Genomic DNA, 288358 nt, shown 5'->3' on the forward strand with positions numbered 1-288358 from the left:
GCCGATTGCAGCTGTGAGCGAAGGGATGCCAAGTCAGCTCTCATCCGAACACAGCAATCGCAGTCCCTGTCCATTCTAATCGATGTTGAACAACAGTTACTGAAACACGAGTCCGTGCCTAGATAACGCAAGCGAAACACGCAAAGAATGTATAACTAACCTGTACAAATGCCTAACGACTGCGCTACAATCTGCTGAATCTACGATTACAGTAACTAAAACTCGAAATTGCACGTCCTATACGAAACTCACACGCAATTTAAATAAGAATCTACGAAATAACACTAAAGCGCGATGCTACAACCCTCAAATACTATAATACGCCCGAAATATATGAATTAAACAATGCAAGTACCCAAAAACACGCAAAGAAATTAATTAAACTATCTAACAAATAAGTAAGCTAGGGTTATACGACTTGCTGCTGCAGCTGCTTATCCAACGGCGGCAGGGAGCACAATGACTGTGACCAACCGACACTGGCTGTTCAAAACAAAAACAGAAGACAGACGACTACGCGAATTTGCACTATTCAGGTACTAAGGCGCGATGCTACAACCCTCAAATACTATAATGCGCCCGAAATATATGAATTAAACAATGCAAGTACCCAAAAACACGCAAAGAAATTAATTAAACTATCTAACAAATAAGTAAGCTAGGGTTATACGACTTGCTGCTGCAGCTGCTTATCCAACGGCGGCAGGGAGCACAATGACTGTATTTAGTCTTGATGGCGTTCAGCTTGTTACCAATTCTATATCACGTAAGTGAGCGGAATTCCTTCGTACTATGTGCAAAACAATCACGTGTAAGGTATCAGCCATTCGAGTTTGAGAAGGTGCGAATACTGAACAGACCACAGAAAATGGCACAGTCGTAATATAGGCTGTGGCATTACGTACTTACCAGACGTAAGCAGATTCCTTGAGACAGAAACATCCCTGTTGAGATAAACATTTGTATGATCCTACGCAGGGGTCGTCGAACTTACCCAGTACGGACATTGTGGGACGGCAACTCAGGTCGAATATTTACGATTTTATTATCAACCAGATGGAAAATGCTTGTTGGAACACAAAAAAGAGAGTACGATCCACTTTAAAACACTCTGACAGAAAAGTGTGGAACCAACTGCCTCAGTTCTCATTCACCTTCATCACCAAAAATTTCAGCATGCGAACACATTCGCGCTCTCTTAACACAGAACATTCTAAATCCTTTTCCTCTTGTCTCTCTTTGTAGTGACGCCTTCATACTCAGCATCTCCCTCTCACCCTTTCTCTTTTTGGTCTCTCCCACTGCCACTGTTCTTCATCCACCTCTCTCGCTCTTCCATACCACTGTCTTATCTGCCACTTTCAGTGTCTTACTATTCCAATGTCTTTGCGTTTCTTCCGTTCTCTCTCTCACTTCCACTCTCTCTTTCTTTCTCACTTACAGTTTGCTCTCTTTCTCTTCACAACCACCAATGTCTCCTCTCCACACATGTTCTTGGAGATGGTTTGCTTGGATTTTAGATCCCTAGACGGGGAAAATTTACCACCTACACGTAGGTATATGGAATGGGGGAAAGAGAAAATTTTTTCTAGTGAAAGCTCAGTGGTCTGGGGAGCAGGTCAGTGAGAGAGGGCTGGGGGGGGGGGGAGGGGAGATGGGCAGATTCCTCCCCCCCCCCCCCCCAAGTCTATTTGTGGTCTCCAGTCCCTCTCTTTTTCATTTCCACTCTCCTCTCTCTTTTGCACCCACTGCTATCTCCAACCATCTCCCTTTCTCTTTTACTGCCACTGTACCTCACTGACCAACACTATCTCCTCTCTCTTAGGCTCCCACTGCTATTGTCTTCGTGCATATCTGTCTATTTGGGCGCCAACCATCCATAAAACGATTGTATGTTGAAATTTTGTGAAGCCCAAACTCCTGCTTTTCTCGGGCAAAATACTATTATTTATGGCATACGAACACCGCTCTCGCATTGAAGAAGCCTTAAATGTTATGTAGTCTTAACTGTAAAATGTAAACTTTTGCAGACGTGAACGTCACATTTATTAACATGCTAGCTGGCTACCCGACGTTGCCCAGGTATGTGTTTACTCCCATCTTCTATTAGTCCATCTCCTCCTTCCCCCTCTCTATAGTCATTCCTTCCTCCCCCCCTCTTTCCATTTGTTCCTTCCCTTCTGTTCACCTCCTCCTCGTCCATCTAATTCCATTTCCTCCTCCCCTCTCTCTGATCATCACCTCCTCTCCCCTCTCTCTATCTTCCCCTTCCTATCTCCGTCCTTCTGCTCCTCCTCCTCCTACATGTACTTATCTCCTCCTTCCACGTCACATTTTGTCCATCTCCTCGTCTTCCATTCTCTTTCCACGTTATCACACTCACCTAAATAGGGAGCTAGTTGTTCTTAACCCTACAGTATTTCTTTCCAGATTGTACCTAGTATGAGAACCAAATTTGACTGTGAAGGGTATTTTTACAATTATGGGGTATGTTTACAACTAATCTGAATATTGGGGGTAAAGTGTGGCCTCAATATAACTGTCACGCAAATGGAATGCAGTATGAAGTGCCGTACATCAGAGCTGGATGAATCATGGAGTGGAATTTTAGCAGTGAGAGCGTAAACAAAAAGTATGACAAAAGAACATTTATTAGATCGGTAAATTGCACACATGAACGACTACAGTGAGTTATATAACGGTTGCTGTTGCCTGCAATCTATTACGTCGCATATTAATTAAGCCTAGAACTTGGCTTCGGAGTCCTCTGCAAGGTCTATGATCTATGGAAGAGGAATGTTCAAACGATGGTTTAATTACGAACACATACATTCAAACACACTTGAGAGACTAACAGGGAGGAAAAGAACTGAAAACCTTCACCACAGCACACGTGGGTAGCAAGAAGAGCTGTTCCCTTGATTTCAACATGCAGGATAAATGAATAAAATTTCTATTTGAAGTGAATTGCTATAAAAATGAAGCATAATTAAGAATCATAATTAGTTCAGATATTCTGGAGCGGAAGATCACTATGGCCTTGGCACTTTAAACATTCTCATTAGACCAAGACCACGTGGTCTCACAAACAAAAGTGTGCACAAAGAAAGTTATCGAGTGAGACGAACCGCACAAAATTCAGTCATAAAATCAGGGCAATCATACGCAATATATATGTTCTCGCGAAAGGGATACTAAACAAAATGGACTGAATCACAATAAGCTCAATACGGCTCCCTGTGTTTGATCAACAGTTCAACTGAACAATAGCCAACACCGTCCCTGGATTTTAACGCATTTAACACTCGCGAATTAGCAAATAAAATGTGTCACACACAATAATAAACTATGAACGATGAAAGGAATCATTTACTTTGACTAGCTTTGAAAAACTTACATAAAATACAGCATTAACTTCTCATCGAAAAGGCACGCTTACTGCCAGTAGGCGTCACCCGTCTCGCGTCCCACGGAACTCTACATGAGCATTCGCTTTCCAACCAAAACCGCTCCCCGTACCTAAGACAGTGGCCAGAGGAACACCTATTATGGTGGCAACCTATACAAAAGATTCGTCCAGTGCAAACAGAAACCTCTTTGCTGCCTGGTACGTGTTTCCTACAATTGGCTGTTCTGATAAGGTGGCAGACTGCTACACTCCTACAGATCTACACACTGAAATCCTTGCACACTCTCATTCATACATTCAACTGATCGGACAAGAAGAGAAAAGAAAAGATACATTGAAATATGGCACTTAAATGTATCAAACATGCATGTGGGGCTCTGTCAAGTACCAATAACGTAATGAAATGTTAAAACAAAGTATGGATAGTATACTGTGGCCGCCACAAACACACTCAGCTGCTCAGTGTTTTCCTTCTCTTCTTTACATCTACGGTAACAGACCATTTCCACCAACAACTGTGGTGCCAGAGGCAAACAAATCAAGCTGTGAGGTATTCCATATCATGAAGAGGCTCATGCAGAGACAATTCATTTGATACCTTTCCAGGGTGTAGGATGGCCTCTTTACCCGTGGCTTTTCACGTATAAGCACATATCAAATATATTTCACACGTATTTAACACATTTCACACGTGTTGTACACATTTTTCACCTGTATGTCTAGCGAATTTCGCCCTGCAGTTTCATTTTCACACAGCTCAATGTTTATGAAGACGTATCTGCTAAACTATGTGCTGTAAAATGATATAATTTTGCAGGTACATTCAGAGGTATATGTGCCTATTATCTGCCAGATGTGTTGTGAATAGAAGTAATGAATGAAAACGTTACGCATGAGGCGGTAGTTCCTCACGCACTTAGTGATTATGACCTCATATCTCCTTAACTAAGAGGTCGGTATGCTCGAGTCGTGGGTTACACTGCTTTTTCATCCCAAACCCGTTGACAGGTGAGTGGTTCTTGGCCCAACAGTGATTCCTGCCAGATAGTAAATGATATGTGTAACACGTTTGGTTGAAATCGGTCAAGTGGTTTAGAAGGATATGTGCGACATACGTACGTACCTATAAAGACACATACATATATCAGTACATCCATTTTTATAATTTCTGTGGATTCCGCGCTCTAATGCCGTGGTCGGATGCATTTCTTAGTGTAACGCAACGTTTCGTCCCCTTCAAGAACCCTTCGCGGAAACCCGAAGCATACCCTGACTCGCCACTAACTGAAGTGAAAGCCCATTTCCGTGGGCTCCCGCGCGGAGGTGTAAACGTCACATGTTTTGAAAGCTCGAGCGCAACTGGCCATTGTCAGTTGCTGACGTCCGCTACCCCATAGCGGAAGTCTGTTACACAACTTCTTCTGCACCGGAATCCATGTGCCAGTTAGCTTCACACCCTCCTCCTTCCGATTCAAATTATTCGGGAATTTAGTAATTCCTATGGTCTCTCAGTATAACCTTTCATAGCAACCGCTTGTGGCTGCCAGTACCTGTGTCTTATCAAATAGAATCCGGCGGTCTTTTGGTTGGGAAGCCTGGTTTATATAATTAAGACTTTATGACTCTACCCTATTCTGATAGGGTAAAATTCTGACACTGAACATTTCTTTCAGCAGTATTTTCTGTACTGGTACCTATAGGTCTGGCGCTACTATCCAGATCGTGTTTAGAAATCTCAGATGGTTGGATTTTAAATGAAGTCATGCAACACACGCTACCCTCTCATGTCTATCGTCTTTCTCTGCAGGTGGTATCGAGGCCGGGGCGGGCAGAACGTTCCAGTGGTGATGGACGAGCGCGTGATCCAAGTGGGCGGCAGCCTGTACCTGCGCAGCGCCCAGCTGGAGGACTCTGGCCGCTACACCTGCGTCGTCAGCAACAGCGTGGGCAGCGAGCGAGCCTCCACCTCTCTGCTCGTCACCAGTGAGTGCCTCCCACCCCCATCCCTAGTCGGACGCTACTGTGGATCTACACTAAGGACACGAAGTGTTGTGGCTTAGTGGTGGGGGGTCCGCATGGTGGGTTCTCCATGCTGCACGTTTCTACACACACTTTACTAGTACGAAGCTCACTAAACTGTTTAATCCCTTGTCTTACACTATCGGATACAATTATATGTAATAAGTGTTTTGTCGCCGCGTTGATTCAGTAGCTCAAAGCGTAGTATGGATACGCGAAAACGGAAGTCGGAAAGTTGAGTGTATTTCACGGAGGTTGGATACGGCAATTCTTGCAATTATAGCCCCAAACAACTTCGGAATGTAGAAACGCTCAACGAGCATGACAGGTCCAGGGGGCAGTGACCAATGAAAATCGACGTCTGTAAATACAGGCACAAGCTTCTCTATTCTTGCAACGTACTCTCTATTCTTGCAACGTACTCCAACTAAAAAGGCGTGTATTGAAACGCATCCCGCTGGTTGGTTGCCTTGGGAATGGAAGGACTTGACAAACAGGGGTTGAAGACCACTCGTGACACAAATAAATTTTATGTTCACTTTATTGTAATAACTAAGTTCCTTGATAATATGAAATTAACAGCGCAAATATTTAATGCCAGCTGGAATTGAACTCCGACGTCTGCAACCAATCGGGACGCTTCAAAAGGTAGGCTGGTCAAGGAACACAGACACCCTTCCTCTCTAAAAAGCAATCTTTAAATTCAACTGATCAGGTTAACAGGCAATGGGTGACAAGCGCCTTTTTAAAACCTTGTTGAGTTCATCCTTCAGCGCAATCAATGCCAAAAAGAGGTTTAACAACGCCCATGCCATTTAAAAGAGCGAGCAAGATTCACATCTTAACCAAATGACCAACAGATTCAAAAGGCAAATTAAGTATCCACCAAGATTAATAACCAAAAGGTCAAATTTCTGGCGAACGCATTTGCTCTCAAACAAGAATTAGAGCGTTTGCTTGAGTCATTTAACAAGTTTGACACTCAAATTAAATACATACTTATAACTGATTTAAAATCTAGCAGTTTTAATGAAAATGGAAGCACTCCCGCCATAAACAGAGGGCACACTCTGAATTAGTTTAAAACGATTCTCTAGAGACAGCAATTGAATAACGACACACAGGCACCCAAGCTACCATTAGAATAAATAATTTGGGTCAAACAATAATCAGTTTCTTTAACAAACGATCTAAATCCAAACATAACTTGCATGCCACACCAGTAAATGAGGAATGAAAACATACATCCGCTTCACCGTGTTAACTATACTTGAGGCATATGGTACAGTCAGTTACAGTGACAAATAAGGACGGCAACTCCCGTCAACACACAGAAAGGGAACAGAATTTACTCATCCGATTTTGACAAGTTGTCCTTAGTAAATAGTCCATTCAAATGAAGCACAACCGCACAAAAAAACTTATTAATTACGGAAACCGGAAACGCATGAAGAAAGACTGAGTTCTTTTTAAATCTTGGAAAGTCAGACTTACAATAGGTAGGAACACGAGAGGCAGAATACACCCCATCGTCGGTTAAAGCCACTGAAAATACTGAAGGAATTGGTCACACAGCAAACTGTCTTGCCCCAGGGCCACAACGTGCGGCACAATGACCTCACCACAGGGAAAGTTCCGAAACGTACTCACCCATAATAAGTGTCCGACAAGAGGGCACAGGTTGACGTCGGTATAAGAGCCACTTTCCTCCCAGTGGAAGGACTCTTCCGCTTCTAGCTGCTGCCCACAAGAACGCTGTTAAGCCGGTAAACGCCAGGTGGCTTCCTCCGCCTAGCAGGCCCCACTCCCGTCCATCCAAGCCGCCACGGCCAGCACGCCCCGCGGGCACCAGGAAGGGCATCGGCGACGATCCACGGCCCAAAACACGAGGCTGCTCGAGTCAACACGGAGTAAAGTTGTGGCCTACTATCGGCTCTGCTCTTCAGCGAGTCTCTGTCCGACGGCCGAACTTCAAGAGTGTGAGCCCGCTGCCGGCGTGGCATATCATGATGCCAGCCACGCCCTCTGGTCGAAGATGAATATAAATGGCTCTGAGCATTATGTCCTCCTGAGGTCATCAGCCCCCTAGAACTTAGAACTACTTAAACCTAACTAACCTAAGGACATCACACACATCCATGCACGATTCGAACATGCGACCGGAGCGGTCGCGCGGTTCCAGAATGTAGCGCCAGAACCGCTCGGCCACATCGGCCGCCGAAGATGAATACACTAGACAGCGTGACGTGGCCTATAGATTCGCGCCACGAGGCATTGCACTTCTGGAGTCGTGCAGACACAAGCTTTTTGCAGGTCACTGAATGTATCGGCTAGTACCTCGACTACGGTAAAATCACATAGTCTAAGTCAGTTGCAGGGGTCAACATTGATTAGACCACTGGGACTGTGAGTGACAGCATTCGATTGCAACATTTGGCTGAGAGATTACAGTACAAGTGCTACTCGTCATCTGAATCACGGAAAAAAATATATGTACAGTCCTATCACGCCCTCTCTCTGCAAACTAGACTACAGCCGCCTTAGCTTTACACAAATATTTATACTGGTTTGACATCTCAAGGTACAGGAGAGCGTGAGAGGAACGAAACCACGATCACCGACCTAGAGCAAATGCAGACTAGAAACATATACAGGGTGTTACAAAGAGGTACGGCCAAACTTTCAGGAAACATTCCTCACACACAAAGAAAGAAAAGATGTTATGTGGACATGTCTCCGGAAATGCTTACTTTCCATGTTAGAGCTCATTTTATTACTTCTCTTCAAATCACATTAATCGTGGAATGGAAACACACAGCAACAGAACGTACTAGCGTGACTTCAAATACTTTGTTTCAGGAAATGTTCAAAATGTCCTCCGTTAGCGAGGATACATGCATCCACCCTGCGTCGCATAGAATCACTGATGCGCTGATGCAGGCCTGGAGAATGGCGTATTGTATCACAGCCGTTCACAATACGAGCAAGAAGAGTCTCTACATTTGGTACCGGGGTTGCGTAGACAAGAGCTTTCAAATGCCCCCATAAATGAAAGACAAGAGGGTAGAGGTCAGGAGAGCGTGGAGGCCATGGAATTGGTCCGCCTCTACCAATCCATCGGTCACCGAATCTGTTGTTGAGAAGCGTACGAACATTTCGACTGAAATGTGCAGGAGCTACATCGTGCATGAACCACATGTTGTGTCGTACTTGTAAAGGTACATCTTCTTGCAGCACAGGTAGAGTATCCCGTATGAAGTCATGATAACGTGCTCCATTGAGCGTAGGCGGAAGAACGAAACTAAACTGAGCTCTAACATGGAAATTAAGCGTTTCCGGACACATGTCCACATAACATCTTTTCTTTATTTGTGTGTGAGGAATGTTTCCTGAAAGTTTGGCCATACCTTTTTGTAACACCCTGTATACCTCAATGGTCACGCCGAACTCGGGAGAAGTTCGACTGAACTCATGAGCCACAGGTGAACGTTAGTATAAATTGACAACACAGTAACCCATATTTTACGTGTATCATTTTATGGGAGATACGTAATCGACCATTATTGTTTGGAAAAGTACATAGTTCCTTGCGAGTGATAGTCTACATTGTTTACTTCTGATCTACTGCTGGGTTCTTTTAAGTTTTCAGGAGGATATGATGCCGTATTCTGAAACTTGATAACGCCCCACTGCATAATGAACAACGATAGATTTAATACTGGTAAGAGATAGAAGTCGTGGCATATCTGTTTTAAGATGGACTAAAAGAATCTGCGCTCAATCTTACGAACGCTCATGTTTCCAGCGGACTGGCTACACAAGAACAAGGATTCGCATTTCCGTCATTTCCACCAATGTTGTAACAAATCTCTTCCTTCAATGCACCTTCCCCTCTAATGCTCGTTGCACCTTTTCACAGAACCGCTGTCAGCGTATATCAGTCCGGAAGTGCAGACTGTTGATGCGGGGAAAGCTGCCCTGTTCAACTGCACGACAGATGGTCATCCAAAGCAATCCGTAACATGGCTCAAGGACGGACGTCTCGTCACACCTTCAAGTCGTGTGCGCCTGATTGGAACACAGGTAAGCTGATTGGCACACAGGTAAGCAACCCATGTAGGGGCCAATCTTGTGGTCCACTGGGTTAACCTTATGTACCAAATTCAGTTTTTTTACAATTTAATTAAATAAATTATGATACTCTTTAATGGCAGAGGTAGTTAAATGAACAAAGAGAAAAAGGACTGTATGTGCAGAAATGGAAGACATTTATATTGTAATAAAGCTTTTATTTTTCATGAATAACTGACTTTAGATTCAGCCCACAATAAAATTACACACAGTGCTTCAGCTGTCTGAAACCGTTTAAGATATTATAATTATGTTTTCACTCAGGTGAGCTTTATTAAGTCCTCACTAACGGGCTGTATTCTCCTGTCATAGCTATATTAATTACAAAGATATCGGCATCAATTTCGCTTTTTTAATTCGAACTATGGTAATGTCTCAAAGAGACGAAATTCAACTTCGTATTCACTCTCCGAATTGGCATAACACTACTTTATTTCAAACACAGCGCTGGTTTTGGGCAGAGTAAGGAACCAAAACACAAAAAATGACCGAAGAATTATTTAAAGTCACTTGTAAACTACGCAAGATTCAATGAACACTCACACACTCCATCTATTAGCATACTGCTAACTAAAAGTCTCTCACCATGCCAATTTTTTGCCCCGTTAATTTATTTTACGAACGAAACTTGGACTATTCAGAAAAGTGGATCATCTTAGCAAGAGAAAAGTCTCTTCGCACTCATGAATGATGTAATTACAGATAGGTGCTGTTTTGGAGGCAGAATGCTCCTGTCGCTATGACGAATCGCTATGACGAACAGAACAGTCTGCCGTGTCCAGTGGCTGAAAAGTCGCCAGACTTTATACTAGCCGACGACAACACAATTGAGCGTTCGATGAAGACTACGTGCAATGTCGCTGCACTTGATCGTTGCTAGTCTGTTGGTCTTCGACGCATGAGACACTACACTGCCAAATAGGTGCGTGCAATGGGCTTTTCATGCGCCGCTGTGTTAAATTAGTACCTTAGGTGCTTCGATTTGAGCAATCTACTGTCAGTTGCCACCGACAACTGGTGATAGTAAGAGTCGACGTCGACATCGCCACTGGTGCAGACACTACACTGCAGTTTCCGCGAGCGTCAACACACCAGAACTAACAAGGGAACATCATCGACTTGACCTCATATTTTAAGGAGAAAAGAGCACACTCGTAAGATATCAGTCGCGAAAGTTTGGGCCCTAATTTTGATAGTTTTTGTATGTCCAACCTTTTGATTGGAATTTTGAGGGAGTTCGACCGTTCACTTACATAATGAAATGGTACACCTACAGCCGTCCTTACGATGTTATTTATTATATGGCTACCTGTTTCGGTGCTTCAGTGCACCACCTTCAAGCCACAACTGACGCTGAGGGCTTAACTCCAGTCGTACACACGAGTCTTCAGAGGTCAAAATCTATGAACAGGTTTTCGCAGATTACCTGGAGACACAACGTCGTTGTTGCAGGTAGACTTGCGAAAATAAGTTTATAGATGTTGGCCACTGATGAATCGTGTATACGATTGATGTCAACGCCCTCAGCGTCGATTAAGGCGTGAAGATGGCGCACTGAAGCACAGAAACTGGTAACCATACAATAAATAACATCGTAAGGACGGCTGTAGATCATCCATATTATTACATAATTTCGATACTTCGCAGTTTTGATGACGTGAAAGCACAGCTTTTTAAACCCTGGTGAGTTTCTCACTCGCTTCGCACCATGGCAGCCGCCATATGCCCGAGCGCGTAGACGGTAGCGCAGAGTGGCAACCACTGCCCACTACATAGATGACGAGGGAAGACGAGAGGAGGTGGCCACGTCTGCTAAACGTGTTTTGAAATCTCGTTATTTTACGCGAAAAAGAAATAAGTGACGACTACGTGAAGGCCATTCAACTCCCCCCTCCCCCCTTCCTCTCCCTGTGTCATTATCTTCCTCATTCCTTACTCGGACCCTCTCGTCCTTTCCCCTATCTCAGTCCATTTACACCTCCTGCCTCCTCTCTGTCGGCCTCCTCTTGAGTCTTGCTATTGCCTACATAACTTTTATTGGGAATTGATGTCGTATAAAATTAATGGGTAAATCGGTTGGTTGCAACGACATTATGAACAGAAACGTCTTACTCACACTGTTGTACAGTCCTTAGGACTCGAGAATTACACGGCTGCACAGGGACAGAGCGACTGACAAACAACAGGTACGCGCGAATGTTTGAAAACTGTACTTTTAGGTCATAACTGCTTACTATCAAAATTATGGACCATATTTCGCTCGGGGATCGACTACTGTGGATGTTACCTTGAAAGAATATTTTTTCTCCATAAAATATGAGGTGGAGTTGGTGATGTTCTCTTGTTAGACCGTCCGAGGTGGGAGGACCGGCGTAGAGGAACAAGTCCCGTCTGCCACTCGCAGGGCTGGCAGCCCACGTCCGTGCTCTGCGCTGCTGCGAAGGCATAACTGATATACAGGCACTGGGATCGTTAATTCCTTTTGTGTTTCCAGAATGAGACAAGGTCCTGGCGAAAGTATAGTTGTGAGGAGGGCTCTTGAGTAGTACTTGGATAGTTCGGTAGGTAGAGCACTCGCCCGCCAAAGGGAAAGGTCTCGAGTTCGGGACATCGTTTTAATTCGCCAGAAAGTTTCCTTCTAGTGTTGTTAGGGTCATCCTCGAACCCCATCATGGTTCATAGTTAGTCTCTTCACTTTCTTCAAAAGAACGGAAGAAAACAACAATCAACACACAGCACAGATTACAGCCAAATCACAAAGCGTTCGGTAACTGCCGAAAAGCAATTGTTTGCTGTGGCTGCCAGTATCTCAAATGTGAAAGTTGAGGTCTGACCTCTGCCAGTACCTTACGCAATCATGGTTCGGAAAACCTCCACCTAAAACTGTCACCTAAAAACGCACACATAATATCAGCGGTTAGAGAGATCACAACACATAAACCTGTCGCCAATTCAATGTCGGACAACAGTAACAACCAACGAGAACGTACATCTGAGGAATCTCCTCGCTGATGGGTACAGAAGTCACCGTCCCTGTCACGAACTGCGAGTTCCTCAGGAGTAAATAACTTCACTGCTGAGTACACAAGTACAATTACACAGAGCACTTCATACCACACACTGACAAGTCATCGTACAAAGATAAACACACAGCCTACCGAAATGTGTCGGAAACAAAGTCAACGGTACGAGTTCCAGCGACCGTCTCCGGTGGGGAGCGACTTACTATTTCAGACCAGTTTAATAATTCCTAACTGCGCGTTTAAATACATGCAAGCTGACGATAATACGTCACGAAGTTAAGACCTTTAGTTGGCAGACTACCTTTCAGTTGGTATACTTATTTCCTTTGGCCCCCGGATGGAGCCGAGAGTTCGTGATGTCTCCCGGGCAGGTAACTAGTATGAAGTTACAAGTTCGTTGCGGGACTCTGTATGACATTAGCAACATAAAGTTGCTTTCGATCAGTCTAGTATCAGTACCTTTCGTGGCCTATGTAAAAAGGAACAATAATGTTCGCATCTTTATCTCCTGAAATGTCTTCGTGTTTTCTAAAAGATGCTGAAATAACGTCAGTTTTTGCTCAGGAAACTCCCGGATTTCCAGAATTGTTCTCTACCTCTATTCATCTCTAACTGTAAAGATATAAATAATGTTATAAAATGGAAAGCGTTGCAGCGTGACACAATTGTAAGCATTAGTATAATATTTTAACATTTGTTAAACTTACTAAAGTATTCTCGAAACATATTTCTTCTTAGTGATATACCCAATTGACTTCATTCTCCTTTTAATGTTTTCTGATTCCAGACGCTGAAGATAGAGCATGTGGAACGGACAGACAAAGGCATGTACCAGTGCGTTGTATCAAATGGTGGAGAAGCGGCCCAAGGGACTGCACAGCTAAAACTCGGAGGTAGGAATCTGTGTTTTCTCGTTACTACGCGCTAAGTTATAACGTTCTACATTTAGTGGAGATAAAACAGCTGAATAGATAGTTTAATCTACAATAAAAATGACATTGAATTAAGTAGAATTCAGTAGGCATTCAGTAACAGTGGACTGCTAATCATGATTTGCAGGAACATTGCTTCTCGTGACCTGTTCATGATATAACAAGCAAGGATGGCAGGTTCTCAAAATTTTCTTCTCGAAACGTAAACAAAGTGATCATATGAGGATGGGAGGAGATAAGGTTAATCACAATACTTTGCCACCGAATTTTGTGCCATCACGTGCCGACTACATTAGCAACAGTTAAGTAGCATCAACAGTAGCCTGAGGCTCATATTTTGCCTTCAGATGCCTTACAAAACAAATCTTGAAATAGACTCGTAATACCGAAGCAACTGTGAAGTGTGTATAGACGGGTAGGAAAAAAATCTCGAATTCTTCCCGGATTCCCAGTTAAAAAACACACTTTTTCTCGGATGAAAATACCCAATACCCCGAGTAAAAGTACATTTCTTTCCGTTTTAAGTGACAATATACTTTGCAAATACCTTGAATTGTAAAGGTTTTGCGCACCGGTTTAAAATTTACCAGCACAACGCGTTTTGGAGAGATCTTTGATACGCGGCGACACGTAGACTGCGTATTTTCGTATTACGAAAGTACAAATACGAATACCATCAAATGGAGCAAAGTACTGAAATCGTTACTGATCGCTTTTGTCAGCCAGTTATAGCTAACATCGCGTGATCTCGCTAGCCAAAGATAGCAGGTAGCACACGTGATGTGGTCAACCAATAGCAACATATCTGTTAAGTAGTGCAAACACACTAATAGGAAAAGTTAATGGTTCGATGTATTACACATACAGTATAGTTACAAGAAAAGCTAAGCTGTCACGTGTAATATCGCTCTTTTGTACCGCATGTTGCGCTTTAAGATAGATCAAACGCAAATGAGCCACTAAAAATAATGGCATATGAAATGATCGTATGGAGTTTTGGCCGGGAGACACTATCTGGCTGAAAGTTTGGTAAGTGGCTGGTCCTCAAAATGTTAACTTTTGAATGATAGCCAAACGCTCAATGTTTTAAGAAATTCATCGTACTTCATTACATTAACATAATGTACCTTCAAAGTAACGCTTCTAAAGCTAAAATTCGCAATATTTTCTCGCGATCTGTTACAAAGATAAACAGTTGTGACAAATGAAAAATGATTCAAATGACTCGAAGCACTATGGGACCTGACATCTGAGGTCACCAGTCCCCTAGACTCAGAACTACGTAAACCTGACTAACCTAAGGACATCACACATCCATGCCTGAGGCAGGATTCGGTCCTGCGACCGTAGCAGCAGTGCGGTTCCGGACTGAAGCGCCTAGAACCGCTTGGCAACAACAGCCGGCTGACAGTTGCGACGTCCACGCTCATCGAAAGCTTAGTCTGCATCCTAGGACGTTTGACATTTTGACGCAATTTGGTGTCGCAGACGCTTCTGTGCGTACTGCGTTATGTTGTAAAGTGGCGCATTTCCTTTGCAACTGATGCTTCTTTGGTGTTATTCTTTTGTGTTTTATTGCTGCAGTATTATTGTACAGTAGCAGGCTAAAGCAAAATGCTTTGTTATAATATCAGTTCTTAACACTCATAATTACAAAAATTTAACTGAAAACTAAATCAATGAAAAATTCCCGGATTCTGAAAAATTCTCGCTTTTTCCTGGTTGTCCCGGGGCGTATATACCCACATCAAGGGACTTCACATCTCTTTCAACATCCATGTTCCAAATCCCTCAACAGCGTTACTCGGGGCTGTACAAGTAATACGCAAATCCCAACGCTTGCATATACTTAAGTTGGGTGTCATATCCCAACCCTTCAGTCACCTCGCACAAAGAAGATTCAAATATTTTGTTCCTGCAATTAGATCCTGCCCTGTGCGATTACATCCAACTACTTTCAACAACATTTTAACACATACAGTCCCTTTATCTACATTTAGTTCGGAACTTTCCCTTTTTCTGAATTTTTAGGTTGATTTTACATCTGTCATTTCATGCACAGCTATACGTCCATCTCCGTTTCCCATCACGTTCACAACGTTCCTCCCAGTTTACTTCGACTTTTTGCTCCCTTTATTTCCAGCAGCTGGTAAAATTTCGAAATGTAAGCTCTTGCCGTCTATTATAGTCTGAAGTTACTGCCTTGACTACCCTTATCACAAAACAATCCAGTTGAAAAACGCAGATTAATTTATTATATATTATACTTGTAAGGTGATTTCACAATTTTATTAATTGAATTGCCAGCGTATTCTGCCTGAAGAATGGGTTATTGGGCACTAAGCCCTCTCCTCTCTCCACCAAATACAGACAGACCCCGAAAGCTGCCACTACCTAATAACTTTATCTGTGAAGACATAGCAAGTTACGACTCTAATATAAATGGCCTGAAAATTTTCCCCTTTCAATGAAATTTCACCCATTAATGAACAAAAAGGTATCTCATTATATTTAATGAAATTGAGGTAGTGAGCAAACTTACATACTCAACGGAACAACAATGGGACGCTTAACACAAAGTTAATGAAGGCAAGTTGCGACCAAGATCATCAACAGTCCTAGTACAGCCTATCAGTAACCGAGCATCCATTCTTGTAAGAAAAACACGTAAAATGCAGATGTAACTGCACACAGTATGTTCTAACACGTATCGAAAGAAAAAGTGATTCATTTGAAAGTAGAGTCCTTAGCATTTATTGCTGCAGCCAAGTGTCTTGAAGTTCAGTGCGAATCGCACTAATCTGATTTTGCTCTTAATTACACATAAAATCGGTAAATAATTTGACAGCTGAAGGCAGTTCCTGGAAAGATTAATTCTGCTGAAAGCAGTTCATTTCAGTTACGGTGCACTCGTACATGATGCTTGAAAGAACACAGCATAAATGAGTACTTGTGCACGTCAACATTAAAGATCATTAGATTGAAAAATGACTTCGTAAGAAAAAAATTCACGTGCTATCTAACTTTATATTCAGTCATTATTCAGAAAACACACCTATCGCACCACATGGCTGTACAGTACTCATATTAGCAAGCAGAAAAATAACACCATACGCTTTCTAATCCTCGTAATATTATACAGACGCCGCCCGGGGTTAGCCGAGTGGTCTAAGGGCGCTGCAGTCATGCACTGTGCGGCTGGTCCCGGAGGAGGTTCGAGTCTTCCCTCGGGAATGGGTGTGTGTGTTTGTCCTTAGGATAATTCAGGTTAAGTAGTGTGTAAGCTTAGGGACTGATGACCTTAGCAGTTTAAATCCCATAAGGTTTCAAACACATATGAACATTTATTATTTAGAAGCGGCAGAGTAGTGTACAACGCAAATGATATGCTCGGATGACACAATGAAAAATAGGTATTGATCCTATCATAAAAATGGTTCAAATGGCTCTGAGTACTATGGGACTCAACATCTGAGGTCATCAGTCCCCTAGAACTTAGAACTACTTCAACCTAACGAACCTAAGGACATCACACACATCCATGCCCGTGGCAGGATTCGAACCTGCGACCGTAGCAGTCACGCGGTTCCGGACTGAAGTGCCTATAACCGCACGGCCACGGCGGCCGGCCGAGACTATCATATTCAAGCAAAGACACAAACTAAACATTGAGCTAACATTGCTTCCATGAACACGCAGGTGCAAAGCACATCTCAAAAATGAATTTGAAAATCGTATAATATAGAAGTACGCCAGGGCCGTGCGAGCAAGTAATACATAACAGACATATTATTCAAGTCATCAACAGGCAGTACGATGTTCATAGCTTCTCGCTGAGAAGAAGAGCAGAAGTAGGCTGGCTGTCCACGCTGCCCTATCGAACTGGAATCTCACAAAGGAAATTCCACATCTCGTCCCCTCAGATTTAGTGGTAAGATAGCCCAGGACAAATCCTGTCAAAAACTAAACAAAGATCAAGAATGAAAACGGGAAGAAAGTGTACTGAACTGTGAAAAAAGAAGCAAAATCGAAATAGTGAACGGTCCAAACTCAAGAGCTGCAACGTCGAGGCACATAAATATGCATGATATCGAGGTTATGTGGTCACGGTATTGGACAGCGAAGAGTGTTCAAATCTCCCTAGTGCCCATTATTTTTCTTTTTTCCGACAAAATTATGAATTGTTAGTCTGATCATTGATGTGTCAGTTGGCTCAATTCAGATTTGGTCTGTGTCGTAGTTAACGTCCGTTTGCAACAGCGAGGAGTAAGAAAGGGACATCCAGACGCATGTACCTCCTCATATTTGTTCTATACAAGTACCACATGTTATGACCCTTTTGTTCCGTTTTGGAAGTTCCGTCTCTTGAATTCCTTTGTTGTAACCTAGTTCACATCCGTTTGTTTGTTGTTTTCATTTCTGTGAGAGGTCTACGCGGCATGTCGCCTACTCTCAGTATTCATAACATTTACTTGCGACGGTAGTATGTATATTCGTACCACATGACTCATACTCTATGACCAATGTATAGTATGACAACTGTCAAGCGTACAGAAGGAGAACAGACAGATCAGTGATCGGATGGAAAGTCAGAATTTTGAGAAAAAAAATAGTAGGGCACTAGTGAGATTTGAAAACAAGCAGTCCATCACTGTGACCAGAGAAGTACAACAACGTGATTCTTGCAGTTTGATCGATGTTGCACGTATCATGTTTGGGCCGTTCACTGTTTCTTTTCTGCTTCTCTTTTCTCAGTTCAGTACACTTTCTTCCTGTTTTCATGCTTGATCTGTGTTCAGTTTTTGACTGGCTATCCACTAGCCATTTTACCACTAAACCTCAGGCGGGTGCGGTGGGGAGTTCCCATTGTCAGAGCCAATTAGGGTTGCCACCCGTCCCGTTTTGTACAGGATACCCCGTATTTAAGTTGAGAATTGTGCATCACTATTATGAACTGTTGCTCCGTAAAAAACAAGCGTTTTTCTTTGTTTGTCTCTAAATATTTTAAAGTCCATACTTGATTTAAGTGCCGTTGACGTTCACAGTAGTTCCATTAATTTTGTCTCTGGATCCCCAGAAGAAGGAAATCTCGTGATGACTTGCAATTCGCTGGTTAAGCTGATATGCTAGTTATTTACCTCGTGTTCCGCCACGTACTTCCGTAAGTCTTCCCTTCCATTTGCAATGACTGTTCATGCTGTTTGAGACTAAATCAATGTAAATCGTAGTAGTTCTATTAATTTCCTTTTTGCATGCTTTGTCATGCCTAATGTATTGTACTGTATGTACTGTTAAGAGGGTGTAGGTTAATTTCTTTCACTAATTTCAGTAACTATACAATACTGTTAATGCAATTAATTATAATGTAACGGAAACTGGTACATAATGTTTGGTTTACAAGTATTTATGAACTGCCCCGTACGTTTGTGAAAAATCACGTTTTCTAGGCACATGACCCTTATTTCTTTTATCAAAAAGAGGCTATCCTAGCGCCAAGCAACCTGATTAGTTGACTAGACACCATGCTCGAAGTACTGTTTAAAGACACACTTTTCACTACTCAATACAGTGTGCTACTACTCTAGCAGACGAAAACATGGACTTTAGTGGCTGTGGGTTATACGAGTCTCTCTCTCTCTCTCTCTCTCTCTCTCTCTCTCTCTCTCTCTCTCTCTCTGTCTCTCTGTCGCTGTCTCTCTCTCTCTCTCTCTGTGTGTGTGTGTGTGTGTGTGTGTGTGTGTGTGTGTGTGTGTGTGGTGTGTCTCTGTAACACAAACATACACACATTATGAGGAAAGAAAATTGCACTAAAATCCATTATGAGTCTAAACGATAATTCTAAAAAGCTCAGGTATTGATTGTGGAATGTTGTAGCTTTTGTACTGAGAGCATGTAATCTGTGAGTGACGCGGCTATGTGACCCTTGAGGGATCGATCGCCAACACCGATGTTCATTTACCGTTATTATCAGATAAAAATTCATCTCTCAAGCTAATCATATTCAAACGATAAAGGCAGTGATTCCACTAAATGTGAACACCGTTCAACAGTTCACTGGTGAGAAACAGTCTGAAAAGCTTGTGATGGTGTTGCTAAGGCTTCTGATGATGTTGCAAGGTAGTTTTCGGTGGGTAATACTTGTTAAGAAAAGAATTGATAGTTTGCGCTGTTTCCGAGTTAATTAGCTTTCAAGTTAGCCAATCAGATTGTTGCGCGTGCAAGTTCAAGCGACCCGCCAGATACAATTAGAGTCAGTGGGTTTAATTATAAGATTCTCAGGAAACTAAACGATCTGGAGACCAGGGCAGACAGAGTAGTTACACCAACGCTACCACAGACGCCGACGCTAGCGTCTCCGCGACCGCTGACGTGCAGCCAGCCTTGAGGGGGTGGGAATATAACTCGACCGCGCGTATCACTGAAAAAGAGGTCGAAGACGTCATCACGTGTAGTAAAAACCCTGCCCCAGGCGAAAATGGTATTCAGAGACTTTATCTCAGAAGATGCCCCCGTATGACAATTATACCCGTAGTTGAGATTATTTAACTACAGGATGATGCATGACATCATCCTCACAAAGTGTAGAAAAAGCGAAAACAATAATAATACACAAACCGGGAAAACCTGAAACAGACTCAAAATCCTACCACCTCATATTCTTAATAGACGTACTCACGAAAAACCTTCGAGAAGATAATTACCAATAGGGTAACCAATTACACAGACGAACTACAAATAACCCCGCATCTCTAATCAGGCTCCAGATTAAATCAATCAGAATCTGGCACAATACGCGCTCGCGGTCTTTCTAGACATCGAGCGTGCATTCGACAAGATTTGGCATAACAGTCTACTATACAAATTACTAAAATTAGGCTTTTCTCCCAAGAATACTATAAGACAGATTATCTCAAGTACGTGTAAAGGACGAAACATTCTCCCTCTCCTTCCAACAAGCAGGGTAGTGCAGGATGCAATAATATCCCCCCTGCTATACTCATTATACGCCACGGCCAAACATACAACCACCAGACTTAAATAAGAAGTTCAACTCAACTCAACACCCTCAAAAATGTTTCACATGGCTCTGAGCACTATGGGACTAAACTTCTGAGTTCATCAGTCCCCTAGAACTTAGAACTACTTAAACTTAACTAACCTAAGGACATCACACACATCCATACCCGAGGCAGGATTCGAACCTGCGACGGTAGCGGTAGCGCGGTTCCACACTGCAGCGCCTAGAACCGCTCGGCCACTCCGGCCGGCTCAACACCCTCCATCAGCCGAGAAACAATAACGTACAGCATGAAACAACAAGAGCGGATGCATAAATGGCGTTTAAAAGCAAACCCGAACCAAACAAAACTAATCCCGTGTAAACATCGCAACATACCCAAAAAGACGAAAAAATACCCAGAAAACATCACACTCACGATGTGGGGAACCAAAATAAACATGACCGACAAAGCGAAACACCTAGGTTGACTCTAGATAAGAACTTAAATTTTGACGAATACATCAAACGAACATTAAACAAAACTAGGCAACGTCAGTCCCTAATAAGACAGGCTCTGGGGATAATTCCATGGCTGCAATGATAAAACAGCGATAAACACATACAAAACATTTGTACGTCCCCTTTTAGAGCATGCGGCTGCTCTTAGCCTGTATGTCACAAACGAAAACTGAAAGACATTGTCAGACTGAAAGGCGCATGTTACTAAGCCTACTAAGACTCCCACCCACTGCCCGTAGACATGAAGCATACGATGAAGCTACAGCCGAGACTAGCAACATTATGGCCGCCGCATATTAGCAAGTCGCCCTGACCTCATACACAGATTCTCACAAACAAACTGTAAGGTGTCAGACAAATCCAACACCTTCCATGAAAACCCTGACATGATAAGCAAATCCAGTAGTATGTCACATAGCTCGGAATAGATTGTGACATTAAATTAACCAAAGTAATACTAGTAACGAGTGAGCAAATGGAATACCACTAACACAAGAATGCCTAAATGCATGTCATACCTTCCCACCGTGAGACAGACGCAGTTCCGAGGGGAGAAACGAGAACAGAAGCCGAGAGCAGAACCGTGTTAAGCTGGAAGGCCCTACCCCCCCCCCCCCCCCCAGCCCATGTTAAAAGCTAGAGCCCTCCAGAAGAACAGGATAGATCTTACGATAACACTAAAAGGACCACACCAGTTGCAAGTTTTAGCGTGAGACTTTTTTGTGTCTGTGTTACGTTGCAAACTTTAAAAACATTGCCCCACCACAAAAAGTATAACGTTTCTCATTGGATAGACAGAATTTTTGTAGGCAGAGCTTAAGGTTAACATTGAGACCCTGATTGCTCAGATGAAAAAACAGCCAGATAGTTTTTTTAAACCAACTTCAGTAAATTGTAGTAAGGAGAAGTTAGGGGAGAGTTGCTTCCGAGACGGCGAGGTGAGCGGAGCTGTGCTGTCCGCCGCCCCCTGACGAACACCGACAAGGTAATGAACGCACGCGATGCCGCATAACAGCGCATAAAGCTTCACTCGGAACTGCAGAAGTCTCATCTGTTACACCGCCTTTTTGCGTAATATTAGTGTCGATCGTTAATTAAAGCTCATGGTGTTCACATTTGCCACTTGAAGTAAAAATCTGAAGCGCGATGATTTTTCTGTTATATACTTACTGAGAAGCCACATCAGGCACTGTAATTTACGACAAGTTAGATAAGTAATTAAAGATAATTGAGGGCCACTGTAGACCATTTTGATAGTTTTTTCTTTTGTGAAACTTAATTTAAACCTAGATTATAGATGTGATATGGCATAGGTCATCCTTCGATCCATTGTAGAACTTGGAAACCCATTCAGGGAATATTCTTTCACATTTTTGTTGAACGCTGTTGGTTTTTACCATCCTGTATTAAAACATTTCCTTTTATCAATAGTGCAATTTATAAACAATGTTTTGTGAGTAGAATAAAATTTTCAATGGTAAACTCAACTGCTTTTTCGACGTTATTTTACCAGCTAACTAAAAATAATAAAGCCTTGAACCCCTTCCACTACATTTAGTTAGTATTAAGATTCTTTTACAAGGAGTGCAGTGGAGCTGACGCTGAAATCATTAAGTATTTGGTTATATCATCGCTAGTCTCACTGAACTCTTCTGAACTCTACATGCCATGTGTAGTCTAGCGTCTCCTTACCAGCAATAGGTCCCAGGTTCAAACTAGTCAATTCCCTAAAAAACACTCTCAGAGTGTCGTTGCGCGAAAGTGGTAGGGAGACACGATATAGAACAGACAGACACCACGCAGAATGTTAGAAAACCTAAATTCAAATACACATTCCGTCCTCCAATCATACACAACACACTAACAACCAACCTGGACACAATACACAGCCACGAACTTTCAGCACAGATTATGATCATAGCACCAAAAAAATTAACACCATGGCACTCCTGGCACTGGATCCCGACCGCGAGCTAAAATTAGCCACCGTCTGACAGAAAACACTAAAAAATTTTACTACCTTGTAAACTACCTATTTATCCCAATAAAAGTAACTAAATGTTTTCGTCACTGAATGATCCTCAATCTCACAAACTTGCATTCACCACGAACCTTACAGCATCCAACGAAGAGTTTCCAAACTCCAAGAAATTGTATAAGACAGGATTCAAACTCCAAAAAATTGTATATCCTTAGCTTACTACTAATCCATATCCTGTCATCTACATTTTATACTGATAAAACTCGTATTTTTAATCCAAATATTTCCAATTAATTTTACGTTGTGTAGCATTGAGGCCATTATTTTGTAAACAAAACCCAAAAGTTTTAGTAACTTAGATTGACCACCAGTTCCACCAAACACAGTAAGAACCATCAACATGGTACACATCATGCCCGTATACTTGTGTATGCACAAAAGTGCTGACCACTGCACACCTGCATATATCTATGTTCTTATATTTTTTTGTAATATATTAATCATGAACATCCGAAAACAGTAGTCTATAATGTGTATCATAAGCATCGCTGTTCTCTGATCTCCGAGCTTGCCGGCCGTTCACATCTTACATTCCGTATGTACGTGTCTATAACCATTTTCCGTAACCAGGGTGGCCATGCACATCAGTGCATTGGCGCTCGACGAGGAAGTAAATCGTTGTAATTCAAGTTGCAGAAGAAATATTCATAGCCAGAATTTAATAGCAAACCGCGAAAATGTAACGACGTATAGTTTTGATCAAGACACTTCATGTTTACGTCATGAGTTGGATTCAGAAGAAGTCAACAGCATCCACTATAGTGAATGGAGGTGACAATCTACGTGGTGACCTATTCGCAGAAAATTGCGTTAAGCTCCCCCCCACACACACACCCCTTGCGCCGTTCTAGGTAAGTATGTCCATGTTGCATTGAAACATTTTAGACCGCAGCTTGGTAACTTACATGACGTGGAGGCCGACGATTACGTATGCAGGTCGTACTAAAACTATCCATCCATATCTTTCCAGTTAAAGCAAATGTCATGGTGCTTTACAGTAGCAATTGGCCAAGTTCTTCATCAAGTAAGATAGACAATGTTCTGGCACTAGGTTCAATGCTCCTTTTAGATGTACGAGGGTGGTCTGATAAGTCTGGTAAATTTCCAAGAAAGAATGGAACATTTGCTGCCTTTTCATGGTTTGTAAGTTTAATTATTCCAATTCTCCTATAACGAATTTCAATAATGTACGGCGTACAGTTGACAGCCGTTTGAATTGGTCGGTGTGTCGACTGTGACGGAAAATTGACAAAACCGAGTTCCGTGCTGTTATTAAACATTTTCACTTGAACGACTGAATTATCAGATCAAAATAAAATTGGATGAAGTTCACGGAGACTCTGCACTATCCTTGGAGACCATTTACTTTTGAGCTAGCAAATTTAAGCGTGGTCGGGCAAGCTCCGAAGACGAAGTGCACTCTGGTCGTCCATTTGAATTCACCACGGAGGAAATCATTGACAAAATTCATGATGTGGTAATGTAAGATCACCGAACAAAAGTACGTGAGATTGCCGAGACTGCAGGCATCTCATATAAGCGAATGCATAATATCTGCATGGAGAACTGGGTATGAGAAAAGGTACGTGCGAGGTGGGTGCCGCGATTGCTCACAGTTGACCAGTAGTTCATCCGGCACAGCATTTCAACACAATGTGTAGCGATGTTTAATCGCAAACCGCAAGACTTCTTGTGCCGATTTGTGACTGTTGATGAAACCTGGATGATGGTTACACATCAGAGTCGATACGTCCACCCCAATGGCTGAGTGGCAGTCTGCCGCCTGCAATGCTGCGAGGCGGTCACGCCCCAGAGCGCTGCAGGCGAGGCGCGCACCGTGTGTTGTGTTTACTTCGGCCCACTGTAAGTACTGTTTTCCTTGTAGACCACCATGGCGTACAACTATCGTAAGAAGTCATTACAATTCAACTTTTGTTCAGACTTCACCCGACCCAAGGCCCAGAAAGTAGAACGATTTATTCGTGACGAAGTTAAAATATCACTAACGGATCTAATTAGTATTCACCTATCCATTGTTAGCAGTACCGTATACGTCAAAATGATCAACGATGCTGCATGCAACAAGGCGCTTCAAGAGGCAAAACGTGGACTGCGTTTCTATCATTCCGACGGCAACGTCGGACCCGTTACCGCCAATCACGCAGGTCTCGGCACACGAACGATAAGAATCTTCGAACTGCCGTTCGAACTACCTGCAGACGTCGTCATCGCGGCGCTCCGTCCCTATGGCAACGTTCCGGAACATGTCGCCGAACGATTTGCACAATTTCAAACCCATCCAGTTTTAAACGGTGTCAGACAGCTGCGCATCGAGTCGCAGAAACACGTGCCTTCCTATCTACGTATCGGAGGCTGCCGTGTCATTATAATGTACGGCGGCCAACCTCGCACTTGTTCCGGTTGCGGGAAAGAATGTCATCTGCGGTATGAATGCATTCAACGACGTGTCGTGCTGCTCCCGTTGTCGGAAGCGTCCATCACACCCATGATGACCACCCTACCAGTCACTTAAGCAGCTGCTCTCGTCACGTCTACAGTTTCGTCCAGCCGTCGCCCGGTCCCTCCGATCGGCACGTCCCGCCGTCCGAGTCACCTATGGACGGTGTGGACGCCCCACCTGACGACCCTGCCGCCGAACAGGCTCCCGCACCGGACGCTGAGGAGACCAGTTCTTCTTCACAACACCTATTTGACAACTTCATTGCACCCACCGACGCCTTCGAACCAAGTCGACGCTCCTCCATGCCGTCGTCCGACACTGAGGAACAAGTGCGCAAACAGCGCTCGCCACGCAGGAGCAAACGTCGCCGCCGTTCACCCACGGGCTCTCAAAGCGTCGCCACCCAAGACGAGGAAGACAACACGGAACCAGCCGCCATTTCCACGCAGAGGTTGGCGGACAGCTTTCACGACGAACAAGACACTTCGCAGGGCGGAACCACCATGAAAGTCGCCACGCAGAATGAAACGATCGGTGTGCAGGTTGAGACGCCTGTCTCCACGCCGACAGCTCCAGATCTCTCTCACCACGATGCACTGCCCATGAACATTGGACAGACCCACGACACAGGAGCATGGGCCGACAACGTTGAGAAAGGTACGCGTTCTCCTCCGGATGAGTTGCCTCCCCTGGACGAGGCTGCCCGTTATCACCAAAAGCGAGGCACTGCAGCGGATGGGACTGGACTTCCTGTCGGTGCTCTCCTCATACTCCCCTTGATGATGGCAGTTGCGCATCCCACCACCACTGGAACAAACGTACCGGCTCGCCACATTGAACATCAACATGATCGGCACTGCACCCGAGCTGCAGCTCCTACGTGACATGCTTCGAGCCTCTGACGTCGACGTCGCCCTTCTTTAGGAAGTTCGCGTTGCCACAATACCACCGGTCTACGGCTACGACTCATACACGTTGACATGTGATCTATCAGGGCGTGGAGTGGCTTTCTACATATGCGAAGGAATCCCACTCACGGACACGACAATCCTTCCCTCTGGTAGGGGCATTGCTATTACCATCTTCGACACGCGCGTCATCAATATCTACGCTCCGTCTGGCTCCACGAAACGTCAGCAGCGGTCCACTTTTTTTAGGACATGACGTGGCGCGCCTGTTTTGTGAGCGCTATGACCGCCTTATCATGGAAGGCGATTTCAACTGCGTCCTCTATCCGCAGAACCAAATGCCTGGTTATTCGCCATGCCCGGCGCTGCTCACCTTAATCGAAGGTTTTCATCTAGTGGACGTTTGGGAAAAATTCATGGCAATACCCCCAGTTTTACCCACTATACAGCACATTCTACGAGCAGACTGGGCCGATTTTATGTCTCTGCCCACCTTGGCAACGAAGTCTTCCAAGCAGAACGATGACCCCTTGCATTTTCGCGCCATAGCGCCATCATTTGCTCCCTAGCTTTGCCGCCTCAGTCAGTATGGCGCAGCAAAAGTTACTTGAAGCTTAATGCATCCCTCCTTGATGATCCACACTGCCCGCAACGTATTGCCACTACATGGGTGTCTTCCGAAAGACGCCTCCCACAATACACATCCACGTTCCATTGGTGATTCAAATGTGTCAACCCTGCGATCAGAAAAATCTTCATGCAAGGTAGCAAGGAAGAAACAGCATCGCATCGAGACACCACAAATTTTCACTACGCCGTTCTATGTGAGCTCGATACGCTCCCTCAATCACCTAAAACCCATAGGTAACGACAGTGTGCTAAAGCTGGTCTCCTCTCTCTCCAACGTGCACGACTGTATGGTGTCGTGGTGCGGTCCCGACGACAGGACGTCCTCCACGACGAAACGCCAACCACAATCCATGCCGCATCCGACCATCGTCGTCGACGACGACATTTCGTCCCGAACATCACGACCTCCGACGGTGTTCACCACACAACACAGGCGGCAGTGGTGTTTGCCTCTGCTGAACATTATCGCCAATTTTATGACGACGAACCGATGGCAACGCCAATTGCTGATAATCTCCATCCTCCCCCTGATCAGACGCTCACTGTAGCCGAGTCAACGTCCATGATGTCTGCAATCACCGCAGAAGAGGTGGTAAATGCGATCAACAAGGGGGCCAAGAACAAATCACCAGGACCGGATGGTCTCCCCGTGGAGTTTTACTGGGCGTTCACCACGTTAATGCTTCCTTGCTGGACGGACATGATTTAGGAACTCTTTACTCCGTCCTTCCCAGTTCCATCTGAATTCGTCGCTGGCATTCTTCTACCTGTGCCTAAACCGAAGGGAGGGTCTAATATCTCTGCATACCACCCCCTTACATTGATGAATTCAGACTATAAAATCTATGTACGCCTCTTAGCAGCGCGCATTCGTACCGTCTTACCTATGGCCCTTTCACTGGAGCAGACTGCACGTGGTTATGGGGCCACCCCACAAACAGCCCTAGGAGAATGCCGTAGCCTTATCACGCTGGCGGCAGCTTGTCGCCTTCGTGCAGCACTGGTAGCCATCGATTTCACGAGTGCCATTGTACTTGAGCTCTTCATCACTGGTCTCACCTCTAGACCGCAGGGTCTCACTTTATGAGACTGCACCTTTCACTGCTGGGCTTATGCGGACGACCTCCTCTTTCCCACCTGCTCCTCCACCAGTATGGACGTATTTCGGGTGGCATTCTTAAGGTCCGCAAATCGATTATGATGCACACTGGGTGTGGCCTCCCTGTTATGGTGCCGACCCCACTCCCAGTCAATACCGCTGTTCGTTACTTGGGTATCGAATTTACGAGCTCCACATACCGCACAGTGGCCCTCGCTTACCGGCGGCTTTTGCAGTCGATTCGACACCATGTTCGGGGTCAAGTGCACCGTAACTTAAACCAACTCCAACGTGTCATATCACAACATGTATGTCACTCCTAAACTGGTACACGTCGCCCAGATCCTCCCAATGCCGTTACTCCTTGGCCGCCACATCCAACCAGCCACTGGAATTTCGTGTCAGCAGGGGCACTTTTCAAAATCCGCTACAACACTTTAACACTGCCTCCTGCAAAAGGCGGCCTCGGACTCGTCAACGTGCGGGCACGATCTTCTTCACTCTTTGTCCATACTATGTTGCGGCACTGGCGCGGGCCTGTCCCGTCCTTAACTCGCAGTCTCTTCGATATCCTCCGACCAGCTCATCTCGATCCACCGATCAATGTGGCACCTATTTCTCCATTATTTTACCATGTCGCCAATTGTTTCATCGAACTCAGCTGCGTTCAGGTCGATCTTCCCGTCACCCGTCTTCCCCGTACAAAAGACTATTATCGTTTGTTTATACTGTCCAACTCTTGTGACCCCATGGTACGACAGCACACTGACATTAAATGGTGAACGGTTTAGAGGTGTGTGCACGCACCCTTTTTAACGTCGTCTGTGTCTGCACTCTGGTATGTTTTAGTCTACAGCAAATTCCCGACGAAACGTTTGGCCCCTAATCCAACGAATCGTGGGCTTTTACCTCCGTGCCCCGCCAACGACGATGGGCTAGCCGCAGATTTCTTGTTGTTGCCCCAGACATTTCACTACCCTCTTGCTAAGCATCATACACTCATCTGGTTTCGAGGACAGGCTTTAGAATACCTCTTTCAGAGTGGTCCGCATACAGTCCTCGACTTCTGGTACTAAGTTGTGACCGTTCATAGCACCCTCACCCGAAAACCATCTTACCGACAAACTTTCGCCGGTTATGTCCGCAGCGTCTTCCTTGACCCCCCCCCCCCCCCCCCCCAGTCAAAGTTGGGATGTGCCATGCCTACCTGCTACATGATGCAACACCCTTATCCACGTACTCATGCGTTGGAAAAAAAAGACAGAATGTGTTATATTTTGTTGTATTCAATGTTTTTCTAATATTTTTGTTAAACTGAAACTCATTTGTGTATGTTTAAATTCTACCTTGAAGAACTGTTGATAAAAAAGTATGCAAGAGACCCACGTTCGAATTATGAGCTTGGTATCCACATAGGCTGAAGCGCCAAAGCAATTAGTGTAGACGTTTAAAATTTAAAAAAAAGAAAAATTCAGAAAAGAAAAAATCAAATAAAAAAGTGGTCGGCACAACGGAATGATATGCAAAGAGGTCCACGTTCGATTCCCGGCTGAGTCGGTAGTTTTCTTCTCTCAGATACTCGGTGTTGTGTTGTCATCATCTCGTCATCCCCATCGACGCGCAAGTTGCCGAAGTGGCATCAACTAAAAAGGCGACCAGTTTATCCGACGGGAGGCCATAGCCACACGACATTTCATTTTACAGTCAAAACGGCAGGCAAAACAATTGACAAAGGCTGGTGAAAGTGTACAGAAGACAAAGACCATTTTGTCAACTGGTAAGGTGATGGCCACTTGTCTATTTTTTGGGTGGGTGGGGGGTGGGAATTCCCAAGGAATAATCCGTATAGATTACTTGGGAAAAGGCAGAACCACAACTGGACCCTATTATGATTCATTATTGGATCGTTTGAAACTTTCGTTGACTGAAAAAAGGTTGGCACACAAGAAAGTCCTCTTCCACTAGGGTAATGCACAAATCCACACATCAGCAATAACAATGGCGAAAATGGATGAACTGAGCTTTGACTCGATTGCTCAAGGATCCTGTTCACCAGACGTAGCCCCAAGTGACTTGTTCCTGTTACCGAACTTGAAACTTTGGCTATCTGGGAAGACATTTCCTTCAAATGAGGAAGTGATAGTGGCAGTCAATGAGTATTTTGTAAAATATGATAGAACCTATTTTTGCGACGGGATGAAGAAGCTTAAGGATCGCCAGACCAAGTGTATATCTCTCAAAGGAGGCTATGTCGAGAAGCAAGGTGAGCTGCTTGCCTATTACCAGACTTCTCAAACTACCGTCGTATGTTCATCCGAAATAACACAAAACAATATTCAGTTGCACAAGCACACGAAACAGAAATACAGGTGATAAATACAAGCACTTGATGATTCACTGAAAGATAATTTCCATACATGCGCCACTGCGAAAATATCATCACAAATCTATTCGAACTCATTCACGCGCTTATACTGCTCCATTTGGCGCGAACGAGGCATACCGCCATTTGTTTCCATGTTTTTTACAACTTGTCCTTCCGATCGTATAAGATGGAACGATGGTGAGACTCAACGTAGCATTACGCTATAACGTAATCCATTCCGCATTGATCCGCGGCCAAGCTTCCAACAGTGCCACTTGCGCTGTGCGTCTTGTTATAAAAGAGAAAATTAAGTACACATCTGAAAGAATGTGTGGTAAAGAAGAAGGTATAAAATTTATTATGTAAATGTATCACTCCAGGACAAATTCGCTGTTTGTTACAAGGCAACACCCGGGTTAAATGGAGTTCCCAGAATATTGTCAACGCACTAACTTTAGAGGCTCTTTCTGGAAAATCTTATACGTATTTGCTAAATCATAACATTCCTTTGCCCTGTTGTGCAACGCTTCAAAATTAGACTAGAAATTTTAAGCGCAGTCCACGTGTTTCGGAAGAAGTTTAGACAATTTTGATAGAAAGAGTAATACATTTACTGGTTAGAAAACAAAACTACGCTGTGCTTTGACGAAATGGATATTGATGGCTGCATCGCTACGATGAAAAGGAAGACAAGATTTTGGGACCACACAGCAATGTATTAGTTGTGATGATTTGTGGTTTATGGTGGTGGTTGTTGGGATGTTTAAGGGGGGACTAAACAGCTAAGGTCATCAGTCCCCCATTCCAAAAACAGGCGAAACAAAATTTACGGAACAAGTAAATGTGGTTTATGTAAGTCTTGGATGCAACTAGTTTATTATGATTTTGATGTGACAGTGAACAGTATCTGCTCCAAGATATGATAATAAAAGTCGAACATTCATGGCTTCACGTTGTGACCGTAACGTGTGATATTGGAGGAAAAATATCTGAAGAGTGGAATGAGCTTTGTGTCAACCCACCCGAAACATTTTTCACAAACCCAGCGTACAAGGAATTGAAGATATGGGTTTTCTACAATGTGCCTCATTTACTGAAGCTTCTTAGAAACCACATTTTGGATGGAGTAGTACTGCCTAATGTTAATTGAGAGCCTTTTACACAGTCAGAAAGGTGCCGCGAATATAACACACCCCTTATCACTTATCACCACTTATCACAATGTCATAGATAGAACACGACAAAATGGTAGGATGTTTGCTCGTTTATATTTACACACCGCACTAAAAAACCACTACTGTATTTTCTTTGAATTAGTCAGTGGTGTGTTCGAGGTTTTGAATTGCAGATTTCCCTTTGAGCATGGCACGCCTCTACGAAGTGGGTACGGTCTGTACCTTCCAACCCAAGAGAACACTTCAAGAAGCTTTCGAGATGTTTGTCATGATAAGCGCTTTGGAAGCAGAAAACTTTTGTTGCCGTTTCAAAATGGTTTTATCATCTCCATCACGTCAATTCTAGAACTGTTTGAAGAAGTAAGGAAAGATAAAGGAAGGTATATCCGAACACCTCGACAAAATAAGGACTATCTAGAAAATTATTTTTCGAGAATTCGAGGTATTAGTGCCGCCTACAATTCTTCAGCAGTCGATGTCAAGTACAACATTCGGCTTCTTGTTTTAACAGGAAATGCAGACGATGTGCATGGTTTGCTTATGAGAGAATCAGCACAGCTCCTGTAGACTTCGAAATGCACGAGTACCAGTGAACTTTCTACTGTCGTGACAGAGTAAAAAACCAAGTGAAAGCTCAACGTGTAATACACGGTTACTGGAAGGGGAAGAATTCCTGAGAACAGTCCACGAAATAAAGGGAAGAAACTAATGCAGAGGACGTTTCACCTGACTGTGTTCAGTTGCATTGAAGTGTCGAGCCACTGAAAAATCCCTGTGATCAGGAACTGAAATGCGCTCAGTTCGTGGAACAGGTTCTGATTCCTGGATATCTACTGTTTCTCGAGGGGTCTTTTAAATTCTACAACAGAGTGGGTGAACACAGCAAAACAGTTTGAAATCATATTTTGTGGTTTTCATGGACATACCATTTCTAACTGTGACAAAGTAGTTAAAACTTTTACATCAATCATTAAAACAAAGTTTCCTTTGTGCAAAAAGATGTAATTCGTTTGTACGCGAGAACGAGAACATTTATTCACATTATGCATTTGTGTAAAGAGAAGTACTTGCAGGCATGTAAGAAGAACACAGCAAAGAAGGATTAGACGTGGACAGCCTTTCGACCACGTAAAAGTTGAAGATTCGCTTCCCTTCCCTCACAAGAGGCGATTCATATACTTAAAAATTACAGGATACAGGTATGTTCGTTTACCGAATTGAATAATTGCATCTAATGAGGAGTTATTTTTAATTATGTACAGGTATTTGTTACGACCTATTTATATATTTCTGTTCAACACATTTTAGAAAACCAGAATGAGATTTTTCACACTGCAGCGTTGTGTGCGATGATATGAAACTTCCCGGCAGATTAAAATTGTGTGCCGGACCAAGAGTCGAACTCGGGACCTTTGCCTTTCGCGAGCAAGTGCTCTACCAACTTTTTTTTTTTTAATCTATGGTCATCACTCCCCTAGAACTTTTTTTTTTTTGCTACCCCCCTTTTTTTTATTACGCTACCCTTTTTTTTTCTTCATAGTACAAAATTTATTTTTTAATACAAATGAGATTCAATTACAAAATAGTACACAAGAAAACAGCTTATTGGTAAAAGTCTTACAAAGCTTCACCTTTGTGGTGCAGAACATAACAATTAAGCTCAAATTTTACACTTCAAATGGAAAATAAAAATATTACAAAAAAAGAAAAGAAAAAATCAGTCTGTGCATAAAATAACCTCCCATCTTTTTGGTTACTTTCATGGAAATGCGATGACAAAGCCACAAAACTGAAGTTGTACTAAGGCACTTATGCAATTAACATGTACAGAAATATGTCAATGAATACTTAAAGAAAATGGTGTTTCTACACACACTAATTATTAAGCTCAACAAAAATATAATCACAGCCTACAATGCTTATTTCACAAACTACTAACTACATTTTTTTTTTGAGAATGCATAAAAAAAACAAGGCAGCCATGCGCAAAAGGTTGCCAATAAAGTGAACTAAAAAGGGCCATCTTGCTCGCCGCGGTCACATTGCTAGGCGGGCGGCCAGGAACGGGCGGTCGTCATTGCATTGGACATCACCAGCCACCAATCGTTGGAGCGCCCGGGGCCGCTGCACACAGTCAGAGACTGTTTCTGTTACCATAGGGGAATCGTGGAAAGACCACATCTACAAGTTAATGTCTTCTCACACCCGGCACACCCCAGCTGGGTGGTGGGTCCATGAATGACGAACCCAAATAGTTCGCAAAAAGGTTCCGGTAATCCTGTCTGTTCGTTAAGACCAGAAACTCGTCGATCATATAGTACCATAAATCGAGGACGTCTTTGTCTCCATCGCGGTATATGTAGTGTATCGCCATTCCTCGTACCCAATTAACCGCATTCATCCGGGTCATAGGGAAATAGACAGCGTCGGGATGAAAGAGTTCTTGGGGTAAAATCGAAACGTAGGGGCGGCGGAGCAGGAAAGCCAGGATCTGGCGGATCAGTTTCCAGCACTCACGCGCGGGGCCACAGTTCAGTCTATGTTCGTCCGTGTCTAACGTCGTGCAACGGGGGCACACAGGGTCGTCAATTAGGTGAATGGCATGCAGCCGTTGTCGGGTTGGAAGTTTCTCGTTAACGACCACATACCACGTCGACCGCACGAAAGTAGACAGGAACGGCGCGTGGATGGCTCGCCATACTCGTGGCCAGTCGACCGTAGGGTGGCGCCGTACAATGTTGTTATCCGGAGTCCAGTGCTGGAGAGCACTATAATAAGTCTTCGCTGTCGGATTCCGTCTCTCCGATATAACCCGCAACACATAGCTATGCTCTACGAAAAACGTTCTAATGTGTGACAGCGAGGGCGATAAATGTCCAACTGGTACCGGTGGGTACAGCGTACGTGGGGCCACTTCTTCAATCAGTAGGCCTGGGAGACTGGCTGTTGGTGAAAGCCAGAGTCGCCTCATGGAACGGAGATACAGTGCCAGCGCTCTGTGCTTGACGTGAGTGAGTCCAACACCGCCTTTGTCGAAGGGTAAAGTAAGCGTAAAAAAACGGATCTTGAAAACAGCACCATCGTTCACCACGTGTCCAAACACTGCCTGTATCCTGGAAGCCATCGTGTCCGTTATCGGCAGTACATGGGCGTAATGGTTAAGGTGAGAAGCCATGTACACATTAACGTATTGGGCGCGTTGCAAAATGTTCAATGATCTGAATTTATTGAGACGAGCCTCTAAACGGAGTCGTCGTAAGACCATACGATACGTAAAGGCCGCCGTGCGTTGTATTTGTCGATGGAGTGATATCCCTAAACACTTGAGCATCGGGACCTTTGTCAGAGGTACGGCCAGACCTGCAGGCATTCCTCGTCCTACCTCCATGTAGCGTGATTTCCGAAGGTTGAGCACACTGCCTGCCACCGCCCCATACTGGTGGAGCCAGGAAAACGCCGTGTGTATTTCGTCACCAGACCGTGCTAAGAACATCACATCGTCGGCGTATGCACCACATCGAAAGGTTACGGAACGGAGGGTAAGTCCTTCTAAGCGTCGCCGTAGTCCGTGAAGAGCTGGTTCGAGGGCAACGGCGAAGAGCATGGCAGAAAGAGGACAACCCTGCCGGACGGACCTGTTGACACGGACGGGGGCGGACCGACAGCCGTTGATCATAATCCTCGTGACAGCCCCATGGATCAATCGAAGCACAACAGACGTCGTCAGACGCGGGACACCGATGTGTTCCATAACAGTACGCAGGAAACCATGGTTAACGCGGTCGAAAGCATGGTCGAAGTCCAGCGCAACAAGAGCGCCTTGGAGGCGGCAAGTTTGCATGAGCGCCACCACGTCTCTATAGGTGCTTAAAGTCGTAAACACATTAGTGTTGCCCCCGAGGCAGGTTTGATCAGTGTGAATGGCCGCCATTACCGTAGGTTTGAGCCTCTCACGGAGCATGCGTGTCAACAGCTTATAGTCAGTGTTTAGCATTGTCAACGGGCGAAAATCAAGAGGGCGACGGCCTCCGCCGGGTTTGGGCACAGGGATCAAGAGACCCTCAGTTAAGTCAGATGGTACCTGAAAATCGGCGTCCAGGAGTTCACTGTACATCCTGACCCACATTGGGCCCATGAGATCAAAGAACCGCTTGTAAAGTTCAAGAGGGAGGCCTTCAGGGCCAGGCGTTTTGTTGGGAGAGCCACGCAACAGAGCCTCTCGCAGTTCTTCCAAAGTCACCGCCGACAAGAGCGTAGCATCATCTTGTAGGTTCCGAGAGACTGGTAGGTCAGATAGGACTTCCCTGACCCCTACATTCATGTGGGACTCCCTCTCGTAAAGAAGTTTATATGGCTGTGTGAACGCTCGGACGATATCCATTTGTGCGTCAACGCGTCGCCCGTCCTCCGTCTCAACCTCGGTAATGAGCTGCCTCTTGCGTCTTCGGCGTTCTTGAATGATCTGGTGGAGGGAAGGTCGTTCACCACGAACATCATCAGTCGTCCTCGCTCGCACCCGCACACCCGCAAGACGTACGGCGTTGATACGAAGCAATTGTGCCTTGACGCGTTGTACTGCTGATTGTCGCTCTGGCGACGGCGGTTGTACAGCCAGTTCGCGGAGCGCAGTATAGTAAAAATCAGTAGTCGCAGTATACCAGCGCGCTCGGTCGCGTCCATAGCTGACTAATGTTCGGCACAGTGCGGGTTTTGCACACCGTAACCACCATTGAAGTACAGAACGGTAGGCGGGTAAACGCTGGTGGCAAGTGCTCCATGTGGACTCGACTGCGCGTCTGCAATTTATCTCATCAAGAAGGGCCACATTGAGGCGCCACGGACACCTACTTCGGCGGATGCGCTGGCGGGGAAGGGTGAGAGTACACACATATGCGAGGTGATCCGTGAACGCTGCCGGCCACATCTCAGCGTCGACAACGGCCGATCGTAGGCCGCGGGTGACGTAGACTCGATCCAAACGGCTCGCGGAGTGACTAGTAAAGTAGGTGTGTGCTCGACGGTCGCCGTGTTGGATGATCCAGGTGTCCAACAAGGCCAAGTCCTGTACAAGTGCCTGGAGTGCCGGGCAGGTGGTATAGTGTGGCTCCTGGTCGGATGGGCGGAGCACACAATTAAAATCGCCGCCTACTACCAAGTGGTCGGTATTGCCCTGGAAGAGCGGGGCTATATCTTCGGCAAAAAAGGTGCGCCGTTCTCTCCTTTTGCCGGTGCCTGAAGGAGCATATAAGTTCACCAGACGTACTGTACCAATCGTGAGTGCGACCCCCCGGGCCGACGGTAAATAGGAGACATCAGTGGCCATTATCCCTTCCCGCAGTAGAATCGCCGTACCTCCGCCGCCCACATCTGCAGGCATAGTGTAGGCGTCATATCCGTAAGCATCGAGACAGAGTCCTGATCGGACTTCTTGAAGGAAAACAACGTCCAGATCCGCAGCGCGTAACGTATCCTTCAGCATACGGGTCTTGACATCAGATGTAATGCCATTGACGTTGATCGTGGCGAGGCGGTATGCCTGGTCCATCAAGTCTCGGGAGGTGACCATGGTATGACAGGAGGGCAGTAGTCGTGACGTGGAGCGCCGGTCTTGCGAAGTGCTAGGCAGCGACGAGAGGTGCTCATGCCGTCCTAGGCGTCTGTCGCCGGCAGCGTAGACGCTGCCATCGGCATCGGTGCATCGTCTTGGTTCTGAAACGCATCCTGCAACTCCATCTCCTGCGCCCAGTCGCCCAGGGACGTTGACACCACTGGATCTCGAGAGGCAGACGGAGGCAAGGGTGCATCCCCGATGTCGGAGCTGCGGTGATCTCCCGCATCCCCATGTGGTCCAGACCCAGCGGTAGTGGGAGAAGACGTCGAACCGTGTGAGACGGTAGGGTCGCCTGTGTCGGCGCGGTGGAGCGGTTGAGGCACCTCGTCATCCAGCGGTGTCGCCTCGGGCTGTTCTACGTCGTCGGTTGTCTTGCGCCGCTTCTTATGACGCTTGGGTGATTTCTGCTTACGCTGCCGCGCCTCTGTTTCCGACGTAGGGCAAGGGGAGGACGCTGCATCCTGTGCTTCAACTTCCATCGCACCGTCGGCGAGCCGTTGTGACGGTGCGCCGGGGTCCGACGAAAGGACATCAGTAGCATCAGCACTGAAAGACGCTTGGGGCTCCGTGGAAGCTACTGCAGGGTCCTCCAAAGCTCGCACCAATACAGTGGGGTCGTCATATACAGCTGGCGTCTCCCGTCTCGCCGCCGCAACATACGTAATCGGCAGAGAGGTCGGTGTCGACGGACGAATCTGGTCGGTCGAGGGTGTCTGCGCGAGACGGCGTTGCAGGCATTCGGTACGCATGTGTCCCGTCTGGCCACAACCGGAGCAGGTTCTCGGCTGACCGTCGTAAATAATTATTGCCCTGCAACCAGCGATCGTGAGATACGAAGGAATATGGCGATGCAGGTCAATACGGACTTGTCGCAGGGTAGGTGTCGAAGGTCTTCCATTTTTCGGCCGTGTGGCCGAGAATTGTTCCATAGGGTCGAAGAGCAAGGGTGACCAAATCCGCTGGAACTTCAAAAGGGAGCTCAAACACGCGCACATTTTGGATTCCCAATCCAGCACGTTCAAGCGTCACCACACCCACGTTTCCGTCTGAGTGGCAGAACCGATAACCTGCCGTCGAGCGTCTGAGAAGTTTGTCACATGCTTCGTCGTCAGTGAACTTAAGATATACGACGCTGGAGACAATAGATAAGTGGATACCGATCAGCTCGTTAGGATCAACATGTACCACATCGCGTAAAAAACGCTCTACTTCGTGGGCCTTGGGTCTAGAGAACGTAGTGTCGAACTGCAGCTTGATCGTGGCTTTCCGATACGAAAGAGCCATCGTGTGTCAGGAACGTGACGGCAATACGTAACACTAGCGCGCCGGCGCGGTAAACAACAACACACCCGGAAACGCGACACGGAGCGGCCGGGACGTACCCCGCACCGCTCCACAGCCAAAGGCCGACTGTCCAACTGAGCTACCCAAGCAGGACTCACGCCCTCTCCTCACAGCTTTACTCCTGCCCGAACCTCGTCTCCTACCTTCCAAACTTCACAGAAGCTCTCCTGTGAACCTGGAGAACTAGCACTCCTGAAAGAAAGGATATTAGTGAGACACGGCTTAGCCACAGCCTGGGGGATGTTTCCAGAATGAGATTTTCACTCTGCAGTGGAGTGTGAACTGGTTGAAACTTCCTGGCAGATTAAAACTGTGTGCCTGACCGAGACTCGAATTCAGGATCTTTGACTTATGCGGGCAAGTGCTCTACCAACTGAGCTATCCAAGCACAACTCACACTTCTGTAAAGTTTGGAAGGTAGGAGACGAGGTACTGGCAGAAGTAAAGCTGTGAAGAGGGGGTGTGCGTCGTTCTTGGGTAGCTCAGTTGGTAGAGCACTTGTCCGCGAAAGGCAAAGGTCCCGAGTTCGAGTCTCGGTCGGACACACAGTTTTAATCTGCCAGGAAGTTTCACATTTTGGAAACGTTTAAATCGTTTGCGGAGGGCGCATGCTACCTAAATCTTCCCGCAACCCTGCCTTCATATAGCGAGCTGCCTGGCACGGCCGGCGGTTGTCTGCCTGCTGACGTCGGGTAAGAGAGCGACCAATCACAGTGTCTTCGTTAGATTGCCCCCCCCCCCCTCCTCAGACCCCCCCCTGCCGCTTCTACGCCACATACCACTAATATAAATCACCTATTACTAGTACAATATTCGGCACATCCGTCGAGATTGAATTCATTGACCTGATTGATTCTTCTATGATATTGTAGCTTTCGCAATAATTAGCCGTGTTTGAGAGTACTGTCATACGTCTGCGTCCAATTTTCCGGCGCTGGCGTTCAGGACGTCCCTGTTGTTGCAGACGCGGCGCCGGTGCTGCTGCGCACGATCGCGAACGCGACGCTGGCGCCCGGCTCGGCGTGGTCGGCTCAGTGCGAGGCGTCGGGCTCGCCGGCGCCCGTCGTCTCCTGGGCGCTGGACGGCGCGCCGCTCGAGTCGTCGCCGGGCGGGGAGCGCGTCGCCGTCAGCAACCGCGTCACCGCCGACGGCGTCCTCAGCTACCTCAACGTGTCCGCCCTGGCGCCAGAGCACGGCGGCCGCTACACCTGTACAGCCAGCAACGCCGTCGGTTCCGTCACGCACCAGGTACGCAACTTCCAACATAAGCTACACGAATCACTTGCCGTAAAAGCCCCACTCATCTGTTTACCTACACTCCAGCCATAATTCAGAACCTTTGGCTATCCAAATTACATCATCAACAACAAAAAAAGGGATAAACAGAAGTTACAGATCAGAAGAAACGATTCACAGAATCACGCACCCAGACCGAGCGGCTGGAATCTCTTGTGCTGTGTAGAAACAAAGTGCCATGAATATATATTACCCAGCAAAGCCTGGCCAGGGTGGCAGCACCATCATCATATTTATTCGCCGGCCGGAGTGACCGAGCGGTTCTAGGCGCTACAGTCTCGAAATGCGCGACCGCTGCGGTCGCAGGTTCGAATCCTGCCTCGGGCATGGATGTGTGTGATGTCCTTAGGTTAGTTAGGTTTAAATAGTTCTAAGTTCTAGGGGACTTATGACCTCAGCACTTAAGTCCCATAGTGCGCAGAGCCATTTGAAGCCATATTTATGCCTGAGACACAGGAAAAGGAAACAGTTAAAGAAGCAGTGCAACTGCAGTCACACAGATAACTGTAGGCTGTCCTTCTCCTGTCATCTTTTGTCACCTGATTGTCGCAAACACTGCTTGGAATGTCAGAACTGACAACTCAGGGCAACATGCCTTCAGTTCAGATATTAGCAATTGTACAAATTCTGACTTGGACGGAGGAAAGATTACCGTGTAACATCCCACTGGCAGTGTAGTCATTAGAGACAGAACACAAGCCCAGACTAATGAAGGCTGAGGAAGACAGTCTGCCATGCCCTTTGGAACGATCCATCCCAGCATTGGGCTTAATCGGTTTAGCGAAATCACGGGAAACCTAAATCTGGATGGTCAGATGCGAATTTGAACCATCTTCGACTCAAATACAAGTCCAGTGTGCCAACCACTGTGTTAAATCAGCCAATGGCTTGCACAGATAGCTACACAGTTAAACTGCACATGCAGTGGTCCATTTAAAGGAAGGGAGATTAGTGTTTGGCATCCGATCTCCAATGAGATCATTATAGATGGGACACAAGGTCAGATTAGGGAAGGATCGGGAAGGGAACTGGCTGTTTCCTTCAAGAGGATCCATCCCGACATATACCTGGCACAATTTAGGAAAATTACAGAAAACCTTAATCTGAATGGCCAAATGGGAATTTAAACTGTAGGCCTCCTCAGTCCTAGTCCGATTTACAAGTGGAGCTATAACACGTACTGTACATGTTACACATCAATACCTTGCATAACAGTGACTGATCCTCCTACTTGACAATACTTCTTCCAAAACTGGCAACATTTATTAACAGCGCAATACGTATTAATTCACATTTCATCTGGATTAAACATCTGGCTGCTTCAATTCTAATGCTTTATTTCTTCGTAAAAACTCAATGATATACAATTTCGGAAACAGCGTTGTGCCTGGAACCTTTGAAAACCAAATTTTATAGATAGAACATTTTTTTCGTGTACTTCCCTGCCTAGCCTTGAAGATCACTTCCTTGCAACAAAAGCTATAAGGTTTTTGCAAAGTTAATGCTTATTTGTAATGTTGATAAAACAATGTAATGATAATGTAATTAAATTTATTAACAATGAGGAGAAAAAGGAACGGCAGTGCTGATGGGAAAGATGGTGGAATGTGCTCACAAAATGTGAAAGCTGAGTACACCATGTGATCAAAAGTATCTGGTTGGTCTGCCTATTATACATTATGACCAACCAGATACTTTTGATCACATGGTGTACTCAGCTTTCACATTTTGTGAGCACATTCCACCATCTGTCATAATGTATAATAGGCAGACCAACCAGATACTTTTGATCACATGGTGTACTCAGCTTTCACATTTTGTGAGCACATTCCACCATCTTTCCCATCAGCACTGCCGTTCCTTTTTCTCCTCATTGTTAATAAATTTAATTACATTATCAGCAAGACTTTTTGGTGGTAACCTTTCATGTTCACATGCAAGTTAATAATGTGTTTATTTTGAAGCTCAATCACAAAGCTTTGCTTTAGCCAATACAAAAATTTTAAAACTGGCATTTGTATGTGTATCTTGAAGTTTTCTCTCCATAATGAGTATTCCATGAAATTCTGAGATAGCAAGTGGATGACGTCAACTTCTTGCCACGATATTTCTGTTGAGAGCCTGTCCGTCCTCTTCAGGTGAGTTGCAAGAAGTCAGTGACATCCAGCTGCAATCCCAAAATATCACCATATCTAGATTTATATGTTTCAGACATCATCAGCAGTCATTGTGTAACTTACCTTACCTGAATTTACACATGTGTTCATAATTAATTTCATAACATAGCATTTTATTCCCCACAGGCCTACCTTCATATACTTGGACCACCATTCATCAAGCCTATGCAAGACAAGACTGTCACAGCTGGTACAGATGCTATTTTCAATTGCTATGTCACAGGACATCCTATCAGCAGCATCCACTGGGAAAAGGATGGTGAGCTGCAAAAAGTGTGTGGATAAAAAGTCACTGTTAAGAGTCAAAATTACTTACTCTGGAGAAAAATTTATTCGTACCATAAAAAATTTGTGTTTTAGAACTTATCTCCTTTCCAAACAGCAAATAAACATGTGATCATTTCTTTCTGTTTATTTCATTAGTTAAGATAGTATTCATTATTGGTGGTACTGATTTATTTATCGTAATTCATATTCTTGATTGCAACAAGGGACAGTTACATATATGGATTTTCATGATTAGCTACTTCTTTTCCCATAAACTTTTTTTATTTTTAAACATGGAGTTCAATCTTAAAAGGTGAGCATGACCTATACATTTTTGTCTACACACTTTTAGGGCATTACCATTGTGGCAATCATGTCATGCAGAATTGGAGGATTTTATACAGCTAATGTATTACTTTGGAATTTGCAATACTAGGAAAAGCAGATGCCAGACTGAGGTTCATAGGGAAACCTGAAGGAAATGTAATTCATCCTTGTAAGACTTGGATCATTTGTTAAAGCAATTCTTGTGTACTGTTCATCAGACTAGGAATTGTATCTGATTTACTGAAGAGATCCAATGAAGACCAAAGTGTTTCATCACAGGTTTATTTACTTGACATGAGATTGGTACAGAAACGCTCATCAGACTACAATGGCAGGCCCTACAAGAAAGGCATTGTGAATCATGGGCAGGTTTACCATTGAAATTCACAAAGTATCAGGCAGTTCATTACTTCCTGTCACATGCATCTCACAAAATGATCACAACAACAAAAAATAGAGAAATTAAATGTCATATAGAGCTTTACCAACAATGCATTTGTGAATGGAATATAAAATGACAGTTAAACCCTCTGCCATGTACCATAATGTGACCTGCAGAATATAGCTCTAAATGTAGATACTGGCAGCTGCAGCAAGCATATGCTTTAATAGCTATTACATGCATATTTTTAAAGATGGCCAAGTATTGGTTTTGTCTACTGTAAAGGTGGCAGTGAGAGATTGCATGTCACTTGTTCTATTGTTTATGCCTGCAAGCCAAATAAACAAACGTTCTGCATTTTTTATTTGCTATTTGTAAATTTAAAAAAAATACCTAAAGCAAAAAAATGCTTCTGTACAGTTGTAAATTTGGAATCTTTCATTATTTGTGGGAGCTCATACTAATGTCATTGCCAAAAAACATAGGCAGATCTTAACATCACCTTGTACTACACATAAATACCCCAGCTAGTGGTCAGAACGAGCTCACTGCTGGCAATGCTGCACTCCTATCCCCAGCAGCTCAAAAAAATGATTCACCCCAAAGTTATAAATGTACTCAGTCTTGTTTGTAAGCCTTTTAATGACACTATTTGAGAAGTTGTCACTTCTGCTTCCTTAGCTATAGTAAGTGACCAATTTTAATATACTACAACTTTCTTAATATTTATATAATTACACTGTTAAGTATCACAGAATTTTAGTCGCCTATGTCTGTAAGAAAAGATGAATACTCTTGGCATACACAATGAAAATTGTTAATGGATCAGATATGTAACAACTTGTGATGTGTAACATGTGAGTAGGTTTCCAAATAACATACACTTTCTCAGAGAAGGAAAAAGATTCTGACCATTTATATATTTCCATTTTTACTTTAATCTTCTGTAGACAGCATTTCAGTTTCCTCATTCAAACTGTCTTTCTTATAACAGCAGAAGCTATCAATTATTGATAAAATTATTTAATTGGATACGTAAAAAACTACTCACCAAGCAGCAGAAGAACACACACATAAAAGACTGTTGTAAATGGCAAGCTTTTGGAGCCAGTGGCTCCTTCTTCAGGCAGAAGGGTTGAGGGGCAAGGAAGAAGCACAAAGGAAAAGGACTGGAGAGGTCTAGGTAAACAGGTAGATTCTGGGAAAGTCACCCAGAACTGCAGGTCAGGGGAGACTTACCGTACGGTAAAGTCTAACACTTCATCAAAATTATGGTTATCAAAGATAGGGTGCTCAATCAAATAGTCACAATACAGAGAAGGAATCAACCATGACCTTGTAGAAATAAGTATTCTGGCATTTGCTTTAGGTGGTTTACATACATCATGAGAAACCTACATTTATTTAAAAATCATCTTCCCACAATATGAACTTATCTTATTAATTAGTGTGAAATCTTGCTTAGTGGAACAAAGAAGCAACAGTACTGGAATGCCAGTTGAAGAAGCTGCCTCAATATTTATGGCTCAAATCAACTTATGGGTGACCTGAAGTCTTTTCATAATGCATCATGATGTATTTTTACTGCTTTGTGATTTGTGATCAGTTACTCAAGCTACTAAAGCATAAAATTAGATTTAACTACTTTCCCAGTGAAGCTTTCAGGAACTGCTATGAATGAAAAATAAATAGCAAGCTGGATTGTGATTTAATATTATCTTCATAGCAAACTTTATTTCACAGAATGTAGGATAACATGCTGTAGCTCTGTTTCATTGGGAGTGACACGAAAAACTTCTTACTCAAAGCAGACACCATTAGAAATAGTAAGCATTTCAGTAACAGAATTTATTTTAGTTGGAAAACTAGTAAAAGTAGCAGCACTTTATACAGCATTGAAATCCGTTCCCCTTGATTAGCATGTTCTTCATAGACTCAATTCTCTGAAATTATTTATGCCATTCCCATGCCACCCTCGTTCATCGTATAGCTGGCATCCAGATCTTAATTTGGGTAGTTTTCAGTTTATTTGTAGCCCTCCCTTTAAAATTACAAGATTTAAGGCTGGTAAGTGATGACTGTTTCTATTTCTTTGTTACTGGTAATTAATACATTGATGTAACACTAGCCTGTTTTAATATTCTTTACATTTAAACCAATAAATTAGTGAGTATAGTATTTTACGGACTGTATTACACAGAACTGTGTGAAAACTACATAATTATAGTATACAACAGCTCTATTCAGATAATTTTTCCTTACACTCTTTGTTTCAGGAAGACCCCTTAATGAAACTGAGAGGCGAACATTGTTTTCCAATGGTACACTTTCAATAAAAGATGTTGATAAATCTGAGGACAGTGGAGTATATGTATGCATTGCTAGAAATCCTAGTGGGCGTTCAGCCAGAAGAAAAGTTAAAGTTCAAGTATTAGGTATGTGTAACAGAACTAATTCAATGGAAGTTAATGTACATAATACCTGCATTTATTCCTTTCGATCTAGAACTGTTGAGAGCTTTGATCCTCAGGCTATGTGCTGAGGAAGACCAGAGCATTGTGGCCAAAGTGTTGGATATTTTAGTATGTGCTTATTTTGTGTTTTATAAGTGATGAAACAATACACTCACAAGGACTTTAATGAGATTGATCAATATTGTTAAAATATTTAATATGTGAATCACACTTCTATCTATTCCAGAGGCACCAGAAATAGATCCTATTTTAATAAAACCAAAGTTGCAGAGAGGTATGAGAATACATTTGACATGCATTGTGAGCAAAGGAGACAGTCCAGTATCAATTGTATGGTTGAAAGATGGCTCAAATATTTCTCAAGGACAAGGAATTACAGAAAAGACTATAGATGACTTCTCAAGTACTTTGAGTTTCAGCAGTCTTACTGTGAAACACACAGGAAATTACACCTGTCGAGCAACAAATGCTGTAGCTGTGGCAAACTATACAGTTCCTGTTGTGGTAAATGGTATGTCACAACTAATAATCCTATCTTCGTTCAAATGCATTATTATTTATTCTTATTATTGTTGTATATGTGATGCAACATGGCATGTTAAGATGTAGAAGCAAACAAATTGTGCACATTTCCTACAACCCAAAGGTACAACAATATCTTAAAAACTTTCACACACAGGTCCTGGTCTAGAAGGGGGGGGGGGGGGGGGGGGGGGTAAACTGGGATATCTGCCCCGAGTGGCAATATCAGGGGGCCCCAAATTCATTTTCTTGAGGAAGAAAGGGTTCTTTTACAAAGCGCTTAGCATCCAGCACTTGTTAGTCTATTGATTATTCATGTGAATTTGATACATATCCCCATTGGTTTTTGAACATTTTTGAACATATACTAAGTTAATTTCTAAACAAATCATACGTTTATTTCTGAATGCATGCATAGTGTACATGATGTCTCTGCCTGGGGAATCTCCATCGCATCAAGAAATAAAAAACTTTCCCGCAAACAAAAGGGGACGGGGCTATACGAGCTGAGTAAAATAAAACCAAACTTGTGAATGCCAATCACTGTTAGTTTATGTGGCTAACTGGGTGTGTGAATGATCAGCATTGTTATAATTATTAGCGAAATCTGTAGATTCTGACTACAAGAGTGGGAATAAATAATTAACAGAAGTAATATGGTAATAAAGATTACCTATTAATCATCTCTGTGTATCCAAGAAAATGAAATTTTGCAGATAATTTTTGTAGATCAATACACTGCTACGGGCCAGTTGGTTTTAATGATGGCAGAAATAGTTACAGAATTAGTGACGACAAAATTGTTTGTTATAACGAGGAAGGAAAAGAAACTGGGACATCAGACAAATTATATGGAAGAATATGAAGATTCCAAATTTGTAAGAAAATGTCATACTACAACTTTTCAATTACATGCTTAAGAAACTGGAGTGTAGGAATGAAATGTGGAACAGTTTCCTAACATAAAACTGTGCTTGTAGTAGGCCTAATAGGCATTTGATATTGGCACTTTGTGAATTATATTCTGTCATTTTATTTATGTAAATGAGGTAGATAAAATGACCATTCCCACTACTATTCATGTTAACAGCTTTTTTTCAGTATTAACAATGACATGTTGATTTTTCATGCAGTGAATGATTTGATGAGGTAATGGATTCTATTGCAGAAAGGAAAGCATGTCACATAAGGCTGTAGCAACATTAGAGAGAAAAAAATGCTGTGAACTAAGAATTGAAAAAATTTGTACTGTCTTGCTTGTCTCTTGTCTTTACTGGTTTTATGTTTCCTGTAGGCCTACTTAATTTTATGTCACGTGAAAGTTTTTTCTGAGAAATTCTTATTCTCAAGTTTAAATAACTCCCCGCCCAATATTAATCGTGAGGCTAGGAGCAGGAGAGGCATCACAGGACATTTTAATTTCCACTGTCCTGAATAGAAGTCTGATTGGCTTCCATTACAAAATATACACATTTAAGTTCCACAGAGTCAAGTACAGTGATCTTCAGTAGAAGAATGCTGTGTGAAGAGGTGTGGCACTGCACTTTGGCACACTTACGACCAAACAACATTTCTTACATTTCTTCCAGCATATATGTTTTACATATCAAACTATTCAGAAACATGTGCGCTACAAAATGAACATATTTTTGAAAAATCAATCTTGTTTAATTTTTTTACTCCTATGTCAAACATACAAAAGGGTTGGGGGAGGGGCGCCACTATCTAGTTTTTGCCCCGGCTCGGAAATATCGTAAATCTGGGGCTGTTCACATACATATGAAAGCCATCAAGTGACATGCAAACTATTCACTAATCCAATATGAATATATAAACTAAAATAAATACAGTTCATTGTCAAAATATGATCGTATTGGCTTCAAAAAGATACTGTAGTGCATCATAGCAATCACTGTAGTTTTCAGTGAGGCTAATTAGTTTAATGAATCCTGACAACAGCATTATGAATTTTCAAAACTATATAAGTACACTGTCATCTTGTTATCAGGAATGGAGTAAGGTATCAGGTAGTGAGGAGGAGTTTTCTGGGCAGTTCTCAAATTGTAATTAATCTTTAAATTATGATGCAGTGTGCTGCAGGGCAAGTGATGCATAACAATAAACACATTTCCTCCACCTATCAGCTATCAAAGCTGGAATAAATAAAACAGAGCTGACATGAACCCAAATTAGAATATAAGCAAAATCTTCACTTTTGTAACTTTTAAACAACAACTTTTAAACAACTGTTTTGTCAGACAAAGGGAAATGGTAGAAAGTGTGAAGAAAGAGGTAGGTGCATGGCTGAATTGCTGCAATACTGAGGTCATCAGTGTTCAACAGAGTGTCAAACGGATTAAAATCTGTAATAACTGACATAGACCAGACACCAAAAGTCACCACAATCTTGAAAATGTAAAACACCATAAAGAGGAGTAGAGATATATTGTGTGGAATTACTTACATAAATTCCATAAAAACCATTCCATTCCCCTATGCTGCCAAACCAGGAGCACTAACAGGAAAACTATGTAACAGTAAATACTAGCCTTGAGTACTGAGGCCGCACATAACCCATAGCAGAGGCACAGTATGAAACAGGTATCTGATTGGTGAACTGTTTAAAATGGAAAGTGGGAAGTAGTAGCAGAAAGGAAATAGAAACATCACAGCCCTTGCAGGGAGGGGAACATGAAATTTTCTTTTAGAAAAAAGGAAAAAATATTGTGTTATTACATTAAAGAACACATAAACCTGGCCAATTCCAAGTTGGCTTTAACAATTCATTTGATTGACAACCAGCATCAGCTGCAGTACTGTCTAATCAAATTTAATCTGAAACTTCCTGGCTTATTAAGACTTTGTGCCAGACTGAGACTCAAACTTGAACTAAAGCTTTGAGGACAGGGTATGAGTCGTGCTTGGGTAGCTCAGTTGGTAGAGCACTTACCTGCGAAAGGCAAAGGTACCAAGTTCGAGTCTCAGTCTGGCACACAGTTTTAATCTGCCAGGAAGTTTCATATCAGCGCACACTCCGCTGCAGAGTGAAAATCTCATTCTGATAATCTAATCTAATCTTACACCCTGCAGAGAAAGGTCAGATACTCAGTGTCCTGAAAGAAACTTAAGTCTTAAGAAGTCTTCATTGCCTTTCTCTCAAAACAATTCATGAAAGCACAGACATGCATCACATAAATATTTTAGTTAAATATGACATTACTTAGGTAGGTTAAGGTAAGCATGTAATGTAATATTTTTCCCTACTCTTTCTTTTTTAAATGCACAGGTTCTCTTCCTTCTACTGTTGTAATGGTTCCAACTTCTTTCTGCTGTTCTTTCCTGCTTCCCCAGTTTAAACAGTTCACCAATAACATATCTGTTTCATACTGTGCCTGTGCTATGGGTCATATGCAGCTTCAGTACTCCCACCTAATACTTACTGTCACACAGTTTTCCTGTTAGTGTTCACAGTCAGGCAGCATATGGGAATGGTTTTTATAAAATTTATGTTAGTAATTCCACACAATATGTGCTTTCTCTTCTCCTCTTTATGTACTTTACATGTTTTTAGATTCTGGTGATTTCTGGTGTCTGATCATGATGTCAGTTTTTACCAGATTTTTCTAATTCACTCCTTTTATCCTTTTGACACGGAACTTCTGCCCCACGACAACATTATAGTGATGATTATCTCTGATGGTGAAGTGATTTTATTAAACCATTTGCTGATGCGTGACATGGCAGTCAGTTGGGCCCACCTGTCCCATCTGTGGCCAGAATGGCAGTGCTTATGAGATGATATAAAAAGGTTATGTGAAAGAAAATGTCAGCTGTGTAAGTAGTGATTGCAGATAATAACTGATCTTGTAACAGTTCTTGGAGACGACTTATAATTGATGTAATTAGTTTAAAGTCATTTTATAGATACCTAGCAGTAGAACAGGAAACAAAAATTTGTAATATTTGCAGTGAACAGTGAAGTATATGGAGCTGAACAGCAGCCAACAATTACTGAACACCTGCATACAGAAATAATCTCTTGACTTGAACAGAAGTAACTACGCAAGTCTATCAAATTTTTACAATCTAAATGTGCTTAAACTGATATAACAGCCCCATGGACATATGTGAACATAAATACTGGTAAGCATATGTAAGTCAATTAGAACAGTCATATGTTTCAGCCAGTCTTCAATTGAAGATTCTTTCAGTAGCTCAGTGGTTACATTAGAGAATACTGCCCAGAAGGTCTCAGGTAAAAAAAAAAAAGTCTGAGTCAATCAGTTAATAAACTTCCTATTCAAGAATGAAGAGACATTAAATGCTTTTACTTTCCTTACATTTGTAAGTTTGGATTAATACTATATTATAGTCAGAATAAAAAGAAAGAACATCAGAAGAAAGTGCCAAAGGAGGATCCAAAAAATTGTCTATTTGGGAGAAGGAGGAGGCTTCACATTTATTTTATTTTCTTGATTATTAGTTTTATTCAAACTAAGTTTTTCTTTTTAAATTAATTTTTTGTGTTTTTCCAAATAAACACGCAGGAGAGTATTTGGTATGGGCTAAACAGGATATTAGAGGCCCATTTTTATTAAAAATAAGGTCACAAGTCAATTCTCAGAAAGGACTCCACTTCTCTTTTTTTTTTGCCAGTGGAAATTTTTGTTAATGCATCAAATGCCAAGTTGTTTAAGACTCAAAGTAAAACTAAACTGTGCAGCTGTTATTTCAGTCATAGCACTTGTCCTTCACAATAATGTCAGGGTATTACTGAAACACATCACTTAACACTGGAAGCATATTTACCACTGACACCTGCGTGCAATCGGGACAGAAAACTCATACATTACAAAATATACAAACATCACAAAAACATAAGATATTTCAAGAACATCCCAGACATTACAAATACTAAATAACAAATAAATGGTGATTGTTGGGTTTGATCTGGTGACCCCTAGCATGCAATGCTAACCACTACACTAAAATGCATTTTCCACAGCTTGTATTACTCCTGCCTCTGTTTGATAAATAGTGACCTGCTGTTTCAGAAGTTCTCACTGGAGCTGACTACATCGTCTTGCTCTTCCAGAAGTACTCATGAGTACATCATCCTGCAGCTAGATCTTGTCAGTGGTGCTCTAAATGGTGATAACGGCAGATGTGTTTTGGTCACACTGTTATATGTTATTCACCATGAAAAGCATTGACCATAGTTCCTCTAATCGAAGCTTCATTATATTTGTGTGGGTCTTCAGTTTGCTTGAATCTCATATTATTGGTCTGTTCTTCTGAACTGTAGTAGAGCTTTATACAGAAGACATGGACAATCTCTCTGTTTTTGTCTACTTGATGAAATGTCATTATCCTTGACTGTGTTTGTGACATCCAACAAGTTTCAAATGATACAGTACAGCCCAAAGTAGCATTTAGCAACTTTTCCAATAGTCTCATTTTCCACACAGATGCAAAAATCCTGAACTGTATCTCACTGATGTTTGGTGTTATAGAGCTCTTGGTCTTTACCTTGGGTGCCTAGGGTCCATATACTAGCCAGCCACATTGCTTCTTTGATTCTGGTGAGACATGTTTCACATAGTCATTGTGATTATTGCCTGGTAGTATTGGGAACAGTGCATGCATTGTTGTTACAGCCTTAAGACCTTGGAGAAGAAGGAATGGTGTGAAATCCGTAATGTCTTGCTTTGCTGCATTGTATGTGAATCTCAAGATAGGTAGTATTCTATCCCAGTCTGTCTATTTGACATAAATGTACATCACAAGTATATTTGCCAACATCATATTAAAGCATTTTGTGAAGCTAATCATCTGTGGATGGTAGACAGTTGTCATTCTGACAGTGAAACTATCTCTGATATGAGTCTCGACTCAAATACTTTTCCACAATGATAGATCATCACATAGGGTGCTTCAAAAAGATATCTTCTAAAAGAAACATTGCAATTTCTGGTGACTTCAACAGTCAGTATACCTTTGGGGACATTGCAGTCAACCTCCACAGAGGGTCACTTTCAATCTCACGGAATGGCACTGTTGCAGGCAGGATAGGTATCAAATGCCTCTTTGGTAACTGTGGCACATGCTTCATTGATTGGCATTCCTTACATTGATTCACACAGTGTCTAATGGATTGACAGACACCTGGTAAGTGATACCTGCAGTTCATTCAGTCTATAGTCTTCACAAAACCCAGGTGACCAGAAGGGAGAGTGTCATGAAAATACTTCATGACTGCTGCCTCCACATGAGCTGGGATGATGAACAACTACTTCCATCCACTGGATCATAGTTCTTCTTACAGAAAGTTCTGTTTCTTAATTGGAATCCTCCTTCAGTCGGTTCTTCATAATTCACGGCTTCTGTGATTTTCAACTATGCTGGATCTTCTGTCTGTTCAGTTGCAGTATCATTTAACACAGTGATGACTGAAATTTCATTGATGCTGCTGTGTTCTGACAAAGGATGCCTTGAAAGACAGTTAACACCCTTGTCTTTGCACTTGTTTTTGTATACGATTGTGGTGACATAATCCTGGAGCCTCAGTGTCCGTCTCACCAGTTGACATGAGAGAGCGTTCAAGTTACTCACTCAGCATAGAGAATGTTGATCTATCACAATGGTGAGTGGTTTACTGAATAAATGTGGCTGGTATTTGTTGATAGCCCAAAGAACTGCAGGGCAATCAGTTACCGAGCAAATCATTATGGAATTGGAGAGTATAAGCTATCACCTTTTCAACACCTCTCTGAATTTGTACTAGAACTGCCCTATCCCAAAACCACTAGCATCAGTGTGAAGTTCTGCCTCAGCATTCTTATTGTATAATGCTAGAATTGGAGAAAGTGTTAGCAGCTTCATAAGGACAATGAAAGATCTTTCTTGCTCCTTGTTTCACATAAATTTAGCATCACCCTGCTGGAGTCCTTGCATGGGACTTGACTTGATACAGAAGTCCTTTATGAATTGCCAGTAGTACAAGCACATTCCAAGAAAATTTATCATCTCACAAATATGCTAAGGAATTGGAAAAACTGTAACTGATCTTATTTTCTCTAGACTGGGACAGACTCCATTACCATTCACTATGTGTCCTGAGATATTTATTTCTTGGGTGAAAGAGGCACTTTTTTGGATTCAAGCAGAGACATGCAGTGTGGACACACATCAACATGATTGTCAGGCAACTTAGATGTTCTTCAGATACCTTCAAAAAAGACAATGTCATACAGACAGCAAATAAATCCATTTAAAGTGTTGAACCACATCCCTTTGAAGGCTGTTTTTTTCCTGTTCATCCCCATCAACCTCAATTTGCTAGAAGCCTTTCTGCAAGTTTTAATATGCCTCCTTGCTCTGTTGGCATCAGTAACAGGAAAACCAACTAACATGGCAAATATAGGCAATTAATTACAATGTGACTATTTGCATGACAATATAAAATGAGTAAATGGCTGTTAAAAACAATATATGTTTCTAACTTTTGTCCTCATTAATGTAGGGATTCTTCTTTGGCAGGATGTCTAGTTCAATGATTTCACTTCCTTCAAGAGGAATGTGTTGTTGCTTTCATATATGTATGGCAAAATGCAATAATGAAGCAGGAACTGACATTTCACTTCAATGTTTTAAAGTGAATTCATTCACTTCACAGTACTCAACACACAGGGCATAGTTAGAAGATAACATTTACAAAAACCAGTATTCAACAGAGCTCAACAGGTTTACAGCCATCTAATTTCATCTTAACTTACAATATCAGACTCCAAAGCCCAACCAACTATGTCATCATACAGTTACAACTGACTCATGACTTAACTAGACTCAGACTAACTTCTGCTTGTAACACACACAAATCAACAAGTGCACTCATACATAAAGTCACAGTTCAAATATTAGAAAATACACCAACCTTTCATGTTACAAAAATATTTGTACAGTATGAATATCACTGAAGTTGTTTCTAAAAAGATACAAATCAATTTAACACTTCATAAAAACAACGATTATAGGAAACAATAAGTGTTATATTACTTTACCATTTGATACATTGTCATCTACAATGCTCTATGAAAAATTAGGTGAGCTGAGCATTTCCATTACAATGTTCATAGCTGAGAAATATTTTGTTTCTTTCAAGCACTCTAGCATGTCACCAGTGCGCAGCATTGGATGGACGCCTTTCTTGGTGATTTTGCTCAATCATCAGTAGACAGTTCAGAAATGTCATAAATTGTTTTTATTCTTCACAAGGGCCACATACAAGGACCAAGAACTCTTTGAATGTTCAATGATCATCTTGCAGCATCTTCTCCACTTTCTCCCATATTATCTATTGTTCTGTTGGCAACACTCTATGATTGCTGGCTAACTGGTGGACAACCTTCTGTGTTGATACAGTGTTTTACCTCAGGCTGCTTGGTTTATCTTTCCTCCACTGTGGACTTGAAATCATCTGAAAACTGACACAGTATAGCTGTTGTAGCTGATGTTTTTCCTCAGTCAGGCTAGATCCTATTGGCAATTTGGTAATGGTTGTAGCAGAGCACGAACCTTCATAGATGACACTAATCTTCCCTTCTTGAACTGGTTCAAATGTCCCTATGCACATACCTTTAGGGATATGTTGTGGCACTTGTGACACCTAGTGATCCAAAGCTTTCCTTGGCTACCTACAATGCATGTGATTATCACTGGCATGTAGATTTCTTTTGTAAGCCTGAGTAGCTTTCTGCAACCAAAAAAAGCTTTATAGTTTAACTGAGCATCTTGACTGGTGGTGATGAGGACTGGCTATAGCGTGTTGAGGAATGACATCATCTAGGGTATGGTGATGAGCTTCAGTCCACAGGTCAACTATAATTGTCTGCAGTTGACTGGCAGAATAGTAGTGCTGTGATGGTTAATGTCTTGCAGCATAATAGTCACCTAAAACTTACATTCTTTCTCTGCAGTACCACACAACATGTCCAGGATATCCACAGTGAAAACAGAACAGCATGTTGTCCATTGTCCTCCAAATGGCTGTTCTTCTGTGATGCATTTTACTCAGTGGAGGAGTTGGTTGTACCTGCATTGATCAGATGCCAGTTTGTCATATGATGGCCGCAGCATATGTCAGAGTTGGTTGAGGCCATTATTCATGGTGTATTTGACTGGTGGTGGAGACCAGTGTTACAGATTGATACACCTCTTCTTCAACATTCTGTGTTACCTCCTTGTGTATGGTGTTGACATTCATGGCTGCTATTTCTTATGTGTGTGGTCTGCCATAAAATACTGTATTTCTTCTCATTGAACCTGGTGTATGAAAGAAGCAATATCATCATAGTCTTAAACAACTTCCACAGGCACCACATTCAGGAGATTATAATACCTCTTTCATCAGACTCTTTTCTGCATTTCCTTGATGCACTGGCACCACTTGATGAATTATTATGTTTTGTGATATTCATTATTCAGAAGATCTTGTGTGGTACATATCTTCTGTGACTCTTCTCATCAGATGTGAGATTTTGTTGTCTCTTGTCATATCTGGACTCACAGTATTGCTATGGGCCAAAACATTCTGAATGTATGACCGTGATGTTTGGCCATGACATTTGACATTGCTCTTCAGTTGCTAAGCAGACTTGCTGCTGATTGCCCCCGAAAGTTTTCTTCTGTTTGGCTTGGAATTTGTTCTGGCTATTGAACTTCTCTTCATTGTTCTAAAGCCATTGCTGGGCTATGTCACCTAAATATACATTTGGCAAGCAAATCATGTCATCCTATCTGTTGTATTTGGCAAACTGGTCAAATCCTTACAGCCATTTTAATGGATCCTGATTGGTATCTCTGGAAAACATCAAAAGATGCCTGATGTGCAGCTGACTTACTGCTGTCTTGGAATCCATCAGTCTCTTGAATATGCATCTTAGGAATGTTGTATTGCATGTAATCTGGTTCCTGTCTGTGTAGGCATTGGCACTTACGTTGTTTAATTGGAGCTATGTCGATGTAAATGTCTTGATGTACTTGGTGTCTCTACCAAACAGTGTCATGTAAAAAAATGCAATCAAGTCCAAATCTGAAAGCAGAGTCAGCAATGAAACACGTTTAGCACTGGGAGCACATTTATTACTGACACCAATATACAATCAGAATAGAACTGTCCTGCCAGTATTTAAAAATAAATTGAACATTTCAGAATAAACAAAAATTACAAATGTAAGATTTTTCAAGAACCTTCCAGAAATCACAAATGCCAAATAGCAATTTCCTGGTGGTCAGCTTTGATCTGGTGACACCAGAACACCAGACAGTGATGCTAACCACTGCATCACACTACATATACCAGTTCTCGTGAAAATATATTGTCAGTGCATGGGATGAGGAGCTTGGCATGGATGACACAGTACTGCTTAAGAGAAGAGTCCATGAATAAATTCCAGTACCTATGGAAAAATTCCAGTACCTACAGAAAATGAATCTAACAGGAGCCAAAATGCATAGAGAATGGCATTTATTAACAATTTATTTACACCAAACAGCTACAAAACTGAAAATGAGAAATAATATTATAAACTACCTTTTATACAGCAAATTTGTTGCAGAAATTTATCAGAGTTATTAAAATGTGTACAGTTCATGATGAAAATCTGAATTGCCATCATAAGGCTTAATACTAATAAATTGTGCCTGCACAGCTGCAATTAGCTTCTATCTGCTCTCTGTAACAGTAGGCCAGATGAAATTAAGACCTCCAGTTTTAATCATTTCAATCTCAAAAAGTTTTGACTCTGTTTTTGCTTGAGTGTGCATGTCACATGTAATTACATAAAGATGAGATGTAATAATTTCAAAGTGTGACTTAAAATTACACCTTGTTAAGTTCAAGTGTTACCTTGATATTTTATGTTACACAGTCATAACACATTTTCAACCTTTATCAGGTCATGATTGTGCTCTGAATTAAAGTCAACAATAACTTCTTTCCATGTCTTTTCTTTGTTGGCAGTAGTAACCTTTACCATTCTTCTCCCTTTCTATTGTCTTCATACAGCAATAAATCCTTTCCAACTGTGGATAAGTTTGGAGAGCACATGTTTTTCTGCTTATTTTACTCCATCTTAACAACATGGCACTTTTTATAAAAAACACTTCGTATATATAACATATGATTAATACTGTGGGCACAGAGCAATAATTGTATGAACAGTCATTTTCAACATTGTTGCCAAGTGTGTAACATGCTAATTTAGATCAAGACAAAACCTCACTCATAACAGCCTGGAGTGTACCACTGTTGACTTGGTTCACAGCTCTTCATAATACAATGGTAAGCTCTATAGTAAAATAACCAAAAATCAACTTTAAATCTCAGTTAGTCCATTATGACCGGGATACGTCAGCCAGTATGTACTTTTCAATGTCAATAAACTTTACCGGCAGCTGTACACTTTAAGATATTTATTTTATTATGAAAGCTACCAGTTTCAGCAATTTTTCAAGTCAACAAACTTATCGTATAGCACCATAAAACTGGATATTGTGAATACGAATCATTGTCCCCCTCAGGGAATTTCCAGCTATTTCTAGAAAACTTGGATGCTTTGTTGTGCTATCTGTCAGACAGGGGGAAGCAAATTATCATTTGTGGGGATTTCAATGTTGATTCCCTGAAAGAGTGTAATAGGAAGAATGACCTTGTAGTATTACTCATGTCTTCCAATCTGAGCTCCGTCATTGATTTTCCTACTTGGATAACAAAAAAACAGCAGGACATTGACAGATAACTTTTTTATAGACCAAGATAAGTTTAAGGACATAAATGCTTATCCTGTTGAGGATGGTATTTCAGATCATGGTGCACAGCTGGTTACAGTACATAACATAGCTCCATGCAGTATATCAAATCAGAATTTCAAAGCAGTGCGTTCAATTAACAATATAAATACTGCAAACTTTAGGGAAAGCCTAAAGCAGCTAGACTGGGATGAAGTGTATATGGAACCCGATGCAAACTTGAAATATAACTTATTTCACGATACATTTTTAAGGGTATTTGAAAATTGTTTTCCCAAGAAAATAGGTAACATAATTCCAAGAAAACATATAAAAAACCTTGGCTAACTAAAGGAATAAGAATATCTTGCAACCATAAAAGAGAACTGTATCTAACAGCAAGAGGGAGTACTGACCCCGAAATTGTTCAATATTATAAAAACTATTGTGCGGTACTAAGAAAAGTTATTAAAAGGTCCAGAAGCATGTGTATCATGTCTGAGATCAGTAACTCTGATAATAAAATTAAAGCAATTTGGAATATTGTTGAAAGGGAAACAGGGCAACCAAGAGCACAGGAAGACTTGAGTGCCATAAAACTGAATGACAAGTGTACTAAGAAACAATCAGAAATTGGAAATATTTTCAATAATCATTTTTTAAATTTTGTGGAGAAAATAGGATCTAGATCTTCACTAGAAGGGGCAAGGCTTCTAATAGAAGAGGCCATACCTGTGCAGTTTGAAACAACTGTATTTCCACCAACCTCTCCCTCTGAAATCAGTAAAATGATAAACTCACTGAAAAGTAAAAGCTGTTACGGAATTTTTGGCATTTCCAGCAAGATACTTAAAGCTTGTTCCCCACAGATAAGTAGGATTCTCAGCCACATATGTAATAGCTCTTTGGAGCAGGGTGTTTTCCCCGATAGACTGAAATATGCCATTGTAAATCCATTGCATAAAAAGGGGGATACGTCGGATGTCAACAACTATCACCCAATCTCTCTTCTGACAGCTCTATCAAAAATTTTTGAGAAAGTAATGTATTCAAGAGTAGCCTCCCATATTTGTAAAAATAAAGTACTAACAAAATGTCAGTTTGGTTTTCAGAAAGGCTTTTCAACAGAAAATGCTATATACACTTTCACTGATCAAATATTAAACGCTCTGAATAACCGGACAACACCCATTGGTATTTTTAGTGATCTCACAAAAGCCTTTGATTGTGTAAATCATGGAATTCTTTTAGATAAGCTAAATCATTATGGTTTGAGGGGGGCAGTGCACAAATGGTTTAATTCATACTTAACTAGAAGAATGCAGAAAGTTGAAATAAGTGGTTCATGTAATGTTAAAACAACAGCTGATTCCTCAAACTGAGGTGCTATCAAGTACGGGGTCCCACAGGGTTCGGTCTTAGGTCCTTTACTGTTCTTGATATACATTAATGACTTACCTTTCCATATTGATGAAGACGCAAAGTTAGTTCTTTTTGCTGATGATACAAGTATAATAATAACATCCAAAAACCAAGAAATAAGTGATGTAATTGTTAATGATGTTTTTCACAAAATTATTAAGTGGTTCTCAGCAAACGGACTCTCTTTAAATTTTGATAAAACACAGTATATACAGTTCCGTACAGTAAATGGCACAACTCCAGTAATAAATATAGACTTTGAACAGAAGACTGTAGCTAAGGTAGAATTTTCAAAATTTTTAGGTGTGTCCATTTATGAGAGGTTAAACTGGAAGCAACACATTGATGGTCTGCTGAAACGTCTGAGTCCAGCTACGTATGCTATTAGGGTTATCGAAAATTTTGATGATAAGAATCTCAGTAAATTAGCTTACTATGCCTACTTTCATTCACTGCTGTCATATGGCATCATATTCTGGCTTAATTCATCATTGAGTAGAAAAGTATGCATTGCTCAAAAACGTTTAATCAGAATAATTGCTGGAGCCCACCCACGGTCATCCTGCAAACATCTATTTAAGGATCTAGGAATCCTCACAGTAACCTCACAGTATATATATTCACTTATGAAATTTGTTGTTAATAATCCAACCCAGTTCAAAAGTAATAGCAGTGTGCATAGCTATAACACCAGGAGAAAGGATGATCTTCACTATGCTGGGTTAAATCTCACTTTGGCACAGAAAGGGGTAAATTATGCTGCCACAAAAGTCTTTGGTCATCTACCAAACAGCATCAAAAGCCTGACAGATAATCAACCAACATTTAAAAATAAATTAAAAGAATTTCTGGATGACAACTCCTTCTACTCATTGGCTGAATTTTTAGGAAAAGGGAGGGAAAAAAAACTAACTTAAGCATTAGTGTCATGCAATATTTTGTGTAATGAAATATCTTGTACGGACATATTTCATTAACCTGACACGTTCAACGTCATTATGAAGGGTCGTATTCATGATCTATGGAACAAGTATTAATCTAATCTAATCTAATCTGATGCTTCATACAATGACATGACAGCAACTCAGCTGCTGTCACGTCTTCGTATGAAGCATCTGCACAACAATTGGAATTCACAATATCATGTTTTATGGCACTATACAGTAAGTTTGTTGATTTGAAAAAAATGTATGGGGCCTGAAGATGGCAAAATGAATTGCTGAAACTGGCTGCTTTCAGAATAAAGTAAAGTTTATTGACAATGAAAAATGAACTTGATTCACTTTAACTATGAACTCTTCCTATACTGCTCCTGTATAAACAATGAAGATAAAATCAGATTTAATAACAGATCACACAGTGACTGTTATTCCTCCATCTGTCAATGGAACACTAAGAAATCTTGATACATACATAATGCTTTATAGTGATTTGTCGAGTGCGCAGTTTTATAAACGTAGTTGCAGCTCAGCTACCTTATATTTGATTCTTAAGGAATATATTAGTTCCAACATTCAAATGTTCCAAATGTACTAACAGAATGTTAATTTCAAACCATCAGCACAAGGGGATACCCAATAAAAACAAAGTAACATTGCTGTTGGGGGAACTTGTGTAGTATGCATTTCTGCTGCTAGGCAAATAATTGCCAGTTCAGTGCCACATTTGCTCTCGATCTGGCTTGTTCTCTTCATCTGCAGTGATTGTTTTTGCAAGTGCTGTTTTGTTCTTGTTTTGTTTTTTATGATGGCAAGTTTAAGTAAGCAATGTGCAGCTATGAAATTTTGTTTTCTACTCAGTAAAAATGCTGGAACTGTTTTAATATTGAAAACGGCCTACCAAGATGACGCTATGGGAAAAACTCAAGTGTATGAGGTGTTTGATCAATTTAAAGATAGTGAAATGTCAACTGATGACAAATCTCATTCTGGGCATCCCTCAACTACTCGGATTGACAAAATATTGAAAAAATTCAAGAGACTGTGCTCACAGACTGCCGACAGACAACTGCTCAACTGACAGAGATTAGTGGGTTATTTTGGAGTTTGGTTCAGAGAATTTTAACAGATGATTTGGAAATGAAAAGGGTTGCTGACAAGTTTGCTCCTCAGGTTCTGACTGAAAATCAAAAGGAATGTCGAGTTGAAACATGTCATGCTTTGAAACAACAGCTTGAAGTAGATCCACATTTTCTGTCAAGGGTTATTATTAGTGATGAGTCATGGTTCTATGGTTATGACTCAGAAACTAAACAACAGTGAAGCCAACATAAGACATCCAAAAAAATGTTGTCAAGTTAAATCAAATGTCGAAAGAATGCTGATTTGATTTTTTTATGCCAAGGATGTAGTTCATTCAGAGTTTGTTCCCCCAAGTCAGACCATCAATCAAACCTTTTATTTGAAAACTTTAAGATGATTGCCCCCCCTACCCCCCTCCATGAACCAGGGACCTTATTGGGAGGCTTGCTTGCCTCAGTAATACAGATGGCCGTACCGTAGGTGCAACCACAATGAAGGGGTATCTGTTGAGAGGCCAGACAAACGTGTGGTTCCTGAAGAGGGGCAGCAGCCTTTTCAGTAGTTGCAGGAGCAACAGTCTGGATGATTGACTGATCTGGCCTTGTAACAATAACCAAAACGGCCTTGCTGTGCTGGTACTGCGAACGGCTGAAAGCAAGGGGAAACTACAGCCGTAATTTTTCCCGAGGGCATGCAGCTTTACTGTATGGTTAAATGATGATGGCGTCCTCTTCGGTAAAATATTCCGGAGGTAAAATAGTCTCCCATTTGGATCTCTGGGCGGGGACTACTCAAGAGGATGTCGTTACCAGGGGAGAAAAAACTGGCATTCTACGGATCGGAGCGTGGAATGTCAGATCCCTTAATTTTGGCAGGTAGGTTAGAAAATTTAAAAAGGGAAATGGATAAGTTAAAGTTAGATATAGTGGGAATTAGTGAAGTTCGGTGGCAGGAGGAACAAGACTTCTGGTCAGGTGAATACAGGGTTATAAATACAAAATCAAATAGGGGTAATGCAGGAGTAGGTTTAATAATGAATAAAAAAATACGAGTGCGGGTAAGCTACTACAAACAGCATAGTGAACGTATTATAGTGGCCAAGATAGACACGAAGTCTACGCCTACTACAGTAGTACAAGTTTATATGCCAACTAGCTCAGCAGATGATGAAGAAATTGATGAAATGTATGATGAAATAAAAGAAATTATTCAGGTAGTGAAGGGAGACGAAAATTTAATAGTCATGGGTGACTGGAATTTGAGAGTAGGAAAAGGGAGAGATGGAAACATAGTAGGTGAATATGGATTGGGGGAAAGAAATGAAAGAGGAAGCTGTCTGGTAGAATTTTGCACGGAGCATAACTTAATCATAGCCAACACTTGGTTCAAGAATCATAAAAAAAGGATGTATACATGGAAGAATCCTGGAGATACTAGAAGGTATCAGATAGATTATATAATGGTAAGACAGAGATTTAGGAACCAGGTTTTAAATTGAAAGACATTTCCAGGGGCAGATATGGACTTTGGCCACGATCTATTGGTTATGAACTGTAGATTAAAAATGAAGAAACTGAAAAAAGGTGGGAATTTAAGGAGATGGGACCTAGATAAACTGACTAAACCATAAGTTGTACAGAGTTTCAGGGAGAGAATAAGGGAACAACTGACAGGAATAGTGGACAGAAATACGGTAGAAGAAGAATGGGTAGCTCTGAGGGATGAAGTAGTGAAGGCAGCAGAGGATCAAGTAGGTAAAAAGACAAGGGCTCGTATAAATCCTTGGGTAACAGAAGAAATATTGAATTTAATTGATGAAAGGAGAAATTATAAAAAACGCATTAAATGAAGCAGGCAAAAAGAACTACATACGTCTCAAAAATGAGATCGACAGGAAGTGCAAAATGGCTGAGCAAGGATGGCTAGAGGACAAATGTAAGGATGTAGAGGCTTATCTCACTAGGGGCAAGATAGATACTGCATACAGGAAAATTAAAGAGACCTTTGAAGAAAAGAGAGCCACTTACATGTATATCAAGAGCTCAGATGGAAACCCAGTTCTGCGCAAAGAAGGGAAAGCAGAAAGGTGGAAGGAGTATATAGAGGGTCTATACATGGGCAATGTACTTGAGGACAATATTATGGAACTGGAAGAGGATGTAGATGAAGATGAAATGAGAGATACGATACTGCATGAAGAGTTTGACAGAGCACTGAAAGACCTGAGTCGAAACAAGGCCCCGAGAGTAGACAACATTCCATTGGAACTACTGACGGCCTTGGGAGAGCCAGTTCTGACAAAAATCTACCTGGAAGAGCAGTTGAATGGAATGGACAGTGTCTTGAAAGGAGGATATAAGATGAATATCAACAAAAGCAAAATGAGGATACTGGAATGTAGTCGAATTAAATCGGGTGATGCTGTCGGAATTAGATTAAGAAGTGAGACACTTAAAGTAGTAAAGGAGTTTTGCTATTTGGGGAGCAAAATAACTGATGATGGTTGAAGTAGAGAGGATATAAAATGTAGACTGGCAATGTCAAGGAAAGCGTTTCTGAAGAAGAGAAATTTGTCAGCATCGAGTATAGATTTAAGTGTCAGGAAGTCGTTTCTGAAAGTATTTGTGTCGAGTGTAGCCATGTATGGAAGTGAAACATGAACAATAAATAGTTTGGACAAGAAGAGAATAGAAGCTTTCAAAATGTGATGCTACAGAAGAATGCTGAAGATTAGATGGGTAGATCACATAACTAATGATGAGGTATTGAACAGAATTGGGGAGAAGAGGAGTTTGTGGCACAACCTGACAAGAAAAAGGGACTGATTGGTAGAACATGTTCTGAGGCATCGAGGGATCACAAATTTAGCATTGGAGGGCAGTCTGGAGGATAAAAATCGTAGAGGGAGACCAAGAGATGAATACACTAAGCAGGATGTAGGTTGCAGTAGGTACTGGGAGATGAAAAAACTTGCACAGGATAGAGCAGCATTTTGGAGAGTATTTTGAAAGGGTAAGGTTGTTTTGTAAGCAATTTTAAAACACATAGCTTTCAAAAAAATAATTCTGCTTTTTTTTCCCGGTACCCCTTTGTATACATAACTTTCTTCCAGATGCCACTTCTTTAAATTTTTCTGTTATGTATTTCTGTGCTTCTTCAAAATCAATGATTTCTGAGGTATTGCTTCAGAAAGTTGTCAGTGGGTTACAGTTCTGAATCACAGAGATTAGTTGAAAAGAATTATTTATTAATATTGTTGTTGAAGAGAATTTCTGTTCCCCTGCATGAATTTAATTTCAAATAAATATTACTCATACAAGTATCCAGTATTTTTATCATTTCTTTAGAATCAGTAAACCACTGATTCTTTAAAGAATCAAACCCCCACACACAAAACAGCTTCAAACAGCTGATTAATTTACAAATAAGTTAATGTTTCATATAACAAGGAAGGAAAAGAGTTAGGAGGTCTGTTGGAAGTCATTAAGTTCTCTCATTGTGTAACACTGGATGAATATAGTTTAGGTAATTTGCACCCCATTACAAATGAAAGCAAGCTTTTCGTACATCTCAATTGTTCAAAAAGATTTCAGGCTTGCAGCCGGCCATAGTAAACTTGATTGCACAATATTTTGGCTGGACAACTGTCAGCCATCTTCTGGTGAGCTGAACACGGACTCATCTCTATGTTTATGATGTGTCTCCTGAACTATGTGCCATATAATTATGTAAGTGTGCAGGAACATTCAGTGATATAAGTAGATATTCTCTGCAAAGTGTGTTGTGGAAAGACTTAATTCTAAAGAAATAATTAATTAAAAAGTCATGCCTTCTGTTGAAGTTTTACTGCACGCCATTTTAAGCAGAAGCTAGTTTTCCACATATTTTCACATCTGATAAATTATATCCACTGAAATACGTATTGTACAATGATATAATTTTGTTGGTACACTCAGTAGTATACAAAGATACTGTCTGCAAACCGTATTCTGATGTGAATAGTGTAGGTAGTAAGCAGTAATGAATGAAAATGCTATGTTTGATGTTGAAGTTGTACTGCATGAGCAGCAAAAATGTTGTATGTGATAAACTTTTTTCCTTTCATCGCTTATGAGTGGTGTCAGGAGGAGAAAGTTTTGTAAAGGTTTGAAATTATGTTTGAAGTTTGTTGGAAGTCTCTAAATGCTCTCATTCTCAAACACTGGTTGAATAAGGTCCAAGTATTTCTGCACAGTCAGTTACACTGCCTCAAGATAAACACAAAATTTCTAACTGTAATACTTGTCCTAGTGTGTTAAACTTTTAACATAAGATCATACCCCTTAACGAGTAGATTATGACAGCAGTTTAAATGTTTGCTAGTACTACTATCGTTCAATGTTTTTACATAAAAAAATGTTAAGATCTTGATATTTGTCAGTAAGGTATTTTAGTAAATGAATGTTCTTTGCATGTCAGTTCCACCTAGCTGGAAAGTTGAACCAAGTGACACTGAAGCAGTACTTGGGAGCAGTCTTAGAGTTGACTGTGCAGCTGATGGATCACCTGTTCCTCAAATAACATGGAGGAAGCAGTCACTAGTTGGAGAACATCCTCTCCAGGAACTACCCAAAACAGAAAATTACAGGTGACACCAGAATTGTTTAATAGTTTAGACACATAGCTTAAAAATGAAAGATGACTGGCAAAGATTCATTTCAATGTTCCCAAGAGACTCATGGGCTCATGCCTATACCTACACAGTTTGGCTTACTATTTGTCAGTTGTTTACTCTGATGTGCTCCTTCTTTTTGATTCTGTTCACATAAGTTTATAATGCTACTACCGCAGATTTATCAGACATGAAAGTTGATGAATATCCTGATTTGCTCATAAAAAATCTGAAAGATACATAAAAAGGAAATATTAGTCATCCAAGGTCTACGTCTACATCTAAATCTTCAACATTACTCTGCAATTCACAATTAGTGCCTGGCAGAGGGTTCGTCAAACCACCATAATGATATTTCTCAATGGTTCCATTCTCGGACAGGGTTGGGGAATAAGAACACTTACATCTTTCTCTGTGAGCTCTGATTTCTCTTATTTTATGATTATGATCATTTCTCTCTGTCAATGCTGTATTTCACCTGTGGTAGGCAAAAAGAAATGTCCTGATCCCATTTTGCACAGAAACACACTCTATGAGAAAATTTTTCATCAAACTTATTGAAACTGGTCACCGCACATGTCATCTGTAAAATTAGCATACAAAGCAAATACATTAGCAAAATGCATCTGGGATAACAAAAGGTTGAAAATTCCCATGCCTGCCAACTGGGTTCCTGGAAAGAACTAGAATGATGAAAACTTGCAATGGAAACATTTTTAGGTTTGATAAACTGGACATACACTTGGTGAAATTATTGGTCTTTATTGTGTTCTTGTATTGCTGCGAAGACCAGGCTAATGATAAGAACTGAATTGATGTCTTCAGGATGTGGTATTGGCAGATGATGTTACGTGTACCATGGACAGAAAGGACGAATTCTTCTATTACAAAAGAACTTAGCATCTCAAGAGATTTATCTTCCCATGTCAGCCAAAGATACCACCATTTCCTTAGACACATTTTGAAAAGAGAAGGAGATAAATTGAAAAACACTATCTTGCAAGGCAAAATCTAAGGCAGAAGACTACAAGGAAGAACAGCAAGTAGATGGTTGGATCAAACAAAGATTATCAGCCTACCTCTTCATATTATATTAAGAAGAGTTGAAGATCACTGTGGCTGGACTTACCTAATGAAACATTAAGTTACTTAAAAATTAATGAAGTAATGAGATCATGAGTCTCAGCAAAGAGTTAACTTGTTAATGGTGATTATGTATTACAAACAGCCACTAACAAGAGCTAATAATTCAAATGTAGAACAAGACAATTTGCAGATTGAAAACAGTAGCAATTTTAACAAAAAGATAGTAATAGCAATCATTACATTACAAGAAAAAACTTCAAAATGAATGACAAGTTTCACCGTTTCTACTTTACAGTCCCATAAAAATTGCATACACAGTTATAAGCATAGTCCATATGAATTCAGGCAGTCTAGGAAAAAGTCTTACCTTCATAGTCTGGGATGTTATTGAATTTAGCATATGTTTTTCTCCAAAAAAAAATTTTTCCTCTGAGGTACAGCCCTCCAAAGATGACACTGCGCATACCATTTTAAAGATGCAAATTTTGGAAAAATTTTTAAGATGCTGTATCTTTGGAACAGCTCTAAATATTTTGTTGGGTTTTTTATTTGGAAGATAGTTGCTTTATGATTACAAAGAAATCCTCCATTTGGACTTTCCTAACACAGCTGTATTTGGTCTGGAAAGATAGTGTTTTGTAGGATGGTGCTTCAGCAGGCCTCCTACACCATCACAATGCCCTTTCCCATAACCAGTAGCACTGTATACCCAGTCAGTTGACACAAGCAACTTAATCAATTCAAACAGATGGTAACAATTTTTAAAATGACTAGGAACACCATCAGTAATAGTGATGATCTTCTCTGCCCCTGTTTGCAGTTGAAGAATTTGGCACATTTGTAGCAAATCATGTGCTGAGTCATGTCCTGTGTCATCCATCACTTATAACTGCAACACTTGTGGTCTTGTTTCAGAAATATGTCACTCCTGTAAAAATTGTCATGGTCAGTACTCCAATGATACCCTTGCACTTCTTGTTAGAGAATTACTGCAGAGAATTACAGACCAGTTCTTAGCCTGTACACACCCTTTCACTTCTGCACTGTGTTGTTGTTGCAATTTCTTCAGATGCTGTGATTCAGAATGCTCAGGATTTTATGAGAGTTGTGAAATCTTAAACATCCACAGCCCTCATTCTTTTGTCCCGAGTGGAAATCAAAGACTTCTATGAGCAGGATTAAAAAAATAAAATAAAAAATAAAAAAATGCAAAAGTGTTGCCAGTGCAGGATTTTGTGCATGATCTGACCTCTAGATTATATTCTATAAATGTTAAATGGAATTCATGTCAGGTGATCTGGACGGCCCAATCATTCGCTCGAACTGTCCATAATGTTTGTCAAATCAATCACGAACAGTTATGGTCTGGTGACACGGCACATTGTCACTCATAAAAAGTGCATCATTGAATGGCTGCAATTGGTCTCCATGTAGTTGAACATGAGCATTTCCAGCCAATCATTGGTTCACCTGGACCTGGTTCACCTGGACCAGCCTATTCATATAAACGTAGGTCACACCATTACGGAGCCACACCAACATGCAGTGTTGGCAACTTTGGTTCATGGCTTCATGAGGCCTAAGCCACACTTGAAACATACCATCAGTTCTCACCAACTGAAACTAGGATTCATCTGATGAGGTCATGGTTTTCCAGTCATCTAGGGTGCAACTGATAAGGTCACGAGCCCAAGAGAGGTGCTATCATGCTGTTAGAAAAGGTACTCACGTCAATCGCCTGCTGCCATAGCCCATTAAAGCCAAATTTAACTGCACTGTCCTAATGGATATGTTTGTCATACATGCCACGTCGAGTACTGCAGCTATTTCATACAGTGTTGCTTGTCTGTTAGCACTGACAACTCTACACCAATAACACTACTGTAGGTTGTTAAGTGGAGACCATCAGCCACTGGATAGTCTTTAGTGAGAGGTAATTACTGAAATTTGGCATTCTCAGCTCACTCTTTGAATACTGAATTGCCTAACAATTTCTGGAATACAATATGTCACACATCCAGCTCCAGCTACCATTCCATGTTCAAAGTCTGTTGATTCCTGTCATGTGGCAATGATCATGTCAGAAACCTTTCCGCATGAATCACTTGAGTACAAATGACAGCTAAACGAATACACTGCTCTTTTATATCTTGTATATGTGATACTACCTCCATCTGTATATGTGCATACCATTATCCCATGACTTTTGTCATCTCAGTATATATTACAGTATGAGGACATTCTGTACGATTAAATAATGTACACCAAATCATGGCAAAATGGTAATTTGCAGAAATATTTAGCCCATAGGAAACCAAGAAAATTTTTCCTAGCTACTTAAAAAATATATAGCATGAGATTCATTGGGATACACCACACAAGATTCTAACTGCTCTTTTCTGTGCAGTTAAGACTTTCCTTATAAATCATGTGCAACTACAGAACATTGGGCCATAATACATTATTGGATGAAAATTCTGAGGCCAAGTTCTCTATGTTTAAAGATGTTCATTACTCTTAGATGTGCCATTATCATACTGTAGAGTATTCCCTGAGGCTATAGGATTATATATGGATGGTGTTACAATATTATGGCTGACAACTATTCAGTCATTTTCTGGTGAGTGTTTCACGCAGGAAATTTTTAGTGCGTGTCAGTAAGTTTACACCAAAAACTGGTGCAGAGACAGATGTGCACAACTGGCCACTGCATGAATCCCTCTGTCAAGTTTAGTGCCCTCTGTCAAGTACTGGTGTGTATGAGGCCACAGGTGCATGCATGAACTGATATTGCATGCATAGCCCATTCAAAACTGAACACATGTAGTTAAAAATCAGTGGCCAAAATTTTAAAATTAATTATCATCAAGTATATATATTTTTTTTCTTTCATCTGCATCTACATCTACATTTATACTCTGCAAGCCACCCAAGGGTGTGTGGCGGAGGGCACTTTATGTGCCACTGTCATTACCTCCCTTTCCTGTTCCAGTCGCGTAGGGTTCACGGGAAGAACGACTGTCTGAAAGCCTCTGTGCGCGGTCTAATCTTTCTAATTTTACATTCGTGATCTCCTCGGGAGGTATAAGTAGGGGGAAGCAATACATTCGATACCTCATCCAGAAACGCACCCTCTCAAAACCTGGCGAGCAAGCTACACCGCGATGCAGAGCGCCTCTCTTGCAGAGTCTGCCACTTGAGTTTGTTAAACAACTTCGTAACGCTATCACGGTTACCAAATAACCCTGTGATGAAACGCGCCGCTCTTCTTTGGATCTTCTCTATCTCCTCTCTCAACCTGACCAGGTACGGATCCCACACTGATGAGCAATAATCAAGTATAGGTCGAATGAGTGTTTTATAACCCACCTCCTTTGTTGATGGACTACATTTTATAAGGACTCTCCCAATGAATGTCAACCTGGCACCCGCCTTACCAACAATTAATTTTCTATGATCATTCCACTTCAAATCGTTCCGCACGCATACTCCCAGATATTTTACAGAAGTAACTGCTACCAGTTTTTGTTCCACTATCATATAACCATACAATAAAGGATCCTTCTTTCTATGTATTCGCAATACATTACATTTGTCTGTGTTAAGAGTGAGTTGCCACTCCCTGCACCAAGTGCCTATCTGCTGCAGATCTTCCTGCATTTTGCTACAATTTTCTAATGCTGCAACTTCTCTGTATACTACAGCATCATCAGCGAAAAGCCGCATGGAACTTCCGACACTATCTACTAGGTCATTTATATATATTGTGAAAAGCAATGGTCCCATAACACTCCCCTGAGGCACGCCAGAGGTTACTTTAACGTCTTTCTGGAGATATTAAAGAAAGCACCACGTCCCAAGCCTTACCAGGTTTTTCCACAGGTTCTTTAATAATAGAATCCTAGAACCAATGATTTTATCTTGGAACTCTTCCATTTTGGTCTGTGTTTGCATAGAAAACAGTAATATCAGAAAATTGAGTCAGCCGTCATGCAATACACCTTGTTATCCAGTTATTTATTTATAAAGAAATAAACAAATAACAAGGTGTTTTGCATCAAGGGGAACTCAATTTTCTGATATTACAGAAGCCCAGAAAAATTTCATCATAGCCAAGATATTTTATGGAAGATTTTGAGGAGAGGACACTCAGTTTGGCATGACGTAAATTGGAAATCTTTTGTCACATGTATATAATATAATACTTTTGCAGTGTGGCCTCACAATGAAGAAGAGCTGTCACAGTTTTTACATCATCTAAATGCAGTTCGCAACACTATCTAATGTATGGTGGAAATAGAAAATGGTGGCTGTGTGCAGTTTCTATACCTCTTAGTTATTTGGAAAGTAGATTATTAATTAAGACATTTTGTTTACTATAAGCCCACAAATACAGACTATATTTGCACATTTCTAGCTGTCACCAACCTTCACAAACTATAGAAATCCTTTGAACATTGTTGCAAGCACATGTTATGTCTGATAAAATAATTTGTAATGTAAGTACAACCTGTGTTCAAAGTTAATTGATATTCTGTAAATCAGATGGCACAGTTTTAACATGGAAGAAACATGACCACCAGAAGATGAAGAGGAGTAGAAACTGTTCATGTCCAGGACATTCCTATCATTCTTTGATATTAGGCAGAATCTTAAAGAAACTTTACATTACATAATTCATCCAGGCACCTACGAAGACTTGTGCTCTTCTTTACTTTGTGAAAGATGATTTAGTTTTGCACACAGCTGAAATCTACAGAATACTGTCAGTATAGAAAGGCTTATATTGGTCAGATCACATGCAGAGTACACAAAAGGTGTGTGGAACATGATTGCGACCCTCACCTTTCACAGCCTAGTAAGTCTGCAATAGCTGTGAATGAGAACTGTATCTCCATAAGACAGTCTATCGATTATTCTGCCACAGAAATATTGGTCACAATGAAATACTCCTAGGTTTCAATTATTAAGGAACCTGTCAAATATGTGCAAATAAATCACTATGGGTGCAATAATTAATTTTAAAATTCTGACCAATGAATTTTAACTCTGTGGGCACACAATTCAACAGAATGTGAGTTACTGTTATAAATGCATCTGCACACCTGAAAGGCTCAAATGGCTGTCAGCTGAAATATCATAGTAAAATGTCAACATCATCCACCTGCAATCTCAAAATCTCAAGCTGTCAAAACTTCAACAATCACATTTTGTACATCTCTTTCAAGATTTCCTTTGTGGTGAAATCTACCTAGTTTCATATTATTTTTTAGTGAACACACCCTCTCAGTCCGGAACCGCACGACTGCTACGGTCGCAGGTTCGAATCCTGCCTCGGGCATGGATATGTGTGATGTCCTTAGGTTAGTTAGGTTTAAGTAGTTCTAAGTTCTAGGGGACTGATGACCACAGATGTTGAGTCCCATAGTGCTCAGAGCAATTTGAACCATTTTGAACGCACCCTGAGTAAACGTTTGATTTTAGTGACTTACAAAGTTTCAGTTAAGTAGTTACTTGGAAATGAAAAACAAATCATACACAATTATTCACCATACAAAAGATGGAGCCATATTATTGACATATAGCAAAGACACTGCAGATGATATGGATCCGATGATGTTCCCCGTGTGCTGGAATTACATTCTTAATAAGATTTTCTGTTTAAATGATGGCTAAATACTTATTGTTGTGGTCTTTAGTCCTGAGACTGGTTTGATGCAGCTCTCCATGCTAATCTATCCTGTACAAGCTCCTTCATCTCCCAGTACCTACTGCAACCTACATCCTTCTCAATCTGCTTAGTGTATTCATCTCTTGGTCTCCCTCTACGATTTTTACCTTCCACGCTGCCCTCCAATGCTAAATTTGTGATCCCTTGATGCCTCAGGACATGTCCTACCAACTGATCCCTTCTTCTAGTCAAGTTGTGCCAGAAACTTCTCTTCTCCCCAATCCTATTCAATAGCTCCTCATTAGTTACGTGATCTACCCACCTAATCTTCAACATTCTTCTGTAGCACCACATTTCGAAAGTTACTATTCTCTTCTTGTCCAAACTATTTATTGTCCATGTTTCACTTCCATACATGGCTACACTCCATACAAATACTTTCAGGAACGACTTCCTGACATTTAAATCTCTACTCTATGTTAACAAATTTATCTTCTTCAGAAACGCTTTCCTTACCATTGCCAGTCTGCATTTTATATCCTCTCTACTTTGACCATCATCAGTTATTTTGCTCCCCAAATAGCAAAACTCCTTTACTACTTTAAGTGTCTCATTTCCTAATCTAATTCTCTCAGCATCACCCGACTTCATTCGACTACATTCCATTATCCTCGTTTTGCTTTTGTTGATGTTCATCTTACACCCTCCTTTCAAGACATGGCTAAATACTACTGTCAGGTAATGATAATGAATAAGATAATGTGCACAAATTGAAGTCAGTCTATCTTTTCCACAGTAATGTTGTATATTATTCATAGACAGTAAAATGTTAAATTTCGCATTTTCAGCTCATCCTCCATGTTGCCTGGCATGCTCTAGTTGTTCCTGCAGCTAGTATGGTCTTCCATTCACAAATACATGCCTGGTTAATAAAAAAGGAATATTCTGAAATAACAATATTATGAAAAGACAGATTGCTACTCTAGAAACAGTGGAGATACGAAGTCATAAGCAGGCACAACAAAAAGTCTGCTAAACAACTAATCTTACAGCCACAAAGCATTCTTCAGGAGTGGACAATATGCACACACACACATTTGCGCAACAACTCACACACACATGATCAATGCTTCCTCCCTTCACACTAACATCCCTAATTCCCATGACCTTACTGCTATTGAACATTACCTTTCCCAATGCCCAACAGATTCCAACCTTCCTAGTCACCATGAGCAATTAAATCCTCATCCACAGTTACTTTTCCTTTGAAGGCATTACCTACGAATGAATCTGGGGTATGACTATGGGCACCCATATGACACCGTCCTATGCCAACCTATTCAATGGCCATCTAGAGGAATCCTTCCTAAGCACCCAGACCCCTAAACCCCTCACCTGGTTCTGCTTCATTGATGACATCTTTGTGATCTGGATCAAGGGTGAAGACATTCTATCAACATTCCTCCAGAACCTCAACACCTTTTCCCCATTTGTTTAAAGCACCACATTTTTATTCTGGCAGAAAGATGGTAACTCTCATTCTCCATACTTTCTTTTTTTAATTACATGACTGGCAACTCACATGTGTCATTATTATGTTTCCATAAAATGATGTGACACATGAAAATATAGTAAGACAATATTTGAAAATTGTAATTATACATCTAATATAATCACTTCTATTATGCATTTAAATAAAATGAAATAATAAAATGTGTAAGATTCTTCAAAATATAACCTTTAAAAAGCTCAATGTATATATGAATAAGTATATTTATATACTATATAGATTGACTTTACATACCTGTAAGAGTAGAATTGCTTACCTTCACTGACAAATCTTTACTTCCTCAAAGCACAATATAAAATTGAAGCACTATGTGACAGAAATCTCAAGTCTGTCAAGCTGGTCATGTAAAACAGCAGGATATAACCTAATACAAATTCAGTCCAACAGGCCACATCACCATGTAGATAGTTTGCTAGGTAAGTTATTGGTACAATTTGAAAGGTGGTCAATTTATAAGACTCTCTCCTACATGGTTCCCTTCACAGTGAGCCCTACTGACTTATTGCCTTTAATCATCTGTTTACTACCCTATGATTGAACAGTTTTCCTATATCAGATCTAAGAAGCATTAATTTTTAATTTTAAACTAATGTATTAGTTGTAGTTTGAACACAGTTCACATGTAAGTGTAAGACCAACTGTCAACACATCTTGTATTTGTAATAACCAATTACAAACATTTCACTGATAAATATATATATTTTACACAGAAAAAAACTGCATGTAAATAGGGTACTTTTATCTCATTACCTTATAAACTGATTCTTAATTTCACTGTACTATTTGTAGTTCTTTAAATGCTGAGTCACAAGTTACAGAAGTCTTTTATTGTTGTTGCAGAATTTTTGAAAATGGAAGCATGTGGATACAGAATGTGATTCAAGAAAACAAAGGTTACTACATCTGTGAAGCTATCAATGGTGTAGGAAACAATCTGAGTAAGACAATTCACATTGTTGTGCATGGTTAGTATCCTGAGTTAGGTTAGTAATGTACATTAATATTATATAAATTCAATTTTTCTGTGTTATTTAAAGATGACAATCCTCTATATTCTGTTTCAGTGCCAGCAAGAATTTCTAGAACATTTCAGAATGTAACGGTTAAAAAAGGTGAAACAGCCATTTTGGACTGTGTTGTAGAGGGAGATAAACCAATTAAAATAAACTGGCTGCTTGGTAATCATTCATCTGTCCTAAACTTTCACTCTAAAGTGGACATCACTGAAGAAACCATGGACTTCAAAATTCATTCAAAGATGACACTAAAAAATGCATTACGAAGTGATTCATCTTGTTTTGTGTGCAATGCTACTAACAAATATGGAAGTGATCATTCAGAGTTCTACTTAATAGTGCAAGAAATACCAGATCCACCAGCCAAAGTTCATTTGACAGATTTTTATAGTCGTTCAGTCAATATTACTTGGAAAGCTTCATACAATGGAAACAGTCCAATAAGAACTTACATCATCCAGATCAAGAACTCTTCAGGTGAGGCAATTTTAGAAAATGATATCATATACAGATAAAGTACTAAATTAAAATACTAATATGCTAATGATTCCATCTCATAGCTTCTACAAAAATATATTTAAGTGATACACATATCCCAAAACAATTAAAACACATGGCAGAACCTGGCAATGGAAACTCTGGGTAATAGGTAAAATGCGAATAATTTAAGGAGTGAAGGTAACAACTCACTAAATGGTAGAGGCGTTTAGTCACTGAAAGAGACAACAACAAGACTGAAAATTTTGTGAGTGCATACACACACACACACACACACACACACACACACACACACACACACCTGTATGCTTGCACTGCTGTACTAGACAATTAACAGGATGATAAATAAGAAGTTTACAAACAGCACACAATAAATGAGAAACTTATTTTTTTCCTTAAAATATTCTCAACAATGTAAATCCAGTTTTCCTTTACAACATATGAGAGACAATTACAGTGGAAGCTGAGAGAAAGTGTGGCTAACATCTTGTGCCAGGAAGAGAGATATCCATGTACTGCATGGGACTTAATCAACAAGCATTAATCGACACTTAACAAGGTGCTAGAAGAAATACTGCAAAATTCTTCATTCTGTCACCAATAAAGCAAAACAATAGTTGCAAGGCAGATGATAATAGATCCATATCATTGACCACCAAATTCCATGAATAACTGCTAACAACAGCACAAAATGCAGTGGCAAAAATAGGACCACAAAAAGGATATCTATGTTTAAATATACATTCATATTCTGCAAACAATTGTGAATGGCATGACAGATGATACTTTTCAATGTTTCATGTCTTGTGATTTCTTTCTGCTCTACACACATTTAGAACACAAGAAGAATGAGTACTCCAATGCTATTGTGTCCACTGTAATTTGTCTAATTTTGTATTTCCCCAGCATCCTACAACAAAACCATCTACCACCTTCTTTACTTGCAACTGAATGTATGGGATCATTCCATTTCATATTTTCACAAACTGGCACATTTAGGTTTTTGCATGAGTTGATTGACTCCAGTTATCTGACTTATTGATACTGCAATCATATGATACTATGATTTTACATTTTGTGAAACAGGCAATTTTATATATGGTCAGAAAAGAAGTCAGAGCATCAAAAAATAATCAAGGTAGAGTAATTTTGGGAGTACATTTGTCTTTGTAACATAATTAAGCGATTAACATTGACATGCTTACAAGCGTGCATTTCATTGTACAGATGTTAGATGTCAGTTTGTATGTTGCACTTGACTGGGCAATACAGAAACTGTTAATGCTGGTTCTGGATAATGCTGGTGTTGTCATCTTATGATGTCCTGTAAGTGCTCAATTGGAGTCAGATCTGGTGTTCAAACAGGCCATGCAACATAAGGACACACTGTAGAGCATGTTTGGTTCAACAGCAGTACATGGGCTAACATTAATCTGTTGGAAAACACCCCCTGAAATGTTGTTCATAATGGCAGCACAACAGGTTGAATCACCACATTGACATACAATTTTGCAGTCAGGATGCATGGGATAACCACGAGAGTGCTCCTGCTGTCATACGAAATTGTACTCCATACCGTAACTCCAGGTATATATTTAGGAAGTCTAGAATGCAGGCAGGTTGGTTGCAGGCCCTCAGCTGGACTCCATCAAACCAACAGACAGTCATCACTGGCTCCGAGGCTGAAACAGCTTCCATCAGAAAACACAACAGACCTCCATGCTGCCCTCCAATGACCTCTCACTTGACAGCACTGTAGTTACAAATGGCAGTGGTTTAGGTCCAGTGGAATGCACACTACAGGGCATCTGGCTCAGAGTGGCCTTTAAAGTAACCAATTTGTGGCAATTCGTTGTGTCACTGTGGTGCCAACTGCTGCTCAAATTGCGGCTGCAGATGGAGTATGATGCACCAAAACCATACATCAAAGATGATAGTCTTCCTTTTCGGATGTGCCACTTGGCTAGCAGGAGTCCAGTTTCTTGTGACCTTACATTATTGTGACCACTGTTGCCAGCAATCGGGCACAGTGGCTACATTCCTGCCAAGTGTTTCTGCAATATCATAGAAGGAAGCCCTATTAGATGATCTTATTCAAACTAAGTGATGCCTGATAATGATGTCTTCATTGCCTTAAAAGCATCCATGGCTAAAATCAACTCATCACATCCAATCTTAGAGGTAACTAACATTCATGATTGTTACAGAGTGTATTTAAAGCAAACCTGGTTTGCATCCTCATAGTGGCACTACCAGAGCCACTCTTACATGGCTAGCATGAAATCTGAATAGATATCATCTTTCATATGTAGAAATGCATCTACCAACTTTTATTCATATCACACAACTCCTTCTTGGTGTTGTGATTCTTTTCCTTCAGAGTATTTTTGAACAATTAAAGGAAGTTGCATATTTTTTGCCACTTTGTAAAACTATGGTCATCTGACTGTATACTTGTACAGCTTTTTGTTGTCGTACTTCATTAAAAATAACTCCATCATCAGCAGAAAGTTTAAGGTTGCTGACAATATTGTCTGCCAGGTCATTACCATACAACAAGAATAGGAAAGATCTCATCTCATCTCATCTCATTTCCCTGAGGCAAGCCTGTGGGTAGATTTCCTTGATGCCTCTCCTTCAAAGCTCGCATGCTGCATCCTTGCTACCAAGAGATACTGAATCCACACTCAAATTTTGTGATACCCCATATAATCACACACTTATTAATAATTTTTGGAGTCATACAGAGTCAAAATATTTTTGTATGTCAAGAAATACTCCATTCACTTGTCTGCCTTTATCCATGACTTTCAGGCTATCACGTGAGAAAAGTATAAGTTGGGTTTAGTATACTCAATGTTTTCAAAATCAATATTGTTTGGCATGAATTGGAGCATCCTGTTGTGTCACTAACACGAATATCTATATTACTTATCTTTGCAGTTGTGCTTCAATTAAATTGGAGAAATACTCATGGATCTCCCATTATAAACAAAATATCTAAAAACAGAGTTCAGCATATCTGCATTTACTTTTCTACCCTTAATTTTGGTTTCTGCATCATCTATATGTGTATACTAACTTTGATGCCACTGGTAGACTTTACAAATAAACAGAATTTTTTCATTTAGCATATCTCTATGAATAGACATATTCTTTCTTTTACAGCTATTTTGCAGTATTTGCGGTTTCTGTACAGTGACAGTATCTCTCAGAGAATCCCTCCGACCATGAACTGTTCTGCTAATTACACATCTATCCAGTGCTTTGTCAATTATTTTCTAAACTTGAGTTACAGTTATCACCATATAATGAAGATGATGACATCTTGAGCAACAGAGAGAGAGAGAAAGAGAGAGAGAGAGAGAGAGAGAGAGAGAGAGAGAGAGAGAGAGAGAGAGAGAGAGAGAGAGCGGGCACTAAGTTTTTGAACAAAGCCTTCTTCACAAAATAGAGGAAAACACACATACATTCACACAAGCACACACACTTCACGCACACATGCCTACTATCTCTAGCAACTTTAGCCTGACTGCAACTGTCGCATTTAATTAAAGCAGCAACTGGGAGTGAGGCAGGGAAAGGGGAAGGATAGCAGAGTATAGGTGGCAAGATGGAAGATTGCTGTCTGGCAGTATGTGCAAGGACTACTGTAGAAAGTGGCAGGACAAGGCTCAGGCAGCATTGGGAGGACAGGGGGCAGAGTGGGGGGCGATGAGAAAGAAGAGGAGGAGACAGGGAACAAGACTGGTGGGTATGCTGGCAGAGACCAAACATAATGAGGGTGAGAGGACATCAGTTGAGAGGTGGTTATAGGATAGAGGGGGAGAAAATTTTTGGTTAGAGGATGTGGGGTCAGTACGTTATTGTAGGGTGAGGCAAGGATAATTTTGGGAGTGGAGAATGAGTTGTAATGATAATTCCCACCATATCCCTGTCAAAGACCCAGGTGCGAAACCTGCCCAATCCATCCATCCAGAACTTCCTATTCAATTCATGCCCTACCCCATGACAGGCTAGGCCACTTGTATAATCTCTGCAGCAATTAGTTGAAGACATGAAGTCTGTAAATGAGTCCATTATCATATTGTGCTTCTTTATTTGTAAAGGTCTGTCTTGATCACACAAATTTTATAAATCACTATTACTGGTTTTTGCTACTGCCATCTTCAGATCCGTGGCACCATTGAGATTCCATTCCCGAGGTGTTATCAACTATTTAGTTCTTCATTAACAGTCACTGTTTTGTTAATTGCCTTACAATTATGATTATGATTGTGCTGGAAGGTTTTGATTTATAGATGTTATACTATTTTTAAATGTTTTATCCAGGCTTCTACACAACTGTTTATTATTTACTTTACCAGGGTAGGAGCTTCCCATTATTACACTTTATACCATTTACATGGATTTTAAGTCTGAATCTAATTCCAAATATTGCATGCCAGTTCATGTTTTATTGTCAGACACTCAGTTTGCCATGTAAAGTAATTTTAATTAATGATTATGCAAATTCCATTTCAAATATTATATTTATGATAGTTGTTGCTCATGTACCCTAGCTACAGTGCCTCTGCTGGTCTCAGTTATTTGTATAAATACCAGACACATCCAGGTCATCACCAGCATTTACTATGTATAAATACCAGACACATCCAGGTCATCACCAGCATTTACTATGTACCTACATATTTAGATTTTATGTTGATACCTATCTTCGAATATTTTATGGTATGTATGACTGGTATGCATGACTGTCAACCATACATATATTTATTTTTTTATTTTTTATTTTGTATGACCAGGTCTGTTATAGATCTTGCTTCAACTAACTGAATTTAGTTGGTTACATTACTGCTTTTTTTATTTGTAACAGATCTGAAGATGGTTGTAGCTGTAACTGGTAATAGTGAACCATAAAATTTGTGTGATCAAGGCAGACCTTTACAAATAATCTGCTGCAATCACTATGTAGGTTTTTATATTAGTATAACTACCAATCAGCTGCTTACCGGGATGAACAGTCACCACCAAACTGCAGCCAAAAACAAAGTGGACCACCCAGTTGTACAACATTTAGCTGAACATAACACGCCAGATTTTAATGGTTGCTTCACATCCCAGACCACCTGGATGCTCCCTCCCACCATTATCTTCTCTGAGCGGCGCAGATGTGGGTTACCCTTACCACAACTTCTCTGTCCCCAAAACTGTCAAAGCCTCAGCCTATGATAACCTACTGTCCCCACACACTCCACCCAATGGTTTCCAGTCCCTCTGTTCTGTAATCTCCCCCCCCCCCCCCCAATTCACATCCCTTCACCCTCACTGTGCTCACTCTCTGCCAGTGCACCTACCAGTATTTTATCCTTCCCCCTTTCCTGCCCCACTCCAAATTGCTGCTTTCATTCAATGCAAAAGTTTTAGTGTGGCTAAAGCAGCCAGAGATAGAGTTTGTGTGTGTATGAAGTTTGCCTGCTTGTGTGGAAGTGTGTGTGTTTTATAAAGAGGACACACGGTGAAAGCTTAGTGTGCAACACTCTTTTCATTATTCCTGTCTGCAGCTCAACATTTCATCCTAACAGTGAGTAGAAATCTATCCTTTTCATAACTGTCAACATTCCAACCTGGACCTTCCATTGTTTGAGCTACTGTTATGCTACATGCTCATGCCTGTAGCTAAATGTTTAGAGTTATTCTTTGAGATATGACACTACTGTCTCTTTATCTGGTTCAGTTAATATATAAATCTTTCTACTTTTTTAGTCATCCTTCATGCTTCCGTAATCATTGTTGCTTCAACTGTCTGATGGTTACTGATATGGTAATCATTGTTGCTACAACTGTCTCATGGTCACTGATATTATCCTCAAAGGGGTCAGGAGTATTCGCAGCCTTTACATCTGTTAAAAGTAGTGTCTACTGAAAGCATTTAGTTTTGTTTCGCAGGATGTCTTATCACATTCACCACTTAGAAAGCTGTAAATATCCCAGTCAGTTGTTGAATTGTTAATGCCTCCTACAATGATGAAGTATGACTGGAAAACAAATGTACTAGCAAGCTAAGGTTTTCTCAAAGGAGGTGAGTCTGATGGTCAGTAGGCAGATCCAGTTATACACTGAGGTACCAAAGCGACTGGTATAGGCATGCGTATTTAAGTACAGAGACATGTAAACAGACAGAATACAGAGTTGTGGTCAGCAATTCCTATATAAGACAAAAAGTGTCTGTTGCAGTTGTGATATTAGTTATTGCTGCTGCAACAGCATGTTGTCAAGATTTAAGTGAATTTGATAATGGTGTTATAGTCAGTGCATGAATGATGGGACACAGCATCTCCAAGGTAGAAATAAAATGGGGATTTTCCCATATGACCATTTCACAAATGTACTGTGAATATCAGGACTCTGATAAAACATCAAATCTCCAACATCGCTGCGGCCAGAAAAAGTTCCTGCAAGTACGGGACCAACAGTGTCTCAGGAGAATTGTTCAACATGACAAAAGTGCAACCCTTCTGCAAATTGCAGCAGATTTCATTGCTGGGTCATCAACAAGTGTCAGCGTGTGAACCATTCAATGAAACATTATCGATATAGGCTTTTGGGTCTGAAGTCCCACTCGTGTACCCTTGATGACTGCATTACACAAAGCTTTACACATTACCTGGGTCCATCAACACTGAGATTAGACTGTTGTCCAGTCAGATAAGTCTCTTTTCAAATTCTATTGAGCAAATAGATATGTATGGGTATGGAGACAACCTCATGAATCCATGGGCCCTGATGGCAGTAGCCATTCAAGCTGGTGGAGGCTTTGTAATGGTGTGGGCCATGTGCAGTTGGAGTGATATGGGACCCCTGATACATCTAGATATGACTCTGACATGTACGTAACCATCCTATCTGATCACCTGCATCCTTTCATGTCCATTGTGCATTCTGACAGACTTTGACAATTTCAGCAGGACAATGCAACAACCCACATGCCCAGAATTGCCACAGTGTGACTCCAGGAACATTCATCCAGGTTTAAACACTTCCTTTGGCCATCAAAATCCCCAGACATGAACATTATTGAGCATATCTGGGATGCCTTGCAACATGCTGTTCAGAAGAGATCTCCACCCCCTCATACTCTTAGGGATTTATGGACAGTCTTGCAGGGTTCATGGTGTCAGTTCCCTCCAGCGCTACTTCAGACATTAGTCGAGTCTGTGCTACATTGTGTTGCGGCACTTCTGCGTGCTCGCAGGGGCCATACATGATATTAGGCAGGTGTACCAGGTTTTTTTGGCTCTTCAGTGTAAGTTTATGTCTACCTTTGATACTGAGTCTTACTCAAACAATCTCACCTGCAGCTTCAAATTCCATCTTGATTTAACTGAGTTTCTTACCGATTGTGATGAATAAACCACTTCTGTTTCTCATAATACTATGCTTTTGGTATTTGGTTATATTTACTCCAAAAACCTAACTGCTGTCAATTTTGGGTTTTGACCAGATTTCTGCATCTAGAGTTAAAATATGCAGTCAAATGAAAATCAGACACATGAAAAAAGGAAGCAAACTATTTATTATCATAAAAGTAAGGGGCATAACTATTAATACATTTATCCCTCTATGAGACAACACAACACCATCATCGAAAATGTCTGCATTTGCTTACATAACCATGATTGTACCCAGGCATGCACTCCCAGTTTAGCTACAAAGCACCTGCACAGAATCCATACAGTCCACATCTCTTCCAACATGATTTCCACTTGTTCGCAGCCCTGAAGAAAGACATTCATGGCCATTGTTTGCTTCTGATGAAAAGGTGCATGCCTTGGTACAATCCTGATTCCATATACAACTGACAACATTTTTCCATGAAGGCATTGTCTTGTCTCACACTGGGATAAATTTATTAACAGTTATGGTGATTGCCTCTGAAATAATAAACAGTTTACTTATTTTTTTCTTTTGTCTCACTTTTATTTGAGTGCAGCTTGTAAGAGCTCCCCTACTTTTTTTATGTGCATCATACTCTGGGACTTTTAGTGGATACTTCAGCAGTTGATCACCATTATTTTAATAATTTATCTGCTTAACTTTTGTGCACCACACACAAACAATTAGCCTCTTTCCTCATAGCCTTTCATGCAAAGTGGACACCTGCCCAATTTAGGGAGCCCTACTGTTGTTCTTAAACCTATGTCACCAGTCTAGAAAGCATTTTCAGCTTCCTGTGAGCAAGGCTGGTCTTTTCAACTTCCACTGTCAGTCACTGGAATGATCCAAGTAAGACGTAAAAATCTATACAACAGGCAATGGCTGCCAGTACAGCATCTTTGACATGTCAAATGTGGCCCCAGTGTTACACACAGTGTGTGCAGGGTAATCAATCTTACCCCTTGCTACCATTTCCCTAAAGTGTACCATTATTCTTTGAGCATCTGAACTGCTGAATATTACTATATTTTACAGACTATAAAACACATTTTTATCTTCAAAAAATTGCCTCCGAAATTCAGGTGCATCTTATACTCAAAATTAATATAAAAATATCCAGCATTTGATTTAAAATTCCTGACAGTCTTAAAAGTGGCCATATATACAATGCTGCACGAGAGCCAACATTGGATTCAACTGGCAGCAGTACACACATGTGACATGCATGAATTGCGGGGATTTGCAAGTTTGCTAACACTGTCTCCCTCCTGCTCCACCATCACAAATACAGAATACTGTCTACCTATGATATGTCATTGCAGTCTGTGGTGCCAGTGAACTCGAACTGAAAGTGTTTTGTGTTATCAGTAACAGTACAATACATTAGTTAGTAGCTAATTTCATGATGGAAAAAAATAAAAAGTATTCATATGATGCAAGTTATAAATGGAAAGTAATAGCATATGCAGAACAACATGGAAACAGAACAACTGAGTGGCATTTTTGGGCCTCCAACTACAGAAAAAACCATTCATGATTGGCAGACTAGTAAAGAAGAATTGAAAAAATGAGGAAGACCAAATGTTCAAATAGGAAACTGATTGAAAATCGACCAAAACTAGAAGATGACATATTGAAATGCATTCAAGGACACCTCAAAATGATATGGATGAGACTCCTCTGACATATGATGTGCCGAGTAACAGAACTCTGACCATGAAAGATGCTAAAACTGTAACTATAAAAACAAGTGGACCTGAGAAAATTCACAACACTGTTGTCCGGTCATGTTGAACTGGCAGCACTAAATTTAATGCAATGGTCATTTTCAAGTGCAAAACAATGTCAAAACCTTCTGAAATACTGCTAGATGTTGTTCACATACATGACAAGGGTTGGATGGATGAGGCTGATATGAAATGGGTTAATAGAGTGTGGGAGAGAGTTCTTTTCTTGTGCTAGATTAGTTTAGCAGTCATTTTAAAAATTCTGTGAAAGAGAAATTGAGACAGGGAAGTACAGAGCTTGCTGTTATTCTGGGAGGACTTACTTCACAATTGCAGCCTCTTGATGTCTCGATAAATAAACCATTTAAAATGTATATGAGAGGGGACTGGTACAAATGGATGAAACCCAGCAACAATTCATGCCAAAAGGAGCTTCAAAATGACCAACAATCAAACAAGTTTGTCACTGTATGAAGCAGGCATGGTCTAGAGTGAGAGAAGACATTATTGTTAAATTTTTCAAGAAGTGTGGCATAAATAACACTTTTAATGGCACTGAAGAACAGATATATGAAAAGGACAATGATGATGAAGAGGAAGAAGAAGAAGAAAGTTCAGATAACAATTTTCAGGGATAAATAAAGGACAGTTCGGTTTTATAAACTGAAATTTTTTTTAGTCTGGCTTTGGAATCAAATAATAAAAATGTTATTTTAAAAAAACTGCTTAAAAATTAAGGTGGGTCCTACAGTCCACAGTGTCCTATGGTGAAATATGGTAACAAACCCCTAATCCTTTCCACATGTTCCCCCCTCACATGAGACACAGCAGGCTTCTGTGTAATCAAAATGTGTAATCCTGGATCAGTTTAGGTTACAAATAGCTCCTCAAACTTATTGTTAAAAAGGATGAATACAGTATCATGAGTATCCCGTACAGTAACCCTAGTGCACTAGCGAATCCCCTCTTGCAGTCTAGTTGCTGAAAATAGATAGCTCCCGCACTTCCTGGAGATGTGATAATACCCACAAGAGAAGACAGTACTTGAGATATCTTTGGTATCTCTGGCATGTCACTTTCAGTAGTATGACCAGTATGGCTATTCACTTGATAGCAGTCAGAGTGATTTACAGGTGAATATGAATAGTAATTAAATCATCCTGAACCTGTAAACAGCTTTGACAGTGTGGAAGAATTATAACTGGTGCAATGTATTTTTGAACTGCAGACAGCTGGAGACTTACTTGATTTTTTAATTTCAAAATCTGTAAAGCTATAAGGATTGCAAGTTCACTTTCAAGAATGACATGTACAGAAGTGATCCAAAAATTGAAATTTGAATGCACTGCAGTTTTGTTTGCAAAATGAAATTTGTTTCATAAAATTCCTGTTATTATTTTTAGAGATACTGACATATTCCCCGTATGTTGCCTGTCAAGTTCCACATATACTTTCATGCCAGTATAAGTTTCTACAAGTGTCTGAAAGAACAGGCACCACTTTGATCCAGCACCCATTATGAGTTAAGACACAAAGTAATGCCAGATTGAAATCAATGAGAGTGCCAGAGTGGGATTTGAACCCATGTCTCCTGCTTACTAGGCAGATGATCTGACTACTGAGCCATCCAGATACAGTGGTCATTGCAACAGCACAGCCTCCCATCAGATCCAAACTCTCATCTTATCCACAGGCTACTAATGTGGTGTCCCTTTCCCATTATCATTATTACTCACGGCATTTTGCTAATTCCTGTAAGAGTTCAAGGCTGGTGTGCATCTGCATTCAAGCAATCTTTGGCTGTCTCACCTTAATTACACTACTGGCCATTAAAATTGCTACCCCACAAAGATGATGTGCTACGAAATTTAACCAACAGGAAGAAGTTGCTGTGATATGCAAATGATTAGCTTTCCAGAGCATTCACACAAGGTTGGCGCTGGTGGCAACACCTACAATGCACTGACATGAGGAAAGTTGCCAACCGATTTCTCATACACAAACAGCAGTTGACCGGTGTTGCCTGGTGAAACATTGTTGTGATACCTCGTGTAAGGAGGAGAAATATGTATCATCACGTTTCCAACCTTGATAAAGGTCAGATTGAAGCCTACCACAATAGCAGTTTATCGTATAGCAACACTGCTGCTTGTGTTGGTCAGGATCCAATGTCTGTTAGCAGAATATGGAATCGGTGGGTTCAGGAGGGTAATACAGAACACCGTAGTGGATCCCAACAGTCTCGTATCACTAGCAGTCGAGATGACAGGCATCTTATCTGCATGGCTGTAACGGATCGTGCAGCCACATCTCGATCCCTGAGTCAACAGATGGGAATTTTTCCAAGACAATAACCATCTGCACGAACAGTTCGATGTTTGCAGTAGCATTGAATATCAGCTCGGAGACCATGGCTGCGGATACCCTTGACGCTGCATCACAGACAGGAGCACCTGCGATGGTGTACTCAATGACGAACCTGGGTGCACAAATGGAAAAACGTCATTTTTTCTGATGAATCCAGGTTCTGTTTACAGCATCATGATGGTCGCATCCGTCTTTGGTGACATTGCAGTGAATGCACATTCGAAGCGTGTATTCATCATCACCATACTGGCGTATCAACTGGCATGATGGTATGGCATGCCAGTGGTTACACATCTCAGTCACCTCTTGTTCGCATTGACGGCACTTTGAACAGTGGACGTTACATTTCAGATGTGTTACGACCTGTGGCTCTACCCTTCATTCGATCCCTGTGAAACCCTACATTTCAGGAGGATAATGCATGACTGCATGTTGCAAGTCCTGTACGGGCCTTTCTAGATACAGAAAATTTTTGACTGCTGCCCTGGCCAGCACATTGTCCAGATCTCTCACGAACTGAAAACGTCTGGTCAATGGTGGCCGAGCAACTGGCTCGTCACAATATGCCAGTCACTACTCTTGATGTATTGTGGTATCGTGTTGATGCTGCATGGGGAGGGAGATAAGGAAAAGAGATAAGGAAAGGACAGAACACACTTTATTGTCTATAATAAATCATACAGTCACCATTGATCTTTATTTTACAATTGCCATTGCCGACTTTCACCCATAAAAAGAGGTACTCATCAGCATTTAAATTATTCTTCCTTCTCGTAGTCGAAACAAATGGCATGCTTGGAACAAGAGTACCATAATGCTGTTTAGCCAACAGTCCTGTAGTCTCAGCAGTACTCCAATTCTTCCAAGCCAAAATGTTTGCATCTGGAAATTCTTCAAGGCCACCATAATCTGCTTGATTGCCCCATACAACAGCAAGTGTCAGCCAGGTACTACCTCCAAACACTGCTTATACATCACAGGTAAAGTTCAGATGGAGTCCACGAAAAACATTTGGGCCTCCAATCAATTGCTGTTTATTAAACTGCCCAGCCAAGTCAATATCAATCGCCTTCAAACTGTGATACATTGGTACACTGTGCCGCCAGCGACAACACCATCCAAGCTCTCAGCAGTATTATGGCCAGAGGTGGTTGTTCTGGGTACTGATTTCTCAAGATCTATGCACCCAAATTGCGTGAAAATGTAATCAGATGTCAGTTCTAATATAATATATTTGTCCAATGAATACCCGTTTATCATCTGCATTTCTTCTTGGTGTAGCAAGTTTAATGGCCAGTAGTGTACAATGGATGTATCTGAAATTAATTTAGAAAATTAGAGATCTGATAGAATGGATCATAACAAGCATATTCCACATAGCAACCCATATTCACATCCCTTAATGTGCAGTGCTAGGCATTGTTGAACAGCATCACACACTGCCAAGAGGGTAGGCAGACAACATGCATTCCAGGCCTTCATCGTAGCAGGTCTGCAGGGCAATGATTTCAATGTATTCATGGCATGAAGGTAAATGAGAAGTAGGGGTGAAATTTTATAAACCATATTTGAAAACAATAACAAAATGTGCTAGAAAATAATGCCCTCCTGCTTGAATGCACGCCATGCAACGACCATGGAGTGATTGTTGCACTCTTTCAAACATTTCTGGCAAAGTGGAAACTGCATCGGAGGGTGCCATGATGCATGCTATCAGATCTTCCTCAGTCTCAGTGGGTGTTTCATAGACAACAGATTTCAGGTGACCCCAGAAGAAAAAAATCTGTGGGCATCAAGTCAGGGGAATGTGCAGGAAATGACACCAGCCCACTGTGCACTATCCAGTTCTCACCAAAGGTTTCATCCAAATGCATTTGCATAGCATTTGCAAAGTGCACAGATGCACTGTCATGGTGGTACTACATTCGCCATCACATGTTGAGTGGAACATGATTCAACAACTCTGGCAGAGTTTCTCTTAAAAAAATTACGATCTGTTTGCATTCAGTCAATGGTTGGAACATGTATGGACTGAGCAGATTATGACTTACCAAGCCACCCTAAATGTTTACAGTAAAGTGATGTTGGTGACCATGAACAAAGGCAATGTGCAGATTCTCCCCTACTCACATGTGCTGATTGTGGCTGTTGTAAATAACCTGTTTTGTAAAGGATGTCTCCTCTATAAAAAGTGCATGGTTCAGAAAGGCCCACTGAATGGCCTACCTTTTCAAAAAACCTCTGAACAGAATTCAATTTGATGTATAAGGGCATCAACCTTCTGGAGGTGGAAGGGTGCAAATCATCTTCATGCCACAAAAGCCAAATTGGGGAAAGGCTTATGCCCATTTCCCATGCAACACACCATGAGCTTATTGAGGGTGTGCTTTTCCAGCAATGCTGATGTCTCCTACTCAAGCCCTGATGTACGTACTGTGCACTGATGGCCGCATTCATCAGGCCTTCTCACCCTTTACACAAAGTGAAAACATCAGTTTTCAAAGTGGATCTTAAATGAACAGAGCCATTATGAGAACATACCAGTGGAAATCATACCTCAAGTGAACCTGTCTCTTGTAGGGGCCACAGGATGAAGCTAAATGTGTGGATCTGGCACTCGATGATTCAGAAACTGCCAAATGTACAAATATTGGGGAGCATCAGCATTTCCATCTATTGCCCTATAAGCATGCCCAATAAGCATGTCTGCCCTTTCACTCTGGAATAGTGCTCCATTTCCTGTCTACTCAACACAGAGTGCGCAGTGTGCACAGGTGCTGCCTTCTACGCAACACCTATCAAACGGGCATTTGCATAGTCAAAAGAAATGCATTCACATCCCAGTAAGAGGCAGGAAACCTGTAGTGTTGGCCAGCCTGGAATATCTGCAAATATGTTGGGTACAGTGTTTGCAAATAAATGTAATAAAACTTCAACCCAATGTCTCTTTTACCTTGATGTCATAAAAACATTGAAATTGTTGCCCTGCAGGCCTGCTATCATGACGGCTAAGATAGCACATTGTGTGCCTACCCTTTTGGTGCCACACTATGCTGTTCAACAATGCCTAGCACTGTACACTAAGGGATGCGGACATGGGTAGCTGTGTGAAATATGCTTGTTATAACCCACTCTGCCAGCCCTTTGGTTTCCTGCAGTCATTTCAGGTATCCTCTTTATACCTACATGGTGTCTGTTCTTTTGGACATGCAACAGGGAAATCAATATAGCAGAACACGTTTTATGGAATTTACACTCCTTTTATCCTTTGGACATGAAACCTTTGGTTGCATGACAACTTTGGGGGCAGGGATGATCTCAGATTGTTAAGTGATTTTATTTTTTAGACCAGACTGAAACTATTTATGTACACAATAAAAGACTGTGTATTAAGCAACTGCTGTGTGGCTTCTCCTTTTTACAAAATAAATAGCAGAAACATTTAGTTGTTGACAGACACACAAAACAGAATGACTTTTTTTTTAATTTCTTGGGTATTAAGCCAAGTGCTGTCGTTCAACAGGCGTGATATTTCAGCAAGCTGACTTCTTGCCATCTTGTTGTAACCGGTCAGTCAAAACACGGCCTGTAAGTGCTGTAATTCAGCTGTTAGGCTGTCAGGGTCCAGATTTCATGTGGTCTGTGCACCAGTGTGCTCAGGACACCTTCTCACTGTGTCAGCTTGTGGTAGACACTGTGTTCTAGTATGCCATCTGGTCTTCGCTTGTTGAGAACATCTAGAAATGGAAGCTGGTTGTTTTCTTCTACCTCCATTGTGAACCTGACATTCTGGTGCAGTGAGTTGAGATACCGCAGAAAGTCTCGAGGGTGATGTCATCCATGCAACTACATAACAAATGTATTATCTATATATATAAAAAAAGTAAGAGGGCTTGTAGATTGTCAACTCGAGAGCTTCTTCTTCAAAAGTCTCCATAAACATGTTGACCACTACTGCTGATAGTTGACATAGCATGTCTGCTATTCAGTGAGTGATCTCTTTTATCTCTAAAGTATTTACATCCTGCCAGTAAGTATTTACTTGTTATATTTCTAACCATAATACTGTGTGTAGGCACTATGAGATTAAAGCATCTTTGATTGCTGTTTCTTTTGTTTCCCAACCTGTTCTCTAGCTGAAAGCTGAACTTTGCGTTTCTCATTTTGACATGCATGTATATAAAATTTATTTCTTTGTACATGTAAATTGTGGTAGCGGTTCATCGCATTTCTGTAAAAGAAAATAGCAAGAGTGGAGAAGTTTCCTCTTAAGGCAATATTGAGAAGAAATCAACACATGTTCATTAACAAAAGACACAGAAAAGATGTCTACATGAGTGTCTAATGATAAAAACAAGTAACAAACAACACATCCTTCACTCCAGTGGCCCTGAAACCTGATGCAAATATAAAAGGACATTATGTACTGAATACATTTGTGAGAATAAAGACTCTGACAGTGGAAAATAGCACTTGTGAGCACAATGAAACCTATGTTGAGGGAACTTTCTAATAATTGCCTTCTAAAGCAGAGCTCACATGGTAAAATGCAGAATCAAAATGAAGGTTGAACTCTGGACCACTCACTCTGTGTAGTTTCCACATGCAAAAGGACATTTAGGGGTATACGGGAAACAGAATGCATTAGCAGCGAGTATTAATGAGAATATGTTAATCAAACCAATTGATTTTACTGTACACTTACATACTAACAAAGACCCCCTTGAGTGTGAACTCATAAGTTCAATCTTTTGTCATTTGAAAGTGTTGTGTAACAACAGGAAAAATATTAACTACTAATGACTCACCATGTGCATCAGGAAGGCAAACGAATATGAATATCCAGGAGGTGCAGAGATCAAGCTTTTATTGTATGTATGTATTACACTTCACAAAACGGACATCATCGACATTCAAGAAATGTTCAAAGCAAACCATTAACTTGCACTATGAACACTGAATGAAAAGTGGCATGCCACAGTGATCACAGAGGTTCAGACCATCAAGATCGAAGGTGAACTTCTTGGGAGCTACAAACAATGAGCATGTTCAGATAGGTACCCATTCTTACAGAATGCATACAGAATCATATTCGTGTAACAGGATGATGGGAACTGATGAAATGTGATGGCATGCAACCAAATGCAAAAGTCTGTCATGTAGCTTATCGTGCAACTGGATATCCTCTAAGGTGTAGTTGCAGATAATGTATAATTTGTTTAACAGAAAAAAAAGAAAAAAAAACACTTGAGACTGAATTTCTCCGGTAGTTTCAAATGGTATGAATCAAAATGTTATGCATTTTTCAGGAAGGATCGTTTGCTCTAAAGGAGTATGGTTTTTATATGCAGACCAGGAATCAAGCAAAGGTAAATTATCTGGACCAGCTACTGGCCAAAAGCAGGGCTCATACCATAGTTGTAGTTCTGTTACACCCTTTTCCCACTCTTGCTTGCTGTGATGTAAATATTCTCTATTTCCCTTGCAAGATTATGTACATGTGAAAGAATTGCAGGGTACAAAGCACCTCCAACATCTTGCAGCACAATAAATAACTTTCCGGTTAATTTACCATCCAGATTAACAGTCAGCATAATTGTATGTGAGTACCTTAAGGCATTGATGTTAATTGCTTTTGAGAAAACTTCCTTGGTACCTCTAATTTCCAGGTTTCCTTTCATATGTGTTTCCTCTTTGAATTCCAGTTGGTCAGAGCTTAAATCAATTGATTCGTTAGTTGATTTGGGGGAGGGACCAAACAGAGAAGTCATCCGTCCCATCGCATTAGGGAAGTTGGCCATGCTCTTTTAAAGGAACCATCCTGGCATTTGCCAGAAGCGATTTAGGGAAATCATAGAAAACCTAAATCAGGATAGCTGGATGTGGGTTTGAACTGTCAGCCTCTTGAATGCGAGTCCAGTGTGCTAACCACTGTGCCACCTCACTCAGTAAAATAACTGAAATCATTGCTGAATAATGGGTAAGTTTGTTTATTTCATCAATAAATTCTTGAGCTGAATCTGCAGTTTGCTGTGCATCATCAAGCTGATTTTTTTAAATTTCATTATCTTACGTCTTTCAGTTCTGAAGCACTATCTGAAGTTATGCAACCATCCACTGCTTCCCTTGTAATCATTGTTATCTACGTATGTGCAGTCTGATGTGCGTAACATAGTAGGTCACTATCATGCACATCCTGTAAATTGTATCGAGCGTCCTTGAAATGCGCAAACACCAGTTTGTTTTTGCAACAAGCGTGCCATGTCCTCTCATGAATATCCATAGTTTTCCACATGCACTACATGGTCAGGTTGCTGCAGACTTATTCAAAATCTGTTCATAACTGATTTTTTACTATACTGTGAATGATCTTCCATGAAGTAATTATGTTTAGTACAGTGACTGTCCTTTACTACATTTCACTGGAGATGGGATTTGTGGCTCCGTTCCCAAAAAGGATGACGAATTACATGGCTTGCCACTTGCTTCAATGTCACTTTCTTTCTGATGTACGTTGTCCGCACAGTTGTGCATATACAACACAACACATGCCACTGACTCATCTTGCAAAAACACTAATATTTCACCTGTTATCTCTTTCTCACTTTGCAAAATTCCTTGGTCCAGCTTTCTGGTGAAATGTTAAATTTTGAAACTGTTGTTGTAGATATAATACAATGTTTACTTTGTTTATCATTGCCATTGCTCTGCTTTGTGTCAACATCACTAGTACTGCAGCACTCCAGTTAGTTACTTGGAGACTAAGCAGCTCAACTATGCTCTGTAGCCACATGCTGTGCTTAATATTGATACTCCAGTCACACCCCTTGTTGCCATTAGCAACCAAAATTGTGCTGGTGAGGTAGGCAATGTGTATATCATCAAATGCTGTACAAATCACTGGTCTTCTGTGACCTTGCACTCAAGGGGTTCCCTTTAAGTGTGACTGTTCAGTAATCTGACTGGTGTAAGAAATGTGACTTGCTGCAATTGAGTTACAACAAACTTTTACCTCATTCAACATATTCTCCTGCCTTATGTATCTGAGTTGCATACATGCCTTCTTTTGCTGAAAACAGTGTTATGGCTCATCAGTCCAACAACTCTATCATTTTTGCTTTTACCATTTTACAGACTGAATTTATGATACATTCCTTTCAGAGCATTTTCACTTCTGTGAACAGACAGACATAAGATGGAGCAATAACTGGTGAATGGGGAGAATGCTGGAGCATTGGAATGCTTATGATAATTAAAAACAGCTCGACAGATAGGGACCTGTAAGATGACATGTTACCCTGGTGCAAAACCCATGAGTTTTTTTCTATAATAAATCTAATCTACTGTTCCTCAGTATTGAGTGAGGTGGTGCAGTGATTACCACCTGAGCTCACATTTTGGAGGATGACAGTTCAACCCACCATCTGGCCATCTTTGTTTAGGTTTTCAGTTATTTCCCTAAATCACTTAAGGCAAATGGCAGGCTGATTTCTTTGAAAGGACATGGACTTTTCTTCCTCATCATTCCTTAATCTTTTGGGGATCGACGACCTCCCTGTTTGGTCCCCTTCCCCAAATCAACCAACCAAGCAACTGTATTCTCCTTACTCTTTCCCACTGCTTGATTAGCACTTATTTGTAGTGTATCTGGGTAATAGTTTGACCTACATACACTCACTTAATCATAGTGACACTCTCAATATCAAGAGAAAAAACTATCATTAACTTCAGTTTCGATTTAAACATTTATTTTTCTTCCATTTGGCAAGCTGGAGATCTTTCTAGAGCACTGATTGATCATTTGCTCTCAGTTCACACCGGAAAAATCATCTTTCATCACCAGTGATGTCTTAATTATTTTCATATTCCAAGTACCGAAGTTATGACCCCCTGCTATCATGTGTAAAGAGTCAGTTTTAGAAATATAGCCCATGTTCTTAATGAAAAATATAGTAACATGCTGGCAATTCAGATTATTACACACACACACACACACACACACACACACACAGACACACACACACACACACACACACACACACACACACACACACACACACAACACACTGAATACTTTACTCCTTTCTATGCCATACTAATGTTGAGCTGTTGATGGTATACATCATTAGTCCTTCCAGTATTATATTCATGAATTTTACTATCGTTTTCAAACTGTGATTGGCTGTTAACACTAGACTTCATAAGGGAGTAAATTACTGTATTAACAGTACGCACAATGGTGCACAGAGCTATCGACAAGAGGTTATGGAGTGGACACCACTTATTATCCTTATGGTGCAATCTTGTGTAACAGACATTTTTTCTTCAATGACAAGTTACCACAGAATATAATGCCATAAGACATTATTGGATAAAAATAAGAAACTAAGTCATCTTTTTGACATTTCCATCTCAAAAATCTGATATCATCTGCAACACAAAAGTTGCAGAGGGCTGGAATGACATCTAGTAGCTCCAGAAGTACTAAGGTCAATTACATATCAATACCAACCTCATCTAATATGGCTGCACAGTGTCATTATTTACTTCCAGCATCTCACAGGTTCCAGGTGAACGTATGTCTTAGTATATAGTGATGCATCTTCCTTTCTTTAAAAAAAAAAGAACCACTTATGATGCTGATCTTCATTCATACTCCACTGTGCCCCTCATATTTCTGTAAATGTGCAAATACCTAACAACAGACTAATTGTATAAATATTATCGCTTATGAGTCTGCGAAAAACATACAATCAAACAATCCATAGATTTAGGTAATTTACACCTATGAGTAATCAAATTAGAACTGTCTGCTGTGATCTGTCAAAAGTATTTGATCATGCAATTCGCAGTATTCTAGAGAAATTAAAATATTATGGCATCACTGATTTTTTGGTAACTGGTTTCCATTCTGTCTACCTAACACAAATTTAGATACAATATTTGAAAAGAATCAGGGTGTGTACACAACAAAACAGCATCTTCTGAATGGTGTACAGTCACAATCGAGTTAAACATGGGATTAATATAAAAGATTATCATGTAGAAGGTCAGTTGCCATTTTTATTACTGAGAAAGTATGTAGCATTTGTTCCCCATCATAATTAAAGGTCTCAATTAAAATCAACTGAACATCTAACTAAGAAGTTGGCTAACTACTGGACAACACTGACAAGTGAGCTGGCACACTATCCAGAGCCATTCCCTTGCTTTGAGGAATAGAAACCAGATACTTACACGTTTAAACCTGCTTTCTGCTCCTCACAGAGCACAGAGATTACAGTGGGCACAGAAACAAAGGGACACATTTGCAGGGGCAAGTAGAGTGGGGGGGGGGGGGGGGGGGTTGCAATCTGTTCCACTCCCTAAACTCTCAGGGGATAAGAGAGATACATTGTAGTCAGGTGTTTAGGTGTTTATCTTTCAAGAAAATGGTTTAAAAACTGGTATTAGGCAGGTGTTAACAGGGTCAAAACTGGACCTTTTTTTATGGCTACTTGCAGGTTGCCATTCATCTTTCAAAATGTTAAAAAACACTCTATACCTCCAGGTCCATCCTCCTCTCCCCTCCCCCCCCCCCCCTTTACAAACTATCATATGGGCATATTTGTGGAGAAACACTGCCTTCAGAAACCAAATGTGCAGACCCTACAAGAACCATTAAATAATTTTTATGTTAAAATAATGGTAACCGCTGTAAGTTTCACTGTTGTATGCCTGTTAGTTATTGTCCAATGCTGTATTGAGCAGAATGTTGTGTGGCACAGTTTGCAAATTCTGCAATGGCAGAAAGAGGAGGAATGCTTCTGTGTTAAATTTTGCGTGAAACTCAGGAAAACCTTTACATAGACACACCAAATGATGCAGGAAGCACACAGTGATGAGTGCTTTAGCCATACTTGATGTTATGCTCGGTTGATACAGTTTAAAAATGGCTAGATGGAAGTTAAAAATGACCCTTGTTCAGGATTACCTCAGACGTCGACTGATGCCACTCATATCAGGAATGTTGACGAAATTGTGTGTGCCAGTCAAAGACTGACTGTCCGAGACACTCCGAAGAATGTAACATTTCAGTTGGACGATATCATGAAATCCTGACACAGCATCTTGGAATGCATAATGTTGCCACCAAGTTCATCCCACGGCTCATGAGTCAGGACCAAAAAGACCTTAGCCTCACAATTTGTGAAGAGCTTTTTGAAAATATTGTTTGAACTGATCAGCTGTGAGGCACATTTATGTGAGCTGACAGCAGTGTATGAGTACAATGAAAACCAATGAAGGCAATGCTTCTCACTTACCAACAGGAGGTCATTCAGACAGGTGACAAATATATCAATGTGTAGGAGATGTTTACGTAGGATAGAAGGATGACACTGATACATCTGGTATCATCCATGCCTGTGAACATACAGAAATGTCTGCTCTATTCTACTGAAGATTATTTTCACAGTTAGTCTTGAAAAACTAGTCTTGAACTGTGTTATAACCAATATTGGGGCTGTAATACAACAACATTTAACAATGTTCAGCAATTTCATTGTATACGGACATTTCACAGGGATGAAGTGGTTTGCATGACTCACCAATGCTAATCTGGATTTATGTGTATTTAACATTTCTGGAATGATATTTAGTGAGATGTGTATGCTTTACCCTTAGCTCTGATCAACCAGTGGGTGATAGTTGAGTAGCCATAGATCAGGACAGTTTCCCATTGCTTTTATGTCTTGTGATATGCATATCACAACATCCTGCAGATTTGTTAGAGCAAAAAAAGACTTTGCACACTGCTAGGTATGAATTTCTTATTTAATTATTAATGAGTGCAGAGAGGGATTAAATAAGATAATATTTCCAGTTCCGTGCTTTATTTTTCATTTTATATCACTGATAGAAAACATGCAAGAGTTATTTATCCAAAATTTTGATACCTATAAAGTATGCTTTGCAATGTGAACAAAATATAATACACACAATGATAAATACTGCTTTTTATGTCATGAGGTTAAATTCATAAATTTATCACTGTTTTTATGTGTTATAACAAGTACAATTTTATATACAGTGTGACTATTACTTCCATCATTACATAAAACAGATATCCTGAGAATTTTAAATTAAAAAAAAACATGTTTACTGGTTTTTAGGTTCCTGGCAAGGAAGTAGCCATAATATGGTAGTAGATGGCAGTCAGACAAGTGCTATAGTCACAGAATTGCAGCCAGCTCATAGCTATGAGATACGTGTACTTGCAGAAAATTCTGTTGGTGTCTCCAATGCAAGTGAATCAATTTCTGTAACTACATCTGAAGAAGCTCCCAGTGGACCACCAAGAGATGTTAAAGTTAGAGCCATTAACTCTGAAATATTGTATGTCAGTTGGAAGGTAGTATACCATCTATAGTTATCTATTGTAACGTACTTCTGATATGTCTGTAAAACCTAAGTCAGAGATAAAAACTAAAATTTTCAAATGGTTGATATACATTATAATTTATAATAATATTTAACAATCTGTTTCAAAGAAACATAAATGGAAATTTTGTAGGAAAGAAAATTTTTGCAGACTCAGTCAGCTGACTTACTTCTTAACATTGATTTTCATATTCCTCAAGTACTTTCCAGTTTTCTGATGCATTTATGATTGATCTACTCACAATTCATTTTGTTTCTATACTTATCTATTTGTTTAGAAGGCTAGTTTCATTACGTATCTCGTAATCCACATATTAAGTTTGCACACACACACACACACACACACATACACACACACACACACACACACACACACACACACACACACACACACACACACCTCTTGATATTAGTATGAGAGTGAATATTTCAGCATTTTACGTAGCTGTTTCACACTGGGCAGAGCAACTAACACTGGATTTGAGAGTAGTGTATTTTATTTCTTCATCACAGAAAATCACTGTAGTTGCCTGAACTTTATGTCAAATTGTGAAATGCCTTAATATTTTGACACTTGAAATACGTCCTGGGATTCTGACTGTATGGTTGTAACTTCACCCCATTAATAAAGATTTAATATAATCAGGAAAATATGGAAACTTTAATGTCAGAGTAAATGCTTATGGTAAGAAGACCACTTACTGAATAGATGAAGTGTTGAGTCATCAACGGGCAGACAAAAAAGAATGAAAACTTTGCTAGTTTTTGGATGAATCATTTAATGAGCTAGAGGACCCCCGCCCCCCCCCCCCCCCCCACACACACACACACCTGTGCAGCTACATTGTGCTGTCTGAACACACAGTGCCAGGACAGCGGTTCAGCTGGTGGACTGGGCTGAGGGCCTCTACATACTCCTTCCACCCTTCTGCTTTACCTGCTGGTTTTCCATCTGAGCTCTTGGTGCTCATAATGGTGATTTACTTTTCTCCAAAGGTGTCTTTAATTTTCCTGTAGGTAACATCTGCACTATGTGATCAAAAGTATCCAGACACCTCCAAAAATATATGCTTATCATTTTAGGTGCAATTTCCTGCCACCTACTGCCAGGTACTCCATATCAGCGACCTCATTAGTCATTAGACATCATGAGAGAGCAGAATGGTGTACTCCGTAGAACTCATGGACTTCGAACCTGGGAACCTGGTCAAGTGATTGGGTGTCACTTGTGTCATATGTCTGTACTCGAGATTTCCAGACTCCTAAGCATACCTAGGTCCATTGTGTCTGATGTGATAGTGAAGTGTAAACGTGAAGGGATATGTACGGCACAAAAGCGTACAGGCCGACCTCATCTGCTGACTGACTGAGACCACTGACAGTTGAAGAGGGTGTAATAGGCAGACATCTATCCAGACCATCACACAGGAATCCCAAACTGCAACAGGATCCACTGCAAGTACTATGACAGTTAGGCGGGAGATGAGAAAACTTGGATTTCTTGATTGAATGGCTGCTCATAAGCCAGACATCATGCCAGTGAATGCCAAACAACACTTCATTTGGAGTAAGGAGTGTAAACACTGGATGATTGAACAGTGGAAAAACATTGTGTGGGATGACAAATCACGGCTCACAATGTGGCAATACGATGGCAGGGTGTGGATATGGCGAATGCCCGGTGAACCTCCTCAGCCAGCGTGTGTAGTGCCAACAGTAAAATTTGGAGGTGGTGGTGTTATGGTGTGGTTGTGTTTCTCATGGAGGGGCATTGCACCCCTTGTTGTTTTGTGTGGCACTATCACAGCACAGGCTTACACTGATGTTTTAAATACCTTCTTGCTTCCTACTGTTGAAGAGCATTTCAGGAATGGAGATTGCATCTTTCAACATGATTGAGCACCTGTTCCTAATGGCCTCACCGACTTCCATGAAGAATGGGCTGCCATTCCCCAAGGAACCTCCTAGCACCTGACTGAACATATTCCTGCGAGAGCAGAAGCTGTCATCAAAGCTAAGGGTGGGCCAACACCATACTGAATTCCAGCATTACCACTGGAGGGTGTCACAAACTTGTGATTAATTTGTGTCAGATGTCCAGATACTTTTGATCACATAGTGTATCTAATCCCTAGTGATGTATGCTACTACATTCTTACATTTTTCCTCTTGCCATTCCTACTTAGCCATTCTGCACTTCCTGTCATTCTCATTTTTTAGACATTTGCATTCCCTTTCACCTACTTCATTTACTGCATTTTTATATTTTCTCATTTCATCAATTAAATTCAATGTCTCTAGTATTACCTGAGGATTTCCACTAGCTCTCATATTCTTAACTACTTGATTCTCTGCTGCCTTTACTATTTCATCCCTCAAAGCTACCAATGCTTCCTATATATTTTATCTCATCATACATTTCTTCAATCTCTTCCTCATCTGTGGAGCTAGTGGGCATATAAACTTGTACTGCTGTGGTAGTAGTAGGCTTCATGTCTGTCTTGGCTACAATAATGCATTCACCATGTTGTTCATAATAGCTTATCCAAATTCCTATTTTTTATTCATTATTAATCCTACTCCTGCATTACCCCTATTTAATTTTGTATTTGTAACCCCTCATCCACCTGACCAGAAGTCCTGTTCCGGAGATCCAATGGGGGACTATTCTACCTCCAGAATATTTTATCCAAGAGGATGCAATCATCATTTAACCATACAATACAGCTGTCTGCTCTCTGGAAAAATTATAGCTATGGTTTCCCCTTACTTCCAGCCATTCACGCACCCGCAAAGCAATACCATTTTGGTTGATGTTATAAGGCCACATCAGTCAATCATCCAGACTATTGCCCCGAAACTACTGAAAAGGCTGCTGCCTCTCTCTGGGAACCACACATTTGTCTGGCCTCTCAATGAATACCTTCAGTTCTGAGTGCACCTAAGGTATGGCTACATGTATCACTGAGGAACACAAGTCTCCCAACGAGTGGCAAGGTTCATGGTTCGTGGGGTGATGGGGAGGGGAGGGGGGGGGGGGGTGAGGATGTCGCATGGGAAATCTGTTTGAGCACTGGATTTGTGGAATAGTGCCTACCAGTGAATGCCATTGTGAGACCTGCTGCATACTGGGGAAAGAAATTCTCATCACTTTTCATATGCTGTCTATGGGTGGCCAGTCTAAGGGGGATCAAATTTTTTGTTGTGGAAGGCGGCACACTTGTCAAAGTGCAGTTACTGTTGGTGGTTAGTGTGCTTGATATGGACAGAAGTATGAATGGAGTGATCAGTGAGATGGAGGTGACTGCTGGGTTGAGGATCCCCATGTTAAGTAAATGGGAGAGAAGCTAGTAAGTTTGTGGAGAAATGAGGTTAGGCTGTGTTGGGCCTGGTCCAGATCATGAAGATATCATGAATGAAACTGAATCAGACAAGGAGTTTGGGGAGGGGGGACTGCTCCTGTAGACAGGTGTTGTGTCACCAATCAAAGCTCAGTTTTGCATCCTTTACCTGGTCACAAGCATGTAAAATATGAGCGAGATGTTCCTATCTTGTGTCTGCTCTGTGCTTGTAGGTGTGACTCTTCAGCCACCCCCACAAACAGTAATCCAATGGGGTACAATTGGGTGGCCGCAGTGGCCAAGCAATGACTCCAAATTGACCAATCCAACAACCAGGATACGTTGTGTTGAGATACTGTGTCACTGGCCGTACGGAATGTGTAGGAGCTCCATCACATTGAAAGTACCACATTTTGAAGAAACTCAAGATACTGTGTCCCAGTAAGATGGTTATCTAAAATAACTGGACCGATGAGTTGCTCATCAATAATACCGCATCATACGTTGATTGAGAAACGTCATTGAAAATTGATTTCCACAGAAGCGAGCACATTTTCATTTGCCCATAGATGAGAATTGCGTGAGATGTTGATTCCATTGCATGTAAATGTTCACTCATAAGTGAACGGAACATGTGGAATTAATCGCTCATTGACAATGGTCCACTGACAGAATTCTTGCCATGTGGCAGCATCTCCTTCATGCATATGTTGTACACTCTGCTGATGAAAGGGACACAGACCGTGCTCGTGTACTGTGCGTATCACTCATGTTTGTGGAATACCAAGTGGGGCAGCAATTCTTCTAGATCTAGTAGTAGGGTTGCAGTCTGTTACTTGAAGAATGTTCTCAACTTCATTAAGAAAATGTTGTACAAGACATTCAGAGACAACAATTATGCTGGGAAGTGTACCATGCTCACACAATCCATGAAACACCCTGCTAAACAGCCTGCTATCTGGCACTCTACAATTCAGAAATCGTTGTTGGTATTCTCGCACAGCAGCTCTGGGATTCTCATTGGACAAACCGTAGACAAACACCAGGTCAGCATACTCTGCATGTGTGAAGATCCGTGGCATTTTCACTACACAAAACTGTATTCGTTGTTCATGTAACAACACTGTAGTATCATGCACTATGACAAGCACTGTCGTACTGAGAATTGAGATAAACAACTGCACCATGTGCAAGTGAACTGCTTGCTGACACAGTTAGTAAGGACAATGCTACATGTTTCCTGTTCCTAGTTGTTTTCATTGGTTTACCCAGAGATGGTTAAGAAAAGGGCATATATGTTTATTATGAGTTTTTTGCTCAGAATCACCACTAGTATCATCCCTCAAAGCATGTACCTTTCCTCCTGACTCACCCTGTATCTTCACCTCAGAGGAGAAGTATTTATGTGTGAGAATGTAACTGTTAATGTATATAAGGAATGAGGTTGTGGGTTTGGAGACAGAAGGACCTTGGGAGACCTAGTGTTTGATAACAGCAAGACCGTGGACTTAGGGAATATTGGTGCATGTGGAGGCAGCATCAACAGTGATGAGTAGGGATCGAGGTGGTACTGGGTTAGGGATGGTCAAGAGTCAGCAAAGGAAGTTATTTTTATCTTATATATGAAAGGCTGGGCCCGGGCAATATGTTGGAGGTATTGGTCACCAAGAGAAGGTTCTTTCAGTGGTAGCACTCTTCCTAGCTACTGAGGTAGCAACAGGGAATACGATATAGTTGTGACCTGGAAAAGATAGCTGCTCATGAAGGTGCACATGTACAGCTCTTTCAACACCATGGCTCACACTGCAGTGGAGCCAGTTGTGTCTATTGATGAATGGGGGTTCTTTAGAAATGGCCTGCAACTCAGTACATATGGAATGGGCAGACTGGCAAAGCTAATATGTGATAGTGAGGGAGATCACATATCGGAAAATTCCTGTAGTAATTGGTATTAGAGCTGCACCTAGCTTTGATTCATGCCATCTGATAGGTATCCCTGTTCAAGGAAAGTCTCTCTAACAAATGAACTACCTTCAAAAATATCAGATATCAAAATGATGAAGAAATTAGCATATTTCACTAAAACGTGTGAGGTATGACAGACAAAGTTAGTGAATTGCTTTCACATGTTGGCTCTGATATTACTGTTATATCAGAGTGCCATTTAAACAGTGTAACATTTCACAGGCTTTCTGTACTGGGATACAAGTTAGTTGGCTATTTTACAGGGAGCTCTTTGTGAAGCAGGGGAGAGAACATGTCTGTCAAAAATACTACACCATTTGAACCTATTGATATATCAAGGCACTGCATTGATTAAGTCATTGAATTTTCTGCAGAAGCCGTCGAATTTGGTGAAACTAAACTTTTAATTTTAATTATCTATAGGTCCCCTAACTCTGATTTCAGAACATTTCCTTTCAAGCTAAAGAGATTTCTTGGTTCAGTTTATGGAAATTAATTGTTAATTGTGACTCTGATATTAGTTTTATAAGTGACTGTAAGAGGAAAAAGGTGTTAGGAAATTAGTAAAATCCTATCATTTGATACAGACTGCATTCTTTCCAGCCAGAATGCAGGGGAACAGCAGCACATCACAGATAACATTTTTGTTCATTATTAATTATTGGAGGGGCATTGCACTGGTAAAAGGGTAAATGGTCTTTCTATCATGATGCACAAATTTTAATTCTAAACACACAAACATTAAATACAAATACAAATGATTTAGAAATAGTTAAAGAAAGAGACCAGAGTGACCACAAATTAAGGAGACTGGTATGTGAAAGGAGGTGGTAGCCATAGAAAACTCACTTAAACCTCATTAAAGAACAAGGGTGACTTACTGTTTATAGTGCTAATAACATAGACAATAAATACAGGCTATTTAAAAAGTCATTTACTATTTCCCACTTGAAGACTTCATTAAGGACTGCCAACTGCACCAATATACATTGAAACATTTCTTGAGGTAAATTTAGTTCATTTGAAACTGATGATCTGTAATCAAGTTCCATACTTTCTGCCTTGCCTGAAACACCCTTGCCGACAAAGCTGGCATTGTTTGTTTAAAACTGGTTATCAATTGTTGAAGTTAATTGATTTTCACTTTATACATCTCAGACTTGGTAAATCCCAAAATGAAAGAGTCCACTGGAGCCAAAACAGGTGTGCAATGAGACCAAGGTCTTCACAAAGCACAGCCAATCCATTTTCCAGGGAAAGTGGCACTGGTAGTCCAGGATAGTGTCAGCAACAACAGCTGTTTGTCTTCTGCTGTGTACATTCTTGTATATTACCTGTAAAAGGTCAATTTTTTATATAAGACAGAAATGGTAAGGAACTTTATAAAAATCCTGTGTAATGCTTTTGTCAACACATTTCTTACGCTTCTTGAAAGTTGCTTTCCATTAGAATGTCCTTGCTAAAAGTATGTGGTGCAAGTAAGGTAGCTGATACCAAGGACAAAATTTAACAATATTGTCAGTCATGAAGGAAGTGTCTGGCCAACAACACAGGGTCAATACACAGTAAAAATGTTTTTGTTATTGATACATCATAAATGAGCTCATTATTTATCAATCACTTTCTGCATATATCAGGTGAATCAAACAAAAACTTAATTTCAAAAAAAAAAGGAAGGTTAGTGATTAATGTCTCAGAGACAAAGCACAACTTCAGATCAAGGAAGAATAGGACAGGAATCAGCCATGCCCTTTCCAAGGGACCATCCTAGAATCTGCCATATACAACTGACAGAAATCATGGCAATCCTAAATCTGGATGGGGATATGAACTGTTGTCCTCCCATATGTGAGTCAATGTGCTAACCACCACACTACCTTGATTGGTAAGACTTTCTAAGACAATGGCTTCACAAGACTGCTATCTGAAATACTCTTTTGTGATACTGACAAGGGGTACATTGAGTCAGTAATTAAATTTCTGAAGACAAAGGTTCTCATGGATTTGATGGGATATCTAGCAGGATACTAAAGCACTGTGTTGCTGATGTTAGCCCTGTACTAATCTATGTTTGTAGTTTTTCCGGTAATTTTGTATAATTTGCTGTCAGATATACAGTTTGGTTTTACAAGTAGTTTAATGACAGAAAATGCTATATGTTCTTTCCTCCCTGGATGAATTAAATAAGAAGTTGCAAATATTAGGCATCTTCTTAGATTTAATTAATACATTTGATTGCGTTGATCACAAAATATTACTGCTCAAGTTGGACCATTATGGAATAAGAGGAGTCACTCACAATTCATGATTTTGATATTTGAAGAACAGACAGCAAAATGTCAGTCTCCACAACAATGAGGAAGGCTATAATGTGCATCTGACTGGAGGTCAGTTAAGCGGAGGTGGCTTAGGAGTCAGTGCTGAGACTAATACTTTTTCATGTATAATGATATGCCATCTAATGTGACAAGTGATTCTAAAATATTTCTGTTTGCTGATGACACTAGCTTTTTAGTGCAGGATGTTGAGTGTAACATAGGCAGTGTGTCAAATAGTGTAGTTCAAGACTTTAGAAAGATCATGACTTGTAGAAAATAAATCACAGTTAAATGACAGAAAGACTCAGTTTATACTAACACAAAGCATGTAACAGTGACATTTTTATTACACAGATGGGCCATGTGATTAGTGAGTGTGAACAACCCAAATTAGTTGGTGTTCAGATAGATGATAAGCTCTCATGGAAGACCCATATTTAGGACCATGATCAAAAACTGAATGTTGCTTTATATACCGTTAGTTCAGACTCTGCAGTAAGTACTAGTGCAACACAAAAATTAATCTCCTTTCCTTATGACATACAGTGTTATATTCTAGGGTAACTCTTCCCATCCACAAAGAGCATTTTTGGCCAGAAATGGACAGTTTGAGCAATATGTGGTATAATTTCACAAAACCTTATGTAAACTCCTGTTCAGGAATCTGGGAAGTCTGACTTTGGCCTCTCAAAATATGTTTTCTTCAATGTCTTTTGCTGTTATCAATATGGACTTATTCCCAAGAATTGGCAGCTTTCTCTCAGTTAATACTCGGTGGAAATCCATTCTGCATTTGGGTTACACCTCCTGGACTAGGGTGCAAAAAGGTATACAGTATTCCACTGAATCCATTTTCAATAAGTCGCCACAAGAGCTAAAAAATATTAGCAGTAATATTTACAGTTTCAAGTCTAAATTGAAGAATTTTTTCATGGACCACTCATTCTATTCTGTCAGGAAGTCAGTGGAAAAGTTTAAGCAAATTCCAGAGTTATATTGTTGATTATGCTAACATATAATCAGGATACTGTCAACTGCATAGGTTTCACATCATTTTTTTAATTAATTTTTTCTGATGTGATTTCATCAATTGACTCATTCCATGATCATGGAGACTGGCTCTTCAATTTAGTGCTACGGAACTAGGCATGTAAATAAAAAATTGACAATGAAGCATCCAGTATTGTTGGATTTTGGGAACATGTAGAGGGAGTGTTAGTGGGGGGGAGGGGGGTCACTGAAGTGAGGGGGGAAGGAGAGATGGATCAGAGGAGAGGTCTTAGGATGAGACAAAGAATTTGTATAGTAGTGAAAGGTTGTGTTGATTGGTCTTCTGGTTTAGAATCACTATGGCAGTACTTATAGGTGAAGAAATCAGTCAGCTGGCTGACAACTTCTGCCAAGAAGTCTTTGTCATTTATTATGACAGTAGTGGAGCCTTTATCCACAGGGAGAATGATTAAATCAGTGTTGGTCTTGAGGTTGCAGCTGTCTGTTGAATGCATGTGTCCTGGGGAAGGACGGTGAGTCCAAATAGGACGTAAGAAATTCCTGGATCTTTACAGTGGGTGATTAGGTGGGGGGGGGGGGGGGGGGGGGGGAGGGTTCTGGTTGGATGTGTTTTGGTTGTGGTGGCACCCTACAACCAAAACAAGATGATTTTTGATTATAGAGCACACCAGCCCAAGGAAATTTCATCACTTGTGAAAACAAAAAGTGAAAGCTAATGTAAAATGTAACTTAATGTGAACTAGCAATCTGAAGATGAACCTGTCAGTTAGAAACAGGTAATGGCACAATTTAAATATATAAATGGCATTGTAAGAAGTGGCTGTTTGCTGTTACCTTCTATGTAAGAGTCACACTATATTTTGTATGCAGCCAATGGATCAGAATGTCACTTTTCAACAAAACACCATTAAGTTTTGCTGTTTATGTTATGGAACTCTTTTCATAAATATCAGTTCTTGATGTCACAGAAAGTGATCATGAGAATTAGCTTCATAACTCAATATTTTTAGCCTCTCTCATTTTATTTTCTATTCTTCTATTTTCATTTAGTAAATTTTTTGTTCCTGGTTCTTCTCTCTATTGATGATTTATTGCTCCCTTATATTCTTCATATTTTTTTAATCAGATTGTGATGTTCAGTATCATATATATTGGAATAAGGCCTCATAACTCCTTAAGAATTGTTGTAATGCATTAATAGTGTGATGTACCATATGTTATTGAGTGGTGACCTAAAGATTGGATGGGAGCTACTGTCATCAATTTGCTCACTTGATTACTTTTTCACACTCTCCAATATCATCAGATTTCATTTCTCAAAGTTGTAGTTATCACTGGATGTCAAGAGTACAATATCCAAGTCTTTAAATAAATGTGACACTTCTCAGAAATAACTTCCTTTTACAATGATCTTGTAATAAATTTTTGTAACTTGGAACACCACAAATGCACCATTATGAAAAATTTCAAAAACTGAACAGCTTCTTTCTTGTCTTTGTGATGTCACTGCAACTGTCACAACCATGTCTCCAACTCAGAACCCAATGACAGAGAATAAATTTCCCATATAGCAGATATCATGAAATGTTGTGAGATTGCCATCATTGTCTGAGCCTGCAGATATTCCACATCCATCCACTCCAGAATTTCTGCACGTAAGGAAACAATCTTTGAACAGCATATTATAGTAGCTCATGACTTAAATGAAACTTTGATGGTGATGTCTATCATTCATCATCTTGTTAGATGCTGTGCAACACATCACTTTACCAAAGTGATATGTGACACTACAATACATAATAATTTACTTCACTGACTTTATGCTCATTCCTAACTGAACTTCACGTGCCGCAGTGATACAGACATCTGAAATATGGGGAGATACCATGTCACCTATTGAGAACCCAGACTAAAACATGATTCTTGAACACGAATAGCAACCTTTTCAGTAGCTAGAGGGGTAAGAGTCTAGATGATTGACCAGTATGGCCTTGTAACATTAAGCTAAGATGGTCTTGCTACACTGGTACTGTTGCACAACAGAAAGAAAGAGAAAACTACAGTCATTTTACTCCATGAAGACATGGAGTTCCACCTCATGGTGACATTATCTTGAATAATATATTACAGAAGTGAAATACTCTCTCCTTTGGATCTCCAGGCAGGGACTACTCAGGAGGATTTTGTCATAAGAAAAAATAAAATAAAATATACATGTTTTCCATCCCTTACTGGTGTTGGTCAGCTGGAAAGAAGAAAGATTAGAGTTTAATGTCCAGTCAGCAGTGAGATCATTAAAGAGCAGCACAATTTCAAATTGGGAAAAAATGTTGAAGAAAATCAGTAATACACTTCCAAATGGAACATTCTGCCCTTAAGAGATTTAGGGAAATCAAAGAAAACCTAAATCTAGATGACTGTACAAGGATTTGAGTTGCTAATTTTCCAAATACATGTCAATATCTTACAATTGTGTAACCTTACTCTGTAATATGTAAATGAACTTGTGAAAAGACGTAGAGGGGTCAAGGGTAGGTACTGTGGAAATTAATGAAGTGTGATGGAAGTAAGAAAAGGATTTCTCTTTACATGAGTCCAAGCTTATCAACACAAAATCAAAGAGGGGTAATGTAGAAATAGTTCTAGTAATTAACAGAAAAAAGGAATGTAAGTGAACTATTATGAACAGAATAGTGAACTCACTGTCATAGACAAGATAGATACAAAGCTCCTGACTCACCACAGTTGTACCGGTACAACTGCAAGTGGTGGTCATAAAGTTTTAATTATCACCTCAAAAAAATATAAAAGTGCATAATTAATTTCTGTTTGTTTTCAGATACAGATAAATCTCATTGTATCGGTATAAGATATGTTTGGCAGAATCACTATGCATACCAAATTCTGAGAGTAATTTTTTATGTAAGATATGGAGTTAGGTCTTCATTTACTGATATATTAAGTTTAAAATTGCAGAGTTTCTTAATATTTTTAACGAAAATAACCATTATTGTCTTTCTGAAATGCTTTTTAATGTAAGATTAATAAATTTAACACTGAAAAACACAGTAATACCCTAAAATAATTTTCCATCTACAAATTAAATAGCCTCCGGATCATCGGAAGAATCTGACGATGCTATAGTCAGTTCATTTGCCATTACAAATTTCTTTACATGCAAATCTTCATTGCTCAGATCCTCGGAATGAGAGCTTAGGTGACAAACATCCTCTTCATCAACATTAGTGAATCCAATTTGGCATGGAATGTCCACAATTTATCTCATTGAAATGAAGATTTCATTTCATCTTCTAGCACTGACACAGCATCAGTTTTCTCCCTAAACCATTCACACTTTTAGGAGCTACATAACATCAACCACTATCTGAATATTAAATTGTCACCAGAAATTCTTGATGGTAAGTTTGTTATCTGAATCACATTCTTTTATGAGAATGGAGTATGTTTTATGCAGATAGTATGCCTTGAATATAGAAATAACTACCATGCTATGTGCTGCAGGATAGATGTAGTATTTAGTGGCAGAAGCAGGACTCCAATGTTTTTATTTGAATCAATAATGAAAAGTGGGTAGGTGGAAACATTACCAAGGAGGAGAATTCTGAAAGTGATTTTTTCTTTCTCACAGTAGGCCTTCAATTTTCTATTCAATTTACTAACGAAATAGTCACTGAGAATAACAGAATTTGCTGAATCTTGTTTATTTCACCTCCAAAGAACAATTTACCATATGATATGCCATTTTATCAACAGGCTGTGCTGTTTTGTTTCAACTCTTTTATTGGTGTGCTTCAGTAGGGCCTACAGTGACAGGCATTTCAGTGTGTGCCAGGACTGCTGACATGTATCAGCAAACACACAAAAAGCTTAATTACATAAGTGTATTTTTTCATGTGGGTGAGTAAAATTATGTAACTACCTCTCATGTACATGACCACAAACTTCACAGTGAAGATGAATAGATTACAAAATATGAATCACGAAATAACAGACATAGTTTGGTACAATAAGAGAGAAGAAACTGGAATTTGATATTGAGAAAACAAAGAAAATGAAAAGTAGTAGGATAACATGAACTAGAGGGAAAAATTATGAAACAAGAAGTTGCCAGGTAGTATTTTACTTAGTGCAGAATTTAACAATTGAAAAAAGTTGAAAGTAATGAAAGAATGTTAAATTAAAATCTAATGGTGATGTATTGTGTCTATGATGTGCTGCTAGATCTGTTTTGCACTCCTAAATACAGTAACAGTCAATTTGATTAATACATGAATATTCAGTGACCTTACAGAGGAGGTAGAAAAGAGGATGATATTTTTGATATTTTTGTGAAATGCTGTTGAGGAAGTTTAGAGAACCAATGTTTATGCTAGACTGTAGAGTGACTCTAGTGACTTCTATATTCTTCTGACTTAAGGGCCATTAGGACAAAACAAGGAAAATTAGGGCTCACAGAGAGGTGTATGAACACTCATTTTCCCCTCAGCCCCTGCTGAAAAGGAAATGATTAATAATAGTAGTCTACATAATACCCTCCTGTGAGCTCTACAGTGGCTTCCACATTATTGTCCTTTTTATTCCCGTTGGCTGAACTTCAGGGAGAAGATTCAGATGCACAATGCTTTTTTGTCTCTATGCCAAATCAGTACACATTTCATTACAATGTTCATCATTATTTCTGATCTATTAAACAACTGTTGACAGATCGACATAGTAAGTTTGTAAGATGGACCTGTGTTTCTGACTGCAAACCATCTTGACACAAATTCTAATTAGAAATCTTAGAACTGAGGAGATCATATATACACTGACATGTATATTCCAAAGGCCACTGCAAAGAGAATGTCGTGGGTTTTTCATACCAGTGTTAGTTGTTTCCTGTCCCATACCATTTGTTTATTGAGCATGTGATTAAAAAACTGTGTATGTCTCTGTGCACATATTAAAGTTCCTTACTCTATTTTCATGAATCCTACATGAGATATACGTTGGATGCAGCAGCACTGTTACACTGTCTTCATCCAAAACTGCTTCCCTAATTTTTTTCAACAGGTTTTTGCTAGAACAAAGTCATCTTTCTTAGAGATATTCCTATTTAAGACTGTTCCACATTCATATGGGCTATACAAAGCTGTTATGAGCCTATAAATTTGCCTGTGAATTGGTTTCACGTCTGCTATCATGTCTATTTGGTAGAGGCCCCCTAATCTGGAGCAGTACTCTAGAATTCGAAAACCTTTTAATGCAAAATTAATAAGCTTAAAAATTTAATAAGGAAACACACAATACCCCACTAAAATAATTTTCATTAAGTCCATCTACAATCTAAATAGCCTCTGGATCAGCTATGTTGGAAGACTCTGATAGTGCTATAGTCAGTTCATGCTAGAGTGATGTATGCAGATTGCTTACTTAACACATTTATTGCGCTTTCCCAGAACCCTTCCAATAAACTTAAACCTTTCAATCACCTTTCCTACTATAGATTTAACATATTCCTCCCATTCCGTATCACTGCTTAGTATTGACCTTACATACACTCTTAAGGGAAAAAAAGGATGTACCACAAAGGAATTACAGAACTATCCAAACTGAAAAGAAATTGATAGATGTGATATACATGTACAGACAAGCAAATGATTAAAGTTTCAGAAAAATTGGATGATTTATTCAAGGGAAAAAGAATCAAAAATTGAAAAGGCTAATAACACATTGGACCATCTCCGGTTCTTATGAAAGGAGGTATTTCACTTGGCACTGACTGATAAGAGTTGCTGGCTGTCCTCTGGAGAAATACTGAGACAATCTCTGTCCAATTAGCACTTTGGAGCAGTGAAATCTTAGGCTGATTGGAGGGCCCTGCCCATAATGCTCCAAACATTCTCAGGTGGCGAGATACCTGGTGACCTGGTTGGTCAAGGTAGGGTTTGGCGAGCATGAAGAAAGCAGCAGAAAATATTTCCATGTGTGGTTGGGCATTATCTCACTGAAATATAAGCCCAGGACGGCATGCCTGATTGGCAGCAAAACAGGGCACAGAACACTGTTGACACCCCACTGTGCTGTAAGGGTACTGTGGATGACTACCAAAGGGGTCCTGTTACAAAAGGAAATGGCATCCTAGACCATCACTCTCAGTTGTGTAGCCATGTAGTGAGCGACAGTCAGATTGGTATCCCACTACTGATTGGGCCATGTCCAGACATGTCTTCGCTACTCGTCAGGGCTGAGTTCAAAGTGGGACTCACCACTGAAGATACTTCTGCTCCATTCAATGAGATAGTAGGCTGAAAATGTGTCTAGAGATGCCTTGATAAGCTGTGGGATACCATTGTGGCTGTCACCCACCATACAGTCCGACAACCAGTAGTGATGTTCTACGACACTGTTTCTTTTCAAAGCAGGCCCCATTTGGTACACATCCATGGCACCCTTACAGCTCCAAGTGTGTCAATGATATTCTATGTTCCATTTTGTTGCCCTTCTTGCCAAGCCATCCTGTGCTTATATTTCAGCAAGATAATGTCCATCTGCACACATCAAGAGTTTTTACTACTTGCCTTCATGCTTGCCATGTGCTGCCTTGGCCAGGAAGGTCGCTGGATTCCTCCCCATTTGAGAATTTTTGTAGCATTATGGGCGGACCCTCCAACCCCTTCACGATTTTGATGATCTAACGGGCCACTTGGATAGAATTTGGTATGATATCCCTCAAGAAGTGGACCAATGCACTACTGACTTGCTCAATTTGTCAAGCTCTTTCTCTTGAACAAATAAACCAATTTTTCTGTAATTGCAATCATTTGTTTGTCAGTTCATGTACATCACATCTATCAATTTCCAACCCATTCAGGTAATTCCAACATGGCATATCGTTCTTTGTTTTCTTTTTTTCCATCTAGATTGTATTTACTGGTTGTGATTGGCTCCAGAAGATCACCACTAACCTTGTAACTGAATCTTTATTTTCTTTTGTAGATGCTGTTGCATTTATTCAGATGTGAAGGGAGATGCTATTCATTAGACCAAGTTAAAATTTTGTCCATGTTTTACTGCATTTGCAAATGATTGTTGAACAAGGATAATTTTGTGTGATTTTTCTCCCTGCTTATTAGCTTGCTGAATCAGTAATATTTATTACTGTCTGTGTCCTTACTTAACAAAACTTTTGTTCAGCTCTCATTATCTCACACTATTGATAATAACAGTTATTAAATTGTTGTACCACAATCTGCTCACATGTAGTGCTCCTTAGAGTAAGTTTGAGAACAAATAAAAAAATTCAGCAACAAATGAAGTATTATAATTGTTCACTGAGTTCTAATTGTCTTTTGAAGCTTAACTTTTGGTGAGATCATAAGCACACTTTCTAGATTATAAGAGGTTGTACTATTCTTAATTTCAGCCACCAGAACCTCACCTTCACAATGGAGAAATTATTGGATATTACATAGGTTACTGTGTGAGAAACTCAACAGAATCAATGCATTACAAGACATTTGAAGTAATTCCAGGGATGGACCTACATACAAAACTCACAAATTTGCTCAAATTCACAGAATACAGCATCACGGTACAAGCTTATAACAGAGCAGGAACTGGACCACACAGTCATAGCATCATTGTGTCAACTGATGAAGATGGTAAGGGTTCAAATTATCTTCCCACATAATAATTAGTTTTAAAACAATTACTAACAAAGAGATAGAGGGGCTGGCCAGTACTTACCTCAGCTCAGTACAGCCGATAGAAACACAAAAAACAACCGAAAATTTAAGCTCCTAGCTTTCGGAATAAATGTTCCTTCATCAGGGAGGAGAGAGGGGAAAGAAAGGGAAGAAGGGAAAGTGGATTTAGTTACTCACAACCCAGGTTATGAAGCAACAGGGAAAGGTAGCAAGGATGGAGGCATGGTACGACATCCTTAAGCTGTTAAATTTGTTGTTATTTGAACTAAAGTACAAAAAGTTAAAGGTATGATGTATAATTCAGATATTTGTGTACAAATACTGTAATTGTGTGTAATTTTATTGATGCTTGAACATTAGAAACTGTACTATTGCAGCAAGAGCAAGAGGAGAATTTGAGAAAACATTAATTGACTTACTGCAATGAAAACTACAGTGGGTTAAATATCGTTTTAGTTTCTGTGGAGAAAATTACATCCACTACATAATTATTGACATTGTACTTTACAACCTCAGTCAGCAAATTTTCATGTAACTTTTTTATGTAGTGCTAGAGCAATTCCTACCAAACACAACGAGGGGGGAGAAGAGTGCACACATGCGTGTGTGTGTGTGTGTGGTTTTTATGAGCTTGAAACGGAAGACATAAGATTTTACTGAAAAGTAGCTTTTATATATGCAGCTCAGCACCTCCTCTATTTAGTGAACAGTGTTCTATACTCTGTTACTCCGGTGGGTCTGGTTAGTGCGCCTGGCAAACAGTACATTGCTGAACAATCTAAAACCTAATTGTCCCTAAAGGCCAGCAGATTTAGTGGCATGCCAGGTACTTCATCTGAGAATTCCCCAATCGAACTGCTGCATGAGCGGAAGGACAAGACGTTGGAGGGAGAATGTTATCACCACCCAACAACAGTCATTATCTTCTGGAAGGAACATCAGGGAATAGAGCTCTTGGCAACAGAGTGTTTGCAAAGGGACTTGATATTATTTTTTGGAACTGCTGAAGGCTGAAGTGTTATATGTTATTGGTGATGAGTGTGGAAATGCTGAAGAATATATCTATTTCAAAGCTCGGAAAAACCATTTATTGGAATAACCTTAAAAATTAACTGACTAACAACTCTCTGACCATTCACTATTTCCTGGTGCAAGGCCAATGACTTGGGACCAGCAGCATACTCCATGGAGACGAGATCAACAACCCACAAATAAGATAATTACAAATTTAGAACTATAGTTGTAATGTGGCACTCAATATAAACTAACTACAAAATAATAGCCCGTGTCTTGTTTGAAGATATATTATTGAACAGGCTGTAGTGAAGAACCCATTCAGCTTTGCTGATGAAAGAATCAGGGTAAGACACATTGGATCTGCACTGGAGATCTTGGAAGGCCAATCTGATGAGATATATTGCAGTACCTGTTAAAGAAGTGGGTGACACCTAAACACTGAAACAATATCTAGGAAATTGTAGGGAACTCATCAAGTAGTTGCTCTAGGTTGTTGTCAATCCTGAGCTGGAAGTGTCTAAGTTAACTGAATATAGGAATTTGTCAAATAGAGCCCCCATTGACAGCTGTCATGCACCATACAAACTGGCAAACTGAACTTCAGTTTCAGACAGAAAGTGACACGAGTAGTTTATGATCACGTAAGTGAAATTTATGGACACCAAAGATGATACCCAGTACTTTCTTTGCAATATGAGAATAATGTACCTGTGGAGAATTAAGGCTCTTTAACATAAACATGGTTGGTCTCACTGTACCATCATCAAACTGAGAGATAACAGTCCCGACACCTTGCTGGGAAACATATGTTACCAATACCAGTGGCAGATGGAGTTGGTAAGTCATGAAATAGATTGCTGATTGGAGGGCTGATTTTAATGTCTGGAAAGCCCAATGGCACTCTATGGACCACTGAAAAAGAAAGTTTATTTAACAGGTGGGCTGTGGAAGCTGTGTGTTGAATAAATCACACATAATAATCCACTTTTTCTAGAAATACTTGAATGTTCTTATTGGATTTAACCACAGGCATGTTCTGAGTGTATTCTATGATGGGCTGACGGCAGTCTTCACTGAGTATATAACCTAAATAAATGACTGCTCATTGAAAGAAAGTGCACTTGGAAATGTTACATTTAAGCTCTTTCTGAGCTAGGACCATGAAAACCAGACACAGAGTGTCTTGTAGTTTGTACAAGAAACCTCTGGAATATGGTGGGGATTCTAGTTACTCCAAAAATTTATCATATTTATACAGTCCAAACTGGAGACTAATTTCTTACTGATTCATTGTGATGAGGCAACAGAAAATATGCCTCCATTATCTCAATGTTGTTTACCTTCTAAAAGTTCAAAAAAACAGTTCATTTGGATGAGGCAATGGATAAGAATCAGTGCCCACTCAAGCATTAATGGTTTGCCTCAAGTCTTCACACAAGTGGAGAAAGCCTCCGGATTTCCTGACCACCACTAATAACAAAGCCCATGGACTCTACACGAAATGGGAGATAAAATGTATTATTGTTCTAGCCTATCTAGTTCAATCTTAACCTCATCCTTAATGGCCAATGGAATCAAGCATGTTTTCCATAATATCAAATTCACCTTCGGCTTTAAGGCAATGTGGACTTGAAAATCAACCACTTTCCCCACACCAGGTTTAAATGGTTGTGCAAACTGAGTTCTATGTATAAACATAGCAACAGAGTGTTCTGAATGAGTTGAGGAGTGCATTTCATAATGTAATGAAAATCTCAACTTGAGATATGCACATTGGGGCCAAATATATTCTTGTCCGATAGATCTGCCACGACCAAAAATGATAATGGCCAGAACACCTGATTATAAGTCACTGTCAGTTTCCTCTAAAACAGTGTGGCCATATGCCCACCATTCTGACTGCACTTCACCAAATGAGGGGGCACACACTCTAAAGTACGCACACTGGTTTATAACCAAGACTAGTGTGTGAGAATTGAAAAGAAAATCACTAGGCCGCCTTGCACTGTTGCCTGTGACAAAATTTTATATGGTGTTAGCATCTGACCACTACTTGAAATGTTATTAATTTGAATCTCTGCTGCCAGCTGCCCTCTGCCCTACAACATACTTCCACATTGTAACCTCTGTGTTAGCCCTTATAACACTTTGTTCTCATGATGATGACACTGACATCTGGAATGCAAGAAAAAACAGTCTGGGAGACTGTGAAACCAAGTTTATCACCACAAACAATGACTGGTACTAGCCAGCAACTGTGGAGAACACTACTACTGAATGGAACTTGTTTACTGAAACCTGGTGAACTATACCACCATGGCTCTGGAGTCAAATGCAAAGTGTCCAAGTCTACTAAAAAAGTTTCAAAAGCATGTGCAGTTCACAATACTTCAGCCAGGGAGTGATCAGACTGTCTTAAGGTTTATGCATGGATCTCCTTATCTGAGGCAATGTGATTCACTACAATATGTATTAAGCTTTCTGCATATGATTTACAACACCCACATATGAATTTACATTCTCAATACCACACCTGAAAATCTGCAACTCAAGATGCATAACTTATAGCATCTGCCTTGCAATGTTGTAAGAATTTTAGTCTTGTCACTATCACATGCCTCTTGTTGAAAAAAATGATCACATAATAAAGAGAATATTGCAGACTACAGTAACAAAGGAGCTAACTTATGAATCAAGTAATTTAGCTGAGGATTCATAGACAACAAAAGGGCCCTTAGGTGATATTGACATTTAATATCATTTGTCTGAAATGGTAGCAGGGTGTTTTTTTGGCATACTTCCTTGAGTGTTATTAACACGTTTGCTGCGAGTGATGCTTCTAAGCATTTCCGAAATCAACAAGCCAGTGCAGCTGATGCTCATAAGCTTTTTCCGTGATCAACATGTCAGTGTGGGTAACACATATAAGCAGCACATTCACTAGCTGAGTACTCAGTTTAGTTTATTCAGCTGTGCATTCGTGTTAGTACAAGCAATCACTGAAATACCACGTAATGTTTTCCTGTCTGCAGTTGTGTGTTTTCGTCTTTAGTCTTCTGTGCTGTGCATTGTTAGCAATGGTGTCGAATCAACCGACAATGGGGCCTTCTATCCCAAAACAGAGTAGGAAGAGTGAACAATGAACAATGAATATGTTTCGCAACAGTTCGGAATTGGACAACAATGACAAGGAAATCGGCGATACAGAACCCACACTCACAGAAGCAAGCAAACCAGGTGTGACTTGGCATGATGGGCCACAAGAGATGCATTATCATCCATTTACAAAAGCAAAACGTTTGCAGATAAATCCTGCTGGCAATATACCAATGGGTTTCTTTAGGTTACTGGTTACAGATAACATACTGCAGCTCGTAGCTGATGAAATGAACAGTAATGCATGCAATATACCTGTATTTGCAAGCAGAAATGTGAAAGAGGGCTCTAGGATTAGTACCTGTAAGTATAGGAGAAATACTAGTCTTCCTGGGTATTTCATTACATATGGGTATTGTCAAACATGCTCGATTACAAGACTACTGGAAGAAAGACCCACTGTTCAAAAATAGAGAAATAGCGATGAGTATGGGACAGATATTTGCTCATCTTATGCTCACTGCATTTTACGAAAAATCCCGAGTAAGGAGACATGAAACCAGATGATCGACTATATAAGGTACGCCCTATATTGAATTAGTTTAACAACAGAATGTGTCAGGTGTGTTGTCCAGGTAGGGATATACCTTTAGATGAATGAATGATTCTTTGGAGGGGATGACTGTCATTTAGACAATATATAAAGAACAAAAGGAATAAATATGACATCAAATTGTACATGCTAAATAATCCAGACAGTTTCATAAATAAATGCGTGGTGTACACGGGGATGCATAGTGATATGGGGGGGGGGGGGGGGGGGGGAGAAAGGCATGCTGAAAAGATAGTATTACATTTGTTGGAAAAGAAGCTGCATGTTGGTCATCATGTTTACATGGAAAATTTTTACAACAGCTTTGCTTTACCTAAATCCCTGTTGAGTGCAAAAACACATTGCACCAGGACACTAAGGGTAAATAGTAGAAATACCCCTAAAGATGTGGTATGCACAAAACTGGGGAAAAGAAACACTATTGCACGATATTTGGACAGCGTAATGATCGGCAAATTGAAGGATAGATGAGAGGTATCCTATATTTCCACAGAATATCCTAATACAATGGAACATGTGCAGAATGTACGCCAGCAAATAGTCTCTAAACCACTGCCAGTTATCAAATATAATAGTTGTATGTCTGGGACCGATAGGTAGGACCAGATGTTGTCGTATTATTTGTGTGAACAAAAGACTATATGCTGGCCAAAGGAACTATTCTTCCATGTAGTTGACATGCTAACGTTCAATTCACATTACCTATATAATAAATACTCTCAGGGCACAAGATGACATTGTATTATTATAGAATACAAATAATAAAGGGAGTACTTCCACCAATGGACATTACAAAAGGTGTGTGTTATAAATATTTTAGACACACACGTCTTTCGAAAGCGGGATGCAACTAAAGGGAAGAAGCAGGTTATGAGAAAGCAATGCACAATTTATACAGAACGGGGCAATAATGTGTCCAAACAAACTTGGATTCTGTTTGAACTGCTGCACAATTACACATCTGTAATAGAATGGGATGTCGTATCTTCAGAGGCAGATCTGTTCGTGTTTGATTTATAAAGTGTTTGTATTTGTTTTATTTGATAGCCAAGTAAAATGTACTTACTATGATTGCTCAGAACATGAGGTTTCTGTACAGTATGTGGACTTATTTGTGGTTTGCTATAAAAACATCACCTCTACACCTTGCAAACTTATTTGTTGTAGAGTTTCCATAGCACCACATTGCTGATGAGTCCTGTTTCTTTTTCTCCATTTCATAAATCTTTTGGTGTTTTCAGACTGCTCCTGATGGAGCAGATTTATAGCTTGTTTGAATTGCATTTTCTTTCCAGTTTGAAGTAAAATCAAAAAATCAGAGGCATTGTTAGAACTGTTTGCAATAAAAGCATATAACACTTATAAGCATCAGACAGCATGCACCATTTATCACACGACTGGCATGCAGCTAAAGTGTACTTGTATTTCTATATCTAGCTCCACCTCTTGCACAGACATTATATTTGCTGTCAATATTATGTACCTACACAACATGAACATACAGGTTTTGCAGGGGTATGTTTTCAGCTCTCAGCTCATGTGTGCTTACAAGCATCTGCCTAGAGCATTAGCGGCCCGCACTGGTGATCACAGCGAATGTGTTAAATGGTTGAAATACCTTGGTTACTGGTCGCACCTGCAACTTCTGTCGTGGTGAACATGATCAGGTTCTGATGTTGGATTAACCAATGCTGCCACAGTTGGAGAAATCTGATGTTTATGGTAGCACTTGGTGAATCGAAACTGTGCTTGCTTTGTCACCAGTGTTACAACCTTCACTTGGGGCCAACAATGTTTAGTGAACACAATTAATTTTTGTAACAGTAAAGTAAAATTGTCTGTTAGTCCACAAAGTCAATAGTTAACAGTTATTGTTGGTATATTCATGTGAGCCACAATATAAATTAATATGACATAGTCCTTGATTAAGTTGTATAAAAGCACTACTTAGCTGATAAACATGTGATTAGTAATGGAAGTTCCATGAAACCTTGCAATGTTGCAAACCAAAAATTCAGACGAAGTAGCACTGTCCACACAGTAAAAAGTCATAATGGTGGTAGTCTACATAGGGAGAGAAGTCAAATAAAAGAAATGGGGAAAGAAACTGCACCAGGTATCATTATATTGGCCAACTATGGAAGTTTATGTGACCAGGCTGTGATTTCAGGCGTGTTGGTGGACATAGGTGATGTTACACATATCAATACACCTGTGTCTTCCATTTCCATTTTTGGCACGGGTACTAAATTTTCTACCAACAGATGTTAAAAGAAATTTATTTGCATAGTTCTTTTTTTTTCAGTCTCATCACAGATGTGTGTTGGCTGGGTAATAAAATTTGTGTAATTGTAGTACATGGTAACTTAATTCTGTATATTTACGTGAAGGGATCTGCTCCATCAATCTATATATTACTGCTTACTTTGGGATAATAATTCATTCACCATTGCATTCAGTGCATTCCCCACAATTATTTATTACACACATTTAAAAGTAGTTAATTCCCATTGTAAGAAGGTATTTGTCATCTTATTTCTAGACAACTGATAACAGAAACCAGAAATATTCTCAATCTTCTGTATCACAAGTTAATGCCATCACTGTACTTAATTGATAGATGCAGTGTGATTTTTTTGGAAAAAAGTTAAGTGGTATTCTGAGAAACCAGAAGGAAATACCAAATGTTTAAAAATTATTACTGTGAGAAATTGTAAATACTTTTGTGGCATACCTTAAAGTAAACAAATAATTCAGATTTATGTATAATACCTAGAATTCAGATTAAAAGAGGTACACTGCTGATTAATCTGGTTGTTTAAGCAAGTTCCAAACTGTCATAAAAATATCACTGACATATTCTCACTTTCACTCCTTACTTTTCATGTCTGTAGCCTGCGGTCTTCCTTTCAGAAACCAGCTCTTCACATGAAGAGTTGGGTTGAACAGTTGTAAAGCAGGTCCTGCTAGTTTGATGAACATCAAGTTGGTAACTGTCTTCAGGTGCAGTGATACTCTCTCGCATTCACTGGTGGATATCAATAGGCAGTTAACTGTGTTTATCAGAGGCAATAGAGAAGCTGGGCATTTCTTTTTTTTTCTTTCTTTTTTTTTCCTAGACACTCTCAGAAACCTCTGATTACTTTTCTTTTAGGAAATCTAAACCTTTATATGTTTTTAAATTTTATTCTTCAGCAGCAAAAGTTACTGCACAATTGTCAGGCCAGTAAGAAGAATCCAGTATTTTAGTGCATGGAGAAATATATTCATCCTTAAGTCAGTCTTTCGTTAACTTGCATAACCTTTCATAAAATAATGTTGAGTCATGGGAACTAGGCCAAGCAGTACTTTTCTTTTCATTTTCTTTCTGATGAGAAACCCCCCTTTAATTGTAATACTGTTCCTTTGCTTTTAAAGCATCATTATAATATGGACTACTGTTTACCTTTCTCTCTTCAAACACTCTGAGGTGTGTTTTCATTTTTTTGGTAGCAGTATGAACTGACACCATAGGTCTGCAGCTTTAAACTAAGATCAGGTAACTCCTGTGGCATGTCACACATTAGACCAAGAACCAAAATATAATCAATACTGGTGATTTTCTGTAGAAGACATGAAACTAGTGCCCCATAATTTCTCCAAACTACTGAGACTCTTCTAAAACTAGAGGCAACCCCCTCTGTTAATTTTAAGAATTTGGGTTTCAAATTTTTCTGCGTGTATTCTTAGTTCTTAGGCATTTTTGGTTGATGGTAGAGCTTATGCAGGAAAGATTTACAATGATTGATTACTGAAGGAAAAATTCTTTTATCACCAAACAGCTCTAGCTTATCGTTCCCACAGTGCCACTTTAAAACCTGTGCAAAAGCTTGTTTCAGCAATGCATCTGCAACTTTCTATTTTTCCCCAACATAACTGCCACATCATGAGTGGCAAAAGAAATGAGATTTTCATTTCAAACTCTTGGTGTAAATCTCATGTTTTTAAATTATTCATTGCAGCATTGAATACACGTTCATCCATCATGGATTCTATTTCAATCAAATGGAGGAAAATATAAAAGTTGATTTTGTCACATCAGGTGACATTGTTCGAATATAAATAATCAATGAAGACAATTGGCTGAATGTTGAACTTCCATCAAGCATTTGCTATGTGATTCATTTATATTTTTGATAATCCTGACTATGAATTCTCCAACATATGCTTCAATATGTTGACACATTGCAACCTGGAATGAGGAATTTCTGAACATCAAATTCCAACTCAAAATCATTCAAAAGTTGACCCTTTTTGGAAACTTTGTAGGCAGTTCTGAAAACATTAGGTGGTAATGACTTGTCATTCCCCAGTGCTTTAACGCAGACAGATTCAAAGATTTTTCACTTACTATAGATAATATTTTCAAACCAGCTTTATGGGCTGAACTTTCTTTGTGTTTAAAGATTTTCTTTTGAGATGTGTCATCTGGTTTGTTTTGCGTTCTCCAAAGCATAATGTTGAAATTGTTGACTAATGTTTGAAAATATTCATTTCTTTTTTACTTATTTACTGCCCCAATGACTCAAATTTCTTACAACTTCTACATCCCACTTTCTTGGTTTTTACTATCAACCACTCATTCTTACAGAACTATTCTTTCCATTCCATTGTCCAACAGTCAGAAAGATCGCAATCAACACTACTTAAAGAAGTAGGCACACATGTGAATGGTACATTTTCAGCACACGTGATTTCATTTCACTCTTTTCTTTACTTTGATCATCTCTGCCATTTTCATTGTCAGCCTAAATAACTCAGCTTGATGTTTACTGAAGCTGAGAAATACTGTGTAATCTTAGAATGTATTTTGACTCTGAACCTTTAATAGAATTGCACACTTTGCCTTAACTTCCTCAACACTGAATACGCAAGTGAACAAATAACTTAACAATATTACTGCATAACAATGAAAGCAGTGACTTCTCAAAATGTATTTCAAAATCTGACAGCATTTTTTCTATGGCTTTTAAACATTCATTGCAGAACAGTTTCAAGAATATATGCAGGTCGACATTCTAATTATGCTACAAACAGGCTGTGAGGTTGACTATGAAATACTAAAATGTAGACTTTCACGGCCTAGACTATGAGGTTACCTAAAAGAAATAACAATATACAATTTACAAATGTTCCAGATATAGATAAAATCTAATATCTTTACCTCCTTTTACTAATAAACATTAAAGTGGCTGCATCCCAGAGAGCACTCCCAGAAACTCAGCACTAGATAGATGCACTACAGCAACTCATTGCTTCACCATAGTGCGAATAGGTAGAAAACTCTGTGCTTGCGAATCGACAGTGCTTCTCTCAAATTTGCCAAAGGGAATGACATTGGCATTATTACAGCTCTGTGTCCACTGTAGAACATCACAGCTTATTTCCATTTTGTGCTTGTAATTTTGGTACAATAATTTCCAGCTCAAAATGCATGAATGCTGAGCACATTAATTTTAAACCAGATAGGTCACATTGCACAAATTTATTGAAGTATAATGTTCAAGGTGCCACATTGGTTGCATAATGAATTTGGAGTATGGTTAAAACAGTAACACATGTCAAACAGCTGTGGAATACTCGTAAGCTCTGAAGAATTAAAACAGAGTGTCAGATTGGGATTCAAATCCAGAACCTTCACCTTTACTGGGCAAATGCTGTACCAGCTGAGTGATCCTGTCACTTCTCACATGCAAATGTCAATGTTAAACTGAATATTAAAATAAATTTTTAAGTGAACTAAAAATAATGCAGGAAATTGTGGCTGGGCGACACTTAGGAAACAGTATGGACCCAGGTAACACACTAAAACCTTCTCCTAGCAGGTTAGGGAGAAAGACATTTCACAAATGCTTAAAAACTGTATCACGTTCATCTCATTGTACACTAATGATGAAGTAAATAAAATAGAAAGAAACTTCCCCATGGGAAAAATATATTAAAAACAAAGATTCCAAGACTTACCAAGCGGGAAAGCGCCGGCAGACAGGCACATGAACAAAACACACAAACACACACACAGAATTATGAGCTTTCGCAACTGGCAGTTGCTTCGTCAGGAAAGAGGGAAGGAGAGGGAAAAATGAAAGGATGTGGGTTTTAAGGGAGAGGGTAAGGAGTCATTCCAATCCCGGGAGCGGAAAGACTTCCCTTAGGGGAAAAAAAGGACAGGTGTACACTCGCACACACACACATATCCATCCGCACATACACAGACACAAGCACATGCAGTAGTAATTCTCTGTGACAAGTAGAACAGCCATCACAGTGCATTAGTATTGTTCATGTTTAGTGGTGTTGTTACCAGGTGTGATACGCTATCTAAGGAATGTGAACAGTGCCAGATGTTGATCAGTCATTGTGTAGGATACGGAGGTGCCCTGTACTCGTGTGAGACAACGTTATCAGCAGCTGACAGAGAGTTTTGAAGGAACTGCATCATGGTTCTCCACTGGCTGGTGGAATAATGTAGTTTCCAGATTCATATGATCTGTTGTTGGACTGAGTGGGAATGTGATGACCAGCAGACTTGCCATTAAAGTTCTGATCGACCACCATGAAGGTGGATCACCACAGTCTGCACATCATAAACCCTTCACATCTGTATCGGCCATCCAAGAACAGTTAACAAACTCCCTGCAACATTCTGTTTCACACTGCACAATTGATTTGAGACTAGCAGCAGTTGGACGAAGAAGTTAGCATCCCATCCATAGACTGCCATTAACATCACAATACAAATAGCTGCATTTGGAGTGGTGGCATGACTGGGAAGCATGGACTGCTCATGAATGGCATCATACTGCGTTCAGCAATGAATCACAGTTCTTCGCTATCCTTGATGACTCTCATCAGTAAGTACGGAATTGACCTGGGCAGTGGCTCTATTCTTCCATTGTTTTGAAAAGGTACAGTGACGTTAGACCTCACATAATATGTGGGGAGCCACCGGTTATGACTTCAGGTGATGGCTGGTAGTGATTAAGGAAATCTGATGGCACAAAAGTACATCACAGACGTCCTATTTCCTAATCTATTACCTTCAATGCTACAGTATCATGGTGCAATGATCATCCACACGACATGTCTCTATGAATTGTGTGTATGATGTTGCTGACCTCATATGCCCAGAAAGATTCTCAGACCAGTCCCCAATAGAACACAAAGGGGACCAGCTTGAACATCAACTACAACCTAGTGAAAGTCTCAAGGGTATGAATGTGAAATTACAACAGGTATGAGCCAGTTCACTTCAAGACAGAATGCAATAGCTCAATGAAACCCTTCCCACATGAATCAGTGCTTGCATCCAGGCCACTGGTGGTGCCACATCACACTGATGAATGGGTTCATATTGTCATGCTCTTTGTAAATTGATTCAATGCTGTAATCACTGAAATAATATCACATACTCTCTCAATCCTTGAAGTTTCATTCCAGTTACTTCTCCTCTTCTGGATACTTCAATTGTTTTGTCAGGCAGTATATTTGTTTGCTGGGTGCTTGTGTTGAGCAGATTTAAGATCAATTTCTCAGTGCAAATACATCCCATCTGCTCTAGTGCACTAAATATTGTATGTAATTCTGTGTTACATACAGTAATTCATTTTGTAAACAAATACTGATCATGAAACCACAGAGCAACCAAGAGTCCCCCCTTCTTAGACACATCTGTAAATACAGCTTATTAACTGCAGTGCTCATTAAAAATTTAATCTTCCTTCTGTGGCTCTACAGTTCATTGAGAACCTTGGCCTTTTTTCAGTTCATTGAGAACCTTGGCCTTTCCAACAACAATCCACCAGCTATCACAATTTTTCTTATCCTGTACATCCCATTTTTTTGCAGATCCTCCATGACCCAGTTTATCCATGTGATTATCAGCAACCTCATCTTCTTCAACCCCCTGGCTTTACATCTAATATTCTTTTAGTTACTTCTACATGCCACACTCATTTCAAACAGCTCATGACTTTGCTTCCTCCTTCATCTTCCTGTTTTACTGGTTGAGCCATCAATTCTTCAAAGTGCCTTTCTTTCAAAGACACCTAACATTCCAGTACCTTTTGATGCCTGTGACAAAGTTTCCAAGGTTTATTGTAAGCACATGTCTTAGAAGTGTTTCATAAATCATTAATTTGGTGATCACGTTAAGAGTAGTGCACTGGTTATCTCACTGGACTCACATTCAGGAGGGCAGCAGTTCAGATTTAAGTCCAATCATCCAAATTTATGTTTTCCTTGATTTACCTAAATTTCTTATGGCAAATGCTAGGATGGTTCCTTTGAAAGGGCTTTCCTCTACTATCCTTCCTTGTTACTCCATCTCTAATGAACTCATTGTCGACATGATGTTAAATGCTAATTTTCTTATTAAGGGCCTTCAGTAAAATAGTTTTTTAATGCAAAATAGGCTCTGTTGGCTGCTATTAATTTATGTTCAATTTCATAAGAGGTGCCATAAATCCCAGATATTTAAACTGCTCAACTGTCTCAAAAGTATAATTGCCCAAAGTTATTAAGGAAGGCATGTTCTTCTTGTGTGCTCTCCCACCAGCCATACATTTTGTTTTATGTTAGTTGGTATTCAGTCGCTTATTCCTATGGACCTGCTCAATGTCGTCTTCATTGCCTTCTGAGTTCTTGCAACTATAGCTATGTTATAAGCATAAATGAGTATCTGCACAGCTTTGTACAAGCTAATTCCTCTGCTCTACAGGTTTGCGTCCCTCATGATCTTCTCCTAGGCAATATTAAAAATGAGACTGCCAGTGCATTTCCCTGCCTTACACTATCTTATATATCTAGTGAATCTTACATCATTCGAATATTGCAGTGCCAGTGTTGTTTAGAAACATGATGCAGTGTTTCTTCAGGCATGAGTGCATACCTGAAGGAGCAAACACTGTGATGACTACAGCCATTACAAATTACAATACATGTATTTGCAGTTGCAAATATGGGCAACCGTGAACTGTAAATACGAATGACGACAATGAAAATTTGTACTGGAACAGGACTCAAACCCAGACTTTCCGCTTATCGTGAGTGATTTGCATACCATTAGGCTATCTGAGCACCTCATTCTTTGTTATTCTCAGGAAACTTCACAATTTTAAGGAGGTCTTAGTTCAGTCAAGTGTCTCCCTGTCAGTGTCATTTGCTGACTGGTAGTTGATAAAAAATAAGTTATGCGTTCCAAATGCAAATTCAACTGTCCTTGCTGAAATTTTGCTTAGGTTGAAGATATGGTCTACTGTTGGTTTCCCTGGAAGAAATTCACATTATCTCTGAACAGTTGGGAGGAGGTAGTCAGACAGTATGTTGGAGAATACTTCATAAACCACATTTCATAATTCCTTGATAGTTGTCACAGTCCAACATGTCTTCTTTCTTGTACACAGGGCATATAATACCTTCTCTTCACTTGTGGAGGCATTTCCTTTCCATCTCATAATGAAATGACCAGCTTTAGGAAAATCTGTTCTAATGCCTGTCACTTTTCTTGAACAGTTCTGTAGAAATATTATCACTTTCTGGTAATGTACTGTTCTTCTATTTCTTCAAAGCAGTTTCTGCAAGAGTTAGTGGGACAGGATTTTCATCTAAATCATCCTTGCACAACTATGGGATCTTTTGCTACTAGTATCACTCTGGAGTTGAAGAGTTTATAAAAATGTTACTGCTATCTTTCACAAATCTCTTTCACCTCACCTATGATTTCCCATGTTTCATCCTTTACCAAGCTAGTTTTTGTAGTGAAGGGTTTCCAGGAAATATTTATTTTTCTATAATATTTCCTCACTTCATTCTGATTTCTAAGAAGCTCCAATTCATTAATGTTTGCTTTCACACACTCTTATATTTTCTTTGATGAACCCTCTTTTCACTCCCCCTCATTTCTTTATCTACTTCCATCACTGCTCTGTACTATTTAATTGTAACTATCTTGTATATGTGTCATTCTTTTCCTCTGTTGTTGTCATTGCTCATGGACAATTTGTGAAAATTGCTTTCATGGGAGAGCAAGACACAGTTTGGTACACAAGTGGTTCTGGAATAGCAATGAATCTGCACACATAACAGACCATGAAGAATTGCTACCAGATGGCATTGGAAACTCACCAGCCTTGGCACAGACTGTAGTTAAACGCATGACAACTTCAGATCAGACATGACATCTAGAACTGCACCAAGTCTTTGCAAGTCAAGTAAATGGAAAATCTGTCTAACAGTGTTAAAATCAATTCACCCACTCTCTGTGGGCATCCTATCCTCCTAATTGTAAATTTCAGCTGACTAGTTGCTTTTGTAGGATGGGAAGAGCAACAAAAAACTGCAAAATTTTCCACAAATAGTAGTCATTGCACTGGGCTTCTTATCATGGTCATAATAATAATTAGGGCAATAGAATATAGGTGTATACTACTTAAAGAGACACCATTCTCCTGCTCAAATCTGTCAGAGAGCACTTTGCTGTAAATAAACACTGCAATAGGAAGAATTGTATGAGTGTAAATAGGCATCTACAGAAGCCCCATTCATGGATCTATCCAAGAAAATTGTGCTCCAAAGTAATACCACATACCTTACCTGTGTTGAAAAATATCATTCTGAAAAGCTGTTTCTGTGGGAAAGTGTGCCGCATGAGCACTTCCAGCAGGGTCAGGTTAACGCTGGTGGATCTGTGTCTACTGAACCCACACTGGTGTGGCAAAGGAGATTTAAGGTCTCTATGATGCAAACCAGATGATAGTTTTCTATATGCTCCAAGAGTACAATAATTTGTGGTATGTATTTCGTCAGTTCTTCAAAAAATCACAAATGTGTAATAGCCAGTAGAAACTCATCAAAAAATTGAAACTGGTATCTGGATACAAGGTAATTGAGCTGTTTTCCAACAGGCTACGACTGCAAATTATATGTTCAAAACATACATTTTTGAGAGATTATCCTTTGTGTACACCCAGAAAAAAGCAAAAATTGATGAACATGTAGAATTAAACCAAATACATCACAGCAGCTAAGTGGTTAAAACATAAGCATAAATCCGGACATCTGCTTAACAATGTACTTTAGTCACCATTGCTGTTATTGTTTAATGCTTTTCTTATGAGCCACACTTTATGTGCTAACCACCATTAAAGTGTGATTTTAGGCTTGATGAGAGAATCAGAGATGTGGAAAATTAATTTACTTCCCCAATTGGCATTACATGCTTACTAGAAGTCGGCTTAGTGAATTTCTGTACACTGTGTAAAATGTAAATTTGAAAGAAAGCTCAGGTGTTACTCTTTCTTCGTGCCCTCTATCACTACTGCCAATCTTCATGATCTACATTGTGTGGTGTGCCTGGTGCAAAGTATTTACATGAGTAATTTATGTGGTTGTTGTAAATGTTTCCTGTCACATTTGAACATTAAAGGCTTTAAAAAGTGCTACTGCAAAACCCTAGTTCTACTTCTGTGTGACATCTCTGTCACAGCACATCATCTGCACAAAAAGTATATTTTCAGCACTCCACAAAATGTTTTCACCCCCACCTGCAGTCCCATACTGAAGGGCCACTTGCACTCTTCAAACATACAGCAGGTGAGCTCATATAACATGCGTTAGTGTGGTATGGTGGCTGTGCTGACTGTTGGATGACTTGACAAGTCGCAAACCAATAAGAGTTCACTAGCTGGAAATGGGCGACACTTCCTCAATTATGACTGAGCATATTCTAAAGACTCAAAGTATTTGAATTTAAAAGATTGATGATTGATATTGTTTCTGAATACAGTACATTGGATATAGATACAAAAAGATAAAATTGAGTTATAAGTGCCACAAGAAAAGGTGGTGGGAGCATCCCATCATCACGTATTGGCTCTGTCCGCAACACTTTCCATCGACTGTCTTGTTTTTCCATTATCGCTGCAACTTAGCAGTGGTTGTATCATAATTGTGAACTGAAGCTAAATGTTGTTGCAAGCTGTGTTGGCACCACAGATCAGTGATTATGTCACCATTTCTTCTCTTACATCTCCCCTCTCCACAATGGTCTAAAATATTTCCTTAATTCTGCTACCACCCATGGTGCAAAACATCTGTCTTTTGAGCAGCTTATAACTTGTCCAGATACATCAAATGTCAATACGAAGAAAACAGGATGAAGTCAGGCGAGATGTCAAGTAAGAACTTAGAATCAAGGTAAACGTTAATAGGAAGATACGTAAAACTGAGAAATTTTTAGCATTGATCTTATGGGTTTTCCACAAGGGCTACAAATGTATGGTGTAGAAGTGCAAAAAACATAACATCAGAGAATGTAAAATTGAAGTTCCACTGTGTTAGCAATGGACCTAATGAAATGTAATACCTGTAGAATTTCTCTGGTCGAATTCCAGAACTCTGGGCCCTTACTCTTATGCCACTTTCAAATTAAAACAGTTCTCTCCTTTAGTTCATTCTGACGGAAAACACATCCTGGATATTAATGGACTGTACTTAATAGTTCTATACCCTTGGCTTCAATATCTGTTGTTAAACAGTGTGTGTTCACATTTTGTATAGGGCAGTTTAAAGCATATTTTTAATGTGCTGAACAGAAACCCACAATCTGCATTTTAAATTACAGAGAATCTGGCTTATATAATTCTTTTGAGATAATTTTAGTAGCGTGGCCATTGAATAAGCTCACCATAATTTATAAATAAATTGTTTACTTGAAATAATTTACTTACACACTTTTTAATTTTCCAGTTCCAGGAGGACCTCCAACTGACATACAATGTACTTCATTAACGTCCCACAGCATTTTAGTTTTGTGGTCAGCACCACTCCCCAATGAGATAAATGGGATTCTCTTGGGTTACCGGATAGTGTACCGTGCACTGTCTACTTGGGATGGTAAGTAACACCACTAAAACATGTACCTAGTTTAGTTTCTGCAGTTATGATTTTGTAATAAGCACTGATTTCTTTTTAACTTTTGCAGTATATGCTACCTGAATACTAATTTTAAAATAAGTTCAAATTATTAATACTTGATAGACCAACTTTTGCATGATTAGAATTGTTAGTAGATATTTCCCTATTCAGTTTTACACACAAAATCTTCCCAGTTATAGTAGTTCCATAATGTTTATCACCAAGTTACTCACATTACATATTGGTGTGAGGTGAAATTCTGAGAACACTCCAAAGCATATGGAGTTCCTCAAGGCTCAATCTTAGGTCCGCTATTGCTCTTCATATACAGGGTGTCCCATTTATCTTGACCACCTTAAATAAGTGTTTTTCAATATGCAAATTACAAAATGTTTCAAGCGAATGTTCTTTAGTCATTAGTGGGACACCAGTCAGCATGATTGCCTTCATTGTAGCTTTGTTTTTTACAAAGATATGAACAGCGGTATGACTTTTTTAAATGGCACCCTATACTTTTTATTCAGTAATTCATTGCCTCTCCTAAAGATCTATTCAGAAATGTATTACAGTGTACCATTCACTGAAATACAATATTATTAATTACTTAACTCTACACTGACTTTGAGCCCCAGATGACAAACTCATCGACTTGCTGGAGTTGTCAGAAAACAAATGAAAACCAAGTAAAAACATAACACAAAATTGACTTTGACTCTCCTGCACCATTGCTCAGGAGTAGAACATTCAAAGGTGCTCAAAGTGTTGACCCTGGTCACTGATACACTGGTGCACTCATTGAATGAAAGAAATATTTACTGCTTCCAGTGTTGCCTGCTGAAGAGAATTACAATCAAACACAATAGGTTCCTGTATGTCCTCTGGAGTTGTTCGAATGTCACAACAGACAACATCTTTAATGAATCCCCAAAGAAAAAAGTCCAGAGGATTTAAATCAGGAGACCTAGCAGGCCAAGTAACTGTTCCTTTTTAACCAATCCATCTGGCAAGATACCTCCAGTTAAGAACATGACGTGCATGCAAGGCATTATGAGCTGGACATCCATCATGTCAATACCACATAAGCATTCTGGTTCGTAGTGGCAGTTCATCCAGAAGAGGAGGAAGAATTCATCTGAGGAAGTTGGCATATGCTGTGCCATTTAGACTACCATTGATGAAATAAGGGCCAATAATTGTAGTACCAAGCATCCCACACCAGACGTTAACTCTTCATTGACTCTGATGTTCCACCTGTCTAGGCCATCCTAGGTTGTTGCTGGACCAATGATGCATGTTCCTTCTATTTACCCGTCCTTTGCTTGAGAAGGAACATTCGTCGGTAAATAGAACATTGGAGAAGTAGTTCGGGATGGCAAGGATTTGCTGCTATGCCCACTGACAGAACATCTACATCTACATCCATACTCTGCAAGCCACCTTACGGTGTGTGGCGGAGGGTACCTTGAGTACCTCTATCGGTTCGCCCTTCTATTCCAGTCTCGTATTGTTCGTGGAAAGAAGGATTATCGGTATGCTTCTGTGTGGGCTCTAAGCTCTCTGGTTTTAACCTCATGGTCTCTTCGCAAGATATATGTAGGAAGGAGCAATATACTGCTTGACTCTTCGGTGAAGGTATGTTCTCGAAACTTTAACAAAAGTCCGTACCAAGCTACTGAGCGTCTCATGATTCTGGAAATCGTTCACATGCAATTCTCGATGTAGGTGTACATGGTAAGGGTGGAACCAGTGACATGTAATGTACACTGGTTTTAGGAATGCCAATCTCATGTTCAATCTGTCGTGTGCTTACATGTCGATTCATAGCAACAGAAGCAAGAACAGTAACTTCAGCAGCTTCATCTGTGGCCATAGGTTTGTTTGATCAGTGTCGCAGAATATTTCAGAGATGTTGAAAGAATTAAACTGGCAGATTCTTAAGGATAGACAGAAACTATCCTGAGAAAGTCAAAGTTTCAAGAAGTGGCAAAAACGATGACTGTAGTAATATACTTCTACCCCATACATATTACTCCCATAGGGATCATAAGGACAAGATTAGACTAATTACAACACGCAAAGAGGCATTTAAACTGTCATTCTTATTGCACTCCATATGTGAGTGGAATGGAAATAAGCCCTAATAACTGGTACAGTGGGACATAAGGTCTGCAATGCACTTCACAGTTGCTTGCAGAGTGTAAATGCAAAAGTAGATATTTTTATTTCAAATATTGTATGTTTTGGGAAGTGTTCATCAATTCAAAATTTCTTATATTTTTTCGTAGTTGCCATGGTACTAGTAAATAAACAAATTCTTATAGTATTGAGAATGCAATCAGTAGTGGAAGCGTACTCTACAGTTCTTACTGGGCTAGTGTTTAGTGTGTACTGAATATTCTTCCCACACCAGGAACCGAATCAGCTATTTCCAAACACATCTGATGTATGGACTTGCAAATTCCGGTGCATCTGAATTGAGACATTTATAGTCCGAAAGATTTCTTAATAAACATTTACCGAACAACAAGACCTTCCAAAGAATATATCAATGTCTTGTGTAGGCAGAGTCTTTTGGAAAAAGGCAAATAGTGTTAGAACACCTAAGTTAAAAGACTGAGTACATTATCACACTCAGGACAATAATGGCAGCAGTACTAGAGAAATCAGAAACTGAGAATGTGAGTCATGTGATAGTGTGAAAAGTGTTACAAGAGTGCTCAGGATCAACACTTTCTGGCTGTTCACTGATGAAGCTAAGTTTACCAGGAATGGAGTGCAGAATTTTCACAACATTCTTGTATGGGCAGATGAGAACGCTTTAGTAGTTGTGGGAAAAAAGCATCAACAACAGTTTAGCAATATATGGGCAGGCATAATTGGGGACAGATTAAGTGGACCTTTCATTTTCTACTGGACAGTTAATTTTTAATGGAACATCTAATGTTTTGATGAAGAAATTTCACTACACTTATGTCAGGACATGTGGCTCATACGCTATACGACACCACCTCATTTTGCTTTTCAAGTAAGGACAATGTTAAAACAGTGTTTCCCAAAGATATAGATAGGTCAAGGGGCAGAAACATCTTGGCTTGCTTGATCTGCTGATTTCAATCCACTAGATTTTTATTTTGGGGAGCATTTGCAGATATACTGTATTCAAGACCTACAGCAAAATTTGACGTTCTTCACCAGATACAGCAGACACCTGGAATATAAGAATGAGTTCGACAATCCATGATATTGCGGTTAGGATCTTGTTTCAGAGCTAAACATTTTGAGCATTTCATTTAACCATCAGAAGACAATACTTGAAAAGAAAAAATACCACAGAATCAAACTGGAAATTAGAAACAAAAGGATAGAAGTGAAGCAAACATGTAGCAACAAAAAAATTATCTGTAACTAAGAAAATAGAGAACTGACAATATACTTCTTTGCAAGTCCTGTATCCATTCCTCAGAGATTTCCCAGATATTAGTTAATAACTCTCTGTACAAAAGTTTCAATTTTTTAACCACTTTCATTAAGGCAGTACAGTATGGCTTGTAATAAAAAATGAGGCCAGTCTTTTTATTGTGCCTATCTGCAACTCAGCATCTTTGCTGTATTGTGAGTAGCAATCTATCCTTTCCATAATACTGTCATTATTCCATCCAGGATTAACCACTGTTTGATTTTACCTCTTAACCTGTATTCATAAGATAGAGGTTACTTAAACCCACAGTTATTGATGGACATAGCTGATGTTCTGGTTGTAGCATTGGTTCTAATTTGTGTTATGATCAATGCAAAAAGCAACAGCTGTTTGTTAAATGCAGTAATCAAAGTGTAAATTTGTACACTACTGCTGTTTGGAACCAGGATGTAAAGCTTGTAAGTCATCCTTGAATCACAAGTAGCAACAATGAAATGTGGCTGCTACTTCATAACCAGGACTCTGAACAATTATTTAGAAGTTTTCATCCAGCCTCCATATTACCTTGCTGAAATTCAGTTAACTGCATTATGTGCACTGATACCAGTGGGACATGTTTACAGTTTTTGTTGACTTAACAGATTCTTCGAAACAGCAGAGCAACCTTCCATGCATTCATTTTTCACTAGGGTAATTAGTGGAGTCAAATAATTTACATGCATGCTACTTATCACTATTTAAAATGCCAAAGTTTAGCTGAATGAATCTGTTAATGGCGAAGACATTTTGCCAGGAATCTGCATAAGTTGCAGTAATGGACACATTCCTTACAGGAGACACATAACTTCACTTATTTTAAAAAGATTTATGGTCAATGACATACAAAATTACTCTACTTTGACTCCTAAACAATGTCTTCCACAATCATTTACATGCATTTCTGTTCCTTTTTTTCCAGACCTTCAAACAATGGAAGAACAAACATCAGAAAATAAAATTGAACTGCTGGACCTCATACCTTTCTGCAATTATAGTATAGAAGTGAAAGCCTACACTCGAAAAGGAGATGGTGCAGCAAGCAACCCAGTTTTCTGTCGAACACAAGAGGATGGTACATTGTTTTCAGCTATTTAACTATTCTGTCTTGTATTGCTATTTTGCAAATGAATTACTGTTTGAGACCTCCGTATTTTCTACGAGTCAATTCTATTTGAGCAAGTAACACTCATATTAACAAATATCACAAACAAAATTGTCATTTATTTAATATCATACATTCTCCTCCACAACTTATTCAGCAATTTCTCACTTTATTTAATTCAGTAAGTACTGTCTTTATATGTTATTTTATTGTAAAGTTGCTATGGACAATTTTTATAACGCCATACGAAACCAAAATCTAGTTTACATTATGACTAAGACAAAAAGACTTAATCAGCAAATGGTGTCAGCACATTTCTTATTGGGAACTTTGGACTACAAGGGCTTGTGGGGGGGGCTGGTAATGGAAAGTATGAATAGAATAAAAAATCTGCTTCAGTCAATAGTAACTTCTTACTATTACTAGAGTGTAATAAATAAGAAATTACTGGCAACAGATGTAGATTTTTTATTCTATTAATATGTTCCTCAGTGCAGGTGTTTGACTGATCATTTATTTAATACTGGTAAGTATACAATAAAGCAAACACATTTTGCTTGACTAACACCATTTTTCCATGTAACTGCTGTTTTCTTTTTTTGTTCATCTTCACTGTTGTGAATCTTTCTTGATAGAGATCCAAATGCATTATTCCTCAATAACTACATGTGAGTAGATGCAAATCCTGCAGAAATCATGGAAGCAAGGCATTAGGTTCACTTCATCATCAATGCATGTGCAGGAATTATGGATAACTATACACTATACCAAACAAATTAAAATTAAGAAGTGCTGCTTATCACTCACTTTTGCATGACAGATTATGCATATTAAAGGGGAAATAGAAAACCCTTGGTTTTATGCACAATGGGGTACAAACCTATTTTCCACATCTCTTTTTATGGTACCTAACCCTGAGTCTTTTTAATAAGTGCAGTATGTGCAGTGTGGCTACATGAACCTTTTTTTAAAAAAAAAATAAAATAAAATAAAAAAAAAACACCTGGTAATTCCAGGTTTTCCCTTGTAAGTATTACAGATTTCCAGGTGAATATATTTCTTTCTTTCTCATATCATCACTACAGAAATTAATAAGTGATTGTCCTCGCCTACAAGGGAAAGGAACTTATAGCATAAAATGTTTGGAGTGTTGTGTATGCCTATAGATTCGGAAAAACAGTACTGTTATAGGAGATTTAAAATGAAGCAGTTAAGAGGCCACTCACAACAAAACCAAAAATATTAAAGTAATAGAAATCTACTTAAAATTACTCAGGCTTATACAACATAATACAATTTTCTACAAATAAATAAATAAATAAATAAATCAAACACTTTAAATGTTATTTTCAATAACAAGTAATGTGTACTTACAATTTAAATGTTTCAGTTATGCTGGTCCCAAGGATTTCTTGTAACATTCAAGTCCCAACTCGAAACACATAAAATATCTATTTAGAAAGTTGGCAGAGGAGCAAACTTTTAAATTTTTCCTATAATTTCACTGTTTATGAAACAAATGCACTGTCATGAAGGCAGTTATCTAATTTTCCAAAGCCTTTATTTGTTCTTCAAGTGCAAACACTTCTCTTGTAGCACTTTCTAAGATTTTCAAACACTTTGATTCCGACTCTTTCACTTCCAAGTCTCTTTTTTTTTCCTTTTTTTTCTAAAATGCTCTGTTCCTCTGCAAGGTATTGTTTTTTGAGTTGATTATAATGTTCCACATAATGTGAGTGTACATTCCTTGTGCTGTGAATAAGAGATTTTGGAATATCTAAGTTTTCGATGTTGCCTGTATTGGACACAGCATCATATATTTGGCTATGTTTAACAACTGACTTCTGCGTCATGTTTTCAAAGAGGCATTCACCATTAATTGAAAAGCCCTTTTCAATGTTAGCATTTACATGGGAAAGACTAATTTCATGACAACCATCAAGTTTTGGTATTTATCATTAAGGATATCCCACTAGAAATAATCATCTCTTTTTTCAGAATTGTTGTGTCCTTTAAAAGAACTGATAGCGCGTGGTAGCGAGTCAGATTCTCAAATTCATGCCTTAAATTATCTGCTGCAGTTCCATTTGGGTGATTACTTTCTGTGAGAATACAAAGCAGCTTATCAAGATGTGTTTTTGCCAAACATGTTGGACACAACTGAACCTGGGTCAAGACATGTAACTGCAAGTGTTAGTGGGTAGTTGAAGGGTGACTTGTTATTAAGTTTCATGTCAAATGTTTGAAGACTTGTCTTACATTCTTGTCAAAACTTAAGAATATTGACAGTTCTTACAACTGAACTGGTTTTCTTTAATTCTTTGTGGGGATCAAAATTTAGAATTACGCTTTTTTGCCGGTGACAGTTTTTTTTTCTTCCTTGGTAGCAGCTAAGTTGATTCATGTGCTTTTTTAAAAATATCTCTGGCTTCATAAAATGTCCTAATACTACTTTTACTGTAGATACCAAAGCTGTGTGCAGAAATCGAGTTAACAGAACATCTGTCTGGAACATTTGGAAAGGTTCGATATCGCAGACTAATGCTTGAAAAAAGCAAGTTTGGCACACAGCAGTGGATTATTAATGAACATACTCACCAACACAAAATTTTGCTCTTTGGTTCATTCTTATCCTTCTTCACACTCTCAAGAAATGTCTTCATGTTTGGTGTTGTATCAACTGTTCTTTGAGCAAATGAGGAATTCTCCAGCCATCTAATACAACAAATTCTTTTTGGAAAAACATTGGAGCCTGAGTACTGAGTATAGTCTACTCTCCTGGTTGGGACATACTTGAAAAAAATTATACAAGGCTCTAAAAAATAATGCATTGTCCCAATGTGTTGCCTTGATTGCATCTTTGAAAGCATTATGCACATAATGAAGCTACCAATAACTAGCTGTTTCAACCCTGCTGAATGTGCATTATATTCTTTCAGAAACAGCCAATTCACATTTGGCCCATCCGTTGAAATCTGGAGAATCTTTCCCTTTGGTAAGTTTCTTGTCACATCAATGCAAAGAAGATAAAATGTCATAAGCTCTGGTATGACCAAGAAAACGGGAAGTAATTTATCTTGTTGTTATCCTTTTTTATCTTCATCCCAAAATCTTTTATTTACATCCATTTGTGTGCTTCCACAATTTTATTTATTCAGTGATTCGTCAAAACCAAGAACAGTATAACTGGCTTTCATCAGCAACCCGAGTGACTTTTGATTAAAATAAGGCACAATTCCAAATATAAAAACATATCTTATCTTACCTTGCTTAAGTTGCATCTTGTTAGTTATAGCACTAACTTTACATATTCTTGAGATTACAGCAACATCCTTTTCAATCTCCTGAAGTGACTTGAGTGTCATAATTGTTTCAACACACCAGAGAATTTCTGGCATCATTACACCTTCTTTTAATAAAAATTCCACAAGTTCGCTTGGAAGATTTACTGTTGAAGGTAGCAGAGATACTTTATTCTGAAGACGATGATACTGAAGTATGTGACTCAGAATTAGTAGATGATAGAATAGCAGTTGACATTTTTGGCTGAAAAAAACACTTCAAGGGGACACGATGTTCTCTTACTTAGAGCAAGATTTGTATGCTTTTCCCTGTCATGCAGATAAAATGTGCCTGACACTCTGTATTACTTAAAAGTATTTGGCTACGGCAGTAACTACACTAAAGTAGGTTCATGCCAGTCCTGTAAATTTGTGTGACTTTTCCAAATACCTTCATAAAATGTCTTGAAATTAGACACTGTAGCACTATTAATTGTAAAAGAAGAATAAAATGCCTGCATCATTCTAAGACACACACACACACACACACACACACACACACCATTCTCGTGTTTACACACACTGTCACAGGGAACATATTACTGATCGAAACATGTTTCCTGCAGCATTTCATGACATGCTTCCAACTTTGTTTCTGGTTTCTTTCTACGCTGGTGGCAATGATTTCTTGCAATGTATTCCCATCGTCTGCAACACTATTTATCATATAGTTTTCGTATTGTCTCCTATGTTTTGTCTATTGATGAAGAAACTGTAATGATACATGTTAGTGAACTATTAATACTCTAAGAAAGTTCATGGAAACAAAGTAAAAGGTCTTCTTGTTGTTGATGGACAAAAACATACTAGAGAACAACTGGCAGTAATAACTTGCTATAGCAGCTCAATATCTGAAGATGGCTCTGGTTTTTGCAAGTTCACTTGGATGTCATCCACCAATTTTGAATTCCAAATAGTACCTGAAATTAGAGGGGCATTGGTGGAAGTCCTCAAGGTTTGTGTAACAATAATTAAATGAGAAACATCATTAAATATGCATTATTATCCGATCTTTATTCAGTTGGTTTGATTCTGCATAAATAATCAAAAATTACTTCCTCACGAGTGTTGTTCTTTTCTGGTATGCTTATGGATGTGACAGAAGAGTGATCATAGCAGCAATTCTCTGCAGAATGCCCTTTTTGAGCTGTTCTTTTACTGCTTGCTTCAAGCATTCATCAAGCAGATCTCAGCCTGGTGCCTACCGAGATATGTAACAATTTGATGGTCATCTGCATTGACCACTCCATTTAAAAACTTTTTTTTTAAAAAACTCACTACAACAAGCAAAATTTAACACAATTTGGCTCTGTGCACCAGACACATTGCAATATGTAAACATGCACTAGTGCTTTGCAGCGATGAGTCAGTAACATGTATTGTCCGCCTAAAAAACTGTTTGCTTCGATCCCATTGCTACGGATGTTTGTTTCCACATTTCAAAACAGGTTTCAAAATGGTGTCCACAAGCAGCAACCAGAAATATATTTTGAAAACACATTTCAGGCTCAGTGAATATGCACCTTCAGAACTCATAATGACCTTGAACCCTATTTATTGCTTTTTCATTAATGCAGAACAGTAACTATCTTTCTTAACATCAACAACTTAAACAAACTGTTCCAAAAACATACACATTTAACCACAAGCAGAGAACATAATAGAGGGTAATTAACTAAATACTGAGAAAAAAGAAAAGAAAAAATGTAAAATAAGATCAAATCAGCGTGAATGAGATTTAAATATGTGTGCTGAGATATCAATGTGAATGTAGAGCTACCTAGTTTCGTGTTTACATACAGTAACCTACTTTATCAGTTTTAGTTTATATGAGACACATAACACATTTTATGTTGACTTCAGATCATATGTTGAAAAAGCATATTTGGTAAGGTTGGCTGTGGAAACACCTTGTAAACATGTAATATTGATTGATTTTTATTTGGTCCCTTTTGATTACATTTTGTATAAAGTGTGTACTTGTAATATAAGACAAGTCAATTTAAACCTACTTTCTTGCAATATTTAACCTATTTATTACAATTTAATACATCAAAGTGGTAATGCTTATATAATGTTGCTTGTGTTTTTCACTCATTTTTTAGGTCCTGGAAATTATTTACATACTACATTATACTCGTACTTACATTTTTCTCTCAGTATTCATGTTCTCAGGTTATTTACATATCATAATATGTCCAATTAGTTACAGCACTTCTATATCAGTAATAGTAACATTGTTCATTCATTGGTACATACACTCTACTAAACTATAAAATTCTTTTTCCATTAAATAATCATTTAAAAGTTTTTGGAATGTCTTTTTACTCACATTGTCCTGTAAACTTTTTGGAAGGCACTTCATGAGTCTGACACCCAAGTGTCGAGGACCTTTTTCAGCAACTCTCAGTCGTTGTTGTATAGTTCTCAGCTGGCCTTTATTTCTTGTTTCTTATGTATGAACGTCTGCATTTCTTTCTAGTACTGCATATCCTTTTATTAATGATATTATTGTTTTGCAAATGTATAGAGATGGAAATGTCAGTATTTTTAGACTATGGAAGACAGTTCTGCACGAGTCTCTTTGTTTCTTGTGTAAGAGGGTCCTAACAGCTTTCTTTTGCAATGTAAATATTCTTTTTGTACTTTTGCTGCTAGAATTTCCACAAACAGTAATTCCATGTTGTAGGTACGGCTCAAATAGAGCACGGTACACTGTACATAGAAGCTCTTTGTTGGCATAAAGTGCAAGATGATTCACAACAAATATTGCAGTGCTTAATTTACAGAAAACATTATCCACATGTTGACTCCACTGGAGCTTACTGTCAACTGCAACCCCCAAAAATTTACTAGTGTTATCTTCTTTCAGTCTTGTTTCATCTATGAATATATCTATGTGTTCTTCCTTTTCTCTACTTGTAAACACCATGAACACTGTCTTTTTTAGATTTAAAATTCATCTAGTTTCTGTTTCCACATACTGCTCTCTGCTGCTGATGTATGATTTTATCCACTTGGCTGCATGTCAACAAAAACCAAAGCTTTCAAGTTTTTAATAAGTGAAATGTTGTACTGAAAACACTATTTTTACGTCAATTTTTTTACTGGAGCATATTAACTTCTAAGAAAACATTTATTTAACAATACACTTGTTGCAATGCTGCAATGCAAGTCTCTGTTCCCTTTGATTGGACATTGGTGTCAACATTGGCCAATATTTATGATATGATGCTGACACATTCGAGACAACTTTCAGTTTAACTCATATGCAGCCAAAATAAACATATATGATGCATCGATTGTGGCCAGTGCATTTGTGGTTCTGAGTGTTAATAATTATACTGTGTCACTGAAAAACAAAAAGAAGGAAAACATATAAAAGAAGATGGTGGGCTGTAAGACTTCACATTTTGAAATCAGTAAGTTTTAAATAAGGTATAAAATTGAACACAAATACACCCATAAATGTATTTCTTTCTGGTAAAGTTCAATTAACTCAAGCACTCCACTATTCCTGAAAAGGTGGTATGAAGAATTCTGCCTGGAAGTACAAGTGACATACAGCCAACCTCAGGTTTCGAAACAAGAGGCAAAACTACATAGTGACAATGTGTGGTCACCATATCGATACTAGCTACAACACCCTTTGATGTTTGGTTGAAATACTGATAATAAATGAAGCTGTACAAAGATTGTGGCCAATATTCATATAAGTATAGCTTTGAAAGATTAGGTATTTTAAAATTTGTGGTTTATAAAGCTTGATAAAATTAAATTACAATGCTAAGTTAAAAACACTGAATTCTCGGGATTTTATGAAGTTCCTGAAATCCCCTGAGATTTCCCTGATTTTTTTCTGGTAAAATGTAATTCCCAGAGAGTTCCAGGTTTTTCAGAAGAATTTCCACCCTGATTTGTATACCATGCACATGATCTAAAAATAGTCATGTGTGTCTGCACAGGCTCATGATTCTTTGGGAAGAAGGACTGAAGGATGTGTAAAAATTAGTGGAAACCACATTGAACATCTCCTGTATTGTCAACAAAACAAATGGCTATCATGGGATAGAATGTCTCATAACACAACAAGAATTTGTTTTTGGACTTATTTTTATTGGGCCTTCACTACGATCTTTTGTGTATATGTGTGGTACTGCGCAGTAAACATTCAATTGGAAATATGTATTTAGGGCACTTACAGCATTTCATATATCTTTACTAATTATGTAACAGAAGTAAATTTATTACAACTGAAAAGTATTTTAAACATAATAATTCTACTACATTTTGTAGTTTCTGGATGTACTTATAAGTAGTTCTAAACAGTTGAATAGAATAAAAGAGACACGCTATAATGTCATGCCATATACCAGTAAGTAAATAGCCTACACTATTTTCAGCTGTGGAACATTCTGTTGCCAAAGTTTTCCTTTTGAATCTGTTCTCGAGAATTTAAGTTCTGGGTTATCCAGATCAACAGTAAGTGCCACTCATTTGCAGTTGCTGCCACTATCTTTCCAGTGTTGAAATCGAATTCCACATTCCATCTGCTGTTGTTGTTGCTGTGGTCTTCAGTCCAGAGAATGGTTTGATGTAGCCCTCCACATTACTCTATTCTGCACAAGCTTCTTCATCTCCAAGCAACTACTACAACCTACATCCTTCTGAATCTGCTTAGCGGCCAAAGTGGCCGAGCGGTTCTAGGCGCCAAGTCTGGAACCGCGCGACCGCTATGGTCGCAGGTTCAAATCCTGCCTCGGGCATGGATGTGTGTGATGTCCCTTAGGTTAGTTAGGTTTCAGCAGTTCTAAGTTCTAGGGGACTGATGACCTCAGAAGTTAAGTCCCATAGTGCTCAGAGCCATTTGAATCTGCTTAGTGTATTCATTCTTGGTCTCCTCTATAGTTTTTACCCACCACACTGCCGTCCAGCACTAAATTTGTGGTGTCACTGCCATATACCACACTTGCTAGGTGGTAGCCTTTAAATCGGCCGCGGTCTGGTAGTATACGTCGGACATGCGTGTTGCCACTATCAGTGATTGCAGACCAAGTGCCGCCACACGGCAGGTCTAGAGAGACTTCCTAGCACTCGCCCCAGTTGTACACCCGACTTAGCTAGCAATGGTTCACTGACAAAATACGCTCTCATTTGCCGAGACGATAGTTAGCATAGCTACATTGTTTGCTACGACCTACCAGTTACTATTGATAGTGTTATCTATGTACCGTCAAAACCGACGTTCGTCATTAATGGATTAAAGTTAAGTATTCCACCAGCTATGTCCGTTTTTCTAAATTCTAATTTCCTTGTCCTGTTCCAGACCTCACGCCAGCCTGCGTGAGCTAAATCCTCTAGTAACACGGAGTTGGCTCTCCTGCCAACCACACCAAAATTGGTGATCCCTTGATGCCTCCTCAGAACATGTCCTACCAACTGACCCCTTCTTCTAGTGAAGTTTGTGACCTTCACCTGCTTTATTATCTCATTGATAGTCTTCGGTGTTGGCATACTGTGTTGTTATACTAATTGAAAAATGGGGGGTGGAAGTTCAACACTGATTACTGTAAATGATGTAGCCAGCAGTTGCATAGTTGCATTTCATAGTTCTTTACTGTAACTGTTCACAACCCCTCCCCCCCCCCCCCCCCCCCAATATTACACAGTTATATGGACAATTAACCATTGGCAAATTTTGATAAGCAGGCAAACATCGGCATACTGCTACAACAGTTTACTGTTGAATATCTATGAACAGTAAAATCCAAACCACACAGTTCACAGTTCTTGAAGAATAATACAGTACGTATTGAACAGACACTGTCATTCTTTTAACACATAGCCTATTTGTGTTACATTATTTCACAGTTAAGTTGATGTATTGTTGTTGATTTAACCAATATGGGTTCCTCATGTGAATATCAGCTACGGGCTGACTGTCTTGGGACCAAAACTGGGCCTTTATATATCATAATAATAATAGGTACTGAAACTATACATTGTTTGATGTTTAATTTACAGAAATTACAATCAAAACATCAGTCATTAAATTAACTGAATACATTGACAAATTAGTTCTTTTTCAGTTTCTTCTACCACGAGGGTTAGGCCGAATTATTTGTTTAAATGATGAAATTAACAGATATAGTTATACAAACAATACTTTCGACAAAACTGGTAATTAATTTGGAATTAATTAAGGGCTGGCTTTGCTATTACGTTTTCAAATAGGGCCAAATAAATACTTAAAGAATGCCAGTGTTTCATCTTCCAAATGTTTACAATTAGTACAGTATTCATAAGTCAACAATAGAATTTAAGTCATGGAACAATTAATGATTTCACTCTTTAATGAAAGATATTAATTAGGAATAGTCCAAATAAATCATGAAATTAATTACACAAAACTAAGCACGAAATTAGATATAGTGCTATATTCTCTAAAACTGAGGGCTAACCTTTGTCTCTTATGAATATGCAGATTATACTGCTGTATGTTAATGATAATTACTCAAAAATAAAAAATAAAATGGATTTAAGGAGTCAGGTGGGAAAACAAGAGAGGAAGTAAAATGATCCCAGCCTGCTTCATCACAAGTTGTGCCACAAATTCCTCTCTCCCCAATTCTATTCAGTACCTCCTCATTAGTTATGCAAACTACCCATCTAATCTTCAGCATTCTTCTGTAGCACCACATCTTGAACGCTTCTATTCTCTTCTTGTCTAAACTAGTTATCATTCATGTTTTACTTCCACACATGGCTACACTCCGTACAAATACTTTCTGAAATGACTTTCTGACATTTAAATCTATACTCAATGTTAACAAATTTCTCTTCAGAAAAGCTTTCCTTTCCATTGCCAATCTAAATTTTATATCCTTTCTACTTCAACCATCATCAGTTATTTTGCTCCCCAAATAGCAAAACTCATTTACTACTTTACCTGTCTCATTTCCTAATCTAACTCCCTCAGTAACACCTGATTTAATTACACTACATTCCATTATCCTTGTTTTGCTTTTGTTGATTTTCACCTCATATCCTCCTTTCACGACAACTGCTCTTCCAGATCTTTTGCTGTCTTTGACTGAATTACAACTTCTTCGGCAAACTGCAAAGTTTTTATTTCTTCTCCATGGATTTTAATTCCAACTCCAAATTTTTCTTTTGTTTCCTTTACTGCTTGCTCAATATACAGATTGAATAACATTTTGGGGTAGGCTACAATCCCGTCTCACTCCCTTTCCAACCACTGCTTCCCTTTCACGGCCCTTGACTCTTATAACTGCCATCTAGTTTCTGTACAAACTGTAAATACCGTACTGTTCCCTGTATTTAACCCCTGCCACCTAAAGAATTTGAGAGTATTCCAGTCAACATAGTCAAAAACCTTCTGTAAGTCTACAAGTGCTAGAAACATGGGTTTACCTTTCCATAATCTATCTTCTAAGATAAGTCGTAAGGTCAGTATTGCCTCACGAGTTCCAATATTTCTACAGAATCCAAACTGATCCTCCCCGATGTCGGCTTCTACTAGTTTTTCCATTTGCCTCTAAACAATTCGTGATAGTACTTTGCAACCATGACATTCCACCTATGAAGTCCTAAATACAGCTTTCTACCTTACTGACAAAAAATGTATGTCGTTGTTCACAAGTTTGTTACTGGATTAACTTTTTACATTTTATATTATAGCTTATTTCCAAGCACTATGTGTGCGCATGCGTGCCTGCCCACAAACACACACACACACACACACACACACACACACACACACACACACACACACACACACACACACACACCGAGAGAGAGAGCTGAATTCTGGTGTCTTCCTAGTGATGTGCACAGCTATTTATTTTATCTTTATGATCTGCTGATTGAAATTATATGGTCTTTTTATGTTGTAGAACAAAAGAAAGCAAAACTGGAAAGTGCTGACACTTTTCAAATACACTCATCAATAAAAGTTTTGCATTACCTTAGTTCTGAGAGTGCCGGAACCTGTACAGAAAATTGAAACAGAGATCAACATAAACATTATTTCCATGGTTTTTATTGCACATGAAAAACACACATTGCATTTTATACCACCATACAGCTAGACCTCCAGAGGTGGTGGTCCAGAATGCTGTACACACCGGTACCTCTAATACCCAGTAGTGCATCCTCTTGCACTGATGTATGCTTGCATTTGTTGTGGCATACTATACACAAGTTCATCAAGGCACTGTGGTCCAGACTGTCCCACTCCTCAACAGCGGTTTGGTGTAGATTCCTCAGAGTGGTTGATGGGTTACGTTGTCCATAAACAGCCCTTTTCAGTCTATCCCAGGCATGATCAATAGGATTCATGTCTGGAGAACATGACATGGGCGATGTCATTATCCTGAAGGAAGTAATTCACAAGATGGGCACAATGGGGGTGAGAACTGTCGTCCATGAAGACGAATGCCTTGCCAATATACTCCTGATTTGGTTGCACTATCGGTCAGAGGATGGCATTCACGTATCATACAGCCGTTACGGCATCTTCCATGACCACCAGTGGCGTACATTAGCCACACATAATGCCACCCCGAAACAGCAGGGAATCTCCACCTTGCTGCACTCGATGGACAGTGTGCCTAAGGCTTTCAGCCTGTATGGGTTGCCTCCAAACACGTCTCTTACGATTGTCTGGTTGAAGGCACACGCGGCATGCATTAGCGAAGAGATCGTGATGCCAATCCTGAGTGGTCCATTCGGCATTTTGCTGGCCCCATCTGTACCATGCTGCATGATGTCATGCTTGCAAAGATGGACCTTGCCATGTACGTTGGGAGTGAAGTTGCGCATCATGCAGCCTATTGCACACGGTTTGAGTCATAAAACAATGTCCTGTGGCTGGACGAAAAGCATTACTCAACACAGTGGCATAGCAATCAGGGTTCTTCCAAGCCATAATCCGTAGGTAGTGGGTGTCCACTGCAATAGCAGCCCTTGGGTAGCCTGTGTGAGGCATGTCGTCAACAGTTCCTGTCTCTCTGAATCTCCTCCATGTCTGAACAACTTCACTTTGATTCACTCCAAGATGCCTTGTTGAGAGCCCTCCCTGGTACAAAGTACCATGATTAAACCACGTTATTGACCATTTAGGCATGGTTGAACTACAGAGAACACGAGCTGTGTACATCCTTCCTGGTGTAATGACTGGAAATGATTGGCTGTTGGACCCCCTCTGTCTCACAGGCGCTGCCGATGCATGGTTGTTTGCATCTTTGGATGGTTTTAGTGACATCTCTGAACAGTCAAAGGGACTGTGTCTGTGATACAGTATCCACAGTTGACACCTATCTTTAGGAGTTCTGGGAACCGGGGTGATGCAAAACTTTTCTTGGTGTGTGTATAATATTTTAAAAAATTTCGTGAATTAAATTAATTTGCATTTTTTTTCATAACCAGTCACACATAAATGTTTGTTTTATGATATTTAGACTTACAGTGTAATTTATTCCAGTTCCAACTGAACCAGAAGATATAAAGGCACTAATAATGGATTCCAGAACAATTCTTCTTTCCTGGAAGCCTCCCAGATATCCTAATGGAAGAATCAGAAAATACAAGGTGTACGTGAAGTCACTGGATGGTGTCAGCCTGGTCTGTATTGCATGTTATCCGCTAAATTACGAACATTATTAAACAAACTGGTCTCAGTTAACATTTGTAATGAATGCCTTACCAACACTTATTTCTTCTTTATGTTCAGACAAGTTCCTCTTTGAAATTATGTTGCTGCTCCTTACTTCAGTGAAGTAAATAATTACATATATTTAGCTATACAAACTGTAATTCCTTCTAAGCTTAGATAAATATTTCTGTTGTATGGGAATGACAGTCCTCTTTTAGTTACTAAATGTCATATAAAATTACTTCATCTTTTTCTCCTTTCTGTTTGTTGTACAGGAAAGAGATCAATATGATTTGCCCTCAGAACAGACCTATTATAGTATTAGCCACTTGGTTGCACATCACAGATATGAGTTCTGGGTGACTGCCAGTACTATTGTTGGTGAAGGAAGTTCATCAAGGCATGTTGTGCAGTCAGCAGTTAACCATGTCCCTGCTCGTATTGCCTCATTTGGTGGACATGTCATAACTGTCTGGAAAGAAGAGCTCAAGTTGCCATGCATAACAGTTGGACAACCAAATCCACACATTCAGTGGAAGAAAAAGTAATAAATCTTCAACAGTTTTACATCAAATCATATATTCACCATTAAGGTGAAATAAAATTAGATATACAGCCATGTAATAATGCAGAGGTCTCATATTTTGACAGTGCCAAAAGAATCCACGAGGACAACCATTTGCAAGTAAATTCTGAAGGCACACTTCATATAGCCTCCGTACAAATTACGGATGCTGGGAATTATTCATGTTCAGCTGAAAATATTTTTGGGAAAGAAGAAATCCAGTATATTGTTTCGGTGCAAGGTAAGTTAACAATATGGACAGTCAACATGGCATAATGCAATATTCTCATAATGCATTATAAACAAGACTGAGAGCTGGGTGACAATAATGTTTTAAAATTTTTATATGAAGAACATATGAATCACGGCAAGAATGATTGCTTACCTGCCTCTGTGCATGCTGTGATTGATCTAATCTCATCTTTGTGACCCTCCTCTAAGTGTTATATAGTGTGTTGTAATATGCTCCAAGACTAATCACTTAAGGTTAGTTCTACAACCTTTCTAATTAAGTTTTCATGGGATAGTTTGGATCTCTCTTCAAGCATCTTCTTAACACTCTCCCAAGGGTTGAATGAAACTATGACCATCCTTGCAGCCCGTCTTTGTACCTGTTCAACATCCCCTGTTAGTCCTAATTGGCATGGGCCCCACACTTAAGTATTATGCTAGGATGTGTAGCATGAGTGTTTTATATGTAGTCTCCTTTCTAGGTTGAGTGCATTTCTCTAGTATTCTTCCAATGAACAGCAGTGTGCCACCTGCTTTACCTACAACTGAGATAACATGAACATTCCATCTCATATCCTAGTTAATTGTTGAACCAATGTGTTTGTACGAGTTGACCAATTCAGCTGTAACTCACTGATGTTAAAGTCATAGGATATTACATGTTTTCATTTTGTGAAGTACACAGCCTTATATTTCTGAATATTTAAATCAAGTTGCCAATCTTTGCATATCTTGAAATCTTATCAAGATCAGAGTGAATGTTTGTGCAGCTTCTTTCAGACAGTACTTCATTGTAGTTAACTGCATCATCTGTTAAAAGTCTGAGGTTATTATTAATACTGTCTGCAAGGTACTTAATATACTACATGAATAGCTAGGCTCCAACAAGCTTCCCTGTGGCACACATGAAGTTACTTTACATCTGTTGATGACTCTCCATCTAAGATAACTTGCTGTGTCCTACCTACCAAAAAATCCTGAATCCGGTTACAGATTTAACTTAGTATCATTTATGATCATACTTTTGATGATAAGCTTAGTCAAATGCCTACCAGACATCTGCATCCACCTGTTTGCCTCTATCCATGGCTTTCACGATATCTTGTGAGAAAAGTGCAAGGTAGGTTTTGCATTATAAACATTTTTTGAATCCCTGTTATTTGGCATGGATGAAGGCATTCTATTCAAGATGTCACATTAAATTTGAGCTCAGATTATGTTCTAAGAGTCTACAACAAATACACATCAAGGATATTGGATGAATTAGGCATGGTTTTTGTGTCAGGAATCTATAGTAGATTATAGCTAAATGATGGGTTAACTCAACCATAGTTTTAGTATAGAATCTTTGATAGAGATGCCATCAAGCACTGGTGCTTCATTTAGATTTAACGATTTCAGCTGTTTCTCAGTGCCATTGGCACTAGTATCTGTTTTACTCATCTTTTGTGTAGTATGAGGATGAAACTGGGGTAATACTCCTAGATTTTCATTTGTAAAGGAACATTTGAAAATGGAGTTAAGCATTTTCACTTTTGCTGAGCAACAGAACACTATCACTGGTGCCACAAACAGCCTTTACATATGAGAAGAATTTCTTTGGATTTAGTGAAAAATCATTTGACAATATTCTGATACAGTAATCACTGACGGTTTCACATATTGCTCTCTTGACAGTTAAATGTGTTTCATTCAACATCTCTCCATCTATATGCCTTTGCTTTGTTTTACATCAATCATGCAGTAGGCTCTGTTTCTTTAACAGTTTCTTTACTTTGATTGTATACCATGGAGGGTTCCTCTCACCATGAACTGCTGTATTGGCGACATATATTATGCTGCAATATATTTTTTTTTTTTAAACTTGAGCTGTACTCCCTCTTCATGCTCCTGTCCTAGCTAAAAGTTTCAAGTTTCTCATGTGGAATGAGAACACTACTTCTTTATCTAATTTACTGAACATATATCCTAAATCTTTCTGCTTGTTTCAGTTGCCCTTTGTACTTTTGTAGTCATGATTGCTACTACTCCCTCATGGTTACTGATACCAGTTTGAATGAGGACATCTTCAAAGAGATCAGGTATTTTTACTGCCATCAGATCTAAAATATTTTCATCATGAGTGGAATTCCAAAGCATCTGTCCTAGGTACTTTTCAGATAAAGCATTTACTAATGTTTCACAGAATGTCTTGTACCATCCACCACTAACAAAACTGTAAGTATCCGAATTGATTGTAAGATGATTAAAGTCTCCTCCGATGACTACAGTATGACTGTGGAATTTACATGTTACTGAAAAGAGGTTCTCTCTAAAGTTTTTGGTTACATCATAAAGTTAGTCCGGTTGTCGATAGAAGGCTCTAAATATAATTTTATGACCACCTCTGATAATGAAACTTGCTGAAACCATCTTGCATGAAGCTTCAATTTCTGTCTCAGCACATTCGACATTCCTGTCTGTTGCAACAAATACACCACCTCCATTCCCCATTAGCCTATCCTATCAATATATGCTTATATATTCTACAAAAATATCACTATTGCCAACTATGGATTTTAACCAGTTTTCTGTACCTAGTATTTTGTGAGCTTCACTGTTTTACAGGAGTGTTTCAAACTATGGCGCTTTATTGGGAATGCTTCGACAGTTAACCACTAGGATTTTACACTGATACTTCCAGGTCTCCTGCAGCCATAGTTTTCTAGACTGAATGAAGAGTTGCCTGTTCCAACAAGTTCTTGTTTGCACCCTACACAGTCACCTGGGCAGCAACTTCTGATGTGTAGTGCACATCTGATCCATTTATGGGGACTCTACAGTTCTCAAAAATATGGCACAAGTCGAGGAAGTCATGTACCAGCTTGCCTTGGGATTTTCTCAGTCTCAGTTTCAGGCATTTCATTCAATTCAGAACGAGGAGGCTAGAACCTAGTCTAGGGACTATGCTACCAATTGTGTGCCTCACTGAAACTCCATGAACAAGGCTGGCATTCTCTGCCAGTCACTGGAATGATCCAAGTATGACTTTGGAATCCAAGGCATTACTTGCCTCAATATACGACACAATCTGCATGTGATTACACACTGTTCCCTCAATGGTCAGCTTCCCCTGGTAGGCGAGTGGTGAGCGTGACGGATTGTCATACCTAATAGCCCAGGTTCAATTCCCAGCTGGGTCAGGGATTTTCTCAGCTTAGGGACTGGGTGTTGCGTTGTGCTTATCATCATCATTTCATCCCCATCGACACGCAAGTCACCAGAGCTGTCTCTTCAAATGTTGAATGAGGCCCAGGCACACACACTGAGAGCACATGGTGTTGATTCCATTCCCTTGCTGCCATTCCCTTAATGGGTACCACTATTAACTGCATGTTTCAACTGCTGATGATTAATAAACCCTTACCCTTTCCTATTTGCCTGCCCTTGACATGGTATTCATCATGTTTCCCAGCAGATGATGTGAGACTCAATGACTCATTTCTTGTTTCAGTGTTTCATCAGTATGTAAGATATTACTCATATTGCTGTCATGTCCAGATACTGTAACAATTAGTTGGTGTATCACAAATTTTGCAAAAAAGTATTTTTATACGCTAAAGAAATGACTTACAAGAAAGATCTTTCCATTATGTGAGAACTATATTAGCTTTTCAATGAAAATTTAAAACTGTTTCATAGAAAGTGCACAAGTAATCACACTTTTTTTGAAATACAATGATGTTAATCACAGGGTTAAATATGTCATCTTAATAATAAGTATATGTATTGTTAGCCTAAATATGTACTTGCAAAGACAGTTAATACAGTTTTTACTTTTCTTTCTGAATTTTCCCTGAAGAGAGCAGGATAAGAGGAGGTAAGTAAAAGCATTTACATACTCACAATAATATTATATTTCTGAACTAAAACTGTCAACAACCTGAAGGTGCTTAGTGCCTTACTAAACATGGTCTTATTGGAGGTGTTATATCGCTGCTTTACTGTGACCTTTGTACTGACATGTAGAGCATATAATAGAGAAACTGTGACATATATTGTCACTTTTTACATTGTTTTATAATTGCCACAGATAAAAGAAGCAATAATCAAGCAGAAAAAAATCATTTGACTGACTACAGATAGCTCTGAATCTTTACATTTGCAGTTTCACACCTACCTGCAAGTAATGTTTCTACAGCAATGGAAATTAGTTATTTTTGATATTATGAAAAGTAAAGTTGCTGCTCATCGTATAACAAATATGCTGTGTCGCAGATAGGCGCAGCAAAAAGACTTTCACAAATAAAGCTTTCGGCCATTAGGCCTTCATCAAAAATAGACGACAGGCAGATATATATAGACAGACACACACACACACACACACACACACACACACACACACACACACACACACACACACACACACACACACTCAAGCAAACACAGGACTGCAGTATCAGGCAACTGGAACCACACTGCGAGCAGCAGCACCACTGCATGATGGAAGTGGCGACTGGGTGGGGTAAGGAGGAGGCTGGGGCGGGAATGGGGAGGGACAGTTAGTGGAGTGGTGGACAGTGAAGTGCTGCAGGTTAGATGGAGGGCAGGGGAGAGGTGTAATGATGACTGTGTGGTGCTGGAATGGGAACAGGGAACCTGCTGCACTTCACTGTCTATGACCCCCCCACCATACTATCACTCCAACTCCTTGCCCCAGCCTCTCCTTATCCCACCCAGTTGCCACTCCCATTGTGCAGTGGTACTGCTGCTTGAAGTGTGGTTTCAGTTGCCTGAGACTGCAGTCATGTGTGTGTGTGTGTGTGTGTGTGTGTGTGTGTGTGTGTGTGTGTGTGTGTGTGTGTGTGTGTGTGGTCTATTGTTGATGAAGGCCTTAAGGGCCGAAAGCTTTATTTGTGACAGTCTTTTTGTTGTGCCTATCTGCGACTCAGCATCTCTGCTATAGTAGCAACTTTCTCAGCATCTCTGCTATAGTAGCAACTTTCCTTTTCATAATATTGTTGCATTCCATCCAGGATTTCCCGTTGTTTTATTTTTGATACTGTTTTTTCCATAACATTATGACCCTCAACAATTTTTGTCTTTATCATTTTTGCCACTGGTCCTTGATTTGATCCTCACTGAAATTATACATTTTAGGGAAATTGTATGAAATTGTTTAAACTTTTTGTTCAACAATGACATGTGGCTATAACAGCAAATGCAAGACTGCTACAAAGGTGTGAATAAACAAACTCTTTTTTAAATTCTGTTCATCAGAAATGGAAATTATTATAATTATATAGTGTGTTCATGCACCAAAAATCCTTCCAGATTGTGGGATAAACTGTAAATAATGTGTATTTAAAAATACCAGATTAAATTAAGTAACACATTTAGCATATAAGAAAACTGAGGTTATACTGATAAAAATGAATGGGAAATTATTTGACAAAATACTTATCCTAACAGCAGAAGATAGTACAGATATAAAGAAGGTAAAATAAAAGAACAAAGTATCTATTAAAGAGAAAGTGAGAGTTTCAAGCAGATGACAATAGGAACCTGATAAAATAGACAAGTAATGAATAACAAAGATAAGAATTTACTAAAATTCAGTATTTGATCATTTAAGATGGCAGATAACACAGTATCTGATGACAGAGAGGAAACTGAACAGATTCTCAAAATTTCTTTAAATACATACTGCTACTTTATTATTTTATGACAACTATATTAACTCCAGAGAGGAATTAGGCTGCATTCATCTACATTTATGTGATTACTCTGCTATTCACAATAAAGTGCCTGGCAAAGGGTTCAATGTCTCTCTACCGTTCCACTCTCTAATGACACGTGGGAAAAACGAGCACTTTAATTTTTCTGTGCAAGCCCTGATTTCTCTTATTTTATCATGATGTTCATTTCTCCCTATATAGGTGGGTGCCAATAGAATGTTTTCGCAATTGGAGAGAAAACTGGTAATTGAAATTTCATGAGAAGATCCGCCTTTGTTTTAATGTTTACCACTCCAATTCAAGTATCATGTTTGTGGCACTATCTCCCCTATTTTGCAATAATTCAGAATGAGCTACCCTTCTTTGTACTTTTTCAATGTCATCTGTCAGTCCCACCTGATGTGGGTTCCACACCACACAGCAAATCTCAACAATAGGGCAGACAAGTGTGGTGTGAGCTGTCTCTTTAGTAGACCTGTTGCACCTTCTTAGTGTTCTGGCAGTGAATCACAGTCTTTGGTTTGCTCTACCCACAACATTATCTATGTGATTGTTTCAATTTAGGTTATTTGTAATTGTAATACCTAAGTATTTAGTTGAATTTACAACCGCCAGATTTGTGCAACTTATTGTGTAATCGAAATTTAGTGTATTTCTTTTAGTACTCATGTGAATAACTTCATACTTTTCTTTATTCAGGTTCAATTGCCATTGCATCATTGATATCTTACCTAAATCATTTTGTAATTCATTCTGGTCATCTGAAAACTTTACAAGATGGTAAATGACAGCATCATCTGCAAACAGTCTAAGCCGGCTACTCAGGTTGTCTCCTATGTCATTAATATAGATCAGCAACAATAGAGGGCCTATAACACTTCCTTGAGGAATGCCAGATATTACTTCTGTTTTACTTGATCACTTTCCATCTATTATTACGAACTGTGACCTTTCTGGCAGGAAATCACGAATCCAGTCACACAACTGAGGCAATATTCCAAAGGCACGCAGTTTGGTTAGAAGACACTTGTGAGGAACGCTGTCAAAATCCTTCTAGAAATCTAAAAATCTGGAATCAATTTGTCATCTGCTGTCAGTAGCACTCATAACTTCATGAGTATAAAGAGCTAGTTGTGTTTCACAAGAATGATATTTTCTGAATCCGTGCTTACTATATGTCAATAAATTGATTTCTTCGAGGTACTTCATAATGTTTGAATGCAGTATATGTTCCAACACCCTACTGCAAATTGACGTTAGTGATATGGATCTGTAATTCAGCGGATTACTTGTACTTTCCTTTTTGGGCATTAGTGTGACTTGAACAATTTTCCAGTCTTTAGGTACGCATATTTCTGTGAGCAAGCAATTGTATATAATTACTAAATGTGGAGCTATTTTATCAGCATACTCTGACAGGAAACTGACTGGTATACAATCTGGACCAGAGGCCTTGCCTTTATTAAGTGATTTAAGCTGCTTTGTGACACCGAGGATATCTACTTCTACGTTACTCATCTTGGCAGTTGTTCTTGATTGGAATTCAGGAATATTTACTTCATCTTCTTTGTTGAAGGCGTTTTGGAAAACTGGGTTTAACAACTCTTCTTTAGTGGCACTGTCATCAGTTACCCCACCACTGTTATCGTGCAGTGAAGGCATTGATTTCATCATGCCAACGGTATGCTTTATGTATGACCAGAATCTCTTTGGGTTTTCTGCCAGATTTTGAGACAGCATTTCATAGTAGAAATCATTAAAAGCATCTCGCATTTAAGTACGCGCTATATTTTTCGAACTTCTGCAAAACTTTTGACAGTCTTGGGGGTTCTGTGTTCTTTTAAATTTGGCATGCTTTTTCCGCTGCTTCTGCAACATCATTTATATATATACATCCTGATGAAGCAACCGTTGGTTGCGAAAGCTTGAATTTTGTGTGTATGTTTGTGGGTCTATCAACCTGTCAGCGCTTTTGTTTGGTAAGTCACATCATCTTTGTTTTTAGATACATTTTTCCCACGTGGAATGTGTGTGTGTGTATATATATATATATATATATATATATATATATATATATATATATATATATATATGCTGTTGATACTATCTCTTTGAAATCATTCCACAACTTTTCTACACTTACATGATCAGATCAGAAGGCGTGAAGACTGTCCCTTAAAAGGTGTTAGGGGCCTTTTTATCAGCTTTTTTAAATAGATATACTTGCATTTCTTTTTTATGGTTGTAGTTGTTACGGTATTTACTGCCTTGTAGTTGTTAATCCCTGTATTTGTTATGATACTCCCTATTTGTCCAGGATTATTTATTGCTAAGAGCTCAAGGATGCTTTCGCAACCATTTACACTTCAAGTAGGCTCATGTACTAATTGTTCAAAATATTTTTCTGAGAAAACATTCAGTACAATTTTGGATGCCATTTTATGTCTGCCACCAGCTTTAAATGTACAATTTTTCCAGGATATCAAGGGTAGGTTTAAGTCAGCACTGACTTTAATTGTATGCGTGGGGTACCCATTTGAAATGTGACTCAAGTTTTCTTTGAAATGTTCAGCAACTATATTTTGTTTTATCAATAATTTTATAAATTTATAACATATTACAATGTGCTTCACAGTGATACTTTTTATTTTTCTATTAAATGATATCGTTTGTGTCACCACAGTACCTTCAGCACCAACAAATTTTCAAGCTTCATCATCTACTATAGCCAGTGTTTATGTTGAGTGGCAGCCACCAACAGCAATGGGTAGTTCCATCAAAGGTAAGGTAAAATTTGATATTTGCATAGCATGTGTAGTTTAATGCATTCAGAAATAATAGAAGCACTACTACACTTATTCCTTGCTTTTAAAATGAATATGGTCCATGAATGAAAAGTATTCCTTAACAAATAGAAAACACATTTAAATACCGTCTCACTGTGTGGTAAAATTGTCAAAAGCTGTCAAAAGGTCAATGAGAGATTCTTTTAACAAATTTGAAAGCAATATTTTATCTGCAGATTCTAAAAATAACCCCAAAAGATATTGAAATAATTAATGGAAAATCTCATATAAAGATGTGAAACAATTACTAACAAAGAGATAGAGGGGCTGGCCAGTACTTACCTCAGCTCAGTACAGCCGATAGAGACACAAAAAACAACCGAAAATTTAAGCTCCTAGCTTTCGGAATAAATGTTCCTTCATCAGGGAGGAGAGAGGGGAAAGAAAGGGAAGAAGGGAAAGTGGATTTAGTTACTCACAACCCAGGTTATGAAGCAACAGGGAAAGGAAAACAGGGAAGGTAGCAAGGATGGAGGCATGGTTGTCAGAGGGAAGCCAAAGATATTCTACTGCAGGTACTGTGCCAGCTTCAAGCCAAAGAGGATGCATACAGAAGTAAAGAGGTGTATAGTATAAAGACGTAGGATGGAAAGATGCATGAATGGCTAAAGAGGAAACGGAAAGAGGAGAAGACTGAAAAGTAAATGGGAGTGAGGTTGTTTAACGTAGGTTTAGTCCAGGGGGATGGCGGGATGAAAGGATGTGCTGGAGTGCAAGTTCCCATCTCCGCAGTTCAGAGGGACTGGTGTTGGGTGGGAGAAGCCAAATGGCACGTACAGTGTAGCAGGTTCCTAGGTCCCTAGAATTATGCTGGAAGGCATGCTCCGCTACTGGGTATTGGACATCTCCTAGGCGGACAGTTCGTCTGTGTCCGTTCATGCGCTCAGCCAGTTTAGTTGTTGTCATACCGATGTAAAAGGCTGTGCAGTACAGGCATGTCAGCTGATAAATGACATGTGTAGTCTCACACGTGGCCCTTCCTTGAATTGTGTATGTTTTCCTAGTAGCGGGGCTGGAGTAGGTGGTTGTGGGGGGATGCATGGGGCAGGTTTTGCAGCGGGGTCGGTTACAGGGGTAGGAACCGCTGGGTAGAGAAGGTAGTCTGGGAATATTGCAGGGTTTAACAAGGATGTTACGGAGGTTAGGGGGACGACGAAAGGCAACTCTGGGTGGTGTGGGGAGAATTTTGTCAAGGGATGATCTCATTTCAGGGGTTGACTTGAGAAAGTCATATCCCTGGCGGAGTAATTTATTGATGTATTCGAGGCCAGGATAATATTGGGTGACAAGGGGGATGCTTCTGTGTGGTCTGAGGCTAGGAATATTGTTGTTGGACGGGGAGGAATGTATTGCTCGGGAGATTTGTTTGTGGACAAGGTCTGCAGGATAGTTGCGGGAGAGGAAAGCACTGGTCAGGTTATTGGTGTAATTGTTGAGGGATTCGTCACTGGAGCAGATACGTTTGCCACGAATACCTAGGCTGTAGGGAAGGGAGCGTTTGATGTGGAATGGATGGCAGCTATCAAAGTGAAGGTACTGTTGTTTGTTGGTGGGTTTGATATGGACAGAGGTGTGGATGTGAGCTTCAACAAGATGAAGGTCAACATCCAGGAAGGTGGCTTTGGTTTTGGAGAAGGACCAGGTGAAATTCAGATTCGAAAAGGAGTTGAGGCTATGGAGAAAATTAAGGAGTGTTTCTTCACCATGAGTCCAGACCACAAAGATGTCATCTATAAACCTATACCAGGCCAGGGGAAGCAGCTGTTGGGTCTTCAGGAAAGCCTCCTCCATGCGGCCCATGAAGAGGTTGGCATAGGATGGAGCCATCCTGGTTCCCATGGCAGTTCCCCTGATTTGTTTGTAGGTCTGGCCTTCAAAAGTGAAGTAATTATGGGTGAGGATGAAGTTGGTAAGTGTGATAAGGAACGAGGTTTTTGGAAGATCTTCGGGTGGGCGTTGGGAGAGGTAGTGCTCAAGGGCAGAGAGACCATGGGTGTGTGGGATGTTTGTGTAAAGGGATGTAGCATCTATGGTGACAAGAAAGGTTTCAGGTGGGAGAGGAGTGGGAATGGATTTGAGGCGTTCTAGGAAGTGGTTTGTGTCCTTGATGTAGGATGGGAGCCTGCAGGTGATAGGTTGGAGGTGTTGGTCTACCAGAGCTGAGATACGTTCTGTTGGGGCTTTGAAGCCTGCTACAATGGGACGGCCAGGATGGTTCTCTTTGTGGATTTTGGGTAATAGGTAGAAGGTAGGGGTACGTGGCTCAGGTGGAGTGAGTAAGTCTATGGAAGCCATTGTGAGGCCTTGTGAGGGACCTTGGATTTTTAGGATTTTCTGCAGCTCAGTCTGAATGGAGGGAATGGGATCCAGGGTAACAGCTTTGTAGGTTGAAGTGTCGGAGAGTTGACGCAGTCCTTCTGCCACATACTCCACACGGTCAAGTACCACAGTTGTGGAGCCTTTATCCGCCGGAAGGATTACAATAGAGCGGTCTGTTTTCAGCTGTTTAATGGCACGGGATTCAGCTGGGGTGATGTTGGGGGTTGTCGGAATGTTCTTCAAGAAGGACTGGGAGGCAACACTGGATGTGAGGAATTCCTGAAACGTCTGCAAGGGATGGTTTTGGGGGAGGGGAGGAGGATCCCTTTGAGAAGGCGGTCGGAACTGTTCTAAACAAGGTTCAACACTGGGTCTAGTATTTGGGGGCTGTGTTTGGGTGGTGAAGTGATATTTCCAGTTGAGGTTCCGGGTGAAAGAGAGGAGATCTTTAACCAGGGCAGTGTGGTTGAATTTAGGTGTGGGGCTAAAGGTTAAGCCTTTTGATAGAACAGATGTCTCTTGAGGAGAGAGGGATCTGGATGAGAGGTTTAGAACTGAATTGGAGTTGGTGATATGTGGCATTTGACTGTGGTTATAGTTGAGATTTGGTCTGTGTGGGGTATGTGCTGGGATGGGGAGATTGAGCAGGGTGGCTAGGCTAGGTTTGTTGGCTATGAGGGGGGTTTGTTGACGGTTCTGTTGTGGTTGGTGTTTGTGAGGGATAGGGAGAGGGACCCCACTTCTTAGGTGTTGCACTAGCACTGTGGATAGTTTTTTCAGGTGGTGTGTGGCATGGGACTCAAGTTTGTGGCTGGCTTCTAGGATGATGTTCCTGAGTGTGTTCTCCAAGCAAGGGTTTGAGAGGTGGAGGACTTTGAAGAGAGATAGGAGCTGTTGGGAGTGGTGGTTACATGAAGTAGTGTAGAGGTTCAGGACAAGTTGGGTAAGGGCTAAGGATTGAAGGTTCTGGAAGTCCAGGAGAGATTGGTGGAAGGAGGAATTGCACCCAGAGATGGGAACTTTTAAGGTAAGTCCTTTAGGGGTAATTCCAAAGGTTAAGCAGGAACGAAGGAAAAGTATGTGGGATTGCAGTTTGGCTACGGTAAATGCATGTTTCCGGAATGAATGTAAATAATGTGGTATAGGATTAGGGTACATAGTGGGTAACTGGTGGGTAGGGAAATTAAATAACTAAAGTTAGAATAGTAATCATAAGAAGGAATAAAACACGGAAGGAAGGGCGAGAAAGAAAGAAATTGTGTTGGTAACGTTAAATACCAAAGAAAGACCACCGAATAAGAAAAATACGGAAAAAGTTGACCAGACCAAGCAGGTATGTCCAGATCAGGGGAAAAAGAACACACGCTGCTCAAAAACAGAGATAGCGAGTAGCAAAAAAAAGATCGCGCGTGACGCAAAAAAGATCGCGCGTGACGCAAAAAAGATCGCGCGTGACGCAAAAAAGATCGCGCGTGACGCAAAAAAGATCGCGCGTGACGCAAAAAAGATCGCGCGTGACGCAAAAAAGATCGCGCGTGACGCAAAAAGGTTCGCGGGTGGCGCAGAAATGTTCCAAAAAATGTTTCCTGTGGCAGAGAAAGATAGGCAATGGCACGAAAATATCACCAGCAACACGAAATCGACGGAATTGGATGATACTGATAGGTGTGGAAGAGATTGTTGGCAGTGATTGTTGGCTGGAAAACAGCGAATAACGAACGTTAAAACTATGGAATGTTAAATAATGGAATGTTAAATAAATAAATCAATAAATAGAAAAAGAGAAGTGGACTATAAACCGAACAAGACAATAGGAGGCAAATGAAACTAGCACAGTTGGTGACGAAAATAAAACACTGAAGAAGAGAAAGTGTTTAGATGACAGATGTAAGTGATAGCTAACAAAAGGGACAAAACAATGAAGAATGTGGACCATATAGGTGATCTAAATAATTAATGGAAAATCTCATATAAAGATGTGAAACAATTACTAACAAAGAGATAGAGGGGCTGGCCAGTACTTACCTCAGCTCAGTACAGCCGATAGAGACACAAAAAACAACCGAAAATTTAAGCTCCTAGCTTTCGGAATAAATGTTCCTTCATCAGGGAGGAGAGAGGGGAAAGAAAGGGAAGAAGGGAAAGTGGATTTAGTTACTCACAACCCAGGTTATGAAGCAACAGGGAAAGGAAAACAGGGAAGGTAGCAAGGATGGAGGCATGGTTGTCAGAGGGAAGCCAAAGATATTCTACTGCAGGTACTGTGCCAGCTTCAAGCCAAAGAGGATGCATACAGAAGTAAAGAGGTGTATAGTATAAAGACGTAGGATGGAAAGATGCATGAATGGCTAAAGAGGAAACGGAAAGAGGAGAAGACTGAAAAGTAAATGGGAGTGAGGTTGTTTAACGTAGGTTTAGTCCAGGGGGATGGCGGGATGAAAGGATGTGCTGGAGTGCAAGTTCCCATCTCCGCAGTTCAGAGGGACTGGTGTTGGGTGGGAGAAGCCAAATGGCACGTACAGTGTAGCAGGTTCCTAGGTCCCTAGAATTATGCTGGAAGGCATGCTCCGCTACTGGGTATTGGACATCTCCTAGGCGGACAGTTCGTCTGTGTCCGTTCATGCGCTCAGCCAGTTTAGTTGTTGTCATACCGATGTAAAAGGCTGTGCAGTACAGGCATGTCAGCTGATAAATGACATGTGTAGTCTCACACGTGGCCCTTCCTTGAATTGTGTATGTTTTCCTAGTAGCGGGGCTGGAGTAGGTGGTTGTGGGGGGATGCATGGGGCAGGTTTTGCAGCGGGGTCGGTTACAGGGGTAGGAACCGCTGGGTAGAGAAGGTAGTCTGGGAATATTGCAGGGTTTAACAAGGATGTTACGGAGGTTAGGGGGACGACGAAAGGCAACTCTGGGTGGTGTGGGGAGAATTTTGTCAAGGGATGATCTCATTTCAGGGGTTGACTTGAGAAAGTCATATCCCTGGCGGAGTAATTTATTGATGTATTCGAGGCCAGGATAATATTGGGTGACAAGGGGGATGCTTCTGTGTGGTCTGAGGCTAGGAATATTGTTGTTGGACGGGGAGGAATGTATTGCTCGGGAGATTTGTTTGTGGACAAGGTCTGCAGGATAGTTGCGGGAGAGGAAAGCACTGGTCAGGTTATTGGTGTAATTGTTGAGGGATTCGTCACTGGAGCAGATACGTTTGCCACGAATACCTAGGCTGTAGGGAAGGGAGCGTTTGATGTGGAATGGATGGCAGCTATCAAAGTGAAGGTACTGTTGTTTGTTGGTGGGTTTGATATGGACAGAGGTGTGGATGTGAGCTTCAACAAGATGAAGGTCAACATCCAGGAAGGTGGCTTTGGTTTTGGAGAAGGACCAGGTGAAATTCAGATTCGAAAAGGAGTTGAGGCTATGGAGAAAATTAAGGAGTGTTTCTTCACCATGAGTCCAGACCACAAAGATGTCATCTATAAACCTATACCAGGCCAGGGGAAGCAGCTGTTGGGTCTTCAGGAAAGCCTCCTCCATGCGGCCCATGAAGAGGTTGGCATAGGATGGAGCCATCCTGGTTCCCATGGCAGTTCCCCTGATTTGTTTGTAGGTCTGGCCTTCAAAAGTGAAGTAATTATGGGTGAGGATGAAGTTGGTAAGTGTGATAAGGAACGAGGTTTTTGGAAGATCTTCGGGTGGGCGTTGGGAGAGGTAGTGCTCAAGGGCAGAGAGACCATGGGTGTGTGGGATGTTTGTGTAAAGGGATGTAGCATCTATGGTGACAAGAAAGGTTTCAGGTGGGAGAGGAGTGGGAATGGATTTGAGGCGTTCTAGGAAGTGGTTTGTGTCCTTGATGTAGGATGGGAGCCTGCAGGTGATAGGTTGGAGGTGTTGGTCTACCAGAGCTGAGATACGTTCTGTTGGGGCTTTGAAGCCTGCTACAATGGGACGGCCAGGATGGTTCTCTTTGTGGATTTTGGGTAATAGGTAGAAGGTAGGGGTACGTGGCTCAGGTGGAGTGAGTAAGTCTATGGAAGCCATTGTGAGGCCTTGTGAGGGACCTTGGATTTTTAGGATTTTCTGCAGCTCAGTCTGAATGGAGGGAATGGGATCCAGGGTAACAGCTTTGTAGGTTGAAGTGTCGGAGAGTTGACGCAGTCCTTCTGCCACATACTCCACACGGTCAAGTACCACAGTTGTGGAGCCTTTATCCGCCGGAAGGATTACAATAGAGCGGTCTGTTTTCAGCTGTTTAATGGCACGGGATTCAGCTGGGGTGATGTTGGGGGTTGTCGGAATGTTCTTCAAGAAGGACTGGGAGGCAACACTGGATGTGAGGAATTCCTGAAACGTCTGCAAGGGATGGTTTTGGGGGAGGGGAGGAGGATCCCTTTGAGAAGGCGGTCGGAACTGTTCTAAACAAGGTTCAACACTGGGTCTAGTATTTGGGGGCTGTGTTTGGGTGGTGAAGTGATATTTCCAGTTGAGGTTCCGGGTGAAAGAGAGGAGATCTTTAACCAGGGCAGTGTGGTTGAATTTAGGTGTGGGGCTAAAGGTTAAGCCTTTTGATAGAACAGATGTCTCTTGAGGAGAGAGGGATCTGGATGAGAGGTTTAGAACTGAATTGGAGTTGGTGATATGTGGCATTTGACTGTGGTTATAGTTGAGATTTGGTCTGTGTGGGGTATGTGCTGGGATGGGGAGATTGAGCAGGGTGGCTAGGCTAGGTTTGTTGGCTATGAGGGGGGTTTGTTGACGGTTCTGTTGTGGTTGGTGTTTGTGAGGGATAGGGAGAGGGACCCCACTTCTTAGGTGTTGCACTAGCACTGTGGATAGTTTTTTCAGGTGGTGTGTGGCATGGGACTCAAGTTTGTGGCTGGCTTCTAGGATGATGTTCCTGAGTGTGTTCTCCAAGCAAGGGTTTGAGAGGTGGAGGACTTTGAAGAGAGATAGGAGCTGTTGGGAGTGGTGGTTACATGAAGTAGTGTAGAGGTTCAGGACAAGTTGGGTAAGGGCTAAGGATTGAAGGTTCTGGAAGTCCAGGAGAGATTGGTGGAAGGAGGAATTGCACCCAGAGATGGGAACTTTTAAGGTAAGTCCTTTAGGGGTAATTCCAAAGGTTAAGCAGGAACGGAGGAAAAGTATGTGGGATTGCAGTTTGGCTACGGTAAATGCATGTTTCCGGAATGAATGTAAATAATGTGGTATAGGATTAGGGTACATAGTGGGTAACTGGTGGGTAGGGAAATTAAATAACTAAAGTTAGAATAGTAATCATAAGAAGGAATAAAACACGGAAGGAAGGGCGAGAAAGAAAGAAATTGTGTTGGTAACGTTAAATACCAAAGAAAGACCACCGAATAAGAAAAATACGGAAAAAGTTGACCAGACCAAGCAGGTATGTCCAGATCAGGGGAAAAAGAACACACGCTGCTCAAAAACAGAGATAGCGAGTAGCAAAAAAAAAAAAAGATCGCGCGTGACGCAAAAAAGATCGCGCGTGACGCAAAAAAGATCGCGCGTGACGCAAAAAAGATCGCGCGTGACGCAAAAAAGATCGCGCGTGACGCAAAAAGGTTCGCGGGTGGCGCAGAAATGTTCCAAAAAATGTTTCCTGTGGCAGAGAAAGATAGGCAATGGCACGAAAATATCACCAGCAACACGAAATCGACGGAATTGGATGATACTGATAGGTGTGGAAGAGATTGTTGGCAGTGATTGTTGGCTGGAAAACAGCGAATAACGAACGTTAAAACTATGGAATGTTAAATAATGGAATGTTAAATAAATAAATCAATAAATAGAAAAAGAGAAGTGGACTATAAACCGAACAAGACAATAGGAGGCAAATGAAACTAGCACAGTTGGTGACGAAAATAAAACACTGAAGAAGAGAAAGTGTTTAGATGACAGATGTAAGTGATAGCTAACAAAAGGGACAAAACAATGAAGAATGTGGACCATATAGGTGATCTAAATAATTAATGGAAAATCTCATATAAAGATGTGAAACAATTACTAACAAAGAGATAGAGGGGCTGGCCAGTACTTACCTCAGCTCAGTACAGCCGATAGAGACACAAAAAACAACCGAAAATTTAAGCTCCTAGCTTTCGGAATAAATGTTCCTTCATCAGGGAGGAGAGAGGGGAAAGAAAGGGAAGAAGGGAAAGTGGATTTAGTTACTCACAACCCAGGTTATGAAGCAACAGGGAAAGGAAAACAGGGAAGGTAGCAAGGATGGAGGCATGGTTGTCAGAGGGAAGCCAAAGATATTCTACTGCAGGTACTGTGCCAGCTTCAAGCCAAAGAGGATGCATACAGAAGTAAAGAGGTGTATAGTATAAAGACGTAGGATGGAAAGATGCATGAATGGCTAAAGAGGAAACGGAAAGAGGAGAAGACTGAAAAGTAAATGGGAGTGAGGTTGTTTAACGTAGGTTTAGTCCAGGGGGATGGCGGGATGAAAGGATGTGCTGGAGTGCAAGTTCCCATCTCCGCAGTTCAGAGGGACTGGTGTTGGGTGGGAGAAGCCAAATGGCACGTACAGTGTAGCAGGTTCCTAGGTCCCTAGAATTATGCTGGAAGGCATGCTCCGCTACTGGGTATTGGACATCTCCTAGGCGGACAGTTCGTCTGTGTCCGTTCATGCGCTCAGCCAGTTTAGTTGTTGTCATACCGATGTAAAAGGCTGTGCAGTACAGGCATGTCAGCTGATAAATGACATGTGTAGTCTCACACGTGGCCCTTCCTTGAATTGTGTATGTTTTCCTAGTAGCGGGGCTGGAGTAGGTGGTTGTGGGGGGATGCATGGGGCAGGTTTTGCAGCGGGGTCGGTTACAGGGGTAGGAACCGCTGGGTAGAGAAGGTAGTCTGGGAATATTGCAGGGTTTAACAAGGATGTTACGGAGGTTAGGGGGACGACGAAAGGCAACTCTGGGTGGTGTGGGGAGAATTTTGTCAAGGGATGATCTCATTTCAGGGGTTGACTTGAGAAAGTCATATCCCTGGCGGAGTAATTTATTGATGTATTCGAGGCCAGGATAATATTGGGTGACAAGGGGGATGCTTCTGTGTGGTCTGAGGCTAGGAATATTGTTGTTGGACGGGGAGGAATGTATTGCTCGGGAGATTTGTTTGTGGACAAGGTCTGCAGGATAGTTGCGGGAGAGGAAAGCACTGGTCAGGTTATTGGTGTAATTGTTGAGGGATTCGTCACTGGAGCAGATACGTTTGCCACGAATACCTAGGCTGTAGGGAAGGGAGCGTTTGATGTGGAATGGATGGCAGCTATCAAAGTGAAGGTACTGTTGTTTGTTGGTGGGTTTGATATGGACAGAGGTGTGGATGTGAGCTTCAACAAGATGAAGGTCAACATCCAGGAAGGTGGCTTTGGTTTTGGAGAAGGACCAGGTGAAATTCAGATTCGAAAAGGAGTTGAGGCTATGGAGAAAATTAAGGAGTGTTTCTTCACCATGAGTCCAGACCACAAAGATGTCATCTATAAACCTATACCAGGCCAGGGGAAGCAGCTGTTGGGTCTTCAGGAAAGCCTCCTCCATGCGGCCCATGAAGAGGTTGGCATAGGATGGAGCCATCCTGGTTCCCATGGCAGTTCCCCTGATTTGTTTGTAGGTCTGGCCTTCAAAAGTGAAGTAATTATGGGTGAGGATGAAGTTGGTAAGTGTGATAAGGAACGAGGTTTTTGGAAGATCTTCGGGTGGGCGTTGGGAGAGGTAGTGCTCAAGGGCAGAGAGACCATGGGTGTGTGGGATGTTTGTGTAAAGGGATGTAGCATCTATGGTGACAAGAAAGGTTTCAGGTGGGAGAGGAGTGGGAATGGATTTGAGGCGTTCTAGGAAGTGGTTTGTGTCCTTGATGTAGGATGGGAGCCTGCAGGTGATAGGTTGGAGGTGTTGGTCTACCAGAGCTGAGATACGTTCTGTTGGGGCTTTGAAGCCTGCTACAATGGGACGGCCAGGATGGTTCTCTTTGTGGATTTTGGGTAATAGGTAGAAGGTAGGGGTACGTGGCTCAGGTGGAGTGAGTAAGTCTATGGAAGCCATTGTGAGGCCTTGTGAGGGACCTTGGATTTTTAGGATTTTCTGCAGCTCAGTCTGAATGGAGGGAATGGGATCCAGGGTAACAGCTTTGTAGGTTGAAGTGTCGGAGAGTTGACGCAGTCCTTCTGCCACATACTCCACACGGTCAAGTACCACAGTTGTGGAGCCTTTATCCGCCGGAAGGATTACAATAGAGCGGTCTGTTTTCAGCTGTTTAATGGCACGGGATTCAGCTGGGGTGATGTTGGGGGTTGTCGGAATGTTCTTCAAGAAGGACTGGGAGGCAACACTGGATGTGAGGAATTCCTGAAACGTCTGCAAGGGATGGTTTTGGGGGAGGGGAGGAGGATCCCTTTGAGAAGGCGGTCGGAACTGTTCTAAACAAGGTTCAACACTGGGTCTAGTATTTGGGGGCTGTGTTTGGGTGGTGAAGTGATATTTCCAGTTGAGGTTCCGGGTGAAAGAGAGGAGATCTTTAACCAGGGCAGTGTGGTTGAATTTAGGTGTGGGGCTAAAGGTTAAGCCTTTTGATAGAACAGATGTCTCTTGAGGAGAGAGGGATCTGGATGAGAGGTTTAGAACTGAATTGGAGTTGGTGATATGTGGCATTTGACTGTGGTTATAGTTGAGATTTGGTCTGTGTGGGGTATGTGCTGGGATGGGGAGATTGAGCAGGGTGGCTAGGCTAGGTTTGTTGGCTATGAGGGGGGTTTGTTGACGGTTCTGTTGTGGTTGGTGTTTGTGAGGGATAGGGAGAGGGACCCCACTTCTTAGGTGTTGCACTAGCACTGTGGATAGTTTTTTCAGGTGGTGTGTGGCATGGGACTCAAGTTTGTGGCTGGCTTCTAGGATGATGTTCCTGAGTGTGTTCTCCAAGCAAGGGTTTGAGAGGTGGAGGACTTTGAAGAGAGATAGGAGCTGTTGGGAGTGGTGGTTACATGAAGTAGTGTAGAGGTTCAGGACAAGTTGGGTAAGGGCTAAGGATTGAAGGTTCTGGAAGTCCAGGAGAGATTGGTGGAAGGAGGAATTGCACCCAGAGATGGGAACTTTTAAGGTAAGTCCTTTAGGGGTAATTCCAAAGGTTAAGCAGGAACGGAGGAAAAGTATGTGGGATTGCAGTTTGGCTACGGTAAATGCATGTTTCCGGAATGAATGTAAATAATGTGGTATAGGATTAGGGTACATAGTGGGTAACTGGTGGGTAGGGAAATTAAATAACTAAAGTTAGAATAGTAATCATAAGAAGGAATAAAACACGGAAGGAAGGGCGAGAAAGAAAGAAATTGTGTTGGTAACGTTAAATACCAAAGAAAGACCACCGAATAAGAAAAATACGGAAAAAGTTGACCAGACCAAGCAGGTATGTCCAGATCAGGGGAAAAAGAACACACGCTGCTCAAAAACAGAGATAGCGAGTAGCAAAAAAAGATCGCGCGTGACGCAAAAAAGATCGCGCGTGACGCAAAAAAGATCGCGCGTGACGCAAAAAAGATCGCGCGTGACGCAAAAAAGATCGCGCGTGACGCAAAAAAGATCGCGCGTGACGCAAAAAAGATCGCGCGTGACGCAAAAAGGTTCGCGGGTGGCGCAGAAATGTTCCAAAAAATGTTTCCTGTGGCAGAGAAAGATAGGCAATGGCACGAAAATATCACCAGCAACACGAAATCGACGGAATTGGATGATACTGATAGGTGTGGAAGAGATTGTTGGCAGTGATTGTTGGCTGGAAAACAGCGAATAACGAACGTTAAAACTATGGAATGTTAAATAATGGAATGTTAAATAAATAAATCAATAAATAGAAAAAGAGAAGTGGACTATAAACCGAACAAGACAATAGGAGGCAAATGAAACTAGCACAGTTGGTGACGAAAATAAAACACTGAAGAAGAGAAAGTGTTTAGATGACAGATGTAAGTGATAGCTAACAAAAGGGACAAAACAATGAAGAATGTGGACCATATAGGTGATCTAAATAATTAATGGAAAATCTCATATAAAGATGTGAAACAATTACTAACAAAGAGATAGAGGGGCTGGCCAGTACTTACCTCAGCTCAGTACAGCCGATAGAGACACAAAAAACAACCGAAAATTTAAGCTCCTAGCTTTCGGAATAAATGTTCCTTCATCAGGGAGGAGAGAGGGGAAAGAAAGGGAAGAAGGGAAAGTGGATTTAGTTACTCACAACCCAGGTTATGAAGCAACAGGGAAAGGAAAACAGGGAAGGTAGCAAGGATGGAGGCATGGTTGTCAGAGGGAAGCCAAAGATATTCTACTGCAGGTACTGTGCCAGCTTCAAGCCAAAGAGGATGCATACAGAAGTAAAGAGGTGTATAGTATAAAGACGTAGGATGGAAAGATGCATGAATGGCTAAAGAGGAAACGGAAAGAGGAGAAGACTGAAAAGTAAATGGGAGTGAGGTTGTTTAACGTAGGTTTAGTCCAGGGGGATGGCGGGATGAAAGGATGTGCTGGAGTGCAAGTTCCCATCTCCGCAGTTCAGAGGGACTGGTGTTGGGTGGGAGAAGCCAAATGGCACGTACAGTGTAGCAGGTTCCTAGGTCCCTAGAATTATGCTGGAAGGCATGCTCCGCTACTGGGTATTGGACATCTCCTAGGCGGACAGTTCGTCTGTGTAAAAACCTCGTTCCTTATCACACTTACCAACTTCATCCTCACCCATAATTACTTCACTTTTGAAGGCCAGACCTACAAACAAATCAGGGGAACTGCCATGGGAACCAGGATGGCTCCATCCTATGCCAACCTCTTCATGGGCCGCATGGAGGAGGCTTTCCTGAAGACCCAACAGCTGCTTCCCCTGGCCTGGTATAGGTTTATAGATGACATCTTTGTGGTCTGGACTCATGGTGAAGAAACACTCCTTAATTTTCTCCATAGCCTCAACTCCTTTTCGAATCTGAATTTCACCTGGTCCTTCTCCAAAACCAAAGCCACCTTCCTGGATGTTGACCTTCATCTTGTTGAAGCTCACATCCACACCTCTGTCCATATCAAACCCACCAACAAACAACAGTACCTTCACTTTGATAGCTGCCATCCATTCCACATCAAACGCTCCCTTCCCTACAGCCTAGGTATTCGTGGCAAACGTATCTGCTCCAGTGACGAATCCCTCAACAATTACACCAATAACCTGACCAGTGCTTTCCTCTCCCGCAACTATCCTGCAGACCTTGTCCACAAACAAATCTCCCGAGCAATACATTCCTCCCCGTCCAACAACAATATTCCTAGCCTCAGACCACACAGAAGCATCCCCCTTGTCACCCAATATTATCCTGGCCTCGAATACATCAATAAATTACTCCGCCAGGGATATGACTTTCTCAAGTCAACCCCTGAAATGAGATCATCCCTTGACAAAATTCTCCCCACACCACCCAGAGTTGCCTTTCGTCGTCCCCCTAACCTCCGTAACATCCTTGTTAAACCCTGCAATATTCCCAGACTACCTTCTCTACCCAGCGGTTCCTACCCCTGTAACCGACCCCGCTGCAAAACCTGCCCCATGCATCCCCCCACAACCACCTACTCCAGCCCCGCTACTAGGAAAACATACACAATTCAAGGAAGGGCCACGTGTGAGACTACACATGTCATTTATCAGCTGACATGCCTGTACTGCACAGCCTTTTACATCGGTATGACAACAACTAAACTGGCTGAGCGCATGAACGGACACAGACGAACTGTCCGCCTAGGAGATGTCCAATACCCAGTAGCGGAGCATGCCTTCCAGCATAATTCTAGGGACCTAGGAACCTGCTACACTGTACGTGCCATTTGGCTTCTCCCACCCAACACCAGTCCCTCTGAACTGCGGAGATGGGAACTTGCACTCCAGCACATCCTTTCATCCCGCCATCCCCCTGGACTAAACCTACGTTAAACAACCTCACTCCCATTTACTTTTCAGTCTTCTCCTCTTTCCGTTTCCTCTTTAGCCATTCATGCATCTTTCCATCCTACGTCTTTATACTATACACCTCTTTACTTCTGTATGCATCCTCTTTGGCTTGAAGCTGGCACAGTACCTGCAGTAGAATATCTTTGGCTTCCCTCTGACAACCATGCCTCCATCCTTGCTACCTTCCCTGTTTTCCTTTCCCTGTTGCTTCATAACCTGGGTTGTGAGTAACTAAATCCACTTTCCCTTCTTCCCTTTCTTTCCCCTCTCTCCTCCCTGATGAAGGAACATTTATTCCGAAAGCTAGGAGCTTAAATTTTCGGTTGTTTTTTGTGTCTCTATCGGCTGTACTGAGCTGAGGTAAGTACTGGCCAGCCCCTCTATCTCTTTGTTAGTAATTGTTTCACATCTTTATATGAGATTTTCCATTAATTATTTAGATCACTTACATCTGTCATCTAAACACTTTCTCTTCTTCAGTGTTTTATTTTCGTCACCAACTGTGCTAGTTTCATTTGCCTCCTATTGTCTTGTTCGGTTTATAGTCCACTTCTCTTTTTCTATTTATTGATTTATTTATTTAACATTCCATTATTTAACATTCCATAGTTTTAACGTTCGTTATTCGCTGTTTTCCAGCCAACAATCACTGCCAACAATCTCTTCCACACCTATCAGTATCATCCAATTCCGTCGATTTCGTGTTGCTGGTGATATTTTCGTGCCATTGCCTATCTTTCTCTGCCACAGGAAACATTTTTTGGAACATTTCTGCGCCACCCGCGAACCTTTTTGCGTCACGCGCGATCTTTTTTGCGTCACGCGCGATCTTTTTTGCGTCACGCGCGATCTTTTTTGCGTCACGCGCGATCTTTTTTGCGTCACGCGCGATCTTTTTTGCGTCACGCGCGATCTTTTTTTTTGCTACTCGCTATCTCTGTTTTTGAGCAGCGTGTGTTCTTTTTCCCCTGATCTGGACATACCTGCTTGGTCTGGTCAACTTTTTCCGTATTTTTCTTATTCGGTGGTCTTTCTTTGGTATTTAACGTTACCAACACAATTTCTTTCTTTCTCGCCCTTCCTTCCGTGTTTTATTCCTTCTTATGATTACTATTCTAACTTTAGTTATTTAATTTCCCTACCCACCAGTTACCCACTATGTACCCTAATCCTATACCACATTATTTACATTCATTCCGGAAACATGCATTTACCGTAGCCAAACTGCAATCCCACATACTTTTCCTCCGTTCCTGCTTAACCTTTGGAATTACCCCTAAAGGACTTACCTTAAAAGTTCCCATCTCTGGGTGCAATTCCTCCTTCCACCAATCTCTCCTGGACTTCCAGAACCTTCAATCCTTAGCCCTTACCCAACTTGTCCTGAACCTCTACACTACTTCATGTAACCACCACTCCCAACAGCTCCTATCTCTCTTCAAAGTCCTCCACCTCTCAAACCCTTGCTTGGAGAACACACTCAGGAACATCATCCTAGAAGCCAGCCACAAACTTGAGTCCCATGCCACACACCACCTGAAAAAACTATCCACAGTGCTAGTGCAACACCTAAGAAGTGGGGTCCCTCTCCCTATCCCTCACAAACACCAACCACAACAGAACCGTCAACAAACCCCCCTCATAGCCAACAAACCTAGCCTAGCCACCCTGCTCAATCTCCCCATCCCAGCACATACCCCACACAGACCAAATCTCAACTATAACCACAGTCAAATGCCACATATCACCAACTCCAATTCAGTTCTAAACCTCTCATCCAGATCCCTCTCTCCTCAAGAGACATCTGTTCTATCAAAAGGCTTAACCTTTAGCCCCACACCTAAATTCAACCACACTGCCCTGGTTAAAGATCTCCTCTCTTTCACCCGGAACCTCAACTGGAAATATCACTTCACCACCCAAACACAGCCCCCAAATACTAGACCCAGTGTTGAACCTTGTTTAGAACAGTTCCGACCGCCTTCTCAAAGGGATCCTCCTCCCCTCCCCCAAAACCATCCCTTGCAGACGTTTCAGGAATTCCTCACATCCAGTGTTGCCTCCCAGTCCTTCTTGAAGAACATTCCGACAACCCCCAACATCACCCCAGCTGAATCCCGTGCCATTAAACAGCTGAAAACAGACCGCTCTATTGTAATCCTTCCGGCGGATAAAGGCTCCACAACTGTGGTACTTGACCGTGTGGAGTATGTGGCAGAAGGACTGCGTCAACTCTCCGACACTTCAACCTACAAAGCTGTTACCCTGGATCCCATTCCCTCCATTCAGACTGAGCTGCAGAAAATCCTAAAAATCCAAGGTCCCTCACAAGGCCTCACAATGGCTTCCATAGACTTACTCACTCCACCTGAGCCACGTACCCCTACCTTCTACCTATTACCCAAAATCCACAAAGAGAACCATCCTGGCCGTCCCATTGTAGCAGGCTTCAAAGCCCCAACAGAACGTATCTCAGCTCTGGTAGACCAACACCTCCAACCTATCACCTGCAGGCTCCCATCCTACATCAAGGACACAAACCACTTCCTAGAACGCCTCAAATCCATTCCCACTCCTCTCCCACCTGAAACCTTTCTTGTCACCATAGATGCTACATCCCTTTACACAAACATCCCACACACCCATGGTCTCTCTGCCCTTGAGCACTACCTCTCCCAACGCCCACCCGAAGATCTTCCAAAAACCTCGTTCCTTATCACACTTACCAACTTCATCCTCACCCATAATTACTTCACTTTTGAAGGCCAGACCTACAAACAAATCAGGGGAACTGCCATGGGAACCAGGATGGCTCCATCCTATGCCAACCTCTTCATGGGCCGCATGGAGGAGGCTTTCCTGAAGACCCAACAGCTGCTTCCCCTGGCCTGGTATAGGTTTATAGATGACATCTTTGTGGTCTGGACTCATGGTGAAGAAACACTCCTTAATTTTCTCCATAGCCTCAACTCCTTTTCGAATCTGAATTTCACCTGGTCCTTCTCCAAAACCAAAGCCACCTTCCTGGATGTTGACCTTCATCTTGTTGAAGCTCACATCCACACCTCTGTCCATATCAAACCCACCAACAAACAACAGTACCTTCACTTTGATAGCTGCCATCCATTCCACATCAAACGCTCCCTTCCCTACAGCCTAGGTATTCGTGGCAAACGTATCTGCTCCAGTGACGAATCCCTCAACAATTACACCAATAACCTGACCAGTGCTTTCCTCTCCCGCAACTATCCTGCAGACCTTGTCCACAAACAAATCTCCCGAGCAATACATTCCTCCCCGTCCAACAACAATATTCCTAGCCTCAGACCACACAGAAGCATCCCCCTTGTCACCCAATATTATCCTGGCCTCGAATACATCAATAAATTACTCCGCCAGGGATATGACTTTCTCAAGTCAACCCCTGAAATGAGATCATCCCTTGACAAAATTCTCCCCACACCACCCAGAGTTGCCTTTCGTCGTCCCCCTAACCTCCGTAACATCCTTGTTAAACCCTGCAATATTCCCAGACTACCTTCTCTACCCAGCGGTTCCTACCCCTGTAACCGACCCCGCTGCAAAACCTGCCCCATGCATCCCCCCACAACCACCTACTCCAGCCCCGCTACTAGGAAAACATACACAATTCAAGGAAGGGCCACGTGTGAGACTACACATGTCATTTATCAGCTGACATGCCTGTACTGCACAGCCTTTTACATCGGTATGACAACAACTAAACTGGCTGAGCGCATGAACGGACACAGACGAACTGTCCGCCTAGGAGATGTCCAATACCCAGTAGCGGAGCATGCCTTCCAGCATAATTCTAGGGACCTAGGAACCTGCTACACTGTACGTGCCATTTGGCTTCTCCCACCCAACACCAGTCCCTCTGAACTGCGGAGATGGGAACTTGCACTCCAGCACATCCTTTCATCCCGCCATCCCCCTGGACTAAACCTACGTTAAACAACCTCACTCCCATTTACTTTTCAGTCTTCTCCTCTTTCCGTTTCCTCTTTAGCCATTCATGCATCTTTCCATCCTACGTCTTTATACTATACACCTCTTTACTTCTGTATGCATCCTCTTTGGCTTGAAGCTGGCACAGTACCTGCAGTAGAATATCTTTGGCTTCCCTCTGACAACCATGCCTCCATCCTTGCTACCTTCCCTGTTTTCCTTTCCCTGTTGCTCCCTGACCCAAAAGATATTGGTCGTACATAAAATATATGAATGCTACAAATAAATCTATACCTTCTCTTGCTGACAATATGGGTAATGTAATGGATAATGATAAATAGAAAGCTAAAATTCTAAACCTAGCTTTCAAAAAACTCATTTACGGTAGAGGACTGCAGCACCATTCCTCCTTTCAATTACTGAACAAATGCAAGGATGGCTGACATAGCATTTAGTGTATCTGGGATAGTAAAACAGTTAAGATCCTTAGACACCAGGAAGGCATCTGGCCCAGATGTATCCACATAAGATTTTATGTTGACTATGCTACAAATATAGCACCATTCTTATCCATCATCTGTCTTATCCATCATCTATCAGTGGAACAGCGGAAAGTTCCACGAGACCGGAAGAAGGCCCAGGTCATAGCAATCTATAAAAAGGGTAGAAAATTGGATGCCCATAATTACCAGCCAATTTCACTGACACTGATTTGTTGTAGAATCATGGAACATATTTTGTGTTCAGACATAATGATCTCTCTAGAGTCTGAGAAGCACATCTGCAGAAATCAGCATGGTGTTAGGAAACAGTGGTCATGCGAGACACAACTGGCCCTCTTTGTGCATGATGTACAACAGGCTCTAGATACTGGCTGCCAGGTTGATGCCATGTTCCTCGACTTTTCAAAGGCGTTCGACTCAGTGCCGCACTGTCACTTGCTCCAAAAAGTGCGTGCTTACTGCCTATCTGATGACATATGTGGTTGGATAGAAAGTTTTGTAACAGAAAGAGAGTAGTATGTTGTCCTGAAAGGGGAGACTTGAACAGACTGAAGTGTAACATTAGATGTACCCCAGGGCAGTGTAATAGGTCTGTTGCTTTTTACGATTTACATAAACAATCTGGTTGATGGTACTGACAGTGGCATTAGACTGTTTGCTGATGATGCAGTAATCTGCAGGAAAGTAGTATCACATGAAAGTTGTGATCAAATCAATGAGGATTTGCAGCAAATAAATGTGTGGTCTAATAACCGGCAGTTATCTCTCAATATTAGTAAGTGTAACCTACTTGAATATAAAAAAGTAAGAATCCCCATTAATGTACGAGTACAAAACAAATGCCCAGTCTTTGGAAGTGGTAACATCTGTCAAGTATCTGAGTGTGACCGTTCGAATGATCTCAAATGGAACGATCAAATTACACAAGTAACGGGTCAGGTGAACTCTAGACTGTGATTTATTGGTAGAATCCTGAAACAATGCAGTCCCTAAAAAAAGGAAATTGATTACAATACTTTAGTTTGTCCAGTCTTTGTGTGTTGTTCATCGGTATGGGATCCTTACCAGTTGGGTCTGATTCAGGAGACTGAAAAGGTCCAAAAGAAGAGCGGCAAGATTCATGAATGGTACATTTAGCCATTGCAAGAACATTACAAATCTCATAGAAAGTTTGAAGTGGGACACACTGGCAGATAGACAACACGCTAAATGGAAGGGGCTGCTCACTAAATTCCAAAATCCAATCTTCGTCAAGGATGTACAGCATTATTACCACCAACTTTCAATACAAGGGAAATTAGAGCTCATACTGAGGTGTTCAGACAGTCGTTTTTCCCTCACACGATCTGTGAGAGGAACAGAGGGGAACAAAAAAATATGACTTTGGTGCAAATAGTGCCCTCTGCCACACACCGCTTGGTGGCTAGTGGAGTATATATGTAGATGTAGAAAATTTTAGCTGCTTAAGACACATATGAAAAAACAATATCTACCACAAGTGTGCCATCATTGTAACAGAATGGGGAAAGATCTGGCTTCATACTCTGAGACTGCATGTTTGCTTCTTGAATTTCTGCAAAGATGGAAGAAGAAAGGCTCTGAGTGTATTGCTGAAGTTTAGTCAAACCCACCAGCTGCTGGTACCACAATACCATAGTAGTATGTTGCTAGAGGACCCAAAAGAAGATAGCACAGCCCATTGCCAAAATACAGATGAGTTGTACCATTAAGTTTTGACTGCCTTAGAAGTATGTGAGTTACTGTGGTGGAGATATTTCGTGAATACCAGAACTGCAGAGATGCACCAGCAAAGAAATAAAAAATGAATTACACAACTTTATTTGTTTGAGATGATGGTTAAAACTTTATGGCTACAGTTCATACATTCATGAGCAACTGAGTCAGACACAAGTGATGCGTTGGAGAGTGTAAGTCCCCTTTTTGACATTGTGAAGTAAATAGATCTATGATAGATTCTGCAAGACTGGGACTAAGCATCCTGACCTGGAAGTTTACTAGTGTACTAACTGTTGAGCTTTACATGTTGGTGTTTACTGACAGTTGAATCCTAACCATCAACTGAAAAATGCTGGGTGCTTATTGCTAGTTTAGTGCTTATCACCAATTTGAAAATGGTGTGATGAAAGCCAACACTGATCATAAGATGTGCGTGTATTGACAAGTAGTTACCAACTGCCTAAGGCATTCTGTGTGACACATGTATGAAGAAGGACATGATATGCAAATAACAAAACAGTAAAATAATAAGTTATTACATTTTATACATATTAACATAAAAAAAGAAAAAGTAAAACATACTAAAATAAAATTGGTAGTGAAGTTATCTTGATTAACTATTAGCTGCCTAATCAGAAAGGGCTAAATTGTAGGCATTATTATATCATGTGGAAGCTGCATACTTGATGTCAGTTTTCTCCAATCATAGTAACACTTTTTTAAGGCACTATTCTCCAAACCTAGTCTGCTCTCAGATTTCCTACTATGATATTCTCTCACACACCTAATCTTCTGACTATGCCCAAGAACCAGCTGCAAAGGAGCACTCCCCTCCCATTACCCAGTACCATACCTGACCTGAACAACTGAACGATATCCTTCACTTGGACTTCGATTTCTTATCACCACACTCATAAATGAGGAACATCCCATTAACAATCCTTCCCACACTTTTCAAAATGTTATTTTGAGCCTCACCCAGTCTAAAAAATACCCTTAATGCAACTGTACCCCAGACCCACTGCCAATATCTTGCCACTTCAGTGATATCGCTATGAAAGATTCAGGTACAAGATCTGTCTTGGAAATCCACTCTTCAGCTTATCCTACTCCCATCTTATCAGTCTTATATTGTCCTATAGAAGACAGGGCCACATTAAAGTAGTAATCTCATGATCAGTGACATGTGTACACCTGAAAGAACAGCCACTGTCAAACTGGCCAAGAGCATAGGTCACCACCAGACAACACACTTCACTTCATTGGCTGCTTCACAACTCTTCTAAGAATTACATAGATGTGAACTGTACTTCCTGAACATCCTCCAATACCAGGCAAGGTGGCGCAGTGGTTAGCACACTCAACTCGCATTCAGGAGGACGATGGTTCAATCCCGCGTTCGGCCATACTGACTGAGGTTTTCCGTGATTTCCCTAAATTGCTTCAGGCAAATGCCGGGATGATTCGTTTAACAGGACACAGCCGACTTCCTCCCCCATCCATCCCTAATCTGAAGAGACCGAAGACCTCACTGTTTGGTCTCTTCTCCCAAATCAACCCAACCCATCTATTCTAGCCCCACACCCACCACCACACCTTCTGTTTGATCCTAATCTCACTCATCCTGGACCCACATTCTCTTCCCTGTAGTTTTCCCATTCTCTTTTCTGTCACCCCTTCCCAATCCACTTACTGACATAACTTGCTCACTGGTGCAGATGCCCATGATGCATTTATTCCCATACTTCTGGTAACCTTCTCATCTGCATTCTAATCCTGCACATCTGCTGCCTATTCCTATTCCAGACGTAATCAATCCCAACCCTTCTTACTCCCCACCTACTTTCTTCTGTAGCCCATTCTACCCAACACAGTCAGTCAACATCTCTCTCTCTCTCTCTCTCTCCATCTCCATCCCTCCCTCCCTCTCTTTGTGTGTGTGTGTGTGTGTGTGTGTGTGTGTGTGTGTGTGTGTGTGTGCGCGCGCGTGCGTACGTGCGTGTGTGCGCACTCGTTTCCTCTAAAATAAAAAAAAAACTTGTTTATGTCCCCATCAATAACTCCATGCCTCTAGGGAGATGTTACCTGTACTCGTTAAGTTATAGAAAAATAATTTAGCCTTCTGGAAGTAAATCTTTATTTGCCAATGCAGTGTCCATACAGAAAAGTGTGTGTTACATGCATTACAAATTAGTAGACTTTCTTCCAGGAGGAAAATAATTACATAAAAAATTAATAGGGATCAGTAGTTTTACTCAGTAAACTAGCTGAGTTGCAGGTAGGCACAACAACATAACTTCAAACAAAGCTACCAACCAACCTGATGACCAAAAGCTTTGTTTGACACTCGTTTTATTGTGCCTATCTGTGAATGAGCATCTCCACTGCATGCTGCAGTAGCAGTTAACTTTTCATATTGTCACGACTCCATCCTGGATTTTCCATTGTTAGTTTTACTCAGTTCAATTTATTCCCACTCACTCATAGTATTAGTATCCCATACTGCAATTCTCACTGATAATTCAAGTGATAAACACTGTGTCTTTGTCAAAGTAATGTCTCCAGTGTTGTTTGTAAACAAACTTTTGCAGCACAGTAACAAATTAAAACATGCTATTGCTGTCTACAGTATTACTGATGGTTTCTGTGCCTTTGTGCACCCAGCTCAATCATTAATTAAGACCAAAACATTTATCATGATCTTTTATTTACCCCTTTTGTTGTTATATGTCTGCAATTTTAATTTGAAAAGCTATTAGAGACTTTACAGACAACTGGGGTTCAAAAAAGTCTGATATTCTTGATCTCTACTGCAGGGTGACACTCACCATTTCACAATGAGACAGGTTGCCTCTTCATCTAACATGTTGGTATGGAATATGTGCATCAACAACATGGCAGGTCTTACTTGTTATGTGTCCTGACTGGGTTTGATTGCTATGTTCATTGATCAGAAACAACCAATGAGCTGAATATCATGTGGACTGTTCTAATGAGCCTCTATCTGATGTTCAGATCGAGAAGGAAAAAACTCATTTCAAAGACACTGCTTCTCTCACAGTATGAGCGTGTGAAATTGATCCTTGACTCAGTTGGTATCACACCCCAAAGTGCATTATGACCATTGAAATCTCCCACAAGAAGAAATGGTTAGGGGAACTGTAACTGGATGTTTACCATTATCATGTTCACTTACAGAGAAAAATACTAGTGCAACCTTCTTCTGGCACTATTTAGTCTGAAACATATACTTTTCTTTTCAACACCACAATCAAATTAATTTTAAAAAAAGGAATTTTTGAGCTTACTTCATTGCTCTTACTCCTGAATTTTCTTCTCTTCTACAAATGATAAACAATCTTTATTCTAGACTGTATGACTGATGGAAAGGTTAACATAAATGTATGGTAAAGAGTGTAAATGTTGTTACTACCTGCAAATCTTCGTTGCATATTCCACTAGCTACTTGTGGATTTACTTTAGACATAAGTGTCTCATATTAAGACTAACAAAACTGATGTTTATATCTTAAAGCAACACAGAAAAACTGAAAGTTAGCATAAAAGTGGCAGTTTTCTACAGAATACCATTTACTCCTTTCACAAAATTCTCACTTTTCTAAAAGTTTTTTTTTCTTATTATTTATATTTCAATTGCTCACATCAATTCCCTTTGATTTCTAAAGTAAACAATGCCTGTGTTAAAATTTAGTGTGATGTAAATCTTGGAAACAATTTGATAATTACTATGCTATTTCTCATTTTATAATTGCTTGGTTACAAATAATATAGATGTTTCTATTAGAACAACCCCATTTCCTAATTGTTACACACTACATAGTTGTGGTACAGCTACAGTTACTCAGTATAACAAAAGGTACCATGGTTGGCAGAGCCAGATAATGGGAGATATGGAAAGTCCAGGTTGCATATCAACACAGTTATGAAACAGATAGATTGATACTCACCATAAAGATGATACATTGAGTTGCAGACAAACATAATGAAAAGACTGTTACACACTGAGCTTTTGGGCAAAAAATATTCTTTAGAAAAGACAGGAGAAAACACACACACACACACACACACACACACACACACACACACACACACACACACACCTCATGCACACTATAGGCCTATATCTCTGACATCGATCTGTTGTAGAATTTTAGAACATGTTTTTTGCTCACGTATCATGTCATTTCTGGAAACCCAAAATTTACTCTGTAGGAGTCAACATGGATTCCGGAAACAGCGATCGTGTGAGACCCAACTCACTTTATTTGTACATGATACCCAGAAAATATTAGACACAGGCTCCCAGATAGATGCCATTTTCCTTGGCTTCCGGAATGCATTCAATACAGTTCCGCACTGTCACCTGATAAACAAAGTAAGGGCCTATAGAATATCAGACCAGCTGTGTGGCTCCGTTGAAGAGTTTTTAGCAAACAGAACACAGTATGTTGTTCTCAATGTAGAGACGTCTACAGACATTAAAGTAACCTCTGGTGTGCCACAGGGGAGTGTTATGGGACCATTGCTTTTCACAATATATATAAATGACCTAGTAGATAGTGTCGGAAGTTCCATGTGGCTTTTCGCAGATGATGTTGTAGTATACAGAAAAGTTGCAGAATTAGAAAACTGCAGTGAAATGCAGGAAGATCTGCAGCAGATAGGCACTCAGTGCAGGGAGTAGCAAATGACCCTTAACATAGACAAATGTAATATATTGCGAAGACATAGAAAGAAGGATCCTTTATTGTATGATTATAGGACAGCAGAACAAACACTGGTAGCAGTTACTTCTGTAAAATATCTGGGAGTATGCATACAGAACAATTTGAAGTGAAATGATCATATAAAATTAATTGTTGGTAAGGCGGATGCCAGGTTGAGATTCATTGTGAGAGTCCTTAGAAAATGTAGTCCATCAACAAAGGAGGTGGCTTACAAAACACTCATTCGACCTATACTTGACTATTGCTCATCAGTGTGGGATCCGTACCTGGTCAGGTTGACAGAGGAGATAGAGAAGATCTAAAGAAGAGCGGCGTGTTTCATCACAGTGTTCTCTGTTAAGTGTGATAGCATTATGGAGATGTTCAGCAAACTCAAGTGGCAGACTCTGCAAGAGAGGCGCTCTGCATTGCAGTGTAGCCTGCTATCCAGGTTTTGAGAGTGTGCATTTCTGGATGAGGTATCGAATATATTGCTTCCCCCTAATTATACCTCTCAAGGAGACCATGAATGTAAAATTAGAGAGATTCGAGTGTGCACGGAGGCTTTCCAGGAGTCGTTCTTCCTGCGAACCATACCCAACTGGAACAGGAAATGGAGGTAATGACAGTGGCATATAAAGTGCTCTCAGCCACACACCGTTGGGTGGCTTGCAGAGTATAATTGTAGATGTATATGTGACTGTTGTCTAATCAGACATATAAGTTTGCATGGCAAAATTCTGGAATGTGAACCACATTTCATATTATCATTATTGTATTTTGCCTCTGGTCACCTCTTATATCAAGGAAGAGGACAGTTGAAAACTAAATCACAAATCCATCTGCACCAGCACATGTTCCACGGGTTCTTTCTAACTTCTTGAAAATGGCATATAGAACTAACAGTTCATTATCATATTGCAGAACTATTTTGTGTTGATTTTCCAGCATACATGGGTTGGGACATTTCCAGGGGCAGATTTGGACTCCAACCACAATTTATTGGTTATGAACTGTTGATTAAAACAGAAGAAATTGCAAAAATATGGGAATTTAAGGAGGTGGGACCTGGATAAACTGAAAGAACCAGAGATTGTGGAGAGTTTCAAAGAGAGTACTAGGGAACTGTTGACAAGAACAGGGGAAAGAAATACAGTAGAAGAAGAATGGGTAGCTTTGAGAGATGAAATAGAGAAGGCAGCAGAGGATGAAGTAGGTAAAAAGATGAGGGCTAGTAGAAATCCTTGGGTAATGGCAGAGATGTTGAATTTAATTGATGAAAGAAAAAACTATAAAAATGCTATAAATGAAGGTGAAAAGGAATGCATACATCTAAAAAATGAGATCAACAGGAAGTGCAAAATGACTCAGCTGGGCTGGCTAGAGACAAATGTAAGGATGTAAACACATATATCACTAGATATAAGATAAATACAGCTTACAGGAAAATTAAAGAGACCTTTGGAGAAAAGAGAACAACCTGTATGAATATCAAGAGCTTGGATGGAAAACTAGCCCTAAGCAATGAAGGGAAAACAGAAAGGTGGAAGGCATATATAGAGGGTCTATACAAGGGTGATGTACTTGAGGGCAATATTATGGAAATGGAAGAGAACATACATGACGATGAAATGGGAGATGTTATACTGCAAGAAAAATTTGACAGAGTAAGTCGAAACAAGGCCCTGGGACTAGACAACATTTCATTAGAACTACTGATAGCTTTGGGAGAGCCAGCCATGACAAAGCTCTTCCATTTGGTGAGCAACATGAATGAGACAGGCAGAATACCTTCACACTTCAAGAAGAATATAATAATTCCAATCCCAAAGATAGCAGGTGTTGACAGTAGTGAAAATTACTGAACTATAAGTTTAATAAGTCATGGTTACAAAATACTGACATGAATTCTTTACAAACATATGGAAAACTGGTGGAAGCTGACCTCAGGGAAGATCAGTTTGGATTCCATAGAAATGTTGCAACACATGAGGCAATACAGACCCTACGACTTATCTTAGAAGATAGGTTAAGGAAAGGTAAACCCATATTTCTAGCATTTGTAGACTTAGGAAAAGCTTTTGACAATGTTGACTGGAATACTCTCTTTCAAATTCTAAGAGTGATCAGTGTAAACTACAGGCAACAAAAGGCTATTAACAATTTGTACAGAAACCAGATGGCAGTTATAAGAATCGAGGGCCATGAAAGGGAAGCAGTGATTGAGAAGGTAGTTAGACAGGGTTGAAGCCTACCCCCAATTTTATTCAACCTCTAGACTGAGTACTACTACAGTAGTACAAGTTTATAAGCCAACTAGCTATGCATGACGAAGAAATTGAAGAAATGTATGATGAAATAAAAGAAATCATTAAGATAATGAAGGGAGATGAAAATTTAATAGTCATGGGTGACTGGAATTCGGTAGTTGGAAAAGGGAGAAAAGGAAACGTAGTAGGTGAATATGGATTGGGTCTAAGAAATGAAAGAGGAAGCCGCCTGGTAGAATTTTGCACAGAGCATAACTTAATCATAGCTAACTCTTGGTTTAAGAATCATGGAAGAAGGTTGCACACATGGAAGAACCCTGGAGATACTAAAAGGTATCAGATAGATTATATAATGGTAAGACAGAGATTTAGGAACCAGGTTTTAAATTGTAAGACATTTCCAGTGGCAGATGTGGAGTCTAACCACAATCTATTGGTTATGAACTGTAGATTAAAACTGAAGAAACTGCAAAAAGGTGGGAATTTAAGGAGATGGGACCGGATAAACTGAAAGAACCAGAGGTTGTACAGAGTTTCAGGGAGAGCATAAGGGAACAATTGACAGGAATGTGGGAAAGAAATACAGTAGAAGAAGAATGGGTAGCTTTGAGGGATGAAGTAGTGAAGGCAGCAGTGGATCAAGTAGGTAAAAAGATGAGGGCTAGCAGAAATCCTTGGGTAACAGAAGTAATATTGAATTTAATTGATGAAAGGAGAAAATATAAAAATGCAATAAATGAAGCAGGCAAAAAGGAATGCAAACGTCTGAAAAATGAGATCGACAGGAAGCGTAAAATGGCTAAGCAGGGATGGCTAGAGGACAAATGTAAGGATGTAGAAGCTTAGCTCACTAGGGGTAAGATAGATACTGCCTACAGGAAAATTAAAGAGACCTTTGGAGATAAGAGAACCATTTGTATGAACATCAAGATCTCAGATGGAAATCCAGTTCTAAGCAAAGAAGGGAAAGCAGAAAGGTGGAAGGAGTATATAGAGGGTCTATACAAGGGTAATGTACTTGAGGACAATATTATGGAAATGGAAGAGAATGTAGATGAAGATGAAATGGGAGATACGATACTGCGTGAAGAGTTTGACAGAGCACTGAAAGACCTGAGTCGAAATAAGGCCCCCGGAGTAGACAACATTCCACTGGAACTACTGACGGCCTTGGGAGAGCCAGTCCTGACAAAACTCTACCATCTGGTGAGCAAGATGTATGAAACAGGTGAAATACCCTCAGACTTCAAGAAGAATATAATAATTCCAATCCCAAAGAAAGCAGGTGTTGACAGATGTGAAAATTACCAAACAATCAGATTAATAAGCCACAGCTGCAAAATACTAACATGAATTCTTCACAGACGAATGGAAAAACTAGTAGATGCCGACCTCGGGGAAGATCAATACTGACCTTACGACTTATCTTAGAAGAAAGAATAAGGAAAGGCAAACCTACGTTTGTAGCATTTGTAGACTTAGAGAAAGCTTTTGACAATGTTGACTGGAATACTCTCTTTCAAATTCTAAAGGTGGCATGGGTAAAATACAGGGAGCGAAAGGCTATTTACAATTTGTGCAGAAACCAGATGGCAGTTATAAGAGTTGAGGGACATGAAAGGGAAGCAGTGGTTGGGAAGGGAGTAAGACAGGGTTGTAGCCTCTCACCGATGTTATTCAATCTGTATATTGAGCAACCAGTGAAGGACACAAAAGATAAATTCGGAGTAGGTATTAAAATCCATGGAGAAGAAATAAAAACTCTGAGGTTCGCTGATGACATTGTTATTCTGTCAGAGACAGCAAAGGACCTGGAAGAGCAGCTGAGTAGAATGGATAGTGTCTTGAAAGGGGGATGAAAGATGAACATTAACAAAAGCAAAATGAGGATGAAGGGAATGTAGTGTAATTAAATCCAGCAATGATGAAGGAATTAAATTAGGAAATAAGACACTCAAAGTAGTAAACAAGTTTTGCTATTTGGGGATCAAAATAACTGATGGTGGTTGAAATAGAGAGGATATAAAATGTAGATTGGCTATGGCAAGGAAAATGTTTCTGAAAAGAGAGAAATTTGTTAACATTGGGTAAGATTTAATTGTAATGAAGTCTTTTCTGAAAGTATTTGTATGGAGTGTAGCCATGTATGGAAGTGAAACATGAACGATAACTAGTTTAGACAAGAAGAGAATAGTAGCTTTCAAAATGTGGTGCTACAGAAGAATACTGAAGATTAGGTGGGTAGATCACATACCTAATGAGGAGGTTCTGAATGGAATTGGGGAGAAGAGGAATTTGTGTCACAACTTGACTAGAAGAAGCGATCGGTTGGTAGGACATGTTCTGAGGCATCAAGGGACCACGAATTTAGTATTGGAGGGAAACGTGAAGGTTAACAATGTGGAAGACCAAGAGATGAATACGGATGCATTTAACCATTTGTTAATGTCTATTTATTTCAAACTGTTTAAAATTTTAAATAATAATAGGCGTCCCTCTTGATCATGCATATAAAAGCAGCTAACCATAAAGCATACTTCAGTTTTATAATAATAACACAACCAGTCACCTATAGCAGACAGATGCATGGAGTGCCATAACACTTACCGGTTAAGATTATTCACACTATCTTCCAAGCACTAGCTCTTTTTCCAGCAATAGTACACACATTCACATACACAACCCTACAGACACCCAAAAGCACAACCCTGTGCCTGAAAAATAGCTAGTGCTAAAAAATGCTTTTTCCTATTGTTACTGTGCTGCACGGAAATACGCTATAGCTTAGTGGTTGTCCTTTTGTTTTGTGTACTTTAGTTTTATGTAGAAATGTGTATCTTTGTTCAGCTACCTATCACTTTTAAAGTGAAGGAAGTTAGAAATATTGTACTTAAAATGTTAAGTAAATAATAACCTCACTCAGTGAACTGTTGCACCAAAAATTTACCAAATAGATATGATAAACAGAACAATGGGATTAAGAAAATTATTGAATTGTCATACAGACTCTCTCTAAAAGAGAGAAGAAAGGGAGAGAGGGAGAGAGAGAGAGAGAGAGAGAGAGAGAGTTGGGGGGGGAAGGGGTGTATTTTCACATGTTTGATATGAAGTTTTCTGTTCGTTTGTGTATGGTATTCTCACCTACACATGACATTTTTAAGGCTTTTTTTTGTATATGTCAAAGTTGGGAATTTTGTATTACATAGAAAATTCAGAATTTGGTACAGTTAACTTTATTTACCATTTCATATTTGCTTTGTTTGTAAAGGAAAAGGCCATTTAATGTAAAAGAAGGAAAAATGTGACAATAAAGTTTCTTTAATTCTAAGACTGAAGAAATGATTTTAGCTTTTATAGCAGTGATAGTTTTCAGGTTATTATCTTCACTTCAAGAGAGAATTTGGAGAATGGGAGCAGATCAGTATACCAGCACATGAAACAAGCTATACTGTCAGGGGTCTACAGTGTGGAACGAGACACCAGCTCTATCTTCAGGCATTCAATCAACTAGGGAAAAGTTCTCCGACACCAATTGTGTCTCTACACACTCAAGGAGCTGGTATGTTATCTTCTCAAACTACTCTGATTATTGAATATGAGTGTTTTTCAAGAAGAATAGATACCCACTTCAGGCAAACACACATTTCTTAAAATGTCTCCACATAATTAATTAAAGCATCATGTGGTTTCAACCTGTTGGTCTTCTTTTGAATCTGACTTCATCTCCAAAAGCATTGAAGTTTGATGTGTCCAAAATGGATTCCATGTCCCAGATCCTAGATCTTAACAGATGAAGTATCTCACACTAGTAAACATACAAGTTGGTACTCTTAACAGTCTACAAGTCAAAGACAGCAAATTTTTTAAGCTCCATTATGCACCATGGGGATTTTTGAACAAGACTTTTCTAAAATAATTGTAAAGTCATTTTAAGTGGGGACTTTAATTTTGATTTTCATAAGAATCAAGAATTTGTAAGCTTTGGTTTATGCTCTGTAGCAACACTCCCAACAGAGACAAAAGGTCACACTAAAACTACACTTAAATACTTGTTTCAAAGTTATTGTTCTTCAGTTAGTTACATAATGAAATAATATTAAAATGTCTGCTTGAGCTGGACAGCATGTTAATGAGTGTGAAACATCCTGTCAAGTTAAGTCTACTTAAATATATCCCATTGTTTTGAATCTAGTTTCTCATCAAGACCGGTGAATATAGATTATAACAGAAATGGGTATAAAAGAATCTTAATATTAAACCAAAACACTGTGTGCCACAAACAAAGGTGATAAAATGAGAACCATTTTTCTGAATTAAACTGTGGAGCAGCTGGAGAGGTAATATCAGAATGAGACCACAGACACCGATATTCAATTAACATTTTTATAGTCAATAAAAGTTTTCTTGGTTTGTGACCACATTGTCAAAATGTAAAACTATCAACAATTCAGTCACTTTTGTAAGTGACCTTTTTCAGGGTGTTTTTGTTCACTGCTGAAACTTTGTTTCTTACATACCTGTAGATGTGGCTGTTATCTGAATCTGATGGGCCAGTAAGGATGAAGGGGAGGGATGTTAGAAGTTCTTTATTGATGTTTTTATTATTACTTTTCATTGGTGGAAACCCAATGTTTTGATTAGTGTTTGAATTACTGCTACCCATTGGTGGTAATTGACGAATGGAAAACCAGGCAGCAGTTGTAATGTGGCACTGTTTTCCTGTTTTCTAGCACTGACTAAGGTGTGGCAGTACTCTATGTACCTGCAGCTGCTGTGGTCTTCTGCGTCATGAGCTGTCATCCCATAATGCTGTTATTGCTGGCAGCTAAGATGTCGGAAGTCGGTACCCATCTTCTCTGATCATGTTGGCAGTTCGCTTGGCTATTTCTATTACCTTTCTAATCTTTCTCCTGAAAGTAAGAGGCTGCTTCACCAGTATGTGACCTTCACCAAAATCAATCTGTTTGCTGCACTCATCTTGGTGTTCTGCTACTGCTGACTTGGTGTATTTTCTTTGTGTTTTTTCTTTTGTGTTTAGATATCTGTGTGCTAACAGGTCACCTGGTCTTGCCTACATACGCTAATCCACATCCGCACCTAATTTTGTAAACTCCTGGAACATTTAGTTTGTCAACTACACCTTTCGCTGTGTGAAGAACATTTTTCATTCTGTTGCTGCTTCAGAAAATTGGCAGATAATTTTGCATATCCGTTCAATGACACCTTGTACATATGGTAGCAGAGCGATGTTTCTTCGACATATTGACAATATGATCACAAGCCCAGAAAAATTTTATTAACTGTGACAATGGGCGCAGAAGCCTATGTTTATATTTAACCAAACTATATGGGCAGGTAGTCTATGGAAACATCAGGTAGTTGGAAACGCTGTGATTAAGAAGAGGTAAACTGCTGAATGATGTTGCTTTTTTGAAGAGATGCATGGACACCAGTGTAGTGTCAAAATTCTTAAGGCTGACATCCCATGCAAAATTGAACAAGATGAAGAATATCTGTGTACAAGCCAGCAAGGTTTTGTTATGGGAAAGGATCCGCCACATTCAAGAAAGTCTCAACACAAACAACAGGAAAGTTTGCCAACTGCACCTCTTCCTTGTTGGAAAGCTAGACATGTATGACAGGGAGAAGGTTGACACGTTAATCTTTCAACAGGCCACAAGGTTGAGTGATAGCACTGCCATCCATCAGATGAGGAGTTCGACAAACTTCAGCAGAAAACCACCGAGGAAGGACTAATGCTGGACACACGACAAATGGTGGTTAACCTCTACAGCCACGTATTTAGCGAGGCAGCCATACAAATTCTGGCTAAAGGGATGAATTTTGTAGTTGCACCAAAACGAGTTCCAAAAGAAGATATCATTGAATCTGTTGAGGCTTCGATTCATCATCTACCACAAGCTGAGGCAGAGAAGATTAGACAAGAAATGGTATGGGTTTTGACTCTCGCAAAGCCTCCCAAAACAAAATATCAGAAAGGAGGAACATCATGCTATTGCAGAACTGAAGAACAGCTCTCATTTAGTAATAATATGAGCAGACAAGGGAAATGTGCCTAATGTGTTGGACACTGAAGATTATAGCAAAAGAGAGGAGGATCTCCTGAATGAACCCATTTATAAGAAGCTTAAGGGAGATCCAACAGCCAAGATAATTAAATCAATGCAAGCACTGCTAAAGCAACCTAGAATGAATTTTGACATGGCCAGAAGACTTATCCCACAGGCAGACTTATTCCACAGGCACCACGGATATCTGGTGTGAAGATTCATAAAGAGACCATTCCTTTATGACTGACTGTGGGCACCATTAATTCACCAATGTACAGTCTAGCAAAGGAATTGGTCCCAAAGCTCCAACATTTTGTGAGTCACACAAAGGACTTCACCAATTTTATAGAACTTTTAAATGTAAAGTATATCTTAGCCACAAAGCTGACAGTTAGCTTCGGTGTGAAGTTTTTATTCAGGAATACACCCATACATGACACCACAAACATCTTAGAGCAACGCATGACAATCGATATCTATGATATAGCCTGCCGATGTTTAACGACCACCTATTTCAAATCATCACGCTATGAGGAAGAAATCCACCCTGCACCCTTGAACCAAGAGGGCTCACATGATCAGCGATAAGGAACATCTAAAGTGTGAACTACAAAACCTCAAGTCCATTTTTGGTGCCAATGGTTATGGGATGAAACTAATAGAAAAAGCTATGGCAACAAAGAATGAAGGCAATAGAGGAGAGCAGAAGGAAGCACGAAACATAGCTTTATTACCATATGTTCTAGGTGTCACTGATCAGGTGGGCAAAATTCTCAAACGAGCAGGCATCAAGGTAATTTACTGAAGCTGCAATAGAATAAAAGATGCTCTTCCCACAATGAAACATACAGTTGACAAACTACATGCTCCTGGATATCTGAACACAAAAGACATATCTGACTAAGACAACACACCAAATCAGCAGTGGCAGAACACCAGGGTGAGTGCGGCAACCAGATTGATTTTGGTGAAGCTCATGTACTGGCAAAACAGCCTCTTCCTTTCAAGAAGAAGATTAGAGAGGAAATAGACACAGCCAAGCGACTTGCCAACATGAACAGAGAAGATGGGTACTGACTTCCGATATCTCGGCTGCCAGCAATAACAGCGTTACAGGATGACAGCTCACATGGAGCAATACACACAGGCATGTGGGAGACTGCTGTGGCCACAGATATATAGAGTACCAGCGCCTCAGCCAGTGCTAGAAAGCAGGGAAAAAACACAATGTCATGACTACTGCCTGGTTTTCCATTCACCAATTCCCACCAACCACAAGCAGTAGTGCAAAAACCAATCAAAATGTCTGGTTTCCACCCATGAAAATAAATAAGAAAAACACCAATAAAGAACTTCTAACATCCCTACCCTTCATCTTTACCAGCCTACCAGAATTAGATAACATCTACATCTGCTGGTATATAAGAAACAAAGTTTCAGCAGTGAACAAAAGCACCCTGAAGAAGGTCACTTGCACTAGTGACCGAAACGTTGGCAATTTTACATATTGACAATCCAGTCACAAACACACAAGAAAATTTACTGACTGTGACAATGGCTGTAGAAGCCTACATTAATATTAAACATTTTTATGTTAAAGCATCATGAATAGCCAAAGAAAAGAGATGTTATGCACTTCGGCAGTTATTCTTCATGATGGCAGATAGTACAGTGACTACAAATAATCAATAATGTACAGACTTCACTAGATTTACAAAGGTAGACCCTCTAGGTAGCAGTATATACATTAAGAACACTTGAAGGATACAAGTAAACAAATAATAAAATCATTAAATCACAGAAAATAGTAATTTTCTGGTCATGATGGTGTGGCAGCAAAGTACTGAAAATCTTTGCTAGCTTAAATTAACCCATATTTAGCTAAATATGTGAGCAGTAAATGACACACAGTGACTTGATGCCTGCTCATTTGAGAATTTAACCCACCTGATCAGTGACACCTAGAACATATGGTAATAAAGCTATGTTTCGTGCTTCCTTCTCCTCTTCTCTATTGTCTTCATTCTTTGTGACCCCACGCTGAAGAAATGTACAATAGTAATGCTCACATAAAAAAGTTGCCTTTTGTTACATAACAACATGTCATTTCCTTTCCAGACAGTAGTGTGTGATAAAACAGGTTAGCAGGAAAATCAGTGCAGAACTTGAAATATCAGAAGAGTTTTACAGTACCCAAGTATTTCATTCTGAGTATGAGATGTTCTTATTTGAGTGCCTCTATTGCTTGTAGATTTATTCTGTGAAAACATTTGGAACTTGTTAAAGAATCAAACATTTTCCTCAGATCAGTATCAAATTGGATTTCCTTTTGTGACACCTTGAAACATCTTGGCAATGCAATTTCATCTACTATGCAGTGAATACTACATGGGCAATACAGTGTAAAAAAATGTTACTGCTACTTTTATTGCTTGGTTGTCAACAACACACACAAAAAGAAATGATTCCTCTGTATAAATTTGTGATATTAATGGGAACTGATTCATTTCTATTACAGCACCAGTTGCTCCCAGTAACTTTGATCTTATACATGTGAATTCAACATCAATTGCTTTGAATATTACTTCATGGAGGGATGGTGGCTGTCCCATAACATCTTTTGTTGTGGAGTACAGATTGAAACATGGAACTGACTGGACACTTGTATCAAATAACCTAAAAGCTGAACAAAGAGAATATTTTGTACTTGATCTAAACCCTGAGACATGGTATACTCTTCGTATGACAGCACACAACAGTGCCGGCTCTACTGTTTCCACATATGATTTCGTGACCCTTACACATTCAGGAGGTAAGGTATTGTGTAGAATAATACCACAAGTGTAGTTTTACATATATAAATTGCTATAATTACCAAATATATCTACCAACGAAAATATTGTTTATGTGCTGAAGTCATTATCAACTGAAAAGAAAATTTATGTGCATGAAAAATATTTCAACTTAAAATTATAAGCATTTAAGACAAAATCCAAGCACACCTCACAAGTAGAATTTAGTCTGTGGTAAAACAGTTGAAATGAGTAGTAATGAACATATTCCAAGTGCATGACTTACACACAACAGTCATAACACTAATTACGTGCTCCACTAATTTCAGGTTTCGTGGCCCCAGAGCTTATTGTCCATTCTGAATATGGTCAAGAAGGCCTATATAGCAACATAGGGATTATAATAACAACAGTAGCCAGCCTAATTATTGTAGGAGTTTCCAGTCTGGGATTTTTCTTGTACATGAAGAAGAAGCATGAAACATATTTAGCCAACAAGTATGGAGGTAAGATAGACATTTCATCTCTTGTAGAAAAGAGTATTTATGTTCAGTTCAATTTTTGCTGTAAATGTTTTTTACCTATTGAATTAAAGATACAAAAGTGTCCAAGAATGCTCTTCTTGTATTGGTGAATTGAACAGTTTGCTAAAACATGTGACTGTCATGACCATGATTTGGCCATTGGTATGTAGGTCAAGCAATGGATGACCAGTATGGATGATATCATGGCCAGATCACACTTTCTTGGCAGATGGGACACTCCAATTCTAAAATCATGTAAGCAATGAACAGTGGCTGCTTTGATGAGGGGCAACAATAGGTTGATCATTTGAGATGTATTCGGTTTCTTGAATTTTAACACCAGAGAGACATGCCACTTGTCAGTTCAAACCTTGAGAGCAGCAACTAGTGATTAGCTATATCATCCATACCTACTTTAGCACTGCAGGCTAAAGAAGTCATCTTCAACCCTCACCCCCTTCCCCCACGGACACAGAGATTAGGATGAGTGCGGGAACACAACAATTGGCTGCCTGAAGTAAAGTAGAAAGTCTCCTTATTCATATTACATTCCAATGCAAGGACATAAATATGTCATTAATCAAACAAGGAAATGCATTCTGCTCACCATGAAGTATCTTTTTAGGCAGATGGTTGTGATCTTCTCATGTGGGGGAGATTTATACTGTGTTAACTGTGGCCCTATAGAGGTCTCTCATCATCCCTCACCAGCAAATGGTACAGGAACCTACTGTATCGCCATGTGCATTCATTCGTTTGTTCTCAGCATCCAGCAGGTTATCTGCTCCTTCAGCGAGATAATGCAGCATCCACTGCTCCTTAATTGTGTCAGAATGGTCTGATGATAATGAATACTCTAAGGACATGAAGGTGCTTGTTGATCTCCACCCCCCCCCCCCCCCCTTCCATGCCCTCTTGCCTTAAGTGCAGCTTGAATACTACTGAGCAATCTACACATAGTGTAGAGCTTAATTTAATTAGTATTCATGACTATTATAGACCTGGATCACAAAAACTTAGCAGTTCTCTTGAAAATAATAGACACAGTGCATAACTTACACACAACAGTCATAACAGTAATAATACGCTCCACTGATTTCATGTTTCGTGGTCCCAGAACTTACTGTCCATTCTGAATACGGTCAAGAAGGCCTATATAACAGAGGGATTATAATAACAATATTTGCTAGCCTAATTATTGCCATTTGTGACCTTTGGTATGATCTTACAACACCCAATAGCTTGGCCTAGCTGTCACTTTAATTCAGAACACTGAATTCTGCAGCTATTGCTAAACCAAAGCATGCTATGCCACTCACATTTAACCAATGCTTTTGCATTGTTTGTATTTGAACTGATTTGACTATTTCACTGCAAGAATCTGAAAGCCTGTGCAGTGGTCTAGAATATTCGATGAAAGGAAAATAGCATTTAGAGAAGGAAAGGAAAAGGCAAGACTTAGGAAACATAAGGGATTTACAAATAAAATAAAGGCATTACGTTAAAATTGCATGGATTTAGTTGTGTTACATGCCTTAATGAAGACCACTTGCAGCAGTGGTCAAACATTTGGTTCATTGTATTGCAGTATGAAGGGTTGACCAATTCAGAAGAATGTTACAGAGACTGACTGCAGCTGTAAAAATCTGTGAACGTACAGGAATGAGGCGATTACGGAAATGAAAATCGTGTTGTTGTAATATCCCTTTCTGACAAATTAAAATTGTGCAACTGAGACTAAAATTCAAGTTCACACCCCAGTCTGGAAAAAGGTTTTAATCTTTCATGAAGATTCAAAGTAAGCTGGGTTTCACAAGATTATTGTTTCAGGAATGTTTAAAAACACAAGTTTTATTCAGTACATGTCACTGAGTTTAAACTCATAATATATTCTTGGACTTTGCAACAGATAGATGTCACTGACCTAACGATGATGATTATGATTGTTTGGGCATGTGGAATCACAGTCTTTTGCTCGTACTAAAAACTGATGAGATGAATGTGGTTCACATGAATACAGAAACCTGTGCTAGAATAAAAATAAAATATTTTTCTGAAGTTTCTAAGTGTGTGTGGGCACCATAACATTAATACTTGATTGTTTCCTCAATGAGTTAAATTTTTTTTTTTTCAAAAATATTAATCAACCAAGACATATCGACACACACTATTAGTTAGTGAGATGTCTTTAGAACAAAAATAGCCTTCACATCTAGCACCCACATGGAAGTACCAGGCCCATGGTTTTCTATCATAAAACAACATCCTGACAATATTTCTATATATTTTCCAGTTTATTCTTTCTAGATGCAGAAAATACATTCATAATTTTTCACAATCATCAATTCTAATCAAAGACAAGAAAGACATACCACAACCTGCTGGCCTTGCACTCCCCTTATATACAAACATAGAAATTTATGATGCGAAACACAGTGTGATTTTGGTTCACTGGTAATGTTACAATGTTGTTGTTGTTGTTGTTGTTGTTGTTGTCTTCAGCCCTGAGACTGGTTTGATGCAGCTCTCCATGCTGCTCTATCCTGTGCAAGTTTCTTCATCTCCCAGTACCTACTGCAACCTACATTCTTCTAAATCTGCTTAGTATATTCATCTCTTGGTCTCCCTCTACGATTTTTACCCTCCACGCTGCCCTCCAATACTAAATTGGTGATCCCTTGATGCCTCAGAACATGTCCTACCAACCGATCCCTTCTTCTGGTCAAGTTGTGCCACAAACTTCTCTTCTCCCCAATCCTATTCAATACTTCCTCATTAGTTATGTGATCTACCCATCTAATCTTCAGCATTCTTCTGTAGCACCTCATTTCGAAAGTTTCTATTCTCTTCTTGTCCAAACTATTTATCGTCCATGTTTCACTTCCATACATGGCTACACTCCATACAAATACTTTCAGAAATGACTTCCTGACACTTAAATCTATACTCTATGTTAACAAATTTCTCTTCTTCAGAAACACTTTCCTTGCCATTGCCAGTCTACATTTTATATCCTCTCTACTTCGACCATCATCAGTTATTTTGCTCCCCAAACAACAAAACTCCTTTACTACTTTAAGTGTCTCATTTCCTAATCTAATTCCCTCAGCATCACCCGACTTAATTCGACTACACTCCATTATCTTCATTTTGCTTTTGTTGATGTTCATCTTATATCCTCCTTTCAAGACACTATCCATTCCGTTCAACTGCTCTTCCAAGTCCTTTGCTGTCTCTGACAGAATCAGAATGTCATCGGCGAATCTCAAGATTTTTATTTCTTCTCCATGTATTTTAATACCTACTCCGAATTTTTCTTTTGTTTCCTTCACTGCTTGCTCAATATACAGAGTGAATAACATCAGGGAGAGACTACAACCCTTTCTCACTCCCTTCTCAACCACTGCTTCCTTTTCATGTCCCTCAACTCTTATAACTGCCATCTGGTTTCTGTACAAATTGTAAATAGCCTTTCTCTCCCTGTATTTTACCCCTGCCACCTTCAGAATTTGAAAGAGAGTATCCCAGTCAACATTGTCAAAAGCTTTCTCTAAGTCTACAAATGCTAGAAACGTAGGTTTGCCTTTCCTTATTCTTTCTTCTAAGATAAGTTGTAAGGTCAGTATTGCCTCACGTGTTCCAGTGTTTCTACGGTATCCAAACTGATCTTCCCTGAGGTCAGCTTCTACTAGTTTTTCCATTCGTCTGTAAAGAGTTCGTGTTAGTATTTTGCAGCTGATTGTTCGGTAATTTTCACATCTGTCAACACCTGCTTTCTTTGGGATTGGAATTATTATATTATTCTTGAAGTCTGAGGGTATTTCGCCTGTTTCATACATCTTGCTCACCACATGGTAGAGTGTTGTCAGGACTGGCTCTCCCAAGGCCGTCAGTAGTTCCAATGGAATGTTGTCTACTCCGGGGGCCTTGTTTCGACTTAGGTCTTTCAGTGCTCTGTCAAACTCTTCACGCAATATCGTATCTCCCATTTCATCTTCATCTACATCCTCTTCCATTTCCATAATATTGTCCTCAAGTACATCGCCCTTGTATAGACCCTCTATATACTCCTTCCACCTTTCTGCTTTCCCTTCTTTGCTTAGAACTGGGTTTCAATCTGAGCTCTTGATGTTCATACAAGTGGTTCTCTTATCTCCAAAGGTCTCTTTAATTTTCCTGTAGGCCGTATCTATCTTACCCCTAGTGAAGTAAGCCTCTACATCCTTCCTGTCGGTCTCATTTTTGAGACGTTTGTATTCCTTTTTGCCTGCTTCATTTACTGTATTTTTATATTTTCTCCTTTCATCAGTTAAATTCAATATTTCTTCTGTTACCCAAGGATTTCTACTAGCCCTCGTCTTTTTACCTACTTGATCCTCTGCTGCCTTCACTACTCCATCCCTCAAAGCTACCCATTCTTCTTCTACTGTATTTCTTTTCCCCATTTCTGTCAATTGTTCCCTTATGCTCTACCTGAAATTCTGTACATCTCTGTTTCTTTCAGTTTATCCAGGTCCCATCTCTTTAAATTCCCACCTTTTTTGCAGTTTCTTCAGTTTTAATCTCCAGGTCATAACCAATAGGTTGTGGTCGGAGGCCACATCTGCCCCTGGAAATGTATTACAATTTAAAACCTGGTTCCTAAATCTCTCTTTTACCATTGTATAATCTATCTGAAACCTGTCAGTATCTCCAGGCTTCTTCCATGTACACAGCCTTCTTTTATGATTCTTGAGCCAAGTGTTAGCTATGATTAAGTTATACTCTGTGCAAAATTCTACCAGGCGGCTTCCTCTTTCATTTCTTAGCCCCAATCCATATTCACCTACTACGTTTCCTTCTCTCCCTTTTCCTACTACCGAATTCCAGTCACCCATGACTATTAAATTTTCGTCACCCTTCACTATCTGAATAATTTCTTTTATTTGCTCATACATTTCTTCAATTTCTTCGTCATCTGCAGAGCTAGTTGGCATATAAACTTGTACTACTGTAGTAGGTGTGGGCTTCGTATCGATCTTGGCCACAATAATGCGTTAACTATGCTGTTTGTAGTAGCTTACCCGCATCCCTATTTTCCTATTCATTACTAAACCTACTCCTGCATTACCCCTATTTGATTTTGTGTTTATAACCCTGTAGCCACCTGACCAGAAGTCTTGTTCCTCCTGCCACCGAACTTCACTAATTCCCACTATATCTAACTTTAACCTATCCATTTCCCTTTTTAAATTTTCTACCCTACCTGCCCGATTAAGGGATCTGACATTCCACGCTCCGATCCGTAGAACGCCAGTTTTCTTTCTCCTGATAACGACTTCCTCTTGAGTAGTCCCCGCCCGGAGATTAGAATGGGAGACTATTTTACCTCCGGAATATTTTACCCAAGAGGACGCCACCATCATTTAATCATACAGTAAAGCTGCATGCCCTCGGGAAAAATTACGGCCATAGTTTCCCCTTGCTTTCAGCCGTTCGCAGTACCAGCACAGCAAGGCCATTTTGGTTATTGTTACAAGGCCAGATCAGTAAATCATCCAGACTGTTGCCCTTGCAACTACTGAAAAGGCTGCTGCCCCTCTTCAGGAACCACACGTTTGTCTGGCTTGTCAACAGATACCCCTCTGTTGTGGTTGCACCTACGGTACAGCCATCTGTATCGCTGAGGCACGCAAGCCTCCCCACCAATGGCAAGGTCCATGGGGAGAAAAATTACATATTCATGAAAACTTAAATAACAGTATGTTCTACAACAAAAAGGAAAATGTTTGACACAAATTTTAATGTAATTTGAATTTCTGTGAATAAATTTGTAAAATAACCTATTAATTTTTTAATAATTACTTTTTAAAATGCAAAATGCCAATAATTTGCTTAATCATATTAATTACTACCATTTACAGAGGCTTCAATGCCAGAGTTACATACTTAATATCCAACATTTTAAGAACAGGGTTGCCACAAGTATCCCCAAGTGAAATTCCCCTGGTTTCCAGGCAAGTTTTAGCATTTCAACATCTTTTATAATGAACTGTTTTTAGATCGAGAAAGCAAGCCAAATGGTGTACAAGTTTCTTTAAGACCACCAATGTTGGGCCCCCCCTCCCCTCTCCACGTAATAAAGTGAAACACATTTGGTGAAAGAAATGTATAAGGTAGGGACGAGTTGTGTAAACCAACAATATAGGTGACTGCCAATAAAAAGTTATTTCTAAGTTATGTTCACTACTGTCAGTTATTAACCTGCCTTACATCCATTATATCACAGGCATTATGTGATTTTTCCTTCAAGCAATATTTGAGTACATAGTGTACAAACCACCAGCGACTGGCACAAGTTTCTTCTTCCCATTGCCTATACTTTCTAATATTTGAACTACTTTCAAAATGCCAAAATATACTAGAATAAATAAAATTACTATAAAATGCCAAACCTTGCAACGTATTTGTGGTGAGACATTCACAATTTCTGAAATCTATCATCCTGCTGAGGAGCGCTGCAGGCTTGGGTCCTTGGGTAAACCAGGAAAATCTGCTGCATTGTACCATACACAGACAGACCCGGCCTGCAGGCAGATCGGTGAGACTAGATCCAATGGGAAGGGCTTGCACATTAGTGGGTATTGAGGGGCTTCAGATCACAGGCCCAATCCTTTAGAGATACTTGCAGAAATGGCCTGCGTTTTTGGCCCATTGTGGAAGTCCATCATGTGAACAGCTACATGCCACAGACACCATGTTGATGAAATGAGACTGTGGTGATCAATCTATGCAACAGATAACTTGCAAAACTACTCTGAGAATCACTATGAATGAGGAGAGCTAGCAACTCACCATAAAAAGGGTCACTGAACCACAGACAGGCACGTAGAGAAGACAATCACACTCTCACAACTAAATTTTCGGCCATAGCTTTTATCAGAAAACAAGAGCACTCACACATTCATGCAGTCACTTAGGCACAACTCCTGCACACACAACAGCCATCTCCAGCTGCAGTATCGACAATTTCTGAGAATCAGATCCAAACAAACTGCTCCTCACACCTCACTGCCTCTCATTGGCAGCAGTTAGGGTAGTGGCAAAAAGTGGTGGCAGCACTGATTCCAAGCTCAGGGGAATGGTAGGAAGGGGAGAAGCAGTAAGAAAGAGAGAGTAGGGAAGTGGCACATGTACTCAACTCAACGATGCATGACAACTCAGTAAACAAACCATTTCATCTACTGAGGCAAAAACGAGATATTTCCAGCTTTTTTTTCAAATTTGTTTGAAATTCCCTGGTATTCCTTGATTTCCAGAACCTGCGGCAACCCTGAAGAACCATGTTGAAGATGATCATCTACTGAGCTGTTTCCTATTTTAATACTTACTTATGACATTACACACTGTATTTTTAGAAAATCTACTCATTAATTTAATATGAAAATAACAGCAGTACAGAAGTCACAGTAGTATTCTTTTCAATTTGACAACTTTGTTTTCACTAATTGCAAACTCGTAAATATGTTATTATAAGTTGCTAAAATTGTGATTTTGATAATAACATGGTTTTATTGTCAGTAGGCACATAATTTACAATTCTTTCATACAGAGTTAAATAATGAATGATAAATTTCACATATCAATAGTAATAATACAAACATCGAAGTTTTACATCACCCCGGTTCCCAGAACTCCTGAAGATAGACGTTGACTGTGGATATTGTATCACAGACACAGACCCTTTGACCGTTCAGAGATGTCACCATACCTGCCAAAAGATGTAAACAACCATACATGAGCAGCACCTATTAGATGGAGGGGATCCAACAGCCAATCAGTTCCAGTCATTCCACCAGCCACCAGGAAGAAGGTACATGGCTTATGTTGTCTGTAGTTCAACCATGGCTAGATGGTCAATACTGTGGTTTGATCACATCCACATTGTTACTCTGTGCCACAAAGGGAAGTGTCCAGGCACCTTGGAGTGAACCAAAGCGATGTTGTTCAGACATGCAGAAAATACAGAGAAAATACAGAGAAACATGCCTCGCTCAGACCGCCAAAGGGCTACTACTGCAATTGATGTCCGCTACCTACGGATTATGGCTCGGAGAAACCCTGATAGCTATGCCACCATGTTGAATAATGCTTTTTGTGCAGCCACAGGAAATCATGTTACGACTCAAACTGGATGCAATAGGCTGTATGATGTGCAACTTCAGTCCTGAAATCCATGGCTAGGTCCATCTTTGCAACCATGACACTATGCAGCACAGTGCAGATGGACCCAAAAACATGCCAAATGGGCCGCTAAGAATTGGCATCACATTCTCTTCAACAATGAGTGTTGCATATGCTTTCAACCAGACAATCATTGGAGACATGTTTGGAGGCAACCCAGTCAGTCAGTATGCCTTACATACACTGTCCAGCGAGTCCAGCAAGGTGGAGGTTCCTTGCTGTTTTGGGGTGGCATTATGTAGGGCCAACATATGCTGCTGATGGTCATGGAAGGCGCCATAATGGCTGTATGATACATGAATGCCATCCTCCAACCAATAGCGCAACCATATTGGCAGCATATTGGCGAGGCATTCATCTTCATGGACGACAATTCGTGCCCCCATTGGGCACATCTTGTGAATGACTTCCTCCAGAATAATGACATCGCTCGACTAGAGTGATCAGCGTGTTCTTCAGACATGAACCTTATCAAACATCTCTGGGATAGATTGAAAAGGGCTGTTTATGGATGACATGACCCACCAACAACTCTGAGGGATCTATGCTGAATAGCCATTGAGAAGTAGGACAATCTGGACCAACAGTGCCTTGCTGAACTTCTGGATAGTATACAACAATAAACACACGTATGCATCAATCCAAGAGGACATTCTACTGAATATTAGAGGTACCGGTGTTTACAGCAATCTGGACCAGCACCTCTGAAAGTCTGCGTGGTGGTACAATATGAAATGTGTTTTTCTTTAGCAATAAAAAGGATGGAAATAATGTTTATGTTGATCTCTATTCCAATTTTCTGTACAGGTTCTGGAACTCTGGGAACCGAGGTGATACAAAACTTTTTTTCATGTATGTATAGAATTTGATACAGAAAGAAGATGAGCCATCCTGTCTACAATACACTAAACAGTCTGACTGACTAACTTAAGCTGGAGTCTAGACAATTAACAGCTTTTTAAAAGTTTTGCTAAAGTTATCTCATCGTAACAGAGGACACGTCCCCCTCTAGCTTTACTGCTACCCACTGGTCAAAATATAAAACACACACAGTTAAAATGTTGTATATGATGATTCATATGCCAGAAGTATGATAGACTGAGTGGGAAGGGAGTACGGTTGTCCACCTACTGCAAGATGAAGCCACACATTAATGCAAAGTGTCCAGGATAGAGACAGGATGATTTCAGTCCTGGTGAGTGAACTTGTGGGATGTACACCACAGCCATATAGTTGGTTTCCACGACTATGGCTTATTGCGCATCACTGGCAGCTGCCTCCTACTTCCACAGCAGCATGGATTTCTGACGCAATGGTGAGATAACAGCCTGCAAGTGAACAGCATTTTGCGTGACACTGTGACACTGAGTTTCCTGCAGACACCTTTCACTTTTGTATCTGTGAGCTTATTTCCATGAACTATTAAATGCTCTAGTATCCAGAAGAATGATACATATTTCTCCTTCCATTGTAGTGGAAGGAGGGAAAGATGTATGTTTTGGAATATTTTATTTTCTGGGTGATATTAGCTGCAGCACTTGTAGCACATTAAGGCAGTCAGAACAGATAAGAAACTTCTTTTTCTGATGACATCTCATCTGCTGCAGTGCCTTCAGGGTTACATGCAGCTCAGTACTAAATGCTGTAATGGTTGTTTAGAAGTTGAAACCTGAAGACACGGTAGGGGAAGGCTACTCAACAATGAAGGGGATCTCATTGTTTCAAGCTATCTGTATATGCTACAGTAAAATTGTGGTGCATATTTAAAACACTAGTGAACCCGTCAATGCTTCACAACTGCTCATATGTTTGGGAAGTGGATGTTGCAATCCGCTGTGCTCATTAAACTGACACTCACTATCGAACTAAGGAGCATTTTTCAAACAATCTTACAACAGTAATTATCCCTTGTATATGCTAAAATCTTTCTTCATGGCCTTTGGTAACATTTCTGGTGGCCAGCTGCAGTAGTTGTAACATTGTTTACTCGCGCTGTTACCCACCTGCTCTGGTGATGGAGCATCTCTGACTGCGAGCTGGTTTCTGTTAGCTTTTTCTCTTGGTCTTTAGATACTATAACACCAAAGGAATACATGTTAGAACATATCTTTTACAAAGTTTAAACATCCATTTTCTTGCCGAGACTAATTTGAGCCGGCTCTATTACATAAAGGGAAACAAAAAAATCTTAACAAAAAATGTTGGCGCATTATGATGTCCATCCTAACTTCCATCTCTCTTTGTCCATCTCCTCCTCCCTTTCTCTGTACATCACCTAGGTCTGCTTGTCTCTGTCATTGTCCTTGTCCCCCCTTTCTATCCATCTCCTTCCTCCTCCTCTCTATGTTCATTTCCTCCTCTTTCTCTGTCCACCATACCTAACCCCATCCCCTCTGACTGTAAGCTTTGTTTATTTATTTTGCAAACGAAACTTTAATTAGGAACTGAAGTTGGTTAAAATGAATAGGTAAATCGGTTGGGACCATTGGTATGTGGGGTATGGGAGAGACATTCACATGTGTTGGATATGTGAGAACAGTAGCTTCAGTGACAACATTTTGCATGGTTCTAATCTGCAAATATCCTTTCAGATGAAACTTCCTGGCAGATTTAAAAACTGTGTGCCAAGACTGAGACTCTCAGTCGACCACACAGTTTTAATCTGCCAGAAAGTTTCATATCAGTGCATACTCCGCTGAAGAGTGAAAATTTCAGTCTACCCTTTCAGATGATTCAGATTTTCTGGTAGTTTTCTAGTCATAAGCTGATAAGTCATAAATACAACTTTCCTGTTTTATGTTAAAACCGATTGCACAGTCAGTTTTAACAGCAATACGATGCTGTTTCCTTTTATTGTGTCAACACTCATTCTGTTGTCTGCATTGAGTATACGGTGAGATATATTTCAATGCCTCACTGGTGGAAGTTTTTCCCCCAAAAGAAATAAACCATTAACAGAAATCAATGAAATGTTTGCAACATGGCAAATTACAATGAACTGACATCAGTTCAGTCTTTGCAAAACACCAAAGATATGATCACCACCGACAACACACTGAAATATTGCTGTTTGTCATATTTATTTTCATAAAATATCTATTTTCAGTGCATAATTTGTTGTTATGAAAACATGCAACAGCAGAACTGTCAACCTGAAAGTAATATTTTTTTGCTATGAAAATGTGTGACAGTTCTGTCAAACAAACCATTACATTTATTTCACTGAGATTTTCATTAAAAAAATACTGTCTAAATTTCCAACTTTCCCAATGGATTTTCCAAACATTTTTTTCATAAATACCTTGTGCTGACAATTAGAACACAATACATAAAGAATAAGCCAAATTGGTCAAGTCGTTCTAAAGTGATGATATTTATACATGTGGCAATTGATTTTTTATTCATATACATTATAAAAATATACACATAAAATTAGGTGTGGCATGGGTTCTTTCTTTAATATAGTTAATTCTAAAAGAATGCTGTGCAATTTCAGAAGAAACGATGGAATTTTAGTCCTAATTTTGGGTAACTTATTATGTGCTACACCCACCTCCAAATCAAAACTGTTTGCATATACTCTGAAAGATATCACTGCTCGCAAACAGATGTTACAGAGTTGTTTGCATGGAAAGCCAGCAATGGAATGTTTTATAGGTGAAAAGAGGCTAAGAGTACATTTTGTATGTTTGTGTCACAATGAGGAGTGGTCGCCTGATGTAGAGTGGTGCCTCACCAACCTCAGAACAAAGTTTGGGAATGGGGCAAGTACTAAATGCTTCAGTGACCAGCCTATATCATCATGGTGAACAGCATTCATTATTTTCAATAACTCCATAGTCAACTTGGGATCATACAGAGATTTGATAACTTTGGTCTGCTCTCCAAGCTTTGGAGCTAACACATTTTAAAATATTTTGAGCTCTGATGCACCTTGTTTACAAATCTTTCAGGCATGGCAGCCAATTAACCATTTCATCAAAATTAAGTCTCACTGATTGTTTAATGTTTAAAATACCAAAAATACAAAATAGAGCATGGGTGCTCAATGACACACACACACATTTTTAGTTGAAAATTTAATCTAATTGTCAGTTGAGCTGGCAGGTGCTACTTGCAATGCTGGAAGAAAAGCAAAATTTAAAAAATCATTAACAAATAGGAAGCACTGGATGAGGGCTACTTAAAATGCTTCCTTATGGTAGTAGTATTGCTGACTCTGTGTTCTTGGAAAGATATGATATGGTTTTCTGTCTGTGGAAAATGGAGAGCCAAACTACAGTAATGATGTTGTTTTTAGTGTCTGGTCAGGAATAACATAAGTGTTCTGTAATATGAAGTTCTGCATAAATATGCAACTTAAAAGATGTCTCAGTTTGAAAATTGTGTAAAAATCATAAATCTTTCACTGCTGCATTACAATCTTGCACCAATTTCACAAGAATGAAAGTATCAACACAAAATGCCACACAACAGATCATGTCCGCCTTTAGTGATCAATTGGCTTTCTTGCATGAGTGTTGGGTCCTGTGGCCATTTTATTCTCAGTAATGCTTTTGTGGATATATGTTCATGATACTGTCATACAGACAGACTAACATTTTGGCCACTGTTGCAAGGCATTTGCATTAGCATGGTGTGTTTACTGTCAAAAAAGTTCCACTTTCAGGTCTTAAAGAGTGTAATTTCATCATGCTCCAAATGTTTGTTAAGAATGTCTATGAATTCTATTTCTGATTCTATAGCAAGAATGAGGAGGTGGAGACTTATATCCTTTATTGATAGTGTTGTTGTTGTTGTCTTCAGTCCTGAGACTGGTTTGATGCAGCTCTCCATGCTACTCTATTCTGTGCAAACTTCTTCATCTCCCAGTACCTACTGCAACCTACATCCTTCTGAACCTGCTTAGTGTATTCAACTCTTGGTCTCCCTCTATGATTTTTACCCTCCACGCTGCCCTCCAATGCTAACTTTGTGATCCCTTGATGTCTCAGAACATGTCCCTTCTTCTTGTCAAGTTATGCCACAAACTCCTCTTCTCCCCAATTCTACTCAATACCTCCTCATTAGTTATGTGATCTACCCATCTAATCTTCAGCATTCTTCTGTAGCACCTCATTTCGAAAGCTTCTATTCTCTTCTTGTCCAAACTATTTATCGTCCATGTTTCACTTCCATACATGGCTACACTCCATAAAAATACTTTCAGAAATGACTTCCTGACACTTAAATCTATACTCTATGTTAACAAATTTCTCTTCTTCAGAAACGCTTTCCTTGCCATTGCCAGTCTACATTTTATATCCTCTCTAATTCGACCATCATCAGTTATTTTGCTCCCCAAACACCAAAACTCCTTTACTACTGTTGTTGTGTTGTTGTCTTCAGTCCTGAGACTGGTTTGATGCAGCTCTCCATGCTACTCTATCCTGTGCAAGCTGCTTCATCTCCCAGTACCTACTGTAACCTACATCCTTCTGAATCTGCTTAGTGTACTCATCTCTCGGTCTCCCTCTACGATTTTTACCCTCCACGCTGCCCTCCAATGCTAAATTTGTGATCCCTTGATGCCTCAAAACATGTCCTACCAACCGATCCCTTCTTCTAGTCAAGTTGTGCCACAAACTTCTCTTCTCCCCAATCCTATTCAATACTTCCTCATTAGTTATGTGATCTAACCATTTAATCTTCAGCATTCTTCTGTAGCACCACATTTCGAAAGCTTCTATTCTCTTCTTATCCAAACTAGTAATCGTCCATGTTTCACTTCCATACATGGCTACACTCCAAACAAATACTTTCAGAAACGACTTCCTGATACATAAATCTATATTCGATGTTAACAAATTTCTCTTCTTCAGAAACGCTTTCCTTGCCATTGCCAGTCTACATTTTATATCCTCTCTACTTCGACCATCATCAGTTATTTTACTTCCTAAATAGCAAAACTCCTTTACTACTTTAAGTGTCTCATTTCCTAATCTAATTCCCTCAGCATCACCCGATTTAATTTGACTACATTCCATTATCCTCGTTTTGCTTTTGTTAATGTTCATCTTATATCCTCCTTTCAAGACACTGTCCATTCCGTTCAACTGCTCTTCCAAGTCCTTTGCCGTCTCTGACAGAATTACAATGTCATCGGCGAACCTCAAAGTTTTTACTTCGTCTCCATGAATTTTAATACCTACTCCAAATTTTTCTTTTGTTTCCTTTACTGCTTGCTCAATATACAGATTGAATAACATCGGGGAGAGGCTACAACCCTGTCTCACTCCTTTCCCAACCACTGCTTCCCTTTCATGCCCCTCGACTCTTATTACTGCCATCTGGTTTCTGTACAAATTATAAATAGCCTTTCGCTCCCTGTATTTTACCCCTGCCACCTTTAGAATTTGAAAAAGAGTATTCCAGTCAACATTGTCAAAAGCTTTCTCTAAGTCTACAAATGCTAGAAACGTAGGTTTGCCTTTTCTTAATCTTTCTTCTAAGATAAGTCGTAAGGTCAGTATTGCCTCACGTGTTCCAACATTTCGACGGAATCCAAACTGATCCTCCCCGAGGTCCGCATCTACCAGTTTTTCCATTCGTCTGTACAGAATTCGCGTTAGTATTTTGCAGCCGTGGCTTATTAAACTGATAGTTCGGTAATTTTCACATCTGTCAGCACCTGCTTTCTTTGGGATTGGAATTATTATATTCTTCTTGAAGTCTGAGGGTATTTCGCCTGTCTCATACATCTTGCTCACCAGCTGGTAGAGTTTTGTCATGACTGGCTCTCCCAAGGCCGTCAGTAGTTCTAATGGAATGTTGTCTACTCCGGGGGCCTTTGTCTCATTTCCTAATTTAATTCCCTCAGCGTCACCCGACTTAATTCGACTACACTCCATTAGCCTCGTTTTGCTTTTGTTGATGTTCATCTTATATCCTCCTTTCAAGACACTATCCATTCCGTTCAACTGCTCTTCCAAGTCCTTTGCTGTCTCTGACAGAATTACAATGTCATCGGAGAATCTCAAGATTTTTATTTCTTCTCTATGGATTTTAATACCTACTCCGAATTTTTCTTTTGTTTCCTTCACTGCTTGCTCAATATTCAGGATGAATAACATCGGGGAGAGACTACAGCTCTGTCTCACTCCCTTCTCAACCACTACTTCCCTTTCGTGGCCCTCGATTCTTATAACTGCCATCTTGTTTCTGTACAAATTGTTAATAGCCTTTTGTTGCCTGTAGTTTACAGTGACCATTCTTAGAATTTGAAAGAGAGTATTCCAGTCAACATTGTCAAAACCTTTTCCTAAGTCTACAAATGCAAGAAACATGGGTTTACCTTTCCTTAACCTATCTTCTAAGATAAGTCATAGGGTCAGTATTGCGTCACGTGTTCCAACATTTCTGTGGAATCCAAACTGATCTTCGCCGAGGTCGGCTTCTACCAGTTTTTCCATTCGTCTGTAAAGAATTTGGGTTAGTATTTTGCAGCTGTGACTTATTAAACTGATAGTTTGGTAATTTTCACATCTGTCAATTTTCGCATCATTGATAGTACTTATTTTAATTCCTACTGGCTGATATTGATGATACAGCATGCCATCAGACATTATGTTTAATTCTACGCCCTATGGGGCACACTTGCAAGTGCTTTTAACCCATAGACCAGTTACACTGGTCAGAATATTTGTCTGTGAAACAAAATGATCATATACACAGCAAAATTTTATTTAATGCTTGCATCTCATGTCTGATAATTACTGGTGTGACACACTATTGGTAGGTGTGTAAACGATTTAGAGTATCAATTCTCTGTGAAAAGAAGAGTGGACACCAGAGTATGTTAATGTTGTTCATGTTTAGTGTTGTTAGGGCCTGACAGAGTACACAATGGGCCTTGTACAGTGTCAGATAATGAGTGATGATTGTGAAGGACACAGAGATGCCGTGTACTCATGGAGACAGTGTTATTAGAAACCAGACAGAGTTTGAAAGAGGCCTCATTGTGGATCTTTATTTGACCAGTTGGACTAATCATGCAACACCCAAATTTTAGAGACATTTGGATGTGACGATGGCCCAATGTTCAACTGTCTAGGAATGTGAAGGCAGGCATACTCGTTGTCAAGTTTCTGGTCAACCACATGTGGGCTTCACAGCGAAAGATCACTACATTCTGTACAAAACACATTGCAACCCCTCAAAATCTGTACCTGTCATCCAAGAACATGTAACACAATCCCTGAAACATTCCCAGAGAAGCACCCAGAATATGTGGTCAGTGGTCAGTGCGACTTTATACACACCATCGACAGTTCTACGTCTACATCTACATGGATACTATGCAAATCACATTTAAGTGCCTGGAAGAGAATTTATTGAACCACCTTCATAATTCTCTATTGTTCCAATCTCATATAGCACACAGACAGAATGAACACCTACATCTTTCCGTACGAGCTCTGATTTCCCCTGTTTTATCGTGGTGATCGTTTCTCCCCATGTAGGTCAGTTTCAACAAAATATTTTAGAATTTGGAGGAGAAAGTTGGTGATTGGAATTTGATGAGAAGATTCCAACTCAATGAAAGAGGCCTTTCTTTTAATGATATCTAGCCCAAATCCTGTATCATTTCAGTGACACACACTCCCATATTTTGTGACAATACAAAACGTGCTGCCCTTCTTTAAACTTTTTCAATGTACTCCATCAGTCCTCTCTGGTAAGGATCCCACATCACACAGCAGCAGTCTAAAAGAGGATGGACAAGCGTAGAGTAGGCAGTCTCCTTAGTAGATCTGTTACATTTTCTAAGTGTCCTGCCAATAAAACGCAGTCTTTGGTTAGCCTTCCTCACAACATTTTCTATGTGTTCCTTCCAATTTAAGTTGTTCATGATTGTAATTCCTAGGTATTTAGTTGAATTTATGGCCTTTGTATCTGTCTGATTTATAGTGTAACCAAAGTATAACCGATTACTTTTAGCACTCATGTGGATGACCTCACCCTTTTTGTTATTTAGGGTCAACTGCCAATTTTCGCACCATTCAGATATCTTTTCTAAGTTGCTTTTCAATACGTTTTGATCTTCTGATGACTTTATTAGACAATAAATGACAGCATCGGCTGCAAACAGCCTAAGATGGCTGCTCAGATTGTCTTCCAAATCGTTTATATAGATAAGGAACAGCAAACGGCCTATAAAACTACATTGGGGAATGCCAGAAATCACTTCTGTTTTACTCAATGGCTTTCAGTCAATTATTCCGAACTGTGACCTCTCTGACAGGAAGTCAGAAATCCAGTCACATAACTAAGACAATATTCCATAAGCAAACAATTTAACAACAAGGTACTTGTGTGATACAGTGTCAAAAGCCTTCTGGAAATCCAGAAATATGGAATTGATCTGAAATCCCTTGTCAATAGCACTCAACACTTCATGCAAGCAAAGAGCCAGTTGTGTTTCACAAGAATGATGTTCCCTAAACCAACGTTGACTGTGTGTCAATAAACCGTTTTCTTCAGGGTAATTCATAATGTTCAAACCCAATATATGTTCCAGAATCCTGCTGCAAATCAACATTAATGATATGTGCCTGTAATTAAGTGGATTACTCCTACTACCTTTCTTGAGTATTGGTGTGATCTGAGCACCTTTCCAGTCTTTGGGTAAAGATCTTTCGTCGAGCAAACAGTTGTATATGATTGTCAAGTATGGAGTCAATGCATCAGCATACTCCGAAAGGAACCTTATTGGTATACAGTGTGGACCAGAAGACTTGCTTTTATTAAGTGATTTAAGTTGTTTCACTACTCTGAGGACATTCACTTTTATGTTACTCATGTTGGCAGCTGTTCTTGATTCGAATTCTGGAATATTTACTTCGTCTGCTTTTGTGAAGGCATTTTGGAAGGCTGTGTTTAGTAACTCTGCTTTGGCACCACTGTCTTCAATTGTATCTCCATTTTTACCACGCAGAGAAGGCATCGATTGTTTCTTGCTGCTAACATACTTCACATATAACCAGAATCTCTTTGGATTTTCTGACAAGTTTTGAGACAAAGTTTCTTTGTGGGAACTGTTATAAGCACCTCGCATTGAGGTCAGCACTAAATTTTGAGCTTTTGTAAAAGACCGCCAATCTTGGGGATTTTGCATCTGTTTAAATTTAGCATGTTTGTTTCGTTGTTTCTGCAACAGTGTTCTGACCTACTTTGTGTACTAATCAGGATCTACTCCGTCGTTTGTTAATTTATTTGGTATAAATCTCCTAATTGCTGCCGATACTATTTCTCTGAATTGAAGCCACATCTGGTAAACACTTATATCATTAATTTGGAAGGAGTGGACATTGTCTCTCAGGAAGGAGTCAACTGAATTAGTATCTGCTTTTTTGAATAGGTATATTTTTTGTTTATATTTGGAGGTTTTGGGGGTTACAATATTCAATCTTGCTATGACAACCCTGCTAACCCCTGTATGAGTTTTTATGTTTGTTATTCACTCAGTATTACTTGTTGCTAAGAGGTCAAGTGTGTTTTCACAACAAGTTACTATGCATGTGAGCTCATGAATTAACTGCTCGAAATAATTTTCAGGGTCAACAGAGGTGTCCAATCCCACTCGTCACCTTTGATCCATGATGAAAGCGTGTTGTGGTTAGTTTATGAGTGATCATTGTGAAGTACCTGAAGATGGAGACAGTGTTATCAGAAATCAAACAGAGTTTGAAAGGCCTCATTTTGGGTCTCCATTTGCCCAGTTAGACTAATTGTGCGTGCAATGTCCTGATTTGAGAGCCATTTGGATTTGACAATGGCTCTATGTTGCACTATATATGAATACTTATCATCAAGGTTCTAGTCACATCACAAGGAAGGATCGCTACATTCTATATCAGGCACACTGTAACCCCTTGACATTTGCACCTGCCATGCAACAACAAGAAACAAACTCCCTGCAACACACTGTATCATCCCTCACCATCACAACACAAATGATTGTGTTTGGCGTGGTACCTTGACAGAGAAGCATGGACTGCTGATAAGTGATGTCACACTGTGCTCAGGAATGAATCACATCTCTTCACTACCATGGATGATCACTATCAGTGATTGTGGTGACAACCTGGGGAGAGGTTCCATTGTTTTGGAGTGGCATAACAGTGTCATTCGTGATGTCATGATGTGGGGAGCTATTGGCTATAATTCCAGGATGGGGCTGGCAGTGACTGAGGCAACTCTTACAGCATAATGGTACATCACAGACATCATCTCATGTGCTATCATCTCTCACACAACAGTAGCATGGGGCCATTTTCAACAGGATAATGTTCATCCACACAGGGCACATTTGTCTACGTGAACTGTATGCATGATGTTAGATATCATTGTGGCCAGGAAGATCACCATACTTGTTCCCAATAGTACATTTGAGGAACCAGCTTGGATGTCAACTCCATGATGTCTAGAACCAGTTATCACATGTATAGGCCATCATGCCTCAAGAGAGAATTCAATAAGTTTTGACAATCTTACTAACAAAATTTGTGCATACACTCACACCAAAGGGGGTGTGACATCATAATGATAAGTGGAGCAAAGTCTACATGAGAATTATATTTGTGTCTTATACTGTGGTTATGTTAATCACATCACATAACTATTTCCAGATATTTGTAGTGTTCTCTACATGATGTGGGGACAGATACATGAAATGACATTTTCATTACCCATTAATGCTAAATAATGTCCGCCCATGGTAGCTGAATGGTCAGTGTGACGGATTGTCAATCCTCTGGGCCCGGGTTTGATTCCCGGCTGGGCCGGGGAATTTTCTCTTCCCAGGGACTGGGTGTTGTGCTGTCCTCATCATCATCCTATCATTCTCATTGACTGCAGGTTGCCAAAGTAGTGTCAATTTGAAAGAACGGCACCTGGTGAACAGTCTGTCCGATGGAGGTCCCTAGCCATACGATTAAATAAATAAAAATAAAAATAAAAATAAATGCTAAATAATTATTTTTTCGTTTATGTAATTTGAAGATGGAGGGGGAGAAGGGAAAGGAAAGGGAAGGGAGTACTGATGTCAGCTGCATTGGGACTTTATGTGGAATCAGTGGAGACGACTGAAAGTGTGTGCTGGACCAACATCCTAACCTGTGATCTGCTTACTAGGCACTTGTGTTAACCACTGCACCACCCTGACACAGTGTTTATTGTGTGGACTATCTCAGCATGGCTCTTAGCTGACCCACATTTCCGCCTACAGCCACCTATCCGCAGTTCCTTTCCATGTCCCCTCCTACTTGCTACACTGAGACTTCCACAGGAGGTTGGACGTAATTGTGTATCTGCCCAGAAGGTGGTGGATTCATTGCCCATTGAGGTGAATCAATTACTTGAATGCATGGTATCTTGCTCTTTTGGACATGTCTGAAAGAAGAGGCACCATGCATTCATATAATGATGTAAGTTTCTTCTTTAGATGTATTAACCAAGAATGTAATTTCATTAAGCTAAACTAGGTGTTAGTAGAAAAAATTAGCTAGCTTTTCAGTTTGCAGATGAAAACAATCAAATTTCATCCATTAATAAACAGTTCATTTACACTCAACATCCTGATAATTACTGTTGCTCATCTAGTCTTTAACAAATTTCAAGTGTCTTTACTTTCTTCTACAACAGTAGTTTGATAAGATGCTAATTATTCCCAACTGCACATGTTTTGACCATCATGTTTTTTGTCATTACTCAATATACATCACACATACAGATGAGAAAAGAAACACATGCTAAATTTTAAAATATATTTTACATGTAGATCAATAGCCTATAAGAAACAACCTGACTGTTTTTCCTTTTAAAGGCAAGCCATCAGAAATTGGACTTGTGGCAGATATGGACAATGTTGGAGGATGTGATTCAACGTCTACAGTGAGAGGGAACAACGTGAAAGCTGCAGCTGTAATGTGCCAAAGTGCACAAGAAGCTGCTTTTCTTTCAACTCCATCTCGAGTATCATTTGGCTGCAGAGAGGATATTAGCCCGTATGCTACTTTCCTGGTTCCCAACCATATCAACATTGATGGTTCAGATAAAGGATCCCCATTATCATCAGACCAATGTTTTCATTACCAGCCTTCTGAAAGAGTGAGTATTAACTGTGAACTTGTTTTATAGTTTCTAATTCCACTGCAAACACAAATGAAATAAGAATAAAACAAGGAGACAACTAGTTGCTCAGTAGTTACTACCAGGAGCCAAAATTCCAGTACTGCAAGTAGATTTAAAAATAGAAAATGTTAATATTGTAGGTGCCATGGCATCAGCTTATCACTATTATACCATCCCTGCTGCAATTACAATGTCAGTGTTAATACAGTATGTATGGGGTTGTGGTAAAATGAGAGACTGGTTACTATTCAACAGGTGTACAGTTACCTACACAGCAAGCATACTGTAAATTAATTTTTTCACCATAGAAGTTTTGCATTAGTGATAAAGCATCATTACTGGTGACTGGAATTTACTGGTCCCTTTCACATGTTATGTTCAAAGTACAAGGAGACAACTAGTTGCTCAGTAAATACTACCAGGAGCCAAAATTCCAATACTGCAAGTAGATTTAAAAATAGAAAATGTTAGTGTTGTAGGTGCCTCTTATTGTAAACACAGGTTGAAATCAAAAACTTGGTTTGACTTTCACTACTCACTTTCCTACTTGCTTTAAGAGTGCCACTTTTCACTGACTAATTAAAACTTCCAGCCTATTAGTTATTTAGTTTTTATATGCCCTTCCGCTTAAATTTGTAAACATTTGTGTTATATATATCTTCACACAAATTCTAATGTGGCTGCACTAGTGTGTGAACATTATGGTATGCAGCACATAGTACTTTGTGTGCTGTTTTTATTTCTCCCCTTGTGTTTTCCACTTGTGAATGATGTAGCCTACTCAAGATCAACTGTCAGTCAGCTTTCATATGAGTTCAAGTTTCTCTTATTTTACTGACACGGTCATTTTATGAGATGTGTGTAGGTGGAATAATATACTGATGATTCTTCTTGCAACATACACTCCTGGAAATGGAAAAAAGAACACATTGACACCGGTGTGTCAGACCCACCATACTTGCTCCGGACACTGCGAGAGGGCTGTACAAGCAATGATCACACGCACGGCACAGCGGACACACCAGGAACCGCGGTGTTGGCCGTTGAATGGCGCTAGCTGCGCAGCATTTGTGCACCGCCGCCGTCAGTGTCAGCCAGTTTACCGTGGCATACGGAGCTCCATCGCAGTCTTTAACACTGGTAGCATGCCGCGACAGCGTGGACGTGAACCGTATGTGCAGTTGACGGACTTTGAGCGAGGGCGTATAGTGGGCATGCGGGAGGCCGGGTGGACGTACCGCCGAATTGCTCAACACATGGGGCGTGAGGTCTCCACAGTACATCGATGTTGTCGCCAGTGGTCGGCGGAAGGTGCACGTGCCCGTCGACCTGGGACCGGACCCCAGCGACGCACGGATGCACGCAAAGACCGTAGGATCCTTACGCAGTGCCGTAGGGGACCGCACCTCCACTTCCCAGCAAATTAGGGACACTGTTGCTCCTGGGGTATCGGCGAGGACCATTCACAACCATCTCCATGAAGCTGGGCTACGGTCCCGCACACCGTTAGGCTGTCTTCCGCTCACGCCCCAACATCGTGCAGCCCGCCTCCAGTGCTGTCACGACAGGCGTGAATGGAGGGACGAATGGAGACGTGTCGTCTTCAGCGATGAGAGTCACTTCTGCCTTGGTGCCAATGATGGTCGTATGCGTGTTTGGCGCCGTGCAGGTGAGCGCCACAATCAGGACTGCATACGACCGAGGCACACAGGGCCAACACCCGGCATCATGGTGTGGGGAACGATCTCCTACACTGGCCGTACACCTCTGGTGATCATCGAGGGGACACTGAATAGTGCACGGTACATCCAAACCGTCATCGAACCCATCGTTCTACCATTCCTAGACCGGCAAGGGAACTTGCTGTTCCAACAGGACAATGCATGTCCTCATGTATCCCATGCCACCCAACGTGCTCTAGAAGGTGTAAGTCAACTACCCTGGCCAGCAAGATCTCCGGATCTGTCCCCCATTGAGCATGTTTGGGACTGGATGAAGCGTCGTCTCACGCGGTCTGCACGTCCAGCACGAACGCTGTTCCAACTGAGGTGCCAGGTGGAAATGGCATGGCAAGCCGTTCCACAGGACTACATCCAGCATCTCTACGATCGTCTCCATGGGAGAATAGCAGCCTGCATTGCTGCGAAAGGTGGATATACACTGTACTAGTGCCGACATTGTGCATGCTCTGTTGCCTGTGTCTATGTGCCTGTGGTTCTGTCAGTGTGATCATGTGATGTATCTGACCCCAGGAATGTGTCAATAAAGTTTCCCCTTCCTGGGACAATGAATTCACGGTGTTCTTATTTCAATTTCCAGGAGTGTATATCCCTCAACCTTCAACAATCAACCATTATTGAGGTTGTACACAGTATTAGTCAAGGGTGAGCTTCTTAGAGTATATACAAAATTGACTATGGCACCATCCTAATCAGTTTACCTGAAGACAGTGCCCAGTAAGCTACCTCGGACACATTTTTAAATTCACTGTAGCCACTTTGTGATATTTTTATGGAAATCATTTGACCTGCCTATTAAGATAATTAGTTTGATATATATATATATTAATGCTCATGGCCAATTGCTTTTGTTTCTGACATTTCTGTTAATGAGGAACTTTATTCATCAAGCTCTTTCTTTTTCACTTTAGGGACTAATGAGATTCATTATTCCATAATTGTAGTGCTAATAACACTATTACTTTATTGTTGTCCCTGTTTTCAGTCTTCCACATTTTACAGTTTTTGAGGATGAGACATTTTTGTCATGAAGTTCTTTCAGAACTAAAATCTTTTTTTGTGAGTAAACGGCAGAGTCTTCATTTATTCATTTTGCAGTCACATTCACTGTATCTAAATCAGACCCTACAGTTTCAACAAGTTCAAACTTTTGTATGTAACCATACCAACACTGTAACTTAGATGCACTGATTTAATTGTTTGTCAGAAGTTGATTGTATCTATTGTCTAGACTTTTGATCAAGCAAATATTGCCCTACTTTCCTCATACCTAATATTTTGTCTTCAGACATACTTTCATATGCCTGTGATGATATTTCAATCTCTTTTTCATGCAGACATTCATCTTTCAGTACTTATTCCTCAAGTAGTAAAACTTCATTTTGATAGTTTAAACATTTAGAGTAAAAACTGCTCCAGAGAATGTACTTTATATTTTCTTTCAGTTTCAGCTGTTTCTTTCTTTACTTTTTATTTTATGTACATTTTTGCAATATGCATCTCCCCTATAGCATGAAATAAATACATTTATAAATACATAATTTCCAAATGGCCACCATTTTAACATTTGAGTAAGCAATAGGAAATGATAACTCTGGTGCCTAGTACATAAGACTGTGAACGTTTTGCTATTTGTCTTTTAAATTTACTTTTCACTTCTGGCATCTGAATCCTCTTTTGAAATTGCAGTAGCAGACGTTAAAGTATACGAAACACAATATCATGTGTGTACTTAGTAGTCACCTAATAGTAATCTGGGAAGAACACATTAATTCATTCAAAATGAGATATTATTTATAAGATCTTCTTAGTTTACAAGCAGTTTCATTAAAAATGATCCAACTGTATGATGTTACTTGTTGGTGCTGCTGACATTCCCATATACCACTGTCAGATGACTCAAGTCAAATAGCTCTCTTACAAGTAATATTTTCCTTGGTGCCATTCTATGTGAAGTGACCCAATATGGATGATTCTATCTACAGACCATCTACAAATTTGATGAAAATTGTGCAGAATTTACCTGCATGAACTTCTGTCAATCTTCAGTTCTGTTTGTAACTTGGTAGCCTATTGGTACTGGTACTAAAGCCATTTGCACAAGGGCTACTTAATCTATTTACTTGACAACACTTGAGGAATTAAGGCCAAATTATTTTTTTTCTTGGTGGATACATGTATTATACTTCTTCTTCATTTATTTGATTGGCTACTTGCAACATACACAGATAAGAAATTGCCTGTTTGCAAGGCCAGTCAATACTAGAACATTTTTCCACACAAGTGACTTATCATTTGGCAGACTCCTTCTTCCCCATTTCCCACATATCTTTCACTCATGTCAGTTTTCACTACTAACTGTGATACAAATGTATACAGATCTTGCATTTTGGTGCCACAGGTGCCCTGACAGCTTGGCATCCCAAGCAGCCACTACTACTTGTTTTATGTCCTGTATCTTACAGTTGTGGTGCCTCTGCTACAGTTCTTAGCTTGGCACCTCAAGCAGTGGCATGTATCACTTGAGCCTTAAAAGTGGCCCTTGAAATTTTCACTCTGCAGTGTACTGTGTGCAGGTATGAAACATCCTGGCACATTAAAACTCTATTCCAGATTGAGACTCAAATTTACGACCTTTACCTTTTATAGACAAGTGCTCTGCCAAAGAGCTAGCCAAGCACAACACATCACCTGACCCAGGCTGTGGCTGAGCCATATCTCTGCAATATCCTTTCTAATCAGGGGAGCAGTCCTACGTGTTTTCCAGAACAACTTCTGTGAATTTTAGAAGGTAGGATGTGAGGTACTGATGGAAGTAAAGCTGTGAGGATGGGTCGTGTGTCGTTCATGCGTAGCTCAGGTGGTAGAGCACTTGCCTGCAAAAGGCAAGGGTTCCAATTTTGAGTGTAGGTAGGCAACACAGCTTTAATCTGCCAAGAAGTTTCATGTTGCCATTTTATTAGTAACTACATCACCAATCTCACGCATCTTTCGCTTTGCATAGCCTTTTCCATCTCCTGAACCAATCTGTTGAAATTTTGAAGGTACTACACCAAAGGCTGATTTATTGGCATTGTTAGAAATCTTGATCACATCACCCTCACCTAATTCACATGGAATTACAATCTGGGATGTTCTCTTTATGGATTTTTTTTTTAGTTTATGGGCACATTTTTTGTGCTGGGTTTTTAACAGACATTAATTTTAGGCGATAAGCCACATCTAACTCAGCTGAGCACAGTTATATTCATATTTTTGAGTCTTTTTGCCACACTGAGTACAGTTTGATCTTTTTAAAAACTCATACTTGTGCATGAACAGTGTCTCATGAAGAAAACATAGCTGATTATTTTACCCAGCATAAACCATTTTGCCGGCCGCGGTGGTCTCGCAGTTCTAGGCGCTTCAGTCCTTAACCGTGCGACTGCTATGGTCGCAGGTTCGAATCCTGCCTCGGGCATGGATGTGTATAATGTCCTTAGGTTAGTTAGGTTTAAGTAGTTCTAAGTTCTAGGGGACTAATGACCACAGCAGTTCAGTCCCATAGTGCTCAGAGCCATTTGAACCATTTTTTAAACCATTTTATTCTTCTTTAGAAGAGTGCTTTTGAGGCTTTTAGGCAGTAGTAAACAGTCAAATGGCACAGAGAACTGTTAACATTTTAAAGCTGCAAGCTTATAATTGATTATTCACTACATGCTGGGCAGCAACTTGTCTTGGAATCCTGAACATACTTTTACCTGCCTGATAAAAATAGTGAAAGCACTCAGAAGACATGTTCAGATTTCAATGTAACTTCCTACAAACACACACCACTGATGGGTATGTAAATAATTAGTTCTCTGTGACATTTGGATCAATCACTTGAGAGATTAGTGTTGTTGATGTTAAATGTTGTTACCAGGGTATATAAAGGGTGTGGACAGTGTCAGATGTCGAGTGATGACTTTGAAGGATAGAGATCCTGTACTTGTGTGATACTATGTTATCAATACTTGACAGTGTTTGAAATTGTGGCTCTCCATCTGCCTGACTGGTAGATCTTGCAATATCCAGACCTGTAGGGCATTCAAATGTGACAATCGCCCCATGCGGGACAGCATTGAAACGGGAGGGCAGACATACCCATTAAGGTTCCTTTTGACCACATCTGATGATCACAAAGGAGAATTGCCATATTGTGCACAAAGCAAATTATAATCCCTTCACACCTCTATCTGTCACCTGAGAACAAGTAATGATCTCTCTGCAACATTCTGTGTCATCCCACACTATTGGTTGGAGACTAAAAGTAACCAGAGTAGGGTACTACTGTCCCATGAGTATAGTGTTCTTAACACCATAAAACAAACAGCTGTGTTTGGACTGATGCTGTGACTCAGAACTGCTGATGAAAGGCATTGTATTGTGTGTATCAATTAATCACCAGATGATGCTGAGTATGGCAGCAACCTGGAAAAGAGTTCCGTTCTTCCAATTTTTAAGAGAGGCTTTAGCATGACGATGTGGGAAGCCATCAGGGTGACTTCAGGTCACAGTTGGTACTAACTGAGGGAACTCAGATGGCACAATGGTATGTCATGGACATCTTCCATCCTAATGAGTTATCTCTCATGCAAAACTACCATGGTGCCATTTTTCAACAGGACAATGCTCATTCACACATATCTAACAGCTATCAGCATGATGCTGAGGTCCTCTTGTGGCCAGAGGAATTCCCACATATGTCCTTAATAAAACACCTGTGCAACCAGCTCAGAAGTCAACTTCATCCTCGTCCCAGTATCCTTGACATTGAGGAACCATTACAACAGTTATGATCCAGCTTGTCTCAGGACAGGATACAGTGGTTTTGACACCCCTACCAAATGAATTAGTGCTTGCATCCAAGACAAAATGATGCACTGTAATACTGATAAGTGGACTCAAACTGCCAAGTTCTTTCTAAATTTGATTCAATACTACAATCACCAAAATACATCACATACCCTCTCAACCCATTAAGCTTCATTTTGTTTCCTCCTCCCCTTCACCCAAGGTTTTTTGTCAGGCAGTGTAGTTTAATGTAATTCAACAATGAGCACACAATGCATTAATCTTCCAATCACAATTTGAAAGAAGGAACAAAAACTTTATTCTTCACTAAACTAAAAACAGTATTTAAATTCACTGATGAAACACCAAAATTTAAGCCTAATTTCTGCACCTTAACTGAAATGACATCAAAATAGAAACAGAAATTTCTGATAGATTTAAATGTTTTGTTTTCAGTGGTGTACACAATAAAAAAATCAGATTTGTCGGTTTTAAGATACGTAGTGTCGCAAATGGGGACAGTTTAGTACATTTTTTTTAACCTTGAAAGCAGATTGTGAATACCTTTGCATGAAAGTTCATGTATCACTAGTCTTCTGACAGGCAGCAGACAGACAATGCACTGACAAATGGTCATGTTTCACTTGCATCTTACTCACTTCCTGTTTCTTATAAAAACATGGGAAAAATTGTCGTAATTTTTTATTTATTTTTTGCAATTTTAAAGCAAGATGTTGTGACATTTAGTTCTGTAAATGCAGCATGTTCTACGATCTTAGCTCTGTTAGGTCAGGAATAATGGTGTGCCAAACTTGAGCATTTTCTCATACTTTCTGTTCTGAAGAAAGAGCCATTTCTGAAAATAGATCTGCTGTCTACATCAATCCATAGATGGAGATGAATTTGGCAGAAGTTTATGCATGTGCATTAGGTACATTCTGTCCAAATTTCAATAAAACTGGAGATGGCCAAGTCAAGAGTCATAGCTCATTTTACTGTAAATCATTAATCTACCTTGAAGTCTCTTGACTGGTGAGGAAATACCTGACAGTACAAGTGTCTGTGTGGAGCAAATTTTATATTTTGTGGGGTATCATTTCAATGGTTACCACAGTTTTCTTACTTCCTAACTTTCATTTCTAAGTCCACAGTTTAAAACACAATGACAGGCAGATTTCTGTGGTAAACCAGTGAAATCATCTCTATCTCTCTTTCTTTCTCTCCCTCTATCTCTCTCTCCCTGTGTGTGTGCATGCGAGTGTGTGTGTGTGTTTGTTTATATAATGTAGCAGCCAGGTTGGTGACTGCTACAGTCACCCAAGGATAGCACCTGACCATCAGGATGTTTAGTATAGGTGACCTCAGAATGGGTAATGCCAGACCTGTGGCAATGGGAATCCAGAGAATGACTTTGGGTGACAGCCTTTATAGGCAGCTTGTTATTTACAGCAAAGTCAGCTGGCATCTGTAGTCAGGAAAAGCTGAGGTGGTAAAATGCGATTTCGGCAATGTTGGTAGCAGCGGTCTGGAACGGCCTTGCTGAGATAGTGGAATCAGCATAGCCTGACACAGAGAAGTGGACAGCAGCAGAGAAGTGTGCCAGCAGTCTGGGAGATTGCAGGCGAGATTCTGTGTGCATAGGTTGAACCCAGGGTCCCCGGAGACAGTGGACTGCACAGCACTGGTATGTAGTGAATGGTCGCACTGTGCTAGACTTAGTTCAATGCCTGAGAGCCTCAGGCTAATGGGTGTTAGCAGGCCAAAGACTGTGCCTAGCAACCAGCATTGACAGCAGAGGCAGCCAGCTGGGGTGGAGATGCTTCAGTGCTGAGGCTGGTGTAGGAATCAGGACCACAGCTCCAGAGCTGAAGCACAGCCTGGTGCCAAAGGTCGTCACTTAGGAAACACGTCTGACATCAGAGCATCACAAGTCTAACACCTGGTAATGAGGTATTTTCCCCCAGTGCAAGTGATGTTTGGCAGGACTTGAAGGCCTAAATACATTTGTATGATCAGTGTTGTGCAAAAAAGCACTGCTTGTTGTCTAGTATCCCTGAAAAGTGCTAGCTCAGACAGTGCATGAGGGATAAGCTGGCCTGTCTTAAGACAGTATACAAATGCTGCTTTAGCAGTATGTCAGTGTCTTCCAACGACTTCTGTAGCTGGTAGCACACTTGTGCCCCAGCTAAGCCAATGTTGCAACCATTTCTCCCCCTTTGGGGGGACAGTACACAATGTTGTTCGTAAAAGATTGAGACAATGGGTGTACAAACTGTAGCTTCATCACAAAATCAAGTTAGAAGACAGGCTATGATGGAAGCCACTTCTGTAGACAATTCTGGAAAAAATGGATGACAACGATGCATTCCCCAGTTTTGCCTGTTACTCGGACAAGGTCACATTCCATATTTCTGACACAGTAAACATGCACAACTGCCGCATATGAGAAGTGAATCCCCACATCGTGATAAGACTGTGAATCAGATTCTCTGAAAGTGAATGTGTGGCACAGATTGTTGAAAGACTGGACTAGGTCATAGGCCCATTCTTCTTCACAGAGCCTACAGTTAACGCAAAAGCGTAGATATGTTGAAGTTATATGCCATGCCACAACTTTCTCGTGATGTTACCTTTCAACAAGATGGTGCACCATGACATTTAGCAAACACTGTGAGGGATATCTTCGATCATGAGATCAGAGATTGCTGGATTGGGCCCCTAGAAGCCCAGACATTTTGCCACTTGATTTTTTTCTGTGGGGCTTCATCAAGAATCAAGCATACCAGATACCAGTGCATGACTACCAGATCTGCGTCATCACAGTTGTGCAGCTATTGCAAATGTGATGCTTGCAATGCTGCAGGGCACTTGGAGAGAATGAATACAGATTAGATGTGTATCACACCACTCATAGTCTGCATATTGAAAGTATTAGATGTGTAACAAAACATTTTAAGTTACCAAACTTGTAGGAATATACCATCAACAAATATCTCAATTACTTCTCAAGTTGCTACATTTTATATAATTATATGTTTAACGTGGACACCTTCTACTTACTGGGAGTGCCAGGCAGGCAGGCCTGGAGACCCCACTGGTGTTTAATGGTGGATTCCTATTCCCCTCCTTTGCCCCTCAATCACACCCCTTATTAGTTTTCTGCCTGCAACCTTATTCCCAATGCCCTATTTGCCCACATTTCTTACACTGTGGCTAAAGGCACTCTTACCACATGTGTCCTGACCACCCACAATAGTAACACTTGACTGCTGCAGAATATACTCTACTTCTATCGTGAACTTGTGTCATTGCATCAGCTTCTTCCAATGCTGTTGCAATTCCCATGGCTTCAGTAAAATTCTTAGGGAATACAGCCCTTACTTTCCTTGACACATCAGAAGGTGGCACCACAAAAATGCATTTAATGTGCTCTGCTCTGCCTCTTGCAGAAGGACCATGTTTGTGTCATTGCTCCTGTTTGTATCATTGCTGTCTGTTAACATATATGTGTTGATGAATAATGTTTTGATCCTGTCCACAAAGTTCTCAGTAGATTCCTCTTACTTCTGTGACACATGGTTTAACTTTTCTCTATAATACCTACAGCCATTCTTCCATTGTAACAAACCAGCACTTAGGACTCTCTAATGTCATTGCATTCCATTAACTCCTCATTAAACATTACATCTCCCTTAGTGTCCCCAATCAAAATGTAATTTATCCGTATTTAAGATATAAAAGTTGCAACATAGTGATTGTTAACATGTTATCCACAAATGTCAATATATTCTCCCCAGCTTTACCAGAAAAAGGAGAGACAAAGCCACAAGTGTTAGCAGCTAGGAAGGATGTTAACATACTGGATGCAGACTCTTTCCTCTTATCTTCTTTCAATGCCTCTAAATGCTTGCATAATTCTGTATGGTCTACCTGCATCTTAACTGCATCTTCAACACTTGATATAGTAAGGTGTGAGTGGATTTTGCAGTAGTATCCTTCTCTATCCCCCCACCCTCCCCACAGTTTGGACCTTGCAAAGCCAGTGCCTACAATAACAGGGAAGATATTCAACAGGAAAGGAATCAACAACAAAACTACCAGTGTGAAAAATATTGCACTGCACTCACTGTGCTGGAGCGTCATTGTAGACAATTGCCTCACAAAGTTGTTCACTGTTTTCTGGCAGTAGTCTAAGGCACTGCTGTCATGGACTGTGCGGCTGGTCCCGGCAGAGCTTTGAGTCCTCCCTCGGGCATTGGTGTGTGTGTTTCTCCTTAGGATAATTTAGGTTAAGTAGTGTGTAAGCTTAGGGACTGATGACCTTAGCAGTTAACTCCCATAATATTTCACACACACACACACACACACACACACACACACACACACACACACACACATATATATATTTGCAGTACTTCTGTAAGCTGACTTTAGTAGTCTGTGTTGCCGGCAGCAATGTAATCACCCAAGTACACACAGAAGGCCACATGATTTTCAGGGTGTTGATTATGGGTATCCTGAGTAAATGCGTAATGCTGGGGCTGTGGAAATGGTGAAGCTTGAGAATGATCTCAGGTCATATACAGTTTTTAATGGCATTCATTCTTGACAGCACAGTCAGTTAGTACCCCTAGTCAAGAGCAACTGAAGTGATAGAATGTATCATCAGTAGTGCTGATGGCAGCTTCGCTGAGTTGGCAGGGTCAACAAAGCAAACTCCAGAGAAAGCCAGATTTGTCATGACATGGTTTGAACCTGGGATCCCCAGAGACAGTGGAGTGCTATGTGCTGGTGTGTGCTGAATGACTGCACTGGAGTCTGCCCAGTCTGTTATGTGACAGTATCATGCTACCTGATGCTAGCAGGCTCATGACTGTCTCTACCATCTGGCGTGGCCTGAAAAGGCAAGTGGTTGGCATGGAGACTGCATCAGTGCTGAGACTGGAGTCAAGGCACGACTGAAAGCAAAGCGTAGCACTATGCATCATGTCAGAAGCCCAGCCTGATGTCAGGGCATGACAAGTCTAATGTTGTGTGGTGAGGGACATGTCCCAGTGCAAATGATCTTCTGCAGGGCTTGGAGGCCTAAGTATAGCTGTTCAGACAATACTGTTGTGACAAAAAGCTCTGCTTATTGTCGCTTACAATGAGATGAGCTGTTCCTGGTGGTGTACATGTAGAGCAAGCTGGACTGTTGTAAGGCATCTTGTGACATGCAGGACTTAAGTTAGCAGTATGACAGTACCTGCCACTGGATTTTCTTAACTGGCAGCCCACCCGTGACCTTCTCCAGCCAAGTGTGGAGTAAGCTATGGTGGCTACAAGAAATGAAATATCTGGTAGTTTCACAGACAAAAGATTGCAACATGTGTAACATATATAAATGTGTGGTGTCTGTTCTTTTGAGCATGTCAAAAAGAAAAACACCTTACAGAATCTGCAGCTTGGATAAATAATGAATTCCTTCCTTTTCCTTTCCTTTCTCCCCCCTTTCCATCAATTTAAATAATGTGTGATACAGCCAGACTATAGAAAAATCAACGAAGGACATGAGGAACAGATCTTTAATAATGAAAGTATATCAAATAAGTTCCTTGTGATCATTCTACAAGATGGTTTTTTAGGATATATCTCCAGGCAATACTTATATTTTGTGTACAAGTCACTGTTTTTGGAATAATGCTTATGTTTTGGCACTAGAACTTGTTATTATGTGTGCAGTTATGGTTAAATATAACTGGGAGAGCTCCCTACAGTTACTTGATGATAATGAAGAAAATCAGTATTACCATGTAATTTGAGGAGGCTTTTAAGTAGCTCTCAGAAACCTGTATCATGACCTATGACATACTCTACAAATAAACAGCAATAATAATAATAATAATTGTTATTATTATAGTTATTATTATTTATAAATTATAATTAGATCTCACAAAGCTACTACACAGTGTCCAGCATTCAAAAAATTTCGCTCGGGTTTTACAGAGTAGTAGCAGCATTCAGTCAGTCCAGATGAAAATACCTACTAGAACAAGATCCGAAAACGAAGTTGTTGACTGGATCCCACTCCACAGCCTACATCAGTCTAACAGGTACTGAGTCTGGAGTAGCTTGTGCCTTGTTGGCTCCAGATTTTCATCTGCTGACAACAGTGTTTAGTGTTTGTGATCATGACAGAGAATATAAGTACAAATAGTAACCGTAAAATATTCAAGTGCCTTCAGAGACAACAGAAGCAGAAGAGGAGAAAAGATTTTTATATTGTATCAAAAATCACACTATATACATTTTAAAGAAAAAAATATTTTTGAATCATTGTTACTGTGTGACATATGACATTTGCACACATTTTAAGAATTATAATGTGTCAAATACTTGATGTCAAAAGTTTCCTCTAAGCATTAATTTGTCTTGGTACCACTGTAAACTTGTGTCTACTAACAAAAGGTTATATTTTATATGTGACTGTGACATTTTATACCATATTATTGATAATACACTATTGTAAATTTTTGTATTATGATCACATGTTCTGTTACTTTCTCAATAGCTCACAGGAGATAAAATGCCAAAATGTGATTTAAATTTAAAAAAACCTGCTGATGTAATTTACCAGTGGTATTAATAAGTATGTGATATTAACTTTCTTTCAGGACTGTAAGTCTCCAAAACATGTACCCATATTTTAAAACTTGCATGGTGACATTTTCTCATGCTTTCATTTTATAATAAAATTGATGAACAATAAATCACGGAACATGATTGATGACTGCTCATTTTTTACTTTCCCATTTACAATAATTAAACATTGCAGCTACAGTATTGAAAAGGGATATATATGAAATAAAGGAAAGGCTACCAATCACCTATTGCTGATGGATGTGGGGCGCACAGAATCTCATAAAAGGAAAAGCAACCACTCACCTATAGCTGATGGATGTGAGGTGCATAGGAATCCACATTAGAAAACAGTGTTTTATACTACTTTCTGAGCTCTTGATCTTTCTCTAGTAGAAGTAAACATATTCAGACACACAACACAGACACTCAGAAGCACATGCCCATGGCCATGCCAATCTAAAATTAAGAGGAGTTAAACACTGAAAGAGTTCGATAGAACTGTTTGACACAAATTTTCGTAAAGCTCTTACCTAAATTTAGGCCATTTACAGTACTGATACTGAGATTTGTGCCAGTCAACACCCCATAAAGCTATACATGCAGCACTGCACACTATGAGGAGACAGACCTGATGATTCATGTTCTTCAGGTCATACTATTTTGTCAAATTTAAAGGTTGTCATGCTCAATTAAGAAAGAGGCAGCCTCTGTACAGTTTCTATAAAGTATTGTTTATATTTTGTTAGCTGATGTAATAATGCCTCAAATGCTAGAACTGTAGAATCAGATTTTCATTTGATATTTCCATCTGGAAGTCTGAAATATATATAGTCCCCTTTGGCTCTGGACCAACTGTATAATTATTTACTGACTCACTTAACTGATAAAATTGGGCTTATTTTGGATTCTTTGAGGTTGATATCTTCCACATGCTTTTTCCACTACCAGTACTGGACTCCAATGCCAGTTTTCATAGACATAGTGGCTTCTTCCCTTTCACAGAATAAATATTCGGTATGAAAATACGCAATGTTTTTCGCATTAGGCTGATTACAGGATTTATATTGACGTTTTATTTCACACTGTTACGGTTTTTTACACTTTTTTTTTTTTTTTCAATTAAATAGTCGCTGCCTGTGCTGCCAACTCTTAAAAGCGAAATAGGCCAAATGTGCCTACAAGGCAAGCCAGGAGAAAACTGAAATAAAACTAGGTGCATTATTGTGCAGCTTTATTTATGCAGTTATTATACTGTGTGTGTGTGGGGGGGGGGGGGGGGGGATATGCAGGAAAATGTAGTAAGGCAGATATTATCAGAGAGGCAGATATTATCAGAGAGAACTCCAAATGTATGTAGAATAATTTGATCAAATTTTACACACACATGCCAAAAAAACGTAATCAATGCCGATTATTCTGAAAGAATTCTTTTCTTTACTTCGGAATCAAGTTCTCGTAAAAGAATTTACTCAGATGTACTCATTTCAGGTATACATTTCAATATAAAATAGCTTAAGGAGATAGTGTTTCACGGAACATTCTATCATATCTTAAAAGCGTGTTCAACTTTTCATTTTAAAGGCTTTAGTAGCCTAAGAAAAAATCTACTGATATCCAAAAGTATAAAACTTATGGAAAGCATAAAAGAGTAAGAACTTAGAGGTGTGCCATGTGCAGCTCATTAGAGAAACTCTTTCTTGTTGCACTTATACTTCGAATGCACATATAACAGTTCGACATTTGATTTATACGATATGCATGCAAAATATCTGCCCATTTTAAAAATATGTAATGTTTTAACGCAAAAATGTATTTAAACAAACATCTATATATCAGTTCCTCTCGCATAACTTTCTTTCCCTTGCAATAAAAATATAAATAATGTTTCTGCTGGGTACATACAGGACAAACTTCACAATACATGCACTGTAATATTGCATTATTTCTTACACTTACCAAACTACCGAAATCAGTTCAGTCGCTGGCACATTCATAGCAACTGTGAAGTGGATTAATTCTGTTTCTTCCTGCATAACCCAAGATACCCTACACTTTGTTTAGAGCAAGTGTCTTCATTATTATTAAGTTGTAGTATGTGGCTGATGTCGGCAGCGTTTACAGGATCATAGTTCACTGCAAATAATTTTCATTTAATCAGCGTGTATTTTCATGTTCCTTTATTCAAGAAAACAAAGATGGAAAAGGTGCCAAATGAGACATAATTGCGGACCCTACGTAATTCATTCATTTGCCACCTAAATGATGTTAAGAAGCTGGATTTACCTCTAAGACGGCTGATTTGGCGGTACTGGTAGCTAATCGTGCGTTATGGATAGACACTTGAACGCAACTACAATAATTAAACTGATCTTAAGATGAAACTACATTCTTTATTACGTCACAATAATTGCTTTCGAATGCGAAGAACAGTCGAATGCATTGCCACAGAGCGACGAAGCATTTACTTTACAGTAAAGACAAATTTGTTTAATTTAGTAATCTACGGTTTATACACTATCATATTTCTTTGGCAAAGAACTACGATCAAATATTCGTCAAATTTCTTTGACAAAAAGCTCAAGACGGGGCACAACAAAAGTTTGATATGGGTAGGATTGCCAACTATCTGGTTTTAGATCGGGTAGTCCAGTTTTTAAATAAAAACTGTGCTGTCCGATCGAACGTCCCGACCGGACGTGAAAAGTTTGGTTTTCGGGCGCCTTACTAATTTTATTTTTTAAATTTTCTTACAGAAGTCATATAATGGAAAATAATGAAAACGGAGTCAGTTAAACTTTTCAGTTTGATTATTCTTTGGTTTCAGAATTCTATATCAGATTGTGTTACAAGATGGGAGCATTGTAGATTCGTCACAACGAATTCCATTGCATTGTAATATAGGATGGCTCTTTCATTTGCTCGACAACCCGTGTCAAAGAGGCTTTGTAATTTTTCACCGGTGCTTACAATAAAGACCCACTAATTTTAAAACGAACGCCGCTGTTGAACAAATGAACGCGCCAAGTATACCCATTGTTGCGCGCAGATGATCGAAGTATATTTTCGTGGATCTGTTAGGTGAATCGCACACATCAAGCGTTTAGTTTAAAATTGAAGTGTTTAAGAACGGCATTGTCGTGAGAGAGTAATATGTGTAAGAGTATAATACCGTATTAAGTGTGATTCTAAAAGGCAAGAGGCTAAAAGACAGCGCCATGAGTGTCATTTCAATGACAAATGGCCACAGGGAACAGATTTTTTGGGGCAGCTTTCGAAACAAGATAAATCCGCAGTTACAAGGTTAGTTCATGACCGCGGTAACGTTCCTAATATGAAAACATTATGGAGTGAAACATACACACAGTTACCTTTCACAAGGCTTTGGAAATGCTCTCTCCTGTCTCACCTTTTGTTTCAAGATACGAAACCATTATCCAAAATTCACTGTGGACGGACTAAAGCTGAGGCTATAGTAGAGAATGTATTGTTCCACATTCTCTGCAAGGAATTCTGAAAAAAGTTCGTGCAACTCCTTTCCCGATTGCATGTGTTGCTTCAAATAAAGGAAATATGAAATTATTTCCGGTTGATATGTGGTACTTGACCAAGAAATGGGAGTGACCTCGCCTGTTACAGATTTTTGCAAAGACGCAGACGAAACATCAACTTCTATAGCCAAGAAGCTTAAAGAGAGCATCACTGAGACTGGTCTTTCAGGATCGCAACTAGTTGCTTATGATGGGGATAACTGTTCCGCCAATGACAGGAAAAACCAGTGTGTTATCGTGGAGTTGAAACATTTTTTCAAGCACCACATCTTATTGCAGAACATTGTCACATGCATATACTGCGAAATATGCTCTGAAACTATTGCCATACGATGCTAAATCTAGAGTGGTTAATGTATTTAATGAGTTTTCTTCAAGAGCGATGAAGGTGAGTGAGCTGAAGCGATTTTTGAGTTCCTGTAGCCAGAGTACACCACACTACTCCGGCATGTTCCTAGACGCTTTTTGACTCTTTTTCTGCTATAGATAGATTGCTCCAGAATTGGTCGCTATTGGAATGCTATTTTCTAAGCCAGGGTGAAGACAATACCGCCAAACTCATTTGAACATTCGTAGTCCATGAAAACGACATTGAAGTGGATGATGAGGTAATAACTCTCAGAGATTTACATTTATTTTGTCCAGAATGTTATGCATAAAATAGTGGAAAGTGATTATATACAGATAACTGAAGTATTTTCTGCGTTCCTGAAGTTGTGTGCAGAAATTAGTAACAGAAAAAGAAATAATTTTCAGAATGAAATTTTCACCCTGCAGCAGAATGTGCGATGATGTGAAACTTCCTGGCAGATTAAAACTGTGTGCCGGACCGAGACTCGAAGTCCGGACTTTTGCCTTTCACGGGCATGTGCTCTACCAACTGAGCTACCCAAACACGACACTGGACCCCTCATCACAGCTTAACTTTCGTCGGTACCTCGTCTCCTACCTTCCAAATTTCACAAGAGTTCCCTTCCGCCTGGAGTGCTAGTTCTGCAAGACTCTCAGGAGAGCTTCTGTGAAGTGTGGAAGGGAGACGAGGTACTGGCGGAAGTAAATCCTGTGAGGACGGATCCTGAGTTGTGCTTGGGTCGTCAGAGGGTAAGAGCAGTTGCTCGCGAAGGGCAAAGTTCCCGAGTTCGAGGCTGGGTCCAGCACACAGCTTTAATGTGCCAGGAAGACTGAAAGAAATAATTTCTTCGCTTCAAGTTGTTACAACAGCTGAAAAAATGTCCGCAATATGAACAAGCAAAATTTGTCAGAGGAGCTCGGCAAGTCCATGTTAGAGTTCTGGAATCTCTAGAAAGATGGTTTGACTTAAGTGAAGATTGAGTATTCAGGCTTAGCCCTCAGTTAAATCTTGAAGAGCCCCTTAAAATGAAGAACACGCTGAAACTTACAGATTATTTCAATACAAATACAAACGGTGACGAACTATTCTCTGCAATATGTGCACTGAATGACGTCTTACCATTCATAAAGGACTTAGCAGACTCAATCACTTCAAAGAAAGCTGAAAGTTGTTCAATATGTGCTAGCAGTGCCACTGTCCATTGCGTTTGTACATCGGATTTTCAGTGTGATGCTAAATACCTGGAGCAATGAAAGAAACAGACAAAGTGGAAATAGTGAAAGCCTAAGTATTTGTGAATTTTAACTACCATATGAAATGTGTTGAATTTCCTAAATTTGTTAAGGCTATGAAGTCAAAACCGAAGCATAATTTCAAAATATAATTAGCAAAGAGGCTCACAGAAATGGCTAAATTCACAGTGTTAAGTGAATATAGTGTTAAATAAATGCATGGATCCTCTTGTAGAAACTATAATGTATTTATTGTGTTGTGACTAATAATAGTCATAACAGTACCGAAAATATAGTAGTAATAATAATAATAATAATACGTTTTTGAGTTTTCCGGTTTTGGCTCCAGTTAAGGTTGGCAAACCTAATTATGGGCTGGAGTCGCTTGTACCACAGTTTCTGTGTGCATGCCTTTGGAAGAGAAGCGGAGGAAATAAAGGAAAGATATTTGTTTGAAGACATAGGTTTTACGTTGAGATGATAAAAGCATTCAGCAAAATACGTTACGAAAGCCGTAATGGTGGACGTCAATTCTTAGATAAGGTATTTACAGATGGATCAGAGTGCATTTCAATATTTGCTCAGTAAAGTGGTTCCTCATATTTTAAAACACAATCTCACTTGAGACATGCTATATGTGCAGAAGACATGCCCACCGTCTAACACTGCGATTTCTTACTTCAGGAGAGAGTACTCAAGCTAACAATACAACTCTCGAATACAACAGTGCACATTAACCAAATTAACGCGTGTAGTAATTTATAAAGCACTGAACGAGGAATATCTGAAGGTAAATGAACGTTTAGTGCACTATACGGGTAATAAAAACTATTTTTATATATTTGAATAATTTAATTAATAGAATTAGTGTTCCAACAACTACAAAGTATGAAACAGATGAAGCACTTTTTAACTTGTGGCATTCACAGTTCAAGAATAGGCAAAATATGATGGAGAGCTAACAATTATTTTTATTTTAGAGTGTTTCCTCCTCTGTTCTGACTTGCTGAAAAACCGCCTGGATGTTTCCAGATGAAGCTGGGATTGTGAAGTCGCCTGCAGCATATCCATCCTGCCTGTCAGCACATGATTAATAGCATGCGTTGTGCCCCTGCTCATCCCACCCCCCTCCCCCTCAAGCCAGTCGAAGCAAGATTGTTAAAAACATCCGGAGGAACAAACCAACCAAACTTTGTAGCCATGTTTGAAAATACACTACAGACATCAAATAGCTGTAGTGAAGCCGGGTGTTCCAAGCGGTTACATCCCACATTGCAGGGAACAGAAGACGAACGACTTCAGTGATCAAGTCTACGGCGAGACCCTAGATTTGATTATATTCCTTAGACTAAAGGCGAGATTCCCTGTTGCAGTATCAACTTTCTTTGACATAAATATTTGACATATCAACTTTGACAAAGAACATAGTATAATTCCAGCCACAGAACCAAATAGGGTAGGTTCTATAGTCCGATTAAGATTTTATGATAGCCGACACTTCGTGCATTGCAGCTGTGATTGTGGATTTGAAGTCGCCTCCAGCATATCCCACCTACCTACCAGCAAATGATTAATAGCATGCGTTGTGCTTCCATTACAGCGCTGAAAATCACGCCCGAGCCGTTCGCGGTTGCCAAACTGCCACAACAATAAGTTCCCTTCCAATTGCTTGTCTGGCTTTGCTTGCTGGTGTGTTTGGATCCTGAATCCAGGATCTGACCCTCTAATTCCGTGTTTCATCACAGATGATAACCACACCAAAAAACAACAGCAACAACAACATACACGCACACACAACCAGGCTAACCCTTACACACATATTTCATTATATTAGTTAAGCTTGGATGGCGTGTACAGGTACAGCTGCCCATGCAGCTTCAACACGATATCACAGTTCATCAAGAGCAGTGACTGGCGTATTGTGACGAACCAGTTGCTCAGCCACCATTGACCAGAGGTTTTCAGTTGGTGAGAGATCTGGAGAATGTGCTGGCCAGGGCAGCAGTCGAACATTTTCTGTATCCAGAAAGGCCTGTACAGGACCTGCAACATGCGGTCGTGCATTATCCTGCTGAAAAGTAGGGTTTCGCAGGGATCGAATGGAGGGTAGAGCCACGGGGCGTAACACAACTGAAATGTAACGTCCACTGTTTGATGTGACGCCAATGCGAACAAGAGGTGACCGAGACGTGTAACCAATGGCAACCCGTACCATCACGCCGGTTGATACGCCAGCATGGCGATGACGAATAGACGCTTCCAATGTGCGTTCACCGCGATATCGCCAAACACGGATGCGACCATCATGATACTGTAAACAGAACCTGGATTCATCCGAAAAATGACGATTTGCCATTCGTGCGCCCAGGTTCGTCGTTGAGTACACCATTGCAGGCGCTCGTGTCTGTGATCCAGCGTCGAGGGTAACTGCAGGCATGGTCTCCGAACTGATAGTCCATGCTGCTGCAAACGTCGTTGAACTGTTCGTGCAGTTGGTTGTTGCCTTGCAAACGTCCTCATCTGTTGACTCAGGGATCGAGACGTGGCTGCACGATCCGTTACAGCCATGCCGATAAGATGCATGTCATCTCGACTGCAAGTGATACGAGGCCGTTGGGATCCAGCACGGCGTTCCGTATTACCCTCCTGAACCTACCGATTCCATATTCTGCTAACAGTAATTGGATCTCGGCCAACGCGAGCAGCAATGTCGCGATACGATAAACCGCAATCACGATAGGCTACAAACCGACCTTTATCAAAGTCGGAAACGTGATGGTACGCATTTCTCCTCCTTACACGAGGCGTCACAACAACGTTTCACCAGGAAATTTTCGGTCAACTATTGTTTGTGTATGAGAAATCGGTTGGAAACTTTCCTCATGTCAGCACGTTGTAGGTGTCGCCACCGGTGCCAACCTTGTGTGAATGCTCTGAAAAGCTAATCATTTGCATATCACAGGATCTTATTCCTGTCGGTTAAATTTCGCGTCTGTAGCACGTCATCTTCATGGTGTAGCAATTTTAATGTCCAGTAGTGTATTTGGCTTGATGAATGGTAGCTTGCTCTAAAGGTGGAAAAATGTAAATTAATGCAGATGAGTACCGATAGGAAAAACTATCTTATAAAGTTTGAATACAGTGTAAACGGTGTGTGGTTGATACAGTCTCCGGTTTCCCCCCGCTAAATATCTAGGCCTAACGTTGCAAGGCAGTAGGAAATGGAACTTGCGTGTAAGGTCGACTGCAATTAAGGCGAATAGTCGACTTCGATTTATTGGGAGAATCCTAGGAAAGTAGAGCTCATCTACAAGGAGACCGCGTACAAAACGCTTGTGCTGTTAGAGGGGTTGGGTTACCCACGAAGTCGGATTAAAGGAAATTCGGAGGTTTGCTGCAAGATTAGTTATCGGTGGGTCGACTATCACACGGAAAATGGTTCAAATAGCTCTGAGCTCTGTGGACGTAACATCTGAGGTCATCAGTCCCTTAGAACTACTTAAACCTAACTAACCTAAGGACATCACACACATCCATGACCGACGCAGGATTCGAACCTGTGACTAGAGCGGTGGCACGGTTCCAGACTGAAGCGCCTAGAACCGCTCGGCCACAACGGCTGGCGATTACCACACGAGTAATGTGAAAAAACATCAGACCGATTAGAACTTTGATGATGTTTTATTAATGACGGATTCGTGCTTTGATCTGAAAGCGTTTCTAAGTATACCACACATTGGAGAATTGGGCTATCACTGGTTTCTGTACTGGCTTTTACTGTAAAGCCAAATTGTAAGTAGCTTTCACTGTAGTTCCGGTTAGGTGTTGGTTTATATTTTCTGACTGCATTCTTCGAGGTAGAAAGAACTTCCTGGCTCAAAAAATCGCTTCGTGGGAATGTCAAAAGGGGAGAATACGTTCGATTCAAGAAACCTAGTGGAAAATATTAGAGAATCGACATTTGGAGTAGAAAGCAGAACGGTCCTTCTGCCACCTACGTATATCTCGCTTAAGCACCATGAAGACTACATAAGAGAAATCTGGGCTCGTATGGAAGCATATAGATGGCTGTTTTTCCCTCGCTTCACTTGAGAGTGGAATATTATTTAAAATAAAATTATCGGCACGTCAATAGAAGCAAAGGTGCAAAAAATATTTACATCATACGACAGCATTCTTTTCTGTGACTAGCAGCCTTCGCCATTCTGTAAAATTACACTGTCAAGTGGAAACGAACAGTGGGAAGCTACAAGTCTCCGATACGTGTAAATACAATGGTGGTTACATACAAATGATTTAACGAGCACAAACCACCATCACCACATTTCCGTGTACACAGGGTGAATCACCTAAAACTTGTACGACAAATATTGCGGAAATGGAAAGTGCTATTGATGTGCGGTTTTCACATAATGGATTGGTAGTCAGGGGCAGGTATCGTTAGCCAATGAACAGATTGTAAAAATACTTAGAAAGTGTTTTTTGTGCAAAAATGCACTTTTTAAATGGAATAATGCCTATTGACATTAAGAAACTGAGAGTAGGACATATTAGAGTGTAAGTGGTCTTTGTTGCAGGATTCTAGTGGGAGTCGTTTACGAGATACCACGTTTTGAAAAGTTGTTACATGAAACGTGTACAACGCCCGTAAAATCATAGAAGTTACACGTGGTAGCATACACTAAGGAACAACACAAGTGTACATACTAGTTACGTGGATCCTGACCGATAACGAGGCAACTGACCATCACAGGTTGTATTCAGAATGACCACCGGCAACCGCAGTCTAAGGGCGTCTTTTCACGGTCCGTGCGGCTTCCCCCGTCAGAGGTTCGAGTCCTTCCTCGGAGTGTGTGTGTGAGTGTGTGTGTTGTCCTTAGCGTAAGTTAGTTTAAGTTAGATTAAGTAGTGTGTAAGCTTAGGGACCGATGACCTCTGCAGTTTGGTCCCATTGGGTCTCTCTCTCTCTCTCTCTCTCTCTCTCTCTCTCTCTCTCTCTCTCTCTCTATATATATATATATATATATATATATATATATATATATATATATATAACACCGGTAACGGCAATACACGCGGAAACGACTGCTGCACATGTGCTAGCATTTCAATAGAGATGTCCGAGCAGGATGGTACAATATGTCGTTACATATCATCGGGTGTAGATGGCATTTCCTTATAGACAGCGTCTTTCAGCTTGCCCTACAGAAAAAATCTACTGGCGTCAAATCCGGGGAACGGGCCGGCCACGGCACGGGTCCTCTGTGTCCAATCCAATGTTTGGAAACAATTGGTGAAGATACGCTGCAGAACTTCTTGCATTATGGACTGGACAGCCATCATGTTGGTACCTCGGGTTCCTCCTAGTATGCAGAGAAACGTATTGTAGCATCCGTGGAAGATAGTCTGTCAGGAGGTAGCGATACTTGCGCGTGTTCGATGTTCCGTCGATGTAAGCAATGAAAGACAGACCTTTGAGCTGACGGTTCATTGTTGCACGTTAGCACCCATATTCCTTGGACGCTGACGTTCCACCTAACAAAACCAACCGGGATTGTCAACAGATTAATAGTACACATTTCAGCGGTTTATCTGGCCATGATTGGTATATATGGTTTCATCACTAAACAAGATACATGATACATATCGATTATCCTGTCTTAAAGACCTTGACGGAGAGATGTGATAGCGATGGAACCTGTATCGACGAAGAATACGTAGGACACCTACCTGACTCGTGCTACTTCCTCGTGCGATTGCACGGGAGATAACTGCAACAGCACCAATAACAATTTTCCTCTCTTTTGTCGTCACTTGTTTCCTCCTATTACGTTGTCTGGATGTTACACTACCACTTTTACGTAACTGGTTGATGAGGTTGATAAATAACTGCCGAGATGGTTGATGTCTGTTGGGATATCTTGCCGCATATGCCGTACAAGAACGAACTGCATTCTTTCTACACTCTCCTTACGTCATGACCATATCGGCTTTTTCTACACTGGCATTCCATCGCCCACTCACCTACTGCTTGGACAGTCACACGCTAACTGACTAGCAAGCCGCAGTGCACTCAAGGATCACCCAAACAAACTATATGCAAACATCGTACCTACCAATTATGTAGGCTGAATGGCATTGTTTCATTTAAAAATGTACATGTTCGCGCAAAGAATACATTTTCTATTATTACGCTCTGTTGATTGGCTAACAGTACGAGGTCCTGACTACCAATTCATTCTGTGAGAACCGCACATCAACAGCACTTTCCATTTCCGCAGTATTTGTTGTGCAAGTTTTAGGTGATTCACCCTGTATAAATCTCAAGATATTTGGGTTTTCAAAATGAAAGTAATGCTTTGAAATGGTGCAAGAAATCGACAGCTCCAAATCATTGTAGCACTGTCTAGTTGTTCAATAGAGAGCTATGAATTTTGAACCTGTCAGAGTTCCTTGCCTGCTGTTTGTATTTCCTTGAATGTACGGATGAATCAATAATGTCCTTCATTTTCTTATTCGTGTGTAATAACAATAGAGAACCTTATCTTCCTCTGAAGTTGAATCTGACCTCGACATGCTGAGTGTAACCAGAAGATGCTTGTGCGCGACAAACAATAATTCCCCTCCTCAAATGTCGTAAACGGCAACTGCAGTTTCTCATTTCAGAGTCGCACCGTGTGGCGAACAGTGCTGCCAGCTAGTCGGCAACCAATACCCGCTGTAGATCACCTGCCCGTGGCGTTTGTTTTCAGTCGCTCCGTGTGCGGGTCTCCTTAGAGCCACAAGTTACTTTACTTTATGTGATACGTTGGAAAATTTTCACAGAAATGTCAAAAAGGAAGTGTATATTTACTGACGAAATTGAAGCTAGGTTTTTATTTCTGAAATTAGTACAGCAGAGCGAGAAATTATTTTGTGCGTTGCATAAAAGTACTTTTTCAGGAGACCATGGAAGTTGATACGATGTGCAACACAAAGTGAAGAAACGCAAGCTAGCTGTTTCAAGTAAAACTGTCACAAAGTATGATGTCTTTTGCTACAGAGCGTGAGGATAGTGCAATTATAAATGAGGAAGCAAAGCGTCCACAAAGGTTTCCCAGCTTTCCTTGGAATGAAGCATAATCATTGCTTCAGATAAGTGCAGTACACTGCTGATATCATCGGGAAGCTGTCTGAGAACAAATTTACTTGTTCGAGAACAAGCTATGAATCCGTAATAGTAAATATGATGACTCCATACGAATTGCATCAGATTTGTTAGAAGATGAAGGATGCGAAATACGTTTCAGTTTCGGTGGACATTTCTAATCACTGTAGTGTAAAACAAATAACAGTGCTTTTTTGATGTTCTGTCTCAAGTAAGGGCATTCGGGTAAAGATAAAACGTAGAGTGGCTGATGTTACAACAAATCTTGCCACGGATGGTGTTAATAAATTCCATCTGGGGTACAGAATTGTTAATTCCATAATTTAACATTAACACCACAATGAAGCAAGACAGGAACAAAACAATGAAACTTCCTGGCAGATGAAAAATGTTACGCTGGACTGAGACTTGAACTCGGGACCTTTGCTTTTGCAGGCAAATGCGCTTCATATCAGCACACAATCCGCTGCAGAGTGGCAACAATTCACAATGGAAACATTCCGCAGGCTGTACATAAGCCCTGTCTCCACAACATTGTTTCGTACAAGAGTGCTAATTCCAAGTGTCGCAGAAGAACAATGAAGTTTGGAACATAGGTGATGAGGTAGTGGAGGAAGTGAAGCTACGAGGAGTGGTAGTGAATGGTACTTGGATAGCTCAGATAGTAGAGCACTTGCACAGGAAAGGGAAAGATCCTAGGTTCGAGTCTCAGTTGAGCACACGGTTGTAGTCTGCCTGGACAGTTCGCTGCAGAGTGAAAAAATTCGTTCGATGATATCATCCGATTTGGTACGTCTACATTTCTGAAACTAATAAGCATATAGAATGAAGCTCTCTTTTTCACAACTTTTCATAGCTGTTCAGTAAGCCCCCCTTCAGAAGCATGGCATATGTCAGTGTGGTATTCAAATTGTTCTCAGACTGCAGCAAGTAAGTTTTGAGTCACAGCTTCCACAGCTGCTGTTATGCGATGTCTCCGTTCATTATTTCTTGTTGGTAACGGAGGTACATAAACAGAGTCTTTTATAAACCCCCACAAGAAATAATGACATACAGTCAGGTCCGGTGACCTTGGAGGCCAGTAATGTAAGGCTGAATCATTTGATTCAGTGTGACCGACCCATCATTCAGTCATCCATCGATTTAAAAATTCCCGCACTTCCAGATGCCAGTGTAGTGTGGCCCGGTCCTGTTGGTAAATGAAGTAGCTCAAATCAGTCCCCAGCTATGTGAAAAGAAAGTTTTCAAGCACATCGAGATATGTGCTTCCTGCAACAGTGTTCTCGGCAAAGAAAAATGGACCATACACTGCAAAAGACACATTACTTTTTCGAGACTCCCTCTAATGTAGTATAACTTCATGTGATTGTTCCGTACTCCGTATTCTCATACTATGGCGGTTCACCTTTCCGTTTAAATGAAGATTAGATTAGTAATTGTTCCATATATCACGAATACGACACTTCGTAATGATGTGGAACGTGTCAGGTTAATAAATGGTATCTATACAAGATATCACATTAGACAACAACTTACATGACACTAAATTTGGTTGTTGTTGTTGTGGAGGTTGAGAAATTACCCACGTACTATATCCAAAAATTCATCTAATGAATAGAAGGAGTTGCCATTAAGAAATTCCTTTGATTTCCTTTTAAATGCTATATGGCTATCTGTCAGACTTTTGATGCTATTAGATAAGTGACTAAAGACTTTTGTGGCAGCATAATTTACCCCCTTCTGAGACAAAGATTTAACGTTGCATAGTGAAGATCATCCTTTCTCCTAGTGTTGTGGTCATGTACACTGCTATTCGTTCGGATTGTTAACAACAAATTTCATGAGTATATATATAGTATATGTATAGCTACCGGTTTTTATCGAAGTCTATATTTATTAATGGGGTCATTCCATTTACTGTGTGAAACTGTATATACTGTGTTTTGTCAAAGTTTAATGAGAGCTCATTTGCAGAGAACCACTTAATGACTTTCTGAAAAACATTATTTACAATTTCACCAGTTAATTCTTGTCTGTCGGGTGCGATAGCTATACTTGTATCATCGGCAAAAAGTACCAGCTTTGCATCTTCGTGAATATAGAATGGCAAGTCATTAATATATATTAAGAACAGCAGAGGCTACGGTGAAGATTTCTAGCTCTTTAAATAAGTGTCTGCAGGATGATCTTGGATGAGCTCCAGCAATTATCCTGATTACACGCTTTTGTGCAATGAACACTCTTTTACTCAATGATGAGTTACCCCAGAATATGATGCCACACGAAAGCAGAGAATGAAAATAGGAGTGGTAAGATAATTTACTCAGATGTATATCGCCAAAATTTGCAATGACCCTAATAGCATAAGTAGCTGAACTCAAACGTTTCAGCAGATCAGTGTGTTTTTTCCAGTTCAACCCCTCATCAATGCATACACCTATAAATTTTTAATATTCTACCTTAGCTACCGGTTTTTATCGAAGTCTATATTTATTAATGGGGTCATTCCATTTACTGTGTGAAACTGTATATACTGTGTTTTGTCAAAGTTTAATGAGAGCTCATTTGCAGAGAACCACTTAATGACTTTCTGAAAAACATTATTTACAACTTCACCAGTTAATTCTTGTCTGTCGGGTGCGATAGCTATACTTGTATCATCGGCAAAAAGTACCAGCTTTGCATCTTCGTGAATATAGAATGGCAAGTCATTAATATATATTAAGAACAACAGAGGACCTAAGACCAAACCTCGCGGCACCCCGTTCTTGATTGTTCCCCAGTTTGAGAAATCACCAGTTTTTTGCATATTATGTGAGCTGTTTATTTCAACTTTCCGCACTCTTCCAGTTAGGTATGATTTAAACCATTTGAGCACTGTCCCATTAATACCACAGTACTTGAGCTTATCTAGAAGTATTCCATGCTTTACACAATAAAAGGCCTTTGATAGATCACAAAAAATCCCAACGGGTGACTTCCGGTTACTCAGAGCATTTAATAATTCATTAGTGAAAGTATATATAGCATTTTCCGTTGAAAAAACCTTCCGGAAACCAAACAGACATTTTGTTAACACTTTATTTTTACAAAGGTGGAAACTATTCTACAATACATTACTATTTCAAGAATTTTGCATAAGGGAGTGAGAAGAGAGACTGGGCGGTAGTTGTCGACATCAGGCGTATCCCCTTTTTTATGCAGTGATATAACAATGGCATACTTCAGTCTATCTGGGAAAATACCCTGCCTTAGAGAGCTATTACATATGTGGCTAAGAATCCCACTTTTTTCTTGGGAACAAGCTTTTATTATCCTGCTGGGAATACCATCAATCCCATGTGAGCTTTTATTCTTGAGAGAGTTTATTATCTTCCTAATTTCAGATGGAGAGGTGGGTGGAATTTCAATTGTATCAAATCGTGTAGGTAAGGCCTCTTCCATTAACTGCCTTGCTTCTTCTAATGAACATTTAGATCCTATTTTCTCTAAAACATTTAAAAAATGATTATTCAAAATGTTTTCAACTTCCAGCCTGTTGTTTATCAAGTTTTCATTCGCTTTGATGGTGATGCCGTCATCCTGTACTCTTGGTTGTCATGTCTCCCTTGTAATAATATTCCAAATTGTTTTGATTTTGCTTTTTAAATGTTGCCTCGTCACTAAACACTAAGTGTGGAAGAAACCTGTCATACCCCATCTTGGTAAAAACGGAATTACAGAATTCCATACGTTGCTGTTTGTCACCTTCACGAAGAGCTTGCAGTAGCTGAATTTTGTATGGTTTAATGCGTAAATATCGACGCAACACACGCTGGACGGACATCGGGAGCATGTTGAGTTGCCGAGCTGCACAGAGAACTGATTTCTGCAGACTCCTTGTGAAATTATGGCGGATGTGTTCGACGTCTGCATCAGACACTCTGGGACGGCCCAGCGATTTGCCTTTACACTAACAAACTGTTTCTCGGAAATGCTCATGACATCGTCTAATGCTCTGTGATGTAGGAGGATCCACACCATTCCTAGTACGACAGTCACGCTGAACAGTTATTACTGACCAGTACTGCTCAAAACGTAGAACACAAAACGCTTTCTATTGTCCCGACACCATTTTTACTAGAAATGAAGTGTGCACACACTGCTGCTTCCTAACGGGATCCATGTGAAACTCGAAGGTTTGCTCTTTCAACAGTACGTTGTCCACGCACATATCTCAAGTAATATAACAGTTATGATCTTTTTAAATCATATGATAGTTTTTGATACAAATGTATTGTTTAAGACTTAGCTGAAGAGCAACTTTATGCTATAGGGCGTGCAGCTCACATAGTGCATAACGCAGAAATGCTGGTATTCTCCCACAGCCGGCCGGAGTGGCCTAGCGGTTCTTGGCGCTTCAGTCTGGAACCTCGTGACCGCTACGGTCTCAGGTTCGAATCCTGCCTCAGGCATGGATGTGCGTGATGTCCTTAGGTTATTTGGGTGTAAGTAGTTCTAAGTTCTAGGGGATTGATGACCTCAGAAGTTAAGTGCCATAGTGCTCAGAGCCATTTGAACCATATTCTCCCACTAGACATAGAAAACACAATAAATAATATTTTTCAGTATTACCACATTTAATTCATTCGTGTTAAAAAACTAAAAAGTTTTTAGATCTTTCTAAGGTAGATTTCTAACACGTGTTTGGTATACTTGTAAAAATAGATGGCTTTCCTTGGAATCGGCTTTTAACAGAATTGCTGATATGTGTAAGAACTAAAATTTTATTTTTCCCTCAAGAAAAATTTCCTACTATTTCAAAATCATTCTTTAGGGATCATCAGTTACTGCTTTGTTTCTGTTTTATTCAGAGCCAATTGAAAATGCTTTCATTAACAATAAAAGCTACTAAAGCAGCAGATATGTCAGCAGTTGCAAATTTGGAGGCGCTAGAAATATTGATACGGAAGGAGATATCAAGGAACATTCTGTTTTGTTGGACTTTCAAGTTTATTTTATGTGACATTAATGACCGTACTGAAAAATGAGTTTCGGATTTCATGTGCTGAAAGCACTGAACTAGATTCAGCTCAGATATCCTTTTCTTCGGAAGTCGATTCAGCAAAGCCTTCAATCATTACCAGACTGTGATGAAAATATTATAAAAGAAATATGTGAAGATGAACTTTTTTTAGGAAGTGAACCATCTTAAAATGTATGTGAAGTGAAAACCCATGAATTAAGAAGTATTAAGTATGTTGGTGAAAAATCGTCTAACATTTTCAACTTCCTTACATCTCAAGATATCTACTCCTAAAATTTGCAGCCCATTACTACCTTTGTGCTGGCAACATGTAGCAGTGACGGCACTATGGAATGAGTGTACTCTATGACAAATGGTTTATGGATTGATGAAAAGAAAATGTTTAGTGTGGAAACTGTTATGGAAGAAATTATAACTAGGACTCACTTCCAGTATACTTAATGTGTTGATTTTTATAAAATTTTGTTTGGAAATATCAAACTCCTGATTGACACACATTTTTGTGTAAAATATGATTGAAAACGCGAAATAAGTGAAGCAAAGTATTTTGATTTATTTAGTGCTTGTTTTAAAGAAGTGGTACAATAATATACAGCTGTAGCATAAATCAAGAATTTGAATATAAATCCTCTATATACACTGAAGAGCCAAAGAAAATGGTACACTTGCCTAATATGTGTGACGGTGGTAGTTACTATATGCTTCGCGCTTAGATCTTTTCACAGACGCTCGAATCTCTAAAACCTTCGCTTGTTGTCATTTGTGCATTCCCTTTTCAATAAAGAGTGCAATAGCCTCTTCTTCCTCAGCATCCTCCGAATTCGATTATTAAACTATGGTGGGTCTTTTCCATCCTTTATGCACTTACTAGGCACGCAACTATCCAGACCATGATTTACAATCTGTTTTAACTTTGTCCATAATTCCTCTCCACCCATCTTACTGGAACTAAGTGATGCCAATTCACTAAGTGACACACTAAAAATTGGTTATCTGCTATATCTAGCGGAAACACTCTCGTTGCCTTTTTGACTGATTTATTAACTTCTGTAATCTTAGTCGCTATAATGGCATCATGATCGCTAATCCCCTTTCCATATTGACATTTTCGATAAGGTCTGGCCTTTCTGTAGCTACATGGTCTAAGATATTTTCATTGCGTATGGACTGCCGCGCTAGTTGCTCAAGGCAGTTCTAAGAAAACGCGTACTAAAATATTTCGCATGACTGTCTGTCTGTACTCCCCCGCAATGAATCCATAGACATCCCAGTCTATAATCAGTTGGTTAAATTCACTTCCAACTAGTACCGCGTGATCTGGGTATTTACGCGCTATTGACTGTACACTTTCTTTGAAAGACTCTAGAACTGTCAGCGGAATCGGGTGGCCGATAAATATACCCAACAATTAACATTGTTTCACCTAAATGTGTTGTACGAGGCCAAATAACTTCACTGCCACACTCAACTTCGATTTCACTGGAGCCAGTATTTTCGTCAACTGCAATGAACACTCCCCCACCTATGGTCTCTAATCTATCTTTCCGGTACACGTTCCACGACTCATTAAATATCTCAGAGCTTTCCGCTTTTGGTATCAGCCAGCTCTCAGTCACGAGAATAATCTTAGCTCGAGAACTTTTCTGGAGGGTAGCAAATTCGGGAGCTGTACTACGAATACTTCGACAATTTACTGATATAATTATGAGAGTCGAGGTGTCTTTATTCTGAACGTCGTTTAACTTCCCTTGCTGCATATCGACTGGCAGGCGTCCATCAGAGCACCTAAAGTTACTGCCTAGGCTAAAAAAACCCTCATGTTCACTCCACAAGTACCCTGCCTGCTACTCAGATAACTGCTTCCTTTGTGTAGTGCACGCCTGACCTATCAAAGGGAGTCAGACAAATCCCCACACGATAATGTAGGTCTAGAAATCTGCAGGCAAGACATAGAATCGACAAAGCCTTTTGTTGAGACCCTCCACTCAGCTCCAAACCAAAGGACCCTGATCCAGTCTGGGAACAATGCGGCAACTTGCGAGCTCTGCATGGCCCCCGCAAGGGGGGCCAGCAGTCTTAACCACCTCTGTCAGCTGCCTGTACAAATCGAGGATCTCCTCAGAACCCACGCGTCATTGGTGCTGATGTGAGGCACAACATCCAGACGACAGCAAGCTGTACGCTCGAGAGTCGATAGCCACAGGCAAGGCCACCTCCACATCTTGGATTCTTTTGGATTCTTGGATCCTCCCCACCACCCCTCCCAGCAGACATACCGAGTGCATACTAGCTTTCTTTCCATCCTTGAACGCTAACTGCCTAAGAGGCTCCATAATGCACCTAACACTGGAGCTCCCAATAACCAGAAAGCCCTCCTCCCGTGCGCCTGCTCGGTCCCTGCTAAAGTAGTGGCCACCTGTCCACTAACGGGGTGAATGGGTGAGGCCAGGAGACCACTCTCCACATTGGCCCTCCGCCTTGATCGACGCGAAACGCATTATCACCCTCCACCCAGCCTGCTGTGAGGGCAGATCACCGTGTTGGGTGCACTAGGAGGTGCCTCTGAAGCAGAAGTCATGGAGAAAACAAGCAACACCTGGTATTGTCCCATGTGACGCGCCAGATTCTCTACCACCGCTACACCCTGAGGCAGCAGCCTGAAGGTGATTGACAGTAGCCAAAAGCACATTTAGCTGTTCGCGAACTGTGGCCAGCTACTTCTGTGTCCGCACATATGTGCACACATCCTAGCCGTCCTAGCATGATTGACTGAAGAAGTGAACTATAAAAGCAGACAACTCTAGATATACAACTTGCCACCCTCCTGCAGGTCGCTAATGAACGCCGATACATCACTGAGCTGCGTAGCTGGCTGTTCAGCGAGCAAATATGGCGCTAGAGACTGAATGAATTTACACTTACAAAACCACGACATTCAACCCCTTAAAAAGAGAAATACGCACGGAATTTAATGAATATACTACAGGGAAACAAAGAAGAAGAAGAAAAAATACTTTAACTTGCCGCTCTGTAGTACTACTGGTATATCAGGTGAGAGCAGGAACCTGCCTACTTGCCAGGGGCGTTAGTCACTAAGCCGCCTTGGCACATCAGTTCAAACAACTGCACGGACTACCCTAGCATGGCTCCCTCCTGGATCAAAATTCTCACTGCCGCACCAGTATACTTTAAATTCCCCTTTACACACGAACGGAATTGCCGAGACTCTACATGTTTCGGAACAGGACTTCAGAATCGAATGTAAATGAGGGATCCAGCCTGAAATCTAGGTGCAAGTACTTATAAAATTGAAATTACACAGTTTCTGAGATTTACTGGTCTCATACATAAAAACATATCTGTAAGAGACCAGTAAAGTCTCTGAAACTATGTCAGTTCAAGAGTACCCTGCTGTGGTCTGCCACTCACAAGTATTAACTCACGGCTCTCGGTACCACATCATGGCAGTCCTAGAAATCACCTTACTCCATGATGGTTGGGTCTTCATCCTTTTTGTCCTTCTTTCGGCGCGCTTCGAGATGTCCAAACTGTCGTGCAAGTGTTTGAAAAACTGATTCACTACTGATTTCCACTTTTTGTACTGTGGCCTCTTTCTTGACAAGCCATTCTCCGAGCACCAAAGTCACCATTTTTCTTGCGATATCCCAACAAAGAAGGAAAGTACCTCACTTCATCCTTATCATTCAGAGTTATTTGAGCACATTGGAAGCGTCAGCAATGCTTAAACTCTGGACAACATGATGGTACATTGTTGGCATGTACTAGCATCAGCTCATCGTGAAATTTTACAGCGTTTCCTTTCAAATGCATGAAACGGATTATCGCATGATACTGCACATTGTTAATGGGGTGCACCGCTTTATAGCAGTTGTACTACAGCCCCGCAGTGCTACTGTGGCGCAGGGATTCTGTGTGTATTAGGACCACCCCACTGTAAACCATGGATCCTGCTGAGGTGTGGGTCACTTGCATGGCTCTACGATAAAAGTAGACATAACATAGAAGCATTCACATTGGAGGGATGTCTGTGAATAGGCCAGACAGAAGTATGGTTCCTGAAGAGCCTACTCAGTACTTGCAGGGGCAACGGTTTCGATGAGAGGCTGGCAAGGGCGCCTTCTTCCCAAAAATTCTGTGGGAGCATGAAACGTCCCCTTAGAAAAATTATACATGACTGTGCTTAAACTGGCACACAATATTTTTTCGCACAACGCAATCTGACTTTCAAAAATCCCTACAAAAGAATGGCCCTGACTAACATTAACCTATACGTTTCACAAATCACTTACCTCACGAAAATCTTTGTTACTCGAACTACTGCAATACAGCGAACGCCACTACTGCCAGCTAAATAAAAGATTCAAACTACTGAAGGCACTACTACTGATAGCCATAGTTAGCAAATAAAAGATTTTTACAGAGAACAAACAATGTATTTACCTCAATAGTGTTCAAAAGTCGTAATGTATCTAGCAGTTCATGACATCCAGTCTTACAAATTTCAAAACTCTGCCATCTCTCTCCCCACAGCCACCACTGCTGGCAGCTCGCCTCCAACTGGGCAACGCTACGCGCTGTTAACATCCAGCTGCCCAACACTACAATGGCGATTATTACAACAATGCCAACCAGCCACTGACTGCACACAGCACAGCCAGTGATTTTTATACAGAGCGCTATGTGGCATTACCAATAAGAAAACCTAAACAGCCTACTTATATAGCCCCCATGCTCCCCACAAAAAATTTTACAAATTGTTAAATCTACTGAGCTCAGATATATATACCAAGGGACGAGGCAATGCAGCAGCACATAACAAATTAACACAAACAGCAGGGCAAAAAAAATGCAAATTGGCAAAGAAAGCAGCAGTAAATCTAAATTAGCAGAGAAATTGCCATATAACAACTAATATGAGCCAATGTGCAGCAACAAGAAAAATAAATCAGTAGTAAAACTGGCTTAACAGAGTAATACAAAGTGAAATTTAGTAGCACCATGCCTGGCAAAAAGCAGCAGCAAATGCAATAACTTATACCTAAACATGACGAAGCTCAAGCAGAAAAAAATATTACAGTAAAAATGGCCATGTCTAATACCTATGTCACATCTTAACACTAGAGTGCATCAAAAAAACTTACTCTGCAAGAAAGTTACCAAGTTATTAAAAAAAATTATTTATGCAATTCCTGTGAAGGGAAATGTCTATTTGTGCTCTATTTTCTACGAAAGTACATCATAAAATTATTCTCTACTGGGTATGTAGACAGAAAATAGTGATATTAGTGCATCTATTGAATTTTATTTTAACCAATGCTGCAGTGCAGCTAGAGACTAGATATTAAACAAAATGAGCCAATATGTACAAAGGAAGGCATGAAACATCATTCATTAGCCATATGGCATTTTATAAGGTAGAAAAAATTCTCTCAATTCTCGTAGAAAGACGCTTGTCATAATCAGGTGTGCAGATGTAAGTGTCTTTCCAAGTAATGAGCGTGTCGTATTTGTGATGCTTTCTACAAAGGAAAGTCAATAGCGAGGATAATGCCCTCTTTTCTTTTTCTCCACCTAATGGCTTTCTTTTGTCAGACGACTACCTCTCAGCTGGGGGCCCAAAACACATTACGTCAAGGTCACTTACCTTTCTTACCGAAATATTTACGACAGCAATTTCCGCTACAGTGGCAGTCTTATATAAAAAATTTCACAGGTCAAGAATTTGCGTTACAAATCTGTAGAAACAAAATCCAATTGATATAACAGAATCCAAAAAATTTTCGGCGTCATTGTAATATGTTCACGCATTTACATGCATTTCATAACTCTTAGAGTACGATTCTTGGTTTCCAACAGCCTTTTTCACAAACCAGAGTCCCTAACCACTACTCATTATTCCTTGCTTTATTACACATATACATATTCGTAGACACTTCTTCAATATTTCATCATAATAAATATGTAGCATAACCAAATTCCTCATATAGCATCAGCTTATTGATCATAAACATACCGCAACAGCGTAATACACATCGTCATCATAACACCATAAAATCTCAGCCAAATCTCAAAAACGTCGTAACTTTCTGCAATAATTTCAAAACCTAAAAAAAAATTCTCTGCTCATGTCAAAAGTGTCATCCACCTGAAACATACTTTAAAAATCATGATCCCATACCAAATACATCTTTGAAAGCTCTCATAATATCACAATGGTTACGAAAAAATATGAACATTTCACAAAGCACAGACAAAATACAATTTCATAAGTGTGAAGTTATCCAACTGTGTAATTACGTAAACATCTTTTACTGATGTAGTAAAATAAATATTTGTCTCTCTCAGTTAAATGATCAGATAGCTGCGTAATTCTGTGTTAGAGAAATATGGTACCGACGTGTAAAGTTGTATAAGCAAATAACATATTAGCTAGGGCTCCTTGTGCTTGCCATACACATGGTACACAAAGTAAACGTGTACCCTCCTGAGGATTAATGTAATTATACCCTCAGGTGTTACAGATTACAGCAATGGAATGAAATGTATCATGGAAAACTTTCTTTGTAGTTCAAAAATCTTGAAAATTTAAATAGCTTAAGTACAAAATTAATCTCTCAAATGCGTGTCCTGTAGCGCTAAATGTGCGCCTTGCTGTAAAATAATTCTGTGGAAGTGTCGTAGTTATGGTCCTCTGTAAGCAAAGTTCTGCTGAAGTCAATGTACTTATCTCATCATAAACGAAAGTGAAATGCTTTGCGTATAGATATCGTAGTTATTACGTACCTTACCATGATCAAGAAAGTACTATAATGTAACGTATTGTTGTGCTACGGAAAAGGCTGTCTCATTGTAGCTATACCACAAAAGTTATAACTAAAACACATTTTACTTTCCAAAATAATACAGAAAAACTGTGCAGATATAAAACAGATACACCGCAAAAGAAAAAATGTAAATTGTGTCACATATTAGTAGCATTGTGATATAATCGTGTAGCTGTCAAATAAACTAACCACTGCGACATCTGGAATCTCTCAGAAAGTACTATAAATCTAGAATGTATTTTCAAGTAATCCAAAATGTTGCGTTAAAATCTCATTAGCAGTATATGTTCTAAGTATGTAAGCCTTATAGTCGTTATGTAATCGTGCAACTAACAAGCAAAAATGTACACACACAATAACACTGTGTCGTGTGTTCACTATAACAATGCATTTGTAATTTCTGTTTAAATAAGTTCTCTTGATTCTTAACTGTATATTTAACTTCAAACATTGTTGCATGGTAACTGTTTCTTAAGTCTGACAAAGCATACTAGAAATGTGAAGTGAAAAGTTTTATGGCAAAGACAAAGTTAAAAAGCAGATTATCTTTCAATAAATGGTTTTACATGTGAAGTGTGGTGTAAACCTTTACTCTTCCTAGTACACAGAGTTTTAGTTTCAACGCAATTATCATATGGTTACATCGGAAAGGAACATTGGAATTTTTCTCAAGGTTAGCTTATGTTATTTTTCTCAAGCCCAGCCGGCGAACGTGGCTGCCTGCCGGTGTGAGTCATCGTCTATTTCTTTGTTGGCGCGTGTCATTATTAGTATTAGGAGACCTAATTCTACAAATTCACCTTGTCGAGAGTGCCCTGATCTGTTTGAATCTCGCCAGTTCTGATGCAATTCAAGTCTGTCGTTACGATTATATCGTCTGTCGTCATGTCGGAAGTTCCTGTAGTTTCGTTCTTGACGGCTAAGTGGTGGATAATTTCTCCCTGAATCGTAACTGCGCGCTGGACCGTTGCGTCTAAAGTTATTCTGTCTCCCTTGATAATAATTATTTTGGTTCCCATATTGTCTGTTTCTCTGATTGTCTCTGTGATAGTCATTACCGCGGAGAGGTGATCTTTCCTTGTAATTATTACTACTCTGCCAACGGTTGTAATACGGGTGGTGTCTGTTTTGGTCACGATTTGTGTTGTGAGAATAGCGTTGTGTCCAGATATTATTTCTTTCATCACGGAATTGCGACGGATGTGACCTGTAATTCTTATGTTCCTGTTTTCGCATTCCACGATTGTCAGTGTCAATTTCTAATTCTTGTAACAGTCCCTGAAAAGCTTCAATGTCGTCTTTGCAACGTCCTGCCAAAATAATATGTCGTAAATGTTCAGGTAATTGGATTAAGCAAATGCGGATGAGTTCTGAGGGGCTGTATGGGTTTGACAGGTACTGATTCTTGTGCAACATGTCTTCAAAATATTTCACAAGACTGGAAAATTCAGAAATGTTTCATCATTATGATGCTATGTTTTACTCGGTCTTGTGTAGCTTGAGACCAATATGCTGAGAGGAAGGCATGATAAACTTCTTCTTCACTGTGGCAATCGTGAATGACCGATCGCATTCTTACAGTTGGTTCATTCTCCAAATAGCCACACATAAATTCTAATCTGTGCTCTAATGACCAGTTGGGAGGGAAACAATGAGAGAATTGATGGAGCCACGCTTGTGTATGAATGTTGTTGCCAGAATTCTTAAATGTTTTGAATTTACGTGTCGTAATGAACAGCTTATAGTCAAAATCATCGTGTCAGTGTTACGTCGAGTCGGCGGTTGCATCTTAAGATTCGGTGCACCTTGCCAATTTCTTTCATAATTTCCGAAATGCCCTGTGTTATTATTTTGTGGCTTTTCCGTATTTCTAAGTCCCTCTTCCCGTGTTGGAGAGCGAGTGTCCTCTGAAATACGTAATTCTTGTATTACCTGTGTCAGCTGATCTTGTACTTTCCGGATTTCTCTTTGGTGTTGTGTATTAATTTGATTCTGATTTTGTTTGAATTTCCTAATTTGTTCGCACTCTTCTGTGTCATTCAGCTCATCATCTACCTTTGCAGATAAGTTAGTGAACTGATCCGAAAGTTCGGCCACTTTCTCCGACAGTGTACTTATTTCCTCAGCGTGTTTTCTGAACCAAATTTCAGAGTGTCCATTTGTGTTGAAATCGTATCTACTGTGTCCTTTAAGTTTTCCTGAGTTTTTGCAAGTTGCGTAACCGAATCGGTAGATGCAACTGAGTCAATTTTAGCTTGCAAGGTCTCATGATTTTCATGAACAGTAGTTTGCAGTTCTTTTATGGCTGATTCGTGATTCTGTAATGCATTTTTATGACGCGAAAAAATAGGTTGGAAATAGTAACAAATTTGTGTTTTTACGTCATTACAAACTTTTTGACATTTCGATTCGATTTTATGTAACTCAGCAGTTAAATCTTCACATGTTTGTTCAAGTGTGGTGTCAAACTTTTGACTCAGCAGTTAAATCTTCACATGTTTGTTCAAGTGTGGTGTCAAACTTTTGAAGATTTTGTTCCATTATGTCTAACTTTTGAAGATTTTGTTCCATTGTGTCTAACTTTTGAAGATTTTGTTCCATTGTGTCTAACTTTTGAAGCTTTTGCTCTGTTTGTCTATGGTTTTGTTCCATTTGTTGCGTTAATTGCAATAATATTGTATTAGTGTCTGGAATCTGTTCCTTTATGCTTTTCTGCAGTGCACTTGCACCGACAACATTCACATTTTGACAAGCAGAAAATGTGTCTTGACTTATTTGAGAAAACGGTGAGGACGCAAAACCTCTATCTACAGTATTTGCAATATTGTGTTCTGTCATTTCTGATTCCTGAGGCGAGCTGTTGCCGACCGATCGATCGATAATGCTTCCCTTTTCACTACTTGTTTCATTGTCTACACCATTATTTGCCGCCCGCTCCATTTGCCTATGCACAATTACCAAATTACTACTTCGAATGTCTGTTAATTCACTACGCAGTGGTGCTGATAAGCTACGTTCGTCGTCACTATTATTTCTCAGTTTACTTTGGAGCCTAGTGTTACGTTTTTCACACGCCATTATTGTCACAATATTTCACACGATAACACAGGAAAGTACAATTTGAAGAGCAAAAATAAGAGAACACGTTAACATAGCACTGAAAATAATATCTAGTTAATTGCAAGCGCAGCTGCGAAATACTTGGTGCACATCGACATGCATGCCATAACTGTTTTACTGTACAACAATGAAAGACTGCAACTACAAAGGAGATTCTCTCTACAATTACGCGCTAGCAATAAACAAAAGCTACACTAATTGCACAAACTACAAGAAAAAATCAGAAGATTCCAGTGAGGTATCCTCGGCTAAGGGTCGACATATGAAACGTCCCTTAGAAAAATTATACATGACTGTGCTTAAACTGACACACAATATTTTTTCGCGCAACGCAATCTGACTTTCAAAAATCCCTACAAAAGAATCTGACTTTCAAAAATCCCTACAAAAGAATGGCCCTGACTAACATTAACCTACACGTTTCGCAAATCACTTACCTCACGAAAATCTTCGTTACTCGAACTACTGCAATACAGCGAGCGCCACTACTGCCAGCTAAATAAAAGATTCAAACTACTGAAGGCACTAACTACTGATAGGTATAGTTCGCAAATGAAAGATTTTTATAGAGAACAAAGTATGTATTTACCTCAATAGTGTTCAAAAGTCGTAATGTATCTAGCAGTTCATGACATCCAGTCTTACAAATTTCAAAACTCCGCCATCTCTCTCCCCACATCCACCACTGCTGGCGGCTCGCCTCCAACTTCGCAACGCTAGGCGCTGTTAACAACGAACAGCCCAACACTACAATGGCAGACAACAATGAAAACTAGCCACAGACTGCACACAGCACAGCCAGTGATTTTTATACAGAGCGCTATGTGGCGTTACCAATAAGAAATCCTAAACAACCTACTTATAAACATATCAATGACGGAATGTAGTACACATTTCATGGGGAGTCTCGATATTTTTTTAAAATGATTACCTTTCATTTATAATATTTTATGAACACTGCCTGTTTCATAAAGATTTGTGCTGTGACACGGAATATATACTGAGCATATACTGAGGCTGTCCTAGTTCAGCCGGTAACACAACTGACTTAAAAGCGACAAAAATGAGATAAAATTTGGGTTCAAATATATATGGACGATCCCACAGACCCAGGAGCATAATGTACGCGATATGGGCCCGCCTGCAAGAATAAAAAACCTGACCCCCAACATAAAATGTATCTCCTGTCATTAATTAAAGTAACTTATAGTTCTATCTGTTGTTTGATTGATTTGCATCTATAAAACCTTGTCATGCTCATCTTGATCTCTAGTGAAAACGGACCATGTGGCTTAATTTCTGTAACGAACGGAATTGATTGTTTCACTGGCATTTATAGATAATTTTGGACAATGTGGAGGCTGAGTTCACTAACTGTTTCTTGGGCCATAGAACTCCACAGACCGTTTTGTTTATGAGTATGAGCTTCAAAAATAAGCATTCAGCTGAATAAACAGCAACAGGAATAGTTAAAAACAATGAAAATTTTGTGCATTAATTTTGAATGCTGCAGCTGCGATTGAATACTGGTACTAATAGTCATCTACCGAGGTTAATGAGGGTACTTCTGTTTTCATAACATTTTTTGGTCTGGGAATTTACTGGCTAAATACTCCTCATGTCCATTTTCAAAAAATACTCCTACATTGTGAATCTCTTAGTCGGAATTAGAATTTTGAAAAATGAATTCACATTTCTCCAAATGGTTTTTCAAAAGCACTGCTTGTTCTCTTCCTTCCCTTTACTTAGATGTCAGTATTATTTTCTATGTAGCCTAAAGCACCCTAGTAGACATAAGCATAACAAAGGGCCTTTACAGACTGATATCTTTAAGACAAATGTTTTGGGCCCAACTTTTTTAAGGTACAAGAAGATACGAAAAGTTACCATCTTTTAGTTCTGTGACTGACGAAAAGGTACAACGTTTCTACTACTTTGTAAAAGGACATGACTCCTTGAATTCCACATGTAGACTTCAAGTGTATACTGCACAATGCATACTATTTTGCAGTGCTTTGTCTTTACTGAGTTCTCGTTCTGATAGCTTTATGTATGCCTAACATATAGGTACAACCGTCACAATCCTGACTACAGCATTTAACACCTCTTTTCGTCTATTGCACTTAGTATTTGCTTTTCTATTTTTAATGCTCTTTGATCTTTTATGTCACGAAAACATATTGATACTCCACAACAAGGATTGTGATAATTTTAAGGAAAGACACATGGAAGGTGGGCCCACGTATTTCGTCATTTGTTATTTCAAGGAATACACTTTATTGCTTAACAACAATTGTTATGATTAAAAACTGAAAACCTTGTCCAAAAATGAATAACAACTCTCACAATAATTTCAAAAAATGGCTGTGAGCAATATGGGACTCAACTGCTGTGGTCATCAGTCCCCTAGAACTCAGAACTACTAAAACCTAACTAACCTAAGGACATCACACACATCCATGCCCGAAGCAGGATTCGAACCTGCGACCGTAGCAGTCGCACGGTTCCGGACTACGCGCCTAGAACAGCGACATCACCGCGGCCGGCCACAATAATTTAAAGAACTTGAACAGGATGAACCCATTAATTAAAAAATTACCAATTTATACCATTAAGAACAAGGCTTAAAACCAGGGATATCCATTATCCCCAAGTACAAGTAAGAAGTCACACCAACGAGGTGTGAATGCAAGCTGACTCAGTAAACTGAGTTTCACCAGTAAAATGAACTACAAATGGCTTACACTAAAAGTATAACAGTTCCCAAGAATGGATAAAATTTTAAACAACTAATAGACAACGACCACCCAAAATACAGAACGGATAACAAGTCACGCCACTGCTTGTGGCTGTTGGAAAGCCATTAATTTATTAACCTTAATAAAAACACTTTAGCAATAAAATACACACTCCCCCAAAATAAATAAAAGCTGGGAAGGCACACAATTCAAATGTGCCTCCCAACTGGTTCACACCAACAGAAACATTAATAATAACCCTTAAATAATGCCTCAAAATACTTGAAAGGTTACAAATTATAGCAACCTGTTATCACAGCAAACTGGCAGCAACCACTCAAGTTTGACAATGAATAGAGTTGGCTAATGACTGTGGATAAAAAAAAACTCAACGGTTCATATTCATAAGTAAAAGCCTTTAAAATTTAATACACCCTAGAAGTATCAGACTAGGTCTTGCAAGATTTAAACAAGTTGTTAAAGAGCAAATATAGTCACAAGGGACTTCGGACTTGAAGAACACACCTTAAGGCTTGTGTACCTGCTCAGCTTTCAATATTTGAATAGATCAAGGGTTCCGGAATTAATTGAGCGACAAAATCGATCAAATGTACTTAACTTGAGCTAACATGAGGCAGTAATGGAGGCGTTTGGCAGGGGGCAAACCTAGACGTCGTGCGTTGACGGAGGTGTAGCTGCTACAGGGAGAAAACACGGATCTGCTCCGGGACCAGGAAACAGGAACGATTCGTCCGCTGCCAGGTCTACCCTTCCAACATGCATCAGAAAGGAAACAGTAATCTGTCCAACTAAGGCTACGAGTATAAACGACAGTGTCTAAGATGCAGGAAATATTAACCTATTGCAGAAGTGGCTACACACACAAGTCGCTAGCTTGATGCTCCTTAATATTACATGAAAATTGACGCCGTGAACTACAACCACCTGCACGTCCATATATTAGGGCACACCCTCTTTTAAAAGTGTATTGCCTTCGACAACACAGACTTTATTGCAGTCCCAATTACATCAACTCAATTTACAACGTTTTCATACATTTGCAATGAATATGATCTGGAAAAAAACAAATTAAAATCAGTTACACAGACCGGTGACCATTCACACAATCACCTGCAGTCGTAGTGAACATGACCAGTTTAATTCAACATTAACACAGACGTGGGCCTACAGTAACAAGTACCAATAAAAGATCAAATCTTAACTCCACTCAGGTGCGAAGGAGCCTTGACTTCCAGAATTCCAAGCAGGGTTATTTTGTCTCCAATCCGTGCAGGTGATCTACAGGTGCCGTAATGTTTAAGTCTCCAGAGTTGGCCCTTTGTTTGCTTACTAGGTTGCACGCGTCGTCACCAGCCCTTCCCGTCAGTTGCCGCTATCAATACTTAATCCAGCAGGAAAACTTCGGCTGCGACCAACTTAACTACTCGCGGCTTAGCGATCTTCACGCCAGGACATCAGAAAAGTTGCAAAACCAATTAGCCAGCCACGTGGCCTCCCGCTAACTCCGGTGTCATAGCCCGCCAAATCCAACAACTCCCTCCTGGCATATGGCCAGGATAAGTATCGACTGTACACGTACTTAGTGGCGCCATTGGAGTGGCAAGCCCGCCAAAATTAAAGCCACGACGGTTTACTTTGAAAGCTTTCATTTATCTTCACGCCACAAGGCTTTCCACTGTGACATAACTAAATATCTGAGTTAACTGATCTCTTTTTTTTAATGTCCTGTGATGCTTGTGAAACAATACAAAATAAAGAGGCAGCGTTAATGTCGTTAATAATTTCTTTTTCAACTACACGGGATAGAACATTCTTAATTGAAGCGCTAAGATATTTTTGCGTGTAGGACTATTTTTCCGTACTTTCCGAGATGTGTGATAGCCGACAAAAAGTTTCCATTGTTTGATTTTCCTATTTTTTCCGTATGTCGCCGAAAAGCTATCGTACTGGATTCCAGTGTTATCGTCATATTCACAGTAAGCTCAAGCACCTACTGTCATACGTTCTCACATTTCCTTAGTTACGAAAACATACCGGCGTCAACTATGCGTTTCTTACACCACGAATGGAATACAACGCATGCCGTCATATATATATATATATATATATATATATATATATATATATATATATATATATATTTTCATGTCACACTATACTTTTCGTTAGCCGTCTCCAATCTCGAACCACTTCCCTCCAAGCTGAAGGATTCTGCCAAACAAAGAACTTTTTATATTCCTCATTTACGTCCAAATGATAATCTGCGCGATCATTTGAAGAGTCTGCAGTATTAACAGACCTAATTACATTTATGTCGAGTTTGCTACCACCTACTTTTTCGCCTTGATAACTGCTGTTATAACTTCTCATTATAGCAATCACTTGTGACACTACAAACTTAGGTAACCGTTGTGCAAAACTGAGTAGTTACACCATACCTCTTATTGGATAACTGGCAGTGTTGCCGATTAAAGATATGATGAAAGTTAAACGTTCAGAATAATGTCCATTATACAGTCTCGGTAGTCTAAATATTTTTCTACGTAAATGTAATATTTTGATTTACATTTTCAGTGTTGTCATTGTGTCATAGTAACTACTCTGAGCCGCACTTCTCGTGAGTTCCGGCATGCAGCAATCAAAGTGGTACGAGAGATGGCAAGAATAAGCACTGCTTACATACTACCCGATTAACTCAATTTAGCGTTCACTGATTCCACGAAACCCTGTTGATTTGACCATTTCTAAGCGTTTGACTTTCTTGTTTATCGTATACATATTTCGGTGTTCGTGACCGAAAGAGGCAACGATGTTATTAACACATTACTAACGGGAAATAACAAATGCATGCAAATTAAAATGAAAAATCTTCGAAAGTCAGAAATTTGGAGAAAGATATATCAAAGATTGATTTGTGAACAGAACTGCGAAATAACTCAATTTACGTACCAAATAATTATCATGGCATATTAAATTTCAGTATAAAACATTTTCCTTCTTAGGTCTTTTGCACATATGAATTTGTTTGCAAGTTTGGTAATTCTTATTCTTTACGAACATGCAAAGTTGCCAAATCATCGAATCCTTTTCGTGTACTTGTTTACTGCAAAAGTGCTGAAAACGACCGCTCAGAGGTATAAGAAGTAACAGGTATAGTTAAAATTGTCCGAACAAACCTAACAAATTCTAGGAGTATTTCGCTCATGAGACCACTGTTTTCTCTAATTAAAATATTTGTAATGTCTGACAAGTTCTCCACTTCCTGTTTCTTCGTTCCGTACACTTCTAGAAACACGTCCCTGTGCAGTGTTAGCTTGTCTTTAGCAAAGTGTACACCATAGAGCTGCAGGATTCGATCAGCATCAATTTGGCCGATAGCAAAAGCTTCAAGTTGTGAAATAAGTCCCAGAACCTTTGAATCAAATCTACGATTAAGCGAATCCACAGCCACATCAATTATTAAAACAAAATTGTCTGTTCATTTCCTCCTGCGTTTGATACGTATGAGAATCACTCTTCGTCGTAGCGTTTTGACATATTCCTTTTTGTGGGCAAAACTGATTCATCAATGTTAAGTTCCTTCGCTTTCCTAATATTTTCTTTCCACAGCTAAAAAAATATATCTCTTCGTGAAGCTAAACTTGCAGACTAAGTTTCGCTTAATGTTTCGATTTCTCAGTATGACAATGATTTCTTCTGAAAAGAAGAATGAAGTTGCTTAGACCTCCCGAAAACAGAAATTAACATTTTAAAAGGAATAAGAAATCTTAATCGACGCAGGTTTGAAAAGTAAAGTCAGTCTATGAACGTTTTTTACGACGGAATCGTCATTTTCTTCTTGTAGAAATTGAAATACCATTAGCCTCTTTGGCGAATATCTTACAAATGACGTTAATTCACTAAGAATCAGCAGAAAGTCTGACAGATAGCTGAAATCTTGCATCGCATCTTGTATTATCAGACTCAAATTACGCACCGAACAATGGACAGATATAGCTCTCGGCTCCAATTTATTAATCCTTCTTTGTAATCTTGTCAAATGATGTTCTAGAAGTTGTTGAAGCTACTTCAAAGAAGCCCATAAAAACTTCATCAACTTGAAGATTTTCATCGACATATCTGAAACATATGGATAGCTGTTCCTTCACTGACATGTCGGCAGTCTCATCTACAATAAGAGAAAATATAGTGGCACCTTAATTGATTTTACAATGTTTTGCTGTTCATCGCTGGATAATAACGAGAAAATTTAATTTAGTATATCGTGAGAATTCCACTTACATGAAATTCGCTGCAGCCAAGATTTCAAGTCAGGGGCATCTTGTGCTCTAAGCAGCAGCAACTGATGAATATTTGATGCTTCATCGGCGTGACCAGGAATTGCTATTCCTTGCTGACTTAAAAACTCTGGAGAGACGTTATTATCTTTAAAATAGCCTTATGTGTGTTTTTCGTACCTTGTAATTCGTGCTGAGATAATGGATGACAGATTGGTACCTTGTTTAGTAGTAGCCAGAGCAGTCATGGACGAAAGGTTAAGTGTACATTTTTCATGAACTCTGAAACCTTGATTTGCCTTTTGCCACTGAGAAAATCCATTTCGAACGAATTCATTACACGAATCTTTGTCTGCAGCAGTGGCAGTTACCGACAGAAGTACTATACTGGAATAAAAAGCGTTTTTACACACACTACAGAACACATTGTTCAATTCTTTGTCGTAATAAATTCAAGGAAATATGTTTCTCCATGCTTCATGGTATGACCTGCTTGATGGTTTCTTGTCACCTCTTCCTGAAGTACTACAGGAATTGGCAGAAGACACAAGCTTTTCACTATTATCGGTGTTAGTAATATTCACATGTGATGATGACGACAAACGTACGACGAATTTATCAATAGTGACTAGGAAACTGTTCGAATTCGAAAGTACGTATAGAAGCAATACTGAATATTGTGTTTCAGCTTTCCACCTGCGTCCAGTAATCGAGCAACATTTCAAAACTGCGATTTTTTTTTTTACCGGCGAAGAGCTTTTGCGGCGTGCATCCCATCAATGGACACTCTTCTAATTGTACAATTATTAATGCGGTAACAGTCCTTCACTCTACAAGATAAGCTCCCGGATCCTTTCTAGCCATTGTCTCAACAAACAAAACGACAGCCTTGTACCTCGGATTATTCTTTATCACTGCTCAATATTGCAAAGCAGGTATTTTCTAAACAGTTGTTAACGGATGGAGTGGGCGTATTGTATCATTCCACTTGTAAGGAAACGCGAAAGCAGGCCGAAAAGACGGTATTCCATTCGAAGTATAATGCGACTGTTATTCTGGTGAGTGCCTTTGACTTGGCCAGAGAAAGGCAAGGAAGGAGGAAATGTATTGCTTGGTTACCTCTGCACAAAGATATCTGAAACAAACAGATACGTTTTATAGGTCATTAATTTTTGATAAAGGCAAGTGGGAAATATTTATTTTATTTTGTGTGGCGCACCCACAATATTACGTAACGGATGTGTTTTGCTATTTTGTTAGCAAAGTAATTGATGTTGGCAAAATAGAGATGATATAAAATGCTACTGCATGTACGAAGTACAAATTCAGGTAGGATCTTTCCATTTTTTTTCTTTTACATTTTCCATGATAGATGAAACGTGTTCCTTAAAAGGCTGAAGCTTAGATCCAACGTCCTTTCAACATGGAATCACATAAAAATTAACGAATGACCATTGCTACCGTAATAACAATTAAAAACAAACGTTATAAACACTTTCAACTAAAAACTGTGGCATCTTAACCAATAAATACAAAATTATAAAAATGCAAAACATAATATAATAAGAACCAAAATCAAATAATAAAGGAAAAATAATTGGGGTAGCTGAAAAACAGAGCTGAGCTTTGCTACTACTTCAAAGTTTCCTTGTAGATGAAATATGAAATAAAACACTGAAGAGTGGTTGAAAACTAGTACGAGATAATAGGGTTCCTTTTTTTATTTTTACATTCTAATTGTTTAAAGTTAAAGACTAATGTAGAAGAATTAATTTGGTTAACTGCTGAAAGACATGCGTAGCAAACTTGTTTTTTCTTTTTGAAATGAATCAGGAAACTTAATTTGTCACTGTTGAACTTACACGATCCCTGCCAGGAGTTTCTCTTCTCTTCTGCTAACAGAGAGGATGTTGTAGCCTCACAGGGTTTGTATCAAATTTTTACTGGTCATGTATCAGCACATTTTCTGCCAGAAGTTATTACGACGTACCGGACAATTCAGGACTTTCATTATAGTTTGGCACTCCGCATAATTTGTGTTCAGTAGAGCAGCAATTTTCCAGCTGCAGGTAAAACAAAACCAGTTGTCGTTTAGATGAAAGATGCCCAGAGTGCAGTTCTACAACTCTAGAAAACCGTACCATCAATGTTCCACGTTACTAAAATTGAAAACCGATTTAGTTTTATCGTATTGCTATTTGGTCGATCTTTTTTATGGGAACGCACACGAATACATACAGGCACACAGACAGACAGACCCCCCCCCCCCCCGACCCCCCCCCCCCCCCCACACACACACACCACACGACACCACACACACGTACACTGTACTCGGAAATCCGCTTCATCTTCCGTAACTTGCGTGAACAGGAGAGTTGCGAATGAGGTCATTACCGGAACAACAATAACATTTCATCTCCTTGCACTGCCACTGCAATTTGATAATATGGCTGGCAATCTGAATGTAATGGCAACAATAACCGTTAAGTTGAACAACAGAATGCATATTCCAAAAAAATCTCATTCAGGCAGAAAAGGTACTGTTTAATAACACCAACCACCTGTATTGGTCTTCTTTATTAACGTGTCAGTTTTGTAGTATGTTTCGAGAAGAGGGAAATTGCTTTTTACGGTGGCTGTAATAAGGGTTTATACTGCACAAATTTTTAAAATTTAATAAAAGAATATGCCTGTTTCTAATTACCGCGGTGTATTACTAACGGCTATTTTCTAATGCGTGAGATGCGATTTTGATTTAGTTACGTTTTGTTCTGCTTAGTAGCACTACTAGCAGCATTGCGATAGATTTTATTAATATCACAATAATCGTGCGCTACAGTACAGGAGTTTACGAGGTATTGAACGAATTTGTAAGACCATGTTTCAACCTGCCATGAATAAACATGATGTTAGAATGATATCGAAGAGAGAACTTACGACGGTGGACATGAACGGGGAGGCGTGCACCTTGTTGTTTTGGAAGACGTGGAAGGGTAAGCGAACGGGCTTCGTTAGAGTGTTCTTACATACTGATGCACAGGATACGCATCGCGATGCTCCTACGACACAGTTCGGTGGTGCTAACGTTCCGCAATAGAGAACGATGTACCGACAAGAGAAACTCCCCGTCGTAGCCCCCTTAGAGTTAAGGGTAAGATGGCCCAGTGGATGGCCTGTCAAAAACTGAACACAGATCAAGCATTAAATCAGGAAGAATGTGTACTGAACTGTGGAAAAAGAAACGAGGTGGAAACAGTGCACGACTCAAACTAAAGATGTACTACATCGAGCAAATAACAAGTCGCGTTACGTCGTGCTTGTGTGGTCAAGCTACTCGAACGTGAAGGGTGACATCCGTGTTCAAATCTCCCTCATGCCCCCATATTTTCCCACATAATTATGAACCCTCCGTCTGGTCACTGACGTGTCTGTTATTTTTCTATAGCCGTTAAACAACTATCATACCGTACATTGGGTATAGAACATGGGTTATCTGATAAGAACATATTACCGTCGAAAGTAAATGTGGTGAATCAGGTGAGACGCCGCATAGACCGCTAACAGAAACGCAACAAACAAACAGGTGTGATCTACGTAACAACAAAGGAATTCAAAACTTCCAAAACGGGACGCCAGAGTCATATTATATGGTGCTCGTGCAGAACAAATCACCAGGTACGTATGTCTGGAGGTCCCTTCCTTACACTTCGCTGCTGCAAACGGACGTTACATCACGACACAGACGCAAATTTGAATACAGCGAACAGACACACCAACGACCGGACGGACAGCTAATAATTCTGACCGGACGGACGACTAATAAATCTGTGAGGAAAAAAAAAGGGCACGAGAGACATTCGAACACGGTTCTCCTCCGTTAAGTCAAACACCGTGACCACATAACCAGGCCGGCGTGGTTCTTCTAATTTACTCGGTGTTGGACATCTTGAGCTTGGACGGTGCACTGTTTCCGTTCTGCTTTTTTTTTCCACACTTCAGTACATCCTCTTCTAGTTTTCATTCTTGATTTGTGTTCAATTTTTGACGAGTTATCCACTGTGCCATCTTGCCACTAAATTTGAATGGGGTGCGATGGGGAGTTCCCCTTGTGAGAGGTGTGAAGTTGACTCGCTGTCTACAGTAACACCCAAGTCCTTCTAAGCATCTGGGGGCCCGGGACAAGTGAGAGAGATCTTGCGACTAATCTAAACTGAATGTGTTGCAGACTGGAGATTTAAGAGGACTCAGCAAAAAACCCTAGTAGAGCCTAGAGCACAGGGAGACATCCTGCTGGGTGTGGGAAACAGTTGTAAACTTTTTTTCTTTTTTAGCTTTCGAGGGCGGGTGACTGCGTGTTAACTTCAGCATGGCGTTATCTTGTTAGACTGTAGAGGTAATAGCTGAAGAAGGCATTTTATTGAGAAAATTGACTTATCTATAGTTAGGGCTAAAATTGGTGGCATACTAATTGTGACAAAATACTCTTGTCCAGTGATTTAAAGCGTATCTTTTTCTAGAACCATCGATAAAATGTACTTAACGTTTCCTTTACCAATCATGATGTAGTAAAGATTAGTTTACGTGGCAAAACAGAGTGCGTCTCACGTCTCCTAGAGTACAGAGACGAGGGCAGCGGCCATTCTCATGGACTTACCGAAAGTAGGAAAAGGAACGTCACAACTTCACCGTGTTTAGGACTAGTTCATTTCTTTAATTATTTGTCAAACAATAAATAAAAAAATAAAATCAAATAAAGTTGTTCTATTGACATCATAGTTAAGAACATTGTATGTATACGTACCTTATGACTTTTTATTATTTGTAACATCCTTCTGCTTTACAGAAACGATCTGTTAGGCATCCCTCCCTCCCCCCAACCCCTCCCAAAACAAACGCTGGTAATACTGTGTGCTACTGGTCGCTTTCGCGAACCAACGGTTCGGTAGTTTTGGTACAGTATATAAATCACGTAATAAATGGTAAGGTTACCGGCAGTATTGGTAGCATTGGTAGGGAAATAAACAAAATGAAAGCCTACCAGAAATCGTTAGCTGACAACTTCTTTTTCTTATTTGTTTGCTTGTTTTGCACGTGATTAGAATTGCACATTATTCAGTATAAGTCCTTCGCGTATTTTATATCCTTACAAACTATAGATTGTATTTTATAAGCAATAAGTTGATAGCGTAACTTCTGCTCTGTTATGTAACAAAAGCAATTATTTTTGATGTAAGTGCAGTTTACGTGCATAGACATAAAAAATCTGTATAATTATTGTTGTTATTTTGTACTCAATAAAACGCTCTTCATCATGATCATAGGCAAGAGCTTCCTGTTGTTATTGATAAGTGCAAAAGTTTTTTGTGAATAACAGAAACACATTTTATAGAAGTTCCACAAAGTATTGAAGCGATGTTTGGTATATTTTTGTTTTGTGTGTTTTTCTTTAATTTTACCCTTTTCTGAGGAAACTGCGTTTTCTTATACTACGAATATATGACAAATCTGTATTGTAGTTTTATTTTTTATTTTTGCTACATTATCCCTCTGTTTCACGTTACGAATCAACAATTTTCGAAAACAGCGTGAATTGAACGCTTACAATGTCAGTTTTGGTGTGAATCGTGGTTTTTTGTTCTTTTTTAATAGACAGGAGGATAACTATGTAGCGCAAAAGTGTTTCATAGGTTACGCGGCCCTTTATACAACCTTATTCAGTTCCTAGACGGTTCATGGCTGCCGGTTTGTAGGGGAATCTAGTGAGGCCCTGATCGCATACACAAACAAATCGAAATGGGACAATGTACGACAGATATGCAACACATCTAACGTACAGGTAACGTGGTTACGATCTTAACTGACCAAAACTACAACGAAGATGATCAGGTTTGTTTTGTAGGGTGCTCAATTGCGCGGTAATCAACGCCCGTACAAAGTCCCAATTTTCCACAGCCCAATTTTTATACAACACGATCTAGCCACTCTCACGAATGATGATGTGGACAACAGAAACACCCAGGCCCCGGGCAGAGAAAATCCCCAACCCGACCGGGAATCGAACCCGGAACCGCGTGATCCAGAGGCAGCAACGCTAACCACTAGACAACGAGCTGCGGACTCCAAAACTATAACGAAAACTACCGTAGTCTACCCTTAGTTATGATAATCTGCCGCAACATACCGTCGTTTTACAACTCTACACACGAGCGATTTAACAAGCAATTTCAACCATTATTTCAATGTTGCAGGCATCATCATCATCATCATCATCGGTTATATCTGTATTATTCTGTAACAATATTTTGCGTTTTTAGTTATAGTCTTCCAACATGTTAACTGTCATCAGACCAGTGAGACCAACAGTTTTACTTACTGAAAACTCATTGTTCAGTTATTAAACTCAGTTCCATGATAGCTGTATAAATAGCTGTGTATAACGTGTTAGTCTGTGATGCTACATTGATACCTCTGTTGGTATTTGTGGAATGTGCAAGTTCAAGCAAAATATTACCTCTTAGCCAACATGTTCATTGACAGAAATTAAAACTATGCTTTCAGTTAAGAGTACGCGAAGGAACTTGCCTCCCTTCTTGCAGCGGTGTACCGTAGGTCTCTAGAAGAGCGAAGCGTTCCAAAGGATTGGAAAAGGGCACAGGTCATCCCTGTTTTCAAGAAGGGACGTCGAACAGATGTGCAGAACTATAGACCTATATCTCTAACGTCGATCAGTTGTAGAATTTTGGAACACGTATTATGTTTGAGTATAATGTTTTTTCTGGAGACTAGAAATCTACTCTGTAGGAATCAGCATGTGTTTCGAAAAAGACGGTTGTGTGAAACTCAGCTCGCGCTATTCGTCCACGAGACTCAGAGGGCCTTAGACACGGGTTCACAGGTAGATGCCGTGTTTCTTGACTCCCGCAAGGCGTTTGACACAGTTCCCCACAGTCGTTTAATGAACAAAGTAAGAGCATACGGACTATCAGATCAATTGTGTGATTGGATTGAGGAGTTCCTAGATAACAGAACGCAGCATGTCATTCTCAATGGAGAGAAGTCTTCCGAAGTAAGAGTGATTTCAGGTGTGCCGCAGGGGAGTGTCATAGGACCGTTGCTATTCACAATATACATAAATGACCTGGTGGATGACATCGGAAGTTCACTGAGGCTTTTTGCAGATGATGCTGTGGTGTATCGAGAGGTTGCAACAATGGAAAACTGTACTGAAATGCAGGAGGATCTGCAGCGAATTGACGCATGGTGCTCGGAATGGCAATTGAATCTCAATGTAGACAAGTGTAATGTGATGCGAATACATAGAAAGATAGGTCCCTTATCATTTAGCTACAAAATTGCAGGTCAGCAAATGGAAGCAGTTAATTCCATAAATTATCTGGGAGTACGCATTAGGAGTGATTTAAAATGGAATGATCATATAAAGTTGATCGTCGGTAAAGCAGATGCCAGACAGAGATTCATTGGAAGAATCCTAAGGAAATGCAATCCGACCACAAAGGAAGTAGGTTACAGTATGCTTGTTCGCCCAATGCTTGAATACTGCTCAGCAGTGTGGGATCCGCACCAGGTAGGTTTGATAGAAGAGATAGAGAAGATCCAACGGAGAGCAGTGCGCTTCGTTACAGGATCATTTAGTAATTGCGAAAGCGTTACGGAGATGATAGATAAACTTCAGTGGAAGACTCTGCAGGAGAGACGCTCAGTAGCTTGGTACGGGCTTTTGTTAAAGTTTCGAGAACATACCTTCACCGAAGAGTGAAGCAGTATATTGCTCCCTCCTACGTATATCTCGCGAAGAGACCATGAGGATAAAATCAGAGAGATTAGAGCCCACACAGAAGCATACCGACAATCCTTCTTTCCACGTACAATACGAGACTGGAATAGAAGGGAGAACCGATGGAGGTACTCAGGGTACCCTCCGCCACACACCGTCAGGTGGCTTGCGGAGTATGGATGTAGATTTAAGACTGATTATGCCTTTCAGCGTTCAGTCTGGAGCATAGCCCCCTTAAAAAATTCCTCCATGATCCCCTACTCAGTGCTAACATCGGTGCCTCTTCCAATGTTAAACCTATTACTTCAAAATCTTTCTTAACCGAATCCAGGTACCTTCTTGGTCTACCCCGACTCCTCCTAATCTCTACTGCTGAACCCATGAGTCTCTTTGGTAACCTTGCTTCTCCCATGCGTGTAACATGATCCCACCATCTAAGCCTCTTCGCCCTGACTGCTACATCTATAGAGTTCATTCCCAGTTTTTATTTGATTTCCTCATTGTGGACACTTTCCTGCCATTGTTCCCATCTACTAGTACCTGCAATCATTCTAGAAACTTTCATATCCGTAACCTCAACCTTGTTGATAAGGTAACCTGAATCCACCCAGCTTTCGCTCCCATACATCAAAGTTGGTCGAAAGATTGAACGGTGCGGTACTGACTTCCTTCTTGCAGAAGAGAGTAGATCGTAGCTGAGCGCTCACTGCATTAGCTTTGCTACACCTCGCTCCCAGTTCTTTCACTATGTTGCCATCCTGTGAGAATATGCATCCTAAGTACTTGAAACTGTCCACCTATTCTAACTTTGTTCCTCCTATTTGGCACTCAATCCGTTTATATTTCTTTCCCACTGACATTACTTTCGTTTTGGAGATGCTAATCTTCATACCATAGTCCTTACATTTCTGATCTAGCTCTGAAATATTACTCCGCAAACTTTCAATCGAATCTGCCATCACAGCTAAGTCATCCGCATATGCAAGACTGCATATTTTGTGTTCACATATCTTGATCTCATCCAGCCAGTCTAATGTTTTCAACATATGATCCATAAATAATATGAACGCCAGTGGCGACAGGTTGCAGCCTTGTCTTACCCCTGAAACTACTGTGAACCATGAACTCAATTTACCGTCAACTCTAACTGCTGCCTCACTATCCATGTAAAGACCTTTAATTGCTTGCAAAAGTTTGCCTCCTATTCCATAATCTCGTAGAACAGACAATAACTTTCTTCTAGGAACGCGGTCATATGCCTTTTCTAGATCTATAAAACATACACTCCTGGAAATGGAAAAAAGAACACATTGACACCGGTGTGTCAGACCCACCATACTTGCTCCGGACACTGCGAGAGGGCTGTACAAGCAATGATCACACGCACGGCACAGCGGACACACCAGGAACCGCGGTGTTGGCCGTCGAATGGCGCTAGCTGCGCAGCATTAGTGCACCGCCGCCGTCAGTGTCATCCAGTTTACCGTGGCATACGGAGCTCCATCGCAGTCTTTAACACTGGTAGCATGCCGCGACAGCGTGGACGTGAACCGTATGTGCAGTTGACGGACTTTGAGCGAGGGCGTATAGTGGGCATGCGGGAGGCCGGGTGGACGTACCGCCGAATTGCTCAACACGTGGGGCGTGAGGTCTCCACAGTACATCGATGTTGTCGCCAGTGGTCGCCAGGAAGGTGCACGTGCCCGTCGACCTGGGACCGGACCGCAGCGACGCACGGATGCACGCCAAGACCGTAGGATCCTACGCAGTGCCGTAGGGGAACGCACCGCCACTTCCAAGCAAATTAGCGACACTGTTGCTCCTGGGGTATCGGTGAGGACCATTCGCAACCGTCTCCATGAAGCTGGGCTACGGTCCCGCACACCGTTAGGCCGTCTTCCGCTCACGCCCCAACATCGTGCAGCCCGCCTCCAGTGGTGTCGCGACAGGCGTGAATGGAGGGACGAATGGAGACGTGTCGTCTACAGCGATGAGAGTCACTTCTGCCTTGGTGCCAATGATGGTCGTATGCGTGTCTGGCGCCGTGCAGGTGAGCGCCACAATCAGGACTGCATACGACCGAGGCACACAGGGCCAACACCCGGGATCATGGTGTGGGGAGCGATCTCCTACACTGGCCGTACACCTCTGGTGATCGTCGAGGGGACACTGAATGGTGCACGGTACATCCAAACCGTCATCGAACCCATCGTTCTACCATTCTTAGACCGGCAAGGGAACTTGCTGTTCCAACAGGACAATGCACGTCCGCATGTTTCCCGTGCCACCCAACGTGCTCTAGAAGGTGTAAGTCAACTACCCTGGCCAGCAAGATCTCCGGATCTGTCCCCCATTGAGCATGTTTGGGACTGGATGAAGCGTCGTCTCACGCGGTCTGCACGTCCAGCACGAACGCTGGTCCAACTGAGGCGCCAGGTGGAAATGGCATGGAAAGCCGTTCCACAGGACTACATCCAGGATCTCTACGATCGTCTCCATGGGAGAATAGCAGCCTGCATTGCTGCGTAAGGTGGATATACACTGTACTAGTGCCGACATTGTGCATGCTCCGTTGCCTGTGTCTATGTGCTTGTGGTTCTGTCAGTGTGATCATGTGATGTATCTGACCCCAGGAATGTGTCAATAAAGTTTCCCCTTCCTGGGACAATGAATTCACGGTGTTCTTATTTCAATTTCCAGGTGTGTAGATACAATTCCCTGTTCCATTCATAACACTTCTCCATTATTTGCCATAAGCTAAAGATCTGGTCCTGAGAACCTCTAAGAGGCCTAAACCCACACTGATTTTCATCCAATTGTTCCTCAACTAATAATCGCACTTTCCTTTCAACAATACCTGAGAAGATTTTACCCACAACGCTGATTAAAGAGATACCTCTGTAGTTGTTACAATCTTTTCTGTTTCCATGTTTAAAGATTGGCGTGATTACTGCTTTTGTCCAGTCTGATGGAACCTGTCCCGACTCCCAGGCCATTTCAATTATCCTGTGTAGCCATTTAAGACCTGACGTTCCACTGTATTTGATGAGTTCCGACTAAATTTCATCCACCCCACCTGCTTTATTGCACTGCAATCTATTGACCATTTTCTCCACTTCCTCAAATGTGATCGTATTTCTATTATCATTCCTATCCCATTGTACATCGAAATCTGAAACATTACTGATCGTATTTTCACCTACATTGAGCAACTCTTCAAAATATTCCCTCCATCTGCCCAAGGCATCCACAGGATTCACCAGCAGTTTTCCTGACCTGTACAAAATACTTGTCATTTCCTTCTTACCTCCATTTCGAAGACTGCTAATTACACTCCAGAATGGTTTTCCAGCAGCTTGACCCATAGTCTCCAACCTGTTTCCAAAGTCTTCCCAAGATTTCTTCTTGGATGCTGCAATTATCTGTTTGGCTTTGTTTCTTTCTTCAACATAACTTTCTCTGTCTACCTGAGTTCTAGTATGTATCCATTTTTGATACGCCTTCTGTTTCCTTTTACAGGCTGCCTTGACTGTGTCATTCCACCAAGCTATTTGCTTCATCCTACTTTTACACACTACTGTTCCAAGACATTCTTTAGCCACTTCTAGTACTGTGTCCCTGTACCTTGTCCATTCCTTTTCCAATGACTGTAATTGACTACATTCAACTAACTGGTACCTTTCTGAGATCGCTGTTATGTACTTGTGCCTGATTTACTTATCCTGAAGTTTCTCCACTCTTATCCTCCTACATATGGACCTGACCTCCTCCACTTTCGGCCTCACAATCCCAATTTCACTGCAGATTAAATAATGATCAGTGTCATCAAAGGATCCCCTGAATACACGTGTGTCCCTCACAGCCTTCCTGAATTCCTGATCTGTTATTATATAGTCAATGACAGATCTGGTTCCCCTGCCTTCCCAAGTATACCGGTGACTGTTCTTATGTTTAAAAAAGGAGTTTGTGATTACTAAGCCCATACTGGCACAGAAATCCAAGAGTTGTTTCCCGTTCCTGTTGGCCTCCATATCCTCTCCAAATTTACCCATAACCTTTTCATACCCTTCTGTTCGATTTCCAATCCTTGCATTAAAATCACCCATGAGCAGAACACTGTCCTTACCCTTTACTCTAACAACTACATCACTGAGTGCCTCATAAAAACTATCTATCTTATCTTGATCTGTCCCTTCACAATGCGAATATACTGACACAATCCTAATTTTCTTGCTAGACACTGTCAAATCTATCCACATCAGTCGTTCGTTTACATACCTTACTGCAACTACACTTTCCTGATGTAAAGCCCTACACCCCATTGTGCTATTCCTGCTTTGACTCCTGACAGGTAGACCTTGTATTCTCCCACTTCCTCTTCTTTCTCACCCCTTACCCGAATGTCACTGACAGCTAAAACGTCCAGCCCCATCTTACCTGCAGCCTCTGCCAGCTCTACCTTCTTCCCAGGGTAGCCCCCATTGATATTAATAGCTCCCCATCTCATTACCATTTGTTTGCCAAGTCGTATCTTAGGAGTCCCTGGTTTGTCAGTTAGAGGTGGGACTCCGTCACCTCCAAAGGTCCGAGGCATTTTGCTCTGATTGTTGCCAGCATCATATTTAAAGTATCAGGGAAGCAGGTTGCTAGCCTTACTTGCCCCGAGTCCCATTGAGTTTTACCCCTAACGGTTGAGGGACTAACCGGTGGATTTGGTAGTCTTTGCCGTATGAGCACAAAGGTGACCACGACTCAGAATATGTCCAAGATGCCCAGCCTTATTCCAAAGTAACTGGTATCCCGACTGTCGGGACCACTTACTTGGCCACTCGTACGTTGCCCGTGGTTCATGAACTAGGACATGACTACAGGAACCCACACCATGAACCGCCAATGTTGCAGTATTTTTATTTTTTGCCATGGAAAATGAACTGCTATGTTTAGGAGCGCTGGCATTGATCTCCCTATGTTAGCTAATATTGGAAAAAAATAATAATAAATGAAAAGTAAATTATCAAACTTGATTTGGAACGATTTTATAGGGAAACGTAATCTGTCTTATAGAATATATTACATTTTTCATTGACACCAGACTTTAAAATGCATTTACTAGATACCTTTTAAAATCTGAAAGCCACCTACTCCTTTTTGAACTAAACTGAGCTTGTAACTGATATGACATCAGTGAAAATGCCATGAAAGTATTTTCATTTTTATACAAAATTTTGATGAAAGAATTGATTTGACTTCGATATCATTGATATATTTAGAAGTAGGAAGTGTTTTCATAGTACAACGAAAAATATTATAATCACAGTTTTTAATTTCCTGCCAAATATATAAACGTCTTTATGTTCTCCCTTATAGAAAGAACATGCGTGCCCTTTCTATAAGGGAGAATATGAGGATGTAAGAGCACACTCTGGAAGCCTATAATGTGTTCACAAATGAACCCGAAATACAATAATCACTTGGAGATGAAGTCTTGAAGTTAATGGAAGCACTAACTTACCCTATACTGACTGTAACATGCATGTGAGGAGTTGGAAATAAAAAAGAATCTGTGACACTCTATTATTATTTAAAATGGATCCCAAAGGAAAATTCTTTCTTAAATTAAAATTTTGTTCTGTGTGGTTATTGCTTCCAAACGGTTTAATACATTTGTCAGTGCCAATTTGAACCTCGTTTTCGATTGCCAAGAGAGTCGGATTTGTTAATGTCAAGCTGGACGCTGTAGATTTTAAACAGTTTTTAATCGGATTCAATTTAGAGAAGCTTCTCTCACAACTGACATTACGTATGGCAACTGTGAGGGATATTCTCAGCGTGTTAATTACAGTGTGAGTCAAAATGCACTTTACAACTTTGGAATGATATAGAAATTTATTGAGATGACTTACAGAATCCGTAGATGTGTCATTTTGTAGCAAACAATCTCAGATTTCCCATAAAGGCATCCAGTGTCATTTTGGTTCGATGTGACTACCATCTGTGAAGCAGCAAACATCTCACCGGCAATCAGTTTCTTCCCAACTCGTTGCCATACATGACCATGTGACTGGTCTTTCATGGGCAGTCCACCGACCTGGGAAGTTATTCTGGCGGAGATCTCGAACTTCCGTGAGGAAATAGTGCACTGTCTTGCTGGTTATAAATCATTCCATCTTGGTCATATTCATCGATCTGTGGAATTAAAAAGTTTTCAAGCATATCCAAATACACAGCAACAGTGAGAGTTTTCTCCATGAGGAAGAAAGGGACGTAAACATCCAGTTTGCTAACGGCATGAAATAACTTTGGGGCTGTCACCAACGTGTTCCAGGATTTGGAAGGCATAATTTTCGATCAGGCTCTGGAGCTGCTGGAACCTTTCTCGAATTTCAGCAGTGACTCTGTGTAATGAAGAAAACATTTTTCGTTTAAAACCATCTCCATGTGACAAGCAGCCACCTCTACTTCCATCACCCGAAATATAACTCCACGTAATTCATCTTGGAGGGTCAATATAAATGCCAAATTCTTCTCACAAGTTTTTAGTGTAACTTAGACCTCGTCTACGAATCCCATTCCTTATCTTCCAATATCCTCTCTAAGGCTCTTGTTTTCTGAGCACACTGATATACGTTAAGTCCCTCCAGTTGCAAATAATTTTGGGGATCATTCACTTCACGGAGCTCCTTTGGCCACAGACCCTAGAAACATAGAAATGTGAATGATTGCATCGCCACTAGCAAGGTTCCTGTGTCCGTTCATATGTTCAAGCTTTCGTTTACTTCTGTTAGCTCCACTAGCTTTGTCCAAATTTCTTTGTAATGACTTCGTGCTTATTTCCTGCATCACCCCTTGCGCTCCAACATTTGTCCTGAATCCCCTTCAAACTTTTGGCTGTCGCAGCAATTAGAACTTTCCATCGGTGTGTGAACATAGAAATGAAACGCTAACAGCGATCCAGTGTGCCGAAGAAAGTCACCGAATTCACGTGCGCCGAAGCCGTATGGAAGCAAACTAGGCTCAATGAGTGGTTTGAGCAGGGAACAAATTCTGCATTAGACTTGATATATTTCATGCGTTGTTGCACACCTTTCTGTCTTCCGGCCATCGTAACATCATTATCGTAAACTTCTTCTCTACCATTCGTAATGTCAAGTCAGTCAGTATTTAGCTTTATTACTATCATTCCCCCCCCTCAATGAACCATGGACATTGCCGTTGGTGGGGAGGCTTGCGTGCCTCAGCGATACAGATAGCCGTACCGTAGGTACAACCACAACGGAGGGGTATCTGTTGAGAGGCCAGACAAACGTGTGGTTCCTGAAGAGGGGCAGCAGCCTCATCAGTAGTTGCAATGACAACAGTCTGGATGATTGACTGATCTGGCCTTGTAACAATAACCAAAACGACCTTGCTGTGCTGGTACTGCGAACGGCTGAAAGCAAGGGGAAACTACGGCCGTAATTTTTCCCGAGGGCATGCAGCTTTACTGTATGATTAAATGATGATGGCGTCCTCTTGGGTAAAATATTCCGGAGGTAAAATAGTCTCCCATTCGGATCTCCGGGCGGGGACTACTCAAGAGGATGTCGTTATCAGGAGAAAGAAAACGGGCGTTCTACGGGTCGTAGCGTGGAATGTCAGATCCCTTAATCGGACAAGTACGTTAGAAAATTTAAAAAGGGAAATGGACAGGTTAAACTTAGATATAGTGGGAAATAGTGAAGTTCGGTGGCAGGAGGAACAATACCTCTGGTCAGGTGACTACAGGGTTATAAACAGAAAATCAAATAGGGGTAATGCAGGAGTAGGTTTATAATGAATAGGAAAATAGGAATGCGGGTAAGCTACTACAAACAGCATAGTGAACGCCTTTTTGTGGCCAAGATAGATACGAAGCCCACACCTACTACAGTAGTACAAGTTTATATGCCAACTAGCTCTGCAGATGACGAAGAAATTGAAGAAATGTATGATGAAATAAAAGAAATTATTCAGATAGTGAAGGGAGATGAAAATTTAATAGTCAAGGGTGACTGGAATTCGAGTGTAGGAAAAGCGAGAGAAGGAAACGTAGTAGGTGGATTTGGATTGGGGCTAAGAAATGAAAGAGGAAGCCGCTTGGTAGAATTTTGCACAGAGCACAACTTAGTCATAGCTAATACTTGGTTTAAGAATCATGAAAGATGGTTGTATACATGGAAGAACCCAGGAGATACGAAAAGGTATCAGATACATTATATAATGGTAAGACAGAGATTTATGAACCAGGTTTTAAATTGTAAGACATTTCCTGGGCCAGATGTGGACTCTGACTCTTGGGAGAGTCAGTCCTGACAAAACTCTACCATCTGGTGTCCAAGATGTACGAAACAGGTGAAATGCTCTCAGACTTCAAGAAGAATAAAATAATTCAAAGCAGGTGTTGACAGATGTGAAAATTACCGAACTATCAGTTTAATAAGTCACAGCTGCAAAATATTAAGGCGAATTCTTTACAGAAGAATGGAAAAACTAGTATAAGCCGACCTCGGGGAAGATCAGTTTGGATTCAGTAGAAATGTTGGAACACGTGAGGCAATACTGACCTTACGACTTATCTTAGAAGAAAGATTAAGGAAAAGCAAATCTACGTTTCTAGCATTTGTAGACTTAGAGAAAGCTTTTGACAATGTTGACTGGAATACTCTTTTTCAAATTCTAAAGGTGGCATGGGTAAAATACAGGGAGCGAAAGGCTATTTACAATTTGTACAGAAACCAGATGGCAGTTATAAGAGTCGAGGGGCATGAAAGGGAAGCAGTGGTTGGGAAGGGAGTGGGACAGGGTTGTAGCCTCTCCCCGATGTTATTCAATCTGTATATTGAGCAAGCAGTGAAGGAAACAAAAGAAAAATTCGGAGTAGGTATTAAAATCCATGGAGAAGAAATAAAAACTTTGAGATTCGCCGATGACATTGTAATTCTGTCAGAGACAGCAAGGCACTTGGAAGAGCAGTTGAATGGAATGGACAGTGTCTTGAGAGGAATGTATAAGATGGACATCAACAAAAGCAAAATGAGGATAATGCAATGTAGTCGAATTAAGTAGGGTGATGTTGAGGGAATTAGATTAGGAAATGAGACACTTAAAGTAGTAAAGGAGTTTTGGTATTTCGGGAGCAAAATAACTGATGATGGTCGAAGTAGAGAGGATATAAAATGTAGACTGGCAATGGCAAGGAAAGCGTTTCTGAAGAAGAGAAATTTGTTAACATCGAGTATAGATTTAAGTGTCAGGAAGTCTTTTCTGAAAGTATTTGTATGGAGTGTAGCCATGTATGGAAGTGAAACATGGACGATAAATAGTTTGGACAAGAAGAGAATAGAAGCTTTCGAAATGTGGTGCTACAGAAGAGTGCTGAAGATTAGATGGGTAGATCACATAACTAATGAGGAAGTATTGAATAGGATTGGGGAGAAGAGTAGTTTGTGGCACAACTTGACCAGAAGAAGGGATCGATTGGTAGGACATGTTCTGAGGCATCAAGGGATCACCAATTTAGTATTGGAGGGCAGCGTGGAGGGTAAAAATCATAGAGGGAGACCAAGAGATGAATACACTAAGCAGATTCAGAAGGATGTAGGTTGCAGTAGGTACTGGGAGATGAAGAAGCTTGCACAGGATAGAGTAGCATGGAGAGCTGCATCAAGCCAGTCTCGGGACTGAAGACCACAACAACAACAACTATCATTTCACTAATACCTTAGTCTGTTTTGTTTGTTATTTCTACTAAATCTATACAAGACTCCAGTACTCAAACTTCACGATTCTCAGTCATCACGTATGGTACTACATGGAAAATGTCTGGATACTTTCGAATATCATGGAATAATATTTGGGTGTTTCAGCCTGACATGATAACTGTCTCTCATGCTACTAAAAGAATCTGGCACGGTTTCAGAATGGTACTTGCTGACTGCGTCGTTCTTGTGGAGACGTGGGAAAATACGCTGACGGAAAAAACTGCAGTACCAGAAAATAATTAATGTAGAGTAATGAAAAATCGGAAATACATTCGTCTAGGTGACGCATTCAAGTGATGAACATTGCAGGATCACAGGTGATTGTAAACGCGATATAAGCGATTGAAAATGTGAAACGCTGGTACATTAATAAGAGATGTATCCACCAGAATATGAAATGCAGGCATGGACACCTTCATGTGTTGTACAGGTCCAAGAAGTCAATTTGTGCTGAGGACCAAGTTGGGTTACAACAGTGGTATGTGTGCAAACGTAATCCTGTTGGGAAACACCTCCTGGAATGCTGTTTTTCAATAGCAGAACAACAGGTCGAATCACCATACGTACAATTTTGCACTCAGGGTGAGTGGGACTACCGCGAGAGTGCTCCTACTGTCACACGAAATCGCATTTCAGACCTTAACTCTAGGTACATGCATCCAGTATGTCTAGCACTCAGACAGGTTGGTGGCAAGCCCACAACTGACCTCCTATCCAGCACACGGCCATCACTGGCACCGAGGCAGAACCAGCTGTCATCAGAAAACACATGTCTGTACCCTGCCTTCCGTTGAGCTCTCGCTTGATACCACTGAAGTCTGAAATAGCGGTGGTTTGGTGTCAGTGGAATGCACGCTACAGGTCATCCGGCTCGGGACTATAGTAACTTATTTGTAACAGTTCGTTGTGTCACTGTGGTGTCAACTGCTGCTCAAATAGCTGATGCAGATGCAATACGATGCACCAGAGCGACGCTGAACAGTGGTCTTCCCTCTCGATAGTGCCACTTGGTTGTCCTGACCCCGGTCTCCTTGCGACCGTACATTCCCGTGACCACCGCTGCCAGCAATCATGTATAATGGCTACATTCCTGCAAAATCTTCCTGCCGTATCGCAGATGTAACATCCATTCATAATGGCGTCTTTGTCTTCCTATGGGCGATCTTGACTAACAGCCATTCTTATGTGACTGATACGAAATATGATCAGACCTACTTTTGCAGGTGTGGAAACACGCCTAGCAACTTGCGCTTATGTCGCTCGACTTCTTCTTGGAGATGCAATTTCTTTTTCCGTCAGTGTATTTGAGAAAGTAGTGATCCCAGTACTGAGTCCTAAGTCGGCACCACTTAACTGTCCCCCAATTAGACGCACCTCTTGGCCATTCTCATTATTGTGGAGACGACCCCTTTACTGTCTTTCCTTGAAGTATGAAAACAACCAATTGTGAGCTTCTACTCCCCTTACTCCACAAGGGTCCAAAACAATGCATCATCTTTATGGCGAGCACAAGTGTACTTCAGATTGCAGTTTCGCATCTTTAGGCTCGCGTGGACATCGGAAGATCTTAGGCCTACCTGTAAACCACCCCACTTGAACATGTGTCTTGTATGGCCAACGACCGGCTTCTGGCTAGCTAACTCAGCGGTTGTAGTTTGGAATGTTAGGAATTCGGCTTTCGAAATGCAAAGAGTCCCTGCAGTTCTTTTACGCTACACAAAAGTTAGACATATGGATGCGCCATGTCCTCCAGACGCCTGTCTCGAATCTGCGATAATGGCATCTCGCTCGCTAGAGCAGCGTCGGGCCCACAAAAGTGATCTGAGCGGTCAGCGAGAATGGACTACGGGGATTAGGTGCACAACCCTGAAGCTTGTGGTTTAGCTCTCAGAAGTCCTGGTATCCGTACTCCTGGGAATGTTTGCCCCTCAGGATAACAGCAAATGCTTCACCGAAACTGCATATACACCAGCCTCATGCCTCTTGCAAACCCAATGTATAAATTAATGGGAAATATTTTGTTAGAGGGATGTTATAATCTCTGCACTCATCATCGGTGTCCAATTTACACATCAAAACTTCCAAGAACAGAAAAAAACCTGCCCATCATATGTATGTCGGTCTGGGTAAAGCCTGACGAGTTTCAGAACACACAGAAGCAGTTACTGATGTTTTAAATATTTTTCGTGCATTTAAATTTAGGAAATTTCTGCTTAAAAGTGATAACGCTATTGCGGTCTTGATTTTTTTACGAACCTAAACTATTGTGTTAGCACAAAATTCCAAAACGTCTCGATCAAGGTAGTAAGAATATGTCAAATTTAAAAACCTTCAAGAATTTTTCATAAAATAGTATTTTCAAGTTTTCAGCCACCTGGTGGCATCGCTCAGAAGTAGATTCTACAATGATCCTCCAAAAGTTTTTAAATCATTGGAATAAAACTCTTAACATCCTATGGCCTTCCCTGAACCACTGGGCTTGATACATCCTCCTCCAAAGTGTCCAAAAATACCTTTTTTCACACGTTTTGGAGATTTTATATATCCGACAATCTCTTCTCATTTTTAGAGCAAAGTATCTTTCGATATTTGCTATTACCAGAGACTGCTGGCTGGATACATGCATTAGAGTAGAGCACCCTCGTAATATATTTGATAACTATTAAGAAACCTTTGAATAAACTACGTTTTACAAACAGCAATCTAGTTTTGCAAAAGAATGTATTTGATGGCAACTTGTGCCCACAATAACATCGCTTTTGAGGGTTATAAATGTGATTCAGGGTCACTTGAGCCCAGAGCAGAAGAAAAACAACAACTGTTTGTATGGTTTATTTTACGCAAACTTTAAAGTGACTAAGATAAAGTTTAAAAGCTATGAAATTTTTTAAAAAAAGTCACTTACAAACTATCTGTAGTCTTTAATGGTGGCGGTCGGCCGGTGTGACCGAGCGGTTCTAGGCGCTTCAGTCCTTAACCGCGCGACCGCTACGGTCGCAGGTTCGAATCCTGCCTCGGGCATAGATGTGTGTGATGTCCTTCGGTTAGTTAGGTTTAAGTAGTTTCTAAGTTCCAGGGGACTGATGACCTTAGACGTTAAGTCCCATAGTGCTCAGAGCCATTTGAACCAATTTGTTACAGTCTGTGATAACAACCGGATAAACATCGTTGCATCGAGTAACCCAGAGTGCGAGTACGTTTCCATATATTAGCAACTCAGAAATTACAGACATTGGGTGCGAACGGACACTGATTAAATCAGTGGGAAAAGTTGAAAATTTGGGCGACCCTGGTATTGGAACTCTGGTGTCCTACTTACTACGCGGATGCGTTGTCCTCTAAACCATACATTGATGGCAGTCATTACGCCTGCATGGACTACCCTAGCAAGCCTCCCGTCAGACCCAAATTGTCTACTTATCCACACACTACTGATGTAGTGCCCCTTGCTCATTATCCTCATTACAGTCGGTATCTCGACGATTCCGGACTTAACCGAAAGAACAGACACCACTTATGTATAGTGTTCCATATAGCTACGAAAGTGACTGAGAAGTGAGAGAAGACTGCCAGCATTCTCAGCGATCTAATAGCTTGGCGACGTCTCTTGTTGTGTGTCTCAGTGAGAAATAAATAATGTACGTGGCATACAAACATTTCCGTGTTGTACTTCAACTACACTGAATCGATGAATAACTTCAAAATTTCCAGATTCCTTGATTAGCGTTTACTACGTTAGATACCCACAGTTCGAAGCATGCTACAGTTTCACGTAACGACGATATCGATCCAGCTCAGGAATCACTTGAACATACTTAGGAAAACCTGAATCAGGTAGCCAGACATGCGTATGAACCCGGTTCCTGCCCAAAACTCAAGTATGGATGGGAGTGTGGTAGCAAGCGACAACTAATTTGCGTGACCTGAACAGCATGTGAACTCGGGCGACGCAGTGATGTACAAATTGTTTTATTTTTGTCCAGTATAATCACAATAAAGAAATTTTTCGCAGTATCCGTTTCGATACAGGAGAACGGCAAATTCAAAAGAGACGCACAGGAATTCTAGTTTGTTCCAGTCGCGTCCCTTCACTTTCTACGGAATTAAAGGCTGATTGCATTAACGAGAGGTAGTAACAGAGTTTTAATGACCACCTCGAAAAAATAAAGTTACGTGGATACTTTTCTGTTTGTTTGCATGTACATGTGTGCAATCCTGATATACACTGGAATCCCCGCGTTGCAGTACCGTAGTACGCATCTAGAGCGACCAAATTCGTCTCCACTTAATCAGTCGGTTGCGCTATTTTGTTTTCGTCCCTGTAGATGCGAGCTACGGAATTGTGATACGCGGATTTCGGTGTGTCCCAGGATTGCACACTTCTACACGCAAAAAAAAAAAAAAAAAAAAAAAAAAAAAAAAACAAAAAGTAATTACCTAGCTTTTTTTGTACGAGGTAAAAATTAAAAATTTTCAAATAGTCCTCGTACTTGCAGGCAATATCTGTTAAGATCTATGATAGACGTCTTAACATTTTCGTATTTCTCAATTCATAACTGAAAAGAACAACAATTTAAGTAATTTTATTAGGTCTGTTGAAGTTGCCTATAGGAAGAAAGGAAAGACGCTCATTTCAAATCGGCTATCGCAGATTGTTACATCAAATACGGAGACCACAGTACTCTTGCAAGTAAATCACACACCACTTCAATGTTGAATAACAACCGCTGAATAGCTATCCCAAGTTACTGACCAAAGCATGTGGGTCTTACCTCAAGCCAAAAACAGGATTTTAACAGGTATAGAAAGACATTAAACACCAAAGCAAAATATCATGCGCCTGCCAACAGGCCTATACGGCAGTGCGACCGTGTGTCCGTACATTAGTGTAATTATACGACTAACAGATATGCACAACAGGAATTCAGTAATACTATTCGTTTTTAGCTAACCAAAAAATGAACTGTAATCGGTAAAAGTAATCATAAATGAAAGCAGGACATTGTGTAATTGTTAAGCGTCTATGGCCACACTCCAAACATTAAAAATATTGATTTTCACACAGATAAGTCTAAAAGAGATGCGAAACTTTCTGTTTTGTCTCGTATGTAAGAGATATCGGATGGTCAGTACACAGATGGTATTACATAGTTGTTAAATTCTGCAGAATTTCAGTAATACTTTGGCTTTCCTTCATTGTAGGGGCAGTGATATCCATGGTTTGATAAGCAATAATTCACTGTTATTAGGTATACAA

The 288358-nt window shown here is 40.2% G+C and overlaps 1 protein-coding gene across 1 annotated transcript; it reads left to right on the forward strand.

Moving 5' to 3' along the window:
• The first annotated feature begins 13684 nt into the window (after positions 1-13684).
• On the forward strand, positions 13685-231280 carry LOC126335916 (Down syndrome cell adhesion molecule-like protein Dscam2). The gene is made up of 22 exons (XM_049999389.1): positions 13685-13691; positions 39632-39915; positions 42267-42399; positions 45393-45551; positions 45817-46101; positions 65801-65969; positions 75161-75285; positions 75385-75813; positions 98519-98757; positions 114848-115085; positions 132643-132789; positions 137187-137339; positions 150216-150355; positions 150662-150930; positions 151038-151192; positions 155024-155041; positions 159583-159681; positions 190637-190822; positions 195853-196146; positions 196456-196632; positions 217739-218022; positions 230586-231280. Exons 1-22 carry the CDS (start codon positions 13685-13687, stop codon positions 230697-230699), a joined length of 4104 nt encoding a protein of 1367 aa, XP_049855346.1. The 3' UTR covers positions 230700-231280.
• Positions 231281-288358: the final 57078 nt, after the last annotated feature.

The sequence above is a fragment of the Schistocerca gregaria genome, chromosome 2, assembly GCF_023897955.1.
Source record: "Schistocerca gregaria isolate iqSchGreg1 chromosome 2, iqSchGreg1.2, whole genome shotgun sequence".
Classification (NCBI taxonomy): domain Eukaryota; kingdom Metazoa; phylum Arthropoda; class Insecta; order Orthoptera; family Acrididae; genus Schistocerca; species Schistocerca gregaria.

Coding starts and splice junctions, on each gene's coding strand:
- LOC126335916 (XM_049999389.1), top strand. Junction 98,758..114,847: donor TATTGTATGTCAGTTGGAAG/GTAGTATACCAT, acceptor TCTTAATTTCAG/CCACCAGAACCTCACCTTCA. Junction 137,340..150,215: donor CTGTCGAACACAAGAGGATG/GTACATTGTTTT, acceptor AATTTATTCCAG/TTCCAACTGAACCAGAAGAT.